Source organism: Stegostoma tigrinum, chromosome 12 (genome assembly GCF_030684315.1).
Source record: "Stegostoma tigrinum isolate sSteTig4 chromosome 12, sSteTig4.hap1, whole genome shotgun sequence".
NCBI classification, from domain to species: Eukaryota; Metazoa; Chordata; class Chondrichthyes; order Orectolobiformes; family Stegostomatidae; genus Stegostoma; species Stegostoma tigrinum.
The window spans coordinates 9,286,186-9,574,543 of NC_081365.1; the positions used below are offsets into that span (position 1 = coordinate 9,286,186).

The 288,358-nt window shown below is 42.8% G+C and overlaps 3 protein-coding genes and 1 non-coding gene across 9 annotated transcripts in view; 1 reads left to right on the forward strand and 3 right to left on the reverse strand.

Annotated features, from left to right (window-relative positions):
- The first annotated feature begins 37,382 nt into the window (after positions 1–37,382).
- Positions 37,383–67,145, forward strand: chodl (chondrolectin). 4 transcript variants are annotated; one of them, XM_048541006.2, is made up of 7 exons: positions 37,383–37,952; positions 45,072–45,390; positions 53,608–53,765; positions 57,579–57,626; positions 61,782–61,877; positions 63,100–63,202; positions 64,974–65,182. In XM_048541006.2, exons 1-7 carry the CDS (start codon positions 37,862–37,864, stop codon positions 65,056–65,058), a joined length of 900 nt encoding a protein of 299 aa, XP_048396963.1. In that variant the 5' UTR covers positions 37,383–37,861; the 3' UTR covers positions 65,059–65,182. The 4 variants fall into 4 exon arrangements, with proteins under 4 accessions (XP_048396963.1, XP_048396962.2, XP_048396965.1 ...); XM_048541005.2 differs by lacking the exon at positions 63,100–63,202 and having other exon boundaries at positions 64,974–67,145; XM_048541008.2 differs by lacking the exon at positions 61,782–61,877.
- A 2,261-nt stretch (positions 67,146–69,406) lies between these two features.
- On the reverse strand, positions 69,407–172,588 carry tmprss15 (transmembrane serine protease 15). Its single transcript, XM_048540111.2, has 26 exons — positions 172,214–172,588; positions 169,973–170,112; positions 169,502–169,569; positions 149,726–149,877; positions 149,556–149,618; positions 148,561–148,608; positions 147,079–147,198; positions 143,467–143,575; positions 133,838–133,947; positions 130,280–130,420; positions 126,029–126,178; positions 119,819–119,924; positions 118,615–118,765; positions 114,364–114,508; positions 110,772–110,861; positions 102,884–103,009; positions 99,623–99,763; positions 97,632–97,742; positions 96,203–96,335; positions 90,872–90,967; positions 89,060–89,109; positions 84,598–84,772; positions 83,738–83,919; positions 81,513–81,608; positions 73,135–73,274; positions 69,407–71,650 (listed from the first exon to the last, which is right to left on the reverse strand). Exons 1-26 carry the CDS (start codon positions 172,350–172,352, stop codon positions 71,483–71,485), a joined length of 3,150 nt encoding a protein of 1,049 aa, XP_048396068.1. The 5' UTR covers positions 172,353–172,588; the 3' UTR covers positions 69,407–71,482.
- Positions 137,104–137,231, reverse strand: LOC125457370 (U6atac minor spliceosomal RNA). Its single transcript, XR_007248610.1, has one exon. It is a non-coding gene; the product is annotated as a U6atac minor spliceosomal RNA (small nuclear RNA).
- A 109,456-nt stretch (positions 172,589–282,044) lies between the features above and the next one.
- LOC125457009 (neural cell adhesion molecule 2-like) overlaps positions 282,045–288,358 on the reverse strand; it is a 1,449,549-nt gene continuing 1,443,235 nt past the window's right edge. For all 3 annotated transcript variants that reach the window (XM_048540683.2, XM_059650141.1, XM_048540685.2), the window contains one exon: positions 282,045–288,358. This exon is cut by the window's right edge and continues 6,167 nt beyond it. The gene's annotated coding sequence lies outside the window, so the exon portion shown is untranslated.

Below are 288,358 nucleotides of genomic sequence, written 5' to 3' on the forward strand. Positions count from 1 at the left end.
CCAGCTTACATCCGGAACAAAATAAAGACCCACTCTTTTGTGGACTGAGAAGAGGAGAGCGTGACTGTGTTGGAGGTGGAAGGAAGACGTCGGGTTGGCTGTGCACCCTTGCAACCGATGAATCTTAATGCTGGCTTTGGCCTAATGCTGGTTCAGGGGAGCAGCCAACCTGCAACGATGGCTGCGGAGAGTGCTCATGCCCCAGGTCAGGGGGTCCGGAACACTGTACAAGTTTCCGTGAAGAAGCTGGATGAAGGTGCACCTGTGGACTGCACCTTCTTCGTGAAGAGGGTCCTGTTGGACTGTTGTGGGTTCGCTGCTGCGGACATTTACTGCCTGCAGGATTTCCCCGGAGGAGGTTTTTACGATTTAACCTTCGGGAGTGCCAAGCTTTGCGAGCGCTTCCTGGAGGTTTTCAAGGAGAAAGGAGGTGAGGGCCCCCTCTCTGTATTGACCTCTGTCCCGCTGTTCATGATGCCGGTGCAGAGGAGCCGTATGGTGACTGTACACATGTACAACCCGCATGTGCCAGCAGCTGATGTCCTGACCTTCCTTGGAAGGTACGTGAAGGTGGAAGGGGACCTAACTGACATCATGGACCCCTTTGGGATCTGGACCAGTAAGAGGCAGGTCAAGGTGATGCTGAGGATGGGCGCGGACGGGAATGTCGTACGCCCACCGTCCTGCTTCGCGATCGGCGGGAGGAAGGGCTACCTGACCTACGCAGGGCAACCTAAAGTCTGCCATGCCTGTGGTAGGTCTGGTCACGTGTCGGCCGACTGCAAAGCCACCATCTGCAGGAACTGCAGGGAGGAGGGACACCTTGCAAAGGATTGCCCACAAGAGAAAAGCTGCAACCTTTGCAGGAAAGCGGGCCACCTCTATAGGGCATGCCCGTGGCGGGGGACCACCTATGCCCAGGTTGCCGGCTGGGGCAATGCGGGGCAAGCCCCCCTGGAGGAGAGGAAGGCACCAGTGCCCTGCAAGTACCCACCTAATGTGTAGGAGGGCCCAACCCTGCAGGGTGGACCCGAGGCCAGTAAAGCGCCCCTGCAGGCTCTGCTCCCCCCCGACAACTCGGAGTCGATGGAGGAGACGACAGGTGACCCAGGGGATTGGATGACGGTCCGGAAGCCGAGGAGAAAGGTGCACCGCCGGGCCCCGGCACCGCAACCATCAGGCGGGAAGAGGCAGCTACAGGGGGATTATAAGAGCTCCTCTGACGAGGGGCATTCGGAGGAGGCCCGCCCAAAGCAGAAGCTAAAGATCTCAAGGGAGAAGGAAAGTAGCACCCTGCTTCCAGGTGACGGGAGGCGTCCTGAGGCTCCCTCTGACACCAGCCACGTGCCACTGGGGCCCTGGAGAGCCCCCTGGAACCTTCAGGTGGGAAGCAGGAAACAGCGTGTCCCCAGCCTGGGCCAGAGACAGACTTTCCTGCCTCCGTACCCCCGACGGGGGGATGCCACCCGGAAGGCAGCACGGACGGTTTCCTGAGCCTGGAGAGCATCCAGCAGTTAGCCTGGGCAATGGGCATGAAGGGACAGATGGAGGGGCTGGGCCTTGGAGTCGGGGAGGGTACTGCGGTCACTGCCCACAATGGGGGTACGAGTTGCGAGCATTAATGTGCGCAGCGTCAAGTCCACCGCAAGATGTGCGTCCACATTGGCCTATCTGACCACCGTCAAGGCAGACCTCCTGTTTCTGCAGGAGTGCGGGATGCCGCACCTAAGCAGGTACGGGAAGTGATAATAAAGTGTGAAGCTGGATGAACACAGCAGGCCAAGCAGCATCTCAGGAGCACAAAAGCTGACGTTTCAGGCCTAGACCCTTCATCAGAGGGGGGGATGGGGTGAGGGTTCTGGAATAAATAGGGAGAGAGGGGGACGCGGACCGAAGATGGAGAGAAAAGGACATAGGTGGAGAGTAGAGTATAGGTGGGGAGATAGGGAGGGGATAGGTCAGTCCAGTCCAGGGAAGACGGACAGGTCAAGGAGGTGGGATGAGGTTAGTAGGTAGGAGATGGAGGTGAGGCTTGGGGTGGGAGGAAGGGATGGGTGAGAGGAAGAACAGGTTAGGGAGGCAGAGGCAGGCTGGACTGGTTTTGGGATGCAGTGGAGGAGGGGAAGAACTGGGCTGGTTGTGTGGTGCAGTGGGGGGAGGGGACGAACTGGGCTGGTTTTGGGATGCGGTGGGGGAAGGGGACATTTTGAAGCTGGTGAAGTCCACATTGATACCATTGGGCTGCAGGGTTCCCAAGCAGAATATGAGTTTCTGTTCCTGCAACCTTCGGGTGGCATCATTGTGGCACTGCAGGAGGCCCATGATGGACATGTCATCTAAAGAATGGGAGGGGGAGTTGAAATGGTTCGCGACTGGGAGGTGCAGTTGTTTATTGCGAACCGAGCGGAGGTGTTCTGCAAAGCGATCCCCAAGCCTCCGCTTGGTTTCCCCAATGTCTGCCTCCCTAACCTGTTCTTCCTCTCACCCATCCCTTCCTCCCACCCCAAGCCGCACCTCCATCTCCTACCAACTAACCTCATCCCACCTCCTTGACCTGTCCATCTTCCCTGGACTGACCTATCCCCTCCCTACCTCCCCACTTATACTCTACTCTCCACCTATCTTCTTTACTCTCCATCTTCGGTTGGCCTCTCCCTCTCTCCCTATTTATTCCAGAACCCTCCCCCCATCCCCCTCTCTGATGAAGGGTCTAGGCCTGAAACGTCAGCTTTTCTTCTCCTGAGATGCTCCTTGGCCTGCTGTGTTCATCCAGCCTCACATTTTATTATCTTGGATTCTCCAGCATCCGCAGTTCCCATTATCACAGGTACGGGAAATGGTTGGGTGCCTGGACCTGTGGGCCTTCGATCTGGTTGGGGGGTAACGACTGTCACTCCTCAGGCCTGGCTATTCTGCTGTGGGGGCGCAACTTCACCATGTCTCAAGTTCAGGAGGTGGTGGTGGGGGGCGCCCTCTAGTGACTGATGTCACCTACAGTAACGCTCCTCTGAGGCTGATCAACGTGTACGCCCCAGCGGTACGGAGTGAGCGGTTGGCTGTCCTGCAGCGGCTTCCACCCCTGCTGGCTACGCCCAGGCCGATCATCCCAGGCGGAGACTTCAACTGTATCATCAATGCAGACGGAAGATCCGGTGTGGGGCAGTGGGTGGGGGGAGTCAATTGGACGTCACGTCCAGATTCCTGATGGGCACAGTGAAGGACGCCAAGCTGCTCGACGTCTTCAGCAGCCCTGCAGACTGAGTGCAGCGGAGATACACCTGGTCACGGCCAGACAGGTCTATCCGCTCAAGGATAGACTTCCAGTTTCTGTCGCAAGCGTTCTTGGTCAGGTCCACCAGCGTTGAGCCGGTGTTCTTCTCTGACCACTGCCTCCTGCTGGTCGTCCTGTAAGTGACTGCCAGCAAGCCTTGCTCTTTGCCGCGGAGGCCTCCAGGATAATCTTCCGGTCCAGGGTCCGCTTCGTGGAGCAGGACGAGACGTGCTCGTGTTTCTTCTTTCAGAAGGTGCACAAAGAGAGCTCTGTGCTTAGCCGGCTGAAGAAGGACGATGGCTCGGCCCGACATTTTGAGGATCAGCAGATCCTTCTATGCTGGACTGTACGACGTGAAGCCCACGGACAGCAGGCCTCTGAGTCGTTCCTGTCGTCTATCACGGGGGTCATGGACGACGGCACGAGGGAGTGGCTGGGCCGGCCAATATCCCTGGACGAGCTGACCAGAGCCCTCAAGTCCTTTGAGAGGAATAAGACTCCCGGGAGCGACAGCTTACCAGTCAAGCCGTATTCCGCTCTGTGGGACCTGGTCGGCCAGGACCTGCTGGAGGTGTAAGATAGTGCGCTTCGGGCAGGGGAAATGTGCAAGTCCATGAGAAAGGGCATCATCACCCTCATTTACAAGAGGAAGGGGGAGAGGGAAGAAATTAAGAATTGGCATCCCATTTCATTATTGAACGTGGACTACAAAATCCTGGCCAAGGTCATGGCCAACCGGGTCAGGTCTGTCCTCGAGTCAGTGATTCACCCTGACCAAACCTGTGCTGTGCCGGGCAGGAAGATCGCTGAGAGCCTTGCGCTCATCAGGGATACGATCGCCTACGTGCAGGTTAGGAGGGTGGACACCTGCCTCGTCAGCCTGGACCAGGAGAAGGCCTTTGACAGGGTCTCTCATGCTTACATGAGGGACGTCCTCTCCAAATTTGGATTCATGGAGGGCATCCGCAATTGGATCCGGCTGCTCTACACCAACATCGTTAGCGCAGTCTCGATCAACGGGTGGGAATCGGACAGTTTTGCCATCAGATCTAGAGTCAGGTAGGGCTGCTCGCTCTCTCATGCCTTGTTCGTGTGCTGTATGGAGTCCTTCACCGCATCCATCAGGAAGGACGTGAGCCTGAAGGGCGTGACTATCCCAGGCAGCGGAGGCCTGCAGGTCAAGACCGCCCTGTACATGAACGAAGTTGCCGTCTTCTGCACCGATCGTCGGTCGGTGAGTAGGCTGTTGGACATCTGCGGCCAGTTTGAACTGGCCTCTGGTGCCAAAGTCAATAGGGGTAAGAGCGTGGCCATGTTCTTCGGGAACTGGGATGACCGCTCCTTCATCCCCTTCACCGTCAGGACAGACTACCTGAAGGTGCTGGGTGTTTGGTTCGTTGGAGCTGGGGCGTGCACTAAGACTTGGGAGAAGCGTATCACCAAACTGAAGCAGAAGCTGGGCAGGTGGACGCTCCGGTCCCCCTCCATCGCGGCTAAGAACCTGGTTGTCAGGTGCGAGGAGCTTTCGGTACTGTTGTATGTGGCGCAGGCCTGGCCTATTCCCTGGACCTGCGCCGCTGCGGTCACCCGGGACATCTTCCACTTCATTTGGGGGTCGAGAATGGACCAGGTCCGCAGGGACACCATGTACAAAGACCTGGAAAATGGGGGAAAGGGCGTACCGGATGCCACCCTTGCCCTGATGGCTACCTTTGTGTGCGGTTGCATCAAGCTGTGCGTAGATCCTCAGTACGCAAACATCAAGTGTCACTACTTACTGAGGTTCTACCTGTCCCCGGTGTTGCGAAGGATGGGCCTGGCCTCGTTGCCGCAGAACGCTCCGAGTAGTTAGACCGTCCCGTACCACCTGGCCTTCGTGGAGAAATTATTGAAAGGAAACATCTTTGACCACAAGGCCATCAGGCAGTGGTCAGCACGTAGTATCCTCGCGACCCTTCAGGAAAAGGAGAGGGTGGATCCCGTCGTGTGGCTCCCCACGCAGACTGCCAAAGTCGTTTGGTAGAATGCGTCATCGCCAGAACTTTCAAACAAGCACAAGGATATTGCTTGGCTGGCGGTGAGAGGGGCTCTGCCAGTGTGATCCTTTATGCACGCCCGGAATCTCTGCGCCACCGAACGCTGCCCTCGAGGCGGCTGCCGGGGGATGAGACTGTCTATCACCTCCTTCTGAAGTGTGCCTATGCGCAGGAGGTCTGGAGGGGGATGCAGTGGTATTTGTCGAGGTTCGTCCCGAGCAGCTCCATGACACGGGGCTCCGTGCTCTACGGGCTGTTTCCCGGTACGCACACCGAGACCAACATCAACTGCGCCTGGAGGGCCATCAATGCGGTGAAAGATGCTCTTTGGTCTGCCTGCAACTTGCTGGTCTGCCAGCTGAAAGATCTGACCCCGACCGAGTGTTGCAGACTGGCGCACTCCAAGGCCCAGGACTACGTGCTGAGGGACGCGCTAAAGCTTGGGGCAGCCGCCGCCAAGGCGCGGTGGGGAAAGACCACCGTATGAAACCCCTCATCCAGAATAGAAAAAAGGGCCCTATCTGGTAACTGGGCCCAGCTGGCGCCTTCCCCAACTGGTCAGGGGGCCAACGGGGACTGTGCGGGGAGACGACTGCTGGGGTATTTTCTTTGCTTTGTTTTTTTTCTTCTTTGTTTTTTTTTCCTTTAGTTGGTGTACGTACCCCCTGGGTAACTCAGAGCGGCTTGCATGACTGGGTAGGTGTATAAATGTTTTATTTTTTGTACATTCTATGAATAAAGTATATTTTTTTCAAATTAAAAATAAGAGGTGATGAAACGTCTGAATACGAACCTTCCAGCTCAGTGAGCAAACTTACATCCACATCATAGGGATTTCTGGGGGTAGTTTGGCAGGCACAAGAGAAATTCATCTCAATGAACAAGAAATATATTAAGGAGAGAATGAGGCAATCAGAGTTAATAAGGAAAGTCAAGCACAACATAAAAATGAAAGAAAATTCATGCAATGGTAAAAGCTAGTGGGAAACCAAAGGATTGGGAAATCTTTAAAAACCAGAAGCCAATAACAAAGAAAAACAATATGTAGGGAGCAAATGAAGTATGATGGTAAGCTAGCTCATAATATAGAAAAAGATTGAAAGTCTTTTAGACATCTGAAAGCTAAGAGACAGGCAAGAGTGGATGTTGGACTGCTAGAAAATGAAGCTGGAGAAATTGTAACAGGGAACAAAGAAATGGCAGAGGAGCTGAACAGGTAATTTGCATCAGTTTTCACAGTGGAAGACACCAGCAGCATACCAGAAGTTAAAGAGAGTCAGAGGTCAGTGGTGATGCTTGTGGTTGTCACTAAGGAGAAGGTGCTGGGGAACATGAAAGGTCTAAATATGGATAAATCACATGGATCAGATGGGCTACACCCCAGAGTTCTGAAGGAGATGGCTGGGGAGATTGTAGAGGCATTGTGTGTGATCTTTCAAGAATCACAGGAGTCAGGAAGATTCCAAAAGGATAGAAAATGGCTAATGTAACACCCCTGTTTTAGAAGGGAGGGAGATAGAAGACATGAAGCTATAGGCTAGTAAGCCTGACCACAGTTATTGATAAGATATTAGAACCCATTATTAAATATAAGTGCACAGCACTTGGAAGTGCATGGTAAAATATAGCTGAGTCAGTACAGCCTCATTAAGGGGAGCTCATGCTTGACAAATCTGTTAGAAATCTTTAAACAGATAACAAGCAAGTTGGACAAACGAGAACCACTGGATGTGATCTATTTGGATTCCAGGAGGCCCTTGAGAAGACGTCACATGGGATGCTGCTAAATAAGGTCCAGCAATATCTGAGGAGAGAAACAGAGTTTATGCTCTGAGTCCAGTCTGACGCTTCTTCAGAACCAAAGAAGCAGTTCTCCTGGGGTATACTGAAGAAGAGCCAGATTAGACTCAAAATATTAGTTTCACTCTCCACAGATGCTGCCAGAACAATTGGGTTTCTCCAGTAGCCACTGTGTTTGTTTTAGATTTTTAGCATTTTTTTATTCAAGTTACACATGAAATGTGCAAAACACTTGTTAGGCCACAGCTGGTGTTTTGTGAGTGTTCTGGTCACCGTATCACAGCACGAGACTGTTTCTTTCCTTTTTGCTTCTGACCATCCCATACATTTTCTCTGTTCTTAAGTCAGTTGTGGCTTACAACGGCACATTTTTGACGTAACATTTCAAAATCTCAGCATTTTAAGGTGAAGTAAACAGAGGAAAAGACCCCCAAGGGCACTTTAGCTCTTTGCCTCTTTACAAGCTGCAGCCTGTGACTGCCTTCTAATTAAATGTAAGTGCTGATTGACAGGCGCAAGTGCAGGAGACAATTTAGTTGCTTTGAAGATTCATTCTTCAGATCAATAGGAGTCCATTTGAAGGCAGGAGGTGCTTCCGAGAGAGAGAAAAAAAAGGCGCTGTAGTCTCCTCATTCCCAAGGCAAGCCCCCATTTAACTAAATTACACACACAACATCAATTTGAGGAAGAACACTTTAGCCCCTCATCCAGGCCTAACCATCTGTTGCCAATTACTTTGTATCAATGCCATAATGCACTTCACCTCCCTTGAGATAAAGTTATTTAATTTGTGCAAAGGTGTGTGGCTGCCCTCACGAAATAAGACGGAGGACAGAGCAATGGGCAGCCCTGAAGTATTAAAGGTTCCATTTTGCCCATTCACTATCCCGCACCCTGCCCACAGCACCTGAATGATGTAGGGTGGGGTAAAAAATTAGATGTTGTGTCATCGCTCTTGGTCACACCATCAACTTTGTAGACTGACACCCTATCTGTCCTCTCTCTCAGCAGGATGTCTGAAGCAAATAAGTTGCCTGGCAACAAGTTCTTGACTTCTCCGACAGCAAGCTTTCATCTTCCAAAGGTCAGAGGCTGCGACTACAGGTCCAGCCATGGTAAACACATAAATTACGACTAATCGAACGAAAATCTGAAGCATTGTCATTAAGTGAGGTCACCCGAGATTCAGCTTCTGTAGACTAATCCACCCAGAAAGAACAACTGCCTGGTCACGATGTTAGAGTGCTCAAAATTAGTCATCCATCAGTCACATTGTTGCTGCCAATCACTTACTGCTCAGATCCATTTGCCTGACAAGGTAAGCATTGAGCCAATATCTATGGGAATCAAATGGACATGGATTTCAATACAAGATATAGTGAATTATCTTGAAGAAATTCCCAACCATTATATTAGGGCTGGACGTTTCACATACAGTGGCATCTTTCAGATGAAATGAAATGTTTCATAGACTGAAAAGCACAATGTCACCTGCTGTAGATCAGATATTACTCAATGATGGGGTGGAATATAGGAAAGAGAGTGTTTAGTGGCATGGTGTAAAGACAACAATCTCTCCATCAACGTCAACAAAATGAAGGAGCTGGTCATTACCTTCAGGAAGCAGAGAGGAAGGCATTCCCCTGTCTGTATCAATGTGCCAAGTTGGAGATGGTTGAGAGTGTCAAGCATCTGGGAGGGTGATCATTAACAATCTGTCCTGGTCCAACCATGTTGACTCTGCAGGCAAGAATGCACAACAATGCCTCTACTTCTTCAGCACACTAAGGAAATTCAGCATGTCCACAAATTTTTATGTATGCACAGTAGAAAGCATCCTATCTGGATGCATCACGAACGGTATGGCAACTGCTCTACCCACGACCACAAGAAATTACAGAGAGTCGCGAGCACAGGCCAGTCCATCTTGCAAACCAGCCTCCCATTCATTGACTCTATCTACACTTCCCACTGCATTGACAAAGGAACTAACATAATCAAAGACCCCTCCCACCCCAATTATATCTTCTTCCGCTCTCTTCCATTGGGCAGAATATACAAAAGTTTGAATATACATGTTGTGTATACAGATTTAAGAACAATGTCTTCCCCGCTGTCATCAGACATTTGAATGTTTAATATTGATGTTAATGTTAATGTTAATATTGATCTCTCTCTGCACCTTCTCAGCACCTGTAACACTGTATCCTACACTCTGTTATCCTAATGCACTTATATAGTTTGATCTGCCTGATAAGTATGTAAGGCAACACTTTTCACTCTTCCTCAGTACACATGACAGTAATAAAGCAAATCAAATATCAGCATAATTAAAGCTACCATAGACCATAAAGTAATCTAGACCTGCCATATAAGTGTGGTGGCTACAAGAGAGGTTAGAGGCTTGGAATACAGCAGCGAGTAACTCACCTCCTGCAGCCCCAAAGCATTGGCAGGGCACAATTCAGGTGTGTGATGGAATACTCCCCAATTTTCTGGATGTGTAGAGCTCCAACAACAATTAGGAGCCTTGACACCATCTAGGACAAAGCAGTCTGCTTCTTTTGCACCTTATCCATCAAACTCAACATTCAATCTTTCCACCATTAATGTTCAGTGGCAGCAGTGTGCACTGGAGAAATTCACCAAAGATCCATAGATAGCGCCTTCCAAACCCAGGGTTACACTCATGGAGGATACAGGCAGCTGGTACATGGGAACGCCACCCTCTATAAGTTTCCCTTCAAGCCACTCACAATCCTCGCTTGAAAATACATCAGTCTTCCTTCACTGCCTCCAAATGGTCTGGAATGGCTCAAGAAAACAGTTCACTACCACCAACTCAAAATCAACTATGGTTGAACCATAAATACTGGCCTAGCCAGCAACTCTAGTGTCCAATGAATGAGTTAAAAAACCAGCTAATCATGGCTTCATTAGAACTTAGACCAGGAAAATCAACCACACCAATGAGGTCCCCAATTCATTTAATATCATGGACACTATGCCACTCACTTAACACTCCAAAGGGAATCTTGTGCACGTACTCTTAAAATTAGTCAGCCAAATTGTTCATTTCCACACCTTCCAGAGCCAAACCTACCCTGCTTCTCTCTCCGGCTATCAATTATGTTATATCTCACAGCTGGTATGCAGTATACCATTAAGCTACATATCGTGGTATGTCCCTGTATCATAACATGTGTATTCAGGATATAATAGTCTCAGACTCCATCTTAACTGAAAATGCTTGAAGTATGAAATGCTTAAGGAGATGAGCTACACTTTGTAACCAAACATCTCAGCATTAATGCAGGCACTAAATTGACTGTCACTGTAATACATGTATGTAACATGAGCTGTTATAAGCTTGTTAAATATTTCAGCCTCCAAATCTTTCTTTATATTAGAAGAGGTTATAGAAATATTGCCCCATCAGATACAAATATCCTGCTAAAGGCATAAAGCCCACATCAGTCTGCCACATTCTTCATCCATGTAGGAGGGCGACACACCATAAAATCAAAGGTGTCATTGGACGGAAGGAGGCCATTGGCTCATTGAGCATGTATTCTTGTGTGTTTGTTAGTTGGGGCTGTCTGTTTTAATCCCACTTCCCTCCATTTCCAAAGTCATCTCTCCTTTTCATTCTGTGTAATGGGCAATTTATTAATGCCATCACAGTCCCCACCTAATAACTACATTTTTTGAAGTATTTCATGTTTTAAAAATCAGGATAACTCTTAATCTCTCCCTCTGTCTTGCAGTGACAATGCTCAGACCATGTCTATTCACTAACATAAATGGCCTTGTTAGTTAGTCTATCCTCTCACAGTGCTTCAGTTTTGAAAAGCACCATTTGATTTATCATAAGCCACTGGGATAGTGTGGTCACAAGCCAGTTATTTTTTTCCCTTGAGTTTTTTTTAATGGAATGTGTGTGTCACTGTCAAGGTCACTTGATGTAACGAAGGAGCAGAGCTACAAAAGCTTGTGATTTGAAATAAACCTGTTGGTCATATGACTTCAGACTCTACCCACCTCAGTCCAACACCAGTACCTCCACACCCTGGCAAGATCAGCATTTATTGTGTATTTGGAATATTGTGAGCAGCTTTGGGATTTGGGATCGTTGAAGAAAGATGTGAGTCCAGAGGAAGTTTACAAGAATGATCCTGGTGATGAAGACCTTTCATTGAAGAGTGGTTGATGACTCTGTGTCTGTATTCAATGGTGTTTTAAAGCATGAGGGGTGATCCCAATAGAATACTGAGAGGCCTGGATAGAGTGGACGTGGGGAAGACGTTTCCACAAGTATGAGAGACTAGGTCCCAAGGCTACTGCCTCAGAGAGAATGGACAATCCTTTAGAACTGAAAAGAGCAGGAATTTCTTCAGCCACAGAGTGGTGAGTCTGTGGAACTCATTCCTGCAGAAGGCAGTGGAGGCCATGGGCATTTAAAACAGAGATATACAAGGCAGTACCTAATAAATGGTCGGCCCCGAGGAAAACAGAAGATCAGAGAGACCTGGGTGTGCATGTTCATGGATTCTTGATGGCAGAGGACAGGTAGAAAAGAGGTTTAACAAAGCACATGGGATACATATTTAAGACATTGAATGCAAGAGCAAAGTGATGTATAAAATGCTTATTCAGCCACAGTGGCAGTATGCAGACACGATGGGCCAAACGGCCTCCTTCCATGTTGCAAAAGGTCTATGACTCAATAAATGTACTTCATGAAAATATAAAGAGGCAATTATAAGACACACCTACATTTGGTGACATAACAAGGTGTAGAGCTGGATGAACACAGCAGGCCAAACAGCATCAGAGGAGCAGGAAGGCAGACATTTGGGGCCTAGACTCTTCCTCAGAAAAGGGGGAGGCGAAAGGGATTCTGAAATAAATAGGGAGAGTGGGGGAGGCAGATAGAAGATGGATAAAGGAGAAGATGGGTGGAGAGGAGACAGACAGGTCAAAGAGGTGGGGTTAAAGCCGGTAAAGGTGACTGTGGGTGGGACGAGTCTGAGATGTTCAGAGTGGAATGCCTCATCCTGGGAGAAGATGTGGTGGAGGTGAAGGAATTGGGAATGGAGATGGCATTTTTGCAGGAAGGTGGGAGGGAAGAGGTGTTTTCTAGGTAGCTGAGGGAGTCGATGGGCTTGAAATGGATATCGGTTGGTGGTTGCCAGAGATGGAAACTGAGAGGTCCAGGAAGGACAGAGAGGTATCAGAGATGGTCCAGGTGAACTTAAGGTTGGGCTGAAAGGCGGTGAAGAGGATGAACTGTTCGAGCTCCTCGTGGGAGCACAAGGCTTGTGAAGAGTGTGAGCTGGAAGGCTTCTCTCTGTTAAGGCATATTGAACAATGAATAGCATTCAATGCTGAAAACTGCTACAAGTCGAGTAGATGTCTGAAATAAAAAGTTACAACTAGCCTACACATCCTGTGCCATCCCTTTAAATATCACTAGTGAGGTAAGGGAAAGGGTCCACTTTGCATATCGTCACAATATCGGAAGGATATGACTGCATTTAGACGGGATGCAAAAGAGGATTACCAGCATGTTGCCTGGGCTGGAGAGATTCAGTTACAGAGAGAGACCAGGTATGCTGGGGTTGTATTGCTGAGAGCAGAGAATGCTGAGGGAGGTCTGATTAAGGTGTACAACGTTGTGAGGGGCATAGATAGGGATGAACTTTTCCTTTTAGTAGACGAGTTAGTAACACAATGGCACAGTTTTAAGGGAAGGAGAGGGAAGGCTCACAGGGGATTTGAGGATTTATTTTTCACCCAGAGGGTGGTATTCAGAACTTACTGCATAATAGCGAGGTATAGTTGTGAACCCTCATGGCATTTAATAATAATTTCAATGAGTAATGAAGTGCCGTAGTCCAAAAGGCTATGGACCAAGTGCTGCAAAATGGGATTATAGCAAATGTGACTTCAGTGGCTCGCATGGATGTGATGAGCTGAAGGGCCTCATTCTATGCTGTAAAATTTTACGACTCAATAACTCTTTATCATAAAAAGACTAAGGAGGACGAAGAAAGCCTACTGATATTTTTTGACAAATTATTTGTGAAGAATGCAAGAATACAACCTCAGGAATGAGAGCAGGATGGCTTGTCTCTCTCGGGGTATATTGAACATGTAATCAAGTTAATACCGAAAACTCCTAGAAGTCAAATAGAAGTCTGAAATAAAAAGTAACTGCTAGCTTACACGCCCTGCGTGATCCTTTTAAATATCACTGGTGAAGTAAGGGATAGGTTCTAATTAGCATCATGCTGTGATAAATGAAGCCAAAAGCACCCTGCAGTCTTTCAAACATATTTTGCTACCTCATGGACATTTTACCAGCTTCCGTTCCTCTCACAGAACTTACCTCCTTAAATAACACCAAATGTTCTTTAAATACTGCCTGTAAAATATTTAAATATCCCAAAGTATTCACAGGAGCAGTATGAAATGAAAAGAAATTATCGAATCCCTACTGTGCTGAAGCAGGCCATTCAGCCCATTGAGAGCAGAGAATGCTGAGGCAGGTCTGATTAAGGTGTACAAAGTTGTGAGGGGCATAGATAGGGAGGAACTTTTCCTTTTAGTAGACGAGTTAATAACACAATGGCACAGCTGAATGCACTGACCCTTTCACCCAGACCCAACTCCCTGCTCTATCCCTGTAGCCCTGAATTGCTCATGGCTAATCTACCTAGCCTGTACATCCCTGGACACTATGGGCTATTTACCATGGCCAATCCACCTGACCAGCACATCTTCGGACCAGCGCATACAGAGGAAACCCACACATACATAAGGAGCGCGTACAAATTCCACATAGACAGCCACTTGAGAGAGGAATCAAACCCAGGTCCCCTGGGCTGTGAGACAGCAAGACTAACCACTGATCCACCGTGAAAATATTAGATATGGCGACTAAAGGTCTGGCCAAAGAAATAGGTTTCAAAGGGTGCCTTAAGGAGGATAGTAGTGTCAAAAGGAAAAAGAGTGTGAGATGGAAATTCCATAGCTTAGAAGCTGGGGAACGTAAGACATGGATAGCAGTGGGGCAGCAATTAAAATCAGGAAAATAGGAGAGGTCAGAATTAGATGAGTGCAGACGTCTGGAAGGGTTGTGAGGCTCAAGGAAACCAAGGAGGGATTTGAAAAGAAGGAGAACTTCTAAAACCAAGGCACTGCTTGACCAGGAAGCAAGGTAGGTCAGCGAGCACAGGGGTGATAGTTAGAAGACCCTGAGCTACCTGTTGCTTGCCATTTTCACGCACCACCCTGGTCCCTGGCCAACATCTCTGCCTCTGGCTTGCTGCAGTATTCCAGCAAAGCTCCATGCAAGCTGGAAGACCATCATCTCATTTTCCACTTGAGGACCCTGCAGATCTTGGGGCTCAATATTGAGTTCAATAATTTTAGGGCTAAACTTTCCCATGTCCTAGCCCCCCCCCACCCCATATACCATCTTGTTATGACATAGCTTGCCATTACACACTACCTGTTGTTAGTCACTAACAGTCTCCATTAACAATTATTCACCCTCCCAACCAGATCATCAACTCCATTGTCTATCCAACTCGCCTTCTCTCTCTTTGGGCTCTATCTTATCATTTACTCCCTGTCCCATCCCCCTCCCTATTTTCTGCATATAAACCAACGTATTCTCAGCTATCGTTAGTTGTGACGAAGGGTCACGTATTTGAAACGTTAACTCTGTTTTTTCTTCACAGATGCTGACAGAACTGCTGAGGTTTTCCACCAACTTTTGTTTTTGTTCCTGGCAGTTAGAAGACTTTGGTCTGAGTTCAACCATAGGTAACAGAAATCTGGGTGACATCAAGTTACAGAGGGTGCAATGTGACAGCCTGTCCAGTAACACTCAAGCCTAGAGATAACAGAAGCAGGAATATAAAATAAATTTGCCTATGATAAATCTGTGATTTCCAGCATTTTTGTTTTCAGATAAAATAAGTTATGTTGCCTGTTAGAAGTGTATGTGTGTGAAATAGACCCCATTTTTGCCCCCTTCAAGTAGCTAAAGAAAAGATGCAATATGGTTCAATTTCATAAAACACCATGCTGTGCAGAAAATGTTATTTGGTTCAGCTTGCCTGTTTCAGAGATTCCTTTCTTTTCATACACCCTGACAGCTATTGCCCTGTGCATTTCAAGGACAACATGATTCCACTGCTGGATAAAACTAGATCATGCAATGGCATCTCACGCTTGTCGCTGAAACCTTTGCTTGTGAATGTAACCACCACGTCCTCAGTATATTTTAGCATTACACACTCAGAATGCACCAACAATCAGACCTGCCACAAGGCCAACAGCTTCCCTTATGTAGCAAATGACTTATTTCTAATGGAATGCTGCATATGGGACATTAGCTCTTTGGTTGTTAGATCAATGTTCTTGTTTGCAGCCCATCAACTTTCCAACCCTTTCCCATTTATTTCCAAGGGCAGCGAATGTATAATATTATGCTGTTAATGGCAGTGCCTCTGGTCAAGTGAGGTATATTTAACACAGAGTACCTTCCTGCCACATTAGTTGGAGTCAATGCAGCTCCTTTTGAAATGCTGCTTTGATTTCTGTGCTACCTATTAACTAAATTTACAACTTCTGTTTGATGGATGGTCTTTGAGAGCATTAAACATGGTCAAATTTTTTGAGACTCTCGCAATGTATAGTATTTCATATGACATACTGCATTTATAATTATAACACGTATATAGTGATAACGATAATACATGGTATGTATTTGGAAGATAATTATATTGCAGGTCCCCTTTCATTTTTCAAAGCCCTTTTAAATTTATTGCCTTGTAAATCTGCACCTATCTCTTCTACAACTCTACTTTCCTCTGATTTTCACCTTTTCTACAACACTGGGGTAGCCCTAAGTAAGAGTATAAGTGATATTCTTTGTGTCTTTATTCACATTTTTTATCCTTCTCCTCGTTCTCCTTGACTTTGCTCAGCCTTCCCAGTCAAACAATGGGGACCTCAGCAGAAATGTCTTTACCCAGACAGTGGATAGAAGGAGCCACTTGAGACTAAAGATAGTAGCTTAAGGTAAATAGATAGGTGCATTCAAAAGGAAGGTAGATACACACACAAGGGAGAAAGAAATGGAAGGATAAGTTGATAAAGTCAGATAGAGAAATGTGGCAGGTGGCCCTGTGAAGGTATATTGTAGTTTGGGACATTAACTCTTTGGTTGTTAGATCAATGTTCTTGTTTGCAGCCCATCAACTTTCCAGCCCTTTCCATTTATTTCCAAGAGAAGCAAATGTATAATATTATGCTGTTAATGACAGTGCCTCCGGTCAAGTGAGATATATCTAATACGGAGTACCTTCCTGCCACATTAGTCACAGTCAATGCGGATGAGTTGAGTGGGTGTTGAATTGGTCAGCTTAGTTGGCTGGATGGCTGGTTTTGTAATGCAGCATGACACCAACAGTATGGCTTCCATTTCCATACCATCTGAGCTTACCATGAAGGACTCTGCTTCCCACCCTCTCCACTTACCCAAGGTGTAAACTGTCCCCAATCCTCTATCTCATTCTTTCTCTCTAATGAGAGAACAGTTCTGTGATTCTCTAGATCATGGGCATTGCCATTAAACAGTGATTGGAACCACTGGGTCAAATGGTCATTGCAAATACTTTGCAATGTTTATACAGATAACACTTCAAATTTGAAATTCTTATCACTATGTCTGTAACTACATCCCCCATTGTACGTTTATTCTGCTGCCTTATACCTCTTTGCTTGCCGCCAATCTAAAAGGCAGAAATGTCTTCAGATGCACTTTGGAATTTATTTCCCATACCACTCGGCCTCAGCTACAGCTTATTTTTCACAAGAAAACTCCTTTAAATAAGCTTTTTACATGCTTCTGCTATTCTCTCCTTTGTCTCAACATCCTCTCTCTGATACTCAATTAAAGAAGAAAGTTAATTTTAAAAATGCTCTGTGTCTTATTTATTTTCAACCCAGTCTTCATTAACTTGCTCTTTCCAAGAACATCAGTACATCAACAACAGCGTGCTCTGATAAAGGGTCATTCTGGCCTTGAAAAGATTGCACAAAGGCCAGTATTCCACGACCATGTCACCCTTTATTCATAGATACACAGTTCAAAGGCTCTGACCAGCCAGCTCAGGGCAAGTCCCATAATCAGAAGTCTCTCTGAATCTCATGTTAATAGCTGTGAGCCTGGGCCACCTGATTAGTCCAGGTTGACCACCTCAATAAAGGATCTCATAGTCAGTGAGATCTGGCTGGCACTCACTCCCTCCCTCACTACATCTCTCCCCCACTATGCCTGGGGATGTAGGCCTGTTCTTTGTCTTGTAGTTTCTCCTGGGATGTTTTTGCACCAGGTCTGGTTCTTCCAACACTGACTTAGTCACAGGCGGTGTGTGTACAAGGCCGAAGCCTTTGTCCTACGCATGCAATGTCTTGGGAAAGATTTCTTCTCTTCTTCAAGTGATAAAGGTATCGAGACTGCACCAATCTCAGACTCTGAAGTTTCTTCAACCCTAGAAGGAGGGAGAAAACTCATAGTCTCTGACGGCCTTTCTGGCTGCTCTGAGGGGCCAGGTATGTTAGCACCAATCAAAGGACCTCATAGTCAATGAGATCTGCCTGGTCCTTGTTCCAATCACTAAAGACTTGAAACATGAACTCTATTTCTCTCCATAGATACTGTCTGGACTGCTGAGTGTTTCTAGCACTTTTGGTTGATCTTTTAGATTTGCAGTATCTGTGGTGTTTTGCTATTGCAACAACATCAACTTGCATTTGTGCAGCAAAATACACGGACAAATTTTTGCGTACAGCATTTGTGTACACCAACCTCAATACATTACTGAAATATCTACAAGCAAATTTGGACTCTGAGCAATACAAAGAGATGTTAGGGCAGGTGATCAATAGTGGTATAAAGAAAATCAGAGATACACAAAAGATTTGATGGAGTATAGAGATCCCAGTGGCTTTAGGCCTGGAGAATGGTGCAGGGAGGAGTAGCAGTGAGGCTGTGGGAACATTTCAGAGGATTAAGGCGAATTTTAAACATCAACTGTTGCCCAATGAGAAGCCACTGCAGCATAAATGCAATGGGTAAATGAGACAGGACATGCTACCAGAAATAAAGATTCTCCACATATGTAAAGAAAGGTACATTTGTATTTTGTAGAATGTATTTCTGTCTCTCTGGAAGCCAAAGTAATACAATGTGTACAAATTTTTATCAAAGCTTAGTCACTTAAGAACATAAGAACTAGGAGCAGGAATAAACCCCACCACAACTCCACTTTACTTTCTGCTCTTGATAACCCTTCAACCCATTCATAATTAAAATCTGCCTATAAGAAATAAGAAGTAGGAGCGGGAGTAGGAAACCTGTTAGGTAGAGAAACTTGGCAGCCAATTTATATACAGGGAAGCACATGGAAAATTGTGCGTATTTTTTAACCAAAGATGATACAGAGGCACAAAATAACTAATTGGCTCTGTATATATCCTATGTCATTTTATGAATCATTGAATAACCTGGCAATGGTTATTTTATTTTAACATTGTTGCTTGAGAGATTTATAATGACCAGTACATGGAGAGAACAGATTGATCCTTTTCAACTTAGTGCCATGGGAACTTTAATGACCATGTGAAAACAGTGTCTCATAGAAAAAAACACCACCTTGCATAATGAGGCATAATCAACGTCCTCCATTAAGCGTTTGTTGTAATTTAGGTGCTCAGATCATGGAGTTTAAATTATATTGTACTCTGCCTCTGAAGAAAGAATTCTACCAGTGAACAAAGTACAGACAGCTGTAACAATTCCTGACATCAGATTGTAGACTCTAGACTGCAAAATTTCTCCAGTTAGTGTGTGCAACCAAAGTCCAATACTGACAAATTTTTCAAGCAGTAGCAATGCACAATGCACAGATTTAAAAAAAAAGACATGATTTTATTTCTTTGTCCAGAGATCCATTGTTCTTTTCCAATCCAAAGCATTTCTGCAATTTGATCTGAAAGCTCGAGTTTTTTACAGTTTGATTTTTTTCAACAATGTGTTTTTAGTAGTTGATTATGGTCTGACAACTGTTATTGTGAATAAGACATCACATCTAAAAGAAAAACCAGTAAAATTGGTAAGATGGGGGAGAATGTGGTGTAATGACAACCTCAGAACATCATGCGCGTACATGCTTGATGGCATGGCAGCCTAGTGGTTAGCACTGCTGCCTCACAGCACTAGGGACCTTGGTTCAATTCCAGACTTGGATGACTGTGTGGAGTTTGCACTTTCTCTCTCTTTCCTGCTGGGTGCTCTGGTTTCGTCCCACAGTCTGAAGATATACAGGTTAGGCTGCAGATCATGGTAATTGTGGGGTTATAGGGTCAGTCAGTTAGTGTTGGGTGGTCTTCTGAGGGTTGGTGCAGACTTGACAGGCTGAATGGCCTCTTTCAGTATTGTAGGGATTCTATGTTCTATGGCAGATGGTGAAATTTGAATTCAATTAAAAAAATCTTGAATTGCTATACCGAGGTTCCACAATTTATGAAATTCTGACTTACAAATGCAATCCCACTCAGGGTGTATTAATAACAATTTTAAAGATCTGACATATGAACATTTCCTTGTACAGCTATTTTATATTATCCTCATTGAGTTATCCCTGGACTATTAATACAGACACCCCTTTAATATTCTGAGGACCTGGTTCAAATCACGCTATGGCAGATGGTGGAATTTGAATTCGATAAAATGAAAAATCTGAAATTAGGATTCTAATGGTGACCGTGAAATCATTGTTGATCGTTGGGAAAACACCATCTGGTTCCCCAATGTCCTTTAGGGAAGAAAATCTGCCATCTTTACTTGATCTGGCCTACATATGGCTCCAGTCCCACAGCAATGTGGTTGATTTTTAATTGTCCTTTGAAATGACTGAGCAGATCTCTCATTTAAAGGCAGGCAATGTCCACATCTGATCAACAAATGAAAGAATAAAAGAACTGGTGACTGAGACAAAAACAAAGTTGCTGGAAAAGCTCAGCAGGTCTGGCAGCATCTGTGGAGGAGAAAACGGAGTTACCGTTTCGGGTCCAGTGACCCTTCCTCAGAACTGGAACTGAGACACTTTAGTCTGACTTGTCCTGTGTTATGTTACAATGGAGCTGCTATATGACTGGCACGTTCATTTCCAAGGATTACAGGTTGTTTTCTTCTCTCTGGATTTGTTCCAAACAAAACCACAAGCTTTCATCCTGGCATCACTTTTGCCATCTTCTTATCTCAGTACTTGATGGCCACTTTTTCTTTGTCATCAGTTTTGTCATGAGGGGCAAGGAAAGGAACATGACCCAATAGATTCAGCAAACAGTCAAAGCAGAGTTCCAACCGCAATTATAATCTGACAAATCAATTCACAAAGCATCTCCGTATGAACAACTTCTGTCCATTTCAGGGTTTTTGACTACAGGATGAATCTGTAAGCTATCTACAAGTAAAAAGAAAGCATAAATTTTAATCACTGAAATGTAACAAAATTGCTACACTGTGTCCACACATATGACAAAAGGAGAATCTTGAAAAACCCGTTAACATTTATTTAATCAATTTAAGCTTTATGCTGGAAATAAACCATTGCCAGTGTTTACATTAAATGACTTTAAAAGCAACATTTAGCACAAGAAGTCTAGAAGATCAATATTAAGGTCCACATCAAGTAATAGCAGCTGTTTTTTTTCTGAATATAATGACCATCTCTAATACACTTGATGGTAATAGTTCTATTTACCATGAATTGGGGGTGGGGTTGGGTAATGATACACAATCACAACATCAATATAATAGCTATCAATGATGAGGCGATGGCTGTTCAATACAATATTGACATAGCTGTTTACTTGACTGCTTGCAGTGTAAGACAGACTGCCCTTTCTATTCCAGGCATGTGTTGAAATGGGCTGCCAGAGGGGACTACAAAGTAAAGTGCCACTTGAAGTGTCTGCATTCAAGATGTATAGCTTTGAAATTGTAAAGAAAAAAATGTATCTCTTTTAGCATTCTGCTACTAATTTCCTAAATCAAAGGGTTTGGCTTTTGTGCATGGAATGAGATGTAACTTAACAGTTTTATGTCTTCACTTTGTGAATGCTCTGTAGATCATAAGAGCAAATTGCAGTGTGAGTTTTATTTAAGGCATCTCATCATCTGATTTAGAAATTGATGTAGTACTGGTGAGCTGACCAAAGTTTTGTGAAAGTGCAGTAAGACTGAGACTGTATGGTCTCTTGTTGAAAGCTGGTAAAAACTGACAAGCATCTTTATTTGTTCATGGGATGTAGGCATCACTGGATGGGCCAGGATTTATTGTCCATCTCTAGAAATGAGTTGCTCCAGAGTACAATTAAGGCCCAGAGATAATGGGAACTGCAGATGCTGGAGAATCCAAGGTAATAAAATGTGAGGCTGGATGAACACAGCAGGCCCAGCAGCATCTCAGGAGAAGAAAAGCTGACGTTTTGGGCCTAGACCCTTCATCAGAGAGGGGGATGGGGTGAGGGTTCTGGAATAAATAGGGAGAGAGGGGGAGGCGGACCGAAGATGGAGAGAAAAGAAGATAGGTGGAGAGGAGAGTATAGGTGGGGAGGTAGGGAGGGGATAGGTCAGTCCAGGGAAGACGGGCAGGTCAAGGAGGTGGGATGAGGTTAGTAGGTAGGAAATGGAGGTGCGGCTTGAGGTGGGAGGAAGGGATGGGTGAGAGGAAGAACAGGTTAGGGAGGCAGAGACAGGTTGGACTGATTGTGTGGTGCAGTGGGGGGAGGGGACGAACTGGGCTGGTTTTGGGATGCAGTCGGGGAAGGGGAGATTTTGAAGCTTGTGAAGTCCACATTGATACCATATGGCTGCAGGGTTCCCAAGCGGAATATGAGTTGCTGTTCCTGCAACCTTCGGGTGGCATCACTGTGGCACTGCAGGAGGCCCATGATGGACACGTCATCTAAAGAATGGGAGGGGGAGTTGAAATGGTTCGCGACTGGGAGGTGCAGTTGTTTATTGCGAACTGAGCAGAGGTGTTCTGCAAAGCTGTCCCCAAGCCTCCGCTTGGTTTCCCAATGTAGAGGAGGCCACACCGGGTACAATGGATACAGTATACCACATTGACAGATGTGCAGGTGAACTCCTGCTTAATGTGGAAAGTCAGCTTGGGGCCTGGGATAGGGGTGAGGGAGGAGGTGTGGGGGCAAGTGTAGCATTTCCTGCGGTTGCAGGGGAAGGTGCCGGGTGTGGTGGGGTTGGAGGGCAGTGTAGAGCGAACAAAGGAGTCATGGAGAGAGTGGTCTCTCTGGAAAGCAGACAAGGGTGGGGATGGAAAAATGTCTTGGGTGGTGGGGTCGGATTGTGGATGGTGGAAGTGTCGGAGGATGCGTTGTATCCGGAGGTTGGTGGGGTGGTGTGTGAGAACGAGGGGGATCCTCTTTGGGAGGTTGTGGCAGGGGCGGGGTGTGAGGGATGTGCTGCGGGAAATGCTGGAGACGCGGTCAAGGGCATTCTCGACCACTGTGGGGGGAAAGTTGCGTTCCTTGAAGAACTTGGACATCCGGGATGTGCGGGAGTGGAATGCCTCATCGTGGGAGCAGATGCGGCGGAGGCGGAGGAATTGGGAATAGGGGATGGAATTAAGGCCCAGATGTATTGCTGTGGGTGTGGAGTTACATATGTAGTCTTGCCCAGGATGGCAGATTTCCTTCCCTAAAGGAGAAAATTAAACAAGATGGGTCCTTATGACAATTGATGTTGGTTTAATGGTAGCGTTAAGATAAGGTTTATATTACAGATTTATGAAGTGAACTCAAATTGTGCGAACTGCCATAAGATCATTAGTCATAGGAGCAGAAGTAAGTCACTCAGCCCATCGGATCTGATCAGCCATTCAATAAGATAATGACATCACTTTGCTGTCTTTTCTCCACGGCAATTAATTTCTTTACAGTCTAAATACCTAACTGTTTCAACCTTGAATATATTTAATGGCTCAGCCTCACTGCTGTAGTGGGTTTGAACCAGTGCTCACCCGGAGAATAATTCAGATCCTCCAGATTACTGATCCAGTGACGAAATCATGACACCGTCATCTCTCCAATTGCCTGGTGCTGTGCTATTCAGAAGTTATTTTCATGGCTGTGAAAGTTGGTTGAGGAGCCGGGCAGATTTGAACATGTGGGAATGGTTATACAATGAGGGATTTGGGATTAAGGTCGTTGCTCAACATGAGGAGGGTCCATGGCAGGAACTTGCATAAGGGGTCTTTTATTGGGGGGGGTTGTGGTTACACGGCAACTTGCACATGGTCCTGGTGACCAGGAAATTTTCCACCTGTATTTACACATTGATAATCAACCTGATTGGCCACTTTATGGCTCACTTTCCCTGAGCATTGAATGCCAGCATGGGATCTGGACACGGACTGGCTTGCTCAGAGACACCAGACCATTCCCAGTCAAGCCCAGTACAGAACAGAAGGGAGAGAATTAACTCTACAGTTTTCAAATAATGCAAACAATTAAGTTTGAGTAGGAAATGAAGTGTCGGTTCTTGATTTCAACACAATGAGATGCAGGAAAGAGTAAGTGCCAGTTGGAGGGCAGCATGAAAGTTAGAACCAAGTAGGCAGTGCCTAAGTGCAGAGCGAAGGCCCTACAGGATTAGTAGTGTAATTATAGCCAAGAGAGCGGTCAATGTTTGCAAGTGAGCAAGGCAGTTCCAGATTACCAGTGTTTGACTGGGTGCACAATGGCTTTTAGGATATACTACCAGCACCAGGGATGCCCATATATCCTGGCGATGGTGAGTACTTGTGACTACAGTGAGTTGGAGAATCAAGCTTGTAACGGATGAGAGGAAATCATGCAGTCACTACAGGCTGTTAATGAGGCTAATAAAAACAGAGAAACTCAGCAGCTCTGGCAACATAGAACATAGAACATAGAACAGTACAGCACAGAACAGGCCCTTCAGCCCACAATGTTGTGCCGACATCTGTGGAGATAAAGCAGAGTAAACATTTTGAGTCCAGTGATGCTTCTTCAGAATGATTTAGTTGATGAGGCTAGCTTCGGATGATAGTCTGAGAAACTCATTAGGCCCCATGGAGTGAAGCCCTCAATGTAACTCACTGAAAATGACACTTTGTCAAACTATGTTCAGGTTCAGTCCCCAAATTTTTTTTTGGCAAGCAAATGATTGTCAGGTCCTCTTTAGATAAGAGTTCTGTTCTGGATTTGTGCATTCTAAGATTGGATAGAGAATGAATTGTCAGGGAGAAACTAATGACTTTGGTATGAAGGAGGAAGCCAAACATCTTGGAGGTAGGTAGAACTGAAGTATTCTGCTTACTACTGTCTTCAGGGCTCAGTTCCTGATATATACAGTAGATAGTGAAAAATAGTGCAAGTAATTCTCGTAAGTGTCTCAGTTTTCAATATATGCAATATAAGAGATTGTAGACTTGCTGGGTGAGCTGGTGTGTTTGATTGCAGACATTTCGTCTCCCTGCTAGGTAACATCGTGAGTGCGTCTCCAGTGAAGTGTTGGTGTTCTGTCGCACTTGTTACTTATATGCCTCCATTTTTTGTGGTGGTTGGCATCACCTCCAGTTTTTTTTTTCACCAGTTTGTACATTAGGTCCAGTTCAATTTCTGGTTGAAATTACAGGCTTCCAGGAATTCCCTGGCATGTCTCTGTTTGGCTCGTGCTATGATGGATGTCTTGTCTCAGTCGAACTTGTACCCTTCTTTGTCCATGTGTATTGAGACCACTGAGGATTGGTCATGTCTCTTGGTGGGTCGTTGATGTTCGTGTATCCTTACTGCCAGTTTTCTTCCAGTTTGGCCCATGCAATATTTCTCACAGTTCTTGCATGGCATTTTGTATATTACGTTACTTTTATTGGTTGTGGGAATGGGGCCCTTTACATTCGTCATGAGTGGAAATGGAACAATTTTGTTCTATTCCTCTACATCTGCGATGAACATCCAGCAAAAACAAATTTCATTCCAATCAGAGGGTCTGAGTCGCTTACACCTTCAATGAAGATGGAAACTGTTCAGAAGACAGTGTTCATTTGTTTACCACCCACTAGTCCCGCTTTAAGTAGGTTTTCTGCACTAACTGGCTTTCCTGCTCCACGCACCAATTCACTGTAATCCTATTCTGTGTCTAAAATAATTAAATCAAGCTTACCTTGTGCACCTTCTCTCTTCTAAATTGGAGTATATGTCCTGGTAGAGTGTGGTAATCCACAGTGCCTCAGAGTGATAAGTCTGCCCCATTGACTATCGATGCTGATGACGTGATCAGCTGCTTGGCTTTCCATGTGTACTAAAAGGCAAGGCATGACAGAACTACTGCAATCTTCTCAGTTCTGAATAAAGGAGTGATGTGCTTAAAAATACAAGGCTGTTATGAATAACTATGAATGCTATGGTAAACACAATGTGTGTGGCTGCTTAGAAAGCAAGGTAACAGCCCTGAGATGCACCCTGTTCTGATGCATGAAATGTTCACATCTTTTTTTAAATTCACTCACAGGAGTGGCAACACTGGCTAGGCCAACATTTATTGCCCAGAGGGCAGTTATGCAATCATATTGCTGGAGTCACATGTAGGCCAGACCAAATAAGGTTGGAAGTTTTCTTCCCTAAAGGACATTTGTGAACCAGATGGGCTTTTCCTGACAATCGACAATGGATGTCTGGTCATCATTAAACTCCTAATTCTAGATATTTATTGAATTCAAATATCGCCATCTGCAATGGTGGGATACAAATCTGGGTCCCCAGAAAATTACCTGGGTAAAAATGAGTTAATGAGTTAGTGATAACACCATTAGGTCTTTGCCTCCTCCTTGCAGACAAAGCAGCCCAGCAGCAGCATTGCAACGTAAGGTGGTGGTGAGCTCCAAAGTGCAGAAACTATAATTTCATCTGAGGTGTGCCAGCACAATATGGTGGGGCTAGAACTGTGTGTATGCGAACCTCCCTGGATGGAGCGTGGATGTGGGCACTACCTATGGGCAGTGTCATGGGATGTCGGGGCATGATGTGGAAGTAGAAGAAAATGCAAATGCCAAGTAAATGCTCCCACTCTCGAGTTGGGAATCGGCACCAAATAGTTTCCCTCCGGTAACTGAGAGAAAGCAACTTGCCTAGAAATGAAGCATGATTAGCCAGTATTAAGATACAAATGTGTGGGATTAGGGTTCTCTCTGCTCACTCATGAGGTTCTCATTCAGATGTTGAAACTCTAAGGGGAAAATTGAGCTTTGTTTTCTCGAGACGAGAGTCACATTTCTCATTCTTGCTGCATTTTCCAAAATTTCTCACCATTGCCCATGTTGCTCAAAGGCTTGATGATTCTACCTCATTTACCTGAAAAAGCTATACCATCACTAAATTATGTTGATTGCTGTCGATCCTCAGACTGGATGGTTCAACTCTTACGTTAAGTTTCCTTACTGCTATCCACTGTGTGATTCATTTTGGTGAGCTACCCAATACTTTTTCCTGTTCTATATCCTATATTCAAGATTCTTTGGGTTCCGGTTCTCATTGCCTAGTTTGCAAGCAGATTCTCATCACTTTGTATTTACTTGCATTAAATACCAATTGCTTGTTATGAGCTCATGCTTGCAATTTGTCTGCACTGAAGTTGTCTAACGTCTTCTGATTGCATTGCACCCTCCTCCTCTTTATACCTTATTTTGGCATCTTCTGCAATAGCAGATTATTTTTATCTGGTACTATCACTAAATCATTGATATACGCCATAAATAGCAAATATTCTGCATGACGTCTCCTACCACAGAGTGTTGTGGTGGCCAAGTCATTGAGTGCAGTTAAGACAGAGATAGATAGGTTCTCGATTAGTAAGGGGATCAAGGGCTACAGGGAGAAGGCAGGACAATGGGGTTGAGAAATATTCAGCCATAATCAAATGGTGGAGCAGACTTGATGGACCAAATGGGCAATGTTTTATGGTCTTATGATTAGTCTGGTGGCCATTTTTTAAACACTTTAGTTACCTCTTAACTATTTCAGTACGACCAAGGGCCTCATCAATGTGACGTTGCCAAAGACACAGTTAAGCTGGCATATGGGGTGGCAATGTCCTCATGGTATTATTGCTGTTAATCCAGAGACCCAGATAATGTTCCATGGTCCTGGGTTCAAATCATGGCAGATGGTAGAATTTGAATTCAATAAATACCTGGTATTAACAGTCTAAAGATGACCATGAATCCATTGTGGATTGTCAGGAAAAATCCATCTGGCTCACTAATGTCCATTAGGGAAAGAAACTGCCATCCTTACCTGGTCTGGCCTACATGTGACTCCAGTCCCATAGCAATGTGGTTGACACTGGGCAATAAATGCTGACTGGTCAGTGATGCCTTTACCCTGTGAATGAATTTTTAAAAAATCTTCTCCATATTCAGTTCAGCTGAAAACTGCACTGTCTCATTTCTTTTCCCGTTCCCCTGCCCCATTACTTCAACTTGAGGTTGAACTTTGGCCTGGTAGCTCCTGGAAGAATTCTCTACCTCAGCATTGAGCTAGCACTTTGTCACAAATTAATCTGATTCCCGAGCTGGCAGTGCAGAAATGAATGCTTCCCACTGGAATGATGGAGGAGGAACAATAAAGACAGTTTCCTGCAGTTAACTTGTGGGAACAGGTCCAGTAAAGTGTTGGTGGGGTTGGGGGTAGTACATGGGGGTTGGGTTAGAAAAAGCTCATTAGTTAATGTGAAGACTGACAATAAATACTTAGTGCTGTTGCAAAATAGCTGGTATTAGAGAGAGAGAGAGAAAGAGAGAGATGGCTTTGAGTTGCGGGGCAGGTTCGGTGAGTGTTTTAAAGAGAGGACGTTGGACACATATTGCTTTGAGATTTACAGTTACCAGTCTCTGCCATTTATTCTCCCAAAGTGTGTCATTCATTTCATGGTAATGAATATAATGGAAGATAAGTGGCAATCCAGAGCTTGCAGTTAGCGGACCCCATAGGAACAAATGCATGGAGCATGAACACTGCTTTAAAACAATGGGTCACAAAACAGTTACAGCACAGAAAGAGACCATTGGGCCCTTTGTGTACTTTCTGGCTTTCTGCAAGAACAACTCAGTGAGTATTCTTAACAAAAACGGCAAGTGATAGAGAAACTCAGCAGGTCTGGCGGCATCTGTGGGACGAAAGCAGAGTTGACATTTTGAGTCCGGTGGCTCTTCATCAAAACTGTTTGCAGCTCAGAAAATGTAGCATTTATGCTCAAGACAAAGTTGGTGGAGGGGGAAGGGGAGAGCTAAGTGGGTAGGTAGAGATGGAGCCCTGAGAAAGAGAGATATGAAAGGAGCAGGTAAACAAGGAGGTTATGGATAGCAGGTCAGGACAAGATGTGGTCACTATTGTGATGCACAAAACACTCTAAGTTTCTTGAGCAGCAACATGATAACTGAGCAGATAATTCCATTTAGTGATTTCGACTGAGGTCCAGGCTTCTGGTGGGAGTACCCTGTTTTTCATCAATTAGTACTGTGGGACCATCTGCATACTTCTGAGATGAAGAAAAGGGCCGCAGTTTGATTACTTCTTCAAAAGGATGACAGTGTAGCATTTCCTCAATACTGTACTGGAAGTGCCAGCCTGCATTTTCAGAGTCATGGAGCCATAAAGATGTTACAGCTTGGAAACATACCCTTTGGCCCAATTTGTCCATGCTGCCCAGTTTTCACAATTAAACCTAGTGCCATTTGCCTGAGTTTGGTCCATATCCCTCCATACCTATCCCACCCAAGTACATGCCCAAATGTTTCTTCAATGACACAATTGTACTCGTTTCCACCACAATCTCTGGTAGCCCATTCCAGACATTCAACACCCTCTGTGTGAACAAAATTTGCCCCTTCAGGTCCTTTTGTATTTGTCTCCTCTCACTTTAAACCTATGCCCGCTTCCCTATCATAGGATGTCTGAGTCTCTGGAGTTGGATTCCAAACCTACAAGCTACTAATTGATAGAGGAGAATGGGACATTTACAGAGTCAAGCTGTCAATGACACCACTGACAAATGATCAGACCAAAAAAGAACCATCTTCCCTAATTACAGGTTTACGATAATGTGGCTGCACTTATGTTCACTTTTGTCCTTTTGCTGGATAACTGGGGTAGCACAGTGGCTCAGTGGTTAGCATGGTTGTCTCATAGCACCACTGGGGTCAAGTCCAGGCTCAAGCAAGTGTCTTTGTGCAGTCTGCACATTTTCCATTTGTCCATGTGCTTTTCCTTCCACAGTCCAATGATGTGCAGGTTAGGTGGATTAACCGTGGGAAATTGACCAGGAATGCACAGGCTGCGTGGCCTAGCCATGAGAAATTGTTCATAGCATTCAGGGATGTGCAGGCTGGGTGGATTAGCCACTTACCCACCCTCTCATCATAACCCTTAATTCCTTTACTGTTCAAAACATTATCTATCTTAGCTTTAAAATCATTTGGAAACCTCAACAACTTTGCTGGGCAGAGAAGTCCACAGATTCACAACCCTTTGAGTATATGCGTTCCTCCTCAACTCAGTCCTAAATCTGTTTCCCTTTATTTTGAGCCTATGTCCTCTTGTTCTAGTTTCACCCACCAGTGGAAACATCCTCCCTGCTGCTATCCTATCTATTCGCTTCATAATTTTATATGTTTCTGTAAGGTCCCCCTCATTCTTCTGAATTCCAATGAATATAATCCCAGTCTACTCATTCTCTCCTCATAAGCCAACCCGCTCAACACCAGAATCAACCTCTCTGGCTGTGTTGAAGACATCTTGAAACCCATTGTACAGAGAACCCCAAGCTTCTGTTGCAACACTACAGATTTCTTACAGAAACTCATCACCCACAGACCAATCAAACCAGGAACATTCTTCGTCACAATGGGCGTTTTGGCACTCTACACCAGCATAGTCCATGACAATGGCATTGCCACAACAGCCTCACTACTCAATACCACCATCTGCCAATTTCCAGATGCCTACCTGTAACTTATCTGTTTCATCCTCGACCATAACATCTCCAACCTCGACAAAAAGTTCTTCATCCAGACACATGGAACAGCCATGGGGACCAGATTTATTCCACAAAAGGCCAACATTTTCATGTACGAGTTCGAAAAAACTTCTTTGTTGCACAGGACCTCCAACCAAAACTATACATCAAATACATTGATGACATTTTCTTCCTTTGGACTCATGGCAAGGCATCACTGAAACAACGACAAAGCGATATCAACAGGTTTCATCCCACCATCAGACTTACCATGGACTACTCTTTAGAATCCATCTCATTCTTAGACAAATGCATCGCCATCAAGGATGGACACCTCAGTACATCACTCTATTGCAAGTCCATGGATAACCTCAAGATGCTGTACTTCTCTAGCTTCCACCCAAAACATATTAAAACAGCCATCCCCTATGGACCATCCCTATGCTTATACAGGATCTGTTCAGACGAGAAGGAATGGACCAGACACCTGAAGGTGTTGAAGGATGCCCTCAAATGAACAGAATATAACTCATCTATCACCAGTTTCAACGTGCCGCAGTGAGAAATTGTAAGGACATCCTCAGAAAACAGACACATCCAGTAAGGTACCCTTCATCATCCAGTACTTCCTGGGAGCAGCGAAACTACGCCATGTTCTTGGCAGCCTTAAGCACATTATTGATGATGATGAGCACCTTGCCAAGATCTACCCCACGCCTCTGCTTCTCGCCTTGAAAAACCCGCCAAACCTTAAACAAATCATTGTTCACAGCAAACTACCCAGCCTTCAGGACAACATCAACCACAACACTATTAAGTCTCACGTCTGTCGTCTGCAAGGTGTTAGAAAGGATTCTGAGGGATAGGATTTATGACCATCTGGAAGAGCATGGCTTGATCAAATACAGTCAAAACGGCTTTGTGAGGGGTAGGTCATGCCTCACAAACCTTATCGAGTTTTTTGAGGATATGACAAGAAAAGTTGATGAGGGTCGAGCTGTGGATGTGGTGTATATGGACTACAGTAAGGCATTTGATAAGGTTCCCCATGGTAGGCTCATTCAGAAGGTCAGGAGGAATGGGATACAGGGGAACTTAGCTGCTTGGATACAGAATTGGCTGGCCAACAGAAGACAGCGAGTGGTAGTAGAAGGAAAATATTCTGCCTGGAAGTCAGTGGTGAGTGGGGTTCCACAGGGCTCTGTCCTTGGGCCTCTACTGTCTGTAATTTTTATTAATGACTTGGATGAGGGGATTGAAGGATGGATCAGCAAGTTTGCAGATGACACAAAGGTTGGAGGTGTCGTTGACAGTATAGAGGGCTGTTGTAGGCTGCAGTGGGACATTGACAGGATGCAGAGATGGCTGAGAGGTGGCAGATGGAGTTCAACCTGGATAAATGCGAGGTGATGCATTTTGGAAGGTCGAATTTGAAAGCTGAGTACAGGATTAAGGATAGGATTTTTGGCAGTGTGGAGGAACAGAGGGATCTTGGTGTGCAGATACATAGATCCCTTAAAATGGCCACCCAAGTGGACAGGGTTGTTAAGAAAGCATATGGTGTTTTGGCTTTCATTAACAGGGGGATTGAGTTTAAGAGTCGTGAGATCTTGTTGCAGCTCTATAAAACTTTGGTTAGACTGCACTTGGAATACTGCGTCCAGTTCTGGTCGCCGTATTATAGGAAAGATGTGAATGCTCTGGAGAGGGTTCAGAGGAGGTTTACCAGGATGCTGCCTGGACTGGAGGGCTTATCTTATGTAGAGAGGTTGACTGAGCTGGGTCTCTTTTCATTGGAGAAAAGGAGGAGGAGAGGGGACCTAATTGAGGTATACAAGATAATGAGAGGCATAGATAGAGTTGATAGCCAGAGACTATTTCCCAGGGCAGAAAAGGCTAACACGAGGGGTCATAGTTTTAAGCTGGTTGGTGGAAAGTATAGAGGGGATGTCAGAGGTGGGTTCTTTACACAGAGAGTTGTGAGAGCATAGAATGCGTTGCCAGCAGCAGTTGTGGAAGCAAGGTCATTGGGGTCATTTAAGAGACTGCTGGACATGCATATGGTCACAGAAATTTGAGGGTGCATACATGAGGATCAATGGCCGGCACAACATTGTGGGCTGAAGGGCCTGTTCTGTGCTGTACTGTTCTATGTTCTATGTTCTACTATGCAAACTTGCCAGGGCAACCTCTGCAAGGCATGTCAGATCTTCGACATAGACACTACCATCACACGTGGGAATACCACACACCCATGTGCACGGCAGATACTCATGTGACTTGGCCAGTGTCGTCTGTCTCATATGCTGCAAGGATACCCTGAGGCATGGCATAATGTTGAGACGATGCAGATGCTATTACAATGAATCACTGGATGCCTTGCAACAATCACCAGACAGGAACGTTCCCTCCCAGTGGGGGAACACTTCAGCGGTCAAGGACATTCGTCTTCGGATCTTTGGGTAAACGTCCTCCAAATCCGACTTCAAGATGCACAACAAATGCCATGTCACTGAGCAGAGGCTGACAGCCAAGTTCCGTATCCATGAGGATGGCCCTCAAAAGGGATCTTGGGTCCATATCATACTACAGGTGCCCCCACAATGATATACACTCACATTCACACACAAAGACATACACAGACACACACACACACACACACACACACACACACACACACACACACACACACACACACACACACACACACACACACACACAAATAAATCTATATGGTGCATTTGTATTTTCAGATACATTCTATTTTGTTCAAAAACACGTAATTTATAGACAGTTAGTCAATATGTTGTTTTATGAATTCCTACTTTAGAAATAAAACCAGTCTGACTCCAAACCAAAACACTAGATTCTAAACAAGCTCTCACACCTAACATGCATTGCCTGATCTAAAATGTCACCTCTTCTTTACACTGATACAACCTTCAGTTCTCTCTTGGCAGTGACTTCAAAAGAATTTGGGGATTTACATGTACATATCAATCAATTAAACCTTCTAATTGATTAAAGATTTAACAGCATCTTGGGTTTGTTAAGTACAGCTTCGATTTTTTACTTCTAAATTCTGAGCCTGATACTACCCCTCTCACCAGCACCTGAGAAAGGAGTAAGACTCCAAAAGCTTATGTTTTCAAATAAACCTGTTGGATTATAACCTGGTGTCATGTGATTTCTGGCCATTTCCAAGAAAATAAAAGCAAAATACTGCAGATGTTGTAAATCTGAATTAAAAACAGAATATTCTGGGGGAAGATGTACTCAGCAGGCTTGGCAACTTCTGTGGTTAGAGATACAGAGTTAACCTTTGAGTCCGATATGGATCTTCTTCAGCACATTTGCAAATCAGAGTGCATGTGACTTGGAAGGGACGCCATTCCTAAGATATTTCCTTGTTGTTCTATGTAGTAGAAGCCCTGGGGTTTTAGAATGTGCGGACAAAGAGCTTGTGTGTGTTCCTACTGCGTATCTTGTAAATATCACATTCTGCTGCCACTGTCACTGATGTTGGAGCGAGTGAGGTTTTAAAATAGTAGAACATAGAACAGTTCAGCACAGCACAGGCCCTTCGGCCCACAATGTTGTGCCGACCTGTTATCCTACGAAGCTCAATCTACCCTTCATACACTACATTTTACTAACCTCCATGTGCCTATCCAAGAGTTGCTTAAAAGTCTTTAAAATATCTGACTCCACTACCACTGCCAGCAGCACATTCCACACGCCCACCACTCTCTGTGTGAAGAACCTACCTCTGACATCTCCCCTCTACCTTCCTCCAATCACTTTAAAATTATGTCCCCTCAGAGAGTGATACAACACAGAAACAGGCCTTTTGGCTGATCATGGCTGTGCTGACCAAAAAACAACAGACTACACTGGCCCCATTTACCCGCACTTTGTCCATTGTCCCTATTATACCTGGTATTTTAAGTGCTCACCCAGATGCTTCTTAAATGTTGTGAGAAAACCTGTTTCTACCAGCCTCTCAAGCAGCACGTTCCATGTTTTCATTTCTTCCTTTGGAAAAACCTGTGATGACTCTCCCTGATCAATCCGGTCTTTCCAGGTGTTTGATTAATCCTGTCCTTCCAAATTGTTTCCAATAGTTCCCCAACATCAGGATCTTCAAGATGGCGCTGGATTGCGATGAATCTATGTGTGCTCTTCTAAGCAGATGATCTCCTCACATCTTTTACAATCATTCTACTCGTTTAGATGTCAATTGTAAGTCTATCAGAATTACTAACAATGATCTCTTAAATCTACTCACAAGCCTGGTGATCTCTCGACCGCCGGAAATAACCAACTGCCCGACTGGATCTGACCCGATGAATCCCCAGACCCCTATAGAGTGCTTGAGACCACAACCAGCAAGTTTGCAGACGACACAAAGGTCGGAGGTGTCGTTGACAGTGTAGAGGGCTGTTGTAGGCTGCAGCGGGACATTGACAGGATGCAGAGATGGGCTGAGAGGTGGCAGATGGAGTTCAACCTGGATAAATGCGAGGTGATGCATTTTGGAAGGTCGAATTTGAAAGCTGAGCACAGGATTAAGGATAGGATTCTTGGCAGCGTGGAGGAACAGAGGGATCTTGGTGTGCAGATACATAGATCCCTTAAAATGGCCACTCAAGTGGACAGGGTTGTCAAGAAAGCATATGGTGTTTTGGCTTTCATTAACAGGGGGATTGAGTTTAAGAGTCATGAGATCTTGTTGCAGCTCTATAAAACTTTGGTTAGACCGCACTTGGAATACTGCGTCCAGTTCTGGGCGCCCTATTATAGGAAAGATGTGGATGCTTTGGAGAGGGTTCAGAGGAGGTTTACCAGGATGCTGCCTGGACTGGAGGGCTTATCTTATGAAGAGAGGTTGACTGAGCTCGGTCTCTTTTCATTGGAGAAAAGGAGGAGGAGAGGGGACCTAATTGAGGTATACAAGATAATGAGAGGCATAGATAGAGTTGATAGCCAGAGACTATTTCCCAGGGCAGAAATGGCTAGCACAAGGGGTCATAGTTTTAAGCTGGTTGGTGGAAAGTATAGAGGGGATGTCAGAGGCAGGTTCTTTACGCAGAGAGTTGTGAGAGCATGGAATGCGTTGCCAGCAGCAGTTGTGGAAGCAAGGTCATTGGGGTCATTTAAGAGACTGCTGGACATGTATATGGTCACAGAAATTTGAGGGTGCATACATGAGGATCAATGGTCGGCACAACATTGTGGGCTGAAGTGCCTGTTCTGTGCTGTACTGTTCTATGTTCTATGTTCTAACCAGTCCCCAGGACCCCACCAGACACAACCATTTACATTTCAGAGCAGCAGACCAACCATCCAACCAACTCCTAGGGCCAACCAGAAACAGCTACATCCTCGGGAAACGTACCAGTTGTACTAGCCTGCAGATGAAACTGAAACATCGCGGTTTCAAGTTCCTCCCCTCAGCATACTCCTGGCAAATGCACAAGTCATTGAAAACCAGCTAGACAAACTTGAAGCAGGGCTCACCTACCAAAGTGAATTGAGGGACTGCTGTGTGCTCTGTTTTACAGAGACATGGCTCACTCCTGCTTCACCTTAATGTGCCTTACAAACTGAGGGCTTCTCAGTCTACCAGATGGACCCTGGCATCCTTGGGCAAGGCAAAAGGCAGAAGGATTTGCCTCCTGATCAATACCTCCTGGTACTCAGATGGGATGATCCTGGCATTTATTGCCCATCCCTAGTAGCTCTTGAGAAAATAACAGTGAGCTACCTTTTTTAACCACTGCAGTCCATGTAGTGTAGGAACTTCTACAATCTTGACAGGAAGGGAAATCTACAACTGTGACCCAGTGACACTGAAGGAATTACAGAATTTTTCAAAGTCAGGTTGGTGTGTGGTGTGGTGGGGAATCTAAAGGTGGTAATGCTCCATTATCCAGTTCCCCCAAGTAATTTACTTAGGATCTGCTTCTTCCACACTTTCAGATAGTGTATTCCAGACTGGAACCATTGACTGTAAAACAAATTCTCAAATTTCTCTTTTGATTCTTTCACCAAAATATTATTTATTACCATCCCTGGTCATTGAGCCTCCTGTCAATGGAAGTAGCTTCACTCTATAAAAATCACTCATGATTTTGAACAAGAATAAAGTAGAAATATAAAAAAAAGGACTGGGAGTAAGCTGACATAATGGGAAATGCAGATGCTGGAGAGTCTGAGATAACAAAGTGTGGAGCTGGATGAACACAGCAGGCCAAGCAGCATCTTTGTGCTCCTAAGATGTTGCTTGGCCTGCTGTGGTCATCCAGCTCCACACTTTGTTAGCAGGAGTAAGCTATTTGGTCCTTCAAGCCTGTTCCGCCATTCAATCTGATCATGGCTGATCATTCAACTCAGTCCCCTGCCCCCTGCTTTCTCTCCATTCCCTTTGATCCTTTCAGCCCTAAGAACTATATCTAACTCCTTCGTGAAAACATTCAATGTTTTGGTCTGGACTGCTTTCTGTAGGAGGGAATTCCACAGGCTTCCCACTCTCTGGACAAAAGCATTGCTCCTCATCCCAGTCCAAAATGGCCTACCTCTCAGATTTTAAATTTAAATGTTGACCTTGATCCTTGAGCACCTTCTGTACTCCTCGCTCTGATCTATCACACTTATGCACGTTATATGGTATGATCCGCCTGTACTGCACGCATAACAAACTTTTCACTGTACACAGAAATGTGACAATAATAAATCTAATCTAATCAGTATCCTTAGGCTGTGACGCTCTGGGTGAGGACACCTCAGCTATCAGGAACATTCTTACTGCATTTACCTCGTTCAATCCTGTTAGCATTTTATAGGAGTCTACGGGATTCTACTCCACCCCATTGATCTAACCTCCAGTGAATGCAGACCTAATGGATCCAATAAGCAATAAAGTTTGCTCTTTGCAAGCCGAACGCAGTTCCAGCTACCTCTCGGAGCTTTATTTTCTGCTTGGGTTTGACAGGCACTGGGAAGGGGTTGGGTGAGTGGGTGTTGGCAACAGGCAGGAGGAGGATGCTGATAATCTGTGATGCTCCCTCAGCTGGTCTCCGGTATAAAATGCTTCAGCGCAGGAGTACAGCAGCCAGGCTTTCTGCAACAACTGACCACACTCAGCGAGAGAACGGGGGTGGGGAGGGAGCCGGAGTGGGGCGCAGATACAGGGAGTCTGCTTTGAAAGCTGCTCCTCTGGCTGTGCCCAGGCTCTGTGATCGCCGCGAACTTGCAGGGACTGCCCTGCTCCCAGCCTCTGGTCCATCGGTTGTTTTGCAGTTTTGATTTTTTGGCCGCGTCCCTGATTTTCAATCGAGCCTTTAATCGCGAGGTGCCGCCAGTTTAAAGTTGCTTTAAATTTCGCATGAACCCTCGTTTAAAACCGCAGGAAACTCGATTGACCGTGCAGTTTTTGCTTCTGCAAGGGACTCCAATTTTGGCGGAGTTGTTTTCTCTCGTTGCATCGCAGTCCTTTTTCCTAAGTTGCATTGAGCCCAGTTTTCCTGAAGTTCTGAGTTGCACTGCGCCCCTGGCTTTCTCTCTGGGTTGCACAGCGCCTTCTCTGTGCGGTTTCTGCTTCGTGCCCCAATGCCGCGTCGCCGGGCGCTGTCCACTCGGATGTTGGTGCTGATCCTGTGCGGCGTTCTCGGCGGCGGCTCCGGCACTCGGGTTTTGAGCGGTGAGTGAGATTCTATCCCTTGCCCTTTCACGTGTGAGTTCTGTCTGTGCTTACACGGCGTGGCTCAGGGTCGGAGAGAGTTTTAATCTGCGGCGGGGCAAAAAGTAAAAGAGAGTTTGCCATCTGAGCTGCCTTTACCCTCACCCATTCAGTTAGTATTTGGCAGACTTTCAATCTTCCTATTTAATTGCACCAGGGTTAGGTCAGTATTTGCCTGGATTTTGGCTTGATTGACTTGCTGGGGAATTAAGTCATACCAGCCCAAGTACCAGCTGGGGCACACTCTATGAGTCATGGGTTCAAGTCCCTCAGTAGATCTATGAACAGAAACCAGGATTACTAACCCATTGCAACACTGGACAATTGCGGGTGCAATCCTTCAGATAAAATGTTACATGAATGCTCTAGGAAGTTCCAATGCATCAAGAATTGTTTCTCTGGCAGTATTATCCCTGAATCACTTTTGCCCTCGCACATACTGCCTTGCTATTGTTGCATTTATAATTGTTGGTGCTTGCTGTGCTTACACTTTGCTGCTGTGTTTTTATAAAAAAAAGTTTACACTTCAAAAGAATTTCATTGAATAGTCTCTGAATAAAGAGGCACCAATTTACGACAAGAAAGAATTTTCTCTCCGAGGCCTCCGGCAGCAGCAATGCCAGGATGAGCTGGATACAGCTCCACCACTGCCCAGGATCTGCTGGGTGGATGAGGACCATAGAGATAGATAGGCCTCTTAAAGATAGTGGAATCAAGGGTTATGGGGATAAGGCAGGAACAGGATACTGATTGCAGATGATCAGCCATGATCACATTGAATGGTGGTGCTGGCTCAAAGGGCTGAATGGCCTACTCCAGCACCTATTGTCTATTGACTATTGTCTATTGACCAGGTCTTGGGTTAACTCCCCTGGCCTGGACTCACAGGCTGAGGCAGGGTTGCAGGCTCACGGCTAGGCTCAGTCACCTGAAGCATCGGTGAAAGCACTGGTGGGGGACCCTAATGAATGGTGGCAGCATCAGATAGTGAAAAAGAGGGACGGAACCCACGCATTCCCTTGGCTCCAGCTCAGATGTGGAAAGTTGCGACTGTGGCAGTGATGGATGCCTGTTACCAAGACCCTAGAGCCCATTTCAGAGGCCTTCCCAGATGTCAGCAGCAATGGGATGAGCAGCAGAGGAGGAACAACAAGAAGAAGGAAAGATGATCTCCATTGCAGTAAAATCTTGGATTATGTTTACTGTTTCAAGATGGTGCCAGAGTGTGGTGACACTTCGCATTTAACATGCAAAAATAAATCACTGCATCTTTTATGTATCTGACAATAAATCTAAATCTTGATCTTAAATCTTGTGAGTTTTTGGAGCTCCTTGCCATAGAGAGCTGAGGTGGCAGAGTCCTCATGTATATTTAAGGCTGAGATAGATTTCTGATCAGGTTAGGAATCATGGGTTACTGGGAAAGTGTGGAAAGCTTGATGTGAAGAATGTTAGATCAGCAGGCTCAAGGGGCTGAACAGCCTGCTGCTGTTCCTATTTTTATGGTCTTATGAATGTGAAGCACTTCAGAATGGTGAAGCATTGTAAGTTCCAAAATGTCACTCTGTGATTGTATATTTTTGTCTTTAATGCTTTGCGGGCTGAGACATAGCTATTGAAAACACAATTTGAAAGTCTTGAGTGTATACTTGGAACATTGCTACATTGTTTCATGATTCCACTATGTGCATATGTACATGTATGTAGATTCATGTTTATGTGTATATTCCATATACTTATATGGGCTAAACCCACACCATTTTAATTTGTGTCACATGTGTGCGAGCAACTATCTGTGTTTCTGTGTTTCTTACATTAATGCAAATTTCTTTGAATCACTGCCTGAGTGTGTGCTTACATATCTCTATCACATTATATGCCTGCATGTCTTCTGTTTCATGGTATGCGTATATGTTTGTATATGAGAGACCATGCAACCTACTATCTGTACATTTTGGACTATCTGCGTGAATGTGTGTCCATGTGTACATGTGCACGTCTGTGTGTGTATGCCTGCACGTGTATGCAAGTGACTGTGTGTGACTGTAGTCCACATCTGTGGGTTAGTCTGACACTATCTCTGTGTATGCAAAAATGGATGTCTGTGTGAAGGTGTGAGTCTCTTTATCCTTGGGTATGCATATGTATTTCTCTTTGATAAGTCAAATGCAATATACATAATGGTACTTTTGTGTCCCGTTTTTATATCTTTGTTATTATCTTGACATCTCTTGTCTGCATGTGGGAAGCAATGTAATCTTAGTCCTTCTAAATCTCACCTTTTCCAAACCACTCCATGGCTTTCTGGTGATTCACTTCTCATGTTGGATCCTGCTTTTACACTCATTTCCTTCCTTGTTTTTTTTAACTGTATATCTACACAGTAAAATCCCTTATAATCTGCACCCTGGTACATCCTTAGTCTCCTTAGAACAGCAGCTGTTGGATTAGGGTGTATTGTAGGTTTTGTTCTCGTCTATCAGAAATCAAGACAGCTTTCCAAATCTTTCCACTGAAAAGAAACAGAAAAATTCTCAACTGTCAGTGTGATTTTTGAAAGGAAAATAATGCAGGCTTAAAATGACTGTAATTTCCTTTGAGTTCATGTTTGGATATATATCTGGAGGTGTCAATTTATTTTTTTTTGCTGGCAATCTTAACAAATTCTTGTCTCTGGGAAAAGGTGCTTTAACAAATTGACATTTATATCACAGTGTTCCTGACTTTACAGTTCTTTAATGGCTCGTTCAAATGCTGACAGCGTAGTTATGAAGTTGGCTGTGATACACAGAGTAATTCATCCTGAACTATAACACATCATACATACCAATAATGGGACAGTAAAGAGCTGAGACATATAGATAAGGAGATATCTGGTTCGCCTCTGTGTTGAGCTAGCTGATCCTAAGCTGGAGACAAGATTTGATCTGTAGTTGTTAGTATTAGTCATTATACGCTCAAAAAGGAAATATCAATGTAGGTCCCAGCCCTGGCTACCTCAGGCCTCAAATTTGGATATTTCCTTGAGGACAGAAGTGTGATGAATGCTATTAACGATGCCCTGCATCTCAATGTATTGTAGGCAAGGAAAATTGACACTCATGCCCACTTCTAGCCTCAACGTTTTTTCAGTCCTACACCAATTTGTTTTGTTCCTTTTGGGATGTTGGGATCACTGGCAAAATTAGCATTTGTTGAGCATCCCTAATGTCTTTCAACTGAGTGGCTTGCTCAGCCATTAAAGAGGGCCATTAAGTTATCCACTCAGACATCCTAACTACCCTCTGACATGGTCTGATGAGTCACTCGGTCATATTAGGCTCTTAAAAGCATGAAATACAGTGTTTCAAGAGAAACACTGATTATCACTTCCATAGAGCAGAGAGGGGTTGACAATAGATTATGCAGAGCAATCGAGTCTTTTAAGTTCACCTGAGAAGGCAGGCTGGACCCTAGTTTTAATGCATCTATCGAAGAAGATCAGCTTTGACAGTGTGGCACATCTTCAATACTGCACTAATTGTTTAGCTGGTCTCCAGAGCACAGATACAAGTCACAAATCTCCAACTCTGCAGGTGGTAATGTACCACCTGAAATTCACTCATGGCCTGAAACACACATGTCTGATCAAGCTTTTGATCATTCCCCCAAATGAGATCCCTCTTTGTCTCAGCCACCATTCACTTTGGACCATACTGCTGTGAAGTGCGTTGAGGCATTTCCCCAATTAATGATGCCACCCAGTGCTAGTTATTGGTACAAATGAGAATGCAGTGGGGACAGTGCAGAAGGTGGCAGTTTGCAGTTGGAGTTATATCAGATTTCTAGGTGAATGATTAGCCCAAGTTTCTACTCCTGATTATAATACAGTTAACCTTCTTAGAGAATGCGTGTTAAACAGGGGATTGCATTGACATACATGGAATAGTGTAGGTTAGATGGGCTTGAGATCGGTAAGACATGTCGGCACAACATCGAGGGCCGAAGGGCCTGTACTGTGCTGTAATGTTCTATGTTCTATGTTCTAAAATTCTAAGCAATTGAACAAATAATACACTCTACCGATCAATATTAAGATACCAAAGCTAAGCCGTGCAGCCTTAATCCTCTTTGTGGTGTGTTGGACTCCCTCTGCACTGTTGTAGGGGTGACCCTTACCTGTCCATGCTAAGTGACCCATACCTGCCTACACCAAAGTAGACCGTGCTCGAAAGACACAAAATGACCATTGAAAACATTTAAAGTGAAACATAATACTACCTTAGAACAGCGCTAGATCGTTCAAGTGCCCTGCAACCCATTTTCGTAGACAGTTTTGATAAGAGGGTGCCTAAGAACTGACTAAGGCTATAGTCTCATTGATGAAAGGATGCTGATCCACTAAAGGCATAGCATTAGGGGTGTAAATCTTAGCTCATGAACCAATTGGATTAACTCCCTAAACAGCTGCAAAGAAAAAGCTAAAGATACTTTGTGGTAATTAGCTTTTTACCTACAGTGTTAAGAGATAGGCGCTAGTTAAAAAATTATTCAGATAATCACAGAAGTGGGTTACAACAAACAGTCAGAGAAAAAGCAGTTAAACCCAGAGTGAAAGTTAATTAACTTTAGAACACACCTTATTTTATGCCGTGAACAAGATAGATTGGTCCAACTCATTAGCTACAAACTGCTAGTAGTAAAAGTAGCTCTATAACTTTACAATTTATAACTAAGTGTAACAGGAATTAATCATATAGCAATTAGTTAAACTGACTGACTATTTTTATATGCATTCAGGACAGTGGGAAATATAAAAAGAATGATTACATTTGATAAATGTAGTACACATTATGCCATGAATAACAGAATTCAAACAGCTTTTAGAGATAAGGAAATCTAGGGAACACCAGAAGGTATATATCTAACAACTTTTGGAATGCAAATTGATAAGATGTATCGGAAGATCCCAAGGCCCAGTGATTATAATGACTAGTAAACACCATGAGAGCATGAGAACGTGGGGTGTACCTAGGAATGTCCATCAATGATTTGGTGTCCCATGGGATTGGGTGTTGAATGAAGGGGAAGGACAGTGGCTACATTGTATTTGATTATTATAACACAAAGTGTATAAAATGCCGCACTTTGGAAAATTACAGTGTGTCATTGACCTCCCTTCCAACTTGGGCTAGTTTCTTCGGCCCTCTCCCTGCATCAACCAGTTTCTGCTTGAATAAACACCATCCACTTGCCTGAAGCCTGTCTGCATCCTGACTTTATGCCCCTGTTCGAGGGATACCCTCCGACAATTGTCTTGTCAAACAGTCTTAGCAAAAGCAGGAGTTAGATAGTACAGTTTCTTCTGCACTGTCCCATCAAATACTCAGAGAGTGAATGTAGACTGTGTGAGGTGCCACAGAACTGAATCCATATTACAGTAAAGGCTGGCACCAATAAAAGTTGAAGAACGTCGATGTAAGGGAGAAACTGGCAGCTACAATTGGAACAGCCATTTGTACCCTGGCACAGAGAAATGCAGGCCACTTAATTGTGATGGAAACACACAAAGGAAGAAACTGCATTTTTATAGCGGCTTTTTACCAGTTCAGGATGGCAGAGTTCACAACAAGTATTTGAACTATATCATTTATGTTATGTTGGCAACATATGCATGCCTACAATCCACAGTAGCAGTGAGGCAATGAATAAATTATTTGCTTTTGTTATAATTTTGGTGGCCAAAGCACAGTGAAGAACTCCTCTACTAATCTTCAAAATAGTAGCTGTGGGAACTTTAATATCCTTTTGAAGGCAGTTTGGACTTTGACTTGAAGCTTCATTTGAAGAACAGGCCCTTAGCCCACATTCACATCCATTTCAAAGTTCCTGTGAAGAATTCCATTGACACTATCCTTCTCCTGGTGGCACAGTGGCTTAGTGGTTAGCACTGGTGTCTCACAGGGCCAGGCACCTGTGTTCAATTCCACCCTTGGGTGACTGTATGTGTGGAGTTTGCACATTCTCCCTGTGTCTGTGTGAGTTTCTTCCCATAGTCCAAAGATGGGCAGGCTAGGTGGATTGGCCATGCCAAATTGCCCATAACATCCAGGGATGTATAGATTAGATGGGTTATGAGGGATGGGTCTGAGTGGGATCCTTTGAGGGATACTGTGGACTTGTTGGGCTGAAGGGCCTCTTTCTACGCTGTAGGGCTTCAGTTATAACTTTGACCCAATGTTGCCCTTGCTGCTGCACTATAACAGGTATGTCTTTAAACTCCCAAACCCTCCGAGACTTCTGCACTCCACAACTTTTGAATTCCTCCGTTTCAATCACTCCACTGTGGGGAGGGGTGCCAAACCAGTAATTTCCTCTGTAAATCTCTCCAAACTTTTTTCCACTTTTGAGATGCTTCTTAAAGTCCACTTCTTCACATGAATATATAATCAAGCAGGAAGAGGCCATTCACACCCATACCCCATAAAACCTGCTTCAATAAGATTGTGTTTGATCTGATTGTAGCCTCAAATGCACATTTCCATCTATACCATGCAAACCTTTCACGCCCTTGTTACTTTATCCATGCCTGACTTAAAATAAATCAAACACTCTGCTTCTACGGCTTCTCCATCAATGAGAGTTCCAAACACTCGTGAACCCTGAAAATAAAAGGGTTCACCATATGACTGTTTAAAGTGGGCGATATTTACTCAGTGACCCCTAGCTCCAAATTTTCCATAAGAGAAATTGTCCTGTCCCTGTTCACTCTGTTCTTTGACACAATACCTTCTCCTGTGCCAAGATGGAAATCCCTGATAACACTCCTTGCTTGAATCTTGGCATGTTTCACCATGCTGGGGTCACTGTATTAATGTAAGTTGCTAATGTTCTTGATAATTCAGCATTCTGTCTGCACTGTGCTGGATGGGGACAGCCTATATTTCTTTGCTGAAAGGAGAACACAACCCATACCTTTTATACCCACATAATAGAGTGTTGCCCGCTGAATTATTGCTGAAACTAGCACAATAGATTGTCGTTTATTTTTCACTTTGCTCTAAGAGGTGGCTTATCAGGTGCAAATTGTCTTTCTTGCAGGTCAGACAGTGTGCTATGGCGGCCCAGAGTACCCCTGCTACAAGATCGCCTACTTCCAGGACCTGAGCAGGCGCATTGGCTTTGAGGAGGCGAGTCAGGCTTGCGAGATGGATGGGGGAGGCCTTGTCAGTATCCGCTCGGCCACTGAACAGCGGCTAATCGAGAACCTCCTGCAGGATCTCACCAAATCAGGGTCTGGGCTTTCAGATGGAGATTTCTGGATTGGATTGAGGAGGAGCAATGAGGGCCAGTCTCCCAACACATTCGGTGGATGCCCTGACCTCTACAGGTGGACAGATGGAAGTGCGGCAAAGTTCAGGTAAAGGCAGCTGTGCTTGAAATGTGAGATAACAAAGTGTGGAGCTGGATGAACACAGCAGGCCAAGCAGCATCTTAGGAGTAGAAAAGCTGACGTTTCGGCCCTAGACCCTTCAATCAATTCAGACAAGTTAAAGGGGCGGGGATGGATGTCTTGGCTTACTGTGTCTTTGGCTGTTCTTCTTTTGTGGCTTGATCAGTGCCTGAGCAAAGATTTTTTAATAGCAACTTGATAAGGCTCGAAAGATGGACATTCACCCCATTGTTTCTATGCTGGCTCCCTGAAAGAGCTATGCAATTAGTCCCTCTTCTCTGCTATTCCCTTATAGCAAATATTTAGCAATTAAATTTTTTTAAAATTAAATTTCCTTTATGAAGTTACTTCCCACAGCTCTTCAGGCAGCACATGACAGATCACAATAGCTCACTGCATAAATTAAAATTCTCACATCTCCCTACTAATTCTTTAGTCAATAATCTCAAATCTGTGACACACCTACCAGTGGGAACAGCTTCTCCTCAATTAGTCTATCAAAGCACAGCATCATTAATAAATACATGCATTTATTACAGTTGTATTCTGTAAAATTGGAACCTGTAGGCCAGATCTAACATTTATGTCTAACAAGTAGCTAGTGTTGTTCCTCTCTTCAATAATTGAAATAGGAAAAATCCAGGAAACTAATGGCTGGCGTGTCTCACATCAGTGGTTGGGAAGCTATGGGAGTGAATTCTTAGGGGTATGATTTATATATGTTTGGAAAAAAAGCATGGCCTAATTCGGGACAGTTAGCAAGATGTTTTGCTGTGCTAACTTGATGAATTTTTTCAGGAGATGACAAAGGTGATCGATAAAGAGCAGTGGATGTTGTTTACTTGGATTTTAGTAAGGCTTTCATGGTAGGCTCAGCCAGAAGGTTAAGACACATGTGGTCCAAAGTGACTTGGCCACTTGGATTCAGAACTGGTTCCTCCAGACAAGGCAGAGGGGAGTGGTGGAAGGGTGTTTTTCAGGCTGGAGTTCTGTGTCTAGTGGTGTTCCACAGAGGTATGTACTGGACCTTCTGCTGTTTGTGATGTAAATAAAAATGGATGAAAATATAGCTGGGTGCGTTAGTGAGTTTGCAGAGGATACAAAGATCGGCGGAGTTGTAGTTAGTGAAGAGGGTTGTGAAAGAATACAGCGGGATATAAATCAGTTGCAGATATGGTTGGAGAAATGGCAGATGCAGTTTAATCTGGGCATGTGTGAGGTGCTGCACTTTGGGAGATCAAATGTTAAGGAAAAGCATACAGTTAATGACAGGACCCTGAACAGCAACTGATGTACAGAGGGATCTTGAGGTTTAAGTCCCTGAAAGTGGCCACACAAGTATACAGGGAGGTGAAGAATACATATGACATACTTGCCCTTATTGGTTGGGGAATTGAGTGCATGAGTCAGAATGTCATGTTGCGACTTTGTAAAACTTTGCTTAAGCCAAACTTAGAGTCTTGTGTTCAGTGTTGGTTGCCACATTACAGGAAGCATGTGGAGGTTTGGAGAGGGTGCAGAAGAGGTTAACTGGGATGTTGCCTGGACTAGAGGGTATGAGCTACAAGAAGAGGCTCGTAAAACTGTGGCTGTTTTCTCTGGAGTGACGGAGGTTGAGGGGAGACTTAATAGAAGTCTACAAAATGGTGAGATGCATAGATAATGTTGACAGTGAGATCCTTTTCCCCAGAGTTGATATGTCTAATAATAGGGGCCATACATTTAAGGTGAGAGGGAGAAAGTTCAAAGGAGAAGTGAGGAGGACATTTTTTTATGCAGAGAATGTTAAGAATATGGAATGCACTGCCAGGGGTGGTGATGGAGGCCAATATGATAGGGGTGTTTAAGGGACTTTTACATTAGCACATGAATATGCAAGGAATAGAGCAATATGGGCCATGGGCATGCTGAAGGAATTAGTTTAATTTGGTATCATGTTTGGCACAATATCGTGGTTTGAAGGGTCTGTTCCTGTGCTGTACTGTTCCATGTTCCATGTTCGATGTCCTAGTGCCAGAGGAGAATGGCCCATGAAGTCATTTAGTGTGAGGCTGTAATTAAACATTTAAACAATTAAACGTTCCAACAAATTGCCTGGAGATGAAATAGCATCTAGTTGTTGGGGTGGGGTGATGAGGTGGTGAGGCAAGAATGACATTTCAATGGAATTAACTGGCTCCAGTGGCCTGGAGACCAGAAATGACTGCCCTTGGCTAATGAAGATTGGAGCCTACTCTTAGTAACCCCTGCAGGACTGGATATGAGTTTCTAGGAATTAAAAATAAACAATCCATGACCTATTATGAGAAAACCCAGGAGTAAGGGCACTGAAACAAAAATGAGCTTTTTGAAGACAAAATCTTTGTGTAGAATTTTCCCATTCCCCATTGATGTTGAGATAAACGCTGAGAACGGAAAAAGTAGGATTTTCGGCATTGAGCATTAAAAATAGACCTCCTGCTTAATGTTTTGATGACTAGATTAGTGTCTCACGAATGAGTGGTGAGGGGCTGACTTGCTTGCATTAGTGTCTCACCATTGCCTTAACATCTCGTCTCATTTCTAGGCAGCTTGCTGTTTGCCAGGATGCAGAGAGGAACTGGACAGTGACAATTCCTGACTTGAAAGTGGGAGTGATGCCTGGAAGGCTGGCATCTTCTCTGAGCAACCTTCATGGACAGTATTCTCCAACAGCTCAGCACACACTCCATGGCCAGGGGCTGCTATACTCTGTCCATAGAGGTTGGTCATTGGCTAAGAGGACCCATGCACATTATTATGGCACATTTGAGAATCACTTATAAAATGGTTAGGAAACAGTTCAGCACATCAATCAGACATAGTAAGAACTGCAGATGCTGGAGTCAGAGATAACACAGTGTGGAGCCGGAGGAGTACAGCAGGCCAGGCAGCATCAGAGTAGGAAAGCTGATGTTTCGGGTCGGAAGGGTCCCGATTATCCATCTGATTATCCATCTCTCATTGCACTCTGCAAAGTGGGCCACAGTCAGTCTAATAGACTGATTCCAATCCAGGTGGTCAGCGGTAAGTCAGTCGGAGGGCTGGTCCATCACCAGTCAGGGCTGTCAGGAGGAGTTGGTGAGGGGAATGGACAAGTCATCTGGTTTGTGCAGCATCCATCAGAGTAAGGTCTTCTATGTTAGAGGACCGCATGGGGACATCTGCTTGACAGAGGCCTCCATGTCCCGCCGTATCGAGCACTATGGTAAATTGACTGGGAACAGCTTCTGAGGAGGAAGATGAGGACATTGAGTTGGGGGAGTACAATCCAAAAGAAACATATATTGTTCCCCATTGTTCCAGTGAAATTGAACTCGGCAAAGTCATCATTCATTGACTGTGCATATGTTGATGTTGGAGAGGCAACCAGCCCTTGATTCACCCTGAATGCAAGTGCAGCAAAATGGTTTCCCTCTTTGCTTTTCCTGTTGGGCAATAAAAGATCACACTAACAACTCTTAGAAAGCTTCACAACATCTGGTCCTCCCGCATTCAAAGGTGTTATGCTGCGATGGGCATTAAGGAAAGAGCAGTGCTCCTTCAGACAGGATTCTAACATAGTCCAAGCTCTGCAGCTAAAAATGACAGGCAGGGGATGAGCTTTGATACCAACGCATTTACAAACATGAGATTCTATTGACAATGAGTTGATGTGCGTTTTCAGAAAATTGCCCACTGCCTTGTCCTCCCGCAACTCTAGATGCATTTCGAGGATTGCAGCCGGGATGGATGGAGCCTGTCCTACAGTGGAGCCTGCAAAGAGAAATAAAATCAGAGTTGACATTTCAGATCCAGTGACCCTTCCTCAGTTTTTGCGCAGGTGACCCAGGGGCACCCGAGGCTGGAGAGCCCAGTCATGCCGAGTGGCCAGAGGCAATTGCATCTTCCTTGGAGATGGAGGGATCAAGCTCCCAGGTCTGTCCTGGGAGGGGAGTTTTGGTTGGGGGTTGGGAATAATGTCTCTTATGTGGGGTTTTTCTTCTGATTGGGTGCCTGCTGGGACCATTTTGTCTCCACGAGAGGAAGGAGTATCTGATACGAGGTTGAGCTCCTTCATCCCTTTGTTATCTTGTGATTGGTATCGAGTGATAGAGTGCCAGCCTGAGCACATAGTCAGCAGACTCTGAGTGTGCTGGACATCACTGTCCACAGTAGCTGGAAACAGCCAAGAGCATGCCAGAGGCAGTAGAGTACAGGGAGCATTGATGCACTCCACTAACCTTGCATCCAGTTTGGCAAGTTTCTCTAACCATCCTGCCTGCTGCTCCTGTCTCTGTGTATTTGCACTGAGTTACAAATGGCTAACTCCAAGGGCTACACTCCTGCCAGGAAGTCAGCAAGTGCCTGGTTTCTGCCAGTGCTCCGAGTGCAAGGGACCTGGGAAGTTATTCCCTTGGCCAGCTGCAGAGCCACACCAGTGATGTGCTCACCAGAATCACACGTTCTTGTGCTCGACCCAGGTAAAGTAGCTACTGATTTGTCAGTCTCTGATCTGATGGAAGGTGCAGGAGAGAGCTTTACCAGTGCATCCCCTGAGGGATCTACATCCTGCTTGTTGCTGGGACATGAGTGCTCCCCTGCTGATCCAAGATTCCACTCTTTGTAGCGGGAGGGGAAACTCCCCCTCCCCCCCACTGCCTGCCACTGTCTTGCCTCTATCTACCCTGTTGTGGACTGCTTTCTCCTGAAATGAGGCAAAGGAGGGGTTTGAGTCAGATACAAGCGGCTGGGGTCGCAGCTGGTGCCAGCATGGATAAGGGTGAAATGGTGATGGTGTCCTGGGTGAGTGGTTAGGAGGCACAGAAGGTCGAGAGGGTGAGTAGAGTGTGGGTGTTGGGGCGGGTGAGAGTGATTGAGCGATAATGCTGCAGGCAATAGGAAGAAGGTAGAGCATGAGCCTAGCTAGTGCAGTGGCTGAGATGGAGTCAGTGTGAGGAAGTGGAGAGGAGATGGTGGCATTCACTCTGGTTGAGTGGAAGAAAATGCTGTTGTCTCACTGTCAGGTGTTCCTCTCGAGTGTGTACACTTACTAGCCCTAGAGGCAACTTCAGAGCCAAGACCCATGGTCTTGTTTGCTAATCCTGGAGGAAGAGAATGGGTCTCCACTGCACTATCCTCTCCATGAGGATCTCTGTCAGCAAACCAGGCTGTCAGCTCACTTCAGCTAGCTATCTCTGCACACTTGAATTCTGAACGGCACTTCCTGCTAACACTGTCTGGACTGCGGTCTGGCCAGGGTTTAAACATGGAACCAACAGAGTGAATGCTGGGAGTTTCTGGCAGCAGCGAGAATTCCTGCTGCTGATGGTTTCTATTTATTCATTAATGGGGCATGGGCATTGCTGGCTGGTCCAGCATTTATTGTCCTAGTTGCTCTTAAGAAAGTGGTGATGATCTGCCTTCTTGAACCACTGCAGCCCACATGCTTTAGGTAGACCCACAACACCCTCAGGCAGGGATTTCAGGATTTTGACCCAATGATTGTGAAGGAATGGCGACCTATTTCCAAGTCAGGGTGGTGAGCAGCTTGGAGGGGAACTTGTATCTGCTGGTGTTTCCCATGTATCTACTGCCCTTGTCCTTCGAGATGGATGTGGTCGTGTGTTTGGATGGTGCTGTCTAAGCATATTTGGTGAGTTGCTGCAGTGCATGTACTAGATGGTACACATCGCTGCTACCGGGCATCGGTGGTAGAGGTAGTTGAGGACAGTGCTTGGGGCCTTGTGCATGTTAATAGCATGCTGAACAATCACCGTAAACATGGTGAGAAATCCTGCTGGAGGTCTTGTCTCAGAGAGAAAACCATCTTGAATGAGACTTAGATTGAGACTTAGGCAACTTTTGGGAAAATTCTGCCCTTTGGACACTCAATCATCGGTTATAAAAACAAATAAAAGATCAGGGAAGGATAAAAGAAGGGTGTGGGGAGATCTCATTGAAACTTACAGAATATGAATGGCCTGGACAGAGTGGATGTTGGGAAGATGTTTCCATTGGTAGGAGGGACTAGGACCTGAGGGCACAGCCTTAGAGTAAAGGGAAGGCTCTTTAGAACAGAGATAAGGAGAAACATCTTCAACCAGAGAGTGGTGAATCGATGGAATTCACTGCCACAGAAGGCCGTGGAGGCCAGGTCATTGAGTACATTTAAGGTTGAGATAGATAAATTCTTGATTATCAAGGGGAACAAGGGTTATAGGGAGAAAGCGGGAGCATGAGGTTGAGATATTTATCAGCCATGACTGAATGGCAGAGCCGACTTGATGGACCAAATAGCCTAATTTCTGCTCCTATAACTTATGATCTTATGGTCTTAAAAGGCTGCTTGATGAAAATCAAGTATCATCTGATTGGATATTTGTTTTCTGATTATTGTGGGAGGAGGATAATGCTCAGTGAAGATTGCTGTCACCAAACGATGGCACAGTTGGTCTAGTCAGGGGGAAGGAGTCGGGGGAAGGATGGGTGGGAATATGGAGGAATGTGGTGGGGGTTGGAGAGTCATTTAATGATAATTCCAAAGTTAGCAACCGATTGCAATGCTAATCTCTGAGACTTCAGGGACCGGCTTCTTTGACACAATATGTTTGCAGACAGTGTCCTCTGGTGGTGAGTGTTAGATATGTCAGCACTCCTTAGCCAGCACATAAAAATCCTTTTTACCAAGATTTTCACTCCAGTTTCTTGAGTAGGACTCAAACTCAGAACATTTTAAGCTCAGACGTGAGAGCACGACCAAAAGAGCATGGTCTTCTTACAGTGTGTGTAACATTGATTCTTCCTCTTTATATAATTAACCTCATTCACAGTTTCCTTCAGAGGCAATTCAGAGCTTCTTTTGATTTTACAGATTTTATTTTCTAACATTTTATAGGTGTATTTTTTTCTTTTACTAACTAGGGATTTAATTAAAAATGCTAAGGTGAGATTCAACCCTATTTTTCTAGTCTCCTATGCCAAAAGAATTTGTTTCTCACCGTTATTAATTCTTCTAATCTTTGTAAACATTTTGATAGATCACCTTTTATTTTATCTAATAAAAAGGTTTAATCTGTGCAACCTGTCCTCATAAGTTAAGCATTTTTTAATCATAGTATCATTCTCATTAAAAGTAAGCAAACCTTGCTTGAAGTACAGGGATGTAGCAGAACCAGTACTTTTGAGATTGTTCTGCCATTAAGTGAGACTAAATGAGTTTATTAGTAATTTAGCTCAATCTACCCATCTCAATTACATATTGCTTCATACCATTATTCAGCCAAAATTGATGTCCAATTTAAAATTGTTATTTGAGATAGGTCTACTATAAATTCCACACTGTTATCAATCTCTGTTTATTAGAGTGTTTCCTAAAATAAAAACAGAGTGCACTGCAGAAACTCAGCATGACTGATGCATTCTCTGATCCTGAAGAGCGATATTAGACTCAAAATCTTCACCCTACTACTTTCGACAGATGTTGCCAGACCTGCTACATTTCTCCAACACGTTCTCATTTTTCATTTCAGCTCTCCAATGTCCTGTACTTGGCTTTTGTTGAAGTGTTTCTTAACTTCCCTCTTGAATAGCTAAGCTGTGTTGGCCTCTCAGGGAACCAGTGTTGAGAACTCCATTTCAGATAAATGCAAAACACGGAATTAAGAAACAAAGATGTTTGCAGGCTTAATCGCCAATTATTGCATTTTATTACATGCTTACAGAAGCTCTTGCAGTCTAATTTTCTGTTTCTTGCACTTTTACCCTCAAATACTATTTTTCCCCTCTTCGCCAATCTCTTGGCTCTCCTGTGCTGAATTCTAAACTTGCTTCCCATCTTTCTTCAGTCATGGGAGGTGGGCATTACTGGCTGGGCCAGCACCAGCATTTACTGCCCATCTCCAATGTCCTTGAGAAGCTGGTGGTGAACTGTCATCTTGAATTGCTGTAGTCCATTTGATTTAGTTACATCCAGAATGCCATTAGAAAGAGACTTTGACCCAAGTAAAGCTGTTACCATTTGTGAGGCTTACTACTGTTTCCAGTGACTTTATATGAATCAACTTTAAATCGAAGATGATCCTAATTTCTTTTGCAAGTGACTTAATGCTTTGTTCTAATGAAGCTCTCTTCTCTCCTTCTGAAATTACACTATAATCAGACCATCTCTACTTCCTGCTATCCTAGGAACTGGTATGCTGATGAGCCTTCTTGTGGCAGTGAGGCATGTGTAGTGATGTATCACCAACTGACCGCTCAGCCTGGGCTGGGAGGCCCCTACCTCTATCAGTGGAATGATGACCGGTGTAACATGAAGCACAATTTTGTCTGCAAGTACGCCTCAGGTATGACTGGTCCATGGGCTGGTATCATTACTGCTCTCCTTCATCTATTGTTGCAAAGCAGTAGGACCTATTGCGGCTTATGATGTTGATCAATGTCAGACCTAACAAAGCCAGCTACAGACTGTCTGAGACTTGCGATAATTATACATGGCTCATCCAAACATTGAAAATAGAAGCTGGAGTAAGCCATTCTGCCCGCTAACCTGCTCATCAACTAAGCATGGTTATGGCTGATCCTCTATTGTGCTGGCATATTCCCGCGCTCTCCCCATATCCTGTGGCACTTTTAGTCTTGTGATTCTATTCATTCTTAAATATGTTCATTGACATGTCCACCAAAGTGTTCTGTAGTCAAGAAATCTGTAGGTTCCTTACCTTTCAGTGAAGAAAATTCTCCTTGTCTCAGTCTGAAATGGATTTCCACGCATCATGAGACCAGCACATTTTGTTCTAAAGTTCCTAGTCAGGGGAAACATCATCTAGCCTATTTAGCCTAGTCTCTAGCCTGTTTAACCCAGTCAGAATTTTATTTATTTCAGTAAAATCCCCTCTCATTCTTTTGAACTCCAACGAATAGTGGTACAGTCGACCGACTCTTTCTTTAAATAGCAAGTCTGCCATCCCAGGAATCAGTCTGTTGAACCTTTGCTGCACTCCCACTCTGATTAACGTTCACTTTTCTTAGGTTAGAGATCAAAGCTGCACACAGTATCCTGGGTGCAATCTCAGCAACGCCATGCACACATTCAGTAGGACGCCTTTACTCCTGTATTCAAACCCTCTTGCAATGAAGGCCAACATGCCATTTGCCATCCTACCTACTTGCTGTAAACTTCATGCTGACTGTTAACGGTTAGTGTACAAGAACACGCAGGGCCCTTTGCACATCAACATGTACCAATCTTTCACTCCCTAAATAATACATTGCAATTCTCCTATGTGCAACAGCATTACACTTATCTGCTGTATTTTCCTTCTACCATGCATTTGTCCACTCCTTTGACTTGTCGATATTAGTTCGTACCCGCTTTATATTCTCCTCACTATCCACAATTCCACCCAGGGATCTGCTGGAACTCTTATAGATGCTACAGAATTTTGGGAGATAGCAACAATGTATCTACTGTTCTCAAGGCTATCTTCTTTAGCACCTTGGGATATTGATTATCAGGCCCTGAGGATCTATTCACTTCCAGTCTCAATAATTTGTCCAGCAATATCATTCACCAATTGGCTTCAGCTTGGCCTTCTGAAAAGAGCCTTGCTTCCTTAGTATTTGTGGAAACCAAATGCTTGTCTTTTGGTAAAGACAGAATCAAAGCAGTTGTTGAATTTCTCTGCTGTTTCCATACTTTCCGTTGTTAGCTCTTCCATTTTAGAGTGTAAGAGGACAATATTTGTTTTCACTAAACCTGGATTTACAGATTTATCAAAGCTCTTATAGCCCACTTTTTATTTTTTTTTGACAGATTACCATCATACACTAATTTTTGCCCCCTTAATCAATCTTTTGATCCTCCTGTGCTGAATTCTAAACATTTTTTCCTCATTATTTCTTCATGGGATGTGAGTGTCCCTGGTTGGAACAGCATTTATTACCCATCCCTAATTGCCCTTGAAAAGGTGGTGAGGAACTGCCTCCTTGAATTGCTGTAGTCCTAAGTAGGTAACTACAGCTTAAGTACACCCACATTGCCACTGGGAAGGGAGTTCCAGGATGCTCACCCATTGACACTAAAGGAATGTCTGTACACATTGTGTGGCTTATTAATTTTCTGGTGAATCCTGTTTGGGATTGAAGATAACCATTAATTTCTTCTGTAGCCATGTAGATCTATGCTCCATTGAGGCTGTCTGTCCTCTCCTTCTGCAAACACACCCCGCCATCAGCACAGTGATAATGGGAACTGCAGATGCTGGAGAATCCAAGATAATAAAATGTGAGGCTGGATGAACACAGCAGGCCCAGCAGCATCTCAGGAACACAAAAGCTGACGTTTCGGGCCTAGACCTTTCATCAGAGAGGGGGATGGGGTGAGGGTTCTGGAATAAATAGGGAGAGAGGGGGAGGCGGACCGAAGATGGAGAGAAAAGAAGATAGGTGGAGAGGAGAGTATAGGTGGGGAGGAACGGAGGGGATAGGTCCATCCAGTCCAGGGAAGACGGACAGGTCAAGGAGGTGGGATGAGGTTAGTAGGTAGGAGATGGACGTGCGGCTTGGGGTGGGGGGAAGGGATGGGTGAGAGGAAGAACAGGTTAGGGAGGCAGAGACCGGTTGGACTGGTTTTGGGATGCACTGGGTGGAGGGGAAGAGCTGGGCTGGTTGCATGGTGCAGTGGGGGGAGGGGACGAACTGGGCTGGTTTTGGGATGTGGTGGGGGAAGGGGAGATTTTGAAACTGGTGAAGTCCACATTGGTACCATTGGGCTGCAGGGTTCCCAAGCAGAATGTGAGTTGCTGTTCCTGCAACCTTCGGGTGGCATCATTGTGGCACTGCAGGAGGCCCATGATGGACATGTCATCTAAAGAATGGGATAGGGAGTGGAAATGGTTTGCGACTGGGAGGTGCAGTTGTTTATTGCGAACCGAGCGGAGGTGTTCTGTAAAGCAGTCCCCAAGCCTCCGCTTGGTTTCCCCAATGTAGAGGAAGCCACACCGGGTACAGTGGATGCAGTATACCACATTGGCAGATGTGCAGGTGAACCTCTGCTTAATGTGGAAAGTCATCTTGGGGCCTGGGATAGGGGTGAGGGAGGAGGTGTGGGGGCAAGTGTAGCATTTCCTGCGGTTGCAGGGGAAGGTGCCGGGTGTGGTGGGGTTGGAGGGCAGTGTGGAGCAAACAAGGGAGTCATGGAGAGAGTGGTCTCTCCAGAAAGCAGACAAGGGTGGGGATGGAAAAATGTCTTGGATGGTGGGGTCGGATTGTAGATGGCGGAAGTGTCGGAGGATGATGCGTTGTATCTGGAGGTTGGTGGGGTGGTGTGTGAGAACGAGGGGGATCCTCTTTGGGCGGTTGTGGCGGGGGTGGGGTGTGAGGGATGTGTTGCGGGAAATGCGGGAGGCGCGGTCAAGGGCGTTCTCGATCACTGTGGGGGGAAAGTTGCGGTTCTTGAAGAACTTGGACATCTGGGATGTGCGGGAGTGGAATGCCTCATCGTGGGAGCAGATGTGGTGGAGGCGGGGGAATTGGGAATAGGGGATGGAATTTTTGCAGGAGGGTGGGTGGGAGGAGGTGTATTCTAGGTAGCTGTGGGAGTCGGTGGGCTTGAAATGGACATCAGTTACAAGCTGGTTGCCTGAGATGGAGACTGAGAGATCCAGGAAGGTGAGGGATGTGCTGGAGGTGGCCCAGGTGAACTGAAGGTTGGGGTGGAAGGTGTGGATGAAGTGGATGAACTGTTTGAGCTCCTCTGGGGAGCAAGAGGCAGCGCCGATACAGTCATCAATGTAACGGAGGAAGAGGTGGGGTTTGGGGCCTGTGTAGGTGCGGAAGAGAGACTGTTCCACATAACCTACAAAGAGGCAGGCATAGCTGGGGCCCATGCGGGTGCCCATGGCCACCCTCTTAGTCTGTAGGAAGTGGGAGGAATCGAAAGCACAGAATGGGTTTCTATACCATCAACAGTGAAAATGCATCTTATTGTAATTTGACTATGAAACAACTCTGCTTTCTAATGGGAAAATGCAATTCTAACACATTTTATCTACAGTTTCAATATTTTTATGTGGAAAATGTAGGTTTGGTTTGTGTCCTTGATAGCATGATTTTTGTAAAAGGATGTTCTGTTTTACCACTGTTTTCGCTGTTGACAGAAAACCTCATGACCAATGAATCTGAAGAACATGTGACGTCAGATTATGGTAAGTAAAATGTACCTGTTCAGTTGCATATTTCAAGACAATATTTAAATAGAGTCAAAATCAGAAATTGCTGGAAAAGCTGAGCAGGCCAGGCAGCATCTCTGGAGAGAAATCAGTGTAAATGTTTCGGGCCCAGTCACCCTTCCCCACAACTGGTTTTAAGTTGGTATTTAATCAGAGGCTCTGTGAGACAGAGATTAAACCTGTGTTGACATCAGTACTGTCTATCCTGGGCCTGTTATACCCACAGCATTCTGCGAGAGCAGGCCTACAGTTTATCCTTTGCCTATCTTGTTTCGCATGGAACTATTCTTTCCAATATTTTAAATTAGATGGCTCAATGCCAGTTCTAACCAAAAGTTGTACTTTTGAGGCATATTTAGTGCAATGAAGCTTTCCACATTATTCTGTGGGGATGGTGACTCAAACCAACATGAAGAGGGGCTCAGAGTTATTGTAAGGAGGCTCCCAGAAACTCCCTCAGCTTAAGTCCAGTGCAAGACCATCTCGTACCAAAATGATGGATGGTGAAAATAAAAATTGAACTAAAATTCTGAAGAAAGTTTGGACATTAGCTTTGCCTTCTCTCCACAGCAGCTGCCAAATCTGCTGGATTTCTCCAGCAATTTCTTGTTTCCATTTTATGAAAAAAAATTGAATTGGATTTATCACAGTTAGGATATCAGATACAAACATATGATGCATAGTTCGGAATTCACTATAGATAACCAGGCAGCAGAAATATGCACAAAACAACTTTTTTCCAAAAAAAGTTATTTTTCTGGAGCTACTTGTCATCTGTAGGGCTGATATTTGGCATTGTCCGTTCTGATTAACACTTCTGAAGGAGACGAGGGGTTTCCTTCTCAAAACCCCATTATCTTGTGGCAAAGGGGTGTTTAGTTTAGGATGTGGGTGCAGAAGTACTCCGATAAATCCTGGTTGATGAGATCCCTCACTCGAGGGGATTGGGCAATCTTTTCATGACTACCTTCGCATTTTCCCTCTCGTTCTGTGTGGAATATTACTGTGTTGTAATTAATCCTTCTATTCTAAAAATGAAGAGTAGGCATCCTGAAGTCAAAAAATATCTAGCCAACATAGATGAGTGGAGGCTACACAATGACTTATTGAAGGTGTGATCTATATTATAACATACACACGAGACTAAGGCCAGTGAAGTTCAAACTGAGTAGTTGGCGATCCAGATATATTTTTCCAAACTTATTACACAGCACAGTGCTATTAATTAATTCTTCTAAAGGCCAACATAGAGTACTTCCAGTGAGATCAGTACTGTCAATGTGTCCTGTGGCAAGTTTTAAGAAAATACAGTAACAAAAATGAATAGCCCTAATGGACAATTAAAGGCTAATTCTGCCCAGAAGAATCACCTTCCATTCCAGTTGTGGTTTGGAGTAATTTGCTGATGCAGAGCAGACATATATCCTAGGTTGAGGACTCTTCAGAGGTCCCAATGCACTGACTATGTGGGTTGCCTGGGAAATTTGAGCAATTTTCACAATCCCAGTACCAACCATAATACTCTCCAACAGTGGGTTAGAATCGGAAGCTTCAGGCATTTCTGATGTACTGGAAATGTTACCCAGGAAATGTCAGAAAGAATGTTGTTTTTCTAATCCATTCAAGGTATGTGGTTCTCACTGGCTGGGCTGTCATTTATTGTGCATGCCTAATTAGTGGAGTGAACCCTGCGATCGGGCAATGGGTACAGTGGTGGATTTGGTGTGATGATGGGTACAGTGATGAGAATGATGGTGTGGTGTTTATGCTCCCGGCCTAGAATCATAGAATGCTTTGTGTGGAAGCAGGCCATTCGACCCTTTGGGCTCACACCAACCCTCCAAATAACATCCCACCCATACTGACTCCCCCCCGACCATATCCCTGTAACTCTGCATTTCCCATGGCTAACCCACCCAGCCTATAAATGCCTGGACACTATGGCCAATCTACCTAACCTGCAACTCTTTGGACTGTGGGAGGAAACCACAGCACCTGGAAGAAACCCATGCGGAGTATACGCAGACTGCGCACAGACAGTTATCTGAGGGTGGAATCCAACCCAGTTCCCTGGCGTTGTGAGGTGACAGTACTAACCACTGAGCCACCATGCTGCCCCTAATAACCCAAATTTACAGCTAAAATTCCATCAATGCAGTCCATGAATTTAGCTCAAAAGAAATTGATGAAAGTGACAGTGGAGCTGTTGAATTGTTGTGAAGTCCCAGGTCTGTGGAAGTCCTTCACAGAAGAAAGCTTCTGCCCTTATCTGGTCTTCGTGGTTTTCTCTCACAGCCTTGTGCAAAATATCACTGCTGTGCTCAATCTCCAAGAAGGGTCCACTCCTCTGTGGTTTAATATCATATCTCACCATTTTGAGCATTATCCAATTGAGTGATTTTTGACTGTATCAACTGCCTTTTTAGCTTTCTTTATATAAGCCAACAAATGTAATCGTGCAGAGATAATGGGAACTGCAGATGCTGGAGAATCCGTGATAACAAAGTGTGAAGCTGGATGAACACAACAGGCCTAGCAGCATCTCAGGAGCACAAAAGCTGGTGTTTTGGCCTCTCTGACGAAGGGCCTAGGCCCAAAACATCAGCTTTTGTGCCTCTAAGATGCTGCTTGGCCTGCTGTGTTCATTGAGATTCACACGTTGTTAAATGTAATCATGCACTTTGCATTGTCCTGGGATTAATCTTTAATTCCTAGCTTTTGCGAAACAGTCCCGGAGAATGGCAACTGAACTGACTCCTCGGAGGACGGTATCCCAACATCCTTTATTTACATGTGCATAGTGTTTGACTCTGGTCTGGCTTCCTCAAAGCCAGCTCTCAAGGTGAGCAGAACCTCTGATACTCCTGTTATGTCTGTCAGCCAGGTCTCCCTGATTGGACCAGGTGTCCAGCCCCAATTGCTCCAATCATTACAGCACCAGTAATCCACACAATGTGCTTAACATAAAGAGGTGGTGGCATAATGGTAATGTCATGCACTAATAACACCAAGCTAGTGCTCCTTCTGTGGACATGGGTGCAAGGAGGAGGTGAGGGCCTCATCCTATTATTGCTAGACTATTAATCCAGTGACTCAGGTTATGTTCTGGGGACCTGGTTTGAATCCCACCATGGCAGATTATGGAACTTGAATTCAATAAAATTTTTTTAAAAATCAGGAATTATGAGTCTAATAATTGTAAGTTAATTATCACTAACTATTGAGGGAAAAGCCCGTCAGGCTCACTAATGTTATTTAGGGAACTGAACTGCTATCCTTCCCTTGCCTGGCCTCCATGTGACTTAACTCCTGCAACAATGTGGCTGTCTCTGAACTGCTCCCTGGAAAATTAGCAATAGGTGATAAATGCTGGCTTAAGCGGTGATACCCACTTGCTGTGAATGAAAAATACAAAAAAAAGAACTTGAAACAACTAGATTGCAACCCGTAAGATCCTGAAGAGCCTTACTGTGGTATAAATAAAGAGGGTGCTTCCTGTTATGGGAGAATCTAGAACTAACATTAAGGGGTTTCCTATTTAAAACAAGGATGAGGAGAATTTTATTCAAACAGACAGTCATGCAGTTTTGGAACCTTCTCAAAAGTGGTTGGAAGTAGAGACTTTGAATTTTTTTTAAAGCCAGAGATAGATAGATGATTGATAAGCAAGTAGAGGGGTGGGGAGGCGAAAACTTGTCAAGACATAGGGGAGAATGTAGAGTAATCAGATCAATCATGATCTTATTGAATGGCAGAGAAGGCTTGAGAGGTCGAGGGAGCCACTTTCATAAATTCCAATGCCGTCTTCAATGCGTGACAACCCAGCCAAGCAAGCTACTCCAAGGAGATGGTATCCCACTGGCCCTGTCTCACAGCACTAAGTAATGGGCCAAAAGTGTCAAGCTGGTCATCTATTATACACCCTGAAGTAATTTGATAAAAAGAATGGCTGTAAAATGCAGGTGGAACTGGATTTATTTCTTTTGTTACCGAGTTTCTGCTTTGACTCCAACCAGAATTTCAGTTCCACTGTGTCATCTTGGGGATTGATTTCAGGGATGATCTATTTGAGAATTCCTCCTGGAAGGTGTTGTGTGAAAAGTAAGATAGAATGATTCTCATCCACCCCAGTTTCAGAAAACGTGTCCACGGGTCCAGGAGTCAAGGTTCAAGCGCCCAGTAATTCCGCTGATGACCAACACCATATGGTTGTGACAGAATCATCAGGTAATTCCTATCTTCAGCAAAGTATGTGATTAGAACTGTTCACTTCTGAGTTTGGAAGTCAAAGGGTCAAGAATTGCCGTGGCTATGTTCCAGAATAGTGGATGTTTAATTCCAGCATGAAATTGGGGGTTCATTTCAGTAATTTGAGCCAATTATCAGCTCAGTCATATCCTCCATGGACAACACAGCTACACCCTAAAATGAAAGATGTAAAATAGGCAATTGTTTGCATCACATCAGAATCTGACCCCAAATGGGCTATCATGGCTCCGAACCCATGTCTCTACTGCAGTGGAGGATAATGAGTTAGAACCATAGCCCCACCGCTTTATGTGTTATCATTTGGATCTTTATTCTACAGGCAAGGAGGTGGCTGACAGCAGTTATCTGAACTGCGTACAACAGAATTACCTTCAATGTTGAACTCCAGCCACCTTCCACAATGGTTAAATTGAGGAATCACACATTCACATTGGGACTCTCTAACATTCCTGTTATCAATGTGTCATCTAATTTGGAATTCAGTCTCAAAAATCAAGACAGTTCAGCCCATGGTCTATTCTACATTAGGTGGTCAGAATCTGTGCTTTGGTTGAGTCTAATATTTCTCAACCACTCTGAAGGAATCGAGGAACATTTTCCAAACTTCTCACCCCTTATGATTGTCCAATGAGTCTTGCTGGTGCAAGAACCCAGCCCTAAGTCCAATCACATTTCAATAATCTTTTACCTGAGTTTTACATAGGTACCCATATGCTACCTCATAGCTAACCTTACTGTACATAGATTCAACGGAATGCTTTGTACATTATATCAGTAACTCAACATATCAGGAAAATGCATACAACCAGTCAGACCAGTTCTGCCACAAATTTAATGCTTATGTGTAAGGATTATGGGCCAAGTTATCTCCCTCCAGCTGTACCACTGGGACATTCTTTAAACTTTTCTGTCAGTGGTATTCTTGCATTGTCACATTGACAAGGTCAAAGGTTAACCTGAATGCCCAAAACAGTATCAAGATCTTTGATAAAACCATGGAGTGAAAGCCCATCCAGACGTTACCCATCTTCTGGGAACTGCCTGTGAAACCTTAGCTCACCAACAATTAGCAGCAGATGCTGTGTTCGGGGTGTTGGGGAAGGAAGGGCTTTGATTGCTTGCAGTCTTCCAGATTCAGTGGCTGGTTGGAACTTCTTGAATCAATATTCGTGTTTTCCAGGGATAATGCCCAATGTGGTGTACGTCATCATTCCCACAATTCCACTGCTGCTGTTGTTGTTGGTTGCTCTGGCAACCTGCTGCATCCAGATGCTGAGTAGAAGGTACGTAAATTACATTAGTCTGCCTCCACCAGAGCTAAACTGAATCTGGTGTGGCTGGACGAACCTTCCATAAGTGGCTCAGATTCCATCCTGGCGCATTTCTTTTTGCTGAATACAAATGCTGTATATTTTTACAATATTCAAAGTGTCCCAAAATACTTTATGATACACTTCCTAAGTGCAGCCACGGTTGTGATGTAGGAACCACCGCAAAGTCTCACAAGCTGCACTGTCTGAATGTCTATATAATTTTCTTTAATGATGAAGCAGTTATTGACCAGGGAGAACCTTTACTTTTGTTTATTCATTTGGGGATGCTGTCATCACTGCCTGGCCTAGCACTTTTTTTTCTACAGAACCCCGACAGTGCAGAAACAGGCCATTTGGCCCAACAAGTCCACACTGCCCTCCAAAGGTCATCCTACCCAGACTCATTATCTGACCCCTGATTTCCCATATCTTACCCACCTAACCTAAACATCCCTGGGCAGTATAACACAGGCAACCCACTTACCCTGCAGATCCTTGGACTGTGGGAGGAAAGTGGAGTGCCTGGTGGAAGCCCATACAGACACAGGGAGGATGTGAAACTTCCACGCAGGCAGTCACCTGAGGCTGGAATTGAACCCAGGCCCCTGGCGCTGTGAGGTAACAGTGCTCACCACTGAGCCACCGTGCCACCCCCTCCCCTCCCTCCTTACCTATACACCTTTGGGGCTGAGATGTCTTCTTGGACTGCTGCAGTTCATTTGGAGTTGGTACACCTAATGGGGCAAGATTATCCTGTTCCTGTCTGAAAGAAAAAAGGTATTGAATCTTGCATTTGCACCTGAAGACAAGATATTATTTAAGGTCACAGACAAAATACTGTGTGTGTCTCAGCATGCCCACATCAGGAATATTAGATTGGGGTACAAATCTCCTTGAACTTCAAGGTAAATAATGATCAGGATAAATGCACATCACACAGACAAATCATTATCACACAAAGGTGAGCTTAGCCCCAAGAGAAAGTATGAGCTGGAGCATTTTAGTTTTGAAAGCTACAGCTACACAACAGAGGCCACTCTTGTATCAGTGAGAAGTTTAACACCGCAGCACACTTGTAACATTTCTCGAGAGATGCTACCAATTCAGCGACAAAACAATATAATAAGGTTGATGCTGTGGGATTCAGGCTGGAATTGAAAACCTTCAGTATTTTTGCATTAAAGTCCTTTCAGCTGGTGGAGCGAGTAAATTTCTTTCCAGTTAGGTCTCTGAGGTAAAGAGCAGTATAAGAACCAGGGGACACATTCTTTCAGACAATGAGGGACATTTGATCTGATTTGAGCCTTCTGCAGGATTTGTCAGATGATTTTCATTTCTGCTGATTAGTAATGGTTGTGCCATTCGAGTAGTAATTTAAGGACCTTGATTAATAATGAGGAACATGAGTACAATTCCCACAATGGCACTGGTTGTGGCCATCATGCAATAATCAAGTTATCACAAAACCCAATTGTTGACCATTGTCCTCTGAAGAATAAAGTTTGCTGCCCTTATCTGGCCTGACCAATAAAGGATTCAGATCCCACAGCTATGTGTTTGGTCTTTGCCTGAAATTCCCCGGTGAACAACTCAGTAAAGGGTTGTATCTGCCAGCAACACCCACATTCAACCTAAAATCCTAGGCTTGGCTGTTTAGTATTGGAAGGCACTGTAAAAAAAGACATACTAACTCTGAGTTTGGCTTATTCAAAAATGGTTTCTATTCTTTTACTGCCCTCAGCAAAGACCGATCGAAGAGCAGCCCAAACGAGTCGACTCTCTGGATATCCGCAGCTCCAAAGAAGGAGAACCTTGCTGATGTTTAGTAAACTGCAGCCTGGACCTAATCCCATGGATAAAGAGTCAGGCAACAACATTAATAACACACACACAAAACCAACCATCCGACAAGCTGATTACAGACTTCTGAGAGAATGCAAACGGAGACAAGACAGGTCTGAGAGAGGCCAAGGACCATTGAGCCAGATCATCAACAGAAACGAGAAAACAAACCTCCCTTCCTCTTGTCAATTTTTCTTTTCACTGCTGTGTTCTGGATGGATTTTAGAGAAAGTCAGAGGAGATGCAGTCTTTGAGGGGAGTGTCAATGGAAACGATGGGTGCTGTTAGTATACAGCTTTTGGACAAATTACAAGAGGCGGGATATACCAAGAGACAGGCCAGGGTTCTAATCTGGAGGTTTTGGCAGGGAATTGACTGCCTAGGGATTTGAAACTCATTTCACTCGGGGATGTAGAGTGGAGGGGTGGGATGGAATGAGACAGACAACATGCTCCTAAGGAGCAGCAGTGAATGGCCTTAAATTGATGAAGTATTATCATTACTACAATGTCAAGCTTCTGGTGAAGATGCTACGGTCAATGACTCTGGGCACAAGTGATAACAGAAAGTAGGAAATGCAGTTCCCTTTCTCCACAAAATATGATGGCTTCCAGAGAAAAAAACAGATCAATTCTCATTTGCTTCCCTCCAATTGCCCAGAATGAGTATTTCCATTTTTGGCGTGTTTGTTGCTCTTGTTTACTTGAAATTCTACTTTTTTTGTGCTGGGAAGACATTAAGAAAGTTTGGGGTGAGGGGGAGAGAAAGGTAATATGTTTTATTTGTATTGCGTGAAGAACTGAACTGTTTATAGTTTTCACTCTAGTTGGCGATGATGGTAAATTGGGCCAGTTTTGGTTTGAATGGTGCCATGCTTAGCATGCGCTAAGATTGTCAACCATGCCAACCTCATATAAGTCACATGGTAATCTAACAGCAGGCATAAATAGTGCCCCATTTTTGGCACCAGTATTGTGCTCAATTATTGGACCTGGAGAGTTTATTTATCTCCTACGCTGAGGGCTTTTTTCTACTCTCTATAGTCAACCATCGGCTTAATCAGTAGTGTTACCCTACTTCCACCTCTATAATACCATCTGCCTCTACTCCTCTGTACCTATTCTCCTGCTTATATCCTCTTCCATATTGTCTTTGTTGGCTCCGCACTCACTAATTTTACAGCTCCCCTGGCCTGTTTCCCACCTTGCACTGTTCTTGAACTTGAACTCATCCAAAGTGCTTTTGAGCATTTCCTATCTTGGAACATGTTTCTTTCACCCGTCACCCACGTTGGTTCCCAGCCTGGCTACTTGACTCCAAAAATTCTCATCTTTGTTTTCAAACCCTTTTGTGACATTGGCCTGCCTATCTCTAGCCTCCTCCATCTCAGAAACCTTCCCAGATCTCTGTGCTACTCTGAAATGTATCCTCTTACTTATTCTTGGTATTTAGACTATCATTGGTGACCATGTATCTAGGTATCACTATTCATAGCTCAATAATTCCCTCCCAACATTTCTCCCCAACTCATTTCCTTTAAGGTGCTTCTTAAATCTCTGACCTATCCTAACATCTCTTTGTGTGATTAGCTGTCAAATTTAATTTGATAAAGCTCCTACAACGTGCTCCTGAAATGTAAGTTCCTGTTCATTGATAAAAGAGCGACAAATTCATTCTGGTAAGCTGTGTACTTTATTTTTCCAAATCAAACGTAGTCCATCGAAAGTGAAGACGCAGGTAGACTGGGTGATGAAGAAATCATTTGGCTTCCTTGTCTACGATGGTCAGTACATTGAATATATGAGGTGAGGTGTCACATTGTGGCTGTACGAGACATTCATGAGGCCTCTTTTCGAACATCATGTACAATTCTGGTCGCCCTTCTGTAGGAAAGGTATTGCTAAACATAAGAGGGCTTAGAAAATATGCACAAGGATGTTGCTGGGACTGGAGGGTTTGAATTTTAAGGAGAGATTGGTTAGGCTGGGGCTTTCTTCCCTGGAGCATTGGAGACTGAGAGGTGGCATTGTTGACTTGCTTGCTGATCTGGCTTGTTCTCGTTCAGATGTTTCTTCAAAATGCTCGGTAACGTCATCAGTGGAGTGTCGATGAAATGATGTTTTTCTACTCCGCTTGGAATTTGTACTCTCTGGTCCATTATGGCGAGTATACAAACCCATACAAATCAAACCTAGAAATGACACTACTCACCATAATGAACCAGACAGTGTAAATTCCGAGCAGAGTAGAACAGCATCATTTCATTGGAGGCCTCACTGCGGATGTCACCTAGCATGGTGATGAAATGTCTGAACGAGAACAAGCCAACTCGGCGAACAAGTCAACAAACTCGCCTGCAACCCGAGCTACAGATCTTTGTCAAAACTTTAAACTGAGGGGTGACCTTATTGTGGTTTATAAAACCATGAAGGGCATGGATAAGATAAATGGCTAAGGCTTTTTTCCCCAGGGTGGGGGTGTGTCCAAAACTAGAGGGCATAGATTTAAGGTGAGAGGGGAAAGATTTAAAAGGGAACTGAGAGGTAATGTTTTCATGCAGAGGGCGGTGTGCATGTCAAACAAGCTGCTAGTGGAAGCGGTAGAAGCTGGTACAATAACAAGACTTAGAAGGTATTTGGATGGGTATTTGAATAGGAAGGATTTAAAGGAATTTAAAGTCAAATTGGAATGTCTGGTTGGCATCGAACTGGATCGAAGGGTCTCTTTCTGTGCTGTATGACCCTATGACTTTATAACCTGTTCAGAAAAGTTTTTACACACCTCTGGAGCAGGTGGGATCTGAATGTGCATGACCTGGAACAGAGATCAGGACATTACCAATAGGGAGAAAAATTGTAGGAGAGAAAACACAGTAATACTTGCAAGTGATGTATTGGTCATACTGGAGCACTATTCTGAGAACAAATCAGATCTGTATGCATCATTAACAGCTCTACTGGTTTTTCTTTCTGTGAACAACTGTGCCACATAAGCCCAATTTCTACATTTCCATTTGGTGCCAATTCAGGGAATGACAGATAGATACTTTTTAAGCAGCCTATTCAGATATGTTGTGCTACAGCTAGGGCCATGAGGTTTGAACCTCGACCTCCTGGCCCAGACTTGGCACACTAGACTCTGCACCATAAGAACTCTAAAGTCTGATGCTCTATTGGCTGAGCCCGAGCTGTGTGTTTTTCATTGGTTAAATGTTATCATTACAGCACTTTGTAGCAAGATGCTGGGCTGATTTCTCACTCATTGGGGTCATGCCTCCCCTTCTCCTGATACATGGATAATGACACCATTTGCGCTCTCTATATTACTGCTCACCAGCTGAGATTGATCAACTCAGCTCAACTCAGGGTTCAGTGTAGGGATCTTCTCTTTTGTAGACACAATTATTCTGTTCATCATCTCCAACCAGCAAGTATCAACATGTCCACTTTATATTCAAGGAAGATGAACCAGAAGATTTTTCCTTTAATATGGTTAGTGTAGCAACTGTGGAGGAGTAGATTATTCACACAGCCACATACGTCAATCTTGAAAATCTAACAGGCAAGGACAGAACCCAGTCAAAAAGGTGAATTGTATGTTGGCCTTTGTCTTCAAGAGATGAGAATAGAAAAGGAATGGGATTGGGAATGGAGGCAGGAAGTGCTGCCTCAGCTATATCAACAATTAATCTGATGCCATCTGGTATGAAGTGGTCAGTTCTGGCCATTGCACCTCAGAAAAGGCCTGTTAGCCTCAGAAAGACTGGGCAGTGCATATTTAGTGGCCTTACATCAGGGCTGAAAGGGTTAAATTAATAGAATAAGTTAAATTAACCTGATGTACATTATCATGAGTATTGATTGAGGACAATTTTTGGAATGATAAAAAGGATTTATTTAGGGAAGTGAGGGGAGGTAGGGTGGGACTATTTCCCCTGGTGGGATATCCAAAACAAGAGGAAATAATTTTGAAATCAGAGCCAAATCCATCAGGTGTGAATTCAGGAAGGATTTTACTTCATGCGAAGTACTGTGGAATTCTCTCAGTCTCTTTCCCAAAGGCTGTGGATACAAACATTGCGTCAATGAGAATTGTCCAGGTTGGACTGATAACTTGTGATTGAGTGTGGATTTCAGCCTGGGGTATATTTGGGGCAACGTAGTTGACTGGAATTGAACCACAGATCAGCCAGGATCTAATTGAATAGACAAGCAGGTTTAAAACACTGAATGGTCTCCTCATTCCTATTTTCAGGAATATATGTTAGCTGGCCCTTTTAACATATCAAGAAGTACAAATTAGAATAAAAACTTTTCATAGTTATGTACAACAATTTTAATAGAATGAAAAACATGAGCCACAGAAATTTAATAAATAGATGCAGAACCAATGAGGTAAGGCTTCCATAGTCCTGGTCAGAAAAAAATCCCATTGTTTTCTAATGAGAACAAGGGACAAATTACCAGATGGAGCATGTGGCTGAGGTGGTTGAAGACCTGACTGCAGAAGATGGATTAAAGGATGAGAAGAATGTTCAACAGTCCAGAGTCAGACAACTGTAGATCCTAGCGCAAAAGATTGTACAACAGGAATGTTACAAAGAAAGAGAACATGTAGCTCCAAAAGAGATCTAAATACAAGGAAGAGAATTTGTCAAACTGGGAACCAGTGTGGATTAGCAAGATGCAGTGCAGGGAGGTGGAAGACTGAACACTAGTAATAGCAATATTGGGTTGGTTGAGTCTGGATGAAGATTTACTGGCAGATAGAGCGAAGTTGAGCCACAGATGAGAAATACGGAAGAATGTGGTCATGAACTTCAAGTGAACTCAAGGTAACAGACAATCTGTTTGAGCTTGAGGCAGTGGCTGGTGAGGAAGGCTGGATGCCTTGGCAAAGATGTGGAATTGATGCTAGAATAGCTCCGCTTTTGACAATGCTTCCTTACAGATCCAGGTGTCAGACAAGCAGTGCAACAATACAGAGGCAGTGGAGGACTGAGACGGCAGTGAAGAGAGGGTGCTGAGTGACCTCAGCTCTTTGGATGATACTGCTAAATGGCAGTATCTGGATGGAGGAAAGGACAAGTGGTTAAGGATAGGTCCTTGCACGACTCTTGAAGCAAAAGTGTGAAGATTGGATAAAAAACCATTACCAATGTTTTTCTCGTTGTGATTACAGAAAGAACTGGGACCAAGTGAATGCCGGCTTTAAAAAGTCAAGAAGAAAATATGGAAGGAGGCATCACATGTCAGCAGTATTGCATTTTGATTGAACTGCACAGATCTTTTCCTTTGAAAATTTTTCAGCAAGCAACAGTTTGAATACGATTCTTTAATGTGCCATTAAGTATAAAACGGAATAATTCAACAACAATCAATTTTAGCAGAGTTTCCATTCAACAGATCTTTAGAAATAACTGTTGCATATCCAGCACTGAGAGGTTTGGTTTTCTACTGGTAATGCAGTAATTCAGCAAATTCACATATAATTTCTGTGCTATTTTTTGTTTACTGTTTGTGAACATCAGTAGTTATTTCTCATTCCTAATTGTCCTTGAGAAAGAAGTGCTGAGTCACTGTAGTCCATGTGGTGTGGGAACACTCACAATGCCATTGGAGAGAGAGTTTAGGGACATTGATCCTGTGACAAAAAAAAATCAGGGCAGTGGGTGACTCAGAGGAAACTTCCAGCTGATGGTGTTTCTAAACATCAGCTGCCCCAGTTCTTCTGTGTGGTAGAGGTTGCAGGTTTGAAAGGTGCTGTTGAAAGAGGCTGAGTAACCAGTTGCCCTGTACCTTGTAGATGGAACAGATAGTTAACACTGTGTGCACTGGTGGTGTGAAAGGAGTAAAGGATGATCGTGGTAAATGGGACACCAATCAAGCAACTTATTTTGACAACTGTTGTTGAGTTTCTTGTGTCTTGGTGGATCTATACTCATGCAGGCAAGTGGGGAGTATTCCCACTTGATGGGGAGTATCCCATCACCGCCCTCACTTGTGCCTTGAAGATGGTGGACAAACTTTGAGGAGTCAGGAGGTTTAGTTACTTGCTGCAGTATTTCCAGCTTGTGACATGCTCTTGTCGCCGCAGTAGTCATTTGATTGGCCCAATTAAGTTTCAGGTCAATAGTAAATCCCCAGAATATTGATTGTGTGGATTCAGCAAAGGCAATACCATTGAATGTGAAGGGGGATAGTGGTTAGCTTCGGTCTTATTGGAGATGGTCATTGTCTCGCAATTATGGGGCATGGATGATTCTTGTGTACTGCTTTAACGATATCGAACAAAATGCTCAAGAGCTGTGGCTATGAAGCACATGGAGAATTACATGTGAACACATTCAACAAAATGCTACCATAGAAAACAAAACTCTTTGAATATTAAAACAAACTTTCGGTCAGGTTAATTAGTGTAAAAATTAATAATCTCTTGCATCCATTCCACAAATTTTGTAACGCGTACATAAACCCCTGCACTGCGAGGGAGCCCACATCCATGTCCAAAGGAGGTGATTCCAGCCAGGCACCACTGGCTGTCTTGTTTACAGACGAGAGGACCTCCTGAATCTCCCTGAATAGAAACAATAAAAATGTTACAAATTATCTTCATACATTGTCAGGCTGCACTCACAGTTAGAACCTGAAGTGCTTCCCATATATTGGGCAGGATTTTCCACTCCTGAGCTAAGGAGAATTCTCTTCACCCAGAGAGTTGTGAGCCTGTGGAATTCCCTGCCCTCAGAAAGCAGTTGAGGCCGAAGCTTTGAACATTTTCAAAAAGGAGTTCAATATAGTTCCTGGGGATAAAGGGGTTGAGGAAAAGGGGAGAAAGCCAGAAGAGGGTAATGAGTTGATGATCAGGCATGATCATATTGAAGGGCAGAGCAGACTCAAAGAGCTGAATGGCCTACTCCTGCTTCTATTTTATATGTTTCTATGCTCCCTGGAGCTCAAAGTCCATGAAATGAAATGGTTTGAAATGATTGACTAACAGATACTATGTCAGCAAACTTGCAACAAGCTTTCAGACAGCGAGAACAGATGTGGTCTCTCTGTTTGTGGTGGTGTTTGGTCAAAGGATGGATGTTGGCTTCAACGTTGGTACAACTTTTTGCTCTTCAACTACAGGAAGGGGATCTTTAATATTCAAACAAAGGACAAATGGCAGACAGGATTCAGTGTGACATCTTACTCAAGGGCCATGAGTTCAGATAGCACTGCACTCCTTATGCACTACACAGTAGTCCCACTCCTTATTATTTGTTGAAGTTTTTGAACTTGTGATCTTGTGACTTTGAGCTGGCATTACCAACTGAATAAAAAGATCAAGAGATGGCATATTGGGTTGGATGTTGGAAGTTTTCAGACATAGGATCGGAATGCAACCATGAGGAATTTCAGAGGATTTTGAGCAAGTTCCAGATATAGGAACTGGTTTTTTTCACTTGAGCTGGTTTGAATCATGAGTTCTCTACCACACGAGGGTCTCAATGCCCTAGCACTGAATGTATTTAAGGAGGGAATGGATAGATTTGTAGATACTAGAGGTATCAAAGCGTGTGGGAAAAGAGCAGCTGTATAGATTTCACAGAATCACAGGATTATTACAGGACAGAAGAAGGCCATTTGGTCCATTGTGTTTTCACCAATTCTATCATATCGATCCAATCTCCTGCATTTTCCTCATTTCCCTGTACACCATTTATATCCAAATAACCATTCAATTCCTGAATTGAACCTGCCTCCACCACATTAACTGCTAGTGTATTGTATGCCCTAACCACCCACTGGGTGAAAAAAATGTGTTCACTTCAAATTGAGGTGCTTTCAGATAGAGCAACAGCAGTGAGCTTACTGAATGGCAGAACAGCCTTGATGGGCTGAATGGCCTACAGTTTTCTAAATTTCTATGTATCATTTGTTTGAAAAATTGACATCCAAACACTGAAAGATGGGTCTAGTGAAATGCATTGAAGACATCCTCAGCGAAACAAGCAATGCTTACATTGGGTGATTTCAAGTCATTTCTTTGTTAATTTGACTCAAATGGTTTACCTTGCATGTGTCCACACCTCCTTTTTCATAGCCAGCACAAACCATGCTACCCGTAATGTTATACTGCGGCAACTGATCTTGACATTCTTGATTGGATATGAGCGGGACCACTGCATCCTGCAGAACATTTGGAGGTGGCCCTGGATGTGGGGCAGATGGTGGGGGGTTTGGTGGGGAAGAAAGGTGTGAGAGCTGTCAACTACAAAGGAAGGTATAGTCCATCTAATCAAGTTCTACTCCCCTCTGCACTCCTTATAGCCTGTTGACATCAACTATTTGAAGCGAGTCACCGTTTCTCTTATCGGTATTGGAGATGTTGCCTCAACACTAGTGTGTGGATCCCATGTTCCTTATTCTAGCCAGCTGTTGCACAAAGAACTAGTTCCTAATTTCCCTTTTATTTCATGTCGCAATTATTAGTGTTTTTTGTCCCATATGCTGTACGTAAATACAAAGCCTCTGAAAAAAAAACAGCATTTGCCCTTTATGGTTTTAAAATAAGTATCACAATACAACTAAGACTTACCAACTTGTGGAAATACTTTTGTTGGCTTTAGTGATTTGTGTATTTCTTCCTCTTTATTTATGGTCTTGTTTTTTAGGCATGTTTTCTAACCCCTTTTCTTTAAATATCAATTACAATGTCCATGTTTGTAAGAACTACATCTGCCAGCCATCTAACAATGCCAATCACTTCTCAATGTGCCTCTCCAAGCTTTCATGCTCCTTGTTACAACTGGCTTCTTCAAGTTGGAATCATCAGCAAATCCCTAATATTGCTCCATCACTTGCTGAGAGTATACATTTATACATTTTGCAAAAATAATGATCTGAGTAGAGATCTTTGTGCATTATCGTATCTGGCTGGTGCTGATCCATCTGCATTCAATGTGACCGCATTTACCCTAATTCCACATATCCTTACAGCTTGGCTGTAAAGCTGTAAAAATGCTTGAGAAGAATCATGTAGACAACATCAATAGCCTGAATTTAGATACAAGAAACCATGTGATAAAATCTTCATTTTTCACATCCAGTCAGAGAAAAGTTTCCAATTTGTTTTTGGATATTCCTGGAGGTTTGATCTTCTGTTTCCATCTGTACTGACTCTATAGCTCTAATTGCAGTTGTTGGAACAATTGGACCAAGTCATATTCCAGAATAAAACATGATTTGACTGATTATTAAAACAGAAATTGCTGGAGAAACTCAGCAGGTCTGGCAACATCTGTTTAGGAAGAAACAAAGGTAATGGTTGGAGTCTAGTGGCCCATCATCAGAACTGACTACCTCCACAGATGCTGCCAAGCCTGTTGAGTTTCTCCAGTAATTTTTTTTCTTGCTTCAGATTCCAGCATCTACAGTTTTTTCTGTTTATTGATAAATTATATGCTTTTGCTTTAGAAAAAGTACTCATTTACTGTGGGGGCTTGTCAATGAGACTCGCATGAGGCTAGAAGTTTTCTTTAACATCAGAATGGAAGTTAATAACACAGAAGAATAAATGAAAATCAAAATGAGCTCTTTAAATTAGGAACATCTCAGAACATGCTTAAAAGCAAAGTTTCAATCTGTTTCACAACACAATCCACTGTAGAGACACAAGGCCAGAGAAATTACAAGACTACCCCCAACTCTTTAGGAAAAACCAAAAAAAAACTATGGATGCTATAAATCACACACAAAAACAGAAGTTGCTGCAAAAGCTCAGCAGGTTTGGCAGCATCTGTGAAGAGAAATCAGAGTTAATATTTTGGGTCCAGTGACACTTCCTCTGTTTTCTTCAACTCCCACTCCCACTCCCTGGATGACATGTCCATCCTGGGCCTCCTCCAGTGCCACAACGATGCCACCTGAAGGTTGCAGGAACAGCACCTTGTATTTCGTTTGGGAACCCTGCAGCCCAATGGTATCAATGTGGACTTCACAAGCTTTAAAATCTCCCCTTCCCCTACCGCATCCCAAAACCAGCCCAGATTGTCCCCGCCTCCCTAATCTGCCCGGCCTTTCTCCACCTATCCACTCCTCCCACCTCAACCCCCACCCCCCACCTCTTACCTACCAGCCTCATCCCTGCCTCCTTGACCTGTCTGTCCTCCCTGGACAGACCTATCCCCACCCTAACTGCCCACCTACACTCAGCTTTACTGGCTCCATCCTCACCCCTTTGACCTGTTCGTCTACTCTCCACCTATCTGTTCCTTCATCCATCACCATCCATCTCCCCCCCCTTTCTATTTATTTCAGAATCCCCTTCCCCTTCCCTATTTCTGAAGAAAGGTCCAGACCCGAAATGTCAGCTTTCCTGCTCCTCTGATGCTGCTTGGCCTGCTGTGTTCATCCAGCTCCACACCTTTTTATCTCAGATTCTCCAGCATCGTCAGTTCCTACTATCCCTCCTCTGTTTATGTTGCTCAACTCTTTAGCATTCTACTTAACTGAATTCCAATTGTTTCCTTGGGCTGGATTGTGAAGCTTTGCAATGAGTTCCAAATCTGATTACATGAAAGCTTCCACAAGCCTAAATTTTCTTGATTCTAATCACCTGCAGATTTCCAACCAAACACCCCTAGTTTGGAAACTGTTTAACAAAACCCTTCTGAGGAAGTAACCAGTTCTCTGACCTTCCCAGGAATAAAAAAAATCTCCTAGTTTGTTTCTAAACTTGGCTCTGGTACTTTTGGAATTGAATAAAAAAAACAAAATTGCTCAAACTTAGATCCTTCTAAAATTAAATCAAAACAACTAGCCTTAAATGATTATCTAGAATATCATAAACGTAATGTGATAAATATCATACCATTAAGACCATAAAACCAGAAGACTTAGGAGTGGAAGTAAGGCTGTTCGGCCCATTGAGTCCACTCCACCATTTAAATAATGGCTGATGGGCGTTTCAACTCCACTTCCCTGCACTCTTCCCGTAGCACCTGATTCTTTGCGAGATCAAGAATTTATCGATTTCTGCCTTGAAGGCATTTAACGTCCCGACCTCTATTGCACTCCGTGGCAATGAAGTCCACAGGCCCACCAATCTCTGGCTGAAGAAATGTCTCCTCATTTCAGTTTTAAATTTACCCCCTCTAATTTTAAGGCTGTGCTCATGGGTCCTAATCTCCACGCCTAACGGAAACAACTTCCTAGCGTCTACCCTTTCTCAGCCATACATTATCTTGTAAGTTTCTATTAGATCTCCCCTCAACCTTCTAAACTCTAATGAATACAATCCCAGGATCCTTAGCTGTTCATCGTACGTTAAAACTACCATTCCAGGGATCATCCGTGTGAATCTCCGCTGGACAAGTTTCAGGACCAGTATGTCCTTCCGGAGGTGTAGGTCCCAAAATTGGACACAGTATTCTAAATGGGGCCTAACTAGTGCTTTGTAAAGCCTCAGAAGCACATCACTGCTTTTATATTCCAACCCTCTTGAGATAAACGACAACATTACATTCGCTTTCTTAATCACAGACTCTACCTGCAAGTTAACCTTTAGAGAATCCTGGACCAACACTCCCAGATCCCTTTGTACTTCTGCTTTTCTCACTGTTTAGAAAACAGTTCATGCCTGTATTCTTTTTGCCAAAGTGCAAAACCTCGCATTTGCTCACTTTGAATTTCATCAGCCATTTCCTGGACCACTCTCCTAAACTGTCTAAATCTTTCTGCAGCTTCCCCACCCCCTCAGTACTACCTGCCTGTCCACCTATCTTCGTATCATCGGCAAACTTCACCAGAATGCCCCCAGTCCCTTCATCCAGATCATTAATATATAAAGTGAACAACTGCGGCCCCAACGCTGAACCCTGCGGGACACCACTCGTCACTGGTTGCCATTTTGAAAAAGAGCCTTTTATCCCAACTCTCTGCCTTCTGTCAGACAACCAATCCTTAATCCATGCCATGGACCAAACCCATCCATTAACGTACTTTCTGACAATTTGCTGAATTTAATCAATTCCTTAATGACTCCATGACATTTCTTGAAAAGAAAATGTTTCACCAAAAGAAAGAACAACCATTTGCTAATGTTGAGATCAAAACTTGAAAAATGATTTTATATTTAGGGTTATGTTCATGTGTGTGTGTATACGGAATACATACTATGTATCTTTCATCAACTCTTCTCCCAAAATAGTGAATGCATCCTTAACAGGCATTTTCATTTCCTTTCAAAAAGTTCTTCCACTACATAATATTAGCAATAATAATATATTTAGATGAAACACATAATAAGTTTCATCACTTTTTTGAATGTAAATTGATTTCATTCACAACATTTGGTTTCCTTTCTATACCTTCTTGGCAAAACATCCACTACATCGGGAATGCTCTTTCCAGGTAAATGATGATTTTAAAATCATATGGTTTTCGCATTGAACTTACACAAAACACTGTCATCTGTATAAATAAGTTTCTTCTAAGTTGTTGGATATATATATTGCGAAGTGATGGACAGCCAGCACAAAATTCAACGTCTGCTTTTCTACCAATGAGCATTTCTGTTGATGGACATGCAATTCCTTTGAAAAACAACTGGCAGGCTGTTTAATCCCCATTTCATCTTTTTGTAGTAACATAGCACCAACACATAGCATCAACAGCTGGTGTACATGGGTCTCATAATTTTGTGCTATTAAAACTGCTGTTGGCATCAATTGTTATTAACCCATCAAAGGCTCTTTGAAATTATTTTGTACATTCAGATTTTTAAAATAAATTTGCCCAATCGGATATGACAGTGTGAAAGTTTCAAACAAAATTTGTTCATGTCAATTTATCACAGAATTTCAAGGTTTGTCTTAGGTATAGGAAAATCCAAATTCATCTTTTTGCTTCCCTAACTACTTCTTGACCTTACAGCACAGTGTGGCCCAAACAAGTCACTTTTGCATTGGTAAGTTCACTTTCAGCCAGATTTATAGCTGAGTTAGCTTTTTGTAACAAATCAACTTGCTTAGTCAACTGGTCTAAACGTTTGCCCCACATTTGATTAAACAAGCCAAAGCTGTTGATGTAGACAGTTATATATATCTTTAACAATTTTGATGGTTAAAATGCCAGTGTTTTTTACATTCCACCTTACATTGATAAAGTCTACTTGAGATTGCAAGAGCCGATATTTCTTTGACCCTTTCAATCAATGAAACTTGCCAATATCCTTTTAGCAGTGTCAATCTTCGTGACAAGTCATGCATGTCCATTTCTTTCAGAGCAGCCCTCCAATTCTAGGGCAGGATTTGAGTCTAGTTTTGTAGCTGCATTAACGTTGCTATAGTACAGAATCTTTGTGACCCCTCTGCTTTCGACACCATCACAATAGGTGAGCTCTAGCTACTCCAACTCAGTCTCCTGGGAGATAATTTTTAAACACCTTGATGTTATCCAATCTAATTACTGGAGGATCAACATTTTAATTTTCAATTGTGATTCATTCTCCATTTTTTTTCTGATTTGTATTTCATTTTGGAGCATTTTTACTGCTTATCTCCTGTCATCCTCCTTGTCATTATATTTTTTAAGGAGCTGACATGCTGAGGACAAGAATTGGCACTGAGTATTGAAGATCCCCATCCGGTTTACACTCTGCACACTTCCCACACTCAGTGCATCCTCCAAGTGGTGTTCAAAATTGTGGAGTATTGATTCATTAGCTGACGGAGTATGGTACATGGTAATCAGCAAGAGTTTTCCTTGCTTACGTTTGACTTGATGCATTGAGACTTCTTCATTTCTGGAGTCAATTTTGAGGGTTGACAGGATATACCCAGGGATGGTGACATTGCCTGTAATGTGTGACTCTGTTAGTATGACAATGTCAGGCTGTTTCTTGACTAGCCTGTGCAACAGTTGTTGCAATTTTTGCACTAACCCAGGTATTAGTGAGCAGGACGTTGCAGGTTTGCCAGGGTTGATGTTGCCACTGTTATTTCTGGCTGTAAGATCAAAGCCAGTTTATCTATTTAGTTTCATTCCTTAACTTTGCCTTAGTTAAAGATGTCACTGTTGTGTCTTCTACTCTTAGAAAACTCTTAGCAACAATCAAAGCCAATTTTGAAAATTCAGTCCATGCAATGAACTTCATCACAGCCCCCCTTTTTATGTCCAGTACCTCGATTTGTTTAAAAGAGACGTAGATTGCTCTTAAACTGAATGAATTTAAAACATCTGTCTAGTATCATCACTTGTTCTGATCACAATGAAACTTTTCTTTTGTTAAAATAGCTATTGTTGTGGTTAGTCATTGAGACATATTCAATTGGGCCTGCAGATTTTTATAAACAGAACAAAAGTTTATTATACAAAAGAAGAAATGAAGAAATAAGCTATATCAATGTAGAATACTGTTGAAATATCTGACATGCACAGCAAAACATAATTTCTAACTATTCCCCAACACTGTTCATTATACACACTCAAGGCCAGAGAAATGATGGCATTATCTCAACCTCTGAGGGTTATACTGAAACTGGCTCCTGGCAGTTTCCATGCCTTGGATTGTGGATTTAATTCAGAGCACTTTCCAAATCTGCTGACATGAACTTTTCACAAATCGATGACAGCCTTACCTTTTTCAGTGTTAATAACCTGCTACTTTCTCATGAACTTCTTCTGGCCTGGCAATTTTTACAATCTAACCACTCCTATTGAAGTAACTGGTACCCTGACAGTCCTTTAAAGCTCCTTTAGAGAAGAAACTAAACTTGCTTCTGCACTCAACTCTTGATGCATTCTGAGATGAATGGAAGAAAAAAGAAATAAAGCTGATGGTCTTACATGTCATAAATACACAACAGGAACATGTGAACATTAACATTACAGGGAGCTATAATCATCCACTTCCTGATAAATTGCTGGGTCCAATCACCGCTGCGTAAAGACACTGTCCTTGTATTCATTCATGGGATGAAGGTGTCACTGGCTAGGGCAGCATTTATTACCCATCCCTAATTGCCCAGAGGGCAGTTAAGAGTCAACCACATTGCTGTGAGTCTGGCGTCACATGTAGGCCAGACCAGGTAAGGATGGCAGTTTCCTTCCCTAAAGAACATGAGTGAACCAGATGGGGTTTAACCTGACAATTGGTGATAGTTTCATGGTCATCATTTGATTCTTGATTGCAGATATTTTATTGAATTCAAATTCCACCATCTGCTGTGTTGGGATTCAAACCCAGGTCTCCAGAATGTTTTCTGGGTCTCTGGATTAACAGACAAGTGATAATACCACTAGGCTATCACCTCTCCCATGGGTGGTCTTGCATATCTTTTTCAAAGAAATCCCTTTGCATAAGTAACCAGCATCCATTTGCCTCTATTTTGAAACTCAAATTCAAAAAAGGACACTCATATGTATAAATTATACACATTTGCATCATTCAATTCTTGTTCAGTCCTTGAGAATTGTTGACCCTCAGTTGGAAACCAGCATCCCAAGAAGAGGCTATTAATATTAATATTTGGGGCAGCACGGTGGCTTAGTGGTTAGCACTGCAGCCTCACAGCGCCAGGGACCCAGGTTTGATTCCAGCCTCGGGCGACAGTCTGTGTGGAGTTTGCACATTCGCCCCGTGTCTGGTTGGGTTTCCTCCGGGTGCTCCGGTTTCCTCCGACAGTCCACAAAGATGTGCAGGCCAGGTGGATTGGCCATACTAAATTGCCCGTAGCGTTCAGGGGTGTGTGGGTTATAGGGGGATGGGTCTGAGTGGGATGTTGCAAGGGGCAGTGTGGGCCTGTTAGGCCGAAGGGCCTGTTTCCACACTCTAGGTAAAATAATCTAATCTAAACTATTAATCCAGACACCTCAATAATGTTCTGGGGACCCAGGCTTGAGTCCTGCCTTGGGAGGTGGTGGAAGTTGAATTCAGTAAATATTTGGAAATAGAATTCTAATGATGACCCTGAAACCATTGTCAATCGTTGAAAAAACCCATCTGATTCACAAATGCTCTTCAGGGATGTAAGCGACCATCCTTACATGGACTGGTCTACACATGAAAGCAATGTGGTTGACTCTTAACTGCCCACTGGGCAATTAGAGAAGGGCAGCTTGGCTAGCGATGCCCACATCCTGTGAATGAATAAAAAAAAACTACCTCAACAAAAACACCAAACTAAGCATGTCTGCCCAGGTACCCATCCGCACTGTTATGAAGAGAGATAACAAGGTGTAGAGCTGGATGAACACAGCAGGCCAGTTGCATCAGAGGAGCAGGAAAGCTGACGTTTCAGGTCTAGACCCTTCTTCAGAAAATTTCCTGCCCCTGTGAAGCTGTTTGGCCTACTGTGTTCATCATGCTCTACACCTTGTTATCTCAGATTTTCCAGCATCAGCAGTTCCCTTTATCTCGCACTGTGAAGAACTCCTGTTTTGCTTACCATTTTCTGATAGGGCACCCCAACCAGCAATATAACATCTCATTCCTGTTAAGAAGTGCTGGTTCCTGTCTGGGAGGCATACAGGCTGAACAAACCCTGAAAGATAAACATGCACGACATGTCAGTGAAACATTCACTGCTCTCCTGAACGTATTATGGGGTTGGGAGGTGGGTGAGGTGGTCATGGATGAGTGGGGAAGCTATCAGGGATTTTGCAAGTCCTTGATTAATTGAGCAACAGCAAGGAGTTAGACTGATTCCTTAACTATGATTCAAGACAGGATATCAGTGCCAAACTATTCTAAACTGTTCTTGTCCAGACAGCTTCAGTAAATGTTGTGACAACAGGGATAATGCTGCCCATTATTGCTGTCGAATTCCACAGTCACAACTTCCCAGGGTCTCTGATCTTGTTTCGACAAGTAAATGCTTCATGTTAATGTTACCTGAAATTTTTTCAGCATTATTCCTCTAACAACATGCTAGAGGGTGATAGGCCTGTTCCGTAATCTGTAGACTAGTTAACAAGTTTTTATAAAATTCATTGATAAACAAATATTAGTTCGGAGAATATGCCTGCTTTCTTTTTTAATAATATTGCAATTTTTTTTCATGTTGACCTGCAAGGATAGTTGAGTTTAACATCTCATCCAAAACATGCACCTCCAATAATGCAGTACTCCCTCAATGTTGACCCTCTGACAATGCGACACTCTCTCAGCAGTAACCCTCCAACAGTGTTGCACTCACTCAGCGCCAACTCTCTGACAGTGCAGTGGTCCGCCAGTTCTGACCTTCTGAAAATGCACACTCTCTACGTGCTAACCCTCTGACATTCCAGTTCTCCCTCAACACTATCCTTTTTACAGTGTGGCACTCTCGCCATACTGATCCCCCAACAGTCAGCACTCCCTCAACACCATCCAGATTACAGTGTCACACGCCTTCAGCCTGAACCATCCAACAGTGTGGTGCTTCCTCAACTCTACCCATCTAACACTGCACTCCCCCAGCACTAACACTCCAACAGTGCAGTGCTCTCTCAGCACCAACTATTTGACAATACAGCACTCCCTCAGCAGTAAACATTGACAGTGCAGCACCCACTTAACATGGCTCTTTGACAGTGCTGCACTCCACAATGCAGACCTTCTGATAATGCGCGCTCTCTATGTACCAACCCTCTGATGGTGCAGGACTTCCTCAGTACTGGCCCTTCAGCAGTGTGAGACGCCCTCATTACTCACTCTCCGACAGTGTGGGACGTCCTCGATACTGACCCTCTAAAAGTACAACCCTCACTCAATACAGACCCCTGGTGGTAAGAAAAACTCCCGTAGAACTAACCCTCCAATGGTGTAGCACTCACTCAGTTCTGACCCACTGACAGTGCAGCATCCCTTCAGTACCGATCCTCCGACAGTGTGGCACTGCCTCAGGACTGACCCTCTGACAGTGTCGCACTCCCTCAGTACTGACCCTCTGACAGTGCGGCACACCCTCAGCACTGAAAATCCAACAGAGTGGCACTCCCTCAGGACTGACCATCTGACAGCGTGGCACTACCTCAGTACTGACCCTCTGATAGTGTGGCACTCCCTCAGCACTGAAAATCCAACAGAGTGGCACTCCGTCAGGACTGACCATCTGACAGCGTGGCACTACCTCAGTACTGACCCTCTGATAGTGTGGCACTCCCTCAGCACTGACCTTCCGACAATGCAGCACTCCATCAGGACTGACTCTCCAACAGTACAGCACTCCCTTAGTACTGACCCTCATCAGTACGGCACTCCCTCAGTACTGAACCTCTGACAGTGCGGCGCTCCCTCAGTACTGACCCTCTGACAGTGCAGCACTCCCTCAGTGTTGACCCTCTGACAGTGTGGCACTCTCTTAGTACTGACCCTCTGATGGTACGGCGCTCCCTCAGAACTGACTCTGTGACAGTGCGGCGCTCCCTCAGTGCTGACCCTCTGACAGTGCAACACTCCCTCAGTACTGACCATCTGATGGTGCGGCACTCCCTTATCACTGACCCTCTGACAGTGCAGCACTCCCTCAGTACTGACCATCTGATGGTGCGGCACTCCATTATCACTGACCCTCTGACAGTGCAGGACTCCCTCAGTACTGATTCTCGGATGGTACGGTGCTCCGTGCAGTCAATGCTCTGTCAACTCACGGCAAGAAGAGATAGACTGGGTTGAATATTACATACTTACCCGTGTAAGTCACTGCTGAAATCAAATGCATCAAGGCAATATCACTGTCCTTTTTCCGCTTGTTGTAATGAGGATTCATCAAGATTCGATCAATCCCTCGAATCTGTGTGTGGGGGGTGGTAAGATTGAACTGAGTGTGTAGGCCCAGTATTGCCTTCCAGTTTGAGAGTTCAAGGTTTCTCCTGCAGTTGAGAAAATTGTCATTCTTTATATTAGAATGAATCTTGCACTTTAATCTGTCAACAAACCCTTTCTCACCAGCTACTGTCCCAAGCCTGTCATTATAACAGGCTCTTCTTAAAATCTACCCTCATCACTGCATGCCTTACATGAGTTGAATCTCACATCAATGATTCATAACTATTCGAGAGGCCAAACAGGACACGTCTGACAATGCAACACTGAGTTAGCCTAGTTATTGTGCACTAAGGAACAGAAACAAAGTTGCTGGAAGAGCTCGGCAGGTCTGGAAACATCTATTCTGCATTTACAGCATCCGCAGTTCTTTCGATGTTTATCATGCACAAAGTGTGGGTGCAGGTCGGGCTGCTGTCTAAAGCTATACTGAGGCAGTGTCTGAGCTTCCTTTGTTGCGAACCGAGCGTAGGTGTTCTGCAAAGTGGCCCCCAAGCGTCTGCTTGGTTTCCCCGATGTAGAGGAAGTCATAACAGGTACAGCGGATGCAGTATATCACATTGGCAGATGTGCTCCTAAACCAGTGGCTGTCACTTTTTTGATAGTCCTTTTGTTGCTTCTTACGGATATTGTGAGTCGAGCCTTCAATAAATCTTTCAGTGTCCACAGATATGACACAATGACAAAATTATGAATGAGGGTGAAGAATTTGTGGTGAGTGTTACCCATAAACGCAGTGAGCTGCTGAAACGATCCACTGTTCGCTGATTAATGTGGCTCCGCACACATGCCGAAAACCAAAATGAAGAGAAACGATCCACGGCCATGTGCCTTCTACTGCATCCTTACCGCCTACTATCTTCCCAAGTCCCTGTGGTTCGCCCAGACTCTTCCCACATGCTGAAAGGAAAGTAGCAGACAATCCTTAAGTTGAGTGTAGTGTGCCAAAGTTCAGAGATGACATGAAGGTGAGTGGTACAGCACAGTGGAGGAGGTGCAGGGAGGTTCACGAGGTTGACTCTGGAATTGAGAGGGTTTGCCTATGAGGAGAGTTTGAGTAGATTGGGAATATGCTTAATGGAATTTCGAACAAAAGTGGAGATCTTGTAGAAACGTATGGAATTATGAATGGAATATACAGGATAGAAGCAGGGAGGTTGTTTCCACTGGTGGGTGAGGGGACGTAGTCTCAAAATAAGGGGGAGCAGATTTAGGACTGAGTTGGCAAGGAACTTCTTCTCCCAAAAGGCCTTGAATCTGTGAATTCCCTGACCAGTGAAGTAGTTGAGGCTAAGATAATAAAGTGTGAAGCCAGATGAACATATTATCTTAGATTCTCCAGCATCTGCAGTTCCCATTATCTCTGAAGTAGTTGAGGCTTCCTCGTTGAATGTTGTTAAGGCAAATATGGATAGATTTTTGAGCAGTGAAGGAATGAAGGGTTATGGTGAGCGGGCAGGTAAGTGGAGCTGAGTCCGTCAAAAGATCTTATTGAATGGTGGAGCAGGCTCGAGGAGCCAGATGGCCCACTCCTGTTCCTATTTTGTATGTTTTTATGTTCTTATGGACTAACAGCATCGTGGGACCCTAGAATGGTGCAGCCCAGATGGATGCCATTCAGTCCACTAGACAATTCGATAAGGGAGCTCCGACAGGTGCAAATCTATTTCACTTTCTTTGATCCCAACCCTGCAATATGTCCCCAATTCAAGTGTCTATCCTATTCCCTTTTCAAGTTATTATTGAATCAGCATCTCTTGCAGTCAGGGTGATCATAAGAAATTGTTTTGTGAAAAGAAACTTCTACTCATCTCTCATCTAGTTATTTGGCCACTTATCTTAAATCTGTACCTTGCTGACTCTCCAAATGCTGAACACATTTCCCCAATTTTTCTCAATCAAAATGTCTCACAGTTTTGAACACCTGTATGAAATCTATCTTTAGCTGCTCTGCTGTAAGAAAAACTATTCCAGCTGCTTCAGTTTCTCCACATAACTTCTTCAAATCCTTGGTACTATTGCACTACATTTCCTCTGCATCTTCTGCAAAACAGCTTGCTGGTGGTATGCTCTCTCTGGGAAGCTAGGGAGCAGATTGCAGAGCCTTTGGCTTTGATCTTCATGCCATCATTGTCTACAGGAATAGTGCCAGAAACATGGAGGATAGCAAATGTTGACCCTTGTTCAAGAAGGGGAATAGAGACAACCCTGGTAATTATAGACCTGTGAGCCTTACTTTGGTTGTGGGTAAAGTGTTGGAAAGGATAAGAGATAGGATTTATAATCATCTAGAAAGGAATAATTTGATTAGCGATAGTCAACATGGTTTTGTGACGGGTAGGTCGTGCCTCACAAAAATATTGAGTTCTTTGAGAAGGTGACTAAACAAGTGGATGGGGGTAAAGCAGTCGAAGTAGCGTATACAGATTTCAGTAAAGTGTTCAATAAGGTTCCCCATAGTAGGCTATTGCAGGTTTAGCGGTTTGGATCAGAAATTGGCTAGCTGTAAGAAGACAGAGGGTGGTGGTTGATGGGAAATGTTCATCCTGGAGTTCAGTTACTAGTGGTGTACCGCAAGGATCTGTTTTGGGGCCACTGCTCTTTGTCATTTTTGTAAATGACCTGGATGAGGGCGTAGAAGAATGGGTTAGTAAATTGGCGGATCACACTAAAGTCGGTGGAGTTGTAGATAGTGCGGAAGGATGTTGCAGGCTACAGAAGGACATAGATAAGCTGCAGAGCTGGGCTGAGAGATGGCAAATGGAGTTAAATGGTCATGGATAAACATATAGACGATAACAGAATGGTATAGGTTAGATGGGCTTCAGATTGGTTTCTCAGGTCGGCGCAACATTGAGGGTCAAAGGACCTGTACTGTGCTGTAATGTTCTATGGTCTATGTTTTATGTTCTACTGTGTGAACTGGCAGCTCACTCAAAAAAGTATGGTGTAATAGGCTCAATCAGCAACTAGTGGGGAGATATAGTATATGGGGTAAAATCTAACTGCAGTGTACGCAAATGAGACACAATATACATCATCACCGGAAGTGAATTAATGTCACACAGTCTAGTTTCTCTTGTCGCTTTGTCAAGCTTGCCTCACCTTGGCAGACTCCATAAGTAGTTTTTAGAAGTATAACGAGACAATTGCCAAGGGCAACCAATTCAGGAAACTACGGCTACACCTAAGGTCCATTTCCAGAATCTGTTAGCATCTTCCCAACGTTAGGCAGACCTCCTTCCTAGACTGAAGCCTCACAATTATACCAATAGGGCCCTGGCAGCCATAACGGGCACAAGTGATCATAGTCTCCTCTCAATGTCCTAATCATGGAGCCTCTGGGGTGAGAAAGGAACATCCGAGATGAGGTGCTTAATTTTCTGGAATAGTAATGACATTATAGCTTTCTCATGATGGCGTTATCACTGAGTCAAGGCTGACAGCTCAATATCTGATGTTAATGGGGAAGACCAATGTGTAAAGCATACGATAATGAACTCAGGTGATCTTTGGTGCAATTACATTTTATCACAATTTAATTCAACAAAAATGCTAATTTCCTAATGGGCTCAGACCCACAGTGGCTACCTAACTCTGTATTAATTAATCGTGGGGGGAAATTTTCCTCTATAGAACCAATGCATAAGAGCACAACAGAGTTAGAATGTTCCATGGAACGTGAAGATGTGAAGCACACAAGCCTTTCCACACAAAAGGGGACATTTACTCTGCTCCTAACTGTGATGCAACCACTCCAGAAGTGTTTGATATTGAGATGCAATTTTCTCCATGCATCAGAACTGAAATTGAAATATTGGAATGTTCACAAAGTGATTAATTCACAGATTGATATCCCAATCCAATTAAGGAGGCAAGTTTACTCCTGAAGAAAGGGTCAGACTTGTGCTGTACTGAAGGAGTTGCCATCTTTTAAAGATGCATTAAACTGAGTACCATATCTATTCATGTGAAAGCTAAAATCCAACACCAAAATTGAACAGCAACAGCAGAGTTCTCCTTAGTATCCTGGCTAATATTTAACACACAGCCAACATCACTAAAACTGATTACAAAGTGTGGAGCTGGATGAACACAGCAGGCCAAGCAGCATCTCAGGAGCACAAAAGCTGATGTTTCGGGCCTAGACCCTTCATCAGAGAGGGGGATGGGGAGAGGGTTCTGAAATAAATAGGGAGAGAGGGGGAGGCGGACTGAAGATGGATAACCTCAGGGGATCTCTATCCATCTTCAGTCCGCCTCCCCCTCTCTCCCTATTTATTTCAGAACCGTCTCCCCATCCCCCTTTTCTGATGAAGGGTCTCGGCCCGAAACGTCAGCTTTTGTGCTCCTAAGATGCTGCTTGGCCTGCTGTGTTCATCCAGCTCCACACTTTGTTATCTCGGATTCTCCAGCATCTGCAGTTCCCATTATCACTGATCACTAAAACAGATTGTTTGGTCTTTTTATCTCATTGCTGTTCTGTTGCGCACAATTTAGCTGTGGCATTTCTTGTGTTACAGTTGTAACCATCCCACAACAGTACTTCATTGGCTGGTATTTTGGGGCATCCTGCAGTTGTGAAAGGTACAAATAGTTTCTCTCTTCACCTTGCTGTTTATCATTGACTCGGCCATGCTTGGTGAGACGCAGGCCAATGAGTTCTACAATCCATTTATTCTAGAAAATACAATCAAATTTCTTGTAAAATGCTTTTGGTTGCCTTGGACTGAAATGTAGAACGCCCTGAGGAGTGGAAAGGATATTTCCTCTTGGGAGAAAATCTAGAACTAGTGCTGACCATTTCAAAATAGAGGATCTCAAAACTTCGGAATTCTGTTCTTTAAAGCAAAGCCCTTGAATATTTTTAAGGCAGAAGTAGACAGATTGTTGATCAGCAAAGGGGGTCAAAGGCTATCAGGAGAAGGCAGGGATGTGGAGTAATCAGATGACTGAGTGGCCAAGTAGCCTATTCCCAGTCCTAAACTGTCTACTTCATGTATCTGTGACATTCTGTGCTATGTTAATATTGACCTCAGTGGGATGCCAACTGTGAAGAGAATATCTATCAGCCACATTTTCACTAAGTGTTAGTTCCAGTGCCTGAGGCAGATTGTGAGCAGGCAATTGTTCGAAGCAGTTACACTTGCGGTTCACGTCTTGGAAGTTAATCTTCAGTTTACTTACGTTTCCTGTTACAATTCAGGTACACTACTTTGTTCTGGTAACATTTTGTGCTGGAAGGCAAGAAAAAAACGTGATGTTATTTTCACTCTGTATGATGCTGCTCTGACCTACAGCAAATTCCTCAGGTATCATTTACAAATGTTGAGATTGCTCTCTACCCATGCAGTAAACTTTGAGAAATAGGGGACAATTCAACAAGAGAAACAATCAGTCTCACTCCCTTTACTCTTCTATCTTTTTCCTATGAAATTGTTGATTCACAATGCGCGATGAAGATTTTGGTGACATTTTTGAGATGACAGCACATTTTGCTTAGACCCCATAAAACTAGAATTCTCTCCCTGAATGCCACCACATCTTCCCGAAAAAGCTTTGCCACAAGCCCACCTCTTTAGCCAGGCTGTTGGCCACCCTACCTAATCTGTCCTCTAGTTTGGCAGCCATGGAGACTAATTCATACTCCTGCTCACAAGTCACAGCATTAAAAGACTTTGCATCTCCAGTGGCAATATTTGTAGATTGGAACCTTTTATTAGGAGGTTCCTTGGCAGGAGAATTATGCCTTCCTGCTGATAATTTAATCCTAGTTTGTGCCCCTCTAATGTCAGGCCACGTGCATCATTACTGCAAGAATTAATCACAGAATACAGAAGTCCTATGGCGCTGAATGAGGACCTCTGTGTTTCATTGGCTGTTCAAATGACCATCATTATCTAGAGCCTATCTCTTGCATTTTTCCTCACATTGTTGCACATTCTATTTATCCAAATGATGAGCCGATCTCTCTGGAACGACTGTTGAAACAGCCTTCACCACATTTCCATACTCTAACTATTCACTATGTATATATTCTGTCGTTCTTTTTCCTTTAACAAGCAGGAATGGTTTCTCCGTATCTACTCTATCAGGCTGCTTGCAATTTTGAAAACTTCTGTCTGATCTCCCCTTAGCAAGGCAAACAGTCCTAAATTCTTCAATTCTAACCTCATAATTGAAGCTCTTCCTCCCTGGAATCATTTTTGTAAATTGCTTCTACACTGTCTTCCTAGTGCATTCACATCCTTCATATAATGTGGCACCCAGAGCTGTGCAAAATGCTCCAGCTGAGGTCTATCAATTATTTTGTACAAGTTCAACCTCACCTTCTTGGTTTTGTACTCTATGTCTCTATGAATAAAGCTGAGGACACTGTGTGATTTATTAACTGTTGTCTCTACCTGGCTTATTATTTTTAATGATGTGTGCATGCACATACACACCCAGGTCCCTCTGCTCCTGCATCACCTTTAGAATTTTATGCTCAATTGAATCTTGCCTTTGAGTGTTCTTCTGACTAAAATGACTAAAACCTCACACTACTCTGCCTTGAACGTCATCTGCCACCCATTCGTCCACTCCACCAAAATGTGTATGTTCTTTTGGAGATATAGCCATGATGATTTATAGTATTTCCAAATTTTGTGTTATCTGCCATCTTTGAAATTGTCCCCTGCGCACCATGAGGACGGTCTTCAGTAGCATCCAAATCCATTGTATTTGCCACCCAGTAGGTTGAAAGTAGTAAGTGAAGGAAGCACCGTCACCTAAGATCCCCTCTGTATAGCATCACCTACATTTGCCACTCTTTCATTTCTACTGCTTCAAAAAGAACTTCCTCTCTGGCAGCATTGTGGTAGCACCTTTCAACACACAGACTGGCTCAAGAAGGAGGCCTGCATCACAATCTCAAGAGCAACTTAGGATGGACAGTAAGTGCTGACATTGGCAGCAAACCCCACATCAGTTAAATGAAGTAAAATGTGTTTTAAATACCTTGGTACAAATATGTAACTGCCATTTGAGTTCTTATCCAGTTTTACAAAGGATTCAGTGCCATTTGCAGAAATTGGTGATGTTTTGCTGCTGTTCCTGTCATTGTGAAAATAGAATGTTAAACAAGCACCTGAGAAACACGTAGAATGTTTATATATTTCTACTAAATTAATGCTTTCACCCAGCCCATCTGCATATTCCTCATGAGCTGACCTTCTCCATTGACCCCATACTTGCCCCCAAATGAAGGCAAAGAAATGTGGAGTGAAACAGTTTAAGTGAACAAGTTTCTGCTAGTCCTCAAATAAAGTAAGGGATTTACGTTTATCTTGAAATATGTAAAGTCTCAGGATGTCCTACATTGCTTTTACACTTGGTGTTTGTTTTGAAGTGCAGTCACCGATGTCACTGAAATGGCAGGTTGTGCATAGTAGGGTCCCACTGGCAGAAGAGGTTTTGACTCATTGGCCACTTCCATTTGCGATATTAATCGAGGGAAGAGATATTCATTTAAGAAACCTGGGAGAACACATCCCTCACCTTCTTTGCAACAACTGTCAGAAGACACCTTACATCCATCCAAGAGGGCAGGTGGACCCTCAGCTGAATGTTTCACATGGGAACTGATCCCTCTGATAATGCAGCACTCCTTTAGCGCTGCCGCTGTGAGAGCGTCAGCAAAGATTAAATGTTCAAATCTCTGGAATGGAGGATCCAACAAACAAATTCTGCCTCCCAATGCAACTAATTTGAGGGCCCAGGATTTTCTGTTCTTATCTTTAATATAAAGATTCCAGCACTAAGAGTTGAAGCAGCTGTGTTCATTTCTAACAACCAACATTTGAGCAGCAGCCAGAAAAAAAGTTTTTTTTTCTTAATTCATTCATGGGATGAGGATGTTGCTGCCCAGGCAGCATTTATTGCCCATCGCTAATTGCCCAGAAGACAGTTAAAAGTCAACCACATTATTGTGAGTCTGGAGTCACATGTAGGCCCGACGAGGTGAGATGGCAGTTTCTTTCCCTAAGGAACATTAGTGAATCAGATGGGTCTTCCCAACTATCTGCAATGGATTCACGGCCATCATTAGATCCTTAATTCCAGATATATATTGAATTCAAATTCCACCATCTGTCATGGCAGGATTTGAACCCAAGTCCCCAGAATGTTATCTGAGTCTCTGGATTAGCAGTCCAGCGATAATAGCACCAGGCCATTGTCTCCCCAGTGCAGTACCTGTTAATGTACTGTAAAGAAAAAAAATAACAGAAGTGAGTCGTTAAAAGACAGTTAATGCAACTTAATATAACTACTATAATGAAAGCATAACAACAGGAGATGAATTTAGAAAGTTGGTTGCTGCTAAGTGAAAATCGTAATGGCATTGCCCGTGGCTAAACCCACAGAATAAAATACTCGGGAGATTGGATGGAGACAGAAGAATCTAGTTAGGATATCAAAAGCCAATTTTCAGTTATAAATAGTAATCAAAATGTTAGCAGGATGCTAATCTTCATCAGAAGATCTATAGAATATAAATCACACAGAGATTTAGATGAAGGGTTGTCTGGATTTCAGCTGAACTTATGCCAGAGAATCCATCCCAATTCACCAGGGCTACCTCACCAGGAGTGCAATGGAAACAATGCTTGTGTGTGTCAGCAAGGCACCCCTTGAGATGCTGAACGAGCAATAATTGAACGTAGATATTCTCTGATTAGAGATCTTATTGCGCACTTCTCCAGCAGGTAACACTTGAACCTAGAGATGCGGACATTACCAATACACCACCAAAGCCCCAAGGTGCAATTCTTGGATATATCTTCCAATCAATCTGTTCAGGCTTGTTACACCGTACCTCTGGAATAATTGAATAATTTAAATTAATTGAACTTGAACAGCCTCAACATTTGAAGATACAACAGCCAATGGATAATTATCACTTAAGATGCTTAGGATGCTGACCATTCTCAGATGGCCATCAATCACCTCTTTACGTACAAGTTTGTATTTGATGAAGAGACAAGATCCAAGTATTAGTTTTCAAAATATGAGGATCCATAAAAATATATCTTGAATTTATACGCAAAGGGGTGTTTTGCTGATGAAAAGACACAGTGAAATAAAAACAATGTTGTTGCACCCGAAAGGAGTAGGAAGCTCGGATGGAATCACCGAGTTTCACATGGCCTACTGTAAAAATATTGTATTTTTGAATTTGGTAAGACAGGATCGGAGACCTGTCTTAGAAGCAAGAGACCATTGCTTCCTAACTCCTGCTTTGCAAATCTTTTTAGCAAAATGTGTGTGAACTGAAAACCCACCAAAGTTCACCATTTCTATTTGTGAACGAGTCAGGGAGAGGATCCTTTAGAAACTACCACATCATCTGAAGCAAAGGAATTCAACCAAGAAGATTCCTTAGTGCCAAACACTTGTATGCAGAAAATCTTCAGAATAGGTACACAATTTGGGACAATTCATGATGAATCCTTGCGACATGGGTTTAACTAATGCTTGGCCAAATGACTTTAAAGTAAACATGCAGAACTTTTATCTTGGGAGAGATAGTAGGAACTGCAGATGCTGGAGAATCTGAGATAACAAGGTGTAGAGCTGGATGAACACAGCAGGCCAAGCAGCATCAGAGGAGCAAAAGGGCTGAAGAAGGGTCTAGGCCCAAAACGTCAGCCTTCCTGCTCCTCTGATGCTGCTTTGGACTGCTGTGTTCATCCAGTTCTACACATTGTCATTTCAAAACTTTTAGTCTTTTTGTTTCTCCTCAGATGTACATGTGTGTATTCACGCACGTGTGCTTGTGTGTGCGTGCGCAGATGCATATGGTTGTGTGATCCTTTTTATTTGAAAAAGGCTGAAACATATAGTTTCAAGGAGGTGAGAGGTCCTTAGGGCCAGGCAGAAATGTGTTTTTGAGGCTTCAATCTCGATAAATGGTGCTGTAAGTTTGAAGGGCTGAATGTTGCCTCCTGTTCTAAATTGATATATTGGTACATTTTCAGATATTTGCTTAATTGAAACCTTCAATAATCTTTGCACTTTTGTTTGAGCCAGTTTGTTTTGGTAATAACAATTATTTGTTGTTGACTAAATTAAGTTGGCTGAGTTGTTCTTGATTTTGTACCTGTCATCATCCCAAGACTTGTGCAGCTGACCTTCTCACCACACTGATTCATTTAAAGCTTGGGAAGGTGATGGCCTAGCGGTATTATCACTGGACTGTAAATCCCCGAGACACAGATAATGTGCTGCAAAATTGAGTTCAAATCCCATCAAAGTAGAAGGTGGAATTTGAATTCAATGGGGAAAAATAGATTTAAGAGTCTAGGTGGTGACCATGAATCCATTACTGATCGTTGGGAAAAACCTATTTGGTTCACTGATGTCCTTTAGGGAAGGAAATTGCCATCTTTACCTGGTCTGGCCTACATTTGACTCTAGATCCACAGCAATGTGGTTCACTCTTAACTACTCTCTGAGCAATTAGAGATGGGCAATTAATTCCGCCAGGCCGCTGATGCCCTCATTCCATGAATGAATAACACAAAAATATATTGATTGTGACCAGTGGAGAAGAGGGGTGAGACAATGAAACAGTGCATCTCTCAGATATATCAAAGCAAGTTTGTAACGTATTCATATAATGTATGAGTTGAACCTTTAGATGGCAAACTTAGTTTTGAGAGAAACATTTTGTATCGCAGAAGCCAGTAACAAGCCTATATGTCAGAGCTAAGTGCTGAAAGAATTTAGGACATTGCTCAAACAACTCAACATGGCATTAGCTCAGGGAGTTATTAGAACAATACAGTTACAAGTTATTGCTGATCTTGCTCACCCCATGATTGACTTTTTTTTATTCACTCACCGGATGTGGTGACCTCAGCCAGTTTGGGAATTGAACCCAGACTGTCAGCATTACTTTGTCTTGCACACCAGCTATTTGGCTAACTGACCCCTCGAACACTTGGTTAGTGTTAATCAAACGATAGCATTTTCGATGACTCAGCCAAGTTTTTAGAGTGGAAGACGGTTGCCTACCCAAGGAGCTTCCACGTGCTGAGATACATGCAGTCATGGCCAATGGAGACCTCACAGTCCCATGGCAGGAATGCTGTGATGTGAAGGCCTAAACATTGATTATCAAACTTGGGAGTCACTGGGAGGTAAAAAAAAAGGCAAATGGTGATTGCCTTACTGTGGGCTTGCTGTCTGCCCATAGGTGGTGCAGCTAGAAACAGGAGCCAACACAAAATCATATTGTTCCTTGGTGCCCCACTTGCAGCGTGTGCAATGGCAGAACTTGCCTTTCAGGTACTGGCTGCCACAGTCATCATTACAGGCACAACAAGTGAAAACTTTCCAATAAAAAGGATTGTTTGCTTATGTTCATAAGCAATGGAGGATGGAAGGCTGTCAACAAGCAGTATAAAGGAGTTGAATAGTAGAAAAATAGGACCTGTCCCATCTTTATAAGAACACTCTCATGGACATCTTTACATCCTAGATGTAGCGCATGGAACGTGCAAGTCTGGTCAGCTTGGGCTTCATGAAGCAGATGTAGTTGTATGAATTGCATGCCATTTAATGTATTACTAATGAATTGACACTGTTATTGGTTATGCAATACTGCTCGGGCTTGAATCAAATGGAACACTATTGTGGCATGCCTGACAAGTCTTTGGTGTGATGGTGACCCTGGGAAATCCAATTCCAGTGAAGATGATTGAATAGGACAATGTCAGTATGGTAATTGTAAAAAGTTAATGATCAGCTGATGCTAATTGAAAGGAAAATCAGGCAACGTATATACGGGGGAGGCAGTAGTATGGTAACACAGAACATCAGGTTAATGCACTATGGCTACAGATTGAAATCCCACTACGGCAGATGGTGTGATTTGAATTGAGTATAAAAGATGGCAAACATTACGGTGGCTGGATGATTCTAAGTCTCCAGTTCATCAGTTCTTCTGAGAGCACATTCCTTGCTCACTGATTAGCTTACTGGGACAGATTAGAGTCAAGCATATTGCTAAGACCTGGAGTCACATATAGGCCAAACTGGGTAAGAGTAGCAGACTTCCTTCTCTAAATTTCAGTAGTCAACCAGTCTTTTCAATAAAAGAAAACAGCAATTGTTGATTAACCATCATGGACTGCTTTAATTAATTGAACTTAATTTCCAAGAGTCGCTGCAGTGGGATGTGAATTTATGCCCTCATTAGCTTTAGGTGACAGGAGCACAATGCCACCATCACACACAATGATACAACACGATTAAGATATCAATGAAAAATGAAAAATACCTTACCTGAAGCCCAACTCCACACATAAGGCATTTGATATGTTCTCTGAAAAATTGTCTATACATATTGAGTGCCATTCAGTCTTTAAATTGAACTGCACCAACCCATCGCTGCTACGAGATCCATTCAATAGGCGCACTGGGGATTTGACCAGAAAATGATAACTTTCAAACAATGGCTGAGAGGAATGGATCCTTTATGAGGACTTCTGGAGAATCATTTATCTGAAGGACAGCTCCTGCTGGGCAATGGTGCAATAGGGCATTACTATACGAGCTCCTCAGAATGGTGTCCTGGGCCCAACAATCTTTAGCCATCACCTTCTTCCATCATTACATCAGAAGTGGAGATGTTTGCAAGTAATTGCACAGTATTAACTCACAACACCCCAGGTACTGAAACTATCCATATCCGCTCAGAGCAAGACCAGAACAGTGTTCATGTGTAGGCTAACAGCTGGCATGAACATTCATGCCAGGCAATTACCAGTCAGTTAGCATCTTCAACATCTTCCCTTAACAGTCAATGGCATTACAATTGTCAAATTTCACACCACCAATATCCTTGAGGGGATTGGTTACAATTAACCAGGAATTTAACTGCATGACTATGGAAAGGTGTGGACAATAAACATTGGCTTTATGAGAAATTCTTACATCTCATAAAGGAAAAATAAGACACTTTCCCATTTAGCCTCCTGAAGGCTAATTCCAACCACCAATTTACCTCAGACTTCTGTGATTTCTAATCAATCTTATAAGCCAAAGCTATGTCAGTAGCATCCCAATGACATGTGCCTTCGAGAATTGAGAATGATATTTCTTGGCGCATTAATAAATAGGAAATCACAGGCATCAACATTCTTCTGATGAATTGTCTTACGATGGGAGAAAGGTGTTTACTGTTTTGAATTCAGCACAGAATGGTTTATATTGAAACAATAACAGGAGGGATTTCCATTTCTCAGATTGTCCAGTGGCAGTGTAAGTTGGGACGCATGCTGTCTGCAGAGGCTGGAGAGTGTAGCAACACCAGCAACAATTCATAATTTATAAAGGACTTGAACGTGGTGAGCAGGATGCCCATCTCTTGAACAACTAGTTGCATCTTAAAACAACCAGGAGTTAAAAACTGTCAGTTAAGCTCTCCTGATTGTTACATTTTAAGTTTAACCAAGAGGAGGACTGTATGTGTTGCTATGCAAAAACCCAAGCATCTGCCTCGATGGAGGTGCTGCAGTGCAAATTGACCGGTGTAAATAGGGCACTGCTTGGCTTAAAACCACAATGCAGAAAAAAGGCTCCAGCGATATTCTGTCTCAAAGTTTACCTATTCAGGAAATTTAGCTCCTTAGTTCTGAAAAATATGCTCATGTGTAGAGCAGAACATTTTGCATCTGCACAAAAATCAAAGACAAAGGTCAAATCTGCTTACCACAATGTTTTTCATCAGATCCATCTTTACAATCTCGATGGCCATTGCATAACTTATCCTTAGAGATACACAAACCATTTTTACACTGGTGCTCTGTGACAGCACATGGAGCTATGGAAATCAATAGCAAAGACATTGAAGTGAGTTAACACAGGATCATAATGAATAAACCTCAAGCAAGACTACAGATGGGATCAGAATATGATGCCAGTTTCTTATCGAAAGTATTTGGTCAATAGGAAAATTGGATAATGATGGGATTGTGGAATAACCATTTGAAGCAGAGGAAAATGCAGGATTATGGGAAGAGAGTGAGACAGTGGGATTTCAAAAGAGTTGGAAGTTTCAGTAAATGTCTCCTGGCCACAACTCTCTCTGAATTTTTTTCTTGATGTTGTTTCCTCCTGGATTGGAGAACTGCATGTGAGAATCTGCATCTGAATTTGCCTTTTTGCCAATTTTTAAAATTGGATTTTACTATATTCAGTAGTTAATTAGTAATAGTTACTGTATCCATTATTCGGTTAGGTTTTCCAATAGTTGTTATTCTAAATTATTCTTTCTTTTGCGTGTATTTTAACTCTCGTGTTTAAATAAATTATGTTGTGCCTAACGTCAAGTAGTTTGACCAGTTGTATCGCACCTGGAACACAAAACTTTGCATCTACCTTTAAAATAAGAAAAAGTTAGGGTCTGGGCTGCTCACTTCTTAAAATATATTGAGACATTCTGGTCTGATCCATAACAAATGCTGAGAATGTTACATTCATAGATTTCTTCATGGTTTCCAATGTCTGCGGATGCATTTCTCTTTAATTCACAGGGATTGTATATTGACACTGCCCCTGTATCAATTTTAACTCATAATGGGTAGTGACCAGTTTTACAGAGACAGTTAAATTGAAGTTTTGAAAGTTTTGGTCGCATTGATGGTTCCCATGGGATTGAGAGTGAGAAACACGCTTTCACCACTTGTGTCTTGTCAGCTACATTCTCAGGCTCCTGTTGATCAATTGCAAATGTACACATCTCTAATAGAACACTTGATCGTTTGCATTGGAATTTGAAATCTCTCCAATCACTTCAAAAGCACTCTGATCCAAAACAATGCACATTTAATAATACAGTACACCTTAGTCCTGTACAAGAAGCTCTGTCCTAGATTTTATGCTGAGGTTTAGAGGTACACATTTGTTTGTTAGCATGGAGTCATAAGATCTGTTGTAGATCAGAAAGACCTGGGGATTCAGGCACATAATAATTTGAAATTCCCATCACACGTAGACGGGGTAGTTAAGAAGGCTTGCCTTCATTGCTGAAATCTTTGAGTATCGGATGTCATCTTGAGGTACAGGACGTTGGTGAGGCCTCTTGTGGAGTACTGTGTATAGTTCTGTTCATGCTGCTATAGGAACAATATTATTAAACTGGAGAGGTTTCAGAAAAGATTTACCAGGATGTTGCTGGGACTCAACGGTTTGACTTAAAGGAAGAGGCTGGAGAGGTTGGGACCTTTTTTCACTGGAGCGTAGGAGGTTTATAAAATCGTGAGGGATTTAGATAGGTGAATAGGCAAGGGCTTTTTTCTTCCCTAGGATGGGGGAGCTCAAAACTAGGTGGCATTTTTTTAAGGTGAGAGGAGAAAGATTTAAAAGGTATCAGAGGAACAACTTTTTCACACAGAGGGTGGTTTGTTTGTGGAATCAACTGCAGAGGAAGTGACAGATGCAGGTATGGTTACAATGTTTAAAAGACATTTGGATAAGTACATAATTAGGAAAGGTTTTAAGGATATGGGACAAACACAGGAAAGTTGGACTAGTTTATTTTGGGAACATGTTTGGTGTGGGCTAGTTGATTGAAGGGTCTATTTCCGTGCTGTATGGCTGTACGACTGAATGAAGCCTTGAATCTTCTTATAGAATGCCAATTAACATTTCAGCTGCTTTGATATGTAAAGTTTTGGCTGGGTAAGAATGAGACTGCCATACCTGGCAGGTCTAAGTGAAATCCCGTTGTGAAATTCGCCTGGAATCCACTTCTGGTTACGCTCTTGTCCGAGGTGAAGAACACTGTCATTTCACTTCTGGTGGAGAAGAGATCATTCAAGACACGGTGACCTGTATATACACCTGAAACCGGAGAAGCGAAAACTGAGCACCCATTTTAGGCTGAACAAAACACAAAGCATTTCTTCGACACTATCCTACATTTCGCGATTATTCATTTTCGCTGTCTGGATAGTCAATTGCCTGTGGTATTTTTATACACAGAGGTGGCCAGAATGTTTAACCATATTGTGAGTTGAGTGTAAATTTCTCATGTTTCAATTAACTTTAGTCAGGAAGGAATGAAGGCTCTTGTGATACAACGGTGGTTTTCCTGCCTCTGAGCCAAGGGACCTGAGTTCAAGATCCATCTGCTCCTGAGGTGTGTAATAATATCTCTATGACAAATAACTTCTGAAAAAGTCTAGAAAGAAAGAATTACATTCTTCTAATTCATTTCACAGGCCCAGGCAATAGTAAAGCACTATAAAGCTTCTTAAGAAGTGTTGTTTTTTTGTGTAATGTAGGATATTTAGCAATGACCAGATTTCCAAGTTTTGTTCCCTAGTTCTCTATCATCATATCCTCTCTCCTAATCCTTCCACTTCAGTGGGACTGTCTATTCTTTCCAGAGAGAGCAAGAATTGCAGATGCTGGAGTCAGAGGGGACAACACAGTATGGAGCTGGGGGAACACATCAGGCCGGGCAGTATCAGGGGAGCAGGAATGTTGACGAATTTTCTGAAAAGGGTGCTGACCCGAAACATCCAATGCTGCCTAGCCTGCTGTGTTCCTCCAGTTCTAGCTGTTCCGCCCAGTTTGTCAGTTGGATGCACCATTGTTCTGCCATTCTCACATTCTGACCGCTTGAACTGAAATGTCAACGCCCTTTCTCCCCTAGCGCCCCACCCTCCCCACTATTGCAGAAATACTGCCTTCTCCATACTTCATCATTGTAGAATTCCTACAGTGTGGGAAAAGGTCCTTTGTCCCAACAAATCCACTCCAACCCCTACAGTATCTCTCCCAGACTCATCCCCTTATAACCCACTGAATCCACACATCCCTGAACACTACGGGCAATTTAGCATGGTCAATCGACCTAGCCTGCACATCTTTGGACTGTGGAAGGAAGCTAAAACACCTGGAGGAAACCCACGCAGACACAGGGAGAATGTGCAAACTCCACACAGACAGTTGCCCGAGGGAGGTGGTGGGGGTGGCAGGGAAGTGGAGTCAAACCCGGGCCCCTGGTCCTGGGAGGCAGCAGTGCTAACCACTGAGCCACGATGCTGCCCTTAGAAACATAGCTGGCAGGATTTGTCAGCTCTGATGAAGAGTCATCTTGACTCAAAACGTTAGCTTGTTCTCTCTGCATGAATGCTGCCTGACCTGCTGTGATCTCCAGTATGTGTTGTTTTCAGTACAGGTTCATGCATCAAATTTGCTCTTGCTTCCCTGTTTTCATGGTATGTTGAGGGATATTGGTCTTTACTTGGAATCAGAGAATCCTAGAAGGATACAGCATGAAGAGAGGGGCTATTCAGCGCATCATGTCTGTGCCAGCTCTTAGGTAGAAATGTCAAATGGGCTCTTCCCGTAGGTTTTTTTTCTCTATAGCTCTGCAAATTCTAGTCCTTCAAGCATTGTTCAATATTCTTTTGACAATTATTATTGAACCTGTTTACACCGCCCTTTCAGGCAGTGCATTCCAGTCCATCAACTAGTTACTGCATAAAAAGAAAACCTCACAAAGTCTTTGGTTCTTGTGTTATGTACTTGAAATTTGTGCCCTCTGGTTATCAACCATCCCAGCACTGGAAACAATATCTCGGACAGAATTTTGAACTCAGTTCTTAAACCTCCCGTTAATCTTCTCTGATCTAAGGCAGTGTCCCCAACTTCCCCTGCTTGCAAGCCCCAAGACTAAAATATTACACTCCTTGTACCATTCCTGTTCATAGTCATAGAATTTATATCCATTTAGGATTGAAATAAGGAGAATTTTTTTTTATCCAGAAAGTGGTGAGCTTGTGAAATATTTTGCTACAGAATTAGTTGAGGCTGAAACATTACATTTTGCAAGAAAGTGGTAGATATGTTTCTTGATGCGAATAGGATCAAAAAGTATGAGAAAAAAGTAGACACATAGGACTCAGTTGGATGATCAGTTATGATCATGTTGAATGGTGAACCAGACATAAAGGACCGAAAGGCCCTTCTCCTGCTCCTTTTTTAAGTTTTTATGTCTGCACCCTCTCCAAAGGTTTGACAGTCTTCTGAAGTGTGATTCTCAGAACCGAACACAATGCCTCTGCTAGTGTTAACACATTGGTTCTTGAAGGTTTAGTTCAGCTTCCTTGACATGTATTTCATGCATGGATTGATAATTTTGGTCTGACCTGAGTTGGCTTTGAGAAGTAATGGCGAGCCTTGACAACCAGTGTGTTGGAGGTAAACCCATGGTGCAGTGAAAGAGTGAGTACCAGGATTCTGACTGAGCTGCAGTGAAGGACCAGTGCTGGAATGCATATGGCCCCTGTGCACTTGTTGTTTGGAGGGTATGAGGTTTGGCAGAAGCTGTTTAAAAAGGCATAGTGGTGCATGGGAAGGCAGTAGTGTAGTGTCTATGTCATTGGACTAGTTGGCCAGTATCCAAGTTAACTTGGACTTAAGGTCCACCATGTTTGAGGGTGAAATTCGAATTCAATAACAAAAATCTGGAATTAAAAATTCAGGTGACCATGAAGGTGTTTTCTAGTCATGAACATGTGACTGTTTACTGGGCCTTGTTGTGAGTAAAGTTACATGTAACCATTCTTTTGTTAAGAAAAAAGCCTTCTGGTTCACTAATTTGTTTCAGGGAAGGAAATCTGCCATCTTTATCTGGTCTGGCCTATATGTGACTCCAGACTCACAGCAATATGACTGACTCTTAACTACCCCCTGGGCAATTAGGGATGGATAGTAATGCTGAACTAGCTAGCAATAAAAAAAGACTTGCTGTCTACCTCCTCAGGGAATTGGAAATGCATAGTCTGTTGTACCTTTAGTTGTTACAAGGTTAGAATGGAAACTATGCATGTTCAATCATAAATACACACTCACCAGAGGATAGATGTGTTGTGGAAGTGCACCAAGATAAGCTGTAATGAGTTAAAAATGGTTAGTAAACCAATGAAGGCTATATTCCGTGACTCTTACCCATCAGTAAAGAATCTTCTCCTCTCCCATCTCTGACTTCCAACACATCAAAAATATTTTCCAAGTTGAAGTCTTCAAAATGGAGTTGTATATTTTTACCCTTGTCTGCGATTAAATACCATGTGCCTGAAATTTTTTAAAAAATGTGTTAATGAGTGAGGAGGATCCTGTGAAAGATGAAGGTCATCGTGGGAATGGGATTGCTTTCTCATCGGAAGCAATCTGGTGTATCTGTTGGTATAGCTATCGTCCTTACTTGGTCTAGCCTATAAGTGACTCCAGCAATATGGCTGACTTTTAAAGGTCCTCTGAAATGACCTAGTGCTCCACTCAACTGAATGAAAAAATATCCAAAACTAATAAAAATAGACAGACTGTGGGAGGCAATGGCCTGGTGATATTATCACTCAATTGTTATTCCAGAGACCCAGATAACGTTCGGGGTTTTGTGTTTTAATCCTGCTACGGCAAATGGTGGAATTTGAATTCAATTGAAAAAAATCTGGAATTAAGGTCTGATGATGATCATGAATACATAGCTGATAGTCAGAAAAACCCTTGCGGTTCACTCATGTCCTTCAGAGAAAGAAAGTGCCATCCTTATCTGGTCTGGCCTATATGTGAATCCAGACCGAGAACAATGTCGTTGACTTTTAAGTTTGGGCATTCAGAGATGGACAATAAATATTGGCCTAGCTAGTGATACCATTATTCTGTGATTAAATAAAAAAAAACCTGCCATTGCACAAAGCACTGAAAATCACAACTGGGATCTGCCAACTCTATAAAGCTCTCCTTAATATCATTTGTTTTTGTTTAATTCTTCCGTGAGACGCATTGTTAGCCAGGCCAGCATTTGTTGTCCATTGTTAATTGCTGCTTGACTTGGGAAACTTTCTGTACAACTTTCCAAGTAATATTATTACTGCACTAACATTTTCCCAATGTCCTGGGTATGCCCTGTTCCATCAGCCAGTGGTATACAATTGGGAAGGAATTGCCCTGGGAGCCATTAACATTGACTCTGAGCCCTACAAAGTCTCGTGGGTCATGTCAAACATGGGGAATCATGTTTCCTGCTGAGTGCATCACATTCAGTTTATTAATGTATTCTCCCTCATATTGAATATCAACTAGTAGAAGAACTGATACTGGCGGGGGTGCAGAATGCACTTGGGTGGAGGGGTTTCAATGTCCATCACCATGAGTGGTTTGGTGGCACCACTACTGATGAAGCTGGAGGGTTCTGAAAGAAAATAAACTCTATGCTAGATTTGAGGCAGGGGTTAGGGAGCCAACAAGAAAGTTAAACTTATTTGACGACATCCTCACGAATCTATTTGTCACAGATGCATGTTAGCATTGTAGGGGTGTTCACCTCACATCCCTTGTGGAGATGAAATCATACCTTCACTTTGAGGATATCCTGCAACATATTGTGCATCAGTAATTCCATGCTGAATGCGTTCGATTTAAAATAGCAAATCGAGACTGGGCCAACATCTAGTGCTGTGGGCCACCAACAACAGCAGAACTATATTAGACTGCAATTTTTTACCTCACGTCCCTGCATATCCCCCATTTCACCATTACCATCAAGTCAGGGTATCAACCCCTGTTCAATGAAGAGTGCGGAAAGAGCAGCAACAGGCATAAAAAGATGAGTACAGCTGGTGAGGCTACAGCATCAGACTACTTTCAAAATCAGCCCAGCACATCAATACAAAAGATAATGCTGAAGCATTTGCTTCAATCTTCAGCTAGAAGTGACGTGTGCGTGATCCATCTCAGCCTTCTTCTGAGTCCCAGCAGCACAGTTGCCAGTCTTTAGCCAATTTGATTCACTCCATGTGATATCAAGAAATGTCTAAAGGCTGGGGATACTGCAACATCTATGGGCCCTGAAAACACTCTGGCAATAATCCTGAATATTATGCTCAAGAACTAGCTGTATACCAAATAAAACTGTCCCAGTATAGCTACAACACTGTCATCTATACAACAAAGCGTAGAATTGTCTAGGTGTTTGCCACCACAAACAAAAGCAAGACAAATCATCAGTCTAATCTTGATCATCAGTAAAGTGCTAGATTGTGTCATCGGCTGTGCTATCAAGAAGCATTGACTCATCACTAACTTGTTTCCCGATTCCCATCGTTGTTTTGATAAAGGAGATGGAAACCAGAGGTGAGGTTATACTGTAGCAGTAAGGCTATATTTGAACCAGTAGAATCTTTTGCTCTAGCAAAACTGGAATCATTACAAATCGGGGAAAGCTGGAGTCTTACTGAGCACAAAGGAAGATTGTTGTGGTGCTTGGCAATGGTCTCAGTCCTAGGACATTGCTAAAGGTCCAACCATCTTCAGCTGTTTCAACAATCACCTTCGCTCCATCATTATGTCAGAATCAAGGTGTACAAGGTAATGAGAGGCGTGGATAGAGTCGATAGCCAGAGACTTTTCCCCAGGGCAGGATTGACTGCCACGAGGGGTCATAGTTTTAAGGTGTTGGGAGGAAGGTATAGAGGAGACGTCAGAGGGAGGTTCTTCACCCAGAGAGTTGTGAGCGCATGGAATAGTTTGCCAGTGGTAGTCATGGAAGCAGAGTCATTAGTGACATTTAAGCGACTGCTGGACATGCACATGGACAGCAGTGAATTGAGGGGAATGTAGGTTAGGTTATTTTATCTTTGGATTTGGATTATTCCACGTCACAACATCGTGGGCCGAAGGGCCTGTACTGTGCTGTACTTTTCTATGATCTATGATCTAAGTGGATGTTTGCTGATGACTGCACAATGTTTGGCACCATTTCATGACTCTGCAGATACTTCATTTACCTGGATGAGTTCAATGTGAACAATACTCATGGAGCTCAATGCCATTCAGGACAAGTGATAATGGGAACTGCAGATGCTGGAGAATTCAAGATAATAAAGTGTGAAGCTGGATGAACACAGCAGGCCAAGCAGCATCTCAGGAGCACAAAAGCTGACGTTTCAGGCCTAGACCCTTCATCAGAAACTGACGTCAGTTTTTGTGCTCCTGAGATGCTGCTTGGCCTGCTGTGTTCATCCAGCCTCACACTTTATTATCGCCATTCAGTCAAAGCAGCTTGGTTATTTGGCATGCCATCCACAACTTGAAATATTGACTTCCTTCATGACTGATGCACAGTAGAAGAAGCAGGTACTCAGGTAGATTGCACTAGCAGCAATTTACTTTCGACAACAATTTTCAACAGAGTGATCTCTACCACCTAAAGAAACTAGGGCATCAAATGATCTGGTGCTCCATTACCTACAAGATCCCCTCCAATCCATACACCATCATCATTTGGAACTATATTGTTCTTGTACTGTCACTGAGGAAATATCCTAGAAATACCTCCCTAACAGCACTGTGGGTCTATCCACACCCTCAAAAACTACAGTAGGTCAAAAAGAGAGCTCATCAACACTCTAAGAGGAGGACTTCCCAAAATGGGTGTCAGGACCCCAATCAGGGTAGCAAACTGAATTTTCAGCATTGTGAGCTCTGAAGCAGAAGTGGATATTGCGAATCTCAAGCCTGGGTATGCAGTTGTACATTTTGTTTTATTCATTCTTTCATGGGATGTGGGCATCATTGGCTGGACCAGCACTTATCGCCCACCCCTGATTGCCCAGAGGGGAGTTAAAATCAATCTCATTGCTGTGGGTCTGGGGTCACATGTAGGCTAGACCAGGTAAGAATGGCGATTTCCTTCCCGATAGGACATTAGTGAACCAGACGACTTTTTCAGACAATCGGCAATGAATTCATGGTCATTATAAGATTTTTAATTCCCGATTATTATTGAAATCAAAATTTAGCATGGTTGGATTCGAACCCAGGGGCCATTCCACACTTCTCTTTCCCTAAATCCTGCTCTTTAATTCCCTCAGATGGTCAACAAATATCAGTCACACCCACATCCCAGAAATGATTAAATACAGTACAGTCATAGAGCTCTACAGCATGGAAACAGGCCCTTTGGTCCAACTCATCTATGTTGACCAGGTATCCTAAATCCATCTAGTCCCATTTGCCATCATTTGACCCATATCCCTCTGAAGATTTCCTAGACATGTACCCATCCAGATACCTTTTAAATGTTGCAATTGTTCCAGCCTCCACCACTTCCTCTGGCAGTTTGTTTCATACACTCACCGCCCTCTGCATGAAAAAGTTGCCCCTTAGATGCCTTTCAAATATTTCCCCCGACACTTTAAGATAATACACTTTACTTTTAAACTCCCCTACCCTGGGAAAAGACCTTGGCTACTTACCCTATCTGTGCCCCTTATGGTTGTATAAACCACTGTATGGTCGCCCCTCAGTCTCCGATGGTCCAGGGAAAATAGCACCAGCCTATTCAGCCTCTTCCTACAACTCAAATTCTTCACCCTGGCAACATCCATGGGAATCTTTTCTGAATTATGCGTCTGATTGCAGGGAGAGCAGATTGCATGCAGTATTCCAAAAGTGGCCTAACCAATGTCTTGTACACCTGCAACATGACATCCCAACTCCAATATTCCATGCAGTGACCAATAAAGGCAAGCATCAAACACCTTCTTCTCTACCTGTTTACCTGTGACTCCACTTTCAAGGAACTGTGAACCTGCACCGCAAGATTTCTTTGTTCAGCAACATTCCCCAGTTCTGTCAAGTGTATAGTCCTGCCCTGATTTGCCTTTCCAAAATGCAGCACCTCACATTTATCTAAATGAATAAAGAATCTCACATGTTCAGTCCAGGAACAGCACAGTGCTAGAAAAATAATATTGGTTAACTCGGCTGAGATGACTGGCATTTGGTTTTGATTTATGATTCTTGTTTGTAAATCCTCGCTCATATGTTTGCAATAGATTCACAAAGTACTCTGGAAGCTCAGCGTGAGTATGATGCTATCAAACAGTTCGAACTTTACTTTTAAGTGTTTCATTCTGGACTACCATGTGGAGCCATTGTGCACGGATCAGTGAAGGTCATGTTGTTGAATGACGCTCCAGTATCTACGGGAGATTTCGGGTTGACCTGATGTTCTCCTCCTGCAGTCCTCGCATAAGAAGCCAACAAACGTGCCCCACTTATTGCCTTGAGTGAAGTGACCGGTCATCCGGTTTAGCGTGATTTGTCAGAATCTTCAGTCAAAATCTTTCCATTGGTCATTTGGGCTCGCTTTACTTTTTGTTTCCTTTGGGCCAAAAACTTGTATCCAAAATGATTCAGCTTTTTGCAGTGAGAACGTTACTTTCCCCAAGCTGGGCATGCTTGCCCTGCTTTGGTAAAAATGCCTTCCTCAGTATTTGTATCTTGTCAGTGATCGTTCTCTCTTCAGACCTAAAGGATCTGCCAGCACTGTGCAAGACCTCATTGGTCCTGACATTGATCTATGCAACATCAACACATCTGCTTGTGTCAATTATTCTCCTGAGTATAACCTTCCTCTCTCAAAACAGGTATGCTCTTACTGCTGCATCCTTTATACAAACCTGTCCTTCCTTAGATCATCTTTTAAGTGCGAAAAATCAGTTTTCTGGGTGCTGAGTTAATGACATTACATATTGATTAATATTTTATTTCCTTGGTACCTATTTTTGACATATAGCTATTCATAATTGCGTTCACTTGGGGTTCAAACAGTGCGTTCAAAACTTTTAAAATTTCTCAGTATTTTTTCTAGAATATACTTTGAAACAGTCTCATGCCAACAGGGGCACACATGTAACGACTTGCCCTTGGCTTGCTCCATTAATTCTGTTGCTATTTTATATTCTGTCACCGGGCAGAAAAATGAGTCCAGGTGTATTTCATATCTTTTGTCACTTGAACAAGAGCTGGGTTGGGAAAGACTGCAATCATTTACTTTTAACCTGTGTTTTAGCTTCATTCTTTGTTCTTCATTTTTGTTTAATTGCAGCTCACAGCTTTGCACATACTTGCGTCTCTCCATCTGTAGCTGCATTTTTCCTGCAGCATTGCAACACTCATCACTGTGTGTCTTCTGATACCATGCTTTGTGTGCACAGTGCAGCAGTGTGCTCAACACAAAGTCTTTATTGAAGTGAAATACTCAAACTATGTGCAACTCACATAATTGCAGCAGGCTAAGAAGGACATTTCATATCATTATGTTTCAATTCAAACACTGTCTGTATTGAAGAGGGATTCTTTATCCTCTCCTGATATGAGTAAGGAATTCAGTATCCTCTCTCTTACCTAGGCTTTCCGAAAATGGACAAAGTCGGAAATTACATGGCACAAATTATAGCCCAACAAGTTTATTTGAATACACCAGCTTTTGGGGCCTCAGTCTTCTTCAGGTGTTAGTGAGAGATAGTATCTGACACAGAATTTATAACTAAAAGATCAAAGGAAGTACTAAACAAATCTAAGATGCTGTTAAATCTTTAATAATTTAGAATGTTTTAATTGATTAATAGATGTATGTAAATCACTGAATTCCTTTGAAATCATTGTCCTGATGGAAATAAAGGTTTTCTCAGTGGAAAGAAGAGGTGACATTTTAGGTCAGACAATATGTGTTAGGTGTGAGACTTTGTTTAGAATCTGTTTGTGTTTTAGTTTGGCGTGAGATTGGTTTTATTTCTAAAGTAGGAATTTATAAAACACCACATTGACTGACTATAAATTGTGTGCTTTTTGAACAAAATAAAATCTATCTGCAAATACAAATTTACCCCAGATAACAAAGTGTGGAGCTGGATGAACACAGCAGGCCAAGCAGCATCTCAGGAGTACTAAGATGCTGCTTGGCCTGCTGTGTTCATCCAGCTCCACACTTTGTTATCTCGGATTCTCCAGCATCTGCACTTCCCATTATCTCTGATTACAAATTTACCGCAAGCGCGTGTGTGTGTGTGTGTGTGTGTGTCTGTGTGTGTGTGTGTGTGTGTGTGTGTGTGTGTGTGTGTGTGCGCGTGCGCGCGTGCTCGTGGGGCGGATGGGAAAGAGTGTGCATGCGTGATAGAGAGAGTGTGTGTGTAGTGTCTGCATGGTTTCGCTCCGACAACAGATCAGCAGATACACTATACGCTCTCACACATGCAAGCATTCACACATACTCACTCATACACGTAGTCTCACACACACGCACACACACACATGCACGCACACACGCACGCACACACACACATAAACAAAAATGTCACCTCTTCTTTACACTGATGAAACGTTTAGTTTCTCAAGGCCATTACTTCAAGGGAATTTGGGGATTTACATACACATATTAATCAATTGAAACCTAACTGATTAAAGATTTAAGAGCATCTTAGATTTGCTTGCCACACCCTCATCAATGGTATAAATCTTTGATCTTTTACTTATAAATTCTGTGCCTGATACTACCTCTCTCACTAGCATCTGAAGAAGTACTGAAGCTCTGAAAACTTGTGTTTTCAAATGAACCTGTTGGACTATAACCTGGTGTTGTGGGATTTCTGACCTTGTCCACCCCAGTCCAACACCGGCACCTCCACATTCTGGAAATGGAGAAAGTTCAAACCTATCTCTTGGCAAATCTGCTGATAATGATTCTTTGTAAATTGGGGGTTGGTGGGATCCTCAGGGAGGTGTTTTGTGCAGGGAGGGGTCATCAAGTTGTGGGAGGAGGGTTCTCTTCCAATCAGAATCTTATCCATTCTCCTCCTACATGGCTAGATTGAGAATGAGCAGAGAGCAAATGTCTGAGCAGGAGGGAAATGATGAGAACAACGAAGGGAAAAGAGAGCAGGCAGAATAAAAGAAAACATTAACTCCATTTAAAGGAACATCTATTCTCAAATCACTAGGACTGAGAAGAAAATTCAAATTCAAATATTACTAAAGGAAACTGACTCACAAAAAGCATTATTCATGTAGTTTTTTGGGTAATTCATTGAGCTGAAGGTTGTGTTTGTTTCAGTTAGTTCCAAAGGTCCTCCACAGTCAGCTGTAAAGAGAAGATATTTTCAATAATGCATAGAATACGGTATCACAGTGCAGCTCTCTCATCTCTGGCTTTCACTACAGATTTGTAGAGTCATACAGTGCAGAAAAGGCCTTTGGATCCATCGAGTCTGCTCTAACATCGTTACCATTAATTCCTGAAATAACACAGGTGTAGAGCTGGACGAACACTGCAAGCCAAGCAGCATCAGAGGAGCAAGAAAGGCTGACGTTTCGGGCCTAGATGCTTCTTCAGAAATGGGTAATTTCTGAAGAAGTGTCTAGGCCTGAAACGTCAGCTTTCCTGCTCCTCTGATGCTGCTTGTCCTGCTGTGTTCGTCCAGCTCTACACCTTGTTATCTCGGATTCTCCAGCATCTGCAGTTCCTGCTATCTCTGAAGCCATTAATTCCTCTCCGGCCACAGGACGAAGTGCCAGAGGACTGGAGGTTAGCTAATGTGGTTCTACTCGTTAAGACCAATGGTAGAGGAAATTACAGAGCAGTGAGTCTCACTTACTGTGGTAGGGAAACTATTCTAAAAAAGTTCTGAAGATGCGAATTAACTCTCATTTGAAAAAACATGGGCCAGCAGCAGTTGTGGAAGCAAGGTCATTGGGGTCATTTAAGAGACTGCTGGACATGCATATGGTCACAGAAATTTGAGGGTGCTTACATGAGGATCAATGGTCGGCACAACATTGTGGGCTGAAGGGCCTGTTCTGTGCTGTACTGTTCTATGTTCTATGTTCTATGTTCTATGTTCTATGTTCTAATTAGGGATAGTCACCACGGCTTTGTCAGATGCAAGTCATGTCTAACCAATTTGTTAGATTGTTACCAGGCAACTCAGTCAATCCAGTTCTGTCCCAGCTCGTTCTGAAGGTATTGACTCTCACTGGGTATCTGGCTCCAAGGGTTAGGATTGCTGCCTGTCAGCCACCACCTCACGCAGAGCAGGAATGTGCATTTATATAGCAACCTGTTAGAATATTTCACAATATGCTTTAGTTCATTAGCTTAAGTTGAAGTGCAGTCTTCATTCAGGGAGTGGCTTCAGCTGGGAGCCATCAATATTGCCATGTTGTTTTCATGTTTGGGGGGCAGGGACTGCACTTAACCTGGATATGACTATAACTCAGTTGATATGCATGCTATTTTTGAGCCAGTAGATTGTAAATTTGAGGTTCACTCCAGGGCCTGAGTATCTAAACTGTGATTCCACTTCAATCTGGTCTTGAGTATCATATGTTTGAGGATGGTTGGCCTTCTAATGTAGCCTCAAACTGAGATACGGTTTGCCTGTTTTGATGAGCAGTAAGTATTCCTTGATTCAACCTACGAGAGGACAAGTTATTGACCAGTGCCGTTGGTATCCAGTCCGACACTCTCCTCAGCTAACACTACCCAAAAGCTCAATTAAGTGGCAAATATATCATTGCTGCATGTGGATTGCTGTTACTGATTGCATTGTGGTAAAAGTCTGAGGAATAATACAGTTCAAACGGAATCCATGAAACATTAATAATAATGATCATACTGTGAGCAAAAACAAATAATCTAATGACCAATATTTTTATCTCAGACAAAATCAGACTGTACTCAGGGAACCCAGTATAAATTGTCTCCTGGCCCTGAGCTCAGCAGCAAATTGTGGGCAATTGCAGCTAGCAATGAACCTGGTTAAAATTTGTTAATTTATCACAGATTGGGAATAATTTGATCCTTTTGGATAAATTGCTGGTTTGAGTGAAGTCTTATGGTTATTTTGTTAACAAAAAGGACTTGTTCCTTTGTAAATATCTTTCGCTCTGGTCTAGACTTTTGTCATGTCAGGTTTAAATTCGAAAATGGTGGAAGGTTTTGAATTCCACGATTTTTAATCCCATTCCCCAGGTTTACAAAGCCAATCTGGGTCTTTTAAGGGAGCTGGTAGTTCAGTTCATGAACCTGCACTTGGCACACCTGAATATGTTGGCTCAGTTGCAGGAATAGGAAACTTCTAGTCCTCCATTATTATCGTGTAGTCTGGCTAGCGTTATAAAACAGAATGTTTCTGCTATTCTTAGCCAAGCCTTATTACTTGCATCCATTTCCCTGTTAAAATGACTGAGCCCTTGTTTCATTGATAGTTGTCTGTTCATCTCTGCTGCCAATTGCACAATGTTTATTTCCACAAGATTAAGAGGTATCAAGTGCTTACAGTTTCAGCTATTGATGGATAAAATATTTGTGGGATTGACACTTTCAATGGGCTGCAGTGACAATGAGCTAATTTGAAGGATGTACAAAATTATCAATGAAAAGAAATTAAAAACAAACTTTTTTTTCCACGTCCTATTGTCACTGTAGCATTCATTGCTTTTATTCCGAAACAAAATGAGGCTGAACATGAACTAACGAAGCCCGGCATAGGGGTTCATAAGACACCAGGAAGGGTTGTTGAGTGGAGCATGAAGGTTGACTGGAAGGGCATGTCCTGGAATGAAGAGCATGAGGGGGCCATCATGTGAATGGAAGTAAGGCTGAGGAAGTAAGGTGAGTACGGGCACGAGGAGGACAAGGCGGCAGAGTGAGGACATATGAGGGGTGAGGGATAGAGGGTCTGCCTTTTCTTAATTATAACTGCACATGGTAACTGCGCAACTAAAATCTCACAGCACTAAAGTAGATCTTTTAAATAGTCTTTCTCCACGCCAGCCACTGAATCTTTTCCAGGGTTGGTTGGTCCAACAGCAGCAGGCATTTTGGGCAGCATGGGTCACAGTAGTTAGCCTCACAGCGCCACCAGGGACCTGGGTTGAATTCCAGCCTCAGGTGACTGCCCGTGTGGAGTTTGCACATTCTCCCAGTGGATTTCCTACAGGTGCTTCAGTTTCCTCCCACAGTCCAACGACGTGCAGGTTAGGTGGATTGAAGCCATGCTAACTTGTCCTGTGCTATAGCATAGAATCATAGATACCTTAGAATCCCTACAGTGTGTAAACAGGCCCTTCAGGCAAACAAGTCCACACTGACCCTTGGAGAATCCCACCCAGACCCATCCCCCTATAACCCATCTAATCTACACATCCCTGAACACTACGGGCAATGTAGCATGGCCAATCCACCTAGCCTGCACATCTTTGGACTGTGGGAGGAAACTGGAGCAAACCCACGCAGACACAGGGAGAATGTGCATGCTCCACAGGTGTTCAGGTATTTGCAAGCTAGGTGGGTCAGTCATGGTAAATGCGGGGTGGGCACTGCGACTGGGTGAGATGCTCTTCGAAGGGTTGTTGCAGACTTGATTGGCCAAATGTCTTACTTCTGCACTGTAGAGATTCTATGATCTTTCCCTCAGGTGTCCGGTCTGATCCAAGATATTTACAAATCCCATTGTCTATGTCGGGGATGGAATTTTTGATCTCATTGTTGGCTTAGCGGTCTGTCAGTTGATTTATCTCTGTCTGTCTATGTATCTATCTACTTATATACATGTATACCTCTGAGTTTTCTTCTTACTCACTTGGTCCAGGAATTGGAGTTGTGGGTTTTGGTTCAGCTGTTGGCTCTGGATATCCACTGTCTTTACAGATGCCATTTGTAAGTGATATATCATCCAAAGCGATTTCAGAGAGTTGTCTGATGTCCTTAATAGCCTCAAAGACAACCTGAGTAATGAGTAAGCGAATATACAGAAACACATGGAACATAACTAAACATGGACACTTCCTCCAGCTGCTTCCAACAGAAGGTTTGCTAAAACAAATCTTACTTTGATGTAATTGGATTTTTTTTGGGGTGAACGGTTTCTTACTCTGAGTTTTCCGATTCTCCAGTTTTAGACCTTCCTACACCTAATTATGGGGTCATAGGGTATATGTCAGACAGACCATCCGTTTGGAGGGGATAATGCATGGAGTTCATCTTCAGCCTAACCAACCTTCTGATCTCCCATTTCTCACCATATGAGGCAAGCTTCCCACCGTGGCTTGGCACATGTCCATGATGATTTCATCAATGTCAGGAGTATACACCAGTAGTGAACTTACCCCTCATCAGGAGAGTCTAGAACCAGAGAGCATGGCCTCAGAATTAAGGGTACAATTTTAAGACTGAGATGAGGAGGAATGTCTTCTCACAGAGGTTTGAGAGTCTTTGGAACTCTTTGCCACAGATAGGTATCGGGGCAGAGTCATTGTGTATATTTAAGCTGAGATATATTCTTGATTAGTAGGAGTCAAGGGTTACAGGGAGTGGGCTGGGAAATGATCATCAGGAATGTTGGATCAACCATGATCTTACGGAATGGTGGAGCAGGCTTGACGGGATGAATGGCCTACTCCTATTCCTATTTCTTATGTTCTTGCGTTCTTGGAAGATACTTAAGTTCTGTGCCTTGTGTTGGGCTTTTGTATCAGATCTACGGTGAGCTGATAAGATGGAAGTAGAATTGACTTGGTTACAGAAGAAAGGGAGTAATGGTTGAACAGTTTTTTTCTGACTGGATGTCTGTGACCAGCAGCATCCCGCAGGGATCAGTGCTGGAACCCATGTTATTGATAATGTATAGAAATGTTTTGGAGGTGGGCTGATTAGTATGCGAGTAGATGACACAAAGACTGGGTGAGCTGCAGATAGTGAGAAAGATTGCCAGAGGATGCAGTTGGACATGTGGTTGGGCAGAGAAATAGCAGATGGAGTTTAATCTGGAAAAATGTAAGATGCTGCATTTTGGAAGGTCTTATATAGGAGGGAAGTATACATTAAATGGAAGTATCCTTTGAAGCATTAACATACAGAGGGATCTAGGCGTACACATCCACTGTTTCCGGAAGGTGGCAACACAAGTGAATAAGGTGGTCAAGAATGCATATGGCATTCTCGCCTTCACTGGTCAGAGCAAAAAGTATAAAAAGTGGCAAATCATGTTGCAGCTGTATGGAACTTTTGTTCAGCCACATTTGGAATATTGTGCATAGTTCTGGTCGCCACATAGCCAGGAGAATGTGGAGGCTTTGAAGAGGATGCGGAATGGGTTTGTTAGGATGATGCCTGGTTTGAAGCTTCTTGTCTACGAGGAGAGATCGGATAACTTGATTTGTTTTCAGTTGAACATTGGAGGCTGAGGGGTTACCTAATACAACATCATGAGAAGCATGAATAGAATGAATGGTCAGAGTCTTCCTTGAGGTAGAAAATTAAATGACTAGGGACATAGCTTTAAGGTAAAGGGAAGAAAATTTGTAGGAGATGTGAGAAGCAAATTTTTACACAGCGGGCGGTAAATACCTGGAATACATTGCCAGTAGAGGTGGTAGAACTGGATACAATAACATTTAACAAGCATCTTGACAGATACATGAGTGACAGTGAATAGAAGGATAGAGACTGCGTAGAAGCAAAGAGTTTTTAGAAAAGCATCATGTGTCTGTGCAGTTCTAGTAGGTTGCAGGGTCTGTTCCTGTGCTACAGTGCTGTTTCTTCATTGTTCTTTGAGTGATGCTCCCACAATGATGATGTGAGAATTTCAACCAATTTTTTTTTGAAAATCTGAAATTGAAATGCCGATGTCAGTGAAGATAGCTATGAAGCTGCAGAACTGTTGGAGAGAAAACACATTTGGTTCACTCACGCCCTCTGGTGAAGATTATTTGCCACCCTCACCTTGGGCTGGCATTCAAGTACCTCCAAGCAGCTTTGATGTTGACTCTGGACTGCCTCTGATGAGGCCAAGCAAGCTACGTAGTTGGAATAAATTAATGCAAAGGAAGATAAGCAGGTAGTGCAGTACAATGCTTTCACCGCACAGTTTGCAGCTGTACCTTCCCAAGAACCAGGTAGGGTTGGCCAGCAGGAGCCAGCATGAGATCAGTTTTCTTGGAGATTTTAGACGGTGCTCAAGAATCAAACACATTGTTATGTAGTCTGGGATCAATTAAAGGCCAGACCAACTACAGATAGCAGGTTCAATCTGTCTAAAGGGCATTAGTGAATCACATGATCAGTTTATGACAATTGAAGACACTGAGATTAGCTTTCCTTGAATTTTCCTCCAGCAGCTAAAGTGGGATTTGAATTCAAATCCCCAAAGTACTAACTTGAGTCTGGGAACCAGTGACATTGTCAATGTGCCATCAGCTCGCTCCCTGACATTGTTTCAAACTCCTTTTGACTGACAAGCTGAGGAATAAAACAGTTCCCAGATTAGTTTACAGCCTAAGAAAGTGTAACACCTGCCCATTCACGTCCTCCCTCCCCTGTATCTAAGGGTCCAGACATACCTTCCAGATGAAGCAACACTACACCTTCACTTCCCAGAATCTAGTCCACTGCATTTGCTGCTCACAATGTGTTGTCTGCTACATTGGGGAAATGAGGCATAGGCTGGGTGGCTGTTTCGCAGAACATCTATGTTCTGCTCGCAAAAAAGACCCTGAGCTTCCAGGTGCTTGTCACTTCAACGCATCACCCTATTCCCTGGCCAACATCTGTCTTTGGCTTGCAGGAGTATTCCAGTGAAGCTCAGCACAAGCTGGAAAAACAACACATGTTTTTCCACTTGGGGACCCTGCAGCTCCCTAGGCTCAATATCAAGTTAAATAATTTTAGGGCCTAAACTTTCCCATGTCCCAGCCCCCTACCCCACACACCAGGCCTTGTTATCACACAGCCTGCCATTACATACTGTCTATGGTTAGTCACTTGCAGTACCCATTAACAGCTATTCACCCTCCTAGCCAGATCATTACCAACTCCTTTGTCTGTCCTACTGCTTGTGGCCCTCTTTGGGCTCTATCATTTATGCTTTCATTTACTCCCTTCAACAAACCCTGCCCCCCCCCCACCCCTATTTCCTGCATATAAACCAACATTTTCCCAGCTACCATCAGTTCTGAGGAAAGGTCACCGGACCCTGCTGTGTTCATCCAGCTTCACACATTGTTACCCCAAACATTAAACCTGATTTTTTCTTCAGAGATAACAAGGTGTAGAGCTGGATGAGCACAGCAGGCCAAGCAGCATCAGAGGAGCAGGAAGGCTGACATTTCGGGTCTAGACCCTTCTTCAGAAAATTTATTTGAGCTTTCTGAAGAAGGGTCTAGGACCGAAACGTCAGCCTTCCTGCTCTTCTGATGCTGCTTGGCCTGCTGTGTTCATCCAGCTCTACACCTTGTTATCTCAGATTCTCCAGCATCTGCAGCTCCTACTATCTCTTTTTCATCAGAGATTTTGCCAGACCTGCTGAGCTTTTCCAGCAACTTCTGATTTTGTTCCTGATTTACAGTATCCGCAGATCCTTTCGGTTTCTTTTTATCAGAAAGGCTTCTGGTGCATATGAGTTTGGGATAGTATCAATCCCAGAACTGTCTTCTTCAGAACTGAAGAAGAGTCATACCAGAATCAGAATTTTCTCCCTCCACAGATACTGTCAGATCTGTATTTAGCTCAAATTTCCAGAATCCACATTACTTTGCTTTTATTGTGATAAACCACAAAGTTTACTCTACAAGACTCTTCTCTCTAGACCTGGAATGTGGCCACCCCCAGCCCTTTAAGAGACTATAGACAGCACGAGGTACTGACAGACTCAGCATACTGAAATGGCAGAACATACATCAATCGCTATCTTCCACGTTGTACAAGCCTAGGAAACAAAAGAAACACAACAGGCTCCCTGGGTGACAATGCTGCTGCTTTCCATCGAGAGTTAACGAGGCCCCTGGGCAAACCTGACAATCAAGGCCTTGAATGAACATCACCTGCAGATACTAACCATGACTTTGTCCGTTTCATTTATTGTCAGTTGCCCGTAATTCCACTGATTGCCGTAATTTCCCTCTTTTTGGAAAGCTGTCCGTGACACATTTTTGTTGCTGGTGATGTAAACACGCAAGCGAGAAACATGGATTCCATACATGTAGTACCTGGGTGGAGAGGAATATCAGAGTGCGTGCTGACCACATGCAGGAATATTACAAAGAGATGAAGGCATGAGCACAGATGCATGGAGCATGGAAGGATGCTGCTTGGTTCCTCATGCCTGTGGTAGATCTTTGAAAGATTAATGCCATTACTCCCAACTCTGCTCTGCATCCTCCAAGATCCTCGTTATTCACAAGTTATGCAATTGTCTGTTAGAAATTACAATTTTCTGCATTCATCAATTTCACAGGCCGTGCACTCCAGATGACAGCAACTCATTGTATCAATATATTACTTTTTAACTCTCTCCAGGTATCCCCATTCATCCATTAGATCATGAACACACACTTTTGTGTGCAGTGCAAATTCTAGAAGGCACTGATAGGCAAAGCATGCATACCCAAACATACACTCACATTTTTCTCAGATGTGCACATTTTCATATGTCCTTAACATAATCATGCCACAGAAGTTAGAAAGCCCAGACGTGGGCTCCATAACACCATAAGACCACAAGACACAGGAGCAGAAATTAGGCCATTCGGCCCAACATACTGCTCCACCATTCAATCATGGCTGGTAAGCTAGACCATAAGACATAGGAGTGGAAGTAAGGCCATTCAGCCCATCAAGTCCACTCCGCCATATAAATCATGGCTGATGGGCATTTCAACACCACTTCCCTGCACTCTCCCTGTAGTCCTTGATTCCTTCTGAAATCAAGAATTTGTCGATCTCTGCCTTGAAGGCATCCAACGTCCCGGCCTCCACTGCACTCTGCGGCAATGAATTCCACAAGCCCACCACTCTCTGGCTGAAGAAATGACGTCTCATTTCAGTTTTAAGTTTACCCCCTCTAATTTTAAGGCTGTGCCCACGGGTCCTAGTCTCCCCGCCTAACGGAAACAACTTACACTCCTTAACCCCACTCAATGTCACAGCTGCTTCCTGTGAATTACACTTTTTTTTAACTTTCTCAGCTCATTGATTCATTGCGTCTAGGGAGTTCGCTCAGTTGCAGAATAAAAAAACTAAATCTTGTGTTTGTAACCTACCAGAACGTGAGGCATGAGGACTCAGTCTCAACAGATAACATAGGGCTGAGGAGGCGGATCTTTCTTGGCTTGTGAAATGGTTGGAATGGAGTCATGATGTAATATCCTGGAATCAAAACAAGATCATTAAAAGGGGCAGCACAGTGGTTCAGTGGTTAGCACTGTTGCCTCCCAGTGCCAGAGACCTGGGTTCAATTCCACCCTCGGGTGACTGTCTGTGTGGAGTTTGCACAGTCTCCCTGTGTCTGTGTGGGTTTCTTCCAGGTGCTCAGGTTTCCTCCTGCAGTCCAAAGATGCACTGGCTCGGTGGTTTGACCATGGTCTATTGCCTGTAACATTCAACAATGTGTAGATTAGGTGGGTTGTAGGGGGCTACTCCGAGCATCAGTGTGGACCTGTTGGAGTGAAGTGACTGTAGGGATTCTATAATTAAGATTTTAGAACAACATAAATTTGCATTCATTAGGCTCCTTTGACAGCACTTTCCAAACCATACAGTCATAGAGGTCAACAACACAGAAAAAGGCCTTTTGGCCCATCAAGTCTGCACCAGTCACAAACAACACCTAACTATTGTAACCCTATTTGTTAGCACTTAGCCATTATCCTTGTATGCTTTGGCAATGAAAGTGTAAACCTAAATGCTTCTTAAATGTTATGAGAGTTTTCACCTCTAACATCCTTACAGGCAGTGAGTTCCAGATTCCCATCATCTTCTGAGCGAAAACATTTTCCTCACAATTCCTCTAAAGTTGCTGCCTCTTACCTTAAACCGATGCCCCCGATCATTGATCCTTCACCAAGGGTAAAAGTTTCTTCCAGTCTATCCCATCTATGCTCCTCATAATGTTATATATCCAAATCCTGTTCCCTCTCAGTCTCCTCTGCTCTAAGGAAAATAACCCCAGTACTACCCAATCCCTCTTCGTAATTCTAACTCTCAAACCCAGGCACATCTTAGTAATGCGATAGTAGGAACTGCAGATGCTGGAGAATCTGAGATAACAAGGCGTGGAGCTGGATGAACACAGCAGGCCAAGCGGCATCAGAGGAGCAGGAAATCTGATGTTTTGGGCCTAGATGGGTCTAAGGCCCGAAACGTCAGCTTTCCTGCTCCTCTGATGTTGCTTGGCCTGCTGTGTTCATCCAGCTCTACACCTTGTTATCTAACATCCTAGTAAACCTCCTTTGCATCATTTCCAGTGCAATCACATCCTTTCTATAATATGCGGCTTCTGGTCACAATAACATTGCTCGACCATCATCCTCTGATTCCTGCGATTCAGCCAGTTCTAGAGCCAAGTGAACAAATTTCCTTCATTCCTGTGGGCTCTTGCCTTCACTATCAGTCTCTCAAAAGTCTTGCCAAAGACCAGGCTGATGATATTGAATGCATCGCTATCATCTACACACCTGAACACATCTTTATAAAATTTAATCAGATTGGTCAGATGCAATATCCTTTTGGCAAAATCATCCTGACTGCTCTTGTTTGATCCTACCTCTCCAAATACAGATTAATTCTGTCCTTCGGAATTTCTTCCATGAGTTTCCCTTCAATGAGATTAGACTGACTGGCCTGTAGTTTCCTGGTTCATCCCTTGCACTCTTCTTGAATAATAGTACCACGTTGGCTGACCAGAGAGGAATTGATAATTATTGCTGGCGCCTCTGCTATTTCCTCCCTCTCTTTACTCGACAACCTGGGATACATTATATATCTGGCCATGGAGATTTATCTACTTTTACACCTACCAGACCATGCAGAATCTCTTCTCTGCCTGCGATAATTTCTTTAAGTATTTCAAAATTCTTCACCCTACGTTCCTTGCCCATATTGTCCCTCTCATTAGTGGGCATTGACACAAAGTTTTCATCTAGAATACTACCCACTTTCTTCGGCTCCATACATAAAATAATGCTGTTGTCCATAATGGGGCCTATTCTTTTCCTAGGTATCCTTTTATCCTTACTGTACTGATAGACCATAGAGTTATAGAATCATTTTACCCGTCGTAGTTCTTTCATGTCCCTTTTTTTGCTCCCCTGATTTCCTTTTTAAGTATCACCTTGCACGTTCTGTACTCCTCTAAGTCTTCTAATGCTTTGAGCCCTCAGTATCTGCCATAACCTCCTTTGTTACCTTTTTCCAGCCCTGTTTGCCCCTCAATATCCAGTGTTCACATAATTTGCTGGTCCCATCCTTGTTTGGAACAAGTTGGCCCTATACGCTCCCTATTTCCTCTTGAATGCATCATCCCATTGCTGTGATAGTGAGTTTCCTGAAAGTATCTACTCCTAGTCCACTCTAGTCTAATCATATCTGATCTTATTGAAATCAATCTCCTCCTAGTTTAGTACTTTGATTTCAGGCCCATCCTTGTCCTTTCTCATAGCAATCTTGAATCTAATGGAGCTTTGATTGTGTCTGTAAAATGCTGCCCCATGTTACTTCAAACATTTTCCCAACTTTATTTATAAAAAAGATTAAATCCAGGACTACCACCCCCCATGTCTCTCATAAGTCCTTCTATATACTGACCTGGATACGTTTCAAGAATTCTGCTCTAATTAAACCTTTCACATTATGATGAGCAGTTCATGTTGCAGAAGTTGAAATTCCTGATCACCATCTTAGTACTCTTACACTTCACTGAAACACGCCTCCATATCTGGCCTTCTATTTCTGTGAAGCTGTTAAGGGGCCTATAGTACACTCCCAGCAACGTGACTGCTCCTTTTTGGTTTCTGCGTTCTAATGACATATGGCTATACTTGAGGAGCCTTTGAAAATGCTGTCCCTCCTTACTGCCGTCATAGATTTTCTGATCAACATTGTGACACCCTCTCCTTCTTTCGTAGAACCCCTACAGTGCAGAAGTAGGCCATTCAGCCCAGTGAGTCCACACTGACCCTCTGAAGAGCATGACAACTCAGACCCATCTCCCTACCCTAGCCCTGTAACTCAGCATTTCCCATGGCTGACCCACCTAGCCTGCACACTGTGGGGCAATTTAGCATGGCCAATCCACTTAACTTACACATCTTTGGACTGTGAAGAGTACCCAGAGGAAATCCACGCAGGCATGGGGAGGATATACAAACTCTACACTGACAGTCACCCAAGGGTGGAATCAACTCTAGATCCCCAGTGCTGTGAGCCACCGTGTCACCCTACATAATGTGAAGACCCTGCATCCTGGAATATTTAGCTGCCAAACCTGCCCCTTCCCACTGTGTGTCAGTGACAGCAATGACGTCATTTCCCCATGATTTACTTTGCGCCTTCAACTCAGCTGCCTCATTGGTCGGACTCCTGGCATTAAAATAAACACCTTCCAACCTTGCCATACTCCCTTAACTGGTTTATAATTTCTATGTCTTAATGATTCACTTGCTGTCCCTTCTAATTGTGGCCATTTATCTCCAACCCTGCTAAGCATTCTCTACGGATCCTACCCTGTGCCAGGTTAGTGTAAGCCCTCCACATAGCACGAGCGAACATCCCCACGAAGATAGTGTCCCATCCCATTCAGGTGCAATACATCTGTCTTGTACAGGTCCTGATACTCTACTACCTAGAAGGACTCTTTGGGCAGTAGTTACATAGGAACACCACAACCTCCAATTTCCCCTTCAAACCATTCACCAACCTGATTTGGAAATATATCGGCATTCCTTCGGTGTTGCTGGGTCAAAATCTTGGAGTTAGCTTCCGAACTGTGTGTGTACTTACTTGGGCTGCAACAGCTTCAAAAGAAAGCTACTACCAGCTTCTCAAGTGCAATAAGGGAGGGAACGATTACTCATTAACACATTTGGTGAGACCATTTCCACCGATGCCATGGATTTCACCTCCTTTTCAGCAGCTTGTTTGACTACATGAGGGTAGCACAAACCATGAAACTATGTGACCCTAAGAAATAGGAAGAGGAGAAGGCCATTCAGCCCCTTGAGCCTGCTCCATGATTCACGAAGATTGGAGAGGTTGGAAAGGTAGGGATTTTTTTCACTAGAATGTCAGAGGTTGAAGGGTGATCCTATAAATGTTCATAAAATCACGTGGTATATAGATAAGGTGAATGACGGGTGCCTTTTTCCTTGGATGGGGGATTTCAGGACTAGGGGTGTATTTTTAAGGAGAGAGGAGAAAAATTTAAAAAAGGCATGAGAGGCAATTTATTTACAAAGAGTATGGTTCATGTGTGGAATATACTTCCTGAAGAAGTGGTGGATGTGGGTACAGTGACAATCTTTAAAAGACGTTTGGATAAGTACATGAATAAGAAATGTCTGGAGGGATATGGGCCAAATGCAGGCAGGTGGAAGTAGTTCAGTTTAGGATTGTGGTCAGCATGGATTGGTTGAATGGAAAGGTCTGTTTCTACGCTGTATGACGCTATGTCCACTTTCCTGCCCTTTCCCCATAACCCTCCATTCCCCGAATGATCAAGAATCTATCCCATCTCAGTCTTAAGTATACACAAGGATTCTGCCTCCACAGCTCTCTGTCTCATGTATGTGCGTATGTTGCGTTTGGGCTCAGGAACCAACCTAATCATCAACCAGTGGGTTGGTACCATTTTTGCGAGCCTCTGGTGGAACATGGATTCAATTTCTAATCTCAACATCTTTAACAGGATTGTGGCATTTTGCTTGGAATGAACAAATATATGAATTTGGTTTCTAGTCTTAATGCAACAAAACGTGTCATGGGCAGCTTTCACAAACTGATTAATAGCTCCTCCACCTTGTACATGAGAGGTAAACTGAACACACTGGGTAAGTCAACAATGGCCACCCTGAATCAGAATCACATCTTGCATTTATGTAATTTCTCATCGCTTAGACAGCAGACTAGACAGAGCTAGTCTTTTTCCTCATAGATTTGACATCATTGAAGTTATAGTGTAGCTATTTGCATTTGCAAATGTCTGTTTGATAACACAGAACTTAAATATTGCTGACAAAGGACACATTTTGTTAAAACTTACCCCTTTTGCACTATCAGGACAATGTGCAAGAAAGGGAAAACAACATTTATACTGAATGAGGGGAGAATGCTGTCACGTTGGCAAATGGACTCTGGTTGTTTGTGATGTTGTTATGATGCAATCACCAGCTAATGATACAAAAACAAAGTCGTTGGAAAAGCTCAGCAGGTCTGCAAGCATCTGTGGAGGAGAAAACAGAGTTAATGTTTTGGGTCCGGTGACCCTCCCTCGGAACCCTTCCACCCTTCCTCACCAGCTAATGATGATGACAGTTAGCTGTCCTGGCTTTGTTTAAGTTTTACACCAAGTAGATTGACACAAACGGCTCAAGACATTGCCCTGAGAAATGAATGAGAGATACCTGTCACCTATTTAATTCTTTTACACTGCCTCTCGTGTGCACAATTTCACCATGCTGTAGGCATGCTTGGCCATCTTAAATGATTTGGCAGCATAATTCTTCACATGGCCCAGATTATTTAGCAAATACTCAATTTCAGAATCACATCTGTTGTTGGAGCTGTATTTTGTACATGGGCTGGTTGCATTTGGTTAACAGTTTGTCTGTTGAGAAGGGGCATACTGTTTACTACAACAGCTAGCAACCTTGTCTAGAATGCCTCTAATGCCAATATTTCCTTCCAAATCCACAGTGAAATCCTCCCTATTTTTCTTAAATATTACGCAATGATTTTGATAGGAAAAGTGTTGAGGAAATGTTTCCAATTGTTTGGAATTCCAAAATGAGAGGTCATAAGTATGATAGCCACTAATAAATTCAATAACAACTTCAGGAGTGAATTCTTCACCCAAACAGTGATGCGTATGAGGAGCTCACTTTCAGAGAGCCTATTAGATTCATTTAAAGAAGTGCAAAAGAAAGTCATGTGGGAGAAAGGAGTAGAAAGATATGTTGATAGGGTGGGATGAAATAGAGTGTAAGGAGCGCCATGTGCAAGCCAGTAGCATAGAAAACAGGAGTAGACCATGGATTCTTTGAGCCTTGTCCACCATTCAATATAATCATGCTGATCATCTGACTCAATAGCCTGTTCACACTTTCTGGAAAACCTTCACTGCACTCCTTCTAGATCAAAAATATCCCTCCTCAGATGAGTTGAACAAAAATTTGTGTAAGATGAATGTAAGGCTAAGTAGCCTTTTCCTGTGCTGAATCATCTATTTTTTTTTGAGGAAGGCAGCAACTTAAACTTACCTGATTCGTTCCCATATGTATGGTCATCATTTGGGCCGGTTAAGGGTGGGTAAGTTGGCCCATTGATTCTATCCCATTCTCCCTCAGCTGTTAGATCTTGTCTCCAGTAGCAAAATCCATTCTCAAAGCTGCAGTTCACTTTCTCCTGATCTGTGGGCACAGACCGCGACAACACAATTTTAGTCAGTGTTATTTTTGGCAAAAGTTCTGATTTGAGAGTAAACAAGGCAATTTTTCTGCGTTTGTGCACTTTCTAAGAAAACAAAATGTGGCATATTCGGCGTTTAAACCAAGAGATGTATCTTCATAAAATATGGAGTGGATTCTTGGTGGACAGGAATATTTTGGGGCAAGTGAATTAAGCTACAAGACGAAACACAAAATGAGATCGATCTTTTTCTTGGCAGTAGGCTTATTCATACAATGCAACAGTTTCTTTGTCATGACTGAAAACAAAAAGTGATGGAAAACACAGCAGGTCAGGCAGCATCTGTGGAAAGCGAATAGGCTAACATTTCGAGTCTAGATGACTCTTCATCAAGGATTTTGTGAAGTCATTGAGACTCAACATTTTAGCTCGCTTGCTCTCCACAGATGCTGCTTAACCCATTGTGTTTTCCTGCATTTTTGTTTTCAGTAATGGTTGAAGGGCTCCTTATAAAGCTGCAAAGATCACAAACCTCGAATGAACATTCAGGGTCATAACAGCAGTGTACAGAACCATCACAATATATCAGCACTGGAATATTGGGAGAGAAAGGAGGCCATTCAGTATTGCTGTCCACTCAGCCCCCAATTCTGTAAGACCATAAGATTATAAGGCATAGGAGTAGAATTAGACCTATTTGGCCCATCAACTCTGCTTGATCATTGGATCTGGCTGATATGTTTCTCCACCCCATTCTCTTGCTTTCTCCCTGCAACCTTTGACTCTCTTACTAATCAAGAACCTTTCTATCTCTGTCTTGAATAAACTCAATGGCTTGGCCTCACAGACTCCCGTAGCAATGAGTTCCACAGATTAATCACCCTCCGGCTGAAAAAACCCCTCCTCATCTCAGTTCATCTAAACATAGAAACATGGAAAGTAGGTGCAAGGATAGGCCATTCAGCCCTTTGAGCCTGCACTACCATTCAATAAAATCATGGTTGTTTGTGCAATGTCAGTATCTCATTCCTGCTTTCTCCCAATACCTTGTGATGGAGCCCACAAGGGAGCAAGATATTCTGGATTTAGTGCTATGTAATGAGCCTGACTTTATAAAAGATCTTAATGTAAGGGAACACTTAAGAGGCAGCGGTCATAATATGGTAGAGTTCAGTCCACATTTTGAAAGAGAGAAGGCAAAATCAGATGTAATTGTGTTACAGTTAAATAAAGATAATTACAGGGGCATGAGAGAGGAATTGACGAAAATCGTCTGGAAGCAGAGCCTAGCGGGGAAGACAGTAGAGCAACAATGGCAGGAGTTTCTGGATGTAGTTGAGGACACAGTAGAGAGGTTCATCGCAAAGGAAAGAAAGGTTATCCGGGTGTTGGGATTAGACAGCCATGGCTGACAAAGGAAGTCAGGAAATGTATCAAAGAAAAAGTGACAGCCTATAAAGTGGCCAAGAGCACTGGAAAATCAGAAGATTGGGAAGGCTACAAAAACAAACAGAGGATAACAAAGAGAGCAGTAAGGAAGGAGAGGATCAAATATGAAGGTAGGCTAGCTAGTAATATTAGAAATGATAGTAAAAGTTTATTTCAATAAATAAGAAACGAACGAGAGGCAAAAGTAGACATTGGGCCGCTCCAAATTGATGCTGGAAGGCTAGTGATGGAAGATAAGCAAATAACTGAAGAACTTAAGTATTTTGTGTCAGTCTTCACAGTGGAAGACATGAGTAGTATCCCAACAATTAAAGAGAGTCAGAGGGCAGAGTTGAGTATGGTAGGCATTACAAAAGAGGAAGTGCTAGAAAAGCTAAAAGGTCCAAAAATTGATAAATCTCCTGACCCCGATGGGCTACATCCTGGAGTTTTGAGGGAGGTGGCTGAGGAAATAGCGGAGGCTTTGGTTGTGATCTTTCAAAACTCACTGGAGTCAGGGAAAGCTCCAGATGATTGGAAAATTACTGTTGTAACTCTCTTGTTTAAGAAAGGATACAAAAGATGGAAAATTATAAGCTGATTAGCCTAATGTCGGTTGTTGGCAAAAATCTAGAATTCATTGTTAAGGATGACATTTCTAAATTCTTGGAAGTGCAGGGTTAGGTTAGAACAAGTCAGCATGGATTCAGTAAGGGGAGGTCATGCCTGACAAACCTGTTAGAATTCTTTGAAGAGGTAACAAATAGGTTCGACCAGGGAAACCCAGTAGATGTTATCTATCTAGACTTCCAAAAGGCCTTTGATAAGGTGGCTCACGGGAGGCTGCTGAGTAAGGTGAGAGCCCATGGTGTTCGAGGTGAGCTACTGGCTTGGATTGAGGATTGGCTGTCTGGCAGAAGGCAGAGAGTTGGGATAAAAATCTCTTTTTCGGAATGGCAATCGGTGACGAGTAGTGTCCTGCAGGGTTCAGTGTTGGGGCCACAGCTGTTCACCTTGTATATTAATGATCTGGATGAAGGGACTGGGGGCATTCTGGTGAAGTTTGCCGATGGTACAAAGATAGGTGGACAGGCAGGTAGTACTGAGGGGTTGGGGAGGCTGCAGAAAGATTTAGACAGTTTAGGAGAGTGGTTTAGGAAATGGCTGATGAAATTCATCATGAGCAAATGCGAGGTTTTGCACTTTGGAAAAGTGAATACAAGCATGGACTATTTTCTAAACGGTGAGAAAATTCGTAACACAGAAGTACAAAGGGATCTGGGAGTATTGGTCCAGGATTCTTGAAAGGTTAACTTGCAGGTAGAGTCCGTGATAAAGAAAGCGAATGTAATGTTGTCGTTTATCTCAAGAGGATTGGAATATAAAAGCAGCGATGTGCTTCTGACACTTTATAAGTCTCTAGTTAGGCCCCATTTAGAATACTGTGTCCAATTTTGGGCCCACACCTCTGGAAGGACATACTGGCGCTGAAGCGTGTCCAGCGGAGATTTACACGGATGATCCCTGGAATGGTAGGTTTAACGTATGATGAACGGCTGAGGATCCTGGGATTGTATTCATTAGAGTTTAGAAGGTTGAGGGGAGATCTGATAGAAACTTACAAGATAATGCATGGCTTAGAAAGGGCGGACACTGGGAAGTTGTTTCCCTTAGGCGGGGAGACAAGAACCCATGGGCACAGCCTTAGAATTAGAGGGGATAAATTTAAAATGGAAATGAGGAGACATTTCTTCAGCCAGAGAGTGGTGGGCCTGTGGAATTCATTGCCACAGAGCACAGTGGAGGCTGGAACGTTAAATGTCTTCAAGGCGGAGATTGATAAATTCTTCATCTCACAAGGAATCAAGGGCTATGGGGAGAGTGCAGGGAAGTGGAGTTGAAATGCCCATCAGCCATGATTAAATGGTGAAGTGGACTCAAAGGGCCGAATGGCCTTTCTTCCACTCTTATGTCTTATGGTCTTATAGATTCCTTTAACCACAAAGGCCACGTACAGCTCCCTCTTGAATATAGCTAATGAACTGGTCCCAATAGCTTTCTGTGGGAGAGAATTCCACAGGTTTACAACTCTCTGAGTGAAGAAATTCTTCCTGATCTCAGTCCTGAATGGCTTACCCCTGATTCTTCGACTATAATCCCTACTTCTGGACTTGCCCAACATCAGGAACAATCTAAAGGGCTGTCCTTTCACTTTGAGGATGTGCCGTCACTCCTAGTCTGTCCTACAGTGGAAACATCGTCTCCATGTCCACTCAATCAACACTTCTCAGTATCCTGAGAGTTTCAATCAAGTCCCTCTCCATCCTTCTAAATCCAACCAGATTATGACTCTTATTTACCTCAAACTCTCTTTAGCTACTTCTATTTCACATGTGTTGATATCTCTTACAAATAAAACCTATAAATGTCAGGCTTGAAATCTTGAATTCTTCTTCTAGCCTTTGTGGGAAAAGTGCTCCAGATTTCCACTACCCTTTGTGTAATAATGCATTTCATGAATCAGGATTTGTTCATCCTTGTCCCTGAAACCAGGTTTGTCCCAGAACAGCATGTTTTATTTGTGATGTCTTGTTTGTGACCAGTCATTGGGAACTGATGATTGCTGTAAAAACTAATGAATCACAGCTTCCTAATAAATAATAGTGGAGACTTACTGCTGGTAACATTAATGTTAAACACGGTAAAGGTTGCGTTGAAACCAATGTCGGAAGTTTGGATTTCATCAGTCCAGAATTCAGCTGTAGCCTCATTTGAAAAAATTCTGACGGATCCAGGATTGAAACCTGTAAGTGAAGCTAAATGAAACAAAGCAGGGTTAGTGTGAGGTGTCTTTATAGGGGGGAGGTGATGGTGTAGCAGTGTTATCGCTGGACTGCTAATCCAGAGGCCCAGGTAATGTTCTGGGGGCCCGAGTTCAAAACCTGTCACAGTGGAACGTGAATTCAATAAAATATCTGGAATTAAGAATCTAACATGACCGTGAGTCAATTGTCGGCGAAAAGTCATCTGGTTCACTAATGCTCTTTAGGGAAGGAAACTGAATTCCTTATCTGGTCTGGCCTACATGTGACTCCAGACCCATAGCAATGTGGTTGACTCTTAACTGCCCTCTGGGCAATTAGGGATCGGCAATAAATGCTGCCTGGGCAGCAACACTCTCATCCCATGAATAAATAAAAAAGGAAAAAAAAATTGGAGTGCCATTGATTAAAATAAATGCTACATTCCTTTTTCTATTTGAGTATTTTTCTTCACAGACTCCAGTGTTAATATAGCAAGGAATTAAAGTTAGTGGGGAAAAAAGGGTGGTGACTGCAATTTAATGCCTGGAATTAAAAACAGAGAATAAAAGGGGTTTGTGGTCCAATGTTAATGTCCGTATCTCTGGGCTGGAGGGTCTAGACTGAAGTCTCACCTGCCTCGGATTTGGGTCGAAACATGTTTGAACAGGTTTTAACAACAAACTGATCAAAACAAAAATTATCATGGGGAATCAGAGGATCTTGTGGAAGAGGTGAGTGTGTTTACTTTTGGGCTGGAAGATTCAGGTTCAGGCCCGACATTGGGATGCACTGATCACAGGGGTTTTCATAGTACATGCAAACAGTTTGATTGAAAACATAAAATAGGGAATGGAAATGGCTTCGAGCAGAAGGAAGATCTAAAATTGAAATTTCTGGAAAAGCTCAGTGAGGATCTGACAACATCAGTGGTGAGAAATCTGATTTAATATTTTCGGTTGAGTGACCCTTTCTCAGAACACTGCTGTGTTTAATGAGAAAGCTTATGGGCTGAATCTGACCAGAAATTGGCTCAGTGCCATTTATGAGCTCTGAGCTCCGAGGAAGGGTCACCGGACCTGAAATATTCACTCTGTTTTTTCCCTTCACAGATGCTGCCGGGCCTGCTGAGCTTTTCCAGCAACTTTGTTTTTGTTCCTGATTTACAGCATCCACAGTTCTTTCAGTTTTTATCCGGATATGTTGAGGCTTTTTTCATGGAGCATAGGAGGTAAAGGAGTGATCTTATTGAGATTCATAAAATCATGAGGAACACAGATAAGGTGAATAGCAAGGACCTTTTCCCTTGCATGAGCGAGTTCAAAACTAGGAGTTGTATTTTTGAGGTAAGAGGAGAGCGGCTTTAAAAGGATATGACGGTCAACTTTTGTTACACAGACAGAGTACTATTTGTCAAAAGTACAGTTAGAAGAAGTGATGGATGTGGGTACAGTTACAACATTTAAAAGATATTTGGATAAGTACATGAATAGGAAACATTTTGATGGATATAGGACAAACACAGGCAGGTGGGACTAGTTCAGTTTCTGAACATGGTCAGCGTGGACTAGTTGGACCAAAGGCTCTGTTCCATGCTGTATAGCTCAATGACAACATGACTATATTTATTTTTATGATTCTTCTGACATTTTACAAATCCCACAATTCCCAGTGTCCTGGCTCCATGCTGCCTCCTCTTCATCATGGATGTGCAATTCCTCTACACTTCCACCTGCCCCACCAGATTAGTCTCTTTGTCTCTTCGTTTAAATAGAGGAATGCACTCTTTCATCCACCACCACCCTCCTTCACCTGGACTTTTTCTCAAATTGATCAGCTTCTCCTTTAACTCATCTCACTTTTTACAAGTCAAAGGTGCCATTGTGATGTCCTGCATGGATTCCACTTATGTCTGTCTCCCTGTGGGGTACGTGGCATATTCCCTGCTCCAGTCTTACACTTCCCTGCAACCATCACTCTTTCTCTGGTACATTCGTTACATTGTCAAAGCTATTTTCTATTCTCAAATTAGTTAATTTTGTTTCCAATTTCCACCCTTCTCTCATTTTCACCTGGTCTATCTCTTCCCTTCTTCAACTTGTTTTAATTTCTGGAGATAGACTCTCCACTACAAATGCAACAACTCCCACACTTACCTTGATTATACCTTTTTCTCTGAAAGGACTCCACTCCATTCTCTCAGTTTCTCTGTCTCCATCCCAACTGTTCCAAAGATGCTACCTACCATGGGGTTAGTAAGAACTGCTGATGCTGGAGTCAGAGATAACACAGTGTGGAGCTGGAGGAGCACAGCGGACTAGGCAACATCAGAGGAACATTGAACATAGAACATAGAACAATACAGCGCAGAACAGGCTCTTCGGCCCTCATTGTTGCGCCAACCTGTGAACTAATCTAAGCCCATCCCCCTACACTATCCCAAGATCTTCCATATGCTTATCCAAGGACTGTTTAAATGCCCCTAATGTGGCTGAGTTAACTTAATTGGCAGGCAGGGTGTTCCACACCCTTACCACTCTCTGAGTAAAGAACCTGCCTCTGAAATCTGTCTTAAATCTATCATCCCTCAATTTGTACTTATGCCCCCATGTACAAGCTGAAGTCATCATCCTTGGAAAAAGACTCTCACTGTCCACCCTATGTAATCCGCTGATCATCTTGTATGTCATAATAGAGACAGAAGGAGCAGGAAAGTTGACGTTTTGGGTTGTGGCCCTTCTTCAGAAAATGACATATCCTCTATTTTCTTCAACCAAGAATTCTCTGTTCCGCTCTGGGTGTCAGGACCAACAGAGGTGTCCAAGTCATCACACACACTTCTGCCTTCACCCTTTCGCAGGACATCGACATGGATCCCTTTTGTCCTCACATTATATCCCCCAGCCTTAGCGTTCAAAGATTGTCCCCTGCCATTTCTGCCACCTTCAGCTAAATGTGACTGACAAACACTCTTACCATTAGCCTTCCTGTTGCCTTTTGGTCTGGGTGCCCTCACCATCTGTTCCATGTGTTCATCTTGCCATTTTATCAACACTAAATTATTATTACCTTGCCCCCTTCAGTTCTGAAGAAGTCCTATTAAACGCAAGGCATTAAATCTGCTTCACTTTCCATAGATGCTACCAGATCTGCTGAGTTTACCCAGCACCTTCTGTTTCTTTATAGGGTCCATATTAGCATTGGAGTCCCATGATGTCTATTGACTGTGGCGTGCAGGAACCTCAACCACCTGAATAAAGGGTCCCGTTCAAATGGCAGTGGGTTGTAGTTGAAGAGAAAATGGCTTTTGCATCACTGATTATAACCTGGTGGTTTGGGATAAACTTTCATACTCCAGCATTAATGCCCCTCACCTTCAGTTCACAAAGAAAAAGAACATAAATTGAATGCAAAAATCAATTGGTTACATACCAATTAATTCTTTACTGGATCCTGTTCCTTGGTACAGGTCGAGGTAGTCAATGCTTAACTCGATTTTGAAGTCTGTGAAACTCACTTGAATGTAAAATCCTGGTTCAACTCTAGTTACAAACACATGTGGTGCATTAGAAGTTGCAGTATCTTATAACTTATCAGCTTCAATTTCCTTGTCACATTAATAGTCTAGTTGAGACTTCCTTGAAAACTGTAGTAAATTCATCAGACATAATTTCCCTTTCATGAAACCTAGCTGATGCTGCTTGATTAGATCATGATTTTCCAAATGTTCTGCTATAACTACCTGAATGTCACACAATTTCATTAATTGGAAAGCAAGACAGCACTTAACTAGTTAAAGCATTGCTGAAGCTATTGATGGGCTGCTTTATAGAGAACCAACTTGCTCAGAGATCTTATCACATACTTCTAGAACAGGTGGTCTTGAACCAGGGCTTTCCTTGGCTCAAAGGTAATGACACTACCATTGTGCTATAAGCGTCCTTACTTTATAACCGGAGGACGTGAAGAAAATTTGTTTCATCTGGATGCGGACTGTGTCAATTAAGTTTCTCATGAGTAAGATACTCACTTGACAGACCACACCAAGTGCACTGCATTCTGAAAGATGCAGATCCTCAGTTTTGTTTTTGCAGGCCAGGCTCACATTCTGCTTCTGACATTGAAGCTTTTCAACTTTGGCCGGTCATTTCATGGAGTGTTTAAGACACAAATCCCTCTCCTCAAAACACCGTTTCTCCCTGATATTCAACACATTTATAATGAATAACTCAAAAAGGAAATCAATTTAACAGAAGGGGAAAAAAATAGCAGTTAAAAACAGTAATAATTGGAAATGGGCATATTGGCCATACTAGAGCACTTGTCTGAAGTATACAAGACAAGTTAGGCGAGTATGCATCATTCACAATTTTTTTTTACTGGTTTTCCTTCTGAGTTTCCATGATTTTCTTGGCTCTTTAGCTCACAGCAACGCCCATGAAAATAATTAGATTTTATTCTTGGAGTCTAAAGGACAATTCTATAGGGTTGTTAACCATTGTCTGGGAGCAAATGACATGACATTTCACTGAAAGGAGCTGTGGAAACTTTTGTTCCTGATTGAACTCACTGGTTCAGGGAAATGAAAGCAAAATAGTGCAGATGCTGGAAATCAGAAATAAAAACGGAATATGCTGAAGAAACTCAGTAGTTCGCAGTCACTAAGGAGGGAGAAACAGTGTTGACATTTCAAGTCTGAAATTACTTTTCTTCAGAAGCAAAATGTTACGTCTTGAGTAAATTTTGATGTGATTTATTACTGTTGCATGTACCTAGGTACAGTAAAAGGTTTTGTTTTGCATGCAGTACAGGCATATTATACCCTACAAAGTGCATTAGCGTAATAGAAAAGACTTAGGAATGCAATGTTACAGCTACAGAGAAGGTGCACAAAGATCGAGATCAACATCAAATTTAAAATTTGAGAGATCCTTTCAGAAGTCTAATAACAGCAGGGAAGGAGTTGTTCTTGGACTTGTTGTCTAAAACAACAGCTTGACATACAGCAAATAAAAAAATACTGTCCATTCTGGATGGTTCTCAGTCATCTAACACATGCTTTGAGGGAAAAGGAGACCCACCAGTCCATTGAAGTTGTTCTGTTTTCTAACAACTCATCTGGATCTGGCCTTTATCATTCTGCTCTGGTCCCATATCCTTTTAGATTCTTGTCTAATAAACAACTATTCTCATCAATTCTAAAAATACTATTTGAGCTTGGTTTCATTGGAAAAGGGCTCCACACTTTGTCTGCTATTATGAAGCAGAATTTCCCAACTTCTTTCCTGAGCTATCTGGCCCTGATTTTAAGGCTATGTACCCTTGTCCTAAATTTTTGCACACATGATAAATAATTCAGTTTCTAACCAATCAATGCATTTCAAAGCCCACTAGTCTCAATCTAATCACCTTAAAACAGCATTCAAAATACATAGACCAGGTGATAAATATACATGTATATATGCCCACCACTCCCCAGAAAATCCCCCAGTGGAGGTGACCAATCAGAGAAAAGTCACCCTCACAAACACAATACTAGGAAATGGAAACTACTCCAATCTGAGAGCTGTTTGCTTCCTTCTTGAAAAGAATCCTTTTCAGTCTCTATCCACCACCACCTTCCTTCCACCTGGAAGGGGAGAAACAACTTCTGAATGGAGGTGCAACAAACAGTTAGGAAAACAAGTAATAGCAGTAAATGGGATCATTGGGGCTGCCTTTAGTCAAAGCCAGGGTCAGGTTCACTCTTTGCTGAGGCTGGGAGTGGAGCATTATGCCAAGACTGCCCATTGCATCTGCTGGATCTGGGCTGGGGTTTGGGGATGGAAGAAGGCAGGTGAAAGAGGATTGACAGGGAGGAGGGGCTACAAGATGTATGCAGGGGAGAGTGAAACAGAAGAGTTGATAACCTGTCGAGAAAGGAACACTCAGCTAACTGAGATTCAAGGGAAGTTAAAGCACTGAGATAATGAATTCCTTGCAAATGAATGTGGAATCTTTCATTTAAGGTTGTTTAAATGCAGCTGCTACTGGACTTGGATAAAATGGACGCTTGGATCCTAATGCATTAAAAACCATGTTAATTGTTACATTTCAATCTGAGACTGAGATATTTTATGCAACAAAAGGACCAGAAGCTGCCTGGTTAATGTACTTTGTGGCTATGTAAAGGAAATCCATGAAATGTGATCTCAGCACTCTGAAGAAGGTGAGTTCAGGGCGATGACTATTCACATGTAGAAGTGTGTGTTATTTTGAAAAAAAAAACTGCGGTTGCTAACTTATGGTTGTTTTATGCCGATCTCAATACTGTTAAAGCTACATAGTAACCACATTTTTTTGTTATTCATTCACATGATCAGGGCATTGCTGGCTAGGCTAGCATTTATTGCACATCCCTAATTGCCCAGAGGGCAGTAAAGAGTCAACCACATTGCTGTGGATCTGGAGTTATATGTAGGACAGATCAGATATGGATGTTAGATTACCTTTCCTAAAGGACATTAGGGAACTTGATGGGTTTTTTCCAACAATTAACAATGGTTTCACAGTCATCATTAGACTGTTAATTCCAGCTTTTGTTGACTTCAAATCCCATGATCTGCCCTGACAGGGCTCATTCCTAGGTCCCCAGAATATTACCTGGGTCTCTGGGTTAACAGTCCAGCAATAATACCACTAGGCTATCACCTCCCTGTTTAAAAACACGGTTCAATGTCACCAAGTAGATTGTAATACCTTAACCATCTGTGTGTTGTAAAGATACTATGATCCCTTTCATCCTTATCAATGTGGGATGGTAACCTCCTCCCTCTTCATATTACACAGGATGCAGCCTCGTTAATGCTTTATACCATGGTTTGTCATGGTATAGAGTTTAGAGGAGATTGATTATTATTCAGGATAGTAAGTAATTATTCTAATTCTGTTTCTATAAGTGTCCACACACTTCTTACGTCAACACAAATACAGGAGGGATTGTTACTTTGCTACTGTTTTGCCTGAAAAATGAGTTAGTGAGATTTAAAAGGTAGCCTCCAAAACCCAACATGTAGCCCCAAATGTCAAAAAGTAACAATCAAGAAACTCTCAAGAGCAACCTTGAAAAGAATAATATTTTGGTCTTTGTCTCTCAATCTTCCATGTTCTTGGTTAAAGTAAACCTGGCTCATTAAACCCCTCCCCTCAAACCCTGGCAACTTTCTGATCAATTCACATTGGTGGCCTTGGATATACGGAATCTCGTGGGTGGGCTGGTAAATAGATATGACCTCTACAGGACTTTGTTTAGGTACAGTAAAGCTTTCTCCCCCTTTATGTTCAAACTCCAAATATAAGAATTAACATTTGACTGAAGAAGTGCATTTTAGTGATCTTCAAATATGAATCATAAAATGTCTGTGATTGTTCACAATCTAATTATTTTTGGGATCCACTTGGTTTGATCCAAAGTTGATGGCCTTGTAGTCACCTCCATTGATATTTATATGTCAGTTAATTGCTCACTTGCTTAAACTCTTAAAGTCTTTGTATAATTTAATGCTCCCTTGTACATTAATACCTTAACATCAATCATTGGCAAAGTTAGAATCATTAAATCATAAAATGCAGAAAAGGTTCTTTGGCCCATGAGTCTGTGCTGAGAAAGCAATATTTTAAGTCCACTCTTGTATCACGTTACAGCACATTGCCCATAGCACTGAATGTTATGACATTTCAAGTGCTCATGCAAGGACTCTGTGAAGTTTTCCAGCTCAATTACCCTCCAGGCAGGGCATTCCAGATTCCCACCACCCTCTGTCTTCTACTACTTAGCCAATCTCTCAACAATAATTCATCCTATATACAAATACAAGAAGTAAGAGCAGGAGGATGTTATTTATTCCCTCGAGTCTGTCTACCATTCAATGAGCTGGTAGTTGAGCTGATTGTCTGACTGTGGCCATAACTTCATTTTCCTTCCGTCTCCAGTAGTCTCTGACTCTGTTGTGAACCAAAATAACTGTCTGCTTTAGCCTTGAATATTTTGAATGATTTAGTCTCCATTGTTAGATAATTCCAAAGGTTATTGACCCTCTAAGAGGTGAAATTAATCTTTTCTCCTTGATTTTCATGTGATTTAATTTTAGTTAATAGTCTTTTATTTGATACCTTAACAAATGTCTTTTGCTAGTTCCTGCGGACCGCATTATTAGACATTCCCTTGTCCACTACCTTGGTTTCTTATTCGATATCTTAATTAGGTCTGCCAGACAGGATGCTGTCTGAACAGTTCAAGTTTCTCTAATTGTTTTTCCATTCTGTTTTTAATTATAGATTTCAATAACGTCCCCGCAACAGATGTTAGCTGAACAGATTAATAATTTCTAAATTAATTTCTTTCTCTTTCTCTCTTGCCCATCTTAAACAACACTTATATTTCTAATTTTCAACAGGGGAAATTCCTGAGCAGTCTCAGTTTGTGATTCCAACTTCTCACGAATGACATTTTTTAAAGTTATCCAAAATCATGAGAAAATCTGATGTCAATCTGGACAGACCATTTTTTAATGACTTTACAGTCTTCTTGCTATTCTATCTCTCCCTGGATTTCGCATGCTCCAAACCTTACTTTCAGCTGTTGCTCATATCCTTTGTCAAGCATGGTTGCTTTATTTGGCAAGTGAAGCTCCTGTCCCATAGGGCCATCTAATGGTTCCAGTTTTATAAATTCTTTGACAACAATCTTTACTGTTCAGCTGCAACAAATTTCCCCAGTTTACTGTCATCAATCTTTGTCTCATGCTCTTAATGTAAGCTTTACTAAAAGCCTAAACTTTAGCAGCTGTTTTTCTCTTTCAGCAGTAGGTGACTGGTCAACCTCTTCTAATATGGGATACAAAGCACACACATGGAAATAAAACTAAGTGCTCTGTGTTTCATTCTGTTCCATCTCATCTATATCATTGAAAGTGACTCACTCAGCAGAAATAGCTGAAGTTATCCATAACCAATGAAGAAATGGAGGCTCTCAGAGGAAATAAAATTAAACAAAGAACTTCAGAGACTGGAAATCTGTATCAAAAGCAGGAATAGCTGAATAAACTCAGCAGGTCAGGTGACATCTGCAGGGAGAAACCAGAATTAATGTTTTGAGTTCTGTGGCTCTTCATTAAAAGTGCTCAGTAATTTTCTTATTCACTTTTTTGTTTCCATGAGTGGCATGTTAATCACATAGTCTTTGATTTGCAGTAACAAGGGTTAGAGCTGGATGAACACAGCAGGCCAGGCAGTATCAGAGGAGCAGGAAAGCTGACAATTTGATCTGGACTGTTCTTTATTTCTGAAGAAGGGTCCAGACCCAAAACGTCAGCTTTCCTGCTCCTCTGATGCTGCCTGGCCTGCTGTGTTCATCCAGCTCTACACCTTGTTATCTCAGATTTTCCAGCATCAGCAGTTTCTACCATCTCTTCTTTGATTTTGAAATTTTTTTTACATTATTATATCCATGTTCATTAACTGTGCTTAGAAGTTTAATTGCAATGTGTTTTTAAGCATGGGGGCATGTGGTGGAAGGATTTCCAAACTGATAATCAACGTATTAAACTGCATCATGGATGTTTTTCATGACCAACAAGTCTTTAAATGGACTTCAACCTACAGCTTTGGGAGCAGGGAAATAAGAACACTATTTACTGTGCGATAGCACCTCTTGCAACTCATGTAGTGACAATGCAATAATGCATAAGTATTTTAAATGGTCTTAATGTACCATCTGTTCTCTTCATAAAGCTAGTAGAAACAAATTTATTACGTAGGCAGTGAGGGACGGTAAACAAAGCAATAATTATAACTCCCAGAAGCAGTAGACCCAGAGACTCACCTGCATATGTAATGGTTTAAGGAAAAAAATACAAGGAAGAACAGAAGTCTGATGAGGTTGACTGAGCAGATATTGGACTATTAGCAGAAGCATGCAAAGATGTAAAATGATTCTTTCCCCCTTGTCTTAATAGAAGTGCTTTTGCAAAATGAGCTTATCTGCAGAAGGTGATCTCTTAAATTAATGTCAATCCACTGTGTTCAATTTAAAATGGGAACAGCCGAAAGAGTTTCCAAAAAACAACACTCTCATGACACTGAGATCTCCACAGCCTAAAGTTTAACATTTGTTTGTTACTTTAGACTTGAGCATCCAATCATCTTCTGTCCAGACTCCCAACATCCACCCTCTGTGATCTCCAGCTTATTGCTGTTTTTGCTGCCTTTAGCTTAACTTGCATCAAGTCCCATTCACTCATCATCCAATGGTGCCTAGTGACCTAACTGGGATAAAGTTTTTAAAAATTCTCATTCTCAAATAATCCTTGAGCTTTGCTATCCCATACCATCCATCATTCCCAATCTCTTTAACCTCTTCTTGTCTCTAAAGATTCTGAGATCTCTGCATTTCTCCACTTCTGCTCTTTACCAGTTGTCAGTGTGCCTTCATACTGAGCCTCTCAGTTTTAAAATTCCCCGCTTAAATCTATCTGTCTCTCCACCTCTATTTCTGCCTTTAGATCTTGCCTCATGAGGGGAGGTGATGGACTAGAGGCATTATCGCTAGGTTGTTAATCCAGAGATCCAGATAACATTCTAGGGATCCAGATTCAAATCCCACCATCGCAGATGTTGGAACTTGAATTCAATAGTTATCTGGGATTAAGAGTCTATGATGACCATAAAACCATTGTCAATTATCAGGGGAAAAGCCCTCTGTTCACTCATGTCCTTCAGAAAAGGAAACTGCCCTCCTTACCTGATCTGGCCTACATGAGACTCCAGACTCACAGCAATGTTGTTGACTCTTAACTGCCCTCTGGCCAATTTGGGATGAGCAATAAATACCATGCCTAGTGGTATTATCCTTTCTGAGAATCTGTGACACCCTCATCCCATGAATGAATAAAAAATGCTTCTCAAACATTGCCTATTTGACCAAAATTTAGGTCATTTGTCTGTACATATCCTTGTGTTAAATTTCTTTTCGCCGTATTACTGAGAGGCAGCTTGAGCTATGAGGTCACTAAAATATGGTCCATATTCTACCACTTTAGCCAGAAAAATCTCTGCTTCAGTGCCAGAATAACAATCCTTACAAACATGCAGCAGATAGTCATCAGGACCAGCTCCTTTCGTTCTGTGCATGATGATAGCAGATGAATTAGATGGAGTTGATAATTGTTGGTGTAGCAATTTTGATCTTTTCTGAGTAAATGTGCCACCTTCCCCCCATCATAGGGATCATGATTTGATGCCCGATGTTTGAGTTACTTGGTTCAACATCACTACTAGCTGCAACACTTCTTACATTACAACAGTGTTTATGGCTTCGGGAAATGCTTCCTTGGCTGTGAGGTTGTAAAAGTTGCTGTTTAAATGCAGATCTTTGGTCATTATTGATAACTGTCAGGACATGAGCATTGGCCTAAGGGTAAGAGAAGGGATAGAAAAATAACGAGACTTTCTGTTCCTAATCTCTATCTGATGACATATGTTCAAGATCATTCATGGTGAATCTTAGATGAAGGATGAATTTGCTTGACGTTTGATGTTCCCCTTCATCTGAAGAGGAACCCTGATTTTTGAAACATTGGGGAATTGAGGGCGACGAAAAGCTGAAATGAGTGTGGAGTGAATGCCTATGGTTTTGTTGAAAGGCTAGGTAGGTTTGAGGGTTTGAATGGCCTACTTCTGCCCCTATTTTTTATGTTCTTCTGTTCTTCCAGTTTCAAAATGGTGGGATTGAATTTAGGAAGAGCAAGATTCCATAAATAACATTTTGTTAGGCTCCACAAACAGCTGAGTGAAGAGGGAAACAGATTAAGCATCAGAGTCCAAGGGAAGAGAGATATGAAGTAAATATGGCTCCAACTGTCTTATTCTATATCAGCACTTGTGTGGGTTCTGTTTTGTTCTTTTTACATTCATTAACAAGATGACGGTGTCACTGGCTAGGCAGCATTTATTGTCCATCTGTAATTTCCTGGAGGGCAGCTCAAAGTCAGCCACGTCGCTGTGGGTCTGGAGTCACATATAGATCAGACCAGGTAAGGATGTTAGATTTCCTTCCCAAAAGGACATTAGTGAACCAGATGGGGTTTCCCCGTCAATGATCAACAATGAATTCATTGTCGTCATAAGATTTAATTTGAGATTTCCTTTTATTGAATTCAAATTTTACCATCTGCTGTGGTGGGATTTGAACACAGATTCTCAGAAAGGATAATACCACTAGGCCATTGCCTCCCATGGTGGGATTACTGTACAGGGACCGATAATGACCAATGACCTCTTTATCTGACACGAAGTAGATTGAAGGAAAGACAGTGGCTAGGATGCCTCTGCCCTAGTTTGAATTAGTACCAGGACATCCTTTTTAATTTAACCAGAAAGGTATGCTTTATAACTAGAAGACAGTGCCATCCAACATGACAGCATTCCCTCAGCACCAAAATTGCTGCAGCCACTTAGATTGTATTACTGCAGCTTTATTGAACCCATAACCTTCTAACTCAGATGTGTAGGGTATTACTCACTGGACCACAGACCAACAGCTATTGGGGAGGTGACAACCTAATGGTATTATAACCGAATTATTAATCTAGAATCTCTGGTAATCCAGGGACCCATGCTGAAATGCTGGCATGGCAGATCATGGAATTTGAATTCATTAAAAATCTGGAATTAAGAGTCCAACGATGATAATGAAACTGTTGTTGATTGTCAGAAAAACCGGGTTTACTAATGTCGTTTAGGGAAGGAAACTGCTGCCCTTACTGGTCTGGCTTTCATGGGCCTCCAGACCCACAGCAATGTGGTTGATTCTTAATTGCTGACTGGGCAATTAGGAATGGGCAATAATGCTGGCCTAGCTAGTGATGCACACAATAAAACCAAAAGCATCAAATGGGATGGTGTAAGTCTTTTGTTTATTTTGAAACTAAACTGAAAAGGAAGTCAAGCAGCAGGTGTGAGTCAAGGAGCAGGGGAAATAATCAATTTAATATTTCAGGTGAAGAAAAGTTCCAGTTACTTACCTTATAATCCATTGGCAGACAGTGTTAGGGTTGTATGGCTTGGGAAAATTAATTGAATGAAAGGAACCAGATGTACCAGTCAGCAGAAACTTTCCATCACAGGGTGTAGCTGTGGAGAATCCAAAGGAACATTCATTTACATCTTCAACCAATGCAGAGTATTCACCAACAGTTTCAAGCTAAATTTGTAACTGAAACAGAAAATGCTGGAAATCTGCAGCTCATGCACTAGCTTTTGAAAGCAACAGGAAGGGGTAAGATTTCCGATGATGCCCTGGATCGCACAACAAGAGGAGAAAGCAGTGCGTCAACAATTATACACTTTTGTTTTTTTTTAAATTTTATGTTCGGATAACTGGGAACATCTGCCTTTTTTACTTGGAGAATGAGGGAAGGGGTAAAGAGGCATGGGATTCCAAAGTATCTACATCACAGAGAGAGGATCCAGCATTGAATGGAGATCCAGAGCCGCTAGAGACATTGGCTACTCCAGAATCAAAAGCCAATGGGGAATAAGGAACAATTGATCTTTCAGTTGAATTCTGGGTACATAGAAACATATGGCACAGAAATTGACCATTCTGCATATGATGCCTGGCCTCACTGTTACTTCATCTTACCCTATCGTGTGTTATAGTTGCTGTTTGTGATCTTTCCTACAAGTGGAAGTATGTTTTCTATCTCTACCGTATCCAGCCTTTACATCCTCTGGAAGACTTCTATTAAGTCACCTGTTGGCCTAATCTTATCCAGGCAAAAAAGCCAAACCTGTTCATTTTTTCCTGACAGTTAAACCCTCTCAGTTTTGTTTATTGTCTTGGTACATCATGTTTGAATATTTTGCATTTATTTTTGTGATATACGAGCTCGTAACTGTGCACGATATTCCAAATCATAGAGTCACACAGAACAGAGGCAAACCCTTTGATCCAACACGTCCATGCCGACCAAGTTTCTCCAAACTGAACTAGCCCCATTTTCCTGCATTTGGCCCATATCCCTCTAAATCTTTCCAATTCATGTACCTGTCCAAATGTCTTTTAAATGTAACTGTACTTACATCTACCACTTCCTCTGGCAGGTTTTTTTTCCCACATACGAACCACTATCTGTGTGAAAAAGTTGCCCCTCAAGTCTCTATTAAATCTTTCTCTTCTCACTTTAAAATATGCTCCTAGTTTTGAACTCAGCTTGGGAATAGGTCTTTGCAGCCCACCTTACCTTCTCCCCTCATAATTTTACAAACCGCTATTAGATCACTCCTCAACCTCCTAAAGTGCAGTGAAAAATGTCCTAGCCTATCCAGCCTCTCCTTATAACTCAGACCCTCTTGTCTTGGCAATATCCTGGTAAACCTTTTCAGACCCCTCTCCGAGTTAATACTGTCCTTCCTAAAAAAGCGACCAGAACTATACAAAGTACACTGAACTGGCCTCGCTAATGTCCTGTACTTGATACCTCAAATCCTACAATCAAAGACCTGAGCAATGAAGACAAGTGTTCTAAAAGTCTTCTTCACCATGCTGCAACCTTCAAAGAACCATATGCCTGAACACCTGGGTGTCTCTGTTCTACGACACTACCCAGGGCCCTGCCATCAACTGTGTAAGTCCTGCCCTTATTCACTTACCAAATTGCAATACCTCACATTTATTCAAATTAAACTCCATCTGCCACTCCTCAGTCCATTGGTCCAATTGATCAAGATCCCTTTATAATCTTAGATAACCTTCTTCACTATTCATTATACAACCGATTTTGGTGTCATCTGTAAACTTAACATTCCTCCTAAATTCTCATCCAAGTTGTTTGTATAAATGACAAACAACAGTGGGCCCAGCCTTGACCCTTGAGAACACTGATGGCCACAAGTCATCTTACCCATAATCTTTTGTTTCCATCTAATTTAAGCACTTCTCAATTCTCTTTTTTCAACAAGTATTAGTGCTGTAAATTATTTTCAATGGGTAATCCCTGCTAGAGCACCATAAAAATTTAACATACAACCAACAGATCTCCTAAGGTATTGGCCACAATGAGACAATAATTGTCCGAAGAAGAGATATTGGGCAAGTTGGGACTATATTCTCTAGAGTTTGGAAGAATGAGAGGTGATCTCATTGAAACTTGCAAAATACTTAAAGGGAGTGATAGGGTAGATGCTGGCAAATTATTTCCCCTGTTTAGGGGTTTTCAGATTAAAAATAAGAAGGTTGCTATTTGGGATTGAACAATTTTTTTGATTCAGATGATTGTAAATCTTTGAAATTCTCTAAAACAGAGAGCTGAGGAAGCTCAGTTTTTTGAGTATGTTTGAAGTAAATATTGATTGATTTCTTAAGCAGGTCTTAGAGAAGAAGCATCTGTGGCAGTTTACTTAATCTGTGTTTTGGCTGAAAAGTGACTATTTTGGAGATCAGTGAGTTAAAGATCACAAATTCCTGTAGGCAATGAGAGAAAACAAAATGATACAAAGACTCAAGCTGGTAAGGACAGAAGTTTAAAAAAAGAGCCTTGCTGGTCACAGCTTATAGATCTGCCAATGCGTGTGCGCGCCATATGTAGTCTGTAGGAGCAAAGGCAAGGATCTCTGAATTGATTCACAGAAAGTGTTGGAGAAACTCAGCAGGTCTGGCAGTGTCTGTGAAGAGAGAAACAGAGTTAACATTTCAAATTTGACGCAACTCTTCTTCAGATGTGAAGTTCAGGCTCAGTGCTGAAGACGTTGCCTTGCTCGTGCAGGGATGTAATCAGGAGGCCCTCATTTAGAAAATACAAACCAAGAATAGACAAGAAATAGAGTCAACAAGGTATAGAGCTGGATGAACTCAGCAGGCTAGGCAGCATCAGAGGAGCAGGAAAGCTGATATTTTGGGCCTAGGCCCATCTTCAGAAACATCTCTTTCAGGTTATCCTAAAAGCGACCTGATGTGAACTCCAATCTAAGGCTCCTGCCTTCACAAAATATATATGCCTCCCTAACCTGTTCTTCCTCTCACCCATCCCTTCCTCCCGCCTCAAACCACACCACCATTTCCTACCTACTAACCTCATCCCACCCTCTTGACCTGTCCGAACTCACTGATCTCCAAAATGGTCACTTTCCAGCCAAAACACAGATTAAGTAAACTGCCACAGATGCTTCTTCTCTAAGATCTGCTTAAGAAATGAATCAATATTTACTTTAAACATACTCAAAAAACTGAGCTTCCTCAGCTCTCTGTTTTAGAGAATTTCAAAGATTTACGATCATCTGAATAAAAAAAATACTTTTGTTCAATCCCAAGTAGCAACCTATCCCCTCCCTACCTCCCCACCTATGCTCCCCTTTACTGGCTCCATCCCCGCCTCTTTAACTTGCCTGTCTCCCACTCGCCTATCTTCTCCTCTATCCATCTTCGATCCGCCTCCCCCTCTCACCCTATTTATTTCAGAATGCTCTCCCCCTCCTCCATTTCTGATGAAGGGTCTAGGCCTGAAACGTCAGCCTTCCTGCTCCTCTGATGCTACTTGGCCTGCTGTGTTCATCCAGCTCCACACCTTGTTATCTCAGATTCTCCAGCACCTGCAGTTCCTACAATTGGATGAACAAGAAGTATTTTGGATAGCTACCACAATGTTGTTCGTCTTCATCTGAGCTGTCAGGGCAATCTGTTTTTCCATTGCAGAACAAGGCCTTGTCGATGCAGGTTATACCATCAGCACATATTCTGTTTCCTGGAAGGCAATGTCCTGAGCACAAAGAAAAAGAGCAATAAATGCAGTTCAGTTGTAGTAACAGTGCAACCGTCCAAATCTTTGAATACATTGTGATTAGCTGATATATGAGTACTAATCTTTGTTGTTCTCCTCTGGTCAATCCTTGCACTCTGAAAACAACCCACTTATCCACGCTTTCCTTCTCCTGTCTACAAACCATTTCTCAAAGTACGCCAGTATATTATCATCCACATTTTGTACCTTGGTTTTGGACAGTAACACCTTTTATGGGATTTTTTTAAAAGCTTTCTGAAAATCCAAATGTACCACATCCACTGGTATTCCTTCATCTATTCCACTTCTTGCATCATCAAAAAGAAAGTCTACTGGTTTGAAAACTACAATTCCCTTTTCATAAATCTATGCTGACCCTGTTTAATACTGTTATTATTTTACAACTGTTCCTTATTATAGACTCAGCATTTTCTATACTACTGATGTTAGGCTAACTGGTCTGAAATTCCTGGTTATCATTCTTCTTTTTGAACAGTAGGGTCATCTTTCCAGCCTCCAATTGCCAGGATGGTTCCAGTATCTGCAGAATGTTGGAAGATGACAACCGAAACATCCACTGTTTCCATACCAACATCCTCGAATACACTGGAATGTAAATGATCAGGCCTCGGCTATTTCCAGATTTACACCATATTTAGTTCGACAGCATTATACTTTTCCCCAGTGCTAGTTTCTATCGATTCATCGTTCCCCAAAGAACTTTGCTTCCCCAGCATTTCCCAAAAGAATTTTTATGTGTTTTTCTGTGAAGACAGTACAAATGTTTGAGGGCATTTAAAGCTGTTTCAGAACATTTCTCCATTAGGCAATCCTTAAAGCATTAAGGTTCCCAACTTCAAGACAATTAAGTTGAATTATCTGGAATTGCCGATAACACTCAGATCCTAGAAGTAAGCACACATTTTCAGTTCACTGTCATTGAAATGCACTCAGGATTAGTAATACTGCCCTTAACTTTGGGTGGTTATAGTGGCATCAGCTGATCCAGGCTGGATGAGAAGCTTATTTTTTTTATTATCGTGAATCATACATTATCAATTTTATAAATGTATGCCAAACATCATCTGTGTATGTGGGAAATAAATCGGCTCAAGGCCCCTTCATCTTCTCATCATTTTGGGTGGAAGACTGATGAGATTCAGGAATAAAATTGGCCCCACTTTGCCAATGAACTCACTAACCTCGTTCTGAATGCTTATGCTGTTGTTGTTGGTTTGCTAGATCTCTGTTGTGTTGAGGTGTTGTGTAAAAATAAACATATTTACACACATAGTGGTGAAGTTGAGTTCACAACTTTACTCCTGCTAGATCAAAACTTACCTGGCGTTGACACTTGGCTTACTTGCTGGCTGCTTTGCTGTCCGTTTTCTTGGGGAATATAGAGAATAAAACAATCAGTTACTGTTCTAAATATACGAACAAGGAGCAGAAGTACTTCACTCAGTTCTTTGGGTCTCTACTATCATTCAGTAAGATCATGGCTAATTTGATTTGAACCTCAGCTCTGCATTCTTGCATATCCTGATAATCATTAATCCCCATCATTTCAGAGTTGAATCTTGCTGAAGTGAAAGGCTTCATTTTCTAAAGAAGGGTCTAGACCTGAAACATCAGCTTTCCTGCTCCTCTGATGCTGCTTGACCTGCTGTGTTCATTCAGCTCTACACCTTGTTATCTGAAGAGAAAGGCTGAAGGCTTTTGCCATGCACTCTTCAGGACAAATATAAGAATTTCAAATGTGATTGTTTAAAAAGTGATGTTCTTGCATTTGCCCTGTTGAGTGTAGATTAAAACCTTTGACAATGTGCCTCTTGATTCAGTGGTATATCAAACATCCAACTGCAGTGGGTACAGGAGACATAATCATAGAATTTCAGAAAATACACTTAAAACTAGCAACAAAGCAAGTATTTGATAATTATTAGAACAGGGGAGGTGATGGCCCAGTGGTACTATTGATAGACTATCAGTCCAGAAACCCAGATAATGTTATGGGGCCTGGGGTATGAATCCCATCATGGCTAAGATTGGAATTTAACATCAATAAGAATTAAGATTGTAATGGTGACCATGAAACCAGTGTTAATTGTTAAGAAAAACCCATTTGGTTCACTAATGTTCTTTAGGCAAGGAAATCTGCCATCCTTACCTTGTCTGGCCTACATGTGACACCAGACCCACAGCTATGTGTTGACTCTTAACTACCTTCTGGGCAATAATCAATGGGCAATAAATAGTGTCCTGACCAGTGACACCCATGACTTGTGAATGACTGGACAACCAAACAACAAATAGTTTGACTAAATCATACTCACCTTTTGTGGGTGTTGGCTTACTTGGTGGCTGTTGAGTTGTCGATTCCCCTGGTGCTGGGAAGTCTGTAGAGAACATCAGTTAAACATCAAATCCCAGTGTTGAATTAGAGACAAGGTCTAATTCTACTCCTGAACCACCAAGCTGTTTTGGACTCAGCCCATTTCTCTACCTGTAATCTGAATGCTGTTTGTGTCAATTCGGAACTTTCCCAGATATGATCCTTGATTAGTTTCGATGGCGGTCAGCATTTCAGTCTTCACCTTGATGTTTGGCACAGTGGTGAAGAAATAAAGATTGAACAGTACAATCACGGTCCCGTTTCTGCAAAATATAAGAAGCAACAACAACATGCATTTGTACAGTAGCCTTAACTTGATAAAATCATCCAAAGTTGCTTCGTTAGAGTGACAACTAAATCATAACCTTGACATTGAAGCAATAGATTTTGGTCAAAAGCTTGTCTTACAGGAGTTTCACAAAGGGGGAATGTGACTGAGTGAACTCAAGGGCTGAGACTAATGAACCCAAATAATGTGCTGTAACTGAAGGCATGCGCATAGCTCATTGTCTGTTGATGTTTCATAGAATCCTGCGGTGTGCAAAGAGGCCTTTCAGCCCACCAAGTCTGCACCAGGCCTGGGAATACCACTCAACCTGACCCAGACCCACTATCCTACTCCCGCAATGCTGCTTTACCATGACTGACCCGCCTAGCCTGCACACCCTTTGACACTACAGGGTAATTTAGCATGGCCAATCCACCTAACCTGTACATCTTTGGAGTGTGGGAGGGAGCCAGAGCACCTGAAGGAAGCCCACATAGACAGTCAGTCAAGGCTAGAATTGAACCTGTGTCTCTGATGCGATGAGGTAGCAGCGATAACCACTGATTTACTCCATCCTGAGGTTCATCTTGAGCTATTTGCCTTTCAGTTTTAAGTAGTAATGATTTGCCATTACTTTCCTTTCTCAGGAGCATGTCCCAAATGTACAATCTACCTGTGTGGATTCCAGCCTAAATGGTTAGCACTATATACTAACTTGCAACTAACTGAGCTAACCAGACCACAGCTATAGTAATTGTTAATGAGATTATACGAAGGAAATAGAAGAAAGTAGTTGATTTAGAGTTCATTCACCCTTGGGGGCTGGCAGGGGCATTGGCAGGGCTGGGGGGAGCGGGAGGGTTCATTAGTGAGCCTTTTAATTTCCAACTGATGAGAGTTTTTTGCCTTGTTAATTTAGAGTTGCTTCTGTCATGTTTAATTCACCGTGCAGTATCACATGCATGAGGAAGTTCCATTTGCATTAACATTTGCCTCCATGTGTTCAGTCAAACAGCCTTTTCCTACCTAAAACAGATTCAAAGAAAAATATTAAATTTGTTTCAAAATCCCAATAATACTTTGCTAAGTTGGCTGCACCAGGGTTAGTTTTAAATCAAAGCCCTGCCTTGACTCTTGGGTAGAAGGGGAGAAGGTAGGAGAATGGCACTTGGTGAGACGTTCATTTTGAGAGCCACAGAGACTGAATGGGCCAAATGGCCTGCGTCTGCACTGTAACAATTTTATGATTCCAAAAGATCCTCAGGACTCTGTAAAACAAAAGAGTAGGGCAGTTCCCTCTGTCCAAGCTAATGTTCATCTCTCAATCAGAGCCTTACATCAAGTTATCGGATCAATATCAGTTCTTGTGTTTCTGTTCCACATGCGAGTTTTCCTACGTTACACACTGATATTTCATAAAGTACTTCACTGACATTCCCTGGGGCATCCTGAGTTTGTGAAAAATGCTTTGCAGAATTCAACCTCATTCAGTCTATAAATTATAAAGCTGTTAGCATCTTGCAACATAAATCTTGTGAGCAGAATGATAGGTGGCATTACTGAGAGTTGATTGCAGAGAGCAATTCATAGGCATGAATTTGAACAACCCAAAACAGAGGCTGCACATTATATTTGTGAATCATGCGTATTTTGTATACACTAACATATATATTTTGTGAAGGCAGGAGCTTCAGGCCGGAGTTCACATCAGGTCTTTTTTAGGTTGAAACGAAAGAGATGCTTCTAAAGAAGGGTCAAGGCCCAAAATGTCAGCTTTCTAGCTCTTCTGATGCTGCTTGGCCTGCTGTGTTCATCCAGCTCTACACCTTGTTATCTCAGACTCTCCAACATCTGCAGTTCCTACTACCTCTTCAACAATCACTCTCTGTTACCACAGATAAGTAGGTGGTAGATGTGTGTACTGTATGTACAGTGGTTAATGAAAGTCACATGAATGATTAGGGTGTAACTGATCACAAGATACTCACAATAGTCGTAGAGGAGACACCAGTCTATACAGGCTGTGTGAAAAGAGAGGTTTCAGTCAAAGCACCAGAGAGCTGTGTTTGAGTATGTACTACAGGCAAATGTAAATAATGCATTGTTCTAACACATCATTTCACCTCAAAGTGGGTTGTGAGTCCTTGGAACAGCTTATGACAGGGAGCTGTGGGGGGCAGAGGCCTTGTGAGTATTTTTTAAGGTTGAAATAGAGAGGTTCTTAAAAAAAATACTGCAAATCAGAAACAAAAAAAAACAGAAACTGCTGCTCAGTAGGCCTAGAACATTTGTGGAAAGAAAACAGAGTCGATGTTTTGGGTCCAGAGACCTTTCCTCAGAGCTGATGGTATCAAGGAAAACGTTAATGTTTTTTGCAGGAATTAGGGTGCGAGGAGGGGTTAAGAAGTAAACGATAAGTGGACATGGAGCTCAAAGACAGAGAAAGACAGATAAAGGAGTAATAATGATCAACCTGGGAGAATGAATAGCTGCTAATGATTATTAGTGGCCAACAATTGCTGTATGTATGTGGTAACAAGGCCTTGTGTGTGGGGTTCGGGGTAACGACATGGGTGTAGGAGCCTCAAACTCTAAAACGGTTGAACTCAACATTGAGTCCAGAAAGTGGACAATGTGGTATTGTTTTTCTAGCTTGCGTTGAGCTGCGCTAGAGCACGGTAACAAGCCTCAGACAGAGATTTTGGCCGTCGAACAGAGTGTTGTATTGAAGTGGCAGGCAATTGGAGGCTCAGTTTCTTTTTTGCAGATAGAATGTAAGTGTTCAGTGAAGTGTCTACCCAGTCTACGCTTCAATTCTGCAGTGCAGAGGAGACCACACTGTGAGCAGCGAATGCAGTAGACGAGATTTTGTGAATTGCAGGTAAAATGCTGTTTCACCTGGATGCTGTGTTTGGGGCATTAGATACTGAGGAGGGAGGAAGTAACTATACAGTTGTTAGACCATCTGCAGTTGCAGGGAAGGTGCCTTGGGGCTGTGAGGTGTGTCAGGAGTGACGGGGGAGTGGACCAGGCTGTCCCGCAGGGAACGGTCCTCGTCGAAAGCTGACGGGGAGGGGAATATGTTTCTGATGGCGGCATCCCGTAGAGAAGGGATAGATTCTTCCTCAGTAACAGAATCAGGTGTTACAGGGAAAAGGCAGACAGTGGATATGAGAAATGTCGGTTCAGCCATGCTCTGATTGATTAGTGGAGTAGACTCAATAGCCTATTCCTGTTCCTGTTTCTTATGGCCTTGTAAGAGTTTTGCTGAGTTATAAGTAGCAAGCAGCTATAAGTACAGTGTATGTGCAGTTATCCACAGTCGAATTCCAGACCACTACTGTAGTTGTTGTTGGCTTAAAACCCACCTGAAATCATGGGCAAGTAGGGGTCAAAACAAAAGAAACCCTCCAGGGGCAGGCTCTGAAATAAACACTGAATCCAATCGAGACAGCTGAGAAGGAAAGGCTCTGAAGGCAGGACAGGAACTCAGAAGACTTCAATTATGGGGCTACTAGGTGAGAAGATTCCACAGAGCAAGAAGGTAGAATCTTGGAAGATTTTGCAGCCTAACCACAACTGGGCAATACTCTGAGGAGAAAAAGCAGTGGATAGGAATGCTTCAGCAGTAAGAATGAGATATCCCAATGTTCCCATAGGTTAGCTAGAGATAATAGTCCATAAGAGTGGCAACTCCTGTGGAGGCCTTGCCATTACCCGATCTTTTGACATTGTGCAAAGCCCACTATTAGGACAGATGTGAGAGCTTTGGAGATGGCAGTGCAAAATGGAATGGCCTCAGGTTTAGACACAAAGGGGCTCCACCGTCACCTCAGCATGTTTTTATGTGCTGTAGGTTCAACAGCTGATAATGTGTGCAAGAAAGTACAATGGAGCATGATGCAATGATTAACACACTTAAAGCACACCTTAGTCCCAAAAGAAATTTAGTGAAAGAATGGGCAAGTTTTTATCAGCAATGTCAGGATTTGGGAGAACCAATAGAAACCTACATAGCAGATTTATGTCATTCCACAGGATTTTGAGGTTATGGACCCTTGAAGAATGGATTAAAGAGACTGTATAGTAGTCAATGCGAAGGGAAGCAGTTATTAGGCTTCCTTCAATCCAAGGAGGATTTAACATTGAACAGGCAATCCAATTTGCCTCATGGGTAGAAATCAGGGAATTGGAGAGGACCATGGGAAAACATGAAGGATTCTTCCAACAAGATCTTATGGGTAGGCACCAAAATGTCATTGCATCCTCCTGAAAGATCACCAAAAGCCAAAAACATCATTGAACTTATTAAGTTGCACAAGATATGGCACAAGCAGAATTATAAGTACAATGCATGCCCAGCAAGAAGAGTTGAGTGCAACGAGCCTTGACAGCTGGAGAACTTTCAAAAATATGGCAATTTAGTGGCAGATGCATCACTTTAACATCAGTGAAAAGATCCAATTGAAGGAAAATTCCAGCGAAATAGAAATCAGGCAACAAGAAAAAGAGTTCAAGTTAAAGATATGGAATAAACAATGAAAATAATATTCCGAGAGGAGGAAAAAGAAACTCATGATTCAGGACAATTAACATAGAACATAGAGCATTACAGCACAGTACAGGACCTTCGGCCCGCGATGTTGTGCCGACCTGTCATACCGATCTCAAGCCCATCTAACCTACACTATTCCATGTACGCCCATGCTTATCCAATGACGACTTAAATGTACCTAAAGTTGGCGAATGTACTACCGTTGCAGGCAAAGCTTTCCATTCCCCAACTACTCTCTGAGTAAAGAAACTACCTCTGGCATTTGTCCTATATCTATCACCCCTCAATTTAAAGCTATGCCCCCTCATGCTCGCCTTCACCATCCTAGGAAAAAGGCTCTCCCTATCCACCCTATCTAACCCTCTGATTATTTTATATGTTTCAATGAAGTCACCTCTCAACCTTCTTCTCTCTAACGAAAACAGCCTCAAGTCCCTCAGCCTTTCCTCGTAAGACCTTCCCTCCATACCAGGCAACATCCTAGTAAATCTCCTTTGCACCCTTTCCAAAGCTTCCACATCCTTCTTATAATGCAGTGACCAGAACTGTACACAATACTCCAAGTGTGGCCGCACCAGAGTTTTGTACAGCTGCAACAAAACCTCTTGGTTCCGGAACTTGATCCCTCTATTAGTAAAAGCTAAAAAACACTGTACGCCTTCTTAACAGCCCTGTCAACCTGTACAAATGTACAAAGTACAAATTTTGAAACAGCATTTAAGCAATATACAGGAACAACTGTTGCAATATTGGTAGTCGGCTTGCCATGATTGAAACTTGAGAGAAATAAACTGATATAAAACCGTCAGATCCAGCAGACACAGAGCATCAGGAATAAGAGGTAGTAAGAACTGCCAATGCTGGAGCCAGAGATAACACAGTGTGGAGCTGGAGGAACACAACAGGCCAGGCAGCATCAGAGGAGCAGGAAAGCTGACGTTTCAGGCTTTTCAGGGCCCTTCTTCAGGAATAACAGATGCTGCCAGGCCTGTTGGATTGAGTCAACATTCTCTGCATTTGTTTCAGATTTCCAGCATCCGCGGTGTTTTAATTTTATGCAGATTATAACATTCCGGGGCAGATTACCACAAAGCTTCATCACAGGGGACGAAATGTCAGTGAAACCTTATGCACACTGAGTCGTCAGAATATCTCATTGCTAAGCAGACTCATAATCCTCTGAAGAAGAGTCATCTTGGAAGGCACGTCTGGGCGTTGGATTGTGAGGAGGCAGGAGGTAAACAGTCAGGCGTTACACCGTCTGCAGTTGCAGACGATGGTTCCATGGGGGAGTCTTGAGGGTGGAGGAAGTGTGGACCAGGGTGTCCTGGATAGAACGGTCCCAAATTTTTGGATAGTTACGAATATTAGTTTGCATTGGGTTCCTCTAGTTTCATTAAGATGAACTGCTGTGACCTGTCCTTTGTGTTTCAGATCCTGCAAAAGTGTGGGCAGAATCTTAGAGGAGTCTGACTGGCTCTTATAGGAGTTTGACTGGACTTTGAGCAAACCTGAGGTGAATTTATCACAGAATCCCTCTGTGTGTAAACAGGCACCTGCGACCCAACAAGTCCACACAGACCCTCAGAGCATCCCACCCAGACCCATCCCCCTATAACCCACCTAAGCTACATATCCCTGAACACCATGGTCAATTTAGCATGGCCAATCCACCCAGCCTACACATCTTTGGATTGTGGGAGGAAACTGGAGCACTTGGATGAAACCCACACAGACACATGGAGAATGTGCAAACTCCACATAGGCAGTAGCCCGAGGGAGGGATCAAACCCAGTTTCCTGGGGCTGTGAGGCATAAGTGCTAACCACCGAGCCACCGTGCCATTTTAAGCGAGCAGCTGGCAAATTTAGCTTGTGGTTTGTGTTGAAGGACTGCCAAGCTGGACGTCAGGTTTCACTGGCGCTAGTAACATGCAGACCACTTCCACAGACATTGTCATCCAGCATGCGTCAGCCTCCACAAACCTTCATTGTACATCCCTGAACCACTTACAGTACTGTTCTGTATTTTAATCCTGTTCCTCGAGCTGCACTGGTAATTCTCATTGTAACACTACAGCAAGGACATTGTGTGCTCAGGGCCACACATCCAGTTCATGGACTGGCAGGTTGCATCTCTGAGCTCTTCGCTCCCTGTCAAAGTGGTCAGTCACTCTGAACTTACCTGGGTGCTCATAACATCCTTGCCTTGCCTGCTTGGGAGATAGCCTCCAATGAGGAGAGCATGATACAGTAAGTTAAGGGTAGCCTCTGAACCTTGTCCAGGGCCTTGGACATGTTCAGTCAGCTGCTTTGGCTGGTCAGAGTCAGGATGTGCTTTACATAAAGGGCAAGGAGATGAACATTGGGCAAACTACCACCTGGCTTTATTCTTGAATGAAAGAGATACCATTATTAAGGGAGCTGAAAGCGAGGACCATAACTACTGCTCTCTATACAGTTGGACATTTTGGAGGCATGCAGGGTTAGTGGTGTTAGAAGCTGAGGTGGGTGACCACAAGTGAGGGCAGGAGTAACAGGAGGATGTGTGGTAAAGCATGATCTTTGGTCGAAGGTGGGTATGTTAAAGATGACACAAATACATGGGATACCAGTGAAATCCGGGATATCCCAGAGTTGCTACATCGTTTTGCGAACAGGGCGTGGTCAGATGGGGATGGAATCAAATGTAGAGGATTGCTTTTAGGGACAAGGTAGATAGTTTCTGGTTGTAGCAGCAGCGCGAGCGGGAGCTTGGAGCAGGGGCCTGTCGGGAAGATGGTGAGTCACTGTTTTTGAATCTTTAAAAAGCTGACCTTGTGAATAGGCGGAGGGACGCTGAGCAGGAGCCGACACGGGACTGGTGAGTGAGTGAGGTAATATATTTGTGTGGTTGCGTTACCCGAAACACTACTCGGGTAGTGTGTCCCACCCATCCTCCTCCTCTAACCAAAGAAAAAGGTTCTGTGTGCCTGATTGGTAAGGTAACAAGTTTATTTTTTATTCTTTATTTTTTAAGTCTTGGGAATTTAGAATAACGGAAACGGAGGTCGGGGCAGTTGAATGTTCCTCCTGCAGAATGTGGGAGGCAAGGGTCACCACTAGTGTCCCTGCTGACTACATCTGCGGGAAGTGCACCCAAGGGTGAAGATAGTCCCCTGGGCCGGATTGGATTTATCCTTGGATCCTCTGGGAAGCCAGGGAGGAGATTCCCGAGCCTTTGGCATCGATCTTTAACTCGTCATTGTCTACAAGAATAGTGCCAGATGACTGGAGGATAGCAAATGTGGTTCCACTGTTCAAGAAGGGAAGTAGAGTCAACCCTGGTAATTATAGACCAGTGAGCCTTACCTCAGTTGTTGGTAAAGTGTTGGAAAAGGTTATAAGGGATAGGATTTGTAATCATCTAGAAAAGAATAAATGGATTAGGGATAGTTAGCACGGTTTTGTGAAGGGAAGGTCGTGCCTCACAAACCTTAGTGAGTTCTTTGAGAAGGTGACCAAACAGGTAGATGAGAGTAAACTGGTTGATGTGGTGTATATGGATTTCAGCAAGGCGTTCGATAAGATTCCCCACAATAGGCTATTGTACAAAATGCAGAGGAATGGAATTGTGGGAGATATAGCAGTTAGGATCGGAAATTGGCTTGCTGAAAGAAGACAGAGGGTGGTAGCTGATGGGAAATGTTCATCCTGGAGAGCAGTTACTAGTGGTGTACCACAAGGGTCGGTGTTAGGTCCACTGCTGTTTGTCATTTTTATAAATGACCTGGATGAGGGCGTAGAAGGATGGGTTAGTAAATTTGCAGATGACACTAAGGTTGGTGGAGTTGTGGATAGTGACGAAGGATGCTGTATGTTGCAGAGAGACATCGATAAGCTGCAGAGCTGGGCTGAGAGGTGGCAAATGGAGTTTAATGTAGACAACTGTGAGGTGATGCACTTTGGTAGGAGTAACTGGAAGGCAAAGTACTGGGCTAATGGTAAGATTCTTGGTAGTGTAGATGAGCAGAGAGATCTCGGTGTTTATGTACACAGATCCTTGAAAGTTGCCTCCCAGGTTGACAGGGCTGTTAAGAAGGCATACAGTGTTTTAGCTTTTATTAATAGAGAGATCGTGTTCCGGAACCAAGAGGTTATGGTGAAGCTGTACAAAACTCTGGTGCGGCCGCACTTGGAGTATTGTGTACAGTTCTGGTCACCGCATTATAAGAAGGATGTGGAAGTTTTGGAAAGGGTGCAGAGGAGATTTACTGGGATGTTGCCTGGTATGGAGGGAAGGACTTACGAGGAAAGGCTGAGGGATTTGAGGCTGTTTTCGTTAGAGAGAAGAAGGTTGAGACGTGACTTAATTGAAACATATAAAATAATCAGAGGGTTAGATAGGGTGGATAGGGAGAGCCTTTTTCCTAGGATGGTGAAGGCGAACACGAGGGGTCATAGCTTTAAATTGAGGGGTGAAAGATATAGGACAGATGTCAGAGGTAGTTTCCTTATTCAGAGTAGTCAGGGAATGGAACGCTTTGCCTGCAACAGTAGTAGATTCACCAACTTTAGGTACATTTAAGTCGTCATTGGATAAGCATACGGATGTACATGGAATAGTGTAGGTTAGATGGGCTTGAGATCGGTATGACAGGTTGGCACAACATCGAGGGCCGAAGGGCCTGTACTGTGCTGTAATGTTCTATTCTATTCTATTCTTAATGACGTGTATTTTGTAATATTTGGCTTTAAATTCTCTAGAGCTCATGGCCAAAACCCTCCAAAAAATGTAGATACAGCGAAAATAGAGCTCTTTGAGCTCGCTTCAACAATACACATGGTCATGGCTGACCAGTCATTCCCAAACCCCATTCCTGCTTTCTCTCCATTCCTGCCCTAAGAACTATATCCAACCCCAATCATCACAAACATCCTTCTTATGCTTACTCTATTGAGTTTTGCTAGAATTTTATTGGTTTCTACAAGATTGACAAATTCATTCTTCTAAACTCCAGTGTATATCATCTTAACTCAGAGACCTGAATAGAGTGAACACGGAGACAATGTCATTCTTTCACTCTGAGGCTGTGCTCTTGGATCCTAAGCTCTCCTACCAGTGGAAACATCTTTTCCATGTCCACCTATCCTGGGCTGTCAGTACGCTACAAGTTGTAATCAGATCCTCCCACATCATTCTAAACTTTGTCGAATACAGACCCAGAGTCCTCAACTGCTCCGAATATGACTAGGTCTTCATCCAGGGACCATTCTTGTAAACTTCTTCTGAAACCCCTCCTCACCAGAACATCTCTCCTTAGCACAAAACTGCTCACAATACCTTATTTGTGAAGACTGAACAAAAACATGTTGTTAGTTGGCCTGCCAACCATTTGTTCCCCATTATCACCTCCCCTATTGAACTCAATGCAATTTGTAGTTTGTTAAAATGTAAGATTCAGCCCTGCTTGAGATAGAGTTAAGCAGACAATGCGGCTCATGTGACCAGGTTATTAATTAAGATGACTCATCACTGAATCTGTAAGTGCAATGCAGAGGGAATCACCAAGGATTTCAGCATTTCAAATTATGCAATTATTGTTTTTACATGCTTTTGCAGACCATTTAATTTTACTTCCACACATTAGATTAATGCCCATCAAATGATTTGCCAATTAGCCTGTGTAATCTGCTGACAGACTGCCTGACTTTAAATGGGATTGCAATCCCACAGTCATTGATTTAATCAGGAGAACTTGATAGACATTGGAAAGTGATCTTCCATGAGGTGGTGCACCCCATCTTAAAACAGGTTTTGCTTACATAATGGCACCACCATAGGAGAGGCCAAAAAAAGCATTGAAGTATCATATTCTGCTTTAAAGCTGCAAAGCTTTAATGCTCTTGTAACATCCCATTGAGCTCTTAAGAACTGAACGCTGACTGATTTGATTAAATAGAGAAAATTGCTGGAAAATGCTGGCAGCATCTGTGAAGAGAAAGAATGAGCTAAGGTTTTGAGTCCAAGATGGCTCTTCTTCAGGTGAACACATATTTCTGCTCAACAACGAGGTATTCTGAATGTACCTAACTCGGCTATCACTCTTCTTCCGAGCCATAATACTGGGCTCAAGCATTGACTCTACTTCCCTCTCCATAGGTGCTGCAGGACCTGCTGATTTTCACCAACATTTTCTCTCTGTTTGTTTCAGATTTTCAGCATCTGCGGTATTTTGTTTTTATTTGACTGACTTGATAAATTTGGAGCAAAAGCAAGTTTTTGGTTATGACATAACTGATTTCCAATTCATTAAGTTGGCAAAAATGATTTCATAATGATATGTGGCAGCTATTGACCATTATGACGTTAATGGCTATGAATGCCTATTATATATGTGCCTTATCAGGCCATAAGACCAGAGTTATCGGAGCAGAAATTAGGCCATTCGGCCCACTGAGTCTGCTCCACCATTTAATCATGGTTGATAAATTTCTCAATCCCATTGTCCTGCTTTCCCCCTGTAATCCTTGATCCCCTTGACAATCAAGAATCTATCTATCTCCATCTTAAACGTATTCAATGACCTGGCCTCCACAGCCTTCTGCGGTAGTGAATTCCATAGATTCACCACTCTCTGGCTGAAGAAGTTTCTTCTTTACTCTGTTGTAAAAGGTCTTCCCTTTACGCTAAGGCTGTGCCATCGGATTCTAGTCTCTCCTACAAATGAAAACATCTTCCCAACATCCACTCTGTCCAGGCCATTCAGTATTCTGTAAGTTTCAATTAGATCCCCCTCATCCTTCTAAACTTGATTGAGCATAGCACCAGATTTCTTAAACCTTCCTCATATGTTAAGCATTTCATTCCTGGGACTATCTTCATAAACCTCCTCTGAACCCGCTCCAGAGCCAGTATATCTTTCCTGAGATATGGTGCCCAAAACTGTGTACAATACTCCAAATGCGGCCTGATCAGAGCCTCAGAAGCACATCCCTGCTTTTATATTGAAGACCTCTCAAAATAAATGCCAAAGTTGCATGTGCCTTCCTAACTACTGACATAACCTGCAAGTTTACCTTTAGAGAATCCTGGGCTAGAACTCCCAAGTCTCTTTGCACTTTGGACTTCTGAATTTTGTTCCCATTTAGAAAATAGCCCAAACCTCTATTCTTACCAAAGTGCATGACCTCACACTTTCCCATGTTATAGTCTATCTGCCACTTCTCTGTCTGCTCTCCTAACCTGTCCAAATCCTTCTGCAGCCTCCCCACCTCCTCAATAATACCTGTCCCTCGACCTATCTTTGTATCATCTGCAAACTTCGCCAGAATGCCCTCACTTCCTTCATCTAGATCATTAATGTATAAAGTGAAAAGTTGTGGCACCAACAGTGACTCTGCACTGGAACACTACCTGTCACCTGCTGCCATCCTGAGAAAGGCCCTTTTAAGCCCACTCTCTGCTTTCTGCCATGCAAGCACCCTGCTCCAACACCATGGGCCCCTATCTTACTCAGCAGCCTTCTGTGTGGCACCTTGTCAAAGGCCTTCTGGAAGTCCAGGTAGATAACATCAATTGGACCTCCTTGGCCTACCCTGCTTGTTACTTCCTCAAAGAAGTCTAGCAGATTTGTCAGGCATGATCTTCCTCGATCAAACCATGCTGACTTTGCCCTATTTTACCATGCACTTCCAAGTATTCAGAAATCCCATCCTTTACAATGGACTCTAAAATCTTACCCATGGCCAAGGTTAGGCTAATCAGCCTGTAATTTTCCATCTTTGCCTTACTCTTTTTTTAAACAGGGATGTCACGTTAACGATTTTCCAGTCTTCTGGGACCATCCCTGCCTCTAGCAATTCCTGAAAGATCACTAATAATGCTTCCAATATCACTTCAGCTATCTCCTTAAGAACTCTGGGCTATAGTCCATCTTGTCCAGGTGACTTATCCACATTCACGTCATTCAATGTTTCTAGTACCTTCTCCTTGGTGATGGCCACCATGCTCAGCTCTGCCCACTAGCTGTCTGGAATTTTTGGGACGTTACTCATGTCTTCCACTGTGAAGAGTGATGCAAAATAATTACTCAGCTCCTTAGCCATTTTCTTGTACCCCACTACTGTCTCTCCAGCATCATTTTCCAATAGTCAAATGTCCACATTTGCTTCTCTTTTGCCCTCCTTATCTCTAAGGAAACTCTTATAGCCCTCCTTTATATTACTGTCTAGCTTGCCCTCATATTTAGTCTTCTCCCTCCTTTTTTTTGTTGCCCTCTGTTAGTCTTTTTAATCTTACCAATACTCTTAGTTTCCCACTGCCCTTCAGCATATTGTATGCTTTCTCTTTTGCATTTGTGCTATTCTAAGCCCCTGTGCCATGCTTCTTTTTCCCAGGGATGAATTTTTGCTGTTTCTCCTGAATTCTTATTAGAAACTCTTGACATTGATGTTCCACTATCTTTCTTGCTAGCGTTCTCTTCCAGTCAATTCTGCCCATCTCCCTCATGCTTCTGTCGTTGCCTTTTTCATGTGTAATACTGTTACCTCTGATTCTATCTTCTCCCTCTCAAATTGCAGAGTAAATTCATTCATTTTATGATCTACTTCCTAAGGGTTCCTTCACCTTAAGCTCCCCTATCAAGTCTGCCTCATTGCACATCAGTAAATCCAGTATTACCTGTTCCCTTGTTGGCTCTACCACACACTGCTCCAAAAAGCCATTTTGTAGATGTTCTACAAATTTTTGTCCTTGAAATGCATGACCAACCGATTTTCCCAGTCTACCTGAATATTGAAATTCCTCATGATCATTGTAACTTTCCCTTTCTTACACACCTTTTCTATCTCCTGGTATATCTTGCATCCCAGCTCCTGACTACTGTTTGGAGGCCTTGACCTCCAAACAGGTAATTCCAACTTTGGTTTTCTTTTTACCTTTGCAGTTCCTCAGCTCTGCTCACACAGATTCTACACTATCTGACTCTACTGCATTTCTTACTATTGATTTAATTTTATTTCTTACTAATGAGACAACACCACCCCTCTGCCCACCTGCCTATCTTTTTGATAACGTGTATATCTTTAGTTTTCAACTCCCAATCCTGATCCCTTCGCAGCCATGATGCCCACCACATCATTCCTGCCATTTCGATCTGTGCTACAAATTCATTCTTTCTTATACTGCGCACATTCAGATATAACACCTTCAGTCCTGTATTAGCCGTCCCTCTTCTCATTGTCATTAGTTTATCCAGTCTGCTTACATTTGATTCCTAACTCTTTCCAAACGCTCTGTCCTATTTGTATCTGTGTTGGAGACTTTAATAACCTTGCCTGAGTTCTCCATTCCAACCATTTTTTTCATATTTTTCCACTCAGTTGAATCTACCCCTACAGATGTTAACCTGCTGCTTTGCTCCCCTGTGGGGCAAGATTTACCCTTCTCTTTCCCCACTTTCTAGTTTAAAGTCCTGTTGACCAGCCTATGTATCCTTTTTGCTAGAAGATTAATCCCAGCTTGGTTCAGGTGGAGACCGTTCTAGCAGAACAGATCCATCATGTTCCATCGTGATGCCAATGCCCCATGAAAAGAAACACCTCTTTCCCACACCACATTTTCATCAATTTGTTTACTCCCTTATTCTTGTGTCCCTATGCCAATTTGCACATGGCTCGGTCAGTGATCTAGAGGTTATGACCCTTGAGGGCCTGTTCTTTAATTTGGTTCCTAGCTCCTGATAATCTCTGAACAGGTCCTCTTTCCTAGTCTTGCCTGTATTATTTGTTCCGACATAGACCACAACAACTGGGTCCTCCCCCTCCAGCTTCACTATTCTTGCAAGCCGATCAGAGATATCCCTTACCCTGGCATCAGGCAGGCAACAGACCATGTGGGACTCTTGATTCTACTTACAAAGGATACTATCTATCCCCCTAATTATAGAAGCCCCTACAACTATCAGCTGCCTTTTTGCTCTCCACTCTTGAATGGCCTGCCGTGCCACAGTTCGGTGGTCAGTTGGCTTGTCCTCACTTCAGCCCCTTTCCTCATCCACACAGGGAGCAAGTACCTCCAACCCGTTGAACGAGGTCGAGAGCTGAGGCTCCTCTGTTTCCGACTGCAGGATCCCTCGACCTGCCTCCATTGCAGCTAATCCCTGCTGCCCCTGATATCTGACCAAATTTGCAGTAGTGGAACATTTGTAGGATTGAACAGGTCACAGCAGTATGGTGGGAAGGAATGAATTAAAGCAGTATGTGAGTAAAAGCATGAAGCTTCTGCAACCCTGCTGATTGCGGTAACGGAAACATGTGATTACTGTTACAGAAATGCATGTTGTGATACAAAATAGATTAAATAAGACTTCAGAACCAGGAGAGAGTGTGTGCTGCTGTAACAGCTGCATGTCTTATAAAAAGAGGTGTATTATTAGGATAAGGAACACAAATGCACTGTGAAACCACAGATTGACTTGTTTGTACCCTTGAATAAATTCTGCCGCAGTTTTACGCATGTCAGAACCTTCGGACCTGACCTGTTGTCAGTGTTGACTCTTCATGATATCACGAATAAAACCTCTTTGCCTTGAAGTCTGGGCCTCAAGTGTGTGTTTTAATCAAGTCTCTTCGACAGAAGTACTTAATCTACCAGGTGTGACTGCCTCCAGAAACACAGTGTCCAGGTACTTCTCCCCCTCCCAGATGTGCTGCAGTGTTTGAAGCTCCAGTTCCAGCTCATCAACTTTGAGCTGAAGTTCCTCAAACAACTAACACTTGCTGCAGATGTGGTCATTGCGTTCGCAATGGGATCAGCCAGCTCAGACATCATACAGCCACAACACATCTCCTGTTCAACCATTTCTACTTAGTTAATAAAATGTGAGGCTGGATGAACACAGCAGGCCAAGCAGCATCTCAGGAGCACAAAAGCTGACGTTTTGGGCCTAGACCCTTCATCAGAGAGGGGGATGGGTTGAGGGTTCTGGAATAAATAGGGAGAGAGGGGGAGGCGGACCGAAGATGGAGAGAAAAGAAGATAGGTGGAGAGAGTATAGATGGGGAGGTAGGGAGGTAGGGTAGGGTAGGTTCCTCTGCCTCCGCCGCATCTGCTCCCACGATAAGACATTCCACTCCCGCACATCCCAGATGTCCAAGTTCTTCAAGGACCGCAACTTTCCCCCCACAGTGATCGAGAACGTCCTTGACCGCGTCTCCCGCACTTCCCGCAACACATCCCTCACACCCCGCCCCCGCCACAACCGCCCAAAGAGGATCCCCCTCGTTCTCACACACCACCCCACCAACCTCCGGATACAACGCATCATCCTCCGACACTTCCGCCATCTACAATCCGACCCCACCACCCAAGACATTTTTCCATCCCCACCCCTGTCTGCTTTCCGGAGAGACCACTCTCTCCGTGACTCCCTTGTTCACTCCACACTGCCCTCCAACCCCACCACACCCGGCACCTTCCCCTGCAACCGCAGGAAATGCTACACTTGCCCCCACACCTCCTCCCTCATCCCTATCCCAGGCCCCGAGATGGAATTCCACATTAAGCAGAGGTTCACCTACACATCTGCCAATGTGGTATATTGCATCCACTGTACACGGTGTGGCTTCCTCTACATTGGGGAAACCAAGCGGAGGCTTGGGGACCGCTTTGCAGAACACCTCCGCTCGGTTCGCAACAAACAACTACACCTCCCAGTCGCAAACCATTTCCACTCCCCCTCCCATTCTTTAGATGACATGTCCATCATGGGCCTCCTGCAGTGCCACAATGATGCCAGCCGAAGGTTGCAGGAACAGCAACTCATATTCCGCTTGGGAACCCTGCAGCCTAACAGCATCAATGTGGACTTCACCAGCTTCAAAATCTCCCCTTCCCCCACCGCATCCCAAAACCAACCCAGTTCGTCCCCTCCCCCCAATGCACCACACAACCAGCCCAGCTCTTCCCCTCCACCCACTGCATCCCAAAACCAGTCCAACCCGTCTTTGCCTCCCTAACCTGTTCTTCCTCTCACCCATCCCTTCCTCCCACCCCAAGCCGCACCCCCATCTCCTACCTACTAACCTCATCCCACCTCCTTGACCTGTCCGTCTTCCCTGGTCTGACCTATCCCCTCTCTACCTCCCCACCTATACTCTCTCCACCTATCTTCTTTTCTCTCCATCTTCGGTCCGCCTCCCCCTCTCTCCCTATTTATTCCAGAACCCTCACCCCATCCCCCTCTCTGATGAAGGGTCTAGGCCCGAAACGTCAGCTTTTGTGCTCCTGAGATGCTGCTTGGCCTGCTGTGTTCATCCAGACTCACATTTTATTATCTTGGATTCTCCAGCATCTGCAGTTCCCATTATTTTTACTTAGTTAATTACTTTAGTCAGTGAATTAAATTTATTGATATCTCTTTGCGGTGTTCTTTTCAAATTTAGTGCAGATTTCCTACCAGTCAGTCAGGTCACACCCTCCCTGCGAAGTCATTCTGGTTGTTTTTCAAGGCTACGATGTGCCCCCATTCCAAAGGGTTTATACTCACTCTGTGCTGCTCATCTGCCCTCCGACAGCTTCCTGCCGATTGGGCCGCCCTTGACAACTCTGATGCAGTTAAGTTTCTCCAATCCCTCTCACAAAATAACCCCTACTCAAAAAGAGTTTTGTTCCCTAAGGAGACATTAACAGTGGTATTCTAGGTCTTGGTCCATGTTAAAGGGCTGCTATTACTCATAGCTCTTATTCTCTTAGTTCCTGAACATCAGAAGAATTTGCAGATTGATAATCAAGAATCAACAATTGAAGGGTGGTACTTTGCGCACCTTCTAGCATATACACCAACCTCTCTGATGAAGGGTCTTGGCCCGAAACATCAGCTTTCCTGCTCCTAAGATGCTGCTTGGCCTGTTGTGTTCATCCAGGTCTACACCTTGTTACCTGTTTGAAATATACTCTTTTTTTGGTCTCAAACTATACAAAAGTGCAGGTCACCTTTCACAGAATTTTTGAACACAAAAGGTGAGCTTAGTTAGCTTCAGGTGCCTGTGTTAACCCTTTGTTTAGCTACCTAAGTAATTGTTTTACAAGAAATAAATGCTCGCATTATGGTTGCCTGGGAATTTGATATTTCCCCAGTGTCAGGGATTCTACAAAAAAGTTCCTCAAAGTTGGAGATTTTTGATGCGTTCTGACTTATTTAAGCCTTACGGTTATGCAGGAAAGGTTAGGAGATTAAAAACCTACTCTAACTCCCTGGTAGCTGTTAAATTGGAACACCAACTCAGCACTGACCTCTTCCCACCATCGATACCCCCTTCGGGCCTTGATATTCCACAACCCAATGCCCTGTCTACGTTGACATACTGAACTGAATAGCTCCTTCCTAAACGGATTCATTGAGTCATAGATTCATACAACACAGAGTCAGACCCTTCGGCCCAGCTCCGTTCTGACCAGATATCCTTAACTGAACTAATCCGATTTGCCTGTATATGACCAATATCCCTTCCTTTTATCTACCTGTACAGGTGTCTTTTCAATGTTGTAATTATACTCCTTTCTCTCACCTCTTCTGGCAGCTCTTTCCATACTCGCACCACCCTCTGCGTGAAACGTTGCCCCCTTGGTCCCTTTTTAATCTTTCCCTTGAGACCTTAACCCTATGCCTCCTAGTTTTGCCTGGAAAAATGGTTATTCACCTTGTCAATGCCCCTCATGATTTTATTAACCCAAAAAAAGTCACCTCTCAGCCTCCAGTGCTCCAGGAAAATACCCCAGCCTCCTCACCCTCTCCTTTTCGTACAGATCCTGTAAACCGGTAAAGTTCTAGTAATATTTTCTGCATGTTTTCTAGTTTAACAACATCCTTCCGATAGTGAGGTGACCAGAATTGTACGCAGTATACCAAAGTTGGCCTCACCGTTGCCCTGTATAGCTCCACATGGCCTCCCAACTCTTATACACAATGCACTGACCAATGAAGGAAAGCTCACAGGCCCTGTCTTTCTCTGAGCACTCATCCGCCCACCTACCAAACCTCATCCTCCCCTTATCCTACTGGGCACTCTGCCCCTCACCCATGTCGAAACCCGTCCCCATATTTAGCACTCGTACTTATACCTTCAGCAGGAGGCGTTACCAGAAGAATAATGTGAAGAATAGTGGCTGGACCCAAAACATTAGCGCCATTTCTCTTTATGAGTTGACCTGCTGAGTTTCTCCACCAATTTCTATTTTTGACTCAGCCACCAAAACCAGTTCCTCAAACCTTTGAGATCCCTTACCTTTTCAGGCTAACCTGAGGCATATTCGGCACTCTTCAAGACCTTTGGAAAGACAGGGAACAACTCCAGTCAATCTGTCATAAATGTCTCTAACTATGTGCTCTTTGAAAACAAGACATTTGCCCTTGAGCAAGGTATTGATTTTGCCATGCCTTCAACAAAATGCATGGTCACTCTTAATGGGGTGTCCAAATTTCTCTCCCTTGGACTTGGTGCTCAGCAGAATCAGACATACCTGCACAAAAGCAAGCAACTAAACAAAACCTCTTTCTGGACTAGTGTAAGAGCACCAAGTGCTGTGTGATAGACACGTTAGGGTTGGTTGTTGTAGATAGTGCATCCATGAATGGATAGGCTTCCCAAGACACAAGAAAAGCAGGGTCTCTTTATACTCTACCTTGTTTACGACCCAGTCTGCACAAGTAGCCAAATAGCTGGTCAAATTGCTGCAGGCACTTTTCTGTAAGTTTTCTACATGTACGGTAAAGGATTTTTTCGCATTTATGAAGACCACATTGGATGCACATATTCATGCTGATGCAGTGTCTGTGAGTCCACTTAAGATTTCTAGCTGATTCACCACTCAGACATCTGCAGTGAATTCATTGAACTTAACAAATTCAGCAGCTGCAGCAACTTTAGTCTGCTTGTAAGACAACGAACATAGCCACAGTTTAAATGTTGTTTACCCTTCATATTGGTATTCTTGTGAATTGTTCTGATGAGTGCAATGTTGAAAAAAATCTGTCTTTTTTTTTAGCAGTACTCAAATGTCAAGTTACCAGAGAGTCACTTACTTGAATTGTAAAACTTCACAGTTTTTGTATTGGTCACGAAGTTCGCTCTGCATGAATATTTTCTGAACCTACAAATACCAAAATGTGCGTTACACCACACAATTTTTGCTCAGTTCCTGCATCTATACATTGGCAACAGATCACAATATTTAACAACATTTTGTATTAATTAGGTTACAACAGACCAAAACATAAGGTAAGGAAAATGACAGGAAAATTTTGAGAACTGTTTATTCAAATTGGTCATTCCTCCTTTCATGTTCCACACTCACCATAAAGTCTCAAATTACTCACGTATTGTACTTCAAAATATTACTCTCAATGAAAGTTAAATTAAGTTGCATTTGAATGAGAGGCTGATTGATGTATTCACTACTTGTTCATCGAAATAAGACTCAATACTCTCCTTTGCTTCCCATGGAACTTTAACTCAAGATTTAAAGAATTTAATGAATGCTAGATCTCCCATACCAGGTGTTCGACTTCAAAGGCAAGTGCCTTGAATTGTAGTGAGGATTTGTTCTGTAACGTTGTCGTGTATGAGGCTCCTTGGGTAATTTTAAAGGACCCACTTGAGACTTGGGAAGACTGGTTGGTCACATTGTGGATATCTGTGAATAAAATAAGATCAAATTAAACAGCCCAAATAAAGTGAGAACATGCATCACATCTTTTTCTTATTCAATCACAGGGTATTAGCTGGCTTATCCAGCACTAACTTCCCATCCCTAATTGTCATGGAGAAGGTGGTGATGAGCTGCCTTGATGAACAATTGCAGTGTATGATGGGTAGGTAGATTCACAGTGCTGTTAGGAAGAAAATTCCAGGATTTTGTACCAGTGACTGAAGGAATGACAAAATATTTTCAAGTTATAACGCAGTTTGAAGGGGAAGTTTATGTGGTGGTGCTCCCACATATCACATGCCCTTTTCATTCTGTATGGCAAACATTACGGATTTGGAAGGTGCTGTCAAAGGTGCCCAGGTAAGTTGTCATATTGCATCTTGTAAATAGTATACACTGCTGCTAGTACATGTCTATGGTGGAAGGAGTGAATATTGAAGATTTTAGATCCGGTGTCAATCAAACGAGCTGCTTCGTACCTGGACGCGGCTGTTGGAGTTGCACACATCCAAGCAGTCAGAGAGCATTCCATTACATGTGTGCCTTGTTAATGGTGAACAAGCTTTGAGGAGTCAGGTAGCAAGTTACACAGTGCAGAATTCTCAGCGTCTGACCTGGTCTGGCAGCATAGTTTTTAAGGACTGGTCTGGTTATATTTCTGGTCAGTGGTGATCCCCACAATGATCAGCAGAGTATGCAGTGATAATAATGCCATAGAATGGCATGGGGCAGTGGCTGATTACTCTCTTGTTGGAGGTGGTCATTTTCTTGGCACTTGCATGGCCTGGATGTTACTTGCCACATATCAGCCCAAGCCAGAATGTTGTCCGGGTCTTATTGCATTTGGACATAGGCTGCTTCAAAACCTGAGGAGTTAAGAATTGTGTTGAATGTTGTGCAATCATTGACAAACATGATGATAGAGAGAAGGTCATTGATGAAGCTGCTGAAGATAGTTGTGCCTATGATACTACCCAAGGAACTCTTGCTGAGATGTCCTGGAGCAGAGAGTACTGACCTGCAACAAGTAGAACCATCTCCCTCGTTACTGAAGTTCCTCATTCCTGAAACCATTCTTGTGAATTGCTTCCACAGTCTCTCTATTGCATTCACATCCTTCATACAATTCCACTAATTTGTTTTTATTCACTCACAGGATGCTGGTGTCTCTGGCTAGGGCAGCATTTATTGCCCATCCCTAACTGCTCAGAGGGCAACTAATAATCAACGGGTCTAGGCCCGAAACGTCAGCTTTTGTGCTCCTGAGATGCTGCTTGGCCTGCTGTGTTCATCCAGCCTCACATTTTATTATCTTGGAATCTCCAGCATCTGCAGTTCCCATTATCTCTAATAATCAACCACGTTACTGTGGGTCTGGAGTCACGTGTAGTCACCAGATAAGGATGGCAGTTCCCTTCCCTGATGGACATTAATGAGCCACATGGGTTTTTACAGCAATTGACAAAGGTTTCATTGTCGTGATTAGATCATTATTTCCAGATTTTATTTATTGGGTTCCAAGTTATACCATCTGACAAAGTGAGATTTGAATCGGCATCCCCATAACATTAGCTGATGTTCTGGATTAATAGACTAGCCACAATGCCACAAGGCCATCACCTCTCCTAAACCTTTATACACAAAGAGCGGTAGAGGTTTGGATATCTCTTCCACAAACAGCCGTTGATGCTGGATCAGTAGTTAATTTTAAATCCAAGATTGATAAGTTTACTTAAGCAAAGGTTTTAATGGATATGGGCCAAAGGCAAGTATATGGAGTTAGATAGGCTGTGATCTCATTGAATAGCAGTACAGGCTCGAGAAGCTGATTGGCCTTCTCCTGTTTCGATGTAGATTTGTCCCTTGTTTTGAATTGTTACCCCAGCAGTCAAGGATTCAAACGGGGATTGCTGCTGTTAGTGTTCAGTGGAGAAGGGTCTTGCGACCCACCAGGGATTGGGATTTTATAGGAGTGAGGGGATGAGGTGCCACTTTAAGTTGAGTCACTACACTACAAAGATTAAATGTCGCTTTCAGATGCTGTTCTTTTAACAAGTAATGTCAATTAGATTTAAAGCAAACTCACCGAGGGCCTTGGGTTGCCTGATTGCAAGCCAGCTGAAGATTAGTAACCCAACACAAAGAGCCAGCAGAAGGAGGAAGCACTCAATGAGCATCATTTCGAATGAGCTGAGTTTTCTGAAGTTTTTTAAGCAGCCAGACATCTGGTAAATGCTGCAGGCACTTCCACGTAAACTGCGTCCCAGTGGTATGAAGAGAGAAGACTGCGACTTTGCAAATAAAAAGAAACTATTCAAGTGACTTATAGCAACCAGTTTGTAGTTGTCGACAACTTTAATCTGTCACGTTCATGCTGATCGATACACTCTAAATGAGATTTAATTGCATGATATGTTTGGTCATTGAAGCATAACACTTCAAGAGGCAACCACTTCTTCAATCTCCTGTCTAAAGAAAGTTGTAAAATGTTAAATATCAGCTACCTGTTATGATACTGGGAAGCAGTAAAATGATTTACGCAATGTTCACTCTGATGCCTCATAAACCTTTCACCATGAGTGCAAAGCTTTTATTGTGAGGTGTAGTCATTTTTGCAGGAAATGTAGCACCCAATTTACCCATAGCAAGCTTCCATAAAGATAAGATTAAAAGAAATTGGAGCAGACGCAGACCATTCAGCCCGTTCAGCCTGCCCAATGCCAGGTAATTGAAGGAGGCAAGGGAGGAGATTTCTGTGGCCTTGACAGTGACCTTTGTACTCACTTTAGTCTCTGGCGAGATCCCAGAAGACTAGAGGAGACCCAGTATTGTTACTTTGTTTAAGAAGTGCAACAAGGATAATCCAGAAAATTATAGTCCAGTGAATGTCACATCAGTGGTTGGAAAATAGCTGGAGAAAATGTTTTGGAAGAGGATTGGGTTAAGTATGTAGCCTTGTTGTCCACCCCTCTCACTTATCTCAATATCCTCCACATGCTTCCAAACCTCATCCACCCAGGGCTTTTGCAGGGATCATATTTCCGAGTCACACTGTTGGGACAAGACAGTGGATGGCCTGTGGATTGGCTGACTACTATCAACCCCTAGAGGAGTGGAGGAGTCCTGTCTCAAGTTCAGCCAGAGGAGTAAAATAAAACAGTAAAAGCAAAATAAAGTATTACTTATAAATGAACATACTTGTCATATTGGAGCACTGTTCTGACGTATACAATGCAAGTGAGACCAACGTGTGTCATTCCCAAGTTTTCCTGTTTTTTGCCTTCTGGACAGTGTCTGTGGGTCAAGAGGTGGTCACGCTACCCCATCACACCACCGCCCCACCCCCAGCCCTGCCCTGTCCCTATGTCTATGAGTTGCAGTGGAAAGATACAACTTTCTGATTCAAATGCATCGGTGGTGCCAAACAAAACACAGTGAACACCATGCATCATCAATACCATTCCTTCAAATATTCCGCAAGCTTTCAACAAAAATGCTAAATCATCGCAGTGCAGAACATAGGCATTATTGAAAAAAAGCAACACTAAGTCAAAACTCTGCATCTTGAACTCAAAATTGTGTGGTCAGGTGACCAGCAGCAGAAATGGCTTTGAGATTGGATACAAGCTGCAATCAAGCAATGCTGGGAATTTTGGTCAAGCTAGTTTAAACTCTGGTGTTGGTTAAAGCTGCAGTCAGGACATGTTACGACTTGCAGTTTCCTGTGTTGGCCAAATAAGGCAAGTGTCATGTGGTCAGCTAGACAAACTGCCACCTTGTTACCTTACACAGAGCATGAAGTCTGGCTGTTTTTTATGCTCCACTGGCTGGGATCGACCAATGCGATCAGGTTTTCATCTCCTAAGATGTTGCTTGGCCTGCTGTGTTCATCCAGCTCCACACTTCTTTATCTCAGATTCTTCAGCATCTGCAGTTCCCATTACCTCTTGGTCAATTCATTGGTGCTTCTGGAAATTGATCACACTTTTGTGACAAAAGTCAGCAGAACAGAGGATTCTCAGGAATAACATTCGAGTCCATACTTGAGAAGTACGTGCTCTGAAGTTATCTTCAGAGAAGTCAAAGAACCACAAGGCTAGATCGACACTGAGAGCAAAGTTGACCACTTGACTCAAATCAGAGTGCTCTTTAATCCAAGCCAAACTTATAGAATTAAAGTCAGAGTTAGGGTTAAAAGGTTGCAACAAATGTATATTTTATAGTGAGCATTGGTACCTGCAGAGTTAAAATAAAGAAGATTTTGTTAAATTAAGTTAAATTCTGAGTCTCACTAGAGAAAAAAAAATGGTTCTTGGGATGGCAGGGCTGACAAATGAAGAAAGCCTGGATCGACTGGGCCTGTACTTACTGGAATTCAGAAAATTGAGGTGGGGCTGTTTTAGAAAGATATAAAATCCTGATGGCTAGATGCAGGAAGAATGTTCCTGATGTTGGGGAAGTCCACAACGAGGGGACACAGCCTAAGAATAAGGACCAAGATGAGGAAGGATTTCTTTACCCAGTGTTGTGAACTTGTGGAATTCTATGTCACAGAAAGCTGATGGGACCCGTTGTTCGATATGTTCAAGAGGAAGCTGGATGTGGCACGAATGGCTAAAGGGATCAAGGTGTACGGGGAGAAATCGGATGTGGGATACTGAAATTGCATGATCAGTCTTGATCATAATGACTGGTGATGCAGGCTTGAAGGGCTGAATGGCCTACTCCTTCATCTATTTTCGATGAATCTAGAAATACCTGAATAAAAGATGTGAGTGTTCCTCTCAGGTCAGAAGAAAGCAAATGTTTTGGTGGGTGTTGGTGTTTTTTCTCCTCATATGATTTCCTGCATCACTGTCAGGATGAGTACAACACTTGAAGCTTCAATAACGAAGCTAGTGGCTAATAAACTATCTTTCTTTGGTCACTGATGAACCTTGAGTATCATCAGCTGATCCAGCATTCATGCTTGTCCCCAGAGTCTAGGGGCAGACTGGAGCTGAGCTCAATGTGCTTCCCATCTGGGATGCAATGAAAGCACAGCTCATTAGTTAGCTCCCTCGCCATTATGTCAGAGGTATTTTTTTTTTGGTTCAAGTACTAGCCAGCACTTGGTTAGATGTAATTATGATTGAACAGTGGCATTTTCAGACAGCTCCATTCGGAATTGCAGAAAGGAAATATACTTTTCCTCAAGAAAAAGATGAGGGCCGCTGAATAAAACAGTTAACAAGAACATTAAGAAGAAAGTAAATTGAACAGAAATGACTAGGCAAGCAATAATGGGCAATGAGAGTCATACAAAAGATAACTGTGGCTGCGAGTGCAAAGCTGAAAATAGGAAAGTAAAGATTGCCTGTTCTGCAAGGTTTTTTTCCTTACAGCTCCAAACCAGATGAGCAGGAATTAAATTGGTATTTTTTTCAGTTCTTTCATTCAATTGCTCTTGGGTTCTGTCAGTAATTTCATGGTATGTGTATCCTGAAAATTTCAAAAATTCTCAGAATGTCACATCTTTCGCTGTCTTGGTCATCATTTATAGTCCTTTATCGCGCTTGGGAAGATATGAGTAAGCCAGCTTCTTGAACCGCTGCAGCCCAGGGGATGTAGCAACACACACACAACTGAGTTCTGAGGAAGGGCCAACGGATCCAAAATGTTAACTCCGCATTATTCCTTTACAATGTTGTCAGGCCTACTGAGCTTTTCCAGAAACTTTGCTTTTGATCCTGATTTATCGCATCCGCATTTCTTTCAGTTTCAATAAGCAGCTCCAGCATTTCACTGACGTTGAGGGAGAGACTGTTATCTTTACTCCACTCCATTCAGCACTCTCTCTAGTGAAGGAGGTGGATACAATTACAACATTTAAAAGGCATTTCGATGGGTACATGAGGGTTTATGCTGGCAAATGGGACTAGATTAATTTGGGATATCTGCTTAGCATGGACAGGTTGGACCTGTTCCCAATGCTGTACTTCTCTATAACTCTAACTCTACCCTTACAGATCCTATGCCTTCCGTGTCTATGTCACTTCTTGCTGACATGGCAACTCTGCTCCCTCTGACCACCTGCCTTTCTTACTGCAGGATATGTTCCTGCAGCACAGTGGCTCAGTGGTTCTCACTGCAGCCTCACAGCGCCAGGGACCCAGGTTCAATTCCAGCCTCGGGTAACTGTCTGTGTGGAGTTTGCACATTCTCCTCCTGTCTGTGTGGGTTTCCTCCCACAGTCCAAAGATGTGCAGGCTAGGTGGATTGGCCTGCTAAATTGCCTGTAGTGTTCAGGGGTGTGTGGGTTATAGGGGGATGGGTCTGGGTGGGGTGCTCTAAGGGACGGTGTGGGCTTGTTGGGCCGAAGGGCCTGTTTCCACACTGTGGGGAATCTAATCTATTTAGTTTTCAGCCTTGATCTCCTTGCAGCCATGTGTCTGAGATGCCCACAACATCATACCTGCCAATTTCAACCTGTGCGATGAGCTCATTGACAATGTTTCTCATCCTGCCTGCATCTCTCTCAGTCCTGCATTGGCTGCCTCCTTCTCTAGTTGTCCACTTATCTGTTCTGCCTGAAGATAGATTCCTGGCCCTTTCCATATTCTCTGTCCTACTGTTTATTTTAGAATCTTTAATAAATTCTGCTGAGCCCTCCCTCCCATTAACTTTCGCTCTAACTTTCCATGCAATTAAGCCTACACCCCACTTTTTGGTTTAAGAAACTGGAACAAGAGTAGGCCATTCAGCCCCTCGAACTTGATCCTCCATTCAATATGATCATGACTGATCCACTTTCCTGCCCTTTCCCTATAACCCTTGATTCCCTGACTGACCGGGAATCTATCTATCTATCTCAGCCTTAAATATACACAGGACTCTGCTCCCACTGCTGTTTATGGCAGGAAGTTCCAAAATCTCACAACCCTCTAAGAGAAGAACTTACTCCACATCTCAGTCTTGAATTAGTGCCTTTTTATTCTGAGACTATGTACTCTGGTCCTCGTCTCTCCCATGAGGGCAAACATCTTCTCAGTATTTATCCTGTCAAGCCTATTAAGAAACTCTAAAATGATTGACTCACAATGGTCAGAATTTGCTGCGGAAATTTCTGCACGTGCAGAGGCCTTTGTTAACAGTCTGTAAATAGAGACATGGAGGAGGGACAATGTGAGCTGTGAATCACCACAAATTGACCCTCAATGTTCCCATGAATTTCAGCAAGTTGCTCAATTTGTGTTCCTGAAATTAATTAAACTCGCCGCGGAGAGATTAAACTGGCAAGATACTGTGATTGCATCACTTAGTAGGTAATTCATAGGACACGAGACCAAATCTCTCCCCGTGGATACACGGAATTTAAACTCAATTCATCAAATGAACTTCTAGAATTTCTGGCAAATTATACACAGCTGGGTATGAGGCTGAGCTATGAGGAGGATGCAGAAATACTTCAGTGTGATTTGAATAGGCTGAGTGGGTTGGTGCCAAATGCATAGCAGATACAGGATAACATGAAAAAATGTGAGGTTATCCACTTTAGCATCATAAACGGGAAAGCAGATTATCATCTGTTTGGCACGAGATTGCGAAAGGGTGAGGCGCAAGAACACCTGGGTGTTTTTCAACACAAGTTCTTAAAAATCAGTATTTAGGTGCAGCAGGTGGTGATGAAGGCAAATGGTATGGTGGCCCTCACAGACAGAAGATTCGAGTACAGGAGCAGGGGTGTCTGGCTGCAATTGTATAGGGCCTTGGTGAGACCACACCTGGGCAGTTTTGGGCTCCTCATTTGAGGAAGGATGGTTTAGTTATGAAGACAGTGTAATCAAAGTTTACCAGATCACTTCCTGGCATGGTGGTGCTGATATATGAGGAGACAATGGATCAGCTAGGACTATATTAGCTGGAGTTTAGAAAAATCTATGAAATTCTCACAGAAAAAGCAGAGTCAACACATCAAGGATGTTCCTGATGACTGAGGAAACCAGAACCTCAGGTTGCAGTCTGAGGATATGGGGTAGGCAATTTAGGTTGGAGATGGGCAGAAACTTCTTCTCCCAGACAGGAGTGAGTCCATGGAATTCTCTGCCACAGAAAGCGGTTGAGGCGAAAATATTAAATGTTTTCGAGAAAGATTTAGATATAATGCTTTGGGCTAAATGATCAAAGGGTATGAGGAGAACGTGGGAACAGGGTCTGAGTTGGATGATCAGCCATGATTATCTTGAACGGGAGAGCAGGCTGGGAGGGCTGAATTTTCTGTGCTTTTATACAAAAACTAAAATCAGCAATGTTCAGCATGAAGTTGTCAATAGTCATGAAATCCCAACTGGTTCACTAATGCCCTTTCAAGAAGGAAATCTGGTGCCCTTACCTAGACTGAAGAAGGGTCTAGGCCCGAAACGTCAGCCTTCTTGCTCTTCTGATGCTGCTTGGCCTGCTGTGTTCATCTTGCTATACACCTTGTTTTCTCAGATTCTCCAGCATCTGCAGTTCCTACTATCTATCTCTCTGATTACTTCTTAACCACCCACTGAATATCAGAGCAAGTCATTTAGTTGTATTCTGGAAGATGGCACAGCTCATCACCCTCTCAAAGACACCCTGGGATGGGAATTGTATTGTCACTGCGTAACACTAACAATGGTAACTTGTTCTGAAGTAGAATCATATTGGATCACTAATGGTGGCAGGCAATTAAACATTCCACTGGATGAAGATGCTCCACAAATATCCCCTAATGTTGGAGGAGCCCGGTATGTCAGTGTAAAAGATAAGGCTGAATAATTTGCAACCACTTTCAGCATAAGGCGGGTGAGTAAATGGCCTTCCAGAGAGGTCCCCAGCTTCACAGATACCAGCCTTCAGCCTGCTTGATTCATTCCATCTGATATCAAGGAATGGTTACAGGCACTGAGTCCTACAAAAGTCGTGGGCCCTAACAACATCCCAGCAATAAAATTGAAATTGTGTGCTTTCGACCTTGCTATGCCTCTAGCAAAACGGTCTAGTTTACAACACTAGAATCTACCAAAAATGTAGGAAATTTCCTGTAGACATCTTGTGTCCAAGAAGTTGGACAAAACCAAACTGGCAATTACTCCCCTATCAGTCTAATCTCGATCATCAGTAAGTTATTGGAAAATGCCATTGACAATGTTATCATGCAGCACTTGCTTAGGAATAACCTACTCACTGGAAAGTCCAGTTCGGAGTTCAAGGGGACCACTCAGCTCCTGATCTCATTGCAGCTAGGGTTTAAGCACGAATTCCAGATGTGAGGTGAGAGAGAGTGTCCTTGACATCGAGACTGCATTTTAATGAGTTTGGTATCAAGGAGATCTCGTAAAAATTTGAGTTAATTGGAATCAGGGGAAAGCACTCCATTTATTGGAGATTCACATGGCACAAAGGAAGATGATTGTGATTTTTGAAGGTCAGTCGCCTTAGCTCTGGAATATTCCTGCAGGAATTTCTCTGTGTAATATCTAGGGCCCACAAACATTCATTTGCTGCAACAGTAACCTTTCCTCTATTATAATGTCAGATGAGGAGATGTCTGTCAATGATTACACAATGTTCAGCACCATTCACAACTCCTCAGATACTGAAACAGTCCTTGTCCAAATGTAGCATGATCTGGATAGTATGCGGGTTTGGGCTGATGAGTGACAAGTCACATTCATGCCACACAGATTGTTATACAACAACAGAAAATCTAATCATCGCTCCTTGACCATCAATGTCACTGCCATCACTGAATCCCCCACTATCCATGGGGTTAATACTGACTGGAAACAGAACTGGTCTAACCAAACGAAAAATCTGGTTAACAGGAATAGGTGAAAGACTCAAGCCTGGGACAAATAACTCATCTCCTTATTCCCCAAAACCTGCCAATCATCTGAAAAGCACAAGTTGGGGGTGTCTTGGAATATTTCCCACTCACCAGGATCAGTTCAGTTCCAACAACACTCCAGAGGTTTAACATTATCCAGATTATCCAGGATAAAACAGGCAACTTAATGGGCAGCAAATTTGCAAATATCCACACCCACAACCACCAATATTCAGCAGCAGCAGTGTGTACGATCCACAAGATGCCCTATAAAGGTTTGCTAAGAGTCCTTGGACATAACTCCAAGTCTCATAGCATAGTGGGTCTACTCACAGCCCAGCAGTTCAAAAGGTAGGTCGCCACCATCTTCTCAAAGGTAATTGGGTATGAGAAATAACTGTTGGACCAGCCAGTGACACCCATGTTGAATGAGTACAGTTGAAAAACTCAAACTGTTAACTGTTTTCCTCTCAATAGATGAGTTTCTGCAGCACTTCCTGTTTTTGCTTCAGATTTCCTACATCTACGGGACTGCATTATCATTGACTTGTCAGTGGTTAGGGCAGTCCTGGGTCAAGTAATTCATACTTTACCGTATGTCATTGTCACTGGAATTCCAGCAGAAGAGTTTTTTTTAATCCCCCATATTCTTTTTTTTAAAAAATAAGTTTGCTTCTGAAAATTTTGTCCACCACTCCCCCTCCCATTCCTCAGACGACATGTCCATCATGGGCCTCCTGCAGTGCCACAATGATGCCACCCGAAGGTTGCAGGAACAGCAACTCATATTCCGCCTGGGAACCCTGCAGCCCAATGGTATCAATGTGGACTTCACCAGCTTCAAAATCTCCCCTTCCCCCACCGCATCCCAAAACCAGCCCAGTTCATCCCCTCCCCCTGCTGCACCACACAACCAGCCCATCTCTTCCCCTCCACCCACTGCATCCCAAAACCAGTCCAACCTGTCTCTGCCTCCCTAACCTGTTCTTCCTCTCACCCATCCCTTCCTCCCACCCCAAGCCGCACCTCCATCTCCTACCTACTAACCTCATCCCACCTCCTTGACCTGTCCGTCTTCCCTGGACTGACCTATCCCCTCCCTACCTCCCCACCTATACTCTCCTCTCCACCTATCCTCTTTTCTCTCCATCTTTGGTCCGCCTCCCCCTCTCTCCCTATTTATTCCAGAACCCTCACCCCATCCCCCTCTCTGATGAAGGGTCTAGGCCCGAAACGTCAGCTTTTGTGCTCCTGAGATGCTGCTGGGCCTGCTGTGTTCATCCAGCCTCACATTTTATTATCTTGGATTCTCCAGCATCTGCAGTTCCCATTATCACAGTTCCTGATCTTTCTCTTCTTAACTTGCATTTCAAAACATCCCAAAATTTCCTAAGCGCTATTCCCTGCACTCTCATTATACAAATATTCTTTTTGCCTCCAACATTTTTGATAGTTTCTCGGTAATTAGATGCAAAACATTTTCTGGCTTACTTCAAACTCTCATGCAGTGGGGACACTGCATTTACATAGCCTCATGCTCTGGGGTTCTCGTTGACTTTTCCTTATCATGCATTTTCAGCATCAAGCTGTTAAGCTGTTATGAGACATTAGCTGTCAGTGAATGTGTACAAAGAATCTTTGGATCTCAAATACATTGCCTCACTGTAATGGATCCTATTCAAAGGAAATCATTCTTTTTATCCTTCCAGCTAATCTCTATTCTACATCTTGACCATCACCAAAAATTGAGTGACTAATACTGGCTACAGGATGATGTCTATTCATGTCCCAATGGAAAAATGTGTATCATCTTTAGCTCCTGATCATTATAATTACGCCCAACCATTTCATGTTATTTGTACCCATTGCACTCATGCAATAAACTGTACCTTGTTGTGTAAGATAAGTGATTATTCTTGTTAAGTCTTTCAAATGGCTTATGCTCTTCATCCAATAATCACATAGGCCCTTAGACACCACTTTAAGGGGAGGATTACTGGACCAAACAGTTCCTGCCAGTGGCTCATACCTTGAGCCTAATATATCAAGGTGCTCAGTGATGGGCACTGTTATGCCCTCTAGTTTTGGACTACCCTTTCCAGGGAAAACAAGGATATTGGCTATTCATCCTATCCACGCCTCTTTTGATTTTATAAACTTCTAGAAGGTCATCGCTCAGCCTCTGATTCTCCAGGGAAAATAGCTTCAGCCTATTCGGTCTGTCGTTTCAGCTGAAAGCCTCCAATCCTGACAACATCCTTGTAAATCTTTTCTCCTCCCTTTCAAGTTTGACAATATCTTTCCTATCGCAGGGATACTAGAATTGAACACAACATTCCAAAAGTGGCCTAACCAATGTTTTTTTTAATCTCCCAACTCTTACAGTCAATGCATTGTCCAATGAATGCAAGTGTACCAAACATGTTCTTCACTATCAGAGATAATGGGAACTGCAGATGCTGGAGAATCCAAGATGAAGGGTCTAGGCCCGAAACGTCAGCTTTTGTGCTCCTGAGATGCTGCTTGGCCTGCTGTGTTCATCCAGCCTCACATTATGTTCTTCACTATCCTGTCTACCTGTGACTCCACCTATGATCTTGCATCCCAAGATCTCTTTGGCTGGATTTGCCTTAGCAAAATTGTTGCTAAAAATTCTTCTTGAAAAAGCAATGAGAAAATGAAAGAATATAAGCGAGTTTATTAGTTTAAGAACATTGCTAGTTTAAGAAGACATGGGTAGTCGGTCAGTACTTGTATGACAAAGGCCAACATTGAGCAGTGCTTGTAGGAGCTGCAACTGGGCCAAAGCAACACTCCAGAAGAAAGCTTTCACCTCATAGCTGGTAAAGGGTACAGGGAAAAAAAAAGTTTGGGCTAGCAAAATAGTAAAGCTAACTACAATGAGAAAGATAAAGTTTAAAGAAGAAGGATTCCTGGGGGGAATTTGAAGTTTCAGAAGTAAAACTAGAGATCATTGTGGGCAAAAGTGAGTGGGAGGTGAATTACAAAAAAAGTGCAAAAGACCAGGCCATGGAGGAAAACAATGAAGAAGAATAATTACCATTCAAAATGAATTTTGATAACCTTACAGATAGTTTCCATAAGGTAAAGCTGCAGTAGACAGAGTAGAGGTCAGGAATATACCAAGATCACAGTTTTGGAAAACTGGAAAAGTTTATTAAAGAGATCGAAAAAGCAAATTTAAATGACCAAATAAAGGAACTAAGACAAAAAGTGAGTTTTAAAAATTTAGTAACTTTTAGATGAGACAAACACTCATAATTTAAACAACAATTTTTGTGGGAAGAATCATAGCTATACAAGTTTATTTAAAAAGAAAAGCATGCAAGTGAATGCACACTGTATATTAGGCTCTGGAATCTGGGAAACATTCATTTTGCCTCTGAAGAAGCACAATGCCTCCAATTTGGCTGTTGAAGCTGTGTAAACTCTGAAGAAGCACAATGCCTCCAATTTGGCTGTTGAAGCTGTGTAAACTCTCCAGAAGCTGTGGAATCACCATTTTGATAACTAAGAATGGCTGAAAAACCACAGCAAGCAGTACAGAGATGCATTTTTAAAAATTCATTCACTGGCATCACCAGCTAGGCCAGTATTTATTGCCCATCCCTCATTTCCTAAAAGGCATTAAGAGTCTTCCACATTGCTGTGGGTCTGGAGTTACATGTAGGCCAGACTAGGTAAGGGCAGCTGTTTCCATCTCAAAAGCATATTAGTGAACCAGATGGGTTTTTTTCCTGACAATCAATTTACGGTAATCATGAGATTCCTAACTCCAGATTTTTATTAAACCCAATTTCTACCATCTCCCCTGGCAGCATTCAAGCCCAGGTTCCCAGAACATAGCCTGGGTCTCTGGATTAACTGTCCAGTGATGATGCTACTAGGCCATCTCCTGTCTTGATGGTTCACACTTTTAAAACCTCAGAAAAACTAACACAATGCAGGTTTGCTAATCAACTGAATATCAATTGTAAATGCAAAAAAAAACAGAATTGTCGTAATGAAAATTTAAAAGCTTGCACACAAACAAAATTCTGCAACATTGTGACATTACAGCTTTTAAACTCGTGAAGAAATTTTAAGAAGACAGAATTTCATCAGCATAGAGTGCATGCAAGAATACAAACTTAAAAACAATAGAATAAATACAGAATTGAGATGTTACATGTTTAAAACAGCTTTAAATGAATAAGAATGAGTAAACTTATTGGAATGAGAAATGATAATTCTAAAAAACTTGGGCCAAGCACAAGCCAGGATTGGATGTCATGAAAAAATGAAGTTCTTGAGATACAAAATTGTTTTAAAATTAGATGTTTTGTCTGAAGTTGAATAAGTTAATAAATATTTGAATTATTAGGTCTTGTGGCAGATGTTGCAATAATTTGTGAAAATATAAAAAGAATGTTCTAATAATTTAGATGATGTTTCAAAGAGTTTTGATCATTAATTACTTCAAATTGAGAACAAATAAAATTCTTGAAGACTTAATATTAAACAAAGGCATCTTACAGGGAATCCGATAGGACATCGTCAATGACTTTTAGTGATTAATAGAAAACTGTGAATATGAAGATTTAAAATCAGAATTCATGAGAGGCAGATGTATTGTTGGAATTTTTGATGAACCTTTTTCAGCTCTATTACAGGTGAAGGAAGATTTAACTTTGGGCAAAGCTACGCAAATCATGCTGAAACAGACACCAGAAAGACATGAGAGATAACAAGGTGTAGAGCTGGATGAACGCAGCAGGCCAAGCAGCATCAGAGGAACCGGATGGCTGAGGTTTTGGGCCTGGACCCTTTATCAGAAAACTGCCCTGAGAGAAGTAATGGAACCTACATATTGATAAGATATACACTAAAGAGTCTTGTGAGAAGCCAATACAAAATAAACTGAATATCTGAAATTATGAGTCTGTGTCAGCATTGTGAAACAATAAAACCTCAAAACAACCAGCACAGAAAATACCAAGCCATGACAAAAGAATGTTAAACCCGTAAAACGGTATATAAGTTCTAGAACACGTGTTGAAGCAGGGCACAATTTTAAAACAGCAAAAAGCTAAATTCCTGGAGGCTAACATGATAGAATGACTACCATTAGGAAAGGAATCTGCATTAGATGATCTGATTCAAATTGAAAACATTGCAAAGGCATTCTTGGGGAAATTAACAATTCATCTGAAATTATTTCCATCAAGCTTGTTTAAGTCAATTAACATTTTATTAATTTTAAACTTAATACAAGAACAATTGTAATCATAGCATGGTAAAATTTAATATTCAGGTCAAAAGCAAGAAGATTGGGATGGACACAATTTTGTTCAAATTAAATAATGCAAATTACAATGAATTGAGGATAATTAGCTCAAAGAACCGGGCAGATAGATTGCCAAGAATAACAGTAAGCAAGCAGTGGCACATATTTAAATCAGTAATTTATGAGTCTCGGCAAAAATACATCCAAGTAAAGGGGAAAGATTCAAAGAGAGGGTTAAAACAAGCATGGCTAACCAAGTACTTAAGGAGAGTATTAAGTTAAAGAAAAAAAAGGCTAAAGTCAGTGATAGGCCCGAAGATTGTGATAAATGTAGAATCCAGCAAAATTAAATTTAAAAATAAAAAGGAGAAAGTAAACAATGAGGGCAAACAAGTGAGAAAAATAAGAATTGACAATAAGAGCTTCTTCAAATTTATAGAATGGAAGAGGACAGTTAAAGTCAACACAGTCCCCACAGAAAATGAATCTGGGAAGATGGTTATGGGGACCAAGAAAATGGCAAATTAGTTGCACATATTTTGCATCAGTCCTCATTGTGGGAGATATATGGAAATTCCCATTAGTATTGCAGAATATGGGGAGGAATTTAGTACCTTTTCCCCACTGACTGAAACGTATTGGCTTCTTAAGGGGCTTGAGAGTGTCAATGCTGAGCAGGTGTTTCCCCTCATTGGGCAGTCTATTACCAGAGGGCATAGCTTTAGAGTAAAGGGGCACGAATTGAAAACTGAGATGAGAAGGTACTTCTTCTCTTAGCGGGTTGAGAAATTTAAAAACTCTTGCCACAGAGAGCCATGGGGCAGAGTCCTTGTGTATATTTAAGGCTGAGATTCTAGATCAGTAGGAGGATCGAGAGTCATGGGGAGAACACAGGAAAGTTCACATGAGGAATGAGGGATCAGTATTGATCTGATTGAATGCTTGAGCCAACACCCATGGCCTAACAGCCTATTCCTGTTCCAATGTCTTATGGTCTTAAGGCCTTCGTGTCACTCTAGTTTCCCCATGGAAGGCTCATTCAGAAGGTCAGGAGGAATGGGATACAGGGGAACTTAGCTGCTTGGATACAGAATTGGCTGGCCAACAGAAGACAGCGTGTGGTAGTAGAAGGAAAATATTCTGCCTGGAAGTCGGTGGTGAGTGGGGTTCCACAGGGCTCTGTCCTTGGGCCTCTACTGTTTGTAATTTTTATTAATGACTTGGACGAGGGAATTGAAGGATGGGTCAGCAAGTTTGCAGACGACACAAAGGTCGGAGGTGTCGTTGACAGTGTAGAGGGCTGTTGTAGGCTGCAGCGGGACATTGACAGGATGCAGAGATGGGCTGAGAGGTGGCAGATGGAGTTCAACCTGGATAAATGCGAGGTGATGCATTTTGGAAGGTCGAATTTGAAAGCTGAGTACAGGATTAAGGATAGGATTCTTGGCAGCGTGGAGGAACAGAGGGATCTTGGTGTGCAGATACATAGATCCCTTAAAATGGCCACCCAAGTGGACAGGGTTGTTAAGAAAGCATATGGTGTTTTGGCTTTCATTAACAGGGGGATTGAGTTTAAGAGTCGTGAGATCTTGTTGCAGCTCTATAAAACTTTGGTTAGACCGCACTTGGAATACTGCGTCCAGTTCTGGGCGCCCTATTATAGGAAAGATGTGGATGCTTTGGAGAGGGTTCAGAGGAGGTTTACCAGGATGCTGCCTGGACTGGAGGGCTTATCTTATGAAGAGAGGTTGACTGAGCTCGGTCTCTTTTCATTGGAGAAAAGGAGGAGGAGAGGGGACCTAATTGAGGTATACAAGATAATGAGAGGCATAGATAGAGTCGATAGCCAGAGGCTATTTCCCAGGGCAGAAATGGCTAGCACGAGGGGTCATAGTTTTAAGCTGGTTGGTGGAAAGTATAGAGGGGATGTCAGAGGCAGGTTCTTTACGCAGAGAGTTGTGAGAGCATGGAATGCGTTGCCAGCAGCAGTTGTGGAAGCAAGGTCATTGGGGACATTTAAGAGACTGCTGGACATGCATATGGTCACAGAAATTTGAGGGTGCATCCATGAGGATCAATGGTCGGCACAACATTGTGGGCTGAAGGGCCTGTTCTGTGCTGTACTGTTCTATGTTCTATGTTCTATGTAGTCCAATTAGATTAATTGGATAAAGAATCAAAGTTACAGCTCACAGAATTGAAACTGTATGGCCCAGGAGGTGCGCCTCCCATGATTCGGCACATGCTATATGTGCCAATGTATGACTAATAGGGCACAAGATTTGAACAGTCGTGTGCTTTACATTACAACATTGCTCACCTTTGAGCCTGCAAAGCGATTAGTCTTGGCCTCAATAATCTTGTGGGGATATGGGGGCTTTGTTTAGTTTGCTGGAAACAAATGATTCAGAAACAAAGTGTTATTAGCCTCTGGTGAGGGTACAGTGGCAGAAGATTTCATTGTGCTTTCTAGACTCATGCCAGAACTCAAAAAGAAGATTGAACCAATTGAAATTATCCACATTGGCAAAATAGAATTATTTTGTACCGCAACAGGGATGAGATGAAAGATTTGACAGGATTAGTGCAAATGGTTACCTTGCTACCATCACTGAAAAACACTTCAATGTGATTTCTCTCAAAACAGAGTTCAGTGCCAGTAACAGAGACAATGCAAAGTGCTCCACAATCCTGCAGTACTATGACTGAGAATGTGGAAACAACTCGTTCTTCAGAAGGTGAATTAAATTGTCCAACCTATTGAATAAGCTGAAGCAAATGTTTACACACATGAGATAATGGGAACTGCAGATGCTGGAGAATCCGAGATAACAAAGTGTGGAGCTGGATGAACACAGCAGGACAAGCAACATCTTAGGAGCATAAAAGCTGACGTTTTGAGCCTAGACACTTCATCAGAAATGGGGGCGGGGGAGAGGGTTCTGAAATAAATAGGGAGAGAGGGGGAGGCGGATCGAAGATGGATAGAGGAGAAGATAGGTGGAGAGTAGTTAAAAGGGTGGGGTTGGAGCTTGTATAGGTGAACCTAGGTGGGCAAGTAGGGAGGGGATAGGTCAGTCCGGAGAGGACGGGCAGGTCAAGGGGACGGGATGAAGTTAGAAGGTGGGAAATGGAGGTGCGGCTTGAGGTGGGAGGAGGGGATAGGTGAGAGGAAGAACGGGTTGGGGAGGCGGGTACAAGCTGCGCTGGTTTTGGGATGCAGTAGGGGGAGGAGAGATTTTGAAGCTGGTGAAATCCACATTGAATTCATTGGGCTACAGGGTTCCCAAGCAGAATATGAGTTGCTGTTCCTGCAACCTTCGGGTGGCATCATTGTGGCACTGCAGGAGGCCCAGGATGGACATGTCGTCTAAGGAATGGGAGGGGGGAGTTAAAATGATCCGCGACTGGGAGGTGCAGTTGTTTATTGAGAACCAAGCATAGGTCTTCTGCAAAGTGGTCCCCAAGCCTCCGCTTGGTTTCCCTGATGTCGAGGAAGCCACAACGGGTACAACGGATGCAGTATACCACATTGGCAGATGTGCAGATGACCATCTGCTTGATTTGAAAAGTCTTCTTGGGGCTTGGGATGGGGGTGAGGGAGTAGGTGTGGGGACAAATGTAATACTTCCTGCGGTTGCAGGGGAAAGTACCGGGCATGGTGAGGTTGGAGGGGAGTGTGGAGCTGACAGGGAGTCCTGGAGAGAGTGGTCTCTCCAGAAAGCAGACAAGGGTGGGGATGGAAAAATGGTGGAGTTGGATTGTAGATGGTTGAAGTGTTGGAGGATGATGTGTTGGATCCGGAAGATGGTGGGGTGGTATGTGAGGAAGAGGGGGGTTCTCTTTTGGTGGATGTTGTGGGGATGGGGTGTGAGGAATGGCAGTCAGTGGTGAAACAGCAGCACAGAGGTGCAGAGACCATGAGATTGAATTCAGTGCAGGAGAGAGATTGAGCCATCTTTGAGAAAGCCAAACATTGAGAGTGCAGGTCCCTGGTTAAAAATGGAGAGTAGTTTGGAACTTCTAACATTCTTTTTCACGACAAGAACTGTAATGCTGAACTTTTAATTAATTAATTTATTTCTCTACTCTTTACTTAAGATTTTGTACCTAGGTACGTTATACATGAGATGGCACTGTGAATGGCAACTTGGTAAGCTTTTCACTCTGCTGCTGTATCCGAGCACTTGAGTGCATGTGACAATAAAACTTACTCTTAACTTTCATCCTAATTCTTGAACTGCTGCAGTCCACGTCTGTAGATAGACTCAAAATACTCTGGGAGGGAATTCCAGATTTTTGTCTTGGTGATAGCGAAGGAATAGCAATGTATTTCCAAGTCAGGATAGTGAGTGGCTTGAAGGGGAACATGCAGCTGGTGGTGTTCCCATGTATCTGCTGCCCTTGTCCTTCCAGATAGATATGATTGTGCCTTTAGAAGGTGCTGTCTGAGGATCTATGGTGAATTTCTACAATGTATTTTGTACATATTATACACCACTGCTACTGAGCGTTGGTAGTGGAGATTGTGGATATTTGTGGTGCCAATCAAGTGAGTTGCTTTGTCCTGGATGATGTTCAGCCTCTTGAGTGTTGTTGGAGATGTACTGATCAAGGTAATTGGGGAAAATTCCATCACACTATTGACTTGTACTTTGTAGATGGTGGACATGCTTCGGGGAGTCAGGAGGTGAGTTACTTGCCACAGTATTCCTAGCCTCTGACCTGCATTCATGTGCTGAGTCCAGTTCAGTTTCAGGTTGATGAAAACCCCCAGGATGTTAATAGTGGGGGATTCAGTGATGGTAATGCCATTGAATGTCTATGGTTGGTGTTAGATTGTCCCTTGTTGGAAATGGTCATAGGCTGGCATTTGTGTGGCACAAATGTTACTTGCAACTTGTCAGCCCAAGTCTGGATATTGTCCAGATCTTGTTGCATTTGAACATTAAATATTAAGCATGAAACCTCAGCTGTTGTTTACTGCAACATCTGAGACTCCATCTTTCAGATTATATTAGATTAAGGCCCCATTTGACCTCACATTTGGATATCAAACATACCATTATGCTGTTCAACGAGGCCAGAGTAATTCACCCTTATCTCGCAGTCAATGAACTCTCTTGTTTTGAGTCTTTGCTTCATTTTTGTCTTGAAGAACTGAAGGAATGATAGCCAAGAAGGCACACATTTCAAGGTACTTGCCTAAAAAGAGAATACAGCTACACAGCTAAAAACTTACCTGGTGCAGCTGTGCCCTCCTCATTTTCAGTAGCAGGTGTGTGGAGAGAACATGAGCCAGGAAGGGACTAATATATTTGGGCATTGGCTAAACCCGAAACACTACACCTTTAGTGTCTCCCACCCATCCTGTTGGTAGGAGAGCATTTTGGTGGTAGAGATAATAACTACGTGACATAAATTGGGAACAGATGCTGTCAGGGAAGACCACCACAGAAATGTGGAGTTTGTTTAAGGAATGTGTACTGCATGTGCTGGATGTGTTTGTCCCTAGCAGGCAGAGAAGATGCAGTCGAGTGAGGGAGCCATGGTTCTCACGAGAGGCCAAACGACTGGTTAAGAGGAAGAAGGAGGCTTATGGAAGGTTTTGGAAACAAGGAACAGAAAAGGCTCGAGAGGGTTACAAGTTATCCAGGAAGGGGCTGAAGAAAGGGCTTAGGAGAGCAATAAGGGGGCATGAGAAAACCTTGGCAGATAGGATCAAGGAAAACTCCAAGGCTTTTTACACGTATGCCCTGAACAAGAGAATGACCAGAGAAAGGGTAGGGCCGATTAAGGATTGTAAAGGGAGTTTGTGCACAGAGATTAAAGAGATAGGAGATGTCCTTAATGAATATGTTACTTTGGTATTCACAACTGAGAGGGACCTAGTTGTTGAGGAGGACAGTGTGAAACAGGCTGGTAGGCTAGAGGAGGTTGATGTTTGTAAGGAAGATGTACGAGGAATTTTGAGGAACTGGAAGATCAATAAGTCCCCTTGTCCTGATGGGATTTATCCAAGGATTCAGTGGGAAGGGAGAGAAGAGATCACAGGGCCTTTGGCAATGATCTTTTCATCCTCACTGTGCATGGGTATAGTGCTGAAAAACTGGAGAGAGGCAAACTTCATTCCCTTGTTCAAAAAAGGGAACAGTGATAACCCTGGAAATTACGGGTCAGTTAGTCTTTTGTCAGTGGTGAGCAAATTATTGGAAAGGGGTCTGAGAGACAGGATCATTTGGAAAGTCACAGTTTGATTTGTAATAGTTAGCATGAATTTGTGAGGGGTAGATCATGCCTCACAAACCTTACTGAATTCTTTGAAAAGGTGACCAAACACATGGATGAAAGTACAGCAGTGGATGTGGTACATATGGATTTAAGTAAGGCATTTGATAAGTTTCCCCATGGTAGGCTCATGCAGAAGGTAAGGAGGCATGGGATAGGGGGAAATGTGGCAGATTGGATTCAGAATTGGCCAATCCTTAGAAGGCAAAGGGTGGTAGTGGACAGAAAATATTCAACATGGTGCTCATTTACGAGCGGTGTACCACAAGGAACTGTCCTGGGTCCTCTTATATTTGTGATTGTTGTAAATGATTTGGATGAGGGGGTGGAAGGGCGGATTAGTAAATTCGCAGATTATACGAAGGTGGGTCACATTGTGGACAGTGTGGAGGGTTGTTCTAGGTTACAAAGGGACATTGATAGGATGCAGAGCTGGGCTGAGAAGTGGAGAAGGAGTTTCACCCTGAAAAATGTGAGGTGATTCATTTTGGAAGGACAAACTTGACAGCAGAATATAGGGTTAACAGAAAGATTCTTGGCAGTATGGAGGAGCAGAGGGATATTGGGGTTCATGTCTACAGTTCCCCAAAAACTGCCACCTGGGTAGATAGAGTTGTCAAGAAGGAGTATGGTGTGTTAGCCTTCATTAATAGAGGGATTGATTTCAAGAGCGGTGAAGTTATGCTCCAGCTATACAAAAAGCCTGGTTCAGCCACATCTGGAGTATTGTGTCCAGTTCTGGTCACCTCATTACAGGAAAGATGTGGAAGCATTAGAAAAGATGCAGAGGAGATTTACTAGGATGTTGCCTGGAATGGAAGGAAGGTCTTACGAGGAAAGCTTGAGAGCGCCAGGGCTTTTCTCTTTAGAATGACGAAGGATGAGAGGTGACTTGTTAGAGGTGTACAAAATATCAGAGGTATAGACAGAGTAGACAGCCAGAGACTTTTTCCTTGGGTGGACATAACTATTATGAGGGGGCATATTTTTAAAGTGAGTGGAGGTAGATGTAGGGGAGACGTCAGAGTGGATTCTTTACTCAGAGAGTGGTCGGAGCGTGGAATGCATTGCCAGAGAGCGTAGTGGAGCCAGCCTCATTAGGGACATTTAAACAGCTATCAGCTAGGCATGTGGATGATAGTATAAGGCAGGGGTAGAGGTTAGATACACCTTAGGATTAGGGTAAATATTCAGCACAACATTGTGGGCTGAAGGTCCTGTACTGTGCTGTACAGTTCTATGTTCTATGTTCAAAGCTAAACTACAGTATAGTTAAGGCTTGGAATTCGTAAGATTGAATAGAGCCTTTCAAAAAGAAATTGGACTCAGTCCTTGAAGGAGAGAAACGCAAAGGGAGATGGAGAAATAATGGGGAAATGGGGCTAAAAGTTCTCCAAAAGAGCTGGCCACGACCCAATGAGTAACTGGTGTCTTGTACTTACCTCTGATTCTATGATTGAATATCTATTTCTACTCCAAAATCACTAGAACAGTGTTGGAATGACAATGTTATTTGGGGGAGCTTGCTGTTTGACAACTGGGTGCCATATTTTACACATTGTAATCGTCACTATACCTGAAATTTAGCATCCTAAGTTGGATCTGAGGACTTTGCAATATCCTGAAAGGTACTACCAATATGCAAATTCTGCATTCTTTTAGCACTGTAAGTTTTTTGATCTATTTTTGCACAACAATCAGCCACCATGCACCTGTGAATTAAGTGGAGATGATTTTCTCAGGTAGAAGTATTTTTTTCCCAAAGCAAGGACCACTTTGGAAGCCAAGTAGAATTTCACAAAGGGTGATGGTCTTTTGTAATAACCCAATAGTCAAATAACACAGCCACATTGATGAGTAACAAATGCCTAACGATTAGTGATAGTAAGAACTGCCGATGCTGAAGAAGAGTCCCAGCCTGTAACGTCAAATTTCCTGCTCCTGCTTTGCTGCCTGGCCTCCATACTGTGTTATTTCTGACAATTAGTATCTGGGTAATTTCACCCTTAAAGAGAGCCAACACCTTTAAAAGAGAATGCTGACTGGCAAGATAACTTCAGAAGCTGTAATTCAATAACATAACATTTTGATGTTATTAATGGTTTGAACTTTCAACCCACATAAAAAAAATCCAAGATGGACCTTTGATCAGCCATAACACTCGTTCAGAACAATAATCATAGCTCTTATCTAGGTCCACTGTTTAAAGATTCTGCAAGTCCACAAATTATTGAGCAATCAATAAATATTGAAGATTTTATTTAAAACAGCAAAGTAATTAAGTAAAGTTATTGATCAAACTGATTATTTCAACAAATGTTCACCTTGATATCCTTGAAAAACATTTATTGGCATCTGTAGAAATATGTTTATGAAAATGGGACAGTACTGGTCGTTTGAAGATTTTGCAGGTCTGTGCACCTTCTTTTGAACTTACCACCAAGATCATTTGCTGTTTTCAAAGAATGACCAAAGGTTAAGTGTGAAAATGGGACGTGTCTCATTTTGTTGGGTCATGTCTTTAGGACAGTTGTATTTTTGAGTACGCTTGCTTACTATTCCACTTGTCCTAATTTCGTGTCTCACATTCTCTATTTTAAAAACGTTGTCTCTTTGCATGACTCACTTTCCAATCACTGTAAGGATGATTGCCTTGTTTATTTTAAGATGCCCCAAAGCCACCATGGAGTAGGAGGTTTAGTAAACTACTTCTAATTGAATCAAAGAATCATACTACATAGAAACAGGCCATTTGATCCAACTCGTCCATGCTTACCCAATGCTCTAATTTGATCTGTCCAATATGCCAGCATTTGGCCTCTGTCCCTCTAAATCCTTCCCATTCTTGTACCTATCTAGATGTCTTTCAAATGTTGTAATTGTACCCACCTCCACCACTTCCTCTCGCAGCTCATTCTATACATGCACCATCCTCTGTGTGAAAAAGTTGCCCCTGAGTTCTGTTTTAAGTCTTACCCCTCCACCCTTAACCCTCTAGTATTGGGCTCCCCTACCTTGGGAAAAAGACTTTGGCCATTCATCTTATTGATGCTCCTCATCACTTTTATCTCTATAATCTCAATGAACTGCTGAAAAAAGATACATTTTTCAAAACTTTTCATCTTGCCCTCTTGCACAAGAATATTGATGTAAAAGGGAATGCAAAGGGGTTGTTCCCAACCTCCACTTCAGGTTCCAGAAATTGCTACCATGCATGGGCCTCAGAGACCTGCGCTGATGGAAGTAAATGAGAGGAAACTCCCGTTGTTTCCTTTGACATTGGCATTCTTGTGAAGCGTCCTGATGAGTTCAATGTGAAAAGCCTCAACAAAATGTGCCTTTTTTCCCCAACCTTTCTTTATACCATTTTACTTCCTCAAAAATGTCTAACGTCATTCACTACACATTTTCTACACTTCCATGAGCCCTCATTAAAAAGAAATTTTTTAGCCTTTGCTTTTGATTTGAAAAGGAAATGTTCTCAATTCCCTCAACCCAAGAATTTATGGTTGTCTTTATTATTTTAAAATTTTCAAAATCTTTGTCCTAATAAATACAATGTTTAGAATGATGTAATAAATGATAAACAGTCATAATGTAAAACACTTACAAATGAATTGACTATACTTTAGGAGAGAGATCTTTAGTCAGTGGGTGATTGTATTCTGGACTTTCAATAATAGCCTAAATGAGCAATGACTGGCACCACAGAACAGAATTTCCTGTCTGGTATATTTTGGCAATTTATAATAAATTCTTTTGGGTTATATCTTTCTGGATGACAGGGTACAACTCTGGTGACATATGTTCTAATCTCACTAAGGCAGATGGTGTAATGTGAATTCAGCAAAAACATGGGATGGTAAAAAGTAGCCTTATGACAACTGTGTAACCATTATTATTTGTTGTAAAGACCCATCTGTTTTACTAAAGTGTTTTAGGGAAGGAAATCTGTTGATCTTATGTGGCCTGGTCCACACATGACTCCAGACTCACAGTGATGTGGCTCACTCTTAACTGCCATCTTATATGGCTCAGCTAAACTGCTCAGATTGAGGGGCAGTTAGGGACAAGTAGCAAATGCCAGGCCAACTAACAATGTTCACATTCAATGAATGAATTTTGAAGCAACAATGCTTTATTGTAAACAAAAACAGAAATTGCTTCGAGGGACATTTCCTCAGAGTCCTGATTTCACACCACAGATGTTGTCAGACCTGCTGAACTTTTCCAGTAATCTCTATTTTGTTTCTGACTTACAGCATCCACAGTTCCTTTGGTTTTTGTTTAATGCTTTATCCTAAATTGCCACCTTCTGATGCCCAACTTTGTCACAATTTCTTACCCTTAATGTTTTACAAAAATCTGCTGTCTTTTATCTTTCACATTCATAAATTGCCTAATTTGGTTTCTTTCTTACTCAGAAACAATAAAATGAAGCACTTTATCGAATAGACCAGATTCTTTCCATGGTCTATATTAAAATGATTTGCAGTTCTGAGAGAGTTAAAGGCCATAAATATCAAGCATGACTTTAACTCACTCTTAATGTTCAGTGTCTGATTGATCATTCACATGGTTGTTGATTGGAGGTGACACCGAGGTGAAGTTTCATCTGATAAAGCCTATCTGGAATTGGTGGGGCAGATCATGAGTGAAAAGTCTAATATATTTCTGACAATCAGACAGTTTGTGTAATTACTAATGGCATGGGTTGTGGAGTTCAGTAGGCATGGATCTGCCCAATACTCATTCGCATGAGAGATAATGGGAACTGCAGATGCTGGAGAATTCCAAGATAATAAAATGTGAGGCTGGATGAACACAGCAGGCCAAGTAGCATCTCAGGAGCACAAAAGCTGACGTTTCGGGCCTAGACCCTTCATCAGAGAGGGGGATGGGGAGAGGGAACTGGAATAAATAGGGAGAGAGGGGGAGGCGGACCGAAGATGGAGAGTAAAGAAGATCCTCATTGGCATGACACAGGTTTCAACTGGCAGCTGCTTTTGATCCCATTCCTCTACATCTGCTAGCACTCACTCACTCCATGTGTGGCATCAATGGGGACCGTGCGATTGCCCTGCCAATCCCATAGGTAGTTGGAAAACTCTGCCATTTGTCATCTATTGGTGGGGAGGCGTGGCTGGGTTTGAAAGGGCACATCTGGTTCGCTCCAACCCTCTCCTTCCGTCTTCCCAGAATATTGGGTGACACAGCCCTTTAGCGTCTTCATAAAGGGAGCAGATACAAGAACTGTTTTCACCGATGGAATATGGATGATTGAGAACCCTGCCCCAACACCACACTCCTGGCTTAGAGTCATTGTCTCCAATCCTGACTGGGTAATCCTTTGTTCATCTGCTATCAAATGGGGCTCCTGCCACAATGCCCACTGGTCTCCATTTAGACGCTATGCTATACAGGTTTTCTTATCTTTGAGCATTGCTGAGATAGTACTGGTTTTTGAGGGTGAAACTTCCACCTCCACCCACCACTACCATCACGTCCAAAGTGGTGGTTTTGAATGGTGGAAAGGAAGGGAATTAATTGGGTTCACTGACCCTGGTGAGATCCTCAATCATCTCATTCTTGCTATTTCACCATATTCTGGGAAAGCAAATCCATTTGGGGTATTCTCTCTTTTTTTTTAGTTAACCTAATTTGCTAATCAATCTGTTCAGAGCTGTTCTTACACACCTCTGGAGGAAGTGGAACTTGCCTTGGTTCAGGGGTGGGGCCATTAACACTGCATCCCAAAAGGGACCTTTTGGGATATTCTCAACTCACCACCAGTTAGGTCCTTAATGATCCAATTCATCAACTAACACTGATTACCAATTGACAAGGACATGAGAAAGGCAGCTAGTTTCCTGGCAACCAGAGTGACTGACCTACTGCGTTAGGTAGTTGATTCTATAATTGTCCCATTTAGTGGGGCATTTAGAAGTATAGAGGGCAGGCAGGGCGGCTGGCATCTGAAAGCCATCCCATGGTCCTTGCCCCGTTATCCCCAGAAATACCACCTTCCCCATAACGCCATCTCTAACAATAAGGAACAAATAAAATTTGTCTCACTGGTGGATCATTAGAGGGTTAAGCATCCATCAATGCTCTTTCAGAATCAGAAACTGACAACCTTTCATTGGCCACCAGCTTCTGGCAACCCAGGATACCAGCATTAGGACATGTGGTTGGCTGAGAAACTCACCTAATTTCTAACCTTAATGAGCATGACAGAATGAAATATCTCACATTCCTAATCCCAATTTAACCATGAAAAGGTTAAGTCTGCAAAGTACTTATTACAAGCCTTTTGAATTATCACAGCTAGCCAAAGCATTCTGAACTATTGCTTACAGCTGAGCTCTGAGTAGATTCTGTGGTGTCTACCAACATTGTCTTGGATTCACAACCAGGTTTCACACGGAGGTTTGCATGTGGACTGAACTTCCTGATGAAGTGGATGAGGTGGATGTGGGTACAATTACAACATTTGAAAATGTTTGGATTGATATATGAATAGGGAAAGGTTTGAAGAGATATGGGCCAGGAGCAGGCAGGTGAGACTAGTTTAATTTGGGATTATGTTCAGCATGGGCTGGTTGTATCGAAGGGTCTGTTTCTGTGCTGTATGCCTCTATGATTCTACAATTAACAAATCAGTAACAGTGAGCAGAGTTGAGTTGCCAGACATTGCTCCCATTTATGCCAGGGAAAAGAGACTTCATCCCCTTTACCCCACCCCTCAACATGCCCCTTTCCATTAATAACTTTGTAAGGCTTACGCTGAGACTTCAATGAGGAATTCCAGGTCAGGTGACCGGTTTGGGTCGTTGTCAGTTTAGAGTACATTCATCAAATGTTTAAGAGTTTGTGATCCTGTATCAGGGATGAGTTGGAGAGATTGTTGGTTAATATGTTTGAATTGTTTAGTAAGCAGGATAAATAACAGATTGCAATTCCAAACCTCCTGCATAGAGACTGAGAACAAGCAGTGTGGTAAATGTACACACCGACATCAGAATTCAAAGCTGGGATTGGCCACTCAGCCACTCGAGCCTCCTCCGTTGGCTGAGTTGTACTGAAACCTCAGCGTCAGGTGTGAGGGAATCCTGTTGGCATCCTTAGGGAAGAGGGCCTCATTCTTTCAAAACCAGGCATTGCCAGAAGCTGGTATAACACAGTATGGAGCTGGAGGAACACAGCAGGCCTAGGTAATATCAGAGGAGCGGGAAAGCTGATGTTGTGGTTCGGGACTCTTCCTGCTCCACTGGTGCTCCCTGGCCTGCTGTGTTCCTCCAGTTCCACAGTGTGTTATATCTGACTCCAGCACCTGCAGCCCTTACTATCTCTCATTGTCAGAAGCTGATAAACTTCTTATTGCTTGAAGTGCTGTTAGCTGAATGTCTCTAAACTACTCTGTTTTTGCTTACACAAAGTCTATCCTTCCCCATCAATCCAATGCTTCATGTATATCACACTGCCTTGAAATAACTCTACTGAAACCAGTACCTTGCCAACAAGTCAGCTATTATTGACACGTGGAAAGTCCTTGGCAATGATCCAGCTTCCACAGAGTCAGCTCTCAGAGAGAACAGAACCTCTGACACTCCTTTTTTTTTTCTGCCACCCAGACCAGTCGCAATCAGGGAACTCATATTCTGTAAGGTCCTTCTGGTTGATCTCATTATGATCCCTACAGCCATATTAGCCAATCTTCTAATGCCTTTCCCTTCTTTACCCTTTACATGCTGTGCTTGCCATTCAGGGCCATATGTGTGTGAAGCCACAGGAAATGGGGGGATTTTTAATGAGTATTTCTCCTCAGTGTTTACTGAGGAGAGAATCATGAATGCTAAGGAAATAAGGGAAACAAGTGGGGATGTTTTGGACCACATACACATTATCAGAGAGGAGATGTTTGCAAATGTAAAGTGCATTAAGGTGGACAAATCCCCTGGGCCTGATCAAGTCCATCCTTGGATGTTGTGGGAGGTAGGGGAAGAAATTATAGAGACCGTTGCAGAGATTTTTGCTTCATCGTTAGCCACTAGTGAAATGCAACTCAATACAGATAAGTGTGAGGTGTTGCACTTTGGAAAGTCAAACCAAGGTAGGACTTAACCAGTAAATGGTAAGGTCCTGAGGGGTGTTGCGGAACAGAGGGGCCTGGGAGTACAAGTACATAGTTTGTTGAAAGCAGCGTCAAAGGTGGACAGGGTGGTGAAGAAGGCTTTTAGCATGCTGGCCTTCATCGGTCAAGGCATTGAGTACATGAGTTAGGATGTTATATTACTGTTGTATAAGTTGTTGGTGAGGCCACACTTGGAGTATTGTGTACAGTTTTGGTCACCCTGTTATGGAAAACACATAGTTAAACTAGAAAGTGTGCAAAGAAGATTTACAAGGGTTTTGCCAGGGCTAGTCAGCCTGAGTTATAGGGAAAGTTTGGCCAGCATAGGACTTTATTCCTTGGAATGTATGAGAGTGAGGGGTGACCTTATTGAGCTGTATAAAATCATGAGGGGCATAGACAGGATGAATGCATATAGCCTTTTTCCCAGGGATGGGGAATTGAAAACAACACGACATATGTTTAAGCTGAGAGTGGAGAAATGCAAGCAGACCTGAGGAGCAACTTCTTCACACAATGAGTGGTGCGTATATAGTGTGGGCTGCCAGAGAAACTGGTTGAAGCAAGTAGAATTGCAACATTTAATAAAAAAAAATGTATATGTACATGGACGGGAAAGGTTGAGAGACATATGGTCCAAATGCAGGCAACTGGAACTAGTTGATGGGCACCTTAGTCAGCATGGACCAGTTTAGGCTGAAGGGTCTGTTTCTATGCTGTATTACTCTATGACTTTGTGACTCTAAGTATCTGCATTTATTCATTCATGGGATGTGGATATCCCTGACTAGGCCAGTATTCATTGCCCATCATTAATTGCCCAGACGCCATTAAGAGTCAACCAAATTGCTATGGATCTGGAGTCACATGTAGGCTAGACAAGGTAACGTTGGGAGTTTCCAGCATTGAAGGACATTGTTGAATCAGATGGCTTTATGACAATCAGCATTAATTACATGGCTATCATTAAAAAAACTCCAGATTTTTATTGAAGTCAAATTTCTTCCTTTGCAATGTTCAAACCCATGCCTCCAGATCACTGACCTGGAGTTCAGTAATGCAGTAATATTACCAATACACCATCACCAGCTTGCCCTTTTCAGCATGATATTCTTCGACTTTCTCCTTTCTTCTATCCTTTATAGCATTGCAGTCAAAACCAATGGTTTCTTGAATCTTCTTCGTTGTAAAAACACAGTGATATTTATCCTTCTTCCTTGACGTAATCTCGAGTCTATTTTCATTGCTCATTTGTGATGGTTGTGTCCTTCTCTTTTCTAACTGGTATTTAATTTACACCATTAATTTGTCTTCATTCCTGGGTGTTACTGGTTGGTTCACCTGTTCTTACCTGTCTCAAATTACCCTTGGGAATATGGTGGTGAGCTGCCTTCTTGAACTGCTGCATTTCATTTGGTGCAGCTGGACCCACAACGCCGTGAGAGAAGGAATTCCAGGATTTTGATCCAACATCATTGAAGGAACAGTGGTATTTTTCCAGGTCAGCGTGTTGAGCATCTCGGATCAGGCCTTGCAGCTGGTGGTATTTCCAAGCATCTGCTGCCCTTGTCAATGGAGGTGGTTGTCCTTTTGGAACGTGCTGTCTAAAGAGGCTTGGTGAATATTTTCACTGCACTTTGTATATAGTGCACACTGCTGTCAGTGAGCATCAGTGGTAGAGGGAGTGGATGTTTGTGGATGAAGTGCCAATCAAGTGGGAATACAAGGTGTAGAGCTGGATGAACACAGCAGGCCAAGCAGCATCATAGGAGCAGGAAGGTTGGTGTTTCGGGCCGAGACCCTTCTTCAGAAATTTCTGAAACACATTTCTGAAGAAGGGTCAAGGCCTGAAACATCAGCTTGCCTGCTCCTATGATGTTGCTTGGCCTGCTGTGTTCATCCAGCTCTACACCTTGTTATCTCAGATTCCCCAGCATTTGCAGTCCCTATTATCTCTGCCAGTCAAGTGGGCTGCTTTGTCCTGGATGGAGTTATTAGAATGGCACCCATCCAGGCATTTGGAGAATATTCCTTCATATACTCTTTCCATTATTTTCTGCATTTTACATCTTCGACCCTCTTCGGACAGAGTGTGCTTCCATTTTACATGATGATGATCTGATGCTGCGTAAGATCCTATTTGAATCTTCAAAATTTTTAAATCTACCCGTTTCGTGATTCTTTCATCTTGTTGAATATACACAGTATTGAGCATTGTTTTCGAGACTGTTTGGCCTTGTCTATGGGATATTTGCTCAGAGCACAATAATTGATGAGGCACTTCACTCATCTGAGAGCCCTGCAATCCAAGCACTCCACCATCAGACTAATCATTTTGTTATTCATTCTTTTTATGAGGGCATCACTGGCTAGGCCAGCATACATTGCCCAACCTTAATTTCCCCAGACGACAGTTAAGAGTCACCACATTGCTGTGGGTCTGGAGTAACGTGTAGGCCAGGCCAGATACGGAAGGCAGGCTTCTTTCCCTAAAGGACAATAGTGAACCAGATAGTTTTTTCCAACGGGTTCATGGTTATCATTAGATTCTTAATTCCAGCTTTTTATTGAATTCAAATTCCACCATCTGCCTTGGTGGGATTCAAACTAGATCCACAGAACATTATCTGGGCCTCTGGGTTAACTGCCCAGCGACAATACCACCAGGCCATTATCTCCCCACTCATTCCCCTCTCTCTTCCCCATCCATTGTTGGTCAGGGCTGTGCCTAATGTTAGCCACAGAATCAACCTCTTCCCCATATCGACAAGGAAATCCACCAGAGTCTTGGGCCATAAACCCCTTAATATACCCAAAATGGTAATGGAGCCCCGAGCCCCTTTCCTCCCAGTGATGAACAGCACTGATAATTAGATAAGACATCTTGAAGATATTGCTTGACTAATTAATGTTTTGGGCCCAGTGACCACTCTACCAGTTCTGGACAAGAATCACTGGACCTTAAATATTTATTCTGCATTCTCTCTCCAATGATGTTTCTGCTGAGTTTCCCAGCAATTTCTCTTTTCATTTCAAGATTCCAGCACCCCAGTTCTTTGTTTTTTGGCTGATTAATGGTGGACAACTCCTCTGTCCTTCTTCGGTTCATCCAATCCATGCTGACCACAATCTGAAACTAAACTAGTCCCACGTGCCTGCGCTTGGCCCACTTCCCACCAAACTTTTCCTATGAATATCCTTATCCAAAATTCTTTTAAATATTGTAACTGTACCCAAATCCTCTGCCCCCTCTGGAAGTTCATTCCACAGAAAAAAACCACTGTATGTAAAAAAGTTGCCACTCAAGTCTTTTTAAAATCCTTTTCCTCTCAGCTTGAAAATATGCCCCATAGCCTTGAAATCCCCCACCCGTAGGAAATGACAACAGACATCCCACTCTATAAATTCACTTCTCAACTTCCTATGCAAAAGTCCCAGCCTATTCTCGCTGAGCAAGCTGCTGAAAGGAAATCAGGAGGAGGCGGAAGTTTGGAGTTGAGTTTATTAGCAGATCAGCCATGAACTTATTGAATGATGGAGCAGGGTTGAAGGCCTGAATGGCCTGCTCCTGCTCCTCATTCACAGATTTGTATCTTTTACATTCACCAATGAGAGAGGTTGAGGCTTTAGTTTAACGTCATGGCCTGGAGAAAACCTTAACAGTGGCTTTGATGATTAAATGACATAAAAGCCGTAGGAAGGATATTATTAAATTGGAAAGGGTGCAGAATAGATTTACAAGGGTGTTACTGGGACTGGAAAGTTCAGTTATAAGGAGAAGCTGATGGGCTGAGTCTTTATTCCCTGGAGAGTAGGAGGTTGAGGGCTGATCTTATAGATGTTGAGAGACTCATGAGATGCTTGGATAATATAAATAGTAAAGGTCTTTTTTATCCTAAGGTAGGGGAGTTCAAAACTAGAAGGCATATTTTTAAGGTGAGAGGAGAAAGATTGAAAAGGGACCCAGGGGCAGTGTTTGCACTCAGAGGGTGGTTCGTATGTGGAATGAGCTGCCAGAGGAAGTGGTCGATGCAGGCACCGTTACAACATTTAAAGACTTTTGGACAGGTACATGATATGAAAGGTTTAAAGGGGTATGGACCAAATGCAGGAAAATCATAGCATAGACAAATTGGACCAAAGGGTCTGTTTCCATGCTGTATGACTCTATGACTCTACTGCAGATGCTGAAGATGTGAAATTAAGTCCTGAAGTGGTGTCGTTTTGGTTTCAGAATGTTAGTCCTGCTTCTCTCTCCACTAATGCAGCCAGATCTGCTGAGTTTCTCCATTGTGGGGAAGAAATGGGAATTTTTGGAAAAATGTAACTGTTCTGTGGAGTTGTACATAGTCACTCGACCAGTATATGGGTGGTGTGTTGTAAAAGACCACTGTGTGGAGCTGTTGGTATATAGTTGATGTGTGCACAGTATCTTCATTTCTAAACAACAACAATATTTCAGGAGAGTATTTCATGGCTTGGTATAACTTGTGGTGTATAAAATTTGGACATGTTCAACCCAGGCCACACTGAGGCATGGGGATGGTGGAATGGGCTGGAGCGGGGAGGTAGTGATGAAATTGTGGAAGAGCACAGTTTGGTCAAGATTCTATTTTATGAAGAAAAGGCTACATATACTTTCTGAGAAGGGAGAGTGAGACAGGATAGAGCTTTTGCTGACCTTCAGAACACTGGAGAAGTGTCACTGGACCCAAAATGTTAACTCTGATTTCCCTCCACAGATGCTGCAAGGTCTGCTGAGTTTCCCTAGCAATTTTTCTTGTCGTTGTCTATCATTTTGAGGACATGTTCAGAAAATAGCGACTTTGTAGCACTGCCATTAAAATTCATCTGCACAAAACTTTAGCTCTTGGCTGTGGAAACTGGCTTGGTTTATGAAGATATCATTATCTCGTTCGCTTTAAGATAAAATTGAGAATTTAGTCAGAGAGACTGTATGACATAACTCATTATTCAAAGTCTCAGCTACACAAGATCGCATGACCAGTGACTCAGAATTTCCTTGGTGGGCAATCATATCCATTAGTGAGTGATTGCTGATGATGAAGGAATCAAAACACACAGGTCAAAATGCAATTTATTGTACAACACTGTGTGATAAAATACCAATACAGGAGCAGGATAGGCTCCTTAACCCCTTGACTCTTTTCTGCCAATCGGTGAGATCAGGCTGACCTGTGACCTAACTACAAGATCTTCGGAAAATGTTATCAATCTCAGTTTTGAAATTAATAATTGATCAAGCATTAACTGCCGTGCATTTATCATTAGTTCATGAATATGAGTTCCAAATTTTCACCAACGTTCCTAATTAGAAGTGTTTGCTAATTTCATTCCCGAAATGTCTCTCTCAAATTGTTTTTTAAGCCCCTCATCTAGATTTCCCAAGCAGAGAAAATTGTTTCTCTGTCTCTGCCCTCATGTTCCCATTAATCTTGAAAAAAAAATTATGAAATCACACTTTAATCTCTAAATTCTAGGAATACACTCATTCTTGGTGCAACCTCTCCTTATAACTTAACACGTAGTGTCCAAATATGAGCCCATGAAATCAAGGGTGCCCTCTGTCAAGACTATATATCCTTCTTTCGGTGTGATGGACAAAACTGTTCACAGTGTTACAGGCTCAGGATTTTACAGAGCTGAGGGGAAGACAGGGAGTCTGAGAGGTGGGGTTTAGGGTTGAAGTGAATATAAAATTGAGACAAAACAAATATAAGGTGCTGGAAAAACTCAGCAGATCTGGCAATACCTGTGGAGAGAGAAACAGAGTTCACGTTTCAAAAGTGTGCAATGATTCATCTTGTGTTTCAGATTTCCAGCATCTGCAGTATCTTGCCTTTATTTGAAAGTATAAAAATGGGCTCAGTTAAGTGCCGTGTTCCCATCACACTGACACCATTATCATTTGAACATCAAAAAGAACATTCTAAATTAGGTTTCACATGGGCATTGGTGTATTGATATTGATGCCTTTACAAGTTGAGCCTTTGAAAACAAAACTCAGTGGGCCATGCAAGGTAGTTAGGAGTATTACTAAAGTGACTCATCTGATTAATAATCCTAATCATGGATTGGTTATATGACATAAACGTGTTGAAATGTTTTAATCACAGGGAAGTGGATGAGGAGGGATTGTGTGTCAGATGGTAAGAGTAGGAGAGGGCTTGGAGATATGAACAGGGAACAGCAGTTAGCCGCTCGACCCTTTAAGCTTGCTCCTCCATTCAGTAAGATCGTGGCTGATGCGATTTTAATTTCAACTCTATATTCCTGCATATTGCCTGAAAATGTTTCATCCCCCTTGGTCATGAAGAATCTACCACTGCCTTAAAAATATTCCAAGATTCTGCATTCACTACCTTTTGAGGAAGCAAATTCTAAAGACTCACAGCCCTCTGAGAGAGAAAAAGATGTATCCTCATCTATGTCTTTTGGATCCCCTAGTTCTAGAGTCACCCATATGAGTAATCATTCTTTTGAAACCCACCTGATCATTCCAATACAATTTGATATATGACATTAAGGAGTATGAGGTGGATGCAGGAGAGTCTGTTTCAATAGAAACAACATCCTTATTGCTTAAGCTGGAAAAACAAGCTCAGGTAAAAACAGGGATTTAAGATATACTGAGATATACTGATTTTCTGAAGAAAGGCCGTGGCCCAAAATGTCAGCTTTCCTGCTCCTCTGATGCTGCTTGGCCTGCAGTGTTCATCCAGCTCTGCACCTTGTTATCTGAGAAGCACCTGATTGGTTCTCATCCAAACAATTGGAGTTCACAAGTAGTATTAGTTCATAAACTGGATGGTGGTCTTATGTTTTGTTGTTAGCGTGTCAGCTATGACAAAACACCTTTTTGAAATTGCATTTCACCCCTCACAACAGCGGAGTCATATAAAGATTATGTTTGATTTTTTGTTACTTTTGATTGTTGGCTGGAAGTGGAAAATAACTGTTTTAAAATCAAAAAAGCATCTTCAAACAATTACTCAACTATCGTAGGGGACATGATGGCCTAAGGGAATTGGTGCTAGACTATTAGCCCAGAGACCCAGGTAACAATCTGGGTTCAAATCCTGACATGGCAGATGGTGTTCAGAGATAATGGGAACTGCAGATGCTGGAGAATCCAAGATAATAAAGTGTGAAGCTGGATGAACACAGCAGGCCAAGCAGCATCTCAGGAGCACAAAAGCTAACGTTTCGAGCTTAGGCCCTTCATCAGAGAGGATGGTGGCATTTGACTTCAATAAATATCTGGAGCTAAGAGTCTAATGATGACTGTGAATGGATTGACAGGCTAACTAATGTCCTTTAGGGAAGGAAACTGCCATCCTCACCTGGTCTGTTCTATATGTGATTCCAGGCCTACAACAATGTGGTTGACTTTAACAGCTGTCTGGGCAATTAGAGATGGGCAATGAATGCTGCATAGCCAGCAATGCCCTCAACCTGTTAGTTAATTGAAGGGAAAGAAAACATCAGCACCATAGGAATCCCCAACCATTACAGAGGCAAAGTTTCACAATCAATTTGTCATTGATAAGGCAAAGACAGTTTGTATTTTTTACTCTTACTTTTTTTTTGATGCAACACTCACTTCAAGCTTACATGCACATTTCTTGCAGTTTATTATCTTTTTCTCATGTTCTAGCAACCAATAAACTAATCCCTTTCTTCAACTGAAGAAAGACTGGTTAAATTGGCTCCTTGTAAAGCATAATTATATTTTGATTGGAATAGGATCCTAAATTAACTTTGTTGAGAGCGCGGGATGCCAAGTTACAATCCAACAGGTTTGTTTGAAATCACAAGCTTTTGGAGCTCTGAGAGCTTGTGATTTCAAATAAATCTGCTGGAATACAACTTGGTGTTGTGTGACTTCCAAAATTTTCCACTCCAGTCCAACACTGGTACGTCTACATCTTGTTGAGATCAAGTGAAGGTGTGATGGAATAAAACAGTTCAACGCTTCTCACCCAGGACCACACATTTAGGAATATCTTGAGTGGAATCGTAATAAAGTGAGGATCCTGGGGAGCAGTCATAACATTTGCCACCCCTTAGGTCAATTAAGGCTCACATAAGTGGCAGGTTGCAACCTTGAGATCTGCTTCCCACTGCATTGGCCTTCTGGACAGTGGAGAGTCTGCCAAGTAGACGCCGAGGGTCGTCCAAGTGGGCTTCATTTAGGAACCTCCTGATTGGGCACCCTGCAGCCCATGTGATCAGTGAGAGAGACCTTCACATTTGCTAGCTTCCCCCACTCTCCATTATCCACCCCCCACCCTGACCTACCATTCATCAGAACCTAAATGCTACACTTGCCCCCACACCTCCTCCCTCACCCCTATCCCAGGCCCCAAGATGACTTTCCATATTAAGCAGAGGTTCACCTGCACATCTGCCAATGTGGTATACTGCATCCATTGTACCTGGTGTGGCTTCCTCTACATTGGGGAAACCAAGCGGAGGCTTGGGGACCGCTTTGCAGAACACCTCTGCTCGGTTCGCAATAAACAACTGCACCTCCCAGTCGCAAACCATTTCCAATCCCCCTCCCATTCCTTAGACGACATGTCCATCATGGGCCTCCTGCAGTGCCACAATGATGCCACCCGAAGGTTGCAGGAACAGCAACTCATATTAAGCTTGGGAACCTGCAGCCCAATGGTATCAATGTGGACTTCACCAGCTTCAAAATCTCCCCTTCCCCCACTGCATCCCAAAACCAGCCCAGTTCGTCCCCTCCTCCCACTGCACCACACAACCAGCCCAGCTCTTCCCCTCCACCCAGTGCATCCCAAAGCCAGTCCAACCTGTTTCTGCCTCCCTAACCTGTTCTTCCTCTCACCCATCCCTTCCTCCCACCCCAAGCCACACCTCCATCTCCTACCTACTAACCTCATCCCACCTCCTTGACCTGTCCATCTTCCCTGGACTGACCTATACCCTCCCTACCTCCCCACCTATACTCTCCTCTCCACCTATCTTCTTTTCTCTCCATCTTCGGTCCGCCTCCCCCTCTCTCCCTATTTATTCCAGAACCCTCACCCCATCCCCCTCTCTGATGAAGGGTCTAGGCCCGAAACGTCAGCTCTTGTGCTCCCGAGATGCTGCTGGGCCTGCTGTGTTCATCCAGCCTCACATTTTATTATCTTGGATTCTCCAGCATCTGCAGTTCCCATTATCACTCACACATTCAGCAGAGCCTATCTGGGCTGGCTGCAGTACAAGCAGTGACCACTTCCTCCAAGTGGCACTGCTGGGACTGACGAGTGGCCTTTCCTCTGAATGACTGGCAGCCCTTGCTTCGCACGTTATGGCTGATTGACATGAAATTCAGGTGGTGACTCCCAGATTGGCAGAGACAGGGCGATTCTTCCTTTCTGGCAAGTAGAGTAGCCAATACCTTGTCCAATACCAACCCAGCTCTAGTTTACCCAGGATTCGGTACAGCTAAATCATATCTACGCCCTTCTCTTCCAGTTCTCAGTACATAAATGTCAGCATACTGACTTTTCTGTTATTTGTGGATGTGTGTGGAGTGTTGAAAATGGAGCAGAAGTGATGTTGCTTTTCCCATAACTTTAATAATACCTAGTCCTCCCAAAGTACTTAATAAGCCAATTAGTTACATTAGGTGTTCTCACTGATACTGTATAGAAAAACACAGCAAATAGCATGTTCCTAACAAAGTTATACAAGTAGGTAATTGATCCAGGACTCCCAGAATTGTTACCCTACTCTCCTGCAAACCCATGCATTGAAATCATTAATTTTGGCTAGTAAATCAGAAAAGGACTCAGTTTAACATCTCACCTGAAAGATGGGGCCTCAAAAAGCACACCACGCACTTGGTACTACAAACAGGAATATCAGCCTGGTTTATGTGTTTAAGCCTCTGGAACAGGATTTGAACCAATGACTTTCAGATATCAGAGTCAACAGTGTTACCAATCATACATGAAGTCAACAGGTTTGAGCGTAATATAGAAAAAATGTTTTCTGACACCCTCATCAATCAAACCCAATCCAGGAAATCTCATAGACTAAACATTAGGTGCACAAACAGATCAAATTGTGAAAATGAAAGAAACTTGCACGCTTCAGACCAAGTGTATGGCCCAGGTTAATCAATCAGCACTGTCCTACCAATTCAAAAGTAAGGAAAGGAAAAATGTTTTCAGTCAAACTCTAGTGAGCCTTTGGAATTCTCTACCTCGGAAATCCATGAATATTCATTAACTGGGGTGTATTCAAGAAACAGGTGGATGGATTTTTCAGACAATGAAGGAATTTGGGGATAATGTGGGAAAGTGAGAATTGAGATTGACCATCAATCATGATTTTGTTGAAAGTTTGAGTATGAGCGTCAAATGGCTGAGTCTGGCTCTTATTTCTTATGTTCTTAGGAATGATCTATGCTTCAGCAATCCGCTGTTACTGCATTTGTACAGGTAAGGTGGCTGGTAGTTGAATAACATTCATTTGCTATTGTAAACTGTGCCTGACATCACTAAATTAGATTATCTTGTCGTAGTGGGAGTTTGCTGTTTGCAACTTGATGATCCCATTTCCAGCATGGCAACAGTGACTAAACTTCCAGAATACTTTATTGTCACTAATACGCTTTGGAATTTCCTGAGGTGGTGGAATGGCTCTTTATAAATGCATGTTTTTCTTTAATGTACAATAAGGTCCATTGTGCAAGCTGCAGATCACATCAGCTTTAGGTTTGATCCAACTGAGTTTCAGGTGCTTGGATGACTGCCTGCTATTTTGTTGCCAAATGTTGATTAAAATAAACCGTGGTGTTGCAACTTGAGCGTTATTGTCATTGATAGAGGCATCAGCGTGCGTGTTCATTAATGATCAGGATAAAAGGAGGACAATGAGGGGTAATCGTATCATTTTCATGTGAAAAGGAACCACTTCCAGCTCAGGAATAGAGCCAGCCAGTGATTGTTGGATGCTTTTTGTTCTGTCGGCTGAAATTTCTTAGGCACACTTGCACTCACACCCTGTGGGGTTCCCCATCAAAGTTGTTCTGATATCCCTTAGATTTGCAGAACAAGCATGTGTTAATTAACGAGTTTTGACGAGGAACGAGAAACAATATCGTTCCAAACAAAGAAGGTGTCTGACTTGAAGGGGAACTAGCACGTGGTGGTCATAGAGTCATAGAGATGCACAACTTGTCCATGCTGTCCAGATATCCTAAATTAATTTAGTCCCAGCATTTGACCCACCTCCATCTCAACCCTTCCTATTCATGTACCCATCCAGATACCTTTTAAATGTTGTAATTATACCAGCCTCCACCACTTCCTCTGGCAGCTCATTTCATACGTGGACCACCCCCTGCATGAACACAATGCCCTTAAGGTCCCTTTTAAATCTTTCCCCTCTCACCTTAAAGCTATGCCCTCTAGTTTTGCACTCATCTACCCTGTTGAAAAATTCTTGGCTATTCACCATATATCAATGTTCCCAAGCATCTGCTGCCATTGACCTTCGTGGTTGTATAGAGAACAGTTTACTTGAGGGATGGTCGAGCAGGTTAGACCAATGCCATTGATGTTAGAAGAATGAAGAGATCTTATTCATTGATGTAAGATCCTGAGGAGACAAGACAGGGTGATCTCTGAGAAGGAAATTGACCTTTTCATGGACACTAAAACTAAAGGGTCAAGTTTAAGAATCAAAGGTCTTCCTTTTGAGACTGAGATAAGGAGTTTTTTTAATTTTATTAAATTGTGGAACTCTCTTTGGCAGCAGAGAGTGGATATTGGGTATTTAAATTTATTTAGGTTACGTCAGATTGGTTTTTGATAAACGATTGAGTAAAGGACTGTGAGGTGCACACAACAAAGTGGGGTTGAGAACATTACCTGCTCACCCATGACCTTACTGAATAATGGGGCATGCTTGCAGGGCCAAATGGCCTACATCTGCTCTCAAGTCCTATGTTTCTAGGTTTGGAAGGCAGGGCTCAAGGAGCCTTAGTGAATTGCTGTCGTGCATCTTATGTATGGGGCACACAGCTGTCATTGTGCATCAGTGGTAAGTCTTTACAGTGACAGTCGAACAAGCTACTTTGTCCTGTTGGGTGATTAGCTTCTTGGGTGTTCTTGCTGCCACCCCATCTGGATGAGTGAGCTTCTGACCTTGTGTTGTAGATATTGGGCGGGCTTTGTGAGCCAGGAAGTGAGTACCTCACCACAGAATTCCCAGTTTCTGCATTGCTTTTGTTGTCACTGTATTTGTATGGCTGGTCTAATTAAATTTCTGATCAATTGATTCGTAATAACGTATATTTTACTGTAATGCACAGAGCCCTGTATAGCCATTATTCAATGTAATACCTGCAGGGAAAAGATGTTTATAAACTGTGTGAATGGGGGTTGGTTAGCTAGACTGCTGGTTTAGGTTACAGTGTGGCTCAACAACATTAGTTCCATTCCTGCACTAGCTAAGGTTACAATGAGGTCTAAACGTCTCCCCTTGCCTGAGATGTGGTGACCTCAAGTTAAATCGCCACCAGTTAAATGTTAAGATAATAAAATGTGAGGCTGGATGAACACAGCAGGCCAAGCAGCATCTCAGGAGCACAAAAGCTGACGTTTCGGGCCTAGACCCTTCATCCTCTCTGATGAAGGGTCTAGGCCCGAAACGTCAGCTTTTGTGCTCCTGAGATGCTGCTTGGCCTGCTGTGTTCATCCAGCCTCACATTTTATTATCTTGGAATCCTCCAGCATCTGCAGTTCCCATTATCTCTGATACCAGTTAAATGTTTCTCTCTTTCTCTCAGATGACAGAGCAGCACTACAGTCTGGTATGATTATGGTAACAATTGTTCATGTGTGTGGTTTAGCATGTTACATATAGAATGCTAATTTATCAAGTTGATGATAAATGCGTTGGCCAATATTTATTCCTCAGCCATTGCAAAAAGACATTGTCTTGCACTTACTTGTGGAATGTTGCCATGTATAAATTAGCCTCTGTGTTTCCTGCAACAGTGGCCACACTACAGAAGTGATTCATTGGCAATAAAACAGTTTGGAACGTCCAGAAGTTATGAATGATGCTGTTTAAATTCAAGTTCTTACTTTGGTGATTTGACTTTCTAAGTCCCTGGGATTGTAGGTTCTGTATCTTCAGAGATCCTCCTGTTTCACTGTGAGAAACATCCCGTTTACATATACCAACCCGGGTACTTGATGAACCATAGTAGCTCTGAGGAGACAGCTCTTCCCAGGCTGATCTGTGGTCAGTAGAGTCAGCCCAGGCACTGCTATCTGTGATAAGCTACTCCTGCGCTCCTCTGTTTGGGGAGATGATGGCATAGTGATATTATCGCTGCACTGTTAATCCAGAGACCTAGTTAATGTCCTGAGGATCCAGGAAAAAAAAAATTCTGGAATTAAGAGTCTGATGATGACCATGTCGATTGTTGGGGAAAACCTGTCTGGTGCAATAATGCCCTTTAGGGAAGGAAACTGCCACCCTTACCTGGTCTGGTCTACATGTGACTCCAGACTCACAGCAATGCGGTTGACACTTAACTTCCCTCTGGGCAGCGAAGGATAAATGTTGACATAGCCAGTGATGCCCCCATCTTGTGAATGTATTGTAAAAATAAATGGCACTCTGTATCAGATGGTGAAGAAAACATCACCAAGCAGGAAATGCCAGTAACAAATAGCAAATGATGCATGTTGGCCTGGCCTGTCTTGTCTACTACAAAGTGGTGCTCAGGCATGACTGATGCATTCATTTCCAAAGTACCACAGTATTTTTCTTTACTTTTTTTTGTCCCCTCTGGGCAGCATTCATTTCAGTAGCCTCCTAAGATACTGTGGCCCTAACATCCTCAGCTGTATCGAACAGATTATCGTGTCAGATTGCCAAGGACCGGAAGTTACTGCTCAATATCTCAGATGACCGTGCAGGAAAGGACTCAGATATTTCTGAGCTTCGGATTAAGTGGAGCTGCGCCCACTCAGAACGCTGGCCTGTTTCAGTTCGGCTAATAACTTGCCATCCCCGGCCTCAGGGAGTCCCAAAATTTCTTTACAAGCTGTGAGGTACTTTCAAAGTGATGTGGCTGCTGCAGCATAGCCAAACATGTCTGCCAGCACAGCACAGCAAGATCCCACGAGGCAGCAGTGAGACGGCTGGTGGGAGAGCCCAGACGGACCATAAAAGTTCAGCTCTTTCCCTCCCGATGCTGCTGCCAGCTGCCAGTAGAGGGTGCTCAAGCCTGCAAAATGGCAAAGCAGCTGAAGCCAGACCAAATGCCTTCGACTGAGAATGTGGTCTGAGCCACTGTGACTCTGACACAAACCCTCAGCTGATGCCGTCTTTCATGGCAGCTTGACTCAAGGATCGGTTTGGAGCTCATTCGTCTGTGAGATGTGGACCTCACTGACTACTTAATCCCCTGAGAAAGTGGTGAAGAGCTACCAGTTTTGCAGTCTTTAGAGTTTCAGGTGCTGCCAGGGAGGGGGCTTCCTGCATTTTGGCCTAACCATAATGAAGGAACAGTGATGAACTTGCCACTTTGGATGGTGGGTGGTTTAGAGAGCGCACTTCCAGGCAACAGTTCTCAAATGCATCTGCTGTGCAAATATTTCAAGGATTGGCAGTTGAGATTTTTACCCCAATAATATTGTGCTTGATGATATTTGAGCTTCTTAATTAATCTAATATGCACAAAATTTTAAAGCAATTGTGGCATTAGGAACTTTCACCTCCCTCGTGACCCATAGGCAAGCCTAATTGGGTTAGAACTTAGGAGGTGATGGCCTCGTGGTGCTATCGCTAGTCCATGTAATCCAGGGATCCTGACAGAGTTCTGGGGACCTGGGTTCAACTCTGAACATGATATGTGGCGGAATTTAAATTTGAATTAAAAAGTCTGGAATTAAGAATCTAATGAAACAGTTGTCATGAAAATCTCACCTGATTCTCAAATGCCTTTCAGAAGAATTAGCTTCATTATCATGGGTACTGTGAAAGGTTTACTCGTCGCCCCTTATGGCCTGATCTTAGGTGCCACGTTACTATGGTACAAGTTCTTAGGGAAAAAATTTAGAAAAATAATCAAATAAAAAGCCCAGCAATAAATTAGAAACATAGAGAAATAAGAGATCAGAACAACAGTCCTTCCAACCCAGACTGCGCCAGGTTTCACACTGAGGCCGGGAGTTCGGGTCCACGCTGAGGCCGGGAGTTCGGGTCCACGCTGAGGCTGGGGTTCGAGTCCACGCTGAGGCCGGGAGTTCGGGTCCACGCTGAGGCCGGGAGTTCGAATCCACGCTGAGGCCGGGAGTTCGGGTCCACGCTGAGGCCGGGAGTTCGAATCCACGCTGAGGCCAGGAGTTCGGGTCCACGCTGAGGCCGGGAGTTTGAGTCCACGCTGAGGCCGGGAGTTCGAATCCACGCTGAGGCCGGGAGTTCGAATCCACGCTGAGGCCAGGAGTTCGGGTCCACGCTGAGGCCGGGAGTTTGAGTCCACGCTGAGGCCGGGAGTTCGGGTCCACGCTGAGGCCGGGAGTTCGGGTCCACGCTGAGGCCGGGAGCTCGAGTCCACGCTGAGGCCGGGAGCTCGAGTCCACGCTGAGGCCGGGAGTTTGAGTCCACGCTGAGGCCGGGAGTTTGAGTCCACGCTGAGGCCGGGAGTTCGAATCCACGCTGAGGCCGGGAGTTCGAATCCACGCTGAGGCCAGGAGTTCGGGTCCACGCTGAGGCCGGGAGTTTGAGTCCACGCTGAGGCCGGGAGTTCGGGTCCACGCTGAGGCCGGGAGTTCGGGTCCACGCTGAGGCCGGGAGCTCGGATCCACGCTGAGGCCGGGAGCTCGAGTCCACGCTGAGGCCGGGAGTTCGAATCCACGCTGAGGCCGGGAGTTCGAGTCCATGCTGAGGCTGGGTGTCCATGCCGGCTTTCACCCTGCTTATTGCCACCTGGGAATGGGATGTAACAAAGAAAAGGGAAAAAAAAGTGAAAAGAAACAGATAGAGTGGACAAGCTCTGGCTCAGGTGTCCGACTCCACTGCCATCATGGATACACCAACAGAAAGGAAATCCTTATCATGTCTGGCCTACATGTAACTCCATACCCTAGGTAATAAATGCCAACCTAGCCAGTAACTCCAGTCCCTACCTGCACAGGGACTCCCACCCCCCACATGCAGTGCATGAACAAAAATCAACACAATTATAGACTAGGAGCCAGCAATCCCTTCTCTGTTAGTGAGGGTCACAGGGGATATTCTGTTTATGAAAGCAATCTTGATTGTGAGTCTCTAGATATAGCCATGAAGTTATGTTCTCTGAAATATTAATTTCTAAAAATAACATTTTTCAAAGCAAAAGGACCCTGTCTGCAGCACCCTTGACATTCAATGGTGTTACCACCACTGTATCCCCCACTATCAACATCCTGGATGTTATCATTGACCAGAGACTCAGCTGGACTCACCACATAAACACAGTGGCTACAACAGCAGGTCAGAAGCTGGGAATACTGCGGCGAGTAACTCACCTCCTGACTCCTCAAAATCTGTCCACCATCTACAAGGCACAAGTCAGGAGTGTGATGGAATACTCCCCAGTTGCCTGGATGAGTGCAGCCCCAACAACACTCAAGAAGCTCGACACCATCCAGGACAAAGTAGCCGCTTGATTGGCACCACATCCACAAGTGTCCACTACCTCCACAAATGAAGCTTAGTAGCAGCTGTGTGTACTATCGACAAGATGAGCTGCAGAAATTCACCACAGACAGCACCTTCCAAACCCATGACCACTTCCATCTGGAAGGACAAGGGCAGCAGACATATGGGAACACCACCACCTCCAAGATCCCCTCCCAGCCACTCAGCATCCTAACTGGAAATATTTCACCGTTCCATCACTGTCACTGTGTCAAACTCCTGGAATTCGCACCCCAGGGCATTGTGGGTCCATCCACAGCAAGGGGTCTGCAGCAGTTCGAGTAGGCAGCTCACCACCGCCTTCTAGGCAACTAGGGTTGGGCAACAAATGCTGGCCAGCCAGTGACGCCCACATCCCACAAACGAATTGAAAAAGAATTTGCATTTTGCACAAACATAAGCTGCTTGAATTAAAAACTGAATCGATAAAGGTTTTGGAGGGGGTGGGAATGGTGATTGCCCTGTGGCCTTGTTTGTGGGTGGATGATCTGCTGGTTTGAAAGTGAAGAGACAGTCGGACAGAACCTGTCACAAGGTGTGACTCCTGGTCACCCTTCCTCTTTCTTTGAAATCCTTGACATCACAAGTTTGTAATTTGTAAACCCATCGGCTGACATCACTTCTACACTTCAGGACATGGAAGTCCAGAGCCAGTACTCTCCTGTACCCAGAGCCATGGGAACATCAGTCAGCTATGATTTCTCCAGTGACAAACCCAGTAGCTCCTCTAGAAAATGGCCTCATAGCAATAAGCAAGCACTCAGAAAATCTCACCGATAATACATTTCGTAACTTTAAATTTTGTTTTGCTAATATTTGTATCTGAAGAAGTTGTTCTGGACTTGAAACAGGATGCTGCTCGGCCTGCCGTGTTCATCCAGCTCCACACTTTGTTATCTTTAAACAAAATATTAACTCTGTTTCTCTCTCCGTGGATGCTGTCACATCTGCTGAATTTCTTCAGCACTTTCTGTTCTTATTTCAGATTTCCAGCAGCCCTGCTATTTTGCTTTCATTTGAGGTCTGATATTCTGTAACCTTACCTTTCTGCAATACATGCATCTGTTTTTGTTTGTACAAGGATATAATTTTACATTTTAAACCTTTCATTAATAACTTTGGCACCATTACTTCTGTGGGCTTTAGATTTATTCTTTACTTGTTAGCTTAAGGGTTCTGACTGGCTTATTTTCTACATGAAATCTTATGAAAAGGAAGCATTTGTTCATCAACCTGACATACCTTTTAGATTCAAACTCTACCATCACCAAGTCAGAAGTGCAGCGAAGAGAGGAGTGATTTCTCCAAGCTTAACCTTGACATCACATCATTAAAGAGTTGCTTGATGATAAAATTGTCTCCACTGAAGGGTTATCTGATGGTGAGGCTTTTACTGTAAATTGGGGTCCCCTAAGTGCTTAGTTAGTCTCAGTAGATAGGTTTCTGACAGTAAAGCTGGCACAGTAAGCAGGGATGGCTTTGTAAACCCGCTTGACAGCACGTTACTGTGAAGACATGGCTCATTTATTCAAAGGAATGAATGAATAAATTTCATGCCGCTCACTTTGACTAAACCAATGGATTTTCCCATAAAGGTTGACAACTGAAGTGATCAGATTACACATCTATCTTATGACTTCTTTTCAACAAAAATAAGGTGTTGCCAATGTAAATCTTCAGTGTAACTTCACTGAGCTGAATCTAAGGAGCCATCAGTACCTGCTATGCACATTGAGGCTGTCTAATAGTGGACTGCAGAAAGCAGAGTTCCACAGGTCTACACCTGATAAGTTAACATTTGTATCATAATTATACTATTATATCGCACCAAATGAAGACATTCAGGCATTGTTCTGCACCTCATCTTTGGTGGGGCTGTGGAGGGGCCCCTTTCCTTTACTCCGCACTGAAGCCGGTGTCTGGGGTTCCCCGATTACTCTGGTGGTCTCTCTCCAGCAGGCTCTGGAACTTCAAAGACCTGGAATGCCGCACTGGGCAGCTCCGCTGGAGAGGGCGCTGAACCGAACCCACTGTTTATAGCCTGACCAGCGAGTCGGAACTTATCTCCACACAGTAATCGCGACCGCCACCAATGCCTGGGCAATTCCCTGTCTTGTTGGTGGGACAAGGGCCACCTGGTACCTACCCACTCGGGCAGTAACCCCAAAAGAGAGAAAAAGAGAGATCAAACTGCTTGTCCTGGGCCAGCAATCCCCTTTGATTGGGGGGTTCGAATCGCCCGGATCACCCTCTGGTCCTTGACACTGGAATTATAGTCTGGGATCTGCTGTGAACTCAGGCAAAATTGGTGTACCCTGAAGGAGCACAGAAGGACTCAAATATGAGTTCAAAATTACCAGAGAACTTTATTACAGGAAAACTCAACTTGCCCAATCAGCACAATACCTCGATAAAACTTATGCTCTATACTAAGATATAAAATATAAGAAAACTCTAGCTGACACAACGTAATTCTTTAACCTTACACAATTTACAGGGACTTATACTTTAAGAATCACACAACCACCCTCCCCCCCATGCCTAACCAACTACTCCAGAGTACGAGTGTCCTGGGCCTGACAAGGGTTCTTATGGTCTCAGAGGGACATGTTGCTTGTCCCTCTCTGCCTCCGTTATTGTTGCGGACTTCTGAAGTCTGAGGTTGCAAGACAAGGTTGACGTCTTCAGCCCCAAGGGTTTGGTGTCCAGCGGAGCAGCGAGCTCAGGGTGAGGAGAGTGCAGCTTCCTATGTTACCAGCCACCAGGAGGAAAGCACCTGGCTATACGCAGAGACAGTAAGAACTGCCGATAGCTGCCCCGATAGGCTAGCCCTGCTGCCGTTTTTACCCTTGCGATTCCAAAGGGCCGGCCGGCTCTGCCGCTAAGGTAATTCTATTTCACAAGCAGTTCCGGTGATTGCTGGGGCTGGTTTAATCTCATCATTCGTGGAAACAAAAGGGTCGATACCGTCCCAAATTTACTTAACTGAAATTTTGACGACTTCATGGATCCTCCCAAACTGTTTTCAGATGAGAATAAATCATTATCCCATTAACGAGATAGGCTCCATTGTTCACAGTTTCGGGTTCATTACCATTTCTATGCCTGTCCCTGGATACGATGTCTGGCGGGTGCTGGTTTGTTTGTTGAGTTGTATCATACCTCCAGAGATTTCTGTCCACAGATGCCAGGTTGACCAGTCCTTCACAAAAGGCCATTTTCTTTTAGTTTCTCCTTCTAAAACTGGGGATTGCCCTGAAACTGCAACAGGACTATCTAAACAGGCTTGTAATTATTTTCCCTTTGATAATTAATTCAATCTGCCTTTGAAAATTACCTATTGAATTTGCTCATATCGCCATTTCAAGAAGAATATTCAAGACTGTAGTGATGCATTAGGTGAAAATATATTTCTTCATATTGCTTCTGTTTGTTTTTGTATTTTCTGTTAAATCTGTGTCTGCTTTGGATTCTGACATTGAAACAGCCTCACTTTATTCATTCTGTCGAAACTACTCATGATTTTGACAACCTCTGTCAAAAATTCCCTTCAGCTTCCCTGGCTGAAAGTCAACAGCCAAGGTTCTGAAATCTGTCTGTACAATGAGTGTGAATTTACCTCCAATAGGGTGTTTAACATGATTGATTGATTGATTTCATGGCAGACTGATACAAAAGATGAAGTCACGTGGTATCAGGGTGAGCTGGCAATATGGCTACAGAACTGGCTTAGTCATAGGAGACAGAGGGTAGCGGGGGAAGGATGCTTTTCAGAATGCAGGCCTCTGACCAGTGTGTTCCACAGGGATCAGTGCTTGGGCCTCTGCTGTTCATCATCCACATAATTGATTTGGAGAAAAATGCAATTACTAAGTTTGCAGACTATGCAAAGATTTGTGGATAACAAGAAGGGTTGCCAGTGGATACAACCCGATATAGATCAGTTGGAGGCATGGGCAGAAAAATGGCAGGTGGAGGTAATCCTGACAAATGTGAGGTGATGCATTTTGGAAGATCAAGTACTGGTGGAAATCATACAGTGAATAGCAGAACTCCTGGGAGTATTAATATGCAGAGGGATCTGGGTGTACAGGTCCACAGATCACTGGAGGTGGTAGCGCAGGTAGATAAGGTAGTAAAAAAGACTTATGGCATGCCTGCCTTCATTGAGTATAAGGATAGACAAGTTATGCTGCAGCTTTATAGACCTTCAGTTAGGCCACATTTGGAACATTGCATACTGTTCTGGCCACCACACTACCAGAAGGAAGTGGATGCTTCAGAGATGGTTCAGAATAGGTTTACCAAGATGTTGTCTGGTATGGGAGATTTGAGCTGTGAAGAAAGATTGGATAGACTGGGTTTGTTTTCACTGGAAAGCAGGAGGTTGAAGAGCAACCTGATAGACATTTATAAGATTGTGAATGGCATGGATAGAGTGGAAAGTATGAAGCTTTTTCTCAGGGCAGAGAGGTCAATTACCGGGGATACAAGCTCATGGTGCATGGGAGGAAGTTTAAAAGACATGTTTTTCACACAAATGTTAGTGAGTGTCTGGAATGCGTTGCTAGAGAAGATAGTGGAAGCAGATCCAATAGCAGCGTTCAAGAAAAGCCTGGAGGAAGGGAATAGAGGGATATGGATCCTCTAAGTGAAGACAGGTTTAATATGGAAATGCAAAATGTGTCCACACAGGTTGGGAGGGCCGAAGGGCCTATTCCTGTGCCATATTGTTCTTTGTTCTTTGATTTATTGTTGTCACATGTACCGAGCTACAGTGAAAAGTGTTGGTTTGCATGCTATACAGGCTGAGCATACCATATAAAGTGTATCAGGGCAGAAGAACAGTGTGCAGAGCCCAGACTTACAGGCACAGAGAAAGTGCAGAGAAAGAGATCAGAATTAATGTTTGAAAGGTCAGCCCAAAAGTTTAATAACTGCTGGGAAGAAGCTGTTCCTGAATCTATTCATATGTATATTCAAGCTTTCATATCTTCTGCTCAATGGAAGAGCGTGGAAGAGAGTATAACCAGGGTGGGAGGGCTCTTCAATTACTTTGATTGCTTTCCCAAGGCAGTGTGCACCATAGATGGAATCAAAGGATGGGAGTCAAATGAACTGTGGATGTTATCAATCAGGAATGAAAACAGAAGTTGCTGGAAAAGCTCAGCAGGTTTGGCAGCATCTGTGAAGAAAAAAATCAGAGTTAACGTTCCATCAAAGAATGGAAGGCTGGTTTGCATGATGGATGGAATGTTTGAAACTGCGTGTGGATATTATGCTAAGTAAGAATCCAAAAGGAATTGATTACAATGAGATATTAAAACATAGAACATAGAACAGTACAGCACAGTGTAGGGCCTTTGGTCGACAATGTGGTGTTGACCTATTATCCTACTAAGATCAATCTACCCAGCATACCCTACATCTTATCTACAATCATTGTATCCTTCTATCATATGAACATTTGGGCTAATATTACAAAGAATATATGAACTCCTGCATACACATACACTATATGTGTAAAACCATAAAAACAAGGAGTAGGCCATTAAGCCCCTTTGAGCCTGCTCACACTGAAATAATGTAATGGTTGATCCAATTATATCACCCACATTCCTGCCTATATCTCACCCCCTTGCCTAACATGAATCTGTTTACTTCTCCCTCAAAAATGCTTTCAGACCTCTGCTTCCACTATGTTTTCAGGAAGATTTCTAAAAGTTCATGACTTTAGAGAAGGCAGAAGTAATCTATGCTTTATTTGTATTTGTATTTGTATTTATTATGTGATCCCTAGTTCTATGTTCTTCTGGAAGAGGATCTTCTGGAAGACGAAACATCCTCTCCACATCTACTTTATCAAGACTTGTCATTTTATATATTGCAGTCAAATTGACCTCTTTCACTTTCAGAGTCCATCACATGCAAGCTTAAACTGTCTCAACATTCCTCAAGATAGTCCATTCACTGCAAATATAAGCCTCGTGAGAATTCTCTGAAAGTTTTTCCAATACTTCCAATTATTCTTCCATATATAAGGTGACAAATACTGTATGAAATTCTCCAGTTGTGATCTCGCCAATATTCTGTGTAACTGGACCATAAACTCCCTGTTGTGTATTCCAGTCTCCTCATTAGAAATTCTAACATTCTTTCAGTTCTTCCAATTACTTGCTGCACCTGCATACTAGCTTTCTGTGATTTGTGCACATGCATACCTGATCTCTCTGCTTTTCAGAACTCTGCAATCCCTCATTGTTTAGATAATGCAACTTTTTATCTACTTTTGCTGTCAGAAAGGACAATTACATGCTTATCCATTTTACATTCCAATTGTCAGGTCTTTATCCACTCACTTAACCTCCTGTGTAGCTTTAAACCGTCCCTATAACCTCTTCACAACCTACTTCCCAACTTATCTTTGGGTCAATAGAAAATTTGGTGGCTATAGCTTCCATCCATTCATCCTAGTCAGTTATATATACTATGAACAATTAAGGTCCAGCACCAACCCCTTTGATATGCCACTCATTACATTTTGCTAAGAAGAAAAAGACTGATTTATTCTTACTCTCTCCTGTCTGTTAGTGATCCATCTTCTACACATATTAACAATCTACCTCCTACACCATGATCTTTTACTGTGAAGACCTTAAATGTGGCTGTTTATGAAATGTGTTTGGAACCCCAAGTACATAACATTCACTGGTTCTCCTTTATCCGCAGCACATGTTATTTAATTGAAAAAACTGATAGAATTGATGAAACATCATTTACCTTTCATAAAACCATGTTGGTGCTTGCCTTAAATTTGCCTATGCGCCCTTCTGTAACTTTTAAAATATGAACTTGTGATTTTTTCCAATGACAGATAGCAAGCTGACTTGCTTGTGCTTTTTGCTATCTACCTACTTGCCTTTTTGAATAAAACGGCTACATTTGCTCAGACAGCAAATTTTTTACTCCGAGATTGTTCGGGGTGTGGAATGCATTGCCGCAGAGGGTAGTCGAGATGGCCTCATTAGGGGCATTTAAGCAGCTATTAGATGGATGATAGTGTAAGGTCGGGGTGGAGGCTAGATAGACCTCAGGGTTAGGGTAAAAGTTCGGCACAACATCGGGGGCGAAGGGCCTGTACTGTGCTGTACTGCTATATGTTCTGTGTTCTGTTTGCTTATTTTCTATCTAATTGAGACCTTTGCTAAATCAAGGGAGGTTTAGAAAATTAAAACCAATCTTCTTAGTCCCTTATTTTGAGACTCGACGATACTATCAGCATGATCCAAACAATTCTCTGATCAGCTCCTGTAGGCATAGCATTTATATAGCATGGGTAGAAGACTGGCTCGCTAAGAAGAAACAGCAGTGATAAGGGAGTCTTTTCAGGCCGGTCGGAAGTCACGAGTGGTATGAAATGAGTGGTGTGGTTCACCTGGTTAACATCTCAGTTTGAGGTGCCTGCGGTGCTGCTCCTATCATGACCTCCTGCACTCTTCATTGAACCTCACTTCATACCTTAGGAATTCTTCACTTAGCCTTCCAACTTTTATCTTCAATCTATATCCTTCGGTTAATGACCCCCCTACTAAAGGAAAAAGTGCCTACCATCCTTCTTGTTATCTGATACACATCTAACAGGTTCCTTCTCAACCTTTGCTGCTCCAAGGAAAACAGCTCCAGTATTTCCAATCTTCACTTTATAGCTTTGAATCTCCAGCCCAGGCAGTATCCTGGTAAAACTCCTGTCCACCCTCTCAAGTGCAATCACATCTTTCCTATAGTATGGTGACTAGATTGGCACAAAGTACACCAATCGTGGTTTACCCAGCATTTTATACATGTCCAGCAGAATCTCCCTGCCCTCGAATTGCGCACAAAATTGGCTCAATGATAGGAAACAAAGGGTGGTGGCAGAGGTTTGTTTTTCAGACTGGAGGCCTGTGACCAGTGGTGTTCTGCAGGGATCGGTACTGGGTCCACTTTTGTTTGTCATTTATATCAACAATTCAAATGAGAATGGTTAGTAAGTTTACAGACGACAATGAAATTAGTAGTATAGTGAACAGTGAAAAAGGTTATCTCAGGTTACAGAAATCTTGATCAATTGGGTCAATGGGCTGAAGAGTGGCAGATAGAGTTTAATTTGGATAAATGCCAGGTATGCACTTTGGTAAAACAGATAGGGGCAAGACTTATACAATTAATTGTAGGACCTTGAGTAATGTTGTAGAACAGAGACAACAGTGGGTTTAGGTACATAATTCTTTGAAATTTGCATCACTTATAGACAGGGTGGTTAAGAAGGTGTTTAGCATTCTTGTGTTCATTGCTCAGACCTTTGTGCATAGGAATTGGGGGGGTTGTACAGGACGTCGGTGATTCATCTTCTGGAGTATTGTATACAGTTCTGGTCGCCCTGCTAAAGGAGGAATATCATTAAATTAGAGATGGTTCAGGAAAGATTTACCAGCATGTTTCTGTAAATGGAAGGCTTGAGTTATAAAGATAGACTGAATAGACTGGGACTTTATTCACTGGAGCATAGGAGGTTGAGCCGTTACTTTATGGAGGTTTATAAAATCATGAGGAGCATAGATAAGGTGAAAAGAAAGAGTCTCTGGTGTGTGGGTGTGCAAAACTAGGGGCATTTTTTAAGGTGAGAGGAGAACGTTTTAAAAAAAGACATGAGGGACAGCTTTTTTCCATACAGGTTGTTTTGTATCTGCAATGAGCTGCTGGAGGAAGTGGTGGATGGAGGTACAGTTACAACATAGAAAAGACATCTAGACAAGCACATGAATAGGAAAGGTTTGGAGAGATATGGACCAAACACAAGCAAGTAGGACTACTTTAGTTTGGGACATGGTCGGCATAAACACGTTGGACCGAGGGGTCTGTTTCATGGTGTATCACTCTATGACTCTAGTATTCCATGTCTTGGCAAATAAAGGCTCGTATCTCATATGCCTTCTTAACCACCTTATCTACCAGCCTAGCTTTCTTCAGGGATCTGAGAATATGCACACGAGGGTCCTTCTGACCTTCAGTTCCTTTCCAGGATCCTATCATAGACAGTGTAATCTCTTATTAGTCCTCGCCAAGTGCACTTTTCTGTGTCAAATTCCATTTGTCACTGTTGTGCCCACCTGACATACTTCTTGCTCAAATCTGCTACATTTAAGTCTGGCCAATTCATGTCCACCGCAACAACCAAGGGAGCTAGCACTGAGCCCTGCAAAACCCCATTAGAAATAAACTTGCAGTTACAGAAACTCTGCCTTCACTCTCAGCTTCCTGCCTCTCAACCATTTTAAGGTTCAACATGCCGCTTTGCACTGGATCCCATGGGCTGTTATTTTCTCAACCACTCTCCCATGATAGATCTTCTCAAAAAGCTGGCCAAAGTCCCAATCGACTGCCTCAACAGCATTCCCATCTTCATTACTCCTCGCTGTGTCCTCACAAACTTTGATCACAATATTCCCACAACAAATTAATTCTAACAATCCCAGATTAGTTAATAAATAAAAACAGAAAACGCTGGAGAAACTCACCAGATCTGACCAAACCTATAGAGAGAGAAACAGAGTTAACATTTCAAGTCCAATGCGACTTTCCATATCTTTTCCAGGACAGATGTATTTTGCCTGTCAGAATCCTTTCTGACAACTTCCGCACACTAATGTTGGGCTAGCTAGCTTGGAATTTCCTGTATAACTGTTGCTCACTTTTTAAAAAATTTGGATAACGTATTTTGGGAATTCACCTGTGGCCAGAGAGGTGTTGAGAATTACTGTCCATTGATATCTCTTCTCCTTCCTCCTTCAAGAGACAGGGATACATTTTACCTAGGCCTAAAGATTTATCTGGTTTTAAGGCTATGAAACCCAACACTACCTCTTCTCTCTCCATATTAATTTATTCCAATATTTCACCTCTCTTCATCCTGATGTCCATAACCTGTTGGCCCTTTTCCATTGTGAAGACTAAGACAAAGTATTTCTGATGAAGGTTCTAGGCCTGAAATGTCAGCTTTCCTGCCGTAAGATGCTGCTTGGCCTGCTGTGTTCATCCAAGTCTACACCTTGTTATCTCCTATTATCTCTTATTCATTGCGGACTGTGGCCATGTCTTCTCAGCGCATACAGATTACCTCTATAGTCTCTATAAGGCCTACCTTTGTCAGAGTTATCACTTGCTCTTTATATAAGAAAAGATCCTCGAAGTTTTGAAAAGATTTGGAGCTTGGGTTGTAGATGAGGTTGTAGACTTCCTTGCTAAGCTGGTGGGTTTGATTCCATACATTTCATCACCCTGCTAGGTAACAGTACTAGTGTGCCTCCAGTGAGATGTTGGTGTTCTGTCCCACTTGTTATTCATTTGCCTCGGTTTGCTGGGGTGTTTGGTATTACTTCTGGTTCTGTTTGTCAGTGGTTTGTATATCAGGTTCAGTTCAATATGGTTGTGCGAGTTCTGGTTAAAATGCAAGTTCTCCAGGAGCTCCCTGGCATGTCTCTTTTTTTGCTCTTGCTATTATGGTGTGTTATCCCAGACGAATTTGTGTCCTTCTTTGCCCGTGTGTATTGAGACCCGTGAGAATTGGTCGTATCTCTTGGTGGCTAGTTGGTGTTCACGTATCCTTATTGTTTGTTTTCTTCCAGTTTGGCCCATGTAATGTCTCTCACAATCCTTACATGGTATATTGTATATTACGTTGGTTTTATTGGTTGTGGGTGTGGGATCCTTTATATTTGTCGGTAGTTGTTGGAGAGTGGTTGTTGATTTGTGGGCTACCCTGATACCTAAGGATCTGATTGGTCTTGTGGTCATCTCTGATATGTCTCTGTTGTACAGTAGAGTGACTAGTGTGTCTGGTCATATTGTATCTTCTTGTTGCAGTCTGTTATGGAGATAACGGTGGATTGTGCTTTTTGGATATCCACTCCTTTTAAAAACTCCGTACAGGAGCACTTATACCTTGGTATGGGGCTGGAGGAACACAGCAGGTCAGGAAGAATCAGAGGAGCAGGAAAGCTTTCCTGCTCCTTTTAATGCTGCCTGGCCTGCTGTGTTCCTCAAGCTCCACACTTTGTTAACTCAGACACCAGCATCCACAGTTCTTACTATCTCTGAGCACTTTTACCTAGCAGGGGAATGAAATGACTGCAATCAAACACACTGGCACGGTGAGCAAGTCTACAAGTTCAATAAAAGGTCCTCTTTGGTTTACTTTTATTCTATCCATCAACACTATTGTGTGCACTCTCTTAGCTAACTCCTTCTTAAGGCCCCCATTGCATTTTTTAGGCTCCTCTAGGAATTCTGCTGTATTTCAGCCTGGTATCTTCCATAAGCTTATTTTTATTTATTGATTCCAACTATGATGTCACTTGACATCCAAGGTTCTCTGATCTTGGTCAAATCCTTTATCTTTGTGGAAAATGTTTGCCAATACTTTCATTGTTTCATCCTTGAATATGTCCCACTGCTCTCACACAGTTTTATCTGCAAGTACTTGCTTCCAGTCCTCTTGGGCCAAATTGCACCATACGTTCATAAAATTAGCCTTTCATTAGTCGAGGACTTTTATTCTCAGCCCACACCTTATCTTTTTCCATAACTATGCTAAATCTAAAGCAGTTATGTTCACTGTTATGATACCAGCCGATGAACAAGTCAGGTCCCAAACAAAAATCTGGCTTGATCGATCATATTTTGTTGTTTTATTTGAGTTTAAATGGCCTATCACTGAAAGAAACCACACACACATTGCTGCAGATTTGGATTCAACAGTAAAACTGAAGTTGACACAGGTTTACACACGACCCATATTTAAAGATTTCAAAACTCACAATAAAAATGCAGTTCCACTTGTAACACCTCAAACAGTATTAAAACATGAGAGAGAATACGGTTATTTATTCCACTTTGACTTAGCGTTGGCTTCAATACTCACTTGTGAGAATCTCAAACCCTCTGACATGATTCATCACATAAATGAGCTTGAGCTTTCTCACCGTCAAATAACGCCTTCATGGTTTTAACCAAACACTTCTGGTCTGGAACTTTGCTAAACTCCTTACGCAAACAATTTTTAATGAGTTTAAATTATTATCTACTTTCCAAATGTACAACTGCTTTATACGTTGGATTCAGTTAAATATCCTACAGAACTGCACAAAATGAAAATAAAATAAAATCTGTTTGCTTCTGAGCTATCGGTGTTTCCCCAAGCCCAAATAACAACAATTCCATAATATTCAATTTGAAGCATCGTGCACTACATTATTTCTTTTGTTCAGTTATAAAATTCTCCTAATACAAACAAAAACTCATTACTTTTCAATAACTCTTTCTCTCACACTGTGCTTTTAATAAAATTGTATGGCAGAGAAATACTTACAAGTTAATCATTAAATCCCTTCAGACACACAGAAAATCCAGTGCTACTGGTTCAAATTCAAACATCCAAAATAAGTTGTATTAAAATATACCTGAATATCAGATACTATACCTTATACATGCCCAGTTTCATATTTGCATATTAGATCCAGACCTGCTCCCTCCCTTGTTAGACTTTTTATGTACTGATTAGAAAATTCTGCTGGACACAATTTACAAATGTTTGTGCTTTCCTTGAGCACTAAAACTATTCCGGTTATTATCTGAGTAGCAAATACCACCTCTATTACTGCATCGGTACCCTTACACCTCTGACATTGGATCACATATTTATACACTGTCTGAGGGCATATAACACACATCCAATAGCGTGTTTTCCCCTTTTGTGTTTTTTACTTCTACCCGTACTGCAAGTGATGATCCTTCCAAGATATTATCCTTCCTCACTGATATAATAGATTCCTTCATCAATATCATGACCAACTGCTCCCCCTCTCTGATGAAGGGTCCAGGCCCGAAACGTCAGCTTTTGTGCTCCTGAGATGCTGCTTGGCCTGCTGTGTTCATCCAGCTCCACACTCTGTTATCTCGGATTCTCCAGAATCTGCAGTTGCCACTGTCTCTGCTCCCCCTTCTATTGCCTTCTCTAATTTATCTGAGGTGTTTGATACACTTGCCTTCTTTGGTCAGTACATTGAGTGTAGGAGTTGGGATGTCATGTAGCAGCAGTATAGGACACTGGTGAGGCCATGTTTTGAGTACTGCATATAACTCTGGTTGCCCTTCTATGGGAAAATCGTTAAACTTGAGAAATTACAGAAAAGATTTACAAGGATGTTGCTGAGGCTAGAAGGTTTGATTTAAAAGGAGAGGCTGAATTGGTTGAGAGTTCTTTCTGTGTAACGTTGGATGTTGAGGGGTGACCTGACAGAAGTTTATAAAATCATGACGGGCATGGATAAAATGAATAGCCAAGGATAGGTGAGTCCAAAACTAGAGGGCATAGGTTCAGGTGAGCGATGAAAGATTTAAAAAGGACTAATGTTTTCGCACAGTGGGCGATGTGTGAATGGAATGAGCTGCCAGAGAAAGTGGTGGAGTCAACAAATGATCACATTTAAAAGGCATCTGGATGAGTTTAGGAACAGGAAGAGTTTAGAGGGAAATGGGCCAAATATTGGCAAATGAGGCTAGATCAGATTGAGATGTCTGGTCAGTGTGGAAGAGTAGGGCCAAAGGGTCTATTTCTGTGCTGTATGATGTTCCATGACTCTATGTCACTATGAATACCCTCTGTGCAGGAATATTGAGCTGCCACTCCTGCCTAGCTTTCAGCCAAATTTTGGGTCATAGTTATGATAACATATTCCCACATGTACACCTGTGTTCTTAAATCATTTGTCTTACTCCTTAGGATACATCTATTGAAATGTACTCCATTTAGGCTTGCTAAGCACGTCTTTTCCTTTCAAGCTTGCATTTTCTCTGTCTTCCAGACTCACTTGTGTTTTCATTTCTAATTCCATTTCTGCTTCACTCCCCTGCAAACAACCTGTCAGGATCACATCCCTCCACCGATTTAATTTAAATGTTTAAACACGATGGCATAAATGCAGAGCACTTATAGATACATGTCATATATACATACCACCAAGTAGATTTTTTTTGTTAAGTAAACATATTAAGGAGATATGGGCCAAAGGCAGGTATATGGAGTTACATCACAGACCAGCCAGGATCTCACTGAGTGGCAGAACAGGCTCGATGGGCTGAATGGCCTACTCCTGTTTCTATATTCTTGTGCTCCTCTGTTCATCGATCCACGCGCCATCTTATACACGCCATTTGCACAAGACATAGACCCATACATAGACAAAAGCGTAGCTTGTCTGGCTGAGGTTACAATGTCAATCCAAAAGTGGAACATTAACAGGGAAATAAAGCCCTCGTTTAAAACTGTGCAGTGGTGAGACAGACCACATAATTCGAAGTTTGGACATGATCAGGTTCCTTGGATAGGAAGCCTCTCATCATTGCATCAACTGCAGAGACGAAGATACAGATAACTTTATGGGAACTCAAGGGAAATTAGTCTGCTTTATTGCAATGGGCCCGACTTGCCTGGCAGTCAATCAAACAATAAAAGTGATCGATTTAGCATATTAAAAGAAATTCAGAGCACTTCTCAACAAAAGGAAGATAAAATGAGCAGACTGATTTTTTTTGGATTTCCAAATAACTCGATTAGAACAGTCCGAAGGCATTCGTTAACTTTTTTACATTTTAGAATTTTATGTTGGTGGGAGGCTGCAATTGGTGCATTCAGGAAAACAAATTCATAGGAGCTGAGCATTTTTGTGCAGATTTTTTAGCCCCCAATGCCAATGGTAGCTTTTGCCAGGTTGTCTTACTCTTTGTGAATTCAGGAATTAACAAAGCACTCTACAGCCAATGAAGTCCCTGTTTGAATCTGCATTAATTGTTTAAACCGTGGATGTGGCAAACAACTCAAACACATCCACGTTCCATGGACACTGATGTGATAATGACAGGGTAATATATCTATCTATATTATCTGCATTCTTCCCATTCTGGCCTCTTCAGCAAATCTGATGTTCTACTCCCCCCAAATGGTGATGACTCTAAAATTCTGGAATGTCATCCCCAAACCTTGTTACTTTGTCTCTCTTCCCCCTGCTCTCCTTAAAGATGCTAGTTAAAACAAGCTCAATGGGCACTTTCTGACGATCTCCTTGTGTGGCCCAGGAATTCTTGCAAAGAATATTGGAATACGCTTACTTTCTTACAGATGCTAAATTAATGCAAAACGTTGTTGCTTGAGAGGTGAATGTGAATAAGGAAATAATGATGGCCTCACCAGCTCCCTGCAATGTAAAAATATCCACATTAGGAGCAGGAATAGGCTATTCAGCCCCTCTGGTTTGCTCAACCATTCAAAATAATTTCAACATATCCAATTGTGGCATCAACCCTGCTTCCCAGTCTATCCCATCTCCCAATAATCTTTGACCCTATGGGGTGGTAGGATGCCTTAGAGGAAAGCACTGTTGCCTCACAGTACCAGGGATCCAGGTTTGATTCACCCCTTGGTGAATTGTCTGTGTGGAGTTTGCACATTCTCCCCAGGTCTGCGTGGGTTTCCTCCGGGTGCTCCGGTTTCCTCCCACAGTTCAAAGATGTGCAGGCTATGGTGGATTGGCCATGATAAATTGCCCCTTAGTTTCGGAAAGTTTAGCCATTGGAAATAACAGGTCTAGGAGTTTAGCCATGAGAAATAGTGGGTCATGGGGTTAGGGTGCTAACCTGCGTCTGGGTAGAATGCTCTTCAGAGGATCGCAGGTGCAGACTCAGAGGGTTGAATGGCCTCTTTCTGCGCTTGTAGGAATTCTATGATTTCAATCGTTTGCCAAGAATGTATTTACCTCTGCCTTATATGTCCCCAACAGGAATTCTTACATAAAAGCACATAAAAGTTAGGTGCTAAAGGTTGAAACCCAGAAACAGTAAATAATGCTGCACTGGAGAAGGCCATTTGGCTCTTGGGCCTTTACCAGCTCTGTCAGTAAGAGCTAAACATCCAGTCACATTCCCCAGTAATGAAAACATAAAGTGTTGGATTAACTAGTCCTTTAGGGAAGGAGATTGCCTTCCTTACCTGGACTGGTCTACATGTCACTCCAGACCCATGGCATGGGGGTTGACTCTTAACTGCCCTCTGGGCAATAAGGGATGGACAATAAATGCTGCCTAGCCAGTGATGCTATCACCCAGTAAATTACTTTTAAGAAAAACCTCAGCAGATCCGGCGTCTCTGAAGGGCGAAACAGAATTAATGCTTTGAATCCAGAACCCAAGTTCCGAAGATGAGTCATACTGGATTCAAACTGTTAACTCCATTTCTCTCTCCATAAATGCTGCTAAGTTTCTTCAGAATTTTCTGTTTTTATTTCAGATCTCTTGCATCCACAGTAGTTTGTTTTTACTTACGTCAAACTCCCCTGTTCTTTCCTTTGTGAATACTGACAAAAAATATTCATTTAGCGCCTCTCCTCTCTCTTCAGACTCCACGTACAACTTCCCACTACTGTCATTGACAGTTATACTCTAGTTATTCTTTTATTCCTGACATACCCAGAGAAAGCTTTAAGATTTTCCTTGATCCTACCTGCCAAAGACTTCTCATGTCCCCTCCTGGCTCTTCTTAGCTCTCTCTTTAGTTCCTTCCTGACTAACTTGTAACTCTCAAGCGCCCTAACTGACCCTTCATGCCTCATCTTTACATAAGCCTCCTTCTTCCCCTTGACAAGAGATTCAACTTCTTTAGTAAACCGCGGATCCCTCGTTTGACCACTTCCTCCCTGCCTGAAAGGTACATACTTATCAAGGACACACACAGTAGCTGTTCCTTGAACAAGCTCCACATTTCAATTGTGCCCAACCCCTGCAGTTTCCTTCCCCATCCTATGCATCCTACACCTTGCCTAATCGCCTCATTATTGCCTTTCCCCCAGGTATAACTCTTGCCCTGCAGTATATACCTATCCCTTTCCATCACTAAAGTAAATGTAACCAAATTGTGGTCACTATCACCGAAGTCTTATGAGGAAAGTCTGAGGGACTTGAGGCTGTTTTTGTTAGAGAGAAGAAGGTTAAGAGGTGACTTAATAGAGACATACAAGATGATCAGAGGATTAGATAGGGTGGACAGTGAGAGCCTTTTTCCTCGGACAATGATGGCTAGCACGAGGAGACATAGGTTTAAATTGAGGGGTGATAGATCGCGGACAGATGTCAGAGATAGATTCTTTACTCAGAGAGTAGTACGGGTCTGGAATGCCCTGCCTGCAACAGTAGTAGACTCAACAAGTTTAAGGGCATTTAAATGGTCGTTGGATAAACATACGGATGATAACAGAATAGTGTAGGTTAGATGGGCTTCAGATTGGTTTCGCAGGTTAGCGCAACATTGAGGGCTGAAGGGTCTGTACTGTGCTGTAATGTTCTATGTTCTATGTTCCCTGTAGCCTTGTAGATACTTTCTCAATATGTTTTTATTCAGCTCCCTATGAAAGCCGCCATTCAGCAAGTTTCCACCACGTTTTTCCAAGCATTTGATCATGAGTACTCCTTATACTAAAAGCATGTTTCTTCCTGTTGCCTTTGGCTCTATTGAATGATGCTCAGGAACTATAACACCAAACTTTGGAATAATGTAAAGAATATGGAATCTGAAATTTACATGTTGACAATAGGTGAATCGGAATCGATGAAGGAAGCTGATAAAGTCACAGAGTTCACCATCTCCACGGAGGAGGTATCCCAATGGTAGTCTGAAAGTTAAGTAGAACTTCACGCCCTCAAACAAAAGGACGCTAATAGGAGAGGTTGTAACTGCAGCCCATTGAAAATACTGCCTGAATAGGGACGTTGGATTTCTACTAGCTCCAAGCCACCTAATCGTTTTGTCCATCATAACATTAGCAGTAACTGCATTCCTCCATGAGGCTCTAAAGCACAGGAGCAAAAGTAGGCCACTTAGTCCATCAATTCCCCTTTGCTATTCAATGGGATCTTGGGTGATCTGACAATCCTCGATTCCGCTTTGCTGCCTTCCCCCTCAGTCATTGATTCCCTTACAGATTATAAACCTATCCATCTTAGGCTTGATTGAGGCAATCATGTAAGTGTCAGCTTGCTTCTGTGCTGTCCACACTTGCCAGTGCGAATGATGACAGTAAAGAGCTTCCTGTTGATGGCGCCTTGGATTGAGCTGATGAAATCGGGAAATCATGCCCTCTGACCTAAAAAGGGTGGCAAGAGAGCAGACGGTTGATTCAGAGACTGCTTCTTGGGTAAGTGCACCGTTAAATGTCTTACCGGTAAGTCAGGGTCCCAAAGCCACGGCCCTCTAATTTTGGACTGATCCAACCATCTGTTCATGAGACTGATTCAATTCATAACAAGGTAATTCCAATCTCTCATTAGCATTGTTCTGAAACATTAGCTACTTTTCAATATCATTACCACAAAATTGGATGTGTTGCCAAGGGACAGAACAGGTGTGGAGAATTAAAAATAAATCTTTGAGAATGAGAGTGTCTGAAAAGAAATAGTTTCAAATTCCATGAGGTCTGCAGAATCAATGACTATTGGTTTAATCATTAAAAAAAACTTAAAAGCAACTGTATTAGATGGCGAGTGAATTGAGGTTTATAATGAAAATTGCACTTCATGGAATGGCATAGATTTTAAAACTTCAAAAATGGGGAGGCAGTTGTGTATTATTAATCGCACTGGGCTGGTAATACAAAAGGACCTGGTTAATGCGGTGGGAACATGGGTTTGACCCTCTGTGTACAAAATAGAGAAATTTGAATTCAATATAAGCATAAACAAGACCTGGCCTAATGGTCTGAAGAATTTTCTGAAGAAGGGTCTCAACCCGAAGTATAAACTTTCCTGCTCCTCTGATGCTGCCTGGCCTGCTGTATGCCTCCAGCTTTACACTACGTTGTCTCTGGCCTCATGGTTACCATGGAACTACTGTCAATTGTTTTAAAAGAACCCTCTGGTTAATTAGAGGCCTTTAGGGCAGGAAATCTGTCATCCTTACCTGGTCTGGCCTATATGTGACCTCAGACCCAGGGCAACTTGGTTGATTCTAAACTGTGTTCTGAACCACAAATACAGGCCCAGTCAGAAACACGCACACCCCATGAGCAAATTTAAAGAAAAAGATATATCATCTAGCCCAACTGGGTTATGTCAGTGTTTAAGAAATAACTCCACAGGAGCTGGTATCCCGTGACCAAGTCACCTTTTATTTACTTGTGGAAAATCTTTGACACTCGTTCAACTCCCTCAGTGCCCCCTCTGAGAGTGAACAGGATGTCTGATACTCCCCTTTTAATTTTGCATCGAGGGCTCCCTGATTGGACCATTTAACAGCACCAGTCAAGGAACTCATGTTCTATGAGCTCTGCCTGGCTGACCTCGTTACAATCACAATACAGTTTATATTCCAGTAAACATCCTGCCACCCTACTTTCTCTCACCTGATCACTGTAGACTTTGATTTTTGTCTTGTGCATGTACTTATTCCAGCTTCTTCTACGCATCTCCCCAACTGTCCCATGTAATAATATGTTCCACATTTTCACTACTCTGGGTAAACAAAATTGTCTTGAATTCTTCACTGTATTTATTCTTTGTTATCTTATATTGATGGCTGTAGTATTGGATAGTGCCACAGTGGAAACATCTTCTCTACATTTCCATAGGCACCTCGTAGCTATTCGACCTCCTACAATCTCCTTTCCAAACCACTCGCCATTCTGAGTTGGAAATATATGTGTTTCTTGCTATTACTTAGTTGACATGCTGGAACTCTAACAACCCTGTGAGTGTATCAACTCTCCTTAGACGACAGCAGTTTAAGCAAGGAGCTTCTCCGGGGGCAATTAGATAACAACACAAGGACCAGGAACAGGAGGAGGCCATTCAATCTCTACAACCTGCTCCACCATTTAATATGATCATGGTTGATCTCATCTTGGCCTCAACTCCACATTCGTGCTTGTTTTTCATAACCCTTCAATCCATCACTAATTTAAAAATCTGCCTGTCACTGCCTTAAATTTGCTTAATATTCTGCCTTCCATCACAGTCTGGGAGAGTGAATTTCACAGATTCATGACCCTTTGAGAGAAGTAATTTCTCATTGTCTCCATTTTAAATCTGCTACCTCTTATCCTAAAACTGTGACCTCTTGTTCTAGATTGCTCACATGAAAGAAACATTCTCTCTACATCACTTTAGCATATTATATGCCTCAATTATACTTGCTCTCATTCTTTTAACTCCAGAAAGTACAGTCCTAAACTGAGCCATCTCAATTCATATGATAAACCCCTCATCTCTTGAAACAATCTAAAGAACCTCCTCTGGCCTGTCTCCAATATAACTAAATCCTCCCTCAGTAAAGGGATCAAAATTGCACACAGTCTCACAATAAACTCTAGCCTAACCAGTGATACTCAATTATGTGGGAAATGAAACTGTTGAAAGTTTTAAAGCATGAGGACACAGAAGATAACTTTGGGCAGAACCAACAGCTTTTAAATGATTGTGACATTTGACTTTCCTGAGAAACCAGAATGGAATCATGTAATCTTTCAGCTGAGACAAAAGGCGATTTGTCCAAACATGTCCCTGCTGGCTCCGCAAAAAGGCTGTCCAATTAGAGTCACCCCTTCTAATACAGCACTCCAAACATTTGTATGTGTACACCCAATCCCCATTTGATGATGGTATTAGTATTGTGTCTGCTGTTGTCACAATTTATATCAACAGATTATGAAGTAGAGTCAAAATCACAATTTGTAAATTTTGGAAGGCACCAAATTGGGTTGGGCTGAGGGATAGTCATCATTGGTTAGGACTTCAACGTATGAAAATAAGATAGTATTAATTTGCAAAATGGGCTTATAGTTAGAAAATAATTTCAATTTAGCTAAATATGATAGGGTTTAGGGTTATTCTGGTGAGAAAAATAAGTAGGCCACATAGACTTGGAAAGTGAGAACTTATTTGCAATTGAGAAGGAAAAGGATTTGGAAGTACAAATGCAAATATGCCAGAAGTTGTAACTCCAGCTGTATAAGTAAACCGCACACTGGGGATTGTTTCTTGAGTGATATAATTGAAAAAAAACTTTGTGCTAAAGTTGCAACTAACTTTAGCCAGAACACAATTGATACAGTTTGCACAATTCTTGTAGTCATGCCATGAAAATGATATGAAGCCTTGTGTTGAATGCGACTGTGAACTCCGTTCCTGAGAGACAGACAACTTCCAACCCAGTTTGACTATCTCCTGCGAATTCCTGTCAGAGGTGAGTTACACAAGCAACTCTTATCAGTTTTTTTAATTGCCAGCTAAGCCAGCATCCCTAATTTCCCTTGAGGAGATGATAATGAATTGGCTTCTCACGCTGTTATGATCCATCAGCTGCAGATAGGTTCACAATGCTGCTAGGAAGGGCATTCCAGAATTTTAACCCAGCCACAATAAAGCAACACCAATATGGTTTTAGGTCAGGACTATGTGTGACTTGCAAGGAAACTTGCAGGCAATGGTGCTCCCATGTTTCAGCTGCCTCTGTAGTGTAACAGGTTTTAAAAAGTACTGTCAAAGAATTCCATGTCGCAACGCTCTACCCCACACACCAGGCCTTGTTATCACATGAAAAACTGGAAAAAAACTGTGGATGTTGTAAATCAGGAACAAAGTCAAAGCTACTGGAAAGGCTCAGCAGGCCTGGTAGCATCTGTAAAGGAAAAAACAGAGTTAACATTTTGGGTCCAGTATCACTTCCTAAGTTTTGGGATTTTCACTACACCACTGAATTTGGTGTCATCTGCAAACTTAATAACCACGCCTCCTATATTCTCATCCAAATTGCTTATATAAATGATGAACAACAGTGAACCCAGCACTGATCCACAGCAAGCCACTGGTCTTGGGGTTCCAGTCTGAACAAAAACTGTCTACAACCACTGTCTTTCTGCTAAGGTTTAAGTATAGAATTCCAGAACTCAGGAATTTGGCAGCTGCAGGTTTGCCCCAAATTGGTGACAGGAATTGGAGATGCACGAGAGGCCATAATTGGAGGACTGTATACATCTTGAAGGGTGTTCGGAAACATGTAAAAACCAACTTTAAAAGAAAAAAAGCATAAACAAAACTTGTTGAAATTACACTGTAATTTCAATGTGGCCTGTTAAATAATTCATGGAATGTACAGCATTCAGATTTTAGGCAACAAATCTTGAGGAAATGCTCCCTCTGTCCTTTGCCAAATGGCCAGGAACTCAAGTAAGACAATCAGAAGATGAATTCAAATTTCTAATGAAACATAAATCTGAAGATTGAGTGGTTTTTCCTAGCTTGGTCTCTGCTCCATTAATTTCTAGTGTATAGTCTTGTCGGGTGTATGAAGGCAGAAGATTTAAACATTGGATACAGTAATAACTTTCCTATGAAAGATTTGCTTCTGTTAGAGAAAACTTTGGAGTTTGCAACTCCTGTAATTATCTCAGTGCCCTTACACAAAGAGGGTTCAGAAAGCCTTGATGACTCTGTGCAATCTTATAATATTTTTCATGTGTTCTCAAGATGAACCCCATTCCATTTTTAAAGAATTAATTAAAGAAACATTTTTATTGCTGCGAAAAGGCATATTTTGTCAAAGATATTTCTTTTGCGTTCATCAAAACAATAATTCAAAGCAACCATTGTTATACTGTATGTGAAGAACGTGCTGATTGGATGGCAAGTGGATTCTGATTGGTAAAGTCATTGTCATGGGGAATTTTTTTTTTATTTAGCCAGTTCAAACATCTTACACCAAATATCTGAACTTGAAACTGGTTGCAACACTCTCACTATGTCACAAGGGTTACAATGTACCAGTTAGACGATGACTGACAGTTAACCACCACGCATTGTTTAAATTTAAACTTAAACTAGGCAGGTTGATTTTAACTGATAATGGTATTACACTGAGGAATGAACTGCGGAATGCTTGCTGCCCATTTTCTTCATAGAATAAGACACAACGTATGTGCAAGTCCTTTCTTTGTGTCAGCATAAAATAATGAGTTGGCCTAATCCAATACCTTTGTCACAGTTTGGATATTGGATATTGTCAGTCCACAGTCAATTTTATTAGGCTACCATGATTCTTAGTTTCTAACCTCCCTAGTTCAACATATCCCAGACTAAGGCTCACTCATTATCCTCAATAATGTAATGCTTTTTATTGATATGGTTGAATGCTGTAGTTGGCTTGCTGAGCTGGTTCATTAGTTTGCAAATGTTTCATTACCTTACTGAGTAACATCCTCAATGCAGCCTCTGATGAAGCACTGTTGTGTTTTCCCGCCTGCTATTTAAACTCAGGGCTCCATTGCATTTGATGACCTCATTTCTGGTTTTCATTCGTAGTATAGGGTCTAGTTCCATGTGTTTGTTGATGGTCTTCTTGATAGACAACGAGGGATCTAGGAATCCCCTTGCTTGTCTCTGTTTGGCCTGTCCTAGGATCCTGTTGTCCCAATCAAACTGGTGAGTTCTCCTTATCTGGGTGAATGGAGATGAGCGAGTATTGATCATGTCTTTTTGTTGCTAGTTGGTGTTCATGTACTCTTATGGCCAGTTTCCTTCCCGTCTGTCCATTGTAATGTTTGTCGCAGTCCTTGCATGGAATTTTATATATTACTTTGGTTCTATCCATAGTGAGTAAGGAGTCTTTGGTTCAAGTTAACATTTGGCGTAGGGTTGATGTGGGTTTGAGCTACTGTGATGCCCAATGGCCATAGGACTCTTATGGTTAGTTTAGATATGTTCTTGATGTGTGGTAGCCTGATGACTGTGTCAGGGTGTGCAGTATCTTCCTGGTGCTGTTGGTGTGATAGGCATCATTGGATTCCAGCGTTTGGGTATCCATTGACATTGAATACTCGGTAGAGGAACTATCGTAGTTCCGGGTTGCTACAGTGTAATATCGCTTATTTAAATAGTGTTTTCACACAACTTTGTTTGTGGGTGTTGGGGTGGTTACAGTTGAAATTCAGCACTTGGTCAGTGTGTGTGGCTTTTCTGTGTACCCTCACAGGAATTCCCTATTGGCCCTGCATTCTACCCTGACAGCTGGGAATGGGTGTAATAAAATGTGAGTCTGGATGAACACAGCAGGCCCAGCAGCATCTCAGGAGCACAAAAGCTGACGTTTCGGGCCTAGACCCTTCATCATTGTGAGGCTGGATGAACACAGCAGGCCCAGCAGCATCTCAGGAGCACAAAAGCTGACGTTTCGGGCCTAGGCCCTTCATCCGGGAATGGGGGTTGTTCATTGTTTTCCTCTTCCCTGGTGAATTTGAATTGGACAGACAGGAAGAAAATTGGCCGCAAGAATACATGAACAAAAAGACATGATCAATACTCACTCATCTCCATTCACACAGATAAGGAGAACCACTGGTTTAATTGGGACAACACCAGGATCCGAGGACAGGCCAAATAGAGATAAGCACAGGAATTCCAAGAAGCCTGTTTCTCCACCTAGAAGGCCCTCAACAAACACATAGAACTAAACCCTTTATATATACCATCGTGAAGGAAAACCAGAAATGAGGTAACCAAATCCGATGGACCCTAGATTTTAAATACCAGGCGGGAAAACATAACAGCGCTTTATTGGAGCTGCACTGAGGATGTTACCCAGCAGGGTAATGAAACGTCTGCGAACTAACGAACCAGCTCAGAGAGCAAACCAACCACAGCATCCACAACCTGAGCTACAGATCTACTCAAGAACCTTAGATAGGGTAAAATGCAACCCTCCAGCGTAGTGTCAAAGTCCTGCTCTTTACACTAACCCTCCAGATCGTTGTTGACTCTCTAATCATTAAATGACTGCTGAGTGAACATGGCTGCTGGGATACCTGAGGAGAAAAGTTCAAAGGTCATCTTCAAAAACTGTCTAACTTGCTTATTTTCTCTGAAAACAGTTCCTTATTAGTTATAAGAATAATAATGTAGGGACTGAGCAGACTGCTTGAAACGTCTCAGAACAGGGTTAACAGGTTCTATCTACAGAACATGGACTGTAGCATTTTAAGAAGGCCACACACCACTACCTTCTCGCTGGCAACTAAAGGTGGGCAATAAATGCTGCTCAGATAGTGATGCCCTGTTCCAATTTTATTTGACTACCACTGTTCTTAGTTTCTAACATCCCTCGTTCAACTTATCCTAGAGTAAGGCTCTCTCATTATCTTCAATATTGCAATACTTTTCCTTTACATGAAGGAATAGAACTCTCTAGTTTAGAATCTAAGCCCTTCTCTCTCATCTCATCATTTTTTCTACTCTGTTCTGCTCTCCTCTGCAGATGTCAGAGAAGCATCACTGCTTTCAAATTCCATCATATTACATCTCCCCATAAATTTCTTTCTTACTTTGTTTAAGTAATTCCAGCAAGTTGTTTTTAATTATTTACTCTCTCATTATTATCATTCATGTTATTATCACCATCTCTTGAAAATGGTACAGGTGAACTATATCTTCAGATGACACCAGCTGGCACCATATTGTATGAACTAGCTGACATCTTGGCCGTCAGTAAATAGAATTGTTGCTTTTGTCTTCCCGATAGGTTGGGATTTATACTGCTTGCTTCACCTCACTTGGAAGAGGAAAACTACGAGGAAGCTTGACAAGGATAATAAACAAGATTTGATCTTCTGCACTGTAGCAATCAAGTACAAATTGCATTGGCATGACAGGCATTGTTACAAAGCCTATGAGGAGACCCAAATGGTTCGTCAGTCTCCATTAAGATCTGTTCTTCTTTTCCCTACCTGAATCTTTGTGACATTGTCATATCGGGTGGAGATTAATGCAGTCTTATTCATTGAATCCTTCAGAATTATCAGTGTGTACAACATCAGCACTTTCCACACCAACAAAAAGTCCAAATTGCATAGGTTGAGATGCATTCAGACCCTGACCAGAGGGTCCAATCTACCCGGCATGATTTCCTCTTGAGGCTCACCAGTATTCAAAGTAGAACAATCATCTCTGTCCCACATTTGCTGGTAATCATACTTGCAATCAACTTTTGGCTTGAATAAGACTAATTCCTTCCTAGTGCTCGTGAACATTCCTTCAGGTATATGGTCTATATATGATCTCACAAGATCTGTTCTTTCAAGCGCCATTGCCTTTGCCCCTCAGTCTGTATTTCCAACATTAGTGACTTTGTGCTTTTGCTTGTCATCTTTACTTCTCCATTTGACTAAAAATGAAGTGTAAAACTTGACTTCTGGATGGTACTTGCTGTGTAGTTAACATCCTGAGTTCTTTAACTCTAGATTGCGGTCACTTATTCAACACTATGTCCTCAGGCAAACCATTCAAAACTTAATTTCAGTGCTTTAATCACTGATTCAGCTGCCATTTTATGAAGTCTTGAAACTGCAAACCATTTTGAAAGAGTTGTATGGCAGGACCAAATGTGTTTTCCATTTAAGGCTAAATAAAACTAATGCGTGATTCTCCCAGGGCCTTTCTGGGAGGCTTTGAAAACATTAAATACAGAGTTGGCACCTCTCTGTTGCTGGCCTTCATGTGACAGGCTGATGTAAGATTTTCTATTTCTTCAAAATGCTGGGTCACCAATGCGGACTATTAAACTCTCACTTTGCATTTTCTGGTCCCCAAGCATCTACCACAAAGCCATTTTGGGATTTCTTGATTCACAGGCCTTAGTGATGCCAATCTGTGCCTGTTAAACCAAGATGGCATTTTTCTTTCCTTTATCCAATCATGGACAAAGGCATTGTTGGCTAGGCAGCATTTATTCCGTATCCCGAATTGCCCAGAGGGCTGTTAAGAGTCAACCACATTTCTGTGGGTCTGGAGTCACTTGTAGGCCAGATGAGGTAAGGATGGCAATTTCCTTCCCTAAAGGACATTAGTGAACCAGGTGGGTTTTTCCTGACAATCGACAATGGATTCACAGTCATCATTAGACTCTTAATTTCAGATATTTATTGAGTGCAGATTCCACCATCTGCCATGGCAGGATTTGAACCCAGGTCCCCGGAGCATTATCTGAGTCTTTGGATTAACAGCCCAGTGATAAAGCTACTAGGCCATCGCTTCCCCACTGCCCCAATGCTTAAATGTTGCTTCTGGTACCGAAACCTTTTGACCTTGTGATTGGTTTCTGGATGGCTTTTCCAAACAATGTTCTCACGCCTTTATGTATTTATGCTTTCTATGCTGCACACATTTCTCTGAGTTCTGCCTCAGTGCCTGCTGGAATATTGGTGAAAGCAATGGGATATGATTCCCAGAGATAATAAGAACTGCCGATGCTAGAGTCAGAGATACCACAGTGTAGAGCTGGAGGAACACAGCAGGCCAGGCAGCATCAAAGGAGCAGGAAAATTGACGTTTCAGGTTGAGACCCTTCTTCAGAAATGAGGGAGGGGGCAGGGAGCTTTGAAAAAAATAGAGAGAGGAGGGGTGGGGCTGAGGAAGGTAGGTGGGATGGTGATAAGTGAGTGCAGGTAGGCAGTGGTGGGGATTGGTCAGTGAGATGGGAGGAGCAGAGAGGCGATAGAAAAGACTGACAGGTCGTGTCGGATCAAGGAGGAGGGGATGAGAGGGAGGGTTTGTCCTGGGATGAGACCGGGGCGGGGAGATTTTCAAACCAGTAAAGTCCACATTGAGACCTTCGGGCTGCAGGCTCCCAAGGTGGAAAATGTAGTGCTGCTCCTCCAGTTTGTGGGTGACATCTTTGCGACAGTGGAGGAGACCCAGGATGGACATGTCACCCAGGGAGTGAGAGGGTGCGTTGAAGTGGTTTGTGACTGGAAGATGTCGTTTATTGCAAACAGAGCACTGATGCTGTACATTGTGGTCTCTGAGCCTCTGCTTGGTCTCACCGATATAGAGGAGGCCACAGAGGGAACAGCGAATGCAGTAGATGACATTAGCTGATGTGCAGGTGAACAGCTGTCTGATGTTTCTACCACTTTGATGTGGATTAATTCTGTCAGTCTGATCCACTGTTGCTCTGCCTTCGACACTAACGAAGGCACTAACTTCTTCACAAAATTCACTTCTCCTTTTGGAGTGCTGCACATCCTTAGCTGAAGTGATCTTGTGGAATGTGTGTGCTTCTACTTCTGGGAAAAAGTAATGGGTAATACGTAGAGAGACTCCCTGACCTCTTCTCCTTTATGACTGAATTTGATGCTAAATTGAGCACGCAGCTGAAAATCTGTGTCCCCAGACCTTGTTGTTTGATGTTGTCAGGTTGAACATCTATTGATTTTGACTACAGCAAGCTGTCAAACAGTTTTGAAACAGCTGGCCAGTATCAACTGTATGCTCTCTTTCAAATCTTTGCACTTTGAAGATGATAGTTCAGAATCTCTGCCTGGCCCTGCTATGACTTCGCCTCAGAATGTTGACTCATTTTACTAACCTTCATCCCTGATTTCATTGACCCTTTCTTTTCCAACTTATTTCCTTTTCTCAGAAGTATTTTCCTTTGTTTCTATGGTGATAATGGTGCTGCTGATCTGCAGTATCTCCTGGAGTGCCCTACTCTTCCAAGTTGATAGTTGTCCTGAATGGGCATTCATACAGCTTGTGTTTTTACCTTGAATCACTCCATGAACAATCCAAAATGGGTGATGAGATTTCTCTTTTCTTGTTCAGTTTTGTTTTCTTTTTGAATTTATTCATGAGAGGTAGTCAATGCACTTTGAACAAAAATATGAAAAATTGTATTATTACACAAAAGAAAAGCATAAGCAATATTATACTGGACAAGGGCATTTGGAACAATCTCATTTTAAACATCAGATAAACAACAAATCCTTCTTATTCAGCATTGCCATAATTGACACTCAAACCTCAATGATAATTTGGTTTGATTTGATTTACTGTAGTCTCAGGTGTCTAAGTGCAGTGAAAAGTTTTGTTTTGCGAACAGTACAGGCTGATCATAACAAATAAGGACATATAGATCATAGAGATATTAGGAACTGCCGATGCTGGAGAATCTGAGATAACAAGGTGTAGTGCTGGATGAACACTGCAGGCCAAGCAGCATCAGAGGAGCAGGAAGGCTGACAAAGGGTCTGGATACAGATCATAGGGTGCTTAGACAAAGTGAGACATACAGGCTTACAGCTGCACTAGGGGTACAGAAAGCAAGATCAACATTAGCAGGAAAGGTAGGAGAGGGAGGCAGGTAGTGCAGGAGTCTCCTGTGACTCTCCCCATCTCCATCAAGTATTCTATTTTGGAAAATGTAGGGGTGAGGGACTCTCAGGGGAATGTAGCACTGACAGCCAGATTTCTGGTACCAAGACTGGCTCTAATGTAGTGAGGGGTACGTCAGATTCCAAGCGAATCATTGTGATGGGGACTCTCTATTCAGAGGCACAGACAGACATCTGTGGTCTTCAGATTTTTGTGGTTGACCATGAGACATCAGAATGGTGTGTTGCCTCCGTGTTGCTAGGATCAAGGATAACCCATAGAGAGTTATCGGGGGAGGGACCACAGGGGTCACTATACATGTTGGAACTAACAACATAGGAAGGGAAAAGGATGAGATTCTGAGGAGACAATGTAGGAAGTTAGGCAGGAAATTAAAAAGGAGTTCTTTGAGGGTAGTAATAACTGAATTACTCCCAGTACCATGAGCTAGTGAAGGTAGGAATAGAAGGATAGAGCAGATGAATGTGTGGCCGAGAAGCTGGTGCAGGGGAGAAGTTTTAACGTTTCTGCAACTATGGAATCTTTTCTAGGGTAGAAGTGACTTGCATAAAAAATGGAAGGGGACCAATCTACTGATGGGGAGATTTGCTTGAGCTGCTTGGATGAATTTAAACTAGTAAAGGGGGTTGGTGGGACCAGGGAGTTAGTGAGGAAAGAGATCAGTCTGAGACTGGTACTGTTGGGAAAAGAAGTGAGTTAAACAGTCAGGGCAGGCAGGAACAAAGCACAGAAGGAGGTAGTACTGATAAATTAAAATGCATTTATTTCAATGCAAAAGGTCTGACAGGTAACACAGATGAACTCAGGGCATGGTTGGGGACATGGGACTGCGATATCATAGCAATTACAGAGACGTGGCTCGATGATGGACAGGACTGGCAACTTAATGTTCCAGGGTATAGATGCAATTGGAAGGATAGAAAGGGGTGGCAAGAGAGGAGGTGGAGTGGTGTTTTTGAATAGGTATAATATTATAGCTGTACTCAGTGAGGATATTCCTGAGAATATGTCTAGGGAAGTTATTTGGGTGGAACTGAGAAATAAGAAAGGGATGATCGCATCATTGGGATTGGACAATAGAGCACCCAATAGTCAGTGGGAAATTGAGAATCAAATTGGTAAGGAAATTTCATTTATCTATGAGAATAATATGGTAGTTATGGTAGGGGATTTTAACTTTCCAGACTTAGACTGGGACTGCCATAGTATTAAGAACTTGGATGGAGAGGAATTTGTAAAGTGTGTACAAGAAAACTTTCTGATTCAGTATGTGGATATACCCACTAGAGAAGGTGCAAAACTTGATCTACTCTTGGGAAATAAGGCAGGCCAGGTGACTGAGGTGTTATTGGGGTGTACTTTGGGGCCAGTGATCGTAATTCTATTGGTTTTAAAATAGTGATGGAAAAGGATAGACTGTCTCTAAATGTTAAAGTTCTAAATTGAAGGAAGGCCAATTTTGTTAGTATAAGGCAAGAACTTTCAGAAGTTGGTTGGAAGCAGATGTTCACAGGTAAAGGGATTGCTGGAAAATGCGAAGAATTCAAAACTGAGCTTAATGAAAGTCCAGAGACAATATGTTTCTGCTAGGGTGAAGGGCAAGGCTGGGAGCTGTAAGGAGTGCTGGATGACTAGAGAAATTGAGGCTTTGGTCAAGTAAAAGAAGGAAACATGTCCCAAACGTAGCCAGCAGACATCGAGTGAATCCCCAGAAGAGTACAAGGGCAGTTGGAGTCTTCTTAAGAGGGAAATCAGGAGGGCAAAAAGAGGACATGAGATAGCTTTGGAAAATAGGGTTATGGAGAATCCAAAGGGATTCTACAAATACATTAAGAACAAATGGGTAACTAGAGAGAGAACAGGGCCCCTTAAAGATCAGCAAGGCCACCTATAATAGGAACCACAGGAGATGGAGGAGATACTAAATGAGTGTTTTGCATCAGTGCTTACTTCACAGAAGGATATAGAAGAACATGTGGAAATAAATAGTGACATCTTGAAAAATGTCCATATTACAGGGCGGCACAGTGGCTCAGTGGTTAGCACTGCAACCTCACAGCGCCAGAGACCCGGGTTCAATTCCAACCTCGGGCAACTGACTATGTGGAGTTTGCACATACTCCCCGTGTCTGAGTGGGTTTCCTCTGGGTGCTCCGGTTTCCTCCCACAGTCCAAAGATGTGCAGGCTAGATGGATCGGCCATGCTAAATTGCCCATAGTGTTCGGGGTGTGTGGGTTAGAGGGGGATGGGTCTGGGTGGGATGCTTCAAGGGGCGGTGTGGACTTCTTGGGCAAAGGGCCTGTTTCCACACTGTTTGGAATCTAATCTACAGAGGAGGAGATCCTGGATGCCTTAAAACACATAAAATTGGATAAATCCCGGGAACTGATCAGGTGTACCCTCGAACTCTGTGGGAAGCTAGGGAAGAGATTGCTGGGCTCCTTGCTGAGATATTTGTATCATCAATAGCCACAAGTAAGGTGCCAAAAGGCTGGAGGTTGGCTAACATAGTGCCACTATTTAAGAAATGTGGTACCGAAAAGCCTGGGAACTATAGATCGGTGAGCCTGACATTGGTGGTGGGCAAGTTGTTGGAGGGAATCCTGAGGGACAGGATTTATATGTACTTAGAAAGGCAAGGACTGATTAGGGATAATCAACATGACTTTGTGCAAGGAAAATCGTGTCTCACTAACTTAATTGAGTCTTTTAAAGAAGTAACGAAGAGAGCAAAGTGATTGATGTGATCTATTTGGGCTTCAGTATAGCATTCAACAATTTTGCTCATGGTTGACTAGTTAGCAAGATTAGGTCACATGGAATACAGGGAGAACTAGCCATTTGGATGATATGATTCGAAGGTAGAAGATGGAGGTTGGGGTGGAGTCTTGTGACCAACAGTGTGCCTCAAGGATTGGTGCTGGATCCACTGCTTTTCATCATTTATATAAATGATTTTGATGTGAACATAGGAGATATGGTTCGTAAGTTTGCAGTTGACACCAAAATTACAGTGTAGTGGGCAGCAAAGAAGGTTACCTCAAAGTACAACAGGATCTAGATGGAATCAGTAAACGGACTGAGGAGTGGTAGATGGAGTTTAATTTTGGTAAATGTGAGCTGCTGCATTTGGAAAGACAAATCAGTGCAGGACTTATACACCTAAGGATAAGGTTCTGGGAAGCATTGCTCTACTAAGACCTTGGAGTGCAGGTTCATCGATCCTTGAAAATGGAGTCACAGATAGATAGGATAGTGAAAAAGGCATTTCATATTCTTGCCTTTATTGGTCAATGCATTGAAAATAAGAGTTGGGCTGTACAGGACATTTGTTTGGCTACTTTTGGAATACTGCATTCAATGCTTTACTCCCTGCTATAGGAAGGATGTTGTGGACATTGAAAGGGTTCAGGGAAGGTTTACAAGGATGTTGCCAAGACTGGAGAGTTTGAGCTATAGGGAGAGGTTGAATAGGCTGGGACTATTTCCCATGGTGCATCACAGGCTGAGGGCTGACCTTGTAGAGGTTTATAAAATCATGAGGGGCATGGGTTGGGTGAAGAGGCAAGGTCATTTCCCTGGGGTCGTGGAAACCAAAACTAGAGGACATAGGTTTAAAATGAGAGAGGAAAGATTTAAAAAGGACCTAAAGGAAAACTTTTTTCTTGCAGAGAGTGGTATGTGTGTGATGCCAGGGACAGTGTTGGAGGCTTGCACAATTACAACATTTAAACCACATCTTCCTATGTGAATATGAAGGGTTTAGAGGGATATGGGCCAAATACTGGCAAATGGGACAGGATTAATTTAGGATTTCTGGTCAGCATAGAAGAGTTGAACAGAGGGGTCTGTTCCTGTGCAATACATCTTTATGACTTTTTTCAGCTTCTCCCTGCAGGTCAAACTCTCCAACACTGGCAATATCTTTGTAAATCTTTTCAGCACCCTTTCAAGTTTGACAACATCTTTGTAATAGCAGGGAGAATAGAACTGAATGCAGTATGGCAAAAATGGCTTAACTAATGTCATGTACAGCTACAACATGACATTACAACTCCTGTGCACAATGCACTGAGCAACAAAGGCAAGTGTACCAGATGCCTTCTGCACTGACCTGTCCACCTGTGACTCCACATTTGAGGAACAATGAACCCGTACTTCAAGGTCTCTTTGTTCAGCAATACTCCCCAGGCCCCTAGCATTAAGCGCATAAATCCTGTCCTGATTGGCCCATCGGCCCACCTTATCCAAGTCTTGGTATATGAGCTAACCTTCTTCACTGTCCACTAAACCACCAATTTCGGTGTCATTCCTCCTGTATTTACATCCAAAATATTTATATAAATGACAAAAAGCATTGGTCCCAGCACTGATCCCTACGGTACACCACTGGTTATAGGCCTTCAGCCTGAAAAGCAACCCTCCACTTCTATCTCTACACTAAATTTATTTTTGAAGCTTTAATGATTTCCTTACAATAAATTTCTGTACACTTACTAGTTTCTATTTTCATTCATTCATTCATTAATACATTTCTCTCGGTCCCTAAAATAAGTTGCTAACTCGGCTCCCTGAACTCGTCTTCAACAACTTGTTACAAGGATGACTTTCGGTTTGATACCCAACAGCCTACAGTTTCTGGAGCTTTCTTCTCATTGGCCTCTAAGTACCTCATGACCTCCCCTGAACCCTGAGTGTTTGGCCATTCCTAATAACAATACCTTTGCCGTTATTGGCCTCTTATCCCCGCATGAACATCCTCCTGGATCCTTCTCTCTCTTTTCTCTCTCTCTCTGTCTCTCCACCTGTGGTTATAAAACTCAGCTCAGCAAACACCTTAATAATTATATTCCCACATGCCTTGCTATTCATTTAGCCGAAATCAAATGACTGTGTAAATGCTGTCTTGAATCCAATTTTCAAAATGACTTTCTGAACTTTAAGACAGCACAAGCAGAAGTTCAAACAACTGAGAAAGGGAACAGCATAGAATCCCTACAGTGTTGAAACAGGCCATTTGGGCCAATTATTCCACACTGACCCTTTGAAGGCCATCTCACCCAGACCCATCCGCAACCCTATTCCTGTAACCCTGCATTTCCCATTATTAATGTACCTAACCTACACATTCCTGAACACTACGGGCAACTTAACAAGGCCAATCCAGCAGACCTGCATACCTTTGGATTGTGGGAGGAAGCCGGAACATCCAGCTGAAACCCACACAGGCACAGGGAGGATGTGCAAACCACTACAGACAGGTTGGGATCAAACCCGTGTCCCTGGTGCTGTGACACAACATTGCTAACCACTGAGCCAACTGTGCTGTCCCTAAACAACAATAAATTTTCCTTGACATCAAAACCCAAGTTCCCAAATAATAACATATTATGAACATGAATGATAGATGATATATTTATTGTCACGTATTTAGGGAGAGACAATGAAAAGTCTTTTGTTGCCACAATCTGTTGCCATCATTCACAACAATATATTTTCAAGTGACTGAATACAGCTGTCAGTCATGTCTTAGTCCTTTTTTCATGCTCCCTTCTTCTTTATCTTCTGTCTATTTGCTTCTATTCTACTTTGTTTATGTTATATCAGTTATGTCATGATTAATCACATATTCCATTATTCTGCAAGGAACTCACCTCCTGACTCCCTAAACCCTGTCCACCATCTACAAGGCACAAGTCAGATGTGTGATGGAACACTCCCCACCTGCCTTGAGGAGTGCAGCTTCAACAACACCTAAAAGGCTCACTAGTACATAGGACAAAGCATTAATCAACCATCCCAAGGATTCATTTTCACCATTATTCATGTAGCAGCAGTGTGTACCATCTTCAGGCTGTACCGCTTAGTGATGTTGGGAAGTGAGTTTGATGCATCAAAAGTGATATGATTCCAAGTCAGGATGTTATGTGGTTTGGAAGGGGATTTGCACGAGGTGGTACAATGCATCTTCTGCCCTTGTCCTTCAAGGTGGTAGAGGTTGTGTGTTTGGAAGGTAAATTTTTAAGGAGCCTTAGTGAGCTGCGCAGTGCCTCTATTGGTGCGGTCAGTTGGTTGATCAGTAGGGGTGCCATTTGAACTGCAGCATTGAAGAAGTGCTTCTGAAGCACAATTAGGAATGAGTAATAAATTCTACCTCATCAGCAATGGACAAATCCTGTGAAGAAAAAAAAACTGGATCATTAAAAGTATTTAGTATCAAATTCTTAGCTTGAATTCTGGACACTGTGGGTAACTGTGTCTTGAAATAATCCTGAGTTAAATCATACCGAATGGTTTCAGGTCTCTGAACTAGAGTCAAAGGCGATTTCAGTACAATATCTCAGATGAAGGCAGAAAGGTTAAACCAAATGGATTAGACAGGGCTAATCCGCATTTAGCAGTGCTGGAGCACAGGGATGAATTACTGTTTCCAGAGATGAATCTTTAATTCCCAGAAAACTGTGGGTTGGCTATTGTAATTAAAGCTAACTGGGGGATTTTTGTTTATTGCTTTTCCCTCATGGCCCGGAGAGGATTGTAGCCTTTCTCTCTGAACCACTGCAGGTCAAATCATGATGGTGATCTATGAAAGGAGTGAGGTAGGGAATTCCAGGGTAATACCACAGATACTAGCTCCCTGCTGACTCTGAGAAATTCTGTATAACCTAGAGTGGTCAATAATACTCAACTGATATTGCCTTGAGTAAGTGGCACTGGAGATCTACAATGAACATATTAACTAGGAGAATAGGCTCAATGGGCTGTGTAGAGTACTTCTTCAAATCCTTATGTTCTCTACTTTTAAATTGATATCATCAGCATACATAAGTGAAAATTCAATAAAATAAATCCAAAATTCAGCAACATAGCACTGTCCACAGACAGTCAATTTCATTTCCTATATTGCACTGCCATCGATGCATATATATTTCTTTCATATTAGTGACATCTCTCCAATGAGACTTTAACGTGGAACCACACTGGTCCTCCCAAGTTTACAATGAGTGATTCCTGTGGACTATTTGAAGAAAGATCAGGATGACCAAGTCAATCTTTCACTCCAGCCATCACAGTTAGATCAGTACATCATTTATCTCACTGCTGCCGTTCAGATCTTTTTTCACTCAAAAGGAATTTTATGTTTTCTTATATTCCCAAAATGCATAGCAGCTGAGAAGCATGAGATCACAAGAATGTGGAAAAGGAGTGCCTCCCAAGACAGTGCATTCATTTCACAAGATCATGGCCTCAGCTCTACGTTCCTGTCTGCCTTCATCTTGAAATATCCCAAAATGCCGCAGGCCCTGACAACATTCCGGCAAAAATACTGAAGACTTGAGCTCCAGAACTTGCTGCTCCCCTGGCCAAGCTGTTCCAGTACAGTTACAACCCTGGTATCTACCCGACAATGTGAAAAACTGTCCAAGTATGCCCTGTACATAAAAAGCAGGACAAATCCAACCCAACCAATTACTGCCCCATCGGTGTCCTCTCGATTGTCAGTAAAGTGATAGAAGATGTCATCAACAGTGTTATCAAGCAGCACCTGCTCAGAAATAACCTGCTCAGTGGTGCCCAGTTCGGGTTCTGTACTGGAGGGCCACTCACTCCTGACTTCATCACAGACTTGGTTCAAACATGGACAAAGAGCTGAATTCCAGAGGTGAGATGAGAGTGACAGCCCTCGATCTCAAGGCTGCATTTGACAGAGTGTGGCATCAATGAGCTATGTCAAAAGTAGAATTGATGGGTACCAGGGGCCAAACTCTCTGGTGGTTGGAGTCATACCTGATACATAGGGAGATGGTCATGGTAGTTGGGAGTTAGTCACCTCAACTCCAGGACATCTCTGCAGGAGTTCCTCAGGGTAGTGTCCTCGGCCCAACTAGGTTCAGCTGCTTCATTAATGACTTTCCCTCCATCATAAAGTCAGAAGTGGGGATGTTTGCTGATGATTGTGCAATGTTCAACACCATTTGTGTCTCCTCAGATACTGAATCAGTTCATGTTCAAATGCAACGAGATCTGGACAATGTCCAGGCTTGAGTTGACAAGTAGCAAGTAACATTCACGCCATACAAATGCTAGGCTATGACCATCATGAATAACAGGCATGCTAATCACAACTCCTTGACATTCAATGGTGTTACCATCACAAAATCCCCCAGTATCAACATCCTGGGCGCTATCATTGGCCAGAAACTCAACTGGACTCACCACATTAACACAGTGGCTACAAGAGTGGACCAGAAGCTGGGAATACTGTGACGTGTAACTCAAATCCTGACTCCCCAAAGCCTGTCCGCTATCTACAAAGCACAAGCCAGGAGTGTGATGGAATACTCCCCACTTGCCTGGATGAGTGTAGCCCCAACAACACACAAGTAGCTTGACACCATCCAGGTCAAAGCAGCCCACTTGATTAACACTACATCCACAAACATCCACTCCCTCCAATGCCGACACTTGGAGCAGCAGTGTGTATCATCTACAAAATGCACTGCAAAAATTCACCAAAGATCCTCAGACAGCACCTTCTAACCCCATGACCACTCGCATCCAGAAGGACAAAGACAGGAAATACATGGGAACACCACCACCTTCAAGTTCGACTCCAAGCCACTCACTATCCTGACTTGGAAATATGTCACCATTCCTTCACCATCGCTGGGTCAAAATTCTGGAATTACCTCCCTTAGGGACATTGTGGGTCAACCCACAGCATGTGGACTGCAGTGGTCCAAGAGGCAGCTCATCACCACCTTCTCAAGGGCAACTTAAGAATGAGTAATAAATGCTGGCCAGCCACTGATATCCAAGTCCCACAAATGAATAAAAGAAAAAATATGAATCAATCTGTTTTGAGCCAGTTCTGTGCCAATGCATTGTTTCCTTTCCAAAAACAAAAGACTCAAACTAAGAACATCATCAAGTGACATATGTTCTTAACTAAAATTTGAAATCCCAGCAAACAAATCCTGTCATGGATATCACCTTAGGGTGTTATTTATGGCTCCAAGTTCAGCAGCTGAAAAGATGGAAAATCTCAAAGTATTTAATTCCAGGTTTTTCAACTTCCACAACAACTCAGAGATAGATTGAAACTAATCCTGTTATCATGGAATCAAAAACGTTATTGTGAAATTAGAATGGTAAAAGGTACAAAGTGTCTTTTGGTGAGAGTAATGTTAGCTCCCACACAGAAATCTTTGGATTTAGACAGAAAATTACAGAGTGGAGAAAGTGACATTGAAAGGAGAAGCTTAAAGAGAACTGAAATTAAATGTATTAAAATTATGCCAAGTATTTCATTATGCGAGCAATGGATGCAGAAGAAATACGGGAATCCAGATTATTGCAATATAGCTTTCAGTAATTTGGGCAGACCTAAAGATTGATCAGATTTTGTGTGTCACAATCTTGGCAAAGTTGAAATACTTTGCAAACGCTAATTTGAAAAGATATCTGTGGCTTAATGCAAAGACGAGGAAAACTTTGAGCGCGAGTGAACTGATAGATTGTTCCAGAATTCAGAATATTGCAAGCTCATGATATGCCCAACTTTGAGCCCAATGAATGATTTGATAAACTGCTAATAAGAGGCACTGGAAGTAATGTTCACTGGAATATGGAAGTTAATTTAGCATGCACAAGGATAGAGGCCCATTGGAGTGAATAGTCATTATAAATGTTATTATAAAGTCATTGAAGGATGACACGGCGGCTTAGTGTTTAACAATGCTGCTTCACAGTGCCAGGGAACTGTGTTCAATTCCACTGTCGGATGACCGTCTGTGTAGAGCTTGCACGTTCTCCTGGTATCTGGTGTCTGAGTGGGTTTCCTCTGGATACTCTGGTTTCCTCCCACAGACCAAAGATGTGCAGGTTAGGGTGGATCGGCCATGCTAAATTGTTTGTCGCGTCCAGGATGGACGATGGACTAGCCGTGGCAATTGTGGGGTTATGGGGATAGGGAAGGAGTCTGGATCTGAGTGAGATGCCCTTTGGAGGGCTGGTGCAGTCTTGGTGGACTGAATGGCCTTTTTCTGCTTAGGTGGGATTCTATGATTTTAAAGAGATAGCAGGAACTGCAGATGCTGGAGTCAGAGACAATGCAGCATGGAGCTGGAGGAGCACAGCAGACCAGGCAGCGTCAGAGGAGCAGAAAAGTTGACATATTGGGTTGGGACCTTTCTTTACAAATGGAGGAGAGGGAAGGAGCTCCGAAATATATAGAGAAAGGAAGGTTGAGGCGAGGGAAGGTAGGTGGGATGGTGATAGGTGAGTGCAAGTAGGCAGTGATTGGGATTGGCCAGTGAGATGAGAGGAGCGGATAGGTGGGAGAGAAGGTTGTGTCAGGGCAAGGAGGTTTGCTGTGTTCCACCAGCTCCACAACAATGTGTTCATCTTCTCTTCCTACCTATCCGCTCCTCCACCTCACTGACCAATCCTCATCACCGCCTACCTGCAGTCACCTATCACCATCCCACCTACCTCCCCCAGCCCCACCCCTCCTCTCTCTATTTATTTTAGAGCTCACATCCCCCACCCCCTTTTCTGCAGAAAGGTCCCAACCTGAAACATTATCCTTCCGCCTCCTCTGATGGTACCTGACCTGCTGTGCTCCTCCAGCTCCACGCTGCGTTAGCTATAAATCTAAACACCTAATTAGCGGGTTTGATGAATATCCCTTTGTAGTGATGACCTGTGTTGAGGTAGTTGTGGAGTAAATCATAAAGAATGGCACAGGTTGATGGAAGAGGATGGCCTGGTTGATTGAGGATAGAAACCCAGATGAAAATACTCAAGAAACTCAATGCAGGTGGATGCCATTAGGACAGACTTTTAGCACAAGGTCCAGAATGTGTAGTTGTTTTGGATATTTTTTTGAAAATGCCAATCTCAGCATTCTCAGCATTCACAGTTACCTCAGCTCTAGTGGTTATACAGGTCAATCCCTGAAGATTTTCCATTCAAAAAACATAAAAAATCCTACTGCCTAAAACTTCACACCTTGCAGTGGTTACTCATGAGGTTGTAATGTTATTAAATGAACTGGGACTGGAAGATGAATGACCTCTTTATAGGAGAGAGCAAAAACAGGCCATTTGAATCAGGATGCTTGAGGATAAAAGTTTGAGTGTACATTGACACTGAAAAGCCTGCCTGTTGTTCTTTGAGATGGTGCCGAGGGCTCTTTATGTCACTCACATCTACAGTAGTGCCATCAAGCTGAAAAACACCTAAACTAAAAGGTAATCTGAGAGACGATAGGTAAGACCAAGTTGAAGGTTTTAAAACCTGGTGATGGCTGGAGAAATGAGAGATTGAACAGCAACGTCAACTTGTATTTATGTAGCACCTTCAATGAAAAAAATAACTCCAAGGTGCTTCAGAGGTGAGTTGTAAATTAAATTGTGGCACTGAACTATTTTAAGGTCTATTAGTGGAAGGTGGCTTAGAGGTTTGGACTAGAGGTAGCTTCAAAGACGTTTGTTAAAGAAACAAAGAAAAGAAGAGGTGGAGAGGTTTAAGGAAGTAATCACATAGTTCAGGGCCTCATCAGTTCAAGGTGTAGCTTCCAGTGGTGAATTGATTAAAATTAGGGATGTGCAATATGCCAGAATTGGAGATGTGCAACAATCTCAGAGGGTCTTACAGCCAGAGATCACAAAGGTAAGGGAGGAAAAGGACGTGGAGGAATTTGAAAATATGTTCAAAGACTTTACAATCAGGAGCCAGTTGGGTGAGTGAACATGTGGGTGATAGGGGAAATGTGATGTGGTGTTGGTTCAGGCCCACACAATTTTGGTTAGCCATGAGAGGAGAGAAACAATGAGTTGGAAAAGGTGAAATTCTGCAATGTAACAATTCTGTGATTTCAAGAAATAAAGACTTTGGACATATCTAAGCAGATCATAATGTCAAAAATTGTGATTCAGGCCAATGTGGGCTTATTTCATGGTATGAAGAAGAATTAAGGGAAGCTGGAAAAAGAGTTAAGAAATACTGATGGTGAGAGATTTGTTGTGAAAATCACATTGTTTTTATCTCTACAATGTGTTTTAGACAGGAGAGAAATACCATTAATGATTGATGCTCACACAAACCATTTCATGAGTATTTGAGAGTTTCTTATACATAAACTCTAATCCCCCAACCACTGGAGAAAGTAGTCAGACAAGGATGATTTTTTTTTGCTGATAACCCAGAGAAACTATGATTACCATGGATCAATGTCTGGAAAAGAGCTATAAATATAACAGTCAGATATAAACAACAAAACATTGTAAATCAAAGCTAATTGAAGGATATCAAAGGTGGCTTTGGCAGGAAAACAGTAACTAGATTTCAGAGCATGGCTGCTCCTGGAATGCTCTTACAGCAAAGATGGCTGCCACAGTTATAGAAAATGATCATTTAATGCACTTCAACAAGAATATACAGGAACTTCTGAAGCACTGCAATGTGAAAGGGTGTTATAATTGTTGCACTTGATTTAGTGTTTAATACCAGTCTTGATATGGTGGAGAATTGAAAATTAAGGAAGTATTCTACAACACTTATTGCATCAAGATTTATGTTTTTGTTTTAACAGTATCACAGACATTGTGCACCCCCTCTTTAATCGCCACACTTTATTCAAGAATGACTCCAAATTCCCTCCAGTCATTTGATAATCAGCCACTCAATGTCTACTATCGACTGTGCTCTTGTAGAGAAGCACTCAGATTTACATCTCTGCTACAACTACCTCGAAGACAGTTCAAACTCCATTACAAGTTATATTCATTCACAGAATGTGAGCATCTGTGTCAACGCCGGCCCTCCTGGCCCTTGAGAAGGTGATCCAGAGCAGTCTGGCAGTGTGAGTACACTTACAGTTCTGAAGTGAGTTCGAGGATTCTGACACAGTAACAGCGAAAGAACGGCTGCATCAGGATAGAGGAGAGCTTGCAGGTGGTGGTGGTGTTCTGTTGCTTCTGCTGCCACCTTAGTGATTAAAGCTGTTGATTTGGTGAGTTCTGTCTCAGGCACCTTTGCAAGTTATTGCGGTGCAGTGTATTATAGTTAAGGTATAGGTGGAGCAAGGGATCAATTCCCAAACAGGTGAGGTGCTTTGACCAGTGTGCAGGATGGTGTTGAGCTTCTTGAGCTGTTGGAGCTGCACCCAAACAGGGAAATGGGAAATATACCATCCCAAGCCTGACTTGTGTCTTGGAGATAGACTAGCATTTTGGATCCAGGGCTAGGTTGCTGCCCTCTGAATCTTTCAGCCTGATCTTGTAGCCACATCAGTTTTCATAACTGGTCCAGCTCAGTTTCTGATCGATAGTAGGAAGCTGATCATGTGAGATTGAGTAATAGTAATGTAATGCATTTTCAACGGGGAATGCTTGATTTCTGATTTGATTTATTGTTGTCACATGTACTTGAGTACAGTGAAAAGTTTTGTTTCGCAAGCAGTACATGCAGATCATAACATACAAGGGCGTACAGATCATAGGGCTTTTGGACGGGGTGGGACATACAAGTGTATCTGCACAGGAGGTATACAAAAGCAAGATCAATATCAGATTTGAAATTTGACAGATCCATTCAGCAGTCTAATAACAGCAGGGAAGAAGCTGTTCTTGAACCAGCTGCTGTGTGTATTCAGGCTTCTGTATCTCCTGCCTGATGAAAGATGCTTAACTTCCTATTTGTTTTGGTTGTTATTAAATGGCTTCTACCAACAGTAACCTAACAGAGAATTGTTCAGATTTATAACAATGCTGCAAATATCTTGGTGCCAGTGTTATTTAATGCTCATCAGCCCAATGATTGCACTGCAATATTCTATTAAAATTGTGTCAGATTCTGCTGTGCGGCTTTCAAAGAAACAGAGAGTGGGATATTCTGGTACAAGTGGTTGCCGCAAGTGTCTTCAGTGATTACTGAACAGCACACAAGAGCGAGGTGGAACTCTGGAACACTGCTGTGCAGGAACTGTTTGAAAATGAATCAATGCCAAATCAGTGGAAGGTAGTCAAGGAACATACAGGAGCTTGACTGGAGCCTGACATTTACCCAGTCACGGGTTTCAGCTGTTGCTCTGCATTTGATTGAAATGACCGATTCTCAATGTGCAGAAGTCTGGGCACATTGAGCGGAATATCCCCTGAGATAACTGAGTACCAAATTACAGAATTTACTTCCTTTTCTTGCTCTCTCTGCTGCTGCTCTGCCTGGTCATGGGCTTGAAGCCCAATGCAACTTGCAGCTGGTAGCAATCTCCTCCCAGTCATGAATGTCAATGCTTCCACTCTGCAAGGAGAGCAGCTGAGCTTCTTTGCTGCATTTCTTTTGTCCTCCTGCAAACATTGGCCTTATAACAGCCTAAAAAGGGTCTGATTGGTAGTTTTGGCCATCATGGCTTAGTGATTTGGTGGAACAGCACAACCAGATCTGGTCCTTATTCAATTATTATAACTTTTCTGTGTAGCTTCATCCTTCATCATTCTGTTTATTGTCACAGGTGGATGTGTGTCATTTGTCATTGATATAGACTATAGGTGCTGGAGTAGGCCATTTGGCCCTTCGAGCCAGCACACCATTCATTATGATCATGGCTGATCACCCACAATCAGTATCCTGTTCCTGCCTTATCCCCATAACCCTTGATTCCACTATCTTTAAGAGCTCTATCTATCTCTTTCTTGACACTATCCAGAGAGTTGTCCTCCACTGCCTTCTGGTTCAGTGCATTCCATATATCCACCACTCTCTGGGTGAGGAAGTTTTTCCTCAACTCAGTTCTAAATGGCCTACCCCTTATTTTTAAACTGTGTCTTCTGGTTCTGGACTCACCCACCAGCGGAAACATGCTTCCTGCCTCCAGAGTGTCCAATCCCTTAATAATCTTATATGCCTCAATCAGATGCCCTCTCATCCTTCTAAACTCAAGTGTATACAAGCCCAGTCGCTCCAATCTTTCAACATATGATAGTCCCGCCATTCCGGGAATTGACCTCGTGAACCTACGCTACACTCCGTCAATAGCCAGAATGTCCTTCCTTCAATTTGGAGACCAAAACTGCACACAATACTCCAGGTGCGGTCTCACCAGGGCCCTGTACAGCTGCAGAAGGACCTCTTTGCTCCTATACTCCTATATCGTACCATTTTCTGACACAATATCTTCAGTAGCCAAATCCAAATCCTGTATGATGGATGGTTGATGATATGCCATTCAGATATCTCATCGACTTATTTGCAGGACCTAACTATTGTTCATTTCAATACCATATGAAATATGCTGAAAACAATGATGTCATATTTCTTCATGAACTCAGGAATTCACACTTCTTATCAGTATTTACCTGGAGAAAGACAAGGAAGCTCGGGAAATCGGGGACGTAAATAGTGATGGATTGAAAAGAGTCCACAGAAGAGAATGTGCTGGAGGTCTTAAAATAGAGATAGATAAACACTGGGACCTGATCAGATGTATCCTAGAACATTATGGGAAGCTAGGGAAGAAATTTCAGGGTCCCTAACAGAGAAATTTGTGCAATCAACAAGCATGGGTGAGGTTCCGGAAGACTGGCGGGTAGTTAGTATTGCTCTGATATTTAAGAACAGCTGCAAGGAAAAGCCCAGGAACTGTACCCTGATGAGTCAAACATCAGCGGTGAGGATGTGTTTGGAGGGGTTTGGATGCACAGGATCTACATGTGTTCAGAAATGCAAGGACTGATCAGGAATAGTCAGCATGGCTCTGTTCATGGGAAATCATGTTTCAATTTTGATTGAGTTTTTTGAAGAAGAGACCAAGCTGGTAGAAGTAGGCAGAGTGGTAGATATTGTCTACATGGACTTTAGACATGTCTTTGACAAGCATCTGTATGGTAGACTGGTTAGTAATGCTAGATCAAATGTTATCCAGGGTAGCTAACCAAATTGGGTTGACAGGAGGAGGCAGTGGGTGGAAGTAGGTTGTTGTTCAGACTACAGTCCTATGACCAACAGTGTGTTGCAAGGATCAGTCTATTTTTGTTTGCAATTTGCACAAAGAATTTGGATGAATATATAGGACACATAATTAGTAAGTTTGCAGATGTCGCCAAAATTGGTGGTATAGTGGGAAGTGAGGAAAGTTGTCTAGGAGTACGAGGGGACTTTGATCTACTGGGCCAGTGAGCTGACAAATAGCAGCAAGTGTTTAGAATCCTTCAAATTCCTACAGTGTGAAAACAGGCCATTTGGCCCAACAGGTTCACTACAATCGTCCAAAAAGCATCCCACCCAGACCCATGCCCTTACCCGAACTGTTCATTTCCAATGGCTAAAACATCTAACCTACACATCCCTGAATGATACGGTTAATTTAGCATGGTCAATCCATGTAATTTACACATCTTTGGACTGTGGAAGGAAACCAGGGCACCTGAGGGAAATCCACACAGACACGAAGAGAATGTGAAAACGCCACACGGACAGTTGCCTGAAGGTGGAATCCAATTGGGGTCACTGGCACTATGAGGCAGCAGTGCTAACCACTGAGTCACCGTGCCAAGAACAATGCAGGTAAATGTGAGGTGTGCTCTTTGGTAATGTGAACAACGGCAGGACCTATACAGTTAATGGTAGGGCCATGGCTGAGTGTCCTTTCATCATAGTTGTGGGGACTCCTCAGTTGAAGAAGAATGTGAACATTTTGCAGGACCCCTTGTAGAAGCTGGAACCATCAGAGTAGATGCGATGGAGATGGAGGAACTTGGAGAATGGGATTGAGTCTTTACAGGAAGCAGGGTGTGAAGATGTATAGTCAAGGTAACTGTGGGAGTTGATGAGTTTGTATTCAATATTGTTGACGAGTCTATCCCCAGAAATGGAAATAGAGATGTCAAGAAAGGGAAAGGAGGAGTTGGAAATGGACCAGGTGAAGGTGATAGTGGGGTGGAAATTGGAGAAAAACTTGAAAAACTTTTCTAATTCAGGATGGGAGAGGAAAACAGCACCAATGATGTCACTGATGTGCTGGAGAAAGAGTTGTGGGTGGGTTCTGGAATCGGACTGGAATGTTCCACATACCCCACAAAGAGACAGGCATAGCTGGGCCAATGTAGGTGTCCATAGCCACACCTTTGAGCTGAAGAAAATGCGAGGAGTTAAAAGAGATGTTATTCGCAGTGAGGACAAGCTTGGCCAGGTGGAGGAGGGTGGTGGTCGATAGGGGCAGTTCAGGTCTTTTTTTCAGGAAGAAGCAGAGAGCACTGAGACCATTCTGATGGGGGATGGATGTGTACAAGGATTGCATGTCCATAGTAAAGAGGAGGTGGCTGGAGCCTGCAAACTGAAAATTCTGAAACTAATGTAAAGTGTTAGAGGAATCATGGATGTGCATTGGAGGGGGGCTGGACAAGAGAAAAAAGAATCAAGTCAAGATCGGTAAAAAAAGAGTTCTGTTGGGCAGAAGCAGACAGAAACAATGGATCTGCCCAGGCAGCCCTGTTTGTGGATATTGGGAAGGAGGTTGAAGTGTTAAAGTTGAGTGGGGTTGGGAGACTATGAGTTTGCAGGTAATGGTGGGGTAGAGCACCAGGTGAAACAAGGTTAGTGACCGTTGCAGACACAATGGTCTGGTGTTCCCTGGTGGCGTCAAGGTCTTGGGGAGATAGGAGGATGTAACCGAGAACTAGTGTTCAGCCTCTGCAATGTAGAGGTCAGTTCACCAGACAATAACAGCACCACCTGTGTTAGCAGACTTACTTACAAAGTCAGGGGTTGGATCTGAGAGTATGGAGTACTGTCAGTTCATGGGGAGATAGGTTGGAATGGGTAGAGGAGGCAGAGAAATTGAAGCACATCAACAGTTCTCAATGAACAGGTTGACTGCAGGTAAAGAGCCATACGGAGGGATCCAAGCGAAGGGAGAGTGTTGGAGGCAGGTAGAAGGTCTGTGGAATGGGGAGGAGAGTGTTGCCTAAGAAGTGGGTATGGAGGTGAAGATGAATTCAACATCATTGTGTGCCTGAAATTCATTAAAATGGAGGCACCAAGGGGTAACACTCAGAACTTTGCTGAATACAGATAAGGCAGGTCCTTCCCTAAGGGATCATTGAAGAAGGGTCCTGACGTGAAACATCAGCTTCCCTGCTCCTTTGATGCTGCCTGGCCTGCTGTGTTCCTCAAGCTCCACACTGTGTTATCTCAGTCGAACAGATGTTTTCTTTCTGTAAATTGCCAGTGATTACATGATCATCATTGCACTGGCTTCATTTGTAATTGTCCAGACTTTTTTCTGAATTCAGATGCCATGGTAGTTTCAAGCACATGTCTCCAGAACATTGGCCTTGGATTTTGGATTACTAGCCCAGTGACATTACCAATATGTCACCACCTCGCCGAGATTCTGTTCTGGAGTGTTTTTAGTATTATTGCTGGAACATAGCCAAACCCCATAGCTTTTGCAGTTTCCATTGCCTTCCTCCATTTCTGGATATCACCTGAATTGGCTGCAGCCTGGCATTTGAGACGATGGTGTGAAATATCTTTTTGGCTTGATAGCAATTGACAGTTACTGGTGTGTTATGTGTTTACTGCCATGAAGCAGCCCAAGGTAACATGGCTTCTCAAAACTTTGAACAACAGTTGGTGTTCACCATCTCACAAAAAATAAATGGCAAATTGATACACGGTTTGTGACTGTGATCTAGGAGTTTCAGTGCAAGTCTGACGCCAAGTAGAGAAACCACATTTTCCAAAGATGGGCAGACTGTATCTAACCACACTTCACTCGGACTGTCTGCAGCAGACAGAAGAGATTGCTTGGCCCATCATTCCTATGCTATCTCAATGGAACGGCTGTCAAATTATTTACCATTCTGGAGACTGTATTTATTTTTTCTTTCAGGCATTTTGTCTAATTCCCTTTTGAAAACAACAATAAATTGCTGACATCGCCCTTTCAATCAGCAAATTCTATCCCACAACTAATCACAAGGCAAAAAATTACTTCATTATGTCATTTGTGGTTCATTTATCAATGAACGTTAATATATGTGTTTTGAGCTGTACTGTTACTGGAAACAGTGTCACTATTTTTTCTTGTGACAAGGGTAACAAAGGTAGGGAAGTTCTGTTTACAATGCATTGCAGTAAGAATTAATTAATATTTTATAAAGGAAAGTGTTTTCAACAAGAATAAGACAAAACCTTACACGCTAGTACTGTAAGACACATTTTAACAGGCATGAATCTTGAACATTCCAATGGTTTATGCCAGCACAAATGGCTGGAAAGGAATCTAATGCACCTTAAGATCTGCATCAGCCTTGGGAGCAGAATAGAGAATATTTCCTATCGGTTTCTCAGATTGTTGTTGACAGGATAAGGGAAAGAGTAAAGACTGGAAATTTCTGTATAGTATGTAGTATATATGAAATATAAACAATGTCAACGTATTTGATAACAGGGGAATAAAGGTTGATAGTTTTGTGTTTTAATTGGACAGAGATATGACACAGCCAGATAGAGTATCAGGCAGAGTGATAATGGGAACTGCAGATGCTGGAGAATCCAAGACAATAAAGTATGGAGCTGGATGAACACAGCAGGCCAAACAGCATCTCAGGAGCTCAAAAGCTGATGTTTTGGGCCTAGACCCTTCATCAGATCTGCTGAAAGGTCGAGGCCCAAAACGTTAGCTTTTGTGCTCCTGAGATGCTGCTTGGCCTGCTGTGTTCATCCAGCTCCACACTTTGTTATCTCAGAGTATCAGGTAGACTTCTGTTTGACCAGCCTCAGAGGCACTCACTTTCTGAAGCTGCTTGAACATTAACCTGCATACCTGAACCCTCCCATAGCCTGTGTAGGTCGTCAATGTATAGGGTGATATGATATCTACTGTACAGTGTACATTTTTGAGAAAAGATATAATAACATTAGAATCGTTCAGAGAAAGTTGACTTGAATGAGTTTTGGGATGAAGGCCATTCTCCTGTGAGGAGAGGTTAGACAGACTGGGCTGGTGTCTTTTGCACTTAGAAGAAAGCCTAATGATTTTGGAACAAAAACAGAAGTTGCTGGAAAAGCTCAACAGGTCTGGCAGCATCTGTGAAGAGAAATCAGAGTTAACATTTCAGGGCTGGTGATCCTTCCTCAGAACCTGATGATCTTATTGAGATATATACAGCCCTGATGGGACTTGGCAGTTTGGATGCTGCCAGCTCTTTTTTGCCTGTGAAGAAATTAGAACTTGAAGACATAACTTAATTAGTAAGGGATCTCACAAGTAACAAGGAGATGGAGATGTCCGTTTTTTTCCACTTCAGTGTGTTATTAGCCTATAGAGTTCTCTTCTCCAGAGATCAGTGGAGGTTGGGATACTAATATTTTAAAAGCTGAGTTTTACTAGCATCCCCTCTTCATAAATTTACGTCTTCCCCTGCCAATGCAGATTTGCTGCAGTGCATGCCAGCTACAAAGCACTGAAATGACACACAAAGGTTCCTTTGCCAACACTTTCCAAACTCATGATCTCTACCACATGGAAGGACAAGGACAACAGGAGCATGGGAAGACCAACTCTTGCCAAGTTACACACCATTTTAACTTGGGACTATGGCATTCATTGCAAGGAACTTTTTGGCATTTATTGCAAGAACATTTGAGCACAGAGGCAATGAAGTCTTTTTGCAACTATACAGGGTCCTGGTAAGAATACACTTGGAGTATTGTGTTCAATTTTAGTCTTCTTCTCTAAGAAAAGATATATGAGCAGTGAAAACACATTGAATGCTCACCAGAGATAATAGGAACTGCAGATGCTGGAGAATCTGAGATAACAAAGTGTGGAGCTGGATGAACACAACAGGCTAAGCAGCATCAGAGGAGCAGGAAGGCTGACGTTTCGGGCCTAGACCCTTCTTCAGAAATTCAGAAATATTTATCAGTCTGAGTTTATCCTGTGACGGCAGGTTTGTCATATGATGGAAAACAGGGTTAACTGAGCTGTATTCACTCAGGTTTCGAAGAATCAGACAAGATCTCAATGAACCATATAATATTCTGACCGGACTGGACAGGAAAGTTGCAGACATCAAGTTTTCCCTGGACAGGAGCTCTAGTCGTAAGATATGCAGTGGTCCATTTCGTACTGAGATGAGGAGAAATTTCTTCACTCAGTGGAAGCTGAACCTGTAGAATTCTCTACTGCAGAAGGCTGTGGAGGCAAAGCCCCTGAAGATGTTAAGAAAGGAATAGATTTCTAAAAGTTAAAGGTGTCAAGGCATATGGGAAGAGAGTGGGGGTATCACACAGACGCAGAGGATCAGCTAGGATCATGTTGGATGATTGGCTGGGCTCAATGAGCTGAATGCCTTACCTTCTATCTCTGCTTTCTACGTTTCTATACTCCTTCACTTACATTGGTTCAAAACCTTGGAACTCACTCCCTGTCAACACTCTGGATATACTCACACCAAACTGGATGGCAGTGGTTCAAGAAGATGACTCACCACCTTCACAGGAGCTAGTCGGGGTAGACAACAAATGTTGGCCTAACCAGCAATGTCTTTTTTTTTACTATGAATGAAGTTCAGAAACTGGTTTGTCTAGTGCCTTAGAACATAGAACCATACAGCACACAACAGGCCCTTTGGCCCTCGATGTTGCGCCGACCTGTGAACTATTCTAAGCCCCTCCTCCTACACTATCCCATCATTATCCATATGCTTATCCAAGGACTGTTTAAATGCCCCTAATGGGGCTGAGTTAACTACATTGGCAGGCAGGGCGTTCCACGCCCTTACCACTCTCTGAGTAAAGAACCTGCCTCTGACATCTGTCTTCAATCTATCACCCCTCAATTTGTAGCTATGCCCCCTTGTACAAGCTGAAGTCATCATCCATGGACAAAGACTCTCACTGTCCACCCTATCTAATCCTCTGATCATCTTGTATGTCTGTATTAAATCCCCTCTTAGCCTCCTTCTCTCCAATGAGAACAGACCCAAGTCCCTCAGCCTTTCTTCATAGGGCCTGTGCTCCAGACCAGGCAACATCCTGGTAAAACTCCTCTGCACCTTTTCCAACGCTTCCACATCCTTCCTGTAATGGGGCGACCAGAACTGCATACAATATTCCAAGTGAGGCCGCACTAGCGTTTTGTCTTCACAGAACTTTTTTCTTCTCACACAGTACTGATCTTGCAAAACTGCTCTACATCCTCTCAAATACCTTGCCAACCACCTGAAATTGTGCACCCTAAACTTTGTGAATGGCTTTAGCATGCAGCCCAGGATGTTCTAGGTTCAGCCTGCAATCTGTATTGTGTTAGCACACCGCAGGCAGCATGTCAGCATGACTGCTGCAATCCATGACAGCAGCTATGGGTTTGGGAGGAACCCACAGTTAAAAACATTGTGACAAAAGGAGCAGGCCAAGGCATTCAGCCCGTCATACATATTCTTCAATAATAGTCGTGAAAAAATGTTTGAAGAGGATTAAAAAACTAAAAGTGGAGGTAGAGAATGGGGTCAACACGTTAACAGTTTGATAGAGTTAATGTAGACCATAACACTATGAAAAATAAGAGAATAAGAAGGCCATTCAGCCCATTCAAACTGCTCAGCTATTTAATAAGATCACGGCTGATCTGACAATCCTTAACTCCACTTTCCTATGTTTTCCCCATAAACCCATACGCCGAAGTGAAGGGCTGAGTGGCTTCTGTCTAAGATGCAAAACTCTAAGAATGCAGCAAGGAAGGTGATGATAACAACACTTTCCCACATGAATAGGAATGATGCAATGACTTTGATCAGGAATAGGAAGAGTTTGACAGGGTTATACTGCAGGCCTCCCAATAGCCAGCATGAGAGAGAGGAACAGATATGTTTCAGGTAAATAAGGAAAAAAGTGAAAACAAAAGAGTTGTATTGTAAGTGAGTTTAATTTCCTGTATATTGACCGGGACTCCTTCAGCGCCAGGGCCTTGGACCGGTGGAGAAGTAAATGCAGTCAAGGGTGTTTCTTGATGCAATGTGCAAATGATCCAACTAGAGAAGAGACTATACCAGACGTGATACTGGGAAATGAGACCAGTCAGGTGATCAAAAATTCTGTATGGGAGCAGTTTGAGAACAGTGACCACAATTCCAAACATTTTAAGTTACTTATGGATGACAATAAGCATTATCCTTGAGTGAAAATATTAATTTAGGGAAAGGGTAAGTACTAATACATTTGAATGAAATTTGGGAAGGTAGATTGGGGGCAACTATTTGAGAGTAAATCCACAACTGTCACGTAGGAATTGTATAAAGGCTAATTGACTGGAATACAGCATTCAGGATAAGGATGGCAAGATTCGGGAGCCTTGGATGACAAGGTAAATTATGAGCTTATTCAAAAAGAGAAAAGAGGTGTGCGTAATATTTAGGGAACTGACAACAGATAGAATCTGCAAAAGTAAAGTAGGAAAGAAGTTAAGCAAGGAGTTGGTAGGGCTAAACGGAACTTTGATAATAAAATGTGAGGCTGGATGAACACAGCAGGCCAAGCAGCTTCTCAGGACCACAAAAGCTGACATTTCGGGCCTAGACCCTTCATCAGAGAGCCTCTCTGATGAAGGGTCTAGGCCCGAAATGTCAGCTTTTGTGCTCCTGAGATGCTGCTTGGCCTGCTGTGTTCATCCAGCCTCACATTTTATTATCTTGGAATTCTCCAGCATCTGCAGTTCCCATTATCTCTAAACGGAACTTTGAAATGTCTTTGGCAAATAGGATTAAGGAAAATCTCAAGGCTTTTTTACACATATGTAAAGAGCAAGAGGATGCCTAGGGAAAGGTCAGGTCCACTAGAGGATGAAGGAGGAAATGGGTGGAAGCAGAGGATGTGGTCTTTCACAAATAATTTACATCAATATTCATAAAGGGGAAGGTCATGGTAGATGGTGAGCCTAAAAGGTGGTATGTTGATATTCTAGGTCATTTGATATAAAAAAGGTGTTTTGAAAAGCATTAGGTATACCAGCCCCCAGAACCTGATGGGATCTATTCCAGAATATGGAAGGGGGTGAGGGAAGAAATTTCTGGGGCATTGTATGAAACCTAACACTTTAGTTATAGACAAGGGACCAGAGGGCTAGAGAATGGCCAGTGTTTCCCTTTACTTAAGAAGGGCAGCAAACATGTTCCATGAAATTGCAGACTGGTGAACTTTATGTCAGTAGTAGGGAAATTAATGGGGAAGGTTCTTAGGGATAGGATTTACTCATATTTGGAAAAATATGGGCTTATTAGCCACAGGCAGCATGGCTTTGTATGGGCAAGGTACATTTCAAAAACTTGATTGAATTTTTTATGAGGGTGATTGATGAAGACAAGGTGGCCAATGTTGTCTATATGAGCTTTGACAAGGTCTCTGATGGCAGGCTAGGTGAAGTTACATGGGTTCTGCAGTGAGCTGCTGAGGTGAATACATAATTGGCTTGATCATGGATAGCAGAGAGTCGTGTTGGAAAGGTACTTTTCTGACTGGACTTCTGTGACCAGTGGTGTTCCGCAGGGATCACGACTGGGATCCCTGTTGTTTGTAATATCTTTCAATGATTTTGAAGACAATGTGAATGGGCTGATTAGCAAGTTTGCTGATGACACAATGATTGGGGGAGCTGTGGATAGTGAGGAGGATTGCCAGATGATACAGTTAGATATAGGTAGACTGGAGACATGGGTAGAGAAGTAGCAGATGGGATTTAATCTGGAAAATGCAGGGTGATACATTTTGTAAGGTCTAATATGGGAGGGAATTATACAGCCAATGATAGATCCCTTAAAGGCATTAACATGCAGAGGGATATAGGCATGCAGGTCCACAGTTCCTTGAAAGTGAAAAGTCAAGTGGATAAAGAGGTCAAGAAGGCATAGGGGCATGCTTACCTCATTGGGCAGGGCATAAGAGTGTAAAAATTAACAAGTCATGTGGCAATTGTGTAGAATCTGGAGTAAGGCCATATTTGGAATAGTGCGAACTGTTCTGGTTGCCACAGTCCAGAAGGATGTGGAATCCTTTGGAGAGGATACAGGAATGTATAACCGGGATGTTGTCTGGTTTGAAGGATGTTAGCTATGTGCAGAGAATGGACAAATTTGATTTGTTTTAACTTGAAAATTGGAGGCTGAGGGGCAACCTCATAGACATTCACAAAATTAAACAAGGCAGGGACAGAATGGAGAGTAAGGTTCTTTTTTCCCAGCGTAAAAATATCAATTGATTTGATTTATTTATTTGATTTGATTGATTTATTTTTAGGTGTACCCAAGGAGAGTGAAAAGCTTTGTTCACAGGCAGTACAGGCAGATCATTGTAAGCAAGGACATACAGATTATAGGGTGAAAAAATAGAATGTAAACGGAGGTGTTCAGGTTACATAGCACTGGGCATATGCGAGGCAAGATCAACATTAGCAAATTCGGCATTATTTGACATTACAGAGTCCATTTATCGGTCTAATAATGGCTAGATAGAAGCTGTTCCTGAAGCTGCTGGTGCATGCATTCAGGCTTCTGTATCTTCTGCCTGATGGAAGTGTATGTATGAGAGCATTACAGGGGTGCACCAGGTCTTTGATGATGTTGACAGCCTCCCCACAGCAAAGAGCCAAGTAAATGGAATCCATGAATGGAAGGTCGTCTTTCATGATGGTCTGGGCTGTGCACACCTTCTTCTGCAGTTCCCTACAGTCCTGGGCAGAGCAATTGCCATACCAGGCCGTTACGCACCCGGACAGTATACTTTCAATGGTGTATCTGTAGAAGTTGGTGAGGGACCTTATGAACATGCCAAATTTCCTGAGCCACCTGAGGAAGAAGAGGCATTGTTGTGGAACACACTGCCAGTGGAGGTGGTAGAAGCAGGCACGCTAGCAACAGTTAAGCTGTATCATGATAAACACATGAACAGAAGGCGAATAGAGGGATAGAAACTGCATATGGGCAAAAAATAGCAGGCCTTAATAAAGATTAAGAATCAGCACAGGCTTGCTGTATTTAATTGAATTACTATCTCAGACTGGCAGGCTAAAGAATTCCTACTGCTGTTGTGTGGTCAAGCTGTGGGAAACTAGGCTGGGAATAGATTGATGTCTGATGCCTTGAACAGATATGATGAGCTGAATAGACTTTATCCATGCTGTAAAATGCTTGGAATCTTTGTGAATCTAAATGAGATATGATGAGGCTTTACGATAGAGGACTGACACATTGTAGTTCTCAAGCAATGAGTGTCTTTTTCTCCATCCAATCTCTCAGTTGCCAACTGCCCACAGCACTGAGGCAAGGATCAGCTTTCAACACTGCTGTCACTGTTAAGTCAGCTGATCCCAGCAGCTGTGACACTACTTTTGTCAAGGTTAATGCCCTTAACTGTTCTTTTGAATGGGCAGCTGTCAAACTCTTCCAGTTCATGGATCCCTTTCTTGGATAAATAAATTCCTGCCAGTAATCTGACAGTTGCAATGATCAATTCTGACAGCATCAGTCACGAAGTGAAAAGCCATGCATGAAGGTGACTAAGAATCATGCTCCAGTGCCGGTGTTGCAGCTCAGTTGTGAAGATATTCACAAATCATTGGGTGATACAGCACATTTCGGCCGGTCTTAACTGCTGTCGGGTTTTTAAAAGGACTGTCCAATTGGTTCTGATTTCTTACCGTCCCCCCGCAGACTTGCTTATGTTTCCCCTTCATGTTGTCTTTCACTAAATATCATTTCAGTTTTAACTCTTCCAAGCAGAGCGTTCCATAGTATCATCAATATCTGGTTGCAAAGTGAAATAAATTTCTTCACCCCTCCCCGTATTTTGGCAATTATTTTAAATGAGCTTTCAGTTCATTGAATATCTAATTGGAATCAGTTTCTTTTTCCACATTTGCTGGATAAAATGCCCCTTCAAAACACTTTTGCACACCTCAATTAAAATTCCCTTTAAAGCTGGTCTCATGCAAATACTCCAGCTTCCCCATTCTCACCACAAAGCCTAAATTCCAAATCCCTGATACTATTCTAGAAAATCTCTTTTATACGCATGTTTAGATTTTAGCATTCTTCCTTAAATGCCTGAGTAAGGTCTTTCCAAACCCATGACACCTCCCAACTGTAACTACTGTCAGCAGATACATGGGCGCACCACCATCAAGTACCCTTCCAAACCACTCACTATCTTGATTTGAGATTATGTCACCATTCCCTCAGTATTCCTGGCTCAACAACCTGGAACTCCTCCTGTCATGGCATTGTGGGTCTATCTACAACAGATGGACTGCAGTGGTTCACAAATGCAACTCATCACCCACCTTCTCAAGAGCAACTAAATGGATGGACAATAAATGTTGTTCCAGTCAGCGATGACTGTGTCCCATGTTTGAATAAAAGAAAAACAATGCCCAGAACTTTCATCATGCTGCAGCTGGTCTCCAATCTGTGATATAACATTGTTTAACATGACATCTATAACTTACAGACTTTGCAAGGACACGAGGGATCTTTGACTTAGCCAAAGTGGTGCCTGAGTCCCCATTCCATAAGTCTAGTCGCTAAAAACATCCAAAGATCATGGTTTGAGTGATCAACAAGGTGGATAGCGTCTCCTGGGGGCAACTGCACATGTTAAACAGTAGCTCTGTTAAGAAGTATTAAATATTCATCAGAAAGATTTTCAAAGATGGCTCATAGGATTTAAATAGTGGAGTAAAAGACCTAAATCACCCACATTCATTCAGAGAGGTAATGTGTGTTTTTGGGTAGAACCTGGGCATTTTTGAGAGCTTCAAGTGCCTTATGGGAGAGGTGACCTGTCCTTGGGGATTATTGAGAGTAGATATGAATCTGCATTAAAAGTGGATACAATTATTTGAACTGTCAGGCATAGAGGGCATTTAAATGATCAGGCGCTTTCAATTTTAAAGAATGGACTGCTGTGACTACAGCTATTTTCATAAATAAGCCTAAGGGTCATCATTCAAGGGGTGAGGATGGCCTAATGGTATTATCACTGGCCTGTTAACCCAAAGATGTGGGTACTGTTCTGGGGACCTGGGTTTAATTCCCACCATGGCAGATGGTGGAATTTAGTTTCGATTAAAATAAAATCTGGAATTAATATAGAACATAGAGAACAATACAGCGCAGAACAGGCCCTTCGGCCCTCAATGTTGTGCTGACCTGTGAACTAATCCAAGCCCATCCCCCTACACTATCCCATCATCATCCATATGCTTATCCAAGGACTGTTTAAATGCCCCCAATGTGGCTGAGTTAACTACATTGGCAGGCAGGGCGTTCCACGCCCTTACCATTCTGAATAAAGAACCTGCCTCTGACATCTGTCTTAAATCTATCACCCCTCAATTTGTAGCTATGCCCCCTCTTACAAGCTGAAGTCATCATCCTCGGAAAAAGACTCTCACTGTCCCCCCCATCTAATCCTCTGATCATCTTGTATGTCTCTATTAAATCCCATCTTAGCCTCCTTCTCTCCAATGAGAACAGACCCAAGTCCCTCAGCCTTTCTTCATAGGGCCTGCACTCCAGACGGGCAATATCCTGGTAAACCTCCTCCGCACCTTTTCCAATGCTTCCACATCCTTCCTGTAATGGGGCGACCAGAACTGCACACAATATTCCAAATGAGGCCGCACTAGCGTTTTGTACAGTTGTAGCATCACAGCGCCGGAACTCAATCCCTTTACCAACAAAACCTTACACACCGTAAGCCTTCTTAACAGCACTATCAACCTGGGTGGCAACTTTGAGGGATCTATGTACATGGACACCAAGATCCCTCTGCACATCCACACTACCAAGAATATTTCCATTGACCCAGTATTCTGCCTTCCTATTATTCTTCCCAAAGTGAATCAACTCATATTTATCTGCATTGAACTCCATTTGCCACGTTTTAGCCCAATTCTGCAGTTTATCCAAGTCTCCCTGCAACCTGCAACAATCTTCCACATTGTCCACCACTCCACCGACTTAAGTATCATCTGCAAACTTACTAACCCATCCACCTATGCCTGCGTCCAAGTCATTTATAAAAATGACAAACAGCAGTGGTCCCAAAACAGATCCTTGAAGCACACCACTAGTGACCTGACTCCAGGCTGAATATTTTCCATCAACCACCACTCGTTGCCTTCTTACAGAAAGCCAGTTTCTAATCCAAACTGCTAAATCTCCCTCAATCCTGTGCCTCTGTATTTTCTCCAATAGACTACCATGTGGAACCTTATCAAAGGCTTTACTGAAGTCAATGTACACCACGTCAACTATCCTACCCTCATCCACATGCTTGGTCACCTTCTCAAAAAACTCAATGAGGTTTGTGAGACACGACCTGCCCTTGACAAATCCAATCAAATTGTTGCTTGCTAGATGATTATAAATCCTATCTCTTATAATCCTTTCCAAAACTTTTCCTACAACAGACATAAGGCTCACAGGTCTGTAATTACCTTGGTCATCCCTACTGCCCTTCTTGAACAAGGGCCCAACATTTGCAAATCTCCAGTCCTCTGGTACTAAACCTGTAGACAATGAGGACTCAAAGATCAAGGCCAAAGGCTCCGCCACATCCTCCCTAGCTTCCCAGAGAATCCTCGGAAAAATCCCATCAGGCCCAGGGGATTTATCTACCTTCACCCCTTCTAGAATTGATAACACCTCCTCCTTACTAACCTTAATCCTTTCAATTCTAGTAGCCTGTAACTCAGTCGTCTCCTCTACAATATTCTCTTGTTCCTCAGTGAAAACAGATGAGAAATAATCATTTAACACCTCTCCGATCTCCACAGGGCCCACACACAACTTCCCACTTCTGTCTTTGACTGGCCTAGTCATCCTCTTATTCCTTACATACCTATAGAAAGCTATAAGGTTCTCCTTTATTCTACCTGCCAATGTTTGCTCATGTCCCGTCTTTGCTCTTCTGAACTCTCTATTCAAATCCTTCCTAGCCAATCTGTAACTGTCCATTGCCTCATCTGAACCATCTCGTCTCATCGTCACATAAGCCTCACTCTTCCGCTTAACAAGAGATACAATTTCTTTCGTAAGCCACTGTTCCCTTACCTTGTCGCTTCCTCCCTACCTGACAGGGACATACCTATCAAGGACACGCAATATCTGTTCCTTAAACCAGCTCCACATTTCGATTGTCCCCATCCCCTGCATTTTGCTAACCCATTCTATGCCTCCTAAGCCTTGCCTAATTGCATTATAATTGCTCATCCCCCATCTATAACTCTTGCCCTGTGGCACGTTCCTATCCCTTTCCATCGCTAAACTAATCATAACCAAATTATGGTCACTCTCTGCAAATGATTCTGCATTCCTGTCTCAGGACAAAAGGTTTGGCCCAGCGATGCCGCGGAAGAATCCAAGGATCCTAAATCCTTCTTTTCGAGTTGTCTCACCTTGTCCTGCCATCTTCCAAGACATATTTGCAAACTCTTTCTGCACCCCGTGTTTAAGATGTTATGATGAGATTTTTGTTATTTTTTCTTATTCTTGCTTTCAAAATTTATCACATCATATGTTTCTATGTTAAATCTCATAGACTACCACATAGCTGATTTCCCAAGTATACATCCTCTGGAGATCTGTCACTTACCTCTTCTCTGTTTTCTGTGTTCCTGAGTTGGTGGGCTTTGAAACTGTGACACTCTTTGCCCAAGTCCAGGCCACTAATAAATATCAAAAAGAACAAATGCCCAATCACTGAAGCCTGAGGCACATCACTGTTCACTTCCTTTTAGTGTGAGAAACAATTGGTTGCTAATACTCTCTGCTTGCTGCCCCTTGGCCAACCTACAGCTCTTCTGATGGCTATGTGCCAGTGACATTGTAATCAAAGCAGGAAGGTTCTGTCTGCCTGTGACTCTTTTTCAAGACAGCTCTCATTTTACTAAAATTATGGAAGATGGAAACTGTGGAACATTTTTATTCCCCATTCTGTAAAATTGTCTGCCAGCAGTGTTGTACAACGTTAAAATTGATGTGTTTTCACAGCCTCTTTGTCAAGCACATCTGTCAGGGCAATCTGGACCTAGGCATCTCCTTGTGGAAGAGAAATCAGGATTCTGCTGGCAACCCATTTTCCTGCATTTCCGACTTGATGTCGGGACGATACAGTGTCGCAAAATCCATATCAAATTAAAGGCGGCAGGGTGGGATTTCCTAACAGCACTGGAGGCTGCAAATTGTATCTGCATAAATGGAATAATGGCCTGCTGTAGGCTGTCTTGTGAAATAAAGGCCTCCATGCTATCAAGATATTGAGGCGTGCTTAGAGTTTAACTGCAAATTTAAATATCTTATATGCAAATAAAAGTAAAAGAGCAAAGTTAAATTATTCATATATTCGTTCTCTCCTGAATAGAAAAGTTTCTATGATGTTCAGTTGCAAGTATAATGCATTATATATCTCTCAAAAATATTGACAAGTTTAAAAAATCTTATAACTGCTGGACTTATTCTTTTTTAAATAGCCCATTTAGACATGATGATACACTGAGATAAAGAATAACTGCTGGCATTTCTGAAATTCCTAGCCGACAGTTTGTAACTTTCAACAAAACCTCATCCATTTATTTTCAATATTTCTTATATCATTTCTGAGCAGATAATAACGGCCAACATAATAAATCAGAGATAGGGAAACTGACAGTAGTAGCTCACTAGGTTATTTTATTACTTTACAGACAAACCATTGCATGTCTGTACCTGTCACATGCCACTAAGCATCAAACCTGATTACAAAATTATGCATCATGCACTGGCCCCGATTTCACATCATGAAAACTTCAATAAGTCACAAGCAAACAGTTAGGTTACATTCTAATTAAAATGACCGTGGGCCCAATGGAAAATAAGACTTTGAACCAACAACAATGATGAGTGGCACGGCTTCTCAGTGGTTAGCACTACTGCCTCAAAGTTTCAAGGACCCAGGTTTGCATTCCACTGTTGGATGACTGTGCAAGCGCCACATCAACATTCTCCCTATGTCTCTGTGAGTTTCCTCCAGGTGCTCCGGATGCTCCAGTTTCCTCCTACGGTCCAAAGATTTGTGGGTTACGTGGATTGACCATGCTAAATTTCCCATTGTGCCCAGGGATATCTAGGTTTGGTGAATTATCATGTGAAATGCAGGATTACAGCCAATAAGTCTGGAAGGTAAGGATTTGGGTGCAATGCTCTTTGGAGGATCAGTGCAGATTTGATGGCTCCACGCTGCGGAGATTCTGTGATATTCAATGAACAGTGCCAGCTGTGGCTTGGTGGTCAGCCTTTGAGTTGGAAGTTAAGGGTTTATAATCTGACTCCATGAAAACTAAATACAATATCGAAATCTGCACCATCAGAATTGCTCTCTTTCAAGTCAGGGCCCGTTGTGATATAGGAGGGCTACCATTTCCCATTCAGCTCTGGTCCTCAGATTTCAATGTGACAAGAGGCCAGAAAATCGATTTTTATGGCATTTCATGAAAGATAGACAGCGTCCACGACACTGAGCAGAACTGCCCAAGTCTTCCTGAGTAATATATGATCTTTTGTGTCCACCTAATAGTTCATCTTAAATCAGGTCTTTGGTCATTGATCTAAACCTTTCTCTTGACCTGAGATCAATTTGTTTTTGATGATGTTCATGCGAAGAGCCTTAAAATTGACTGGTGTGAAAAGGATATAGTGAAATGGTGGTATTGTTACCGGACGATTAAGCTCGAGGCTTAGATTAATGATTGACAATGTGTTCAAATCCCACCGTGGCTGCAGAATTTTAATTCAATAAATTTGGAGTTTTTAAAAAATCCAGTATGAGGTAAAAGGTGGCCGTGGAGCTGTCAAACTGATGTAAAGCCTCATTTAATTCACTAGGCAAGGAAATCTGCCTTTATTATCTTGTTTTGTCTATATTTGAGAGAGATAATGGGAACTGCAGATGCTGGAGAATCTGAGATAACAAAATGTGGAGCTGGATGAACACAGCAGGCCAAGCAACATCTTAGGAGCACAAAAGCTGACGTTTTGGGCCTAGACCCTTTTGATGCTGGATTTCTAAGTGCCCGCTGACATTCTTCAGCAAAGCACACATTCTAATGCATCTCACCACTTGCTCCATGGCTTTTTAGCATGAAATATAATACACCAGTTACAAATACTGGACCTTTTGATCAAAGGCTCCTTCGAAAATGAAGTAATAATGGGGAAACAGGAAGTGGCAGAAAAATTGAATAAATACTTTGTATCACTCTTCATGGTAGAAGACACTAATAGCATTCTGAAACAACAGATGATCAAGGCTTCAGAGTGGATGTGGAAATAAATCCAGTAACTATCATGAGAGAAAAGGGTTAAGGGAAATTAATGGGACTAAAATCCAATAAGACCCCTGAATCTGAACCCGAGGATGTTAGCTATAGCAGCTACCGTTCGATAGAGATAGTGGGTATACTGGTACTATTCTTCCAAGAATAACATGGATCTGGAAAAGTCCTAGAGGATTGTCAAAATGCCAACATAATCACATCAATCTAGGTGAATTCACGTCAATGCTAAATTATTCAAAACAAAAGGATAAAAATGTCAGTTATTGGGAAAAAGTTAAGTTTATAATAAAGGATGTAACAGCGGAATGTTTAGTGATACAAAACTTAACCAAGCACAGTCAGCATGGGTTCATGAAGGGGAAATCATGCCTGAGGAGTTTATGGGAAATTTTTGAGGCTAACAAGCAAGATATTGGGGAAACTATAGATTAATATATTTGGATTATCAGGACGTGTTTGATAAGGTGCCACACTTTAGGCTACTTTCTATATGAAGGATGTTGTGGAACTTGAAAATGTTTAGAAAAAAATTACAAGGATGGTTTGAGCTATAGGGAGAGGCTGAATAGACTGGGGTTATTTTCCCTGGAGCATCGAAGGCTGAGGGGTGACAGTATAGAGTTGTATAAAATGAGGGGCATAGATAGGGTTGAAAGGCAAGGTCTTTTACCCAGGGTGAGGGAGTCCAAAACTAGAGGGCATAGGTTTAAGGTGAGAGGGGAAAGATTTAAAAGGGACCTAAGGGGCAACTTTTTTATGCAGAGGGTGATGCATGTATGAAATGGGCTGCATGAAGAAGTGATGGAGGATGGCACAATTATAACATTTAAAAGGCATCTGGATGGGCATATGAATATGAAGGGGGGTTTAGAGTGATATTGGCCAAATGTTGGCAAATGGGACTAGATTTATTGAGGATGTCTGGTTAGCATGGACAATTTGGAGCAAAGGGTTTGTTTCTGTGCTGTATATCTTTATGACTCTATCACTAAGAGCCTAGGAGGTTGGAGGTAGTAAATTAGCATGGATAGAGAATTGGCTAACTAATAGAAGACAGGGAGTGGGGATAAGAGCAGCATTTTCAGGATGGCAATCTGTACCAAGTGGAGTGCTGCAGGGATCAGTTTTGTTTTCACAACTATTTACATTATATTAATGATGTGGATGAGGAATATGAATATATCATTGTCAAATTGTAGATGACACAAAAATAGATGGAAAGTGAAGCGGTGAGGATGAAACAAGGACTCTTTGGGCTGACATAGACAGGTTGTCAGTGGCAAACACTTGTCAGATAAAATATAATGTGGTAAAATATGAGAATAAGCATTTTGGCAAGAAGAATAGAGCTAAATAATGTTCAAATTGTGAAGAACTGCAAAAAGCTATAGCATGGAGAAATGTGAGAGTCATTGTGCAAAGAACACAAAATAAAAGCTCGCATCCAAGCTCAGCAGTTAATGGGAAGACAAATGGAATGATTGGCCTTTATTTGAAAGGAAATATAGAATGAAAATGGGGAGTATAACAATGCTAAAACTATACAAAGCACAAGTTAGACCACATCTGCAATATCGCAAACAGTTTTGGTCTCCTTATCTATGGTAACATAGAGTGGAGCTGGAGGAACCCAGCAGGCCAAGCAGCATCAGAGGAGCAGGAAAGCTGACATTTTGTTTTAGAATCCCTACAGTGCGGAAACAGGCCCTTTGGCCCAACAAGTCCACACTGAACCTCAGAGCATCCCACCTAAACCCATCCCCCTATAACCCATCTAAATCTACACATCCCTATGGGCAATTTATAATGGCCAATCCACGTAACCTGCACATCATTGGACTGTGGGAGGAAAGCGGAGCACCTGGACCCTTCTACAGAAATGACAATTGTAGCAATTATTCTCTTAAATTTTGTCAAAGCCTGCCTATGATAAGATTCATTCTTAGTGCCCAAGATAAGTCTACCTCTTTTGTTTTCCTCTGAGAGATTATCCTTTTCAACAGTGCCCACAAATGGGTATCTAATTGAAAGAGGAATAGCGACGGAAGACTTCTGAACTTCCTTCTTACCTTTCCCGACAGCCACCCATCTATCTGACTGATCCCGCTGTGTAATCGCTCCTCTAAATCTAATCGCTATCTAACTCTGTGTCTCTTGAATGTCTTCGCTGTCATTAAGCCTAAAAAGAAGCAGCATACAATAACACCTCATTTATAACCAAACTACCAGCTGCTCTGGGTCTTGAGCCACATGTAGACCAGACTGTGTAAGGCTGGCAGATTTCCTTCCTGGAAGGACCCTGGTGAACCAGAAAATGCTTTAAAAAACCAAAGACAGTTTCCCAGTTATCATCCCAGATAACAAGCTTGATAATCTACATTTGGTAAGTGAATTTAAGTTTGACCAGCTGCTGTAGTCGAGTTTGAACCTGTGCTGTCACAGCAGTGGCCTGGCTTTCCTGGCTTACTAGCCCAGCGACTCTACTCCAATAGCTCACAGCTTAATCTCTCTGGTGAGGGAAATGAAAAACAGTGGCTGGTTTTTGGCTGGCATCTTATGGGCAGTGTATTAATTAGTCGTGACATTTGGTTGCAAGACACATGCGCTTTTGGTTATTTCATATAAGTGGAAAGAAAAGTTAACCTTTTATGTTTCTAGCACATGCAGGATATACTGCATTCATGGCATTTAATTAGAAAAGACGCAGGATTTGCACGTCTGCAGCCTGTACACCAACTAGTCACAAGTTCCTTTGATACAGGTACAACAGCATCTTTGAGTACAAACATAGTTGGAAATAAAATCCAACAAAATAAACATGATATAAATGTCTTTTGAATGATTGCCAGAGCAGTGCACACATATTTTCATAAATTTAGTTCACCTGTTGTAATGTGGAAGCTCTCTCCGCAAAGCCAAGGGGGGAAAAGATATAATAATGCTGGTATGTAAGAGATTTGCATACTGGGTTTATTCCGAATTTTCAAACAAGGCATACTCAAACCAAACACAAAACAACTGAAGGCTAAAAATTGTGTTTTGTAGAGATACAAAAGATGGAAAATTCTTACAGGAGAAATTAACCACAACACTGATACTATTCTTTTTCTAATGTAGTCATTCCCCTTTGGGGTTGTCTTGATCCACACCAGTGAAGCTATTCCTTTCATATGTTCCAATCGGACCAATCACTGCTGTTTTAATGTGGCATCCAATGTGGCAGAATGGTCAAAGAGGCATGTCACCTTTTAATTGAAAATGACATTCCTGAGTCATCTACAGATGTGAGTGAGTGAGCTACAGATCATAGCACCATCTTTGCTTTCACTACCCACTAACTTCCTACTCCCTTTCAGCAGAGAACAAGGCCATTCCTGCAATCATGTTTGCGGCAGCTCATTGGCAGTTTTGCACTATCCACACTTTCCTTTCTGCACTCACTGTGAGGGAGATCCTTTATTCATTCATGGGATGAGGGCATTGCTGGCTAGGGCAGCATTTATTGCCCATCCCTTATTAACCAGAGGGCAGTTCAAAGTCACACACATTGTTGTGGGTCTGGATTCACTTACAGGCCAGTCTAGGTAAAAGACATTTGTGAACCTTATGAGTTTTCCCTGATAATGGGCAATTGATTCATCATCATCATTAGACTCTTAATTACAGATATTTATTGAACTCCAATTTCACCATCTGCCATGGCAGGATTTGAACCTGAGTCCGCAGAACATTTTCTGGATCTCTTAACAATCCAGTAATAATGCCATTACTAGGCCATCACCTCCCCATCAATATTCTCATGTACCTTTGGTCTAACAAGTTCCAATTGTCCCTTAAAACTGCCCAGGCTCAGTTCACGTACTGCACATTAAGAATGATACTGCCACAACAACAGAAAAGAGAAAGGCACAGTTAAAGTGAAAAGGGGTGTTCAAGGTTTGAAGTGATAAAAATCTGTCACTTTTGAGAATATCTGATAGGTACAAAGGACATTGTCCAGTCTCATACATTCCTAGATTCTGAATGGTGTTGATATGTATCAGGATAGGGATCTAAGTCAGTACAGAGATTCACGGAAAGAGGCTGTTTAATCTATCATATCTCTACGAGCTCTTAGAAAGAGTTATTCCTTCAAACCCACATCCTTGATCACCTTGCAAGAGCAGCAAATATATGGGAACACTATTACCTGCAGCTTCCAATCCATATCAAATACCATCCTGACTTGGAACGACACCACCATTCCTTTGTTGTTGCTGGGTGAAAATCCTGGATCTCTATCAGTGACAGTAATATCAGTAACCCAAATAATTCAAGAAGGTGGTTCTTCACCACCACTTCCAGGGCAATAAGGGTTGTACAATAAATGCTGACCTACCCACTCTACATCCTATACATGAATATGAAAAGCATTAGCACCGCCTACCTTCCATTGATTCCTCCCTGAAAATTACTTCTCTTAAAGCAATCTAGGAATGTGTGATGGTCAAATAGGATCTTCTGATCCATTGTCAATGAATTTGGAAGAGTTTGCCTGAGAATAGGCCCTTGTACTGTTTTTTGCCTCAGCCTTATTCAACAGTGAGGAGAAGGAAAAAAGCCTTGAATTAAAGTGGTGAATGAACTGAATAAACAATGTTATAACTGAAGACCTCTTAATGCAAAGAGATAGAGATGCCAGCTCACTGAGAGTGGTGTGTCGTACATATAGTGATGAGATTGCCATGTTGAATGCCAGTTTTTGGTGGTATTAAGTGATCCTTTTGGATGATGACTCAGAGCCATAGACACAATTTACTAAAGCTTGTTATTTTTTATATCTGTAACTCTTTCAATCAGATTTTCAACATGCAACGTTGTGAAAGGAATAATTGCATTGATGAGGTTCCTGGAGAATCCCCGCTTTGAAGATCGTTCCTGATTAAAACCATCCAAAAGCTTTCAGCCAACCCATAAAGCAATAAACAACAAATAATACAGGAGAATACAGTTACAAGATAAAATCGTGAAGCTTTACATCTTTATAACAGACTTGTTATTTTTACAGTTTTTTACAGTAAGACTTAAAAATCAAACAATTTAGGAAATAAAACACAAGTTCAAAAGAAACAAAATATTAATAAGTTTAATATCATAGTTGAGGATGTTTATCATTACCTGACCACATGTACACAAATGGGGCCTGACATAAAGGCCTTTGAAGAATGATTACAAGCTTCTCACAAAATGGCTGCCAGAAGCAATTGAGCCAGCAATTAAAATGGTGGATAAAGCAACTGTGAGAAAATAAAATGTTTCTTTTTGCAGAGCAAGAATGAGATACATATCAAGCATTTCACTGAGACTGTTCCTTGAATACGGTGCTGGGCAGAAGGTACATGTGTTTTCTTCCCCACCACTTCCCCCTCCTTCCCCCAAATGCCATCAACATGTGCCATTTCAACCTAGCGCCCATCCCAAGTAGACAGCTTCAAATCTTTCAAGTCAACATTGTACGTGGAAAGGAGAAAAATGCAGTCGGGCAAATTGGCTGGGGGCCTGCACATCATAGGAACGTGGATTTCTACAGCAGAACAGGAGCTCTATTCACTTAGACAGCCAATTCTGGCTTTTATGGAAAATAAACTCTCTCCCACTCCTCTGCTCCTTACAAGTTTTTCCCCCTGCAAGCATTTATCCAATTTCCTTATTTTTAATTTTAAAATTGTGCGTGAATCTGCTGCCAACACTTTCAGGCTGTGCACTTCAGATCATAATGACTTGTTCCTCTGTAGCAGTAATAGTCTCCTCATCATTGTTTTGGCTGTTTTGTCAAAGATCTCATCAGGTCATTGTGACAGGGCTATGCTCGCCAAAGCTAATGTTGAGTGAGATAAAGGGGAGAATGCACCAATGTCATCTTATACATCAATGGGCTCAGCCCATGGTTTCAAGATACCAAGCCTCAAGATGGGCCAGAAAACAGATTGAGTATCCATGGAAACAAACAAGTAGCTCTTATTTTCTAGCTATATCTGTTGTGTGCGAGCTGAGGGACTTGGAGGAGTGTTGAGAGATTAAATGGTAGTGTTTGAACTGTTCCCCTGGACCTGAGGCCCCACATAAAGTGTCGATACTCATTTCCTACAAGGTTGAATGGATGCTTCAATCCAATAATGGGACACTGAAAACTCCTGAACGAGGAGTCCTCTGTCTCTTACTCCATCAGTCATGGTATGTTTGAGTGGATAAAGCCAACCTCACGCCCAGCATGCCCAACCGCCCACCCCAATTAAAAGAGGAGGTAGAGGGAAAAACATGGTAGATTCCAGAATGGGAACTTGCAACGTCAATTGTCATTGAACTGCATTGCTGTGTCCCTGTTGAGAGAGAGCTATTTTGGCTGAGGTGCTGTCTTTCACATGAGACATTAAATTCAGCCCCTCCAAAGGATGTAAATGATCCCACAGGCCTTCTTTAAAGATTAGTTTAAGAGTTCTTCTATGTTTCAATAAATACCAACAAAAGAAACTATCTGATTATGAATGTATTGCGGTTTATGGGGAATTTTGTGTAGCAGAAACTACAAGAACTATCTAACAAAACCTCCACCTGGTTCACAAAGTGTCCTTTTAGAAATGAAATCTGCCAATATTAACCTGGTGTGGCCCATATGTGACTCTATGCTGGCAATAATGGCTCTGAACTGCTCTCTGGAATAGCCTACAAGCTGATCAGTTTTAGGGCAAATAGAAATGGGTGATAAATGTACGTCATAATAGTGATGCTCTCATTCTAAGAAAAATCGAAAATGCTGTTCCATGTTTGGGATGGATGAGAGCACATTTAGGGTGATTTTTCTGGCTCGACATTTTCCTCTCAAAGGGTTAACCATCTGAATTTTGCCTTGTGTTTATTACTCATGTTCAGAACAGATGGAGCAGTGATGATAAGTCACCGTGTAGGTGTGAACTTGGATCCTGTAAATTGATGAGGCAGTTGACAAGAAACTAGCAGATGGCACAGCTCATATTTGCAAACAGCAGCACTCTAGCTGATGCATTGCTGGGGTTGATATTTTGAGATGCATGTATTCCACAACCTTCCTCATTGGGACAGAGCCCTGAGGCAAACATTGTGGCATAAATCAGGGGAAATTTGGATGCGTCATGAGAGTGGTGAGCATGGACTAAAAAGCATTGCCAAAAGAAAATTTGTTGATTCCCAACTGCACAGAAAGGGGCCCTTCAGCCCACTGAGCCTGCACCAGCTATGTGCAGAGCATCCCACCCAGATTTACCTTGACTAACTCACCTAGCCTACACATCCCTGGAAATGACAAACAATTTAGCATGGCCAATCCATCTAACCTGTACATCCTAGGACTGCGGGAGCCAGAGCACAAAGATGGGGAGGATAAACATGCAAACTCCACACAGGCACTCACCCAAGGCTAGAATTGAACCTGGGTCCCCAATACTGTGAGACAGCAGTGCTGACCACTGAGCCACTGTGTCATCCACATCCTACGTGATTCCCCTTTCCCCATTATTCACACATCAAGAAGGTTCAATATTAACCAAATTCAGAGGTTGGAGAGCTGATTCAAAGACAGTCATTAATTCCATTGGAAAAATGCCCCCAAGATCACAGGAGTGGGAATTAAAGTAAAACAGAATATTTAAAAAAGAACCAAGGGAGAGAGGGGTCAGGGTGTGGAAAAGAGGGGTTTGAAAATAATGGCAATAAGGGTACAAGTTAAAAGTGTGGCAAAAGCCCTAATTGAAGAGTAGAATTAAACATGATTGAGTACATTGATACAGCCTAATCAGACCAACACTCCTTCACCCCACCATATGAATGTAGGCTTCTGTGTATATTCTTCCCAAAGTGAGTTTTGGGTTAAAACACATGGGAGCACCATACAACTTTTCTGTGTACGTTTTCCTACATGTATACCTACATACAATACCCCAACATCAGCTAAATGACAAGGTCAAGGAATATTAACTGGAGCTCGTGCACATTTTGTGCAGAAGAGATGAAAGCCTGAGTGGTAGGGAATAGAATTAGAATTGTCTATGTACTTAGCATTAGGCGATTTGCTATTGTCATGTTCTTCTCAGTAAAACAAGCAAATAGCATGCAAAATGGTGTTGGACATCTGAGGGGAGATTTTTAGATTTCCCAAATGAGATTTCCTCCAGGAAACTTGGGAATAAAATGCACCAAAGTAATTCTTATCTGCTGATACCAAATCAGACTATGCTAACAGGGCACCAAACATTCAGAAATCAGATAATGCTAACAGGGCATCAAACATTCAGAAATAATTTACAGAGGAATAAAAGCTCCAGGGGTATATTGCTGATCCTGTTGTGATACACAATATTTCTCACAGTTGGTAAAAATGTACTGTTGTGTCTTCTCATTAATGTGTACTTTGTTTATTGGTACTGGGGGAAGGTTCCAACTATTATAACAGATCTTGTTATGCAGTTGCACCAAGTGATATTGAGTGCCAGTTAAAATGGGGAAAAAGACTGTTTCCAACATGGCCAGTGATTCAGGATCCAGGGTAATGAAAGCCGAAGTAGCTACTCACGCATGCAAGCCTTGACTGACTTAAGGGTTTAGTTGAGCTATTCTTCATCCTGCTACCCACATGGGTTCAGTTTACAGAAATTCTTTGGTAATGTGTGGATGAGAAACCACAGGTGACTTTTTAACTCTCTGAATCAGACTTATCAGCTTCCCTTGCAGCTGAAACCCGAAAAGTACAAATTGAATTGAGGAGAATCTTGGATCTAAAAAAAGATACAGGTTAACACAATTTCTAACTGCTTGCCTGCTGAGGTTCAACTTTCTGAGTAGAAATTGTTCAGAGGGTTGTGTTATAATCAAGAATTAGAATATAACTTTGCAATATCTAGAGGTTTTAAATTATACTTCATTTGAATGAGTTATTTAACACAGTTCATACCAAAAGTGTTTAACAAAAAAAAGTTTTTTTTATTCCAGAGCTAAAAATATATACTTATAACCATAGATAGAAATAGATTATTGATCAGTAAGGAGATCAAGCATTACAGGGAGAAGGCAGGAGACTAGGATTGAGAATGTTTCAGACATGATTGATAGGTATAGCAGTCTTGATAGGCTGAATGGCCTAATTCTGCCCCTATATATTATGGTGTTATTTTCTTAGGAAATGCATTCAAGACCTGGGAAAGAACAAGGGACATTGCAGTACAGGAACATGAGGAGACCGTTACCAAAACTAA

Coding starts and splice junctions, on each gene's coding strand:
- chodl (XM_048541005.2), top strand. CDS start 37,862: ATGCCGCGTCGCCGGGCGCTGTCCACTCGGATGTTGGTGCTGATCCTG. Junction 53,766..57,578: donor TGTCTGCAAGTACGCCTCAG/GTATGACTGGTC, acceptor CGCTGTTGACAG/AAAACCTCATGACCAATGAA. Junction 57,627..61,781: donor ACATGTGACGTCAGATTATG/GTAAGTAAAATG, acceptor CATCCACCCCAG/TTTCAGAAAACGTGTCCACG.
- tmprss15 (XM_048540111.2), bottom strand. CDS start 172,352: ATGTCTGGCTGCTTAAAAAACTTCAGAAAACTCAGCTCATTCGAAATG. Junction 84,773..89,059: donor CCTGAATTGTAACAGGAAAC/GTAAGTAAACTG, acceptor CTTTCCTTTCAG/CATGTGGGAAGAGTCTGGGC. Junction 83,920..84,597: donor GCAGCTCACTGCGTTTATGG/GTAACACTCACC, acceptor TCTCAACTGCAG/GAGAAACCTTGAACTCTCAA.